At 53.0% G+C, this 243,793-nt stretch overlaps 8 protein-coding genes across 15 annotated transcripts in view; 2 read left to right on the forward strand and 6 right to left on the reverse strand.

The window, feature by feature from the left end:
• The window catches only part of THAP6 (THAP domain containing 6), a 9,999-nt gene extending 433 nt beyond the window's left edge, over positions 1-9,566 (forward strand). Inside the window, exons 2-5 of the mRNA XM_029073624.2 lie at positions 548-650; positions 3,634-3,841; positions 4,704-4,829; positions 7,256-9,566. Coding sequence (XP_028929457.1) covers positions 571-650; positions 3,634-3,841; positions 4,704-4,829; positions 7,256-7,498 — 657 coding nt within the window. The 5' untranslated portion in view covers positions 548-570 and the 3' untranslated portion in view covers positions 7,499-9,566. The remainder of the gene's footprint in view (positions 1-547; positions 651-3,633; positions 3,842-4,703; positions 4,830-7,255) is intronic.
• A 24,674-nt stretch (positions 9,567-34,240) lies between these two features.
• On the reverse strand, positions 34,241-66,896 carry G3BP2 (G3BP stress granule assembly factor 2). 3 transcript variants are annotated; one of them, XM_029072781.2, is made up of 12 exons: positions 66,790-66,896; positions 56,607-56,725; positions 51,632-51,713; positions 49,350-49,523; positions 48,661-48,751; positions 45,658-45,760; positions 44,746-44,920; positions 43,506-43,604; positions 38,796-38,898; positions 36,654-36,782; positions 35,572-35,690; positions 34,241-35,144 (listed from the first exon to the last, which is right to left on the reverse strand). In XM_029072781.2, the coding sequence occupies exons 2-12, from the start codon at positions 56,699-56,701 to the stop codon at positions 34,869-34,871; spliced, it is 1,446 nt and encodes a 481-aa protein (XP_028928614.1). In that variant the 5' UTR covers positions 56,702-56,725; positions 66,790-66,896; the 3' UTR covers positions 34,241-34,868. The 3 variants fall into 3 exon arrangements, with proteins under 3 accessions (XP_028928614.1, XP_028928615.1, XP_028928616.1); XM_029072782.2 differs by lacking the exon at positions 66,790-66,896 and adding an exon at positions 57,330-57,391; XM_029072783.1 differs by lacking the exons at positions 43,506-43,604; positions 66,790-66,896.
• Positions 66,897-82,621: 15,725 nt separating this feature from the next.
• On the forward strand, positions 82,622-129,864 carry USO1 (USO1 vesicle transport factor). 4 transcript variants are annotated; one of them, XM_029073241.2, is made up of 26 exons: positions 82,622-82,804; positions 88,255-88,341; positions 88,433-88,497; positions 88,942-89,021; positions 90,511-90,522; positions 99,580-99,680; positions 100,779-100,881; positions 101,027-101,082; positions 102,254-102,374; positions 103,477-103,655; positions 104,869-105,009; positions 106,037-106,125; positions 107,349-107,503; positions 108,060-108,271; positions 109,864-109,884; positions 115,724-115,834; positions 116,725-116,843; positions 117,962-118,143; positions 118,838-118,959; positions 119,876-120,014; positions 120,583-120,746; positions 122,805-122,882; positions 123,841-123,939; positions 125,767-125,874; positions 127,688-127,903; positions 128,802-129,864. In XM_029073241.2, exons 1-26 carry the CDS (start codon positions 82,739-82,741, stop codon positions 128,904-128,906), a joined length of 2,931 nt encoding a protein of 976 aa, XP_028929074.1. In that variant the 5' UTR covers positions 82,622-82,738; the 3' UTR covers positions 128,907-129,864. The 4 variants fall into 4 exon arrangements, with proteins under 4 accessions (XP_028929074.1, XP_028929076.1, XP_028929075.1 ...); XM_029073243.2 differs by lacking the exon at positions 109,864-109,884 and having other exon boundaries at positions 82,623-82,804; XM_029073242.2 differs by lacking the exon at positions 90,511-90,522 and having other exon boundaries at positions 82,623-82,804.
• Positions 129,865-147,758: 17,894 nt separating this feature from the next.
• Positions 147,759-169,441, reverse strand: PPEF2 (protein phosphatase with EF-hand domain 2). 2 transcript variants are annotated; one of them, XM_029073288.2, is made up of 17 exons: positions 169,377-169,441; positions 164,928-165,064; positions 163,203-163,330; positions 162,631-162,688; positions 161,789-161,964; positions 159,346-159,460; positions 158,520-158,566; positions 157,210-157,376; positions 157,067-157,103; positions 156,810-156,959; positions 155,080-155,871; positions 153,576-153,761; positions 153,281-153,423; positions 152,329-152,435; positions 150,732-150,895; positions 149,385-149,472; positions 147,759-148,362 (listed from the first exon to the last, which is right to left on the reverse strand). In XM_029073288.2, exons 2-17 carry the CDS (start codon positions 164,980-164,982, stop codon positions 148,133-148,135), a joined length of 2,643 nt encoding a protein of 880 aa, XP_028929121.1. In that variant the 5' UTR covers positions 164,983-165,064; positions 169,377-169,441; the 3' UTR covers positions 147,759-148,132. The 2 variants fall into 2 exon arrangements, with proteins under 2 accessions (XP_028929121.1, XP_039769278.1); XM_039913344.1 differs by lacking the exons at positions 162,631-162,688; positions 163,203-163,330; positions 164,928-165,064; positions 169,377-169,441 and having other exon boundaries at positions 159,346-159,463; positions 161,789-161,869.
• Positions 169,442-174,352: 4,911 nt separating this feature from the next.
• On the reverse strand, positions 174,353-191,789 carry NAAA (N-acylethanolamine acid amidase). Its single transcript, XM_029073289.2, has 11 exons — positions 191,577-191,789; positions 189,498-189,662; positions 184,181-184,307; positions 181,615-181,705; positions 179,617-179,693; positions 178,191-178,363; positions 176,893-176,955; positions 176,383-176,449; positions 175,696-175,724; positions 174,693-174,773; positions 174,353-174,368 (listed from the first exon to the last, which is right to left on the reverse strand). Exons 1-10 carry the CDS (start codon positions 191,774-191,776, stop codon positions 174,698-174,700), a joined length of 1,068 nt encoding a protein of 355 aa, XP_028929122.1. The 5' UTR covers positions 191,777-191,789; the 3' UTR covers positions 174,353-174,368; positions 174,693-174,697.
• A 2,219-nt stretch (positions 191,790-194,008) lies between these two features.
• SDAD1 (SDA1 domain containing 1) lies at positions 194,009-211,182 on the reverse strand. Its single transcript, XM_029073950.1, has 22 exons — positions 210,984-211,182; positions 208,383-208,487; positions 207,835-207,933; positions 207,065-207,175; positions 206,320-206,391; positions 206,127-206,227; positions 203,405-203,462; positions 202,612-202,686; positions 202,229-202,330; positions 201,941-202,010; positions 201,073-201,176; positions 200,004-200,061; positions 199,673-199,731; positions 199,410-199,486; positions 198,828-198,925; positions 198,606-198,682; positions 197,867-197,984; positions 197,286-197,380; positions 195,876-196,069; positions 195,655-195,739; positions 195,343-195,504; positions 194,009-194,561 (listed from the first exon to the last, which is right to left on the reverse strand). Exons 1-22 carry the CDS (start codon positions 211,071-211,073, stop codon positions 194,511-194,513), a joined length of 2,061 nt encoding a protein of 686 aa, XP_028929783.1. The 5' UTR covers positions 211,074-211,182; the 3' UTR covers positions 194,009-194,510.
• Positions 211,183-212,654: 1,472 nt separating this feature from the next.
• LOC103170563 (C-X-C motif chemokine 10) lies at positions 212,655-227,136 on the reverse strand. Of its 2 annotated transcripts, none has more exons than XM_029072804.2 (4): positions 226,984-227,136; positions 216,967-217,093; positions 215,768-215,861; positions 212,655-213,056 (listed from the first exon to the last, which is right to left on the reverse strand). In XM_029072804.2, exons 1-4 carry the CDS (start codon positions 227,054-227,056, stop codon positions 212,946-212,948), a joined length of 405 nt encoding a protein of 134 aa, XP_028928637.1. In that variant the 5' UTR covers positions 227,057-227,136; the 3' UTR covers positions 212,655-212,945. The 2 variants fall into 2 exon arrangements, with proteins under 2 accessions (XP_028928637.1, XP_007667370.1); XM_007669180.3 differs by lacking the exon at positions 226,984-227,136 and adding an exon at positions 217,535-217,721.
• Positions 227,137-231,413: 4,277 nt separating this feature from the next.
• LOC103170562 (C-X-C motif chemokine 11) lies at positions 231,414-235,166 on the reverse strand. Its single transcript, XM_007669179.3, has 4 exons — positions 235,061-235,166; positions 233,328-233,454; positions 233,122-233,194; positions 231,414-231,713 (listed from the first exon to the last, which is right to left on the reverse strand). Exons 1-4 carry the CDS (start codon positions 235,119-235,121, stop codon positions 231,669-231,671), a joined length of 306 nt encoding a protein of 101 aa, XP_007667369.1. The 5' UTR covers positions 235,122-235,166; the 3' UTR covers positions 231,414-231,668.
• Between the last annotated feature and the right edge of the window lie 8,627 nt (positions 235,167-243,793).

Below are 243,793 nucleotides of genomic sequence, written 5' to 3' on the forward strand. Positions count from 1 at the left end.
CAGAGGAGGCCACTGAGGCCCAGGGAACGATAATAATGATAATATTTAATAATAGTGGTATTTGGGAAGCGCCTACTATGTGCAGAGCACTGTTCTAAGCGCTGGGGGAGATCCAGGGTCACCAGGTGGTCCCACGTGAGGCTCCCAGCTCATCCCCATTTGACAGATGAGGGAACTGAGGCCCAGAGAAGCGAAGGGACTGGCCCACAGTCACACAGCTGACGAGGGGCAGAGCGGGGATTCGAACTCTTGACTCCCAAGCCCAGGCTCTTTCAAGTGCTTACTAGGTGCCACTTCTCGGTGCCTCAGTGACCTCATCTGTCAAATGGGGATGAACTGCGAGCCTCACGTGGGACGACCCGGTGACCTTGGATCTCCCCCGGGCGCTTAGAACAGCGCTCCGCACAGAGTAGGCGCTTAACAAAGCCCAACCTTATGATTATTAATCCGTTGTCTCCCCTCTGCATTTCCCTTCAGCCCCGCGGAGAGTTGCTAGAAGGATGGTGACATTATTAATCCGTTTTCTCCCCTCTGAATTTCCCTTCAGCCCCGTGGAGAGTTGCCAGAAGGATGGTGAAATGCTGTTCGGCCGTCGGATGTGCTTCCCGCTGCCTGCCGAATTCCAAGTTGAAAGGCCTGACGTTCCACGTGTAAGGCGTCGGACGGAGCTGACCGCCCTGCCCCTCGCTCCCGCGTGTCCCGAACTCCAGTTCGGAGCCGGGATCTCGGCCGGGATCTTTGCGCTTTGGTCCGGGAGATTGTGGAGCGCCTTTCCCTCGGAGCGAAGCGGGAAGGGGACAGACCCACCTCCTTGGGGACGCGTCCGCCAACTCCGTTGTACGCTACACGTGCCGGGCTCCGCGCTTGATATGTACCAGTGTGGCCTAGTGGGTAGCGCCGGGGCCAGGGAGTCGCAAGGACCTGATAATATTTTCATTACCCTATTTATTTTGTTAAGGAAATGTACATCGCCTCGATTCTATTTAGTCGCCATTGTTTTTACGAGATGCTCTTCCCCTTGACTCTATTTATTGCCAGTCCGTCTCCCCCGATCAGACCGTGCGCCCGTCCAACGGCAGGGACCGTCTCTATCTGTTGCCGACTCGTTCATTCCGAGCGCTTAGTACCGTGCTCTGCACGCGGTAAGCGCTCGATAAATACTATTGAATGAATGAATGAATAATAAAAATGATGGCATCAGTTAAGCGCTTACTAGGTGCAAAGCACGGTCCTAAGCGCCGGGGAGGATACGAGGTGATCGGGTTGCCCCGCGTGGGGCTCACGGTCTTCATCCCCATTTTCCAGGTGAGGTCACTGAGGCACAGGGAAGTGAAGTGACTCGCCCCGAGTCACACAGCCGACAAGCGGCTGAGCCGGGATTTCATTTGTTCAGTCGTATTTATTGAGCGCTTACTATGTGCGGAGCGCTGTAGTAAGCGCTTGGAACGGACAGCGTGGCCCAGTGGAAAGAGCCCGGGCTTTGGAGTCAGAGGTCATGGGTTCAAATCCCGGCTCCGCCGCTTGTCAGCTGTGTGACTGTGGGCAAGTCACTTCACTTCTCTGGGCCTCAGTTCCCTCATCTGTAAAATGGGGATGAAGACTGTGAGCCCCACGTGGGACGACTTGATTCCCCTATGTCTACCCTAGCGCTTAGAACAGTGCTCTGCACATAGTAAGCGCTTAACAAATACCAACATTAATGGACAGTTTGGCAACAGATAGAGACCATCCCTGCCCACTGACGGGCTCACAGTCTAATCGGGGGAGACAGACGGACAAAAACAAGACAACATAATCACAATAAATAGAATCCTGGGATTCGAACCCAGGACCTCTGACTCCCAAGCCCTGGCTCTTGCCACAGAGCCACGCCGCTTCTCATCCGAGGCGTCCGCGACGCCTCATCCATGAGCCCATTTCCCTGGGAAGTAAGGAGGAGCAAGTCCTCTCGCCCCTGGCATCTCCTCCCTGCCGAAAGCCAAACTGATCTCCCTAACTCTCGGGGCTGGGAGAGAAGCCCGGCCCGGCTCCTCCACTTGTCTGCTGCGTGACCCTGGGCAAGTCGCTTCACTTCTCTGGGCCTCCGTTATCTCGCCTGGAAAATGGAGATTCGGATGGGGAGCCCCGCGTGGGACAGGGACCGGGTCCAACCCGACGTGCTTGTATCCACTCCGGCGCTTAGTACGGTGCCTGGCCCAGAGTAAGCGCTTAGCAATCCCTGTGAGCTCATGAGGAGCTCGTGAGGAGCTTAACAAATACCAACATTATTATTATCATTATGAGGGACAGTGATTGTGTCCAACCCGATTATCCTTCTGCCCCGTACGCTCGTTGTGGGCGGGGAATGTGTCTGCTCATTCTGCCGTACCGTACTCTCCCGAGCGCTTACTACAGCAGCGTGGCTCAGTGGAAAGAGCGCAGGCTTGGAAGCCAGAGGTCACGGGTTCTAATCCCAGCTCCGCCGCTAGTCAGCTGTGTGACCGTGGGCAAGTCACTTCACTTCTCTGGGCCTCAGTTACCTCATCTGTAAAATGGGGATTAACTGTGAGCCCCACGTGGGGCAACCTGATGACCCTGTCTCTCCCCCAGCGCTTAGAACAGTACTCTGCACATAGTAAGCGCTTAACAAATACCAATATTATTATTCTCTGTGCCTCAGTTACCTCATCTGTCAAATGGGGATTAAAACTGGGAGCCCCACGTGGGACAAACTGATCACCTTGTATCTCCCAGCGCTTAGAACAGTGCTTTGCACATAGTGAGCGCTTAACAAATACCACAATTTTTACAGTGCTCTGCCCATAGTACCATTGGTTGACTGATCTTATACCAACCCTAGCGCTTAGAACAATGCTTGGCATAGGTGCTCTGCACATAGGAAGTGCTCAATAAATGCGATCGATGGAGCGAGTGGATGATTAGCAAGGGCTTAGATACCATTTTCATCATGTCCCCTTTCTCTGTCCTGTTTTATTTTTTATTTTTTCCTTAAAGCTTGGTGCCACCCGCCGCACCAGGGGGCAGAGGGAGGGTGGCTGGTGAAGACGGTGGCATCCGACCTGTAGCCCCAAGCGGGCATCTCTCCAAAAGCCCGACTCTGCCGCTTGTCAGCTGTGTGACTGTGGGCAAGTCACTTCACTTCCCTGGGCCTCAGTGACCTCATCTGTAAAATGGGGATGAAGACCGTGAGCCTCACGTGGGACAACCTGATTCCCCCGTATCTCTCCCAGCGCTTAGAACGGTGCTCTGCACATAGTAAGCGCTTAACAAATACCCACATGATGATGATTCCACCCCCCGACAGCGTGGCCCGGGGGGTGTTGTTCAAGCTTGCCATTCCTCGGTTGGGCACCAGCCTTGGCAGAGTGCTCCCGGGATTAGAACCCAGAGCCTTCTGCCACCCGGAAGGGACCCAGCACCGGCGACCGTACCCAGCAAAGACGCTCAGTAAATAGGGAAGAGGACGCCGGCGACTCAGAAGTCCCGCCCTCTGGCCTCGGAGAGTGACCCAATTCCGAGCACCCCGAATCCAGCCGTCGATTTAGAAAAATGTCGGCAGGGCAATCCTAATTCCGGTCCGGCCTCAGTGGACGAGGCGATTGACGGGATCCTCCTTCTCCTTGACTCTCCTAGATTCCCCACCGACGAGAAAGCCAAGAGGAAGTGGGTCTTGGCCATGAAGCGTCTGGACGTGAACGCGGCTGGCATCTGGGAGCCCAAGAAGGGAGACGTGTTGTGTTCGAGGCACTTCGAGAAGGCCGATTTTGACCGCAGCGCGCCCAACGTCAAACTCAAACCCGGGGTGGTGCCGTCCGTCTTCGATTTCCCACCTCACTTACAGGTTGGTCTCCGTTCCCCACTCCGGCCTGACGGCGAGTCGTCTGACCGCCCGGCGAGGAAGGGGGCGGATGGGCGAAACACGGGCTCCCCCGTCGTCGACGACCTGCCGGATTTTAACCATCCCTGGACGCCTCAGGGGGCCGTCGGCGATTTCCAGTAGGAAAACGTCGTTCCCACAACACCCAGGTTCCGTGATTTAAAACAATTTCCCAGCAGAGTCTGGGAGCGGTTACAGGAGTAGTTCCCGATATTGGCCTCTCCCAAGCGCTTTACGCAGGGCTCCGCACACGATGCGTGATCGATAAATACGACCGGTCGGTCGATGGGAGTAGCGTGTATTAAGCGCTTACTCTAGGTACAGCACCGTCTTAAGCGGTGGATTCAATCACGGGTTCTAATCCCGGCTCCACCACGTCTGCTGTGTGACTTTGGACAAGTCACTTCCCTTCTCGGTGCCTCAGTTCCCTCATCTGGAAAACGGGGATTGAGACGGTGAGTCTCACGTGGGACAACCCGATGACCCCGTATCTACCCCAGCGCTTAGAGCGGTGCTCAGGACGTAGTAAGCGCTTAACAAATACCAATATTATTATTTTCGGGTAGCGAGTCCATCCGGAGAAGACTCGGGAGACTTGAGCAAGAGAGAAAGAGTGGGCGAGAGAGGCCCGCCGGCCTTCCCGAGGCCCGGATTACCGACCGGCTCGGGGGGCGGGCGCTGAGGTAGAGGAGTCGGGGCCGAGGACGCGGGCGTGGGATCGGATGAGGGGCCAGACCGAGGGCGCGGGGTGGGACGAGGGATGAGAAGCGAACGGTCCGTCGGCCGGGGGTGGACTTGACCGCTTGGGCCGTTGGTCGTGCGACAGGGGAGGCGAGAAAAGCCGCACCGCAAGAAGAAATTGGCCCCCAAAGCCCTTCCGATGGCGGAGCCTCCCCTCCAGCTGGCCGGCGCCGCCTCCCGCCTCCAAGAATTCCGGTCGCAGTTCGTCTTCGTAAGTACACTCGCTCGGCGTCTGGGGAAGAAGCGTGGCCTAGCGGCTAGAGCCCGGGCCCGGAAGTCAGAGGGACCTGGGTTCTGATTCCAGCTCTGCCCCTTCATTCATTCAGCTGCATTTATGGAGCGCTTACCGTGTGCAGAGCACTCTGCTAAGCGCTTGAACACAATTGGACAACAATCAGAGACAGTCCCTGCTCACACCGGCCTCACCTGCCCCGCCTCTGCTCAACTCCTGCCAACTAATTCTAGTCATAATAGTTTTTATGGAAGATTTTACTGGCCTCACTGGCCTCTGCACTTGATAGGGTCAGAGAATATTTTTATTTTTTACCTGCACTGCTGAAGAGCTAAAATCCAAATATGTCGTAGGTCTGTTACTGACTTCAAAATAAAAATAAAAATGCTGTGTGAGCTTGGGCAAGTCATTTCACTTCTCTACGCCTCAGTTCCCTCATCTGTAAGATGGGAATAAAGACTGTGAGCCCCATGTGGGACAGGGACTGTGTTCAACCCGGTTTATTTGTATCCAACCCAGCGCTTGGCACATAGTAAGCGCCTACCAAGTGTTGTTATTATTATCATTATTATTTTTTTTCAAAGCACGGCCTTCTCCCCTTTGGCTGACCCTGGAGAACAGGACTTGGATTCCCCCGTCTCTCATTTATTCATTCATTCATTCAATAGTATTTATTGAGCGCTTACTATGTGCAGAGCACTGGACTAAGCGCTTGGAATGGACAGATCGGTAAGAGATAGAGACAGTCCCGGCCCTCTGACGGGCTGACAGTCTAATCGGGGGAGACGGACAGACAAGAACGATAGCGATAAATAGAATCGAGGGGATGAACATCTCATTAAAACAATAGCAAATAAATAGAATTAAGGCGATGTACATTTCATTAACAAAAAAAATAGGGTAATTTATCTTCACGTCCGTCTCCCCCGGTAGACTGTAAACTCCTCGAGGACAAGGAACGTGTCAACCGACTCTATCGTACTGTACTCTCCCGAGTGCTTAGTACAGTGTTCTGCACACAGTAAGTGCCCGATAAGTAATAATAATAATTATGGAATGTGTTCAGCACTTATTATGTCCCAAGTACCGTTCTGAGCACTGGGTTAAAACAAGGTGATCAGGTTGTCCCACGTGGGGCTCACAGTCTTCATCCCCATTTTACAGATGAGGTAATTGAGGCCCAGAGAAGGTAAATGGCTTGCCCCAAAGTTACATAGCAGACGGGTGGCGGATCCGGGATTCGAACCCACGTCCTCTGACTCCCAAGCCCGGGCTCTTTCCACTGAGCCACGTTGCTTAGTACCATTGATTGAGTCCTCGTTTTGGCAGCTTTTTTTTTTTTTTAGAACAAAAGGATCTGGCAGCATCAGTATTGCTCGGGATTGTCGGAAGGACGTGTTGGCGTGCGGAAGGACTGCTGTAGGGATTAAATATAATAATGCCAGTTAGGTTTCGTTTGAATGGATGGAAAATTCTCATTTATGCTCCCACTCTTTTTTTTTTTAGCGTTATTAAGTGCTGACTGTGTGCCAGGCACTGTACTAAACACTGGGGTAAATACAAGCTGATCAGGTTGGATACAGGGCATGTCCCACTTCATCCCCATTTTGGTCTTAATCCCCATTTTACAGATGAGGGAACCGAGGCAACAAGAATGATAATAATGGTATTTGTGAAGCGCTTACTATGTGTCAAGCACTGTTCTAAGCGCTGGGGTAGATACAAGGTCATCGAGTTGGATCCAGTCCCTGACCCACATGGGGCTCATAGTTTTAATCCCCATTTTACAGATGAGGAAGCTGAGGCACAGAGAAACCAAGATCACACTGCAGACAAGTGGCAGAGCTACAGAGTGAAATGACCTTCATTCATTCAATCAATAGTATTTATTGAGCGCTTACTATGTGCAGAGCACTGTACTAAGCGCTTGGAATGGACAATCCGACAACAGATAGAGACCATCCCTGCCCGATGACGGGCTCACAGTCTAATCGGGGGAGACGGGCGGCAGAGCAAAACAGAACGAAACAAAAACGAGACAACATTGTCACGATCAAGGGGACGTACACCTCATTGACAAAATTAATAGGGGAATAAATAATAGATACAAATGAGCACAGTGCCGATTCTGCCCACGGTCCCCCAGCAGACAAGTGGCGGAGCCGGGATTCGAACTCAGGTCCTTCTGACTCCCAGGCCCGGGCTCTACCCACTAGGCTACGCTGTTTCTCAAGGCCTAGTCTAGAAATGGGGCTCCGGGGCGAGGCGGGGAGGCGATCGACTTCCCGGCCTGACCCCGTCCCCCCCCCCGGGCGGGGAGGGAAAAGCCGCGGAGGCGGGGAGAGCGTCGCCCAACGTGCCGTCCGCCCCAGCCCCGACGGCCGTCCGCGCCGCTCTGCTTTCAGGAGCACAGCTACAGCGTGATGGCCAGCCCGAAGAAACTCAAGCGGCAGCTGGACCACGTGGTCAGCGAGCTGGAGGAGGCCAAGGAGAGCCTGCGCAGCGCCCTGGACCGAGAACGCCGCTTCCGCGCCTCGCTGAGGACCACCGTCCAGGAACTCGAGGACGGGCGCCTCATCAGTCCACAGACGGCCCAGAGGCTGGTAGCCTTCTGCCGGGAGAGCCCGGCCCAGGACCGCGTCTCCTGAATCACTTCCCGGGGAGACCCCCCCCCCCACACCCCTCCACCTCCCGGAAGCCCCCCGGACCCGGGGGTCGAGGCCGGTAGCCCTCCCCGCGGAGGGTACCGCGGACGTCCCTCGTCGGGAGCGAACCACGCCGCGGTCCTCTCCGGAGGACTTTCCCAAGGGACGGGGATCGACGGCCTGACCTCCGTCGATTCTCCCGGGCCGGCGCGAGGCAAGCGTTGTTTTGGGAGAGGGATCTCCCGGTGGAGACCTCCGTCTCTGACCTGAATCGGTCCGGGACGATTCCCAAACTGGCCACCGCGACAAGAGGCAGAGAGAGGGGCCGGCCCCGGAGCCTCCCCCCGGGGAAGCCGCGAGCCGGTACGTCCCTCAGGTCGACGGGGGAGCGTGTTGGACTTTGAAAGCTCTAGCGTGGTCTTCGCGTCCCTCAGCTAGTGGGCGGCGCCCGAACGGGCTGGCAGGGAGGAGAGCGCAACGGTAGCCCTGGACGGCAGCTGTCGGTCGGCTAGTCTCTCTGACGGGTCAGGTGACGGCGATCCCAAAGCCAAAAATCCACCCCCGTACAGGCTCAGACGAACCAAAAGCCTTCAGGTGATCCTCTAAAAAAATGATTAATCAGTGGACTGGTAACACTTAGATTTGGGAGGGGGAGGCGATTGAAAACGAAGCGTCTGCCGCCATTTTGCCAAGAAGACGTGTCTGGGTTGGGGGGCCTCTCTCTGCCCGAGGAGGATCCCCGCGGAACCGGTCACGGGTAAGTCGCTTGTCCGAGATGGAGAGGCATCGTGTCCCTCGGGATTGGGACGTACCTCCCACCCCTCAACTGGTTCTAAGCAGGAACCTCCCAAGTGCCCATGAAAAACCACCTCCATCAAAATCCAAGGCCAACTAACCAAGTAGAGGTCATGCGATCTTTCGGGGACATCCTCCAGGGACGACAGGACAGGACAGGGCAGAATTGGCTCACCTGAAGAAAGAAGGGGGGGGCAATCGGAAAGCCACCCCTGCCCCGTAACTGTAATCTCCCCTTGCCTTAGCCCGCGCTCTCCGTGGGTTCTTTTGTTCCAGCTTGGCGCGGTCCCGGGAGCAGGCGTTGGCTTGACCGGAGCGTGACAGCGGACGGGTTGAGCAGGTGATCAGAGTAGACTGGGACGTCTTGGCCGGAGAGATGGGTGTGTTGGAAGCAGAAGGGAATGTTTTCATCCCATCACGTCCCCTCCTGGGCCGCGTTCATTACCGCCAGGAGCGATTCGAACACTTCCCTGTCCCTCCCGGCGGCCCCAGGAGCCGGAGCGGTCGAGGCCGGGTGTCGGTAAGGATGCCCAAGTCGGCGTCCCATCAACTTTACAGGACAGAATGATGATTCTTCCCATTGATTCGTACAATAGGGAAGGGAATAACGATCTCTAGCCGATCACGGTGGTTAAGATTTCGGTACCGTTTAAGAGTAACGTCAGCACGTTTAATGGCATCTCGTATTCCTGCCTCGCAATCTTTGTCCCCTTCGGTCAGAGCCGCTCGTTGCAAAAATGAGGCCGACCAGGCAGCCCCCGAGAGAAAGAGACACGAAATGTGCATTTCCATCAGGCAGAATTTCTGTTCTTTTTAGTTACCCTCCTCTTCTGACCCCGTGAAAGGGAACTGCAGCTGTAGCCCTGAGTTTGGATGACGTCAAGGTGCTTGGAAAGGCAAATTGTCGCTCCCTCCCTGGTCTGAGTTCAGTATGGCGGAGATAAGTGAGTTTTTGGTTATTTTTGGTTTAAACGGGCATCAGAAGTCGGAAGAGCCAGTGGAGCAGAGCCCAGGCCTGAGCCAAAATGGCCCCGGGGCCGGGGACGCCAGGGACCCCGGCTCGGACTCGTCCACGCCAGAGCGGAACCTGGTCCTTTCCCCCGCCAGAGGTTCTCCCTGGGGTCTGACCCCGTCAAGGTGGAGAGAGGCAGTGGCGAAAAATTCGAAAGGGCCCGTTACCACCTTGGGTTCTCGGAGACCAATAGCCAGCGACCTGACCCAGAGATGATGACCGTTGAATTCTTGGTGACAAATAAAGTCTTTTGTAAGGAAAGTCTTTTCTGTGTGGTTGGAGAGTCATCTCTTCATTTTGAGGGCAGGTAAGATGGAGCCCGGGCCTGGGAGTCAGAAGGCCGTGGGTTCTGATCCCGGCTCCGCCGCGTGTCATTCATTCTATAGTATTTATCGAGCGCTTGCTAGGCGTAGAGCATTGTACTAAGCGCTTGGAGTGGACAGCTCGGCATGTCTGCTGTGTGAGACCGTGGGCGAGTCGCTTCATTTCTCTGTGCCTCGGTTACTTCCTCTGTAGAATGGGGATCGAGACTGTGAGCCCCATGCGGGCCAGGGACTGGATCCAACCCAGTTTGTTTGTGCCCACCCCGGCGCTTAGTACTGTGCCCGGCACATACTAAGCGCTTAACAAATACCATCGTCACTATTATTATCACTGAGCAGCAAAGCGGAGACGCGTGGCCGCTCTCCTCCTCAATCGACACTGGTATTTATTGAGTGCATACTCTCTGCGGAGCACTGTACTTGGAAGAGTAAAACAGACAATCGCCATGGGCCGGTGTCGTGGTGGGGATTCGTCGGTAACCACTCAGTGGTTTGACTGAGCGCTTACTAGGTGCAGGGCACTGGACTGAGCGGTTGGGAGAGGACAGTACCATACAGGGGAAGCAGTGCGGGCGGAGTGAAGAGCGGGCAAGGAGGTAGGCCGAGGTCTGACAGTGGTTTTCTGCTAGTTTGCGGCCCCGCTGCTCTCAGACTTCTCTGGAATCAATCAATCAATGGTATTTATAGGGCGCTTAGTAGGTACGGAACGCCGTACCGAGCGCCGGGAGAGTACCGTACAACCGAGTCGGCAGGCACGTCCCCTGCCCACGACGAGCTTTCGGTGTAGAGGGGGAGACAGACATTAATAGAAATAATTTATAATATGCGCTACATCATAACAATGGCATCCGTTAAGCGCTTACTATGTGCCGAGCACTGTTCTAAGCGCCGGGGGAGATACGAGGTGCTGAGGGGGTGAGGGTGGGGTGAATATCAAATGTCCAAGGGGCACAGATCCAAGAGCATAGACAAGGTAGAAGGGAGAGGGAGCCGGGGACAAGAGGGTTTAATGGGGAAAGGCCCCTTGGCCGAGATGCGACCTTAATAAAGCTTTGAAGGTGGGGAGAGGCGGGGTCTGGCGTCTCTGGACGGGGAGGGAGTGGAAAAGGGATTGGTGGCGAGGTAGATAATAATGTTGGTATTTGTTAAGCGCTTACTATGTGCAGAGCACTGTTCTAAGCGCTGGGGTGGATACCGGGTAATCAGGTCGTCCCACGTGAGGCTCACGGTTAATCCCCATTTTCCAGATGAGGTAACTGAGGCCCAGAGAAGTGAAGTGACTCGCCCACAGTCACCCAGCTGACAGGCGGCGGAGCCGGGATTCGAACCCACGATCTCTGACTCCGAAGCCCGGGCTCTTTTCACTGAGCCACGCTGCTTCCCAGTAGTGACCCGGACCCCGGGTATGTTGGTGGCTGGCAGCCAGGGACATCGTTCGTTCGTTCGGTAGTATTTACTGAGCGCTTACTACGTGCAGAGCACTGTACTGAGCGCTTGGAATGTACAATCGGGCAACAGATAGAGACCATCTCTGCCCAACGGCAGGCTCACAGTCTAATCGGGAGAGACAGACAGCAAAGCAAAACTTCCCGCCAGCCCGTCAGCCCGGAGGGCACTGGGTTCTGATCCCGGCTCCACCGCTTATCTGCTGTGTGACCTCAGCCAAGTCACTTCACTTCTCTGCGCCTCAGTTCCCCCATCTCTAAAATGGGGATGGAGACCGTGGGCCCCATGTGGGACGTGGACCGCGTCCAACCCGATCGGCTCGTACCTACCCCGGCGCTGAGTACGGCGCCTGGCCCGCGGTAAGTGCTTCACAAACAACAACAACAAAAAAGCCGTCCGGTTTCTGGAGGAATCCACGCCAGCCGGGCCTCGTGTGACTCACCAGAGCAGATTCTTCCAAGGGAAAACAGAGGTTTTAGTCAACGCCTCCGGCCTCGGCAGGACCGAGCAAGAAGGTGGCCACAAACGGCCGTGAGAGTCGGCCCTCCCGGTGGAAGGGACGGGCCGGCCTTCATTCCCGGTCGATTACGGTCGGATTTACCGTCCGGGGAGCGGGCGGGCTAGCGGTTTGGGCCGGCGGCTTGCTCTCAGGTGAGTCAGCCCTGGGCTTGTTTATGAAAAGGCCCATTTTAGTTCCTTCATTTGCCTCGTCTTAGAGCGGCGCTGGCCGATTGCCCTGGACCCCCTCCCTCCCGTGGGCTGGCCGAGGACCCCGGACCACCTCCCCCGGGGCCCTGGAACAGCGCCCAGCCCTTAGAACGGTGCCCGGCGCTTTGAACAGTGCTTTGCGCGTAGTGCTTAACAAGGGCCGTCATCGTCATTATTATTATTATTATTATTATTATTATTCCCACTGCCGCTCCGGGCTCCCGAGAACCCCGGAGTGGCCTGTGGCAAAGGCAGGGAAACGGCTGGGGTCCCTGCCCCACCTGAGGGAAATCACCCCGCCTCCAGAGGGTCCTCCCAGATTGAGTGGTCATCTCATTCATTCATTCGTTCAGTCGTACTTACTGAACGCTTACGGGGTGCAGAGCACTGTACTAAGCGCTTGGAGTGTACGACTGGGCAGCAGACGGAGATGATCGCTGCCCGACAACGGGCTCACGGCCTAGGAGCGGGGAGACAGACAACAAAAGGAAACGATCAGGCATCAGTCGCATCAAAACAAATAAATGGCATTGTAGATATAGAGACATCATTAATCAATAATAGGATAATAAATACGTATGTACGTCTCCCTACCTAGAATCCCCCAACTGCCCACTGAAACTCTGCTCAGAGCCCTTCTCTAGACTGTCAGCTCGTTGTTGTATCGTACTCTCCCGAGCGCTTAGTACAGTGCTCCGTACACAGTAAGTGCTCAATAGATACGATTGAATGAATGAACCCGACTTCCCACCCAGCCTTCCCTCTCCCCAGGAAATGTGGGGTGCGCTGTTCTGAACCCCACCCACCCTCGACGTGGGTACCCTCCCCAGCCTCATCCTGCAACTCCCTCCCTCCTCAAAGCTGACAGACAGTGAGTCTCCCCTTCTTCGAAGCCTCCGAAGCCTTTATCGAAGGCCCACCTCCTCCAGGAGGCCTTCCCGGACTCAGCCCCGCTTTTCCTCATCTCCCACTCCCTTCTGCGTCGCCCTGACTCGCTCCCTTGGTTCTTCCCCCCTTATATCCATATAAATAATAATAACAGTTTGGTATTTGTTAATCATGTTGGTATTTGTTAAGCGCTTCCTATGCGCAGAGCACTGTTCTAAGCGCTGGGGGAGATACAGGGTCATCAGGTTGTCTCACGTGAGGCTCACAGTTAATCCCCATTTTCCAGATGAGGTAACTGAGGCTCAGAGAAGTGAAGTGACTCGCCCACAGTCACACAGCTGACGAGTGGCAGAGCCGGGATTTGAACCCATGTCCTCTGACTCCCAAGCCCGGGCTCTTTCCACTGAGCCATGCTGTTAAGTGCTTACTATGTGCCAAACGCCATTCTAAGCGCTGGGGGGATACGGGGTCATCGAGTTGTCCCATGCGGGGCTCCCAGTCTTCAGCCCCATTTGACAGATGAGGGAACTGAGGCCCAGAAAAGTGAAGTGACTGGCCCAAGGTCACCCAGCAGACGGGTGGCAGAGCCGGGATGAGAACCCACGACCGCTGACTCCCAGGCCTGGGCTCTTAGTAAGCGCCCAGGAAGTACAACCGAATGAATCAACGAATGATAATAATTACGGTATTTGTTAAGCGCTTACTACGTGCCAGACACTCTACTAGGCGCTGGGGTGGATACAAGCAAATGGGGTGGGACACAGTCCCTGTCCCACGTGGGGCTCACAGTCTCGATCCCCATTTTACAGATGAGGGAACCGAGGCCCAGAGAAGTGAAGCGACTTGCCCGAGGTCACAGGGCAGACACTTGGCGGAGCCGGGATGAGAACCCGGGACCTTCTGACTCCCAGGCCTGGGGTCTACCCACTAGACCACACTGCACCGCCCCTGCCCCCAAGAAATGGGGGGCACCCCCACCTGAATCCCTGTGTACCCTTCTCTGAGCCTCAGTGACCTCATCTGTAAAATGGGGGTTAATAATAATCATAATAATAATAATGTTGGTATTGGTTAAGCGCTTACTATGTGCAGAGTACTGTTCTAAGCGCTGGGGTAGATACAGGGTCATCAGGTTGTCCCACGTGAGGCTCACAGATAATCCCCATTTTACAGATGAGGTAATTGAGACCCAGTGAAGTGACTTGCCTACAGTCACACGGCTGCCAAGTGGCAGAGCCGGAATTCGAACCCATGACCTCGGACTCCCAAGGGCTCTTTCCAGAGGAGGAAAAGGAAGACGAGATGAGGAAGAGAAGGAATAGGAAGATGAGATGAGGACCGGGATGACGAGGAGATGAGGAGGAGGAGGAAGATGAGGAAGAGGGGAAAGAGGAGGAAGAGGAGGAGGAGGAAGATGAGCAGATGAGGAGGAAGATGAGGAAGAGGAGAAGGAACAGGAAGATGAAGAGGAGGAGGAGGAAGAGGGGGAAGAAAAGGAATAGGAAGATGAGACTGAATAGGAAGATGAGGAGGAGGAAGATAAGGAAGATGAGGATTAAGACCGCGAGCCCCACGTGGGACAACCTGATCACCTTGAATCCCCCCCCCCCCCCAGCGCTTAGAACAGTGTTTCACACATAGTAAGGGCTTAATAAATGCCATCATCATCATCGTCATCATCATTATTATTACCCTCCCCAGCTCAGAACAAACCCTGGCTCTCCTGCCAGCCCCCTGCCTCCACTTCCCCAAGGGGCGCGTGGCTCCGACACCAGGCCGGAAAGCGGCCAGCCTGGGTGGAATTTTCCCGCCGCCGGGAGAACCGTCATCCCTAAAGTCGGCCCGGGGCCTCTCCCAGCCCCACCTCAGCAGCACAGATCGGGAAGAGTCCGGGAGGACGGGACGCCTCTGTCCTGATTCACCGCCGTCTGCTTTCGGGCAATTAAGTTATGAGGATATTTACCTCCGTTACCACAGGGATAGACGCCAGAGAGCCACAGAGGCCCGGTGGGCAGAGGTAAACCGAGGAATGCCCAGAGCTTTTCTTTCCTTTTTCTTTTTTTTAGGGTATTTGTTAAGCGCTTACTATTTACCTGGGCCTGTCACAATAATAATAATTATTATTATGGTATTTGTGAAGTACTTACTATTTGCCTGGACCCGTAATAATTATTATGACATTTGTTAAGTGCTTACTATGTGCCAGGCACCATAATGACAATAATGGTGGTACTTAAGTGCTCACTATGTGCCAGGCACTGTAACTAAGTCCTGGGGTAGATGCGAAGTTGAACACAGTCCGTGTCCCACGTGGGGCTCACGGTCTTAATCCCCATTTTCCAGATGAGGGAACTGAGGCCCAGAGAAGTGAAGGGACTTGCCCAAGGTCACACAGCAGGCAAGTGGTGGAGCTGGGAACAGAACCCAGGTCCTCTGAACTAGGCATCTACTGTGTACGCTGTGCTGAGTTAGGTGCCTATTGGGTGCCAGGTGGGTTCGTGGCACTGTAGTAGGCATCTCCCGGGTTCAGGACACTGCCCTGAAAGTCTTGGGCGCAGGACACTGTGCTGGATGTCTCCTGAGTGCTGGACATCTCCTGGGTGCAGGGGACTGTGCTAGATGTCTCCTGGGGGCCGGGTGCAAGACACCGTACTGAACCCTGCCTACCTGGTTATAGAGCACTCTATTATCATAATGGAATTTGTTAGGCACTGTACTAAACGCTGGGGTGGATACAAGCAAATCAGGTCGGACACAGTCCCTGTCCTACGTGGGGCTCACAGTCTCGATCCCCATTTTACAGATGAGGCAACTGAGACCCAGAGAAGTGAAGTGACCTAAACAAGATCACACAGCAGACAAGTGGCGGAGCCGGGATTAGAACCCATGACCTTCTGACTCCCGGGCCCGGGATCTATCCACTACGCCGTGCTGTTTCTCTCTGTTGGATGCAGGACTGTAGAGGATGCCTACTCTACATCATACTTACAAGGAGCAGCGTGGCTTAGTGGCAAGAGCCCGGGCTTGGGAGTCAGAGGTCGTGGGTTCTAATCCCGGCTCCGCCACTTGTCAGCCGTGTGGCTTTGGGCAGGACACTTAGCTTCTCTGGACTTCAGTTACCTCATCTGTAAAGTGGGGATGAAGACCGTGAGCCCCACGTGGGACAATCTGCTTACCTTATATCTACCCCAGCGCTTAGTAAGTGCTTAACAAATGCCATTATTATTATTATTATTATTATTACTGGGCTCTTGGATGGGTATACCCGGAGAAGATGAGGTCCCCACCCCCAGGAGACCCAGAGACCCCAAATCCACATAGCCTAGCTGCTCTGCCGGCTTCGCCCCTATCCCGGCACCCACCGGGGAGAGAGGCAACAGTGGGAAGAGGGAGACGGGGAAGTTTCCTCGGAATGACAGAGTGGAGAGAGGAAGGCAACGATCAAAACTGGGAGCGGAGGGGATTAACCAGGCTCAGCGGGAAGTGTCGAAAACGGAAGGGAGAGGGTGGGTGGGGACGCACGGAAGGGGGAGGGGGGCAGTGGGGATACACGACATCATCGTAATTGTGGTATTTGGTAAGCACATACTATGTGCTAAGCACTAGGGTGGCAAAGGAGGTTGGACTCTGTCCCCGGCCCACGTGGGACTCACAGTCTCAATCCCCCTTTTCCAGATGAGGTCACTGAGGCCCGGAGACGTGAAGTGACCCGCCCCGGGTCACGCAGCAGACGAGTGGCGGAGCGGGGATTAGAACCCATGACCTTCTGAGTCGGCCCGAAGTGGGGGACGACACAGACGGGGAAGGGCAATCCAGAAGATGAGGGGGAAGGGGGGAAGACACAGTAAAGGGAAGACTCGTGGAAAGGCGGGGGAAACATGCAGAATGATAACAATAATTATGGCATTTGTCAAGCGCTTACTACGTGCCAGGCCGGGGGGGAGTTGCTAGTCTGGGGATGTGACCGTTTATTGTTGGATGTACTTTCCCAGGTGCTCAGAACAGTGCTTGGCACATAACTTAACAGATACCATCATCATTATCAGGAGTAGTCCAGCGCTCGGCATCCGGTAAGGGTTTCGCAAACACAATGGATCGGACGAGGGGCGATAGTTGGCCAGCGTCCTAGAACGGGCTCGTCGGCCCAGACGGGGCCGGGGGGAGGGTCTCCCCCGCCTCTCCCCTCCACCCCCGGGCAGTGGCCCTCAAATCCCCAGAAAGCCCCGGGCACTGACTCACCAGGCCCGCTTTTAAGCTCCCCCGGCGGGGCGGACGCACACGGCGAAGACCATGGCCCTCCGACCGTCCGTGGGCCTGTCCGTCCGCCTGCCTCTGCTGCTCTTGCTCCCCTGGCTCGGGACCACCACGGCCACCGGTAGGACCGCCCCTCTCCCCCGGTCCCTGTCCCTGCCCCCGGGGGTTCGACGGTGGGGGGAGATGTCACCTTTTCCTCCTTCGGTCGCTGGGATTAAATGGCTCAGACGGCTTACTTTCCTTCCGCGCTGGCTCCGGAAGAGTTCGCAGGCTTTAGGAAGACTTTCATTCATTCATTCAGTAGTATTTATTGAGCGCTTACTATGTGCAGAGCACTGGACTAAGCGCTTGGAATGAACAGGTCGGCAACAGATAGAGACGGTCCCTGCCGTTTGACGGGCTCACGGTCTGGGGGAGACAGACAGACAAGAACGATGGCGATAAATAGAGTCGAGGGGAAGAACATCTCGTAAAAACAATGGCGACTAAATAGAATCGAGGCGATGTACAATTCATTAACAAAATAACAAAATAAATAGGGTAATGAAGGAAGACGCCTCCTGCCCTAGAAAGTCACCGGTGGGGCGGCTGGAAAGGAGCCACTCTGTTTCTCTTAAAACCCAGGTGGTCCGACTTCAAAACCTTGGTAATTTCGACTGAATTAGCGAAGGGTCTACATTTTTGGCATTTTCTAATGGTGTTTGTTAAGCGCTTGCTAGGTGTTAGGCGCCGTACAGAGCACTGGGGAAGATACAAGCTAATAATACTAATAATATTGGTTGAGCGATTGCTATGTGCCAGGCACTGTACAGAGCATTGGGATAGATACAAGCTAACGATAATAATAATGATGGTAACTGTTAAGCGCTTACTAAGGGTCAGGCACTGTACAGAGCACTGGGGTAGATACAAGCTAACGATAATAATAATGATGATAATTGTTAAGCGCTTACTAAGGGTCAGGCACTGAACACTGGGGTAGATACAAGCTAATGATAATAATAATTATGATGGTATTTGTTAAGGGCCAGGCACTGTACAGATTGCACTGGGGTAGATACAGGTTATAATAATCATAATTATGGTGTTTGTTAAGCACTTACCTTGTGCCAGGCACTGTACTAAGCGCTGGGGTGGATACAAGCAAATCAGGTTGGACACGGTCCCTGTCCCACACAGGGCTCACAGTCTTCATCCCCATTTTACAGAGGAGGGAACTGAGGCCCAGAGAAGTGAAGTGACTCGCCCAAGGCCACCCAGCAGACAAGTGAGGGAGCTGGGATTAGAACCCATGACCTTCTGATTCCCACGCCCTTGCTCCATACTGCAGTGTCAGGTCCTGATCCTCCCCTGACTGGGGGGTGGCTAGAGCAAAGGCCTGGGAGTCAGAGGACCTGGGTTCTAATCCCGACTCTGCCACTTATCTGCTGGGTGACCTTGGGAGAGTCACTTCACCTCTCTGGGCCTCAGTTAAAATGTAAAATGGGGATGAAGCCTGTGAGTTCCGTGTGGGACCGGGATTGGGTCCAACCTGATTATCCTGAATCTACTACAGTGCCTGGCTCATAGTAATCGCTTAAATACCATTTCAGCGCTTAGAACACTGCTCGGCACATAGTAAGCGCTTAACAAATACCAACATTATTATTATTATTTTTTAAATGGAACATAGCCCCTTTCTGAGCTCAGTCTGACTCGTTTGCTTTTCCGCTCTTTCCAGGAGGGGAAGGGGTGGAGGTAAAGGGGGGTGGGAGGGCAAATTCACAGGAAAAGCAAACTATGAGCCCCATGTGGGACACGGACTGTGTCCAACCTGATTACTTTGTATCTACTCCAGTGCTCAGTACAGTGCCTGGCTCATAGTAAGTTCTTAACAAATGACATATATAAATACATACGTATATATCAATATATATATATATTGAAATATATGTATATTTCCCCCTTCCTAACCGGGAAGAGCTCTATCAAGATCCTATCAGACCTGAGAGCAGGAATTCTGTCTTTGGTTTTACTGACATTTTCTACTTTCACTTGAAGAGCAGCGTTGCCTAGTGGAAAGGGCATTAGTGTGAATCAGGAGGCGTTGTGGACGGGGAATGAACGGGCCTGCGAGTCCTGGGTTCTAATCCCGGCACCGCCACTTGTCTGCGGTGTGACTTTGAGCCAATCACTTCACTTCTCTGGGCCTCAGTTCCCTCATCTGTAAAATGGGGATGGAGACCGTGAGCCCCATGTGAGAAAGGGACTGTGCTCAACTGGATTAGCTTGTATCTGCCCTAGTGCTTAGTATAGTGCCTGGCGCAGGATAAGCGCTTAACAAATAGCACGATTAGTACAGCCCTCTGCACTCAGCAGGTTCCCAATCAATGCTCATATTGTTGATGAGACCATCATAATTACCAGTAATAATACGTGCAACAGCACATATGTATACATCTGTTTGTACCTGTTATTGATTTATCTATTTATTTATATTAATATCTGCCTCCCCCTCTAGACTGTGAGCTCTTTGTGGGCAGGAATGTGTCTGTTATATCGTTATACTGTACTCTCTCAATAGTACAGGGCTTTGCACACAGTAAGCACTCAATAAATATGACTGAATGCCTGTTTACTTGTTTTGCTGTCTGTCTCCCCCCTTCTATACTGTGAGCCCGTTGTTGGGCAGGGATTGTCTCTATCTGTTACCGAATTGTACTTTGCAAGCGCTTAGTACAGTGCTCTGCACACCTAAGCGCTCAATAAATACGACAATGAATGAATGAGTGAATAATTATTATCATTTAAAAGTCCGTATCGGGCAGAGGCCACTAAAGTCGCAATGCTGAAGTTATTATTAAATAATAATAACAATATTTGTTAAGGGCTTACTATGTGTCTGTTTTATTGTTACATTGTACTCTCCCAAGCGCTTAGTAGAGCGCTCTGCACACAGTAAGCGCTCAATAAATATGACAATCAATGAAAGAATGATTATTATCATTTAAAAGTCCGTATCGGGCAGAGCCCACTAAAGCCGCAATACCTCAGCACGGTACTCGTCCGCTCAACTGTATATATCTTCATTACCCTATTTATTTTGCTAATGAGATGTGCATCACGCTGATTCTATTTATTTGCTATTGTTTTCATGAGATGTTCTTCCCCTTGATTCTATTTATTGCTACTGTTCTTGTCAGTCCGTCTCCCCCGATTAGACTGTCAGCCCGTCAGAGGGCAGGGACTGCCTCTATCTGTTACCGATTTGTACATTCCAAGCGCTTAGTCCAGTGTTCTGCACATAGTAAGCGCTCAATAAATACTATTGAATGAATGAATTAATAATAATGACAATATTTGTTAAGGGCTTACTATGTGTCTGTTTTATTGTTACACTGTACTCTCCCAAGCCCTTAGCAGAGCGCTCTGCACACAGGAAGCGCTCAATAGATACGACTGACTAAAAGACGATGGAATGAATAATATTATTACGATTACGGTATTTGTTAATACCGCTGTTCTAAGCCCCGACTACGTGCCAAGCACCGTCTGAAGCGCTGGGGCAAATACCAAGTCATTAGGTTGGACACGGTTAACGAGCGCGTCTTTCTTCTTCCCAGGGTGGAGGAAGGAGGTGAGCGGCCCCGGAGAAGAGCTGACCACCTCGGCCTGTCAGATCTTCACCCTCACTCCACCGGCGGGGACCCCCCGTCCCCCCACCCCGACCATCGGGGTCACCGGACGGATGCCCCGTCCATCCGAAGGGCTCAGACCGCCCAAAGGCCCCCCGCACCGGCCCTTCTTCCCTCCGCGTTGGGGTTTCCATCCCCACTTCCACCCACCGAGGCCCTGCCGGCCTCATGGACGCCTCCCGCGTAGGAAGACACAGAGAGGGAGCTCGTCCTCCTCGTCGTCGGAGGAAGAGGAGAAGAAGAAGCGGCGGCAGTGCCGGACCAGGCTGGGGCATCCCTTCAGGAGAAGCAGAGCGGCCTAGCGGATAGAGCGAGGGCCTGGGAGTCGAGGGAGCCTGGGAGAGTCGTGTCGGCTGGGCGACCTGGGTCAAGCCGCTTAACTTCCCTGGGCCTCGGTGACCTCGTCTGTAAAATGGGGATGAAGACTGTGAGCCCCACAGGGGACAACTTCATTACCTTGTCTCTATCCCAGCGCTTAAAACAGTTATTATACCGTTAATAATAACGGTATCTGTTATTAACAGATACCGCTATTATTACTATTAGGTGGGACACTGGCTGCATCCAACCTCATTAACTTCTAAGCGCTTAACAAATACCATGATTATTATTACGTGGGACACGGGCTCCAGCCAACCTAACTTCTAAGCGTTTAACAAATACTATTATTACGTGGGACACGGGCTGCATCCAACCTCATTAACGTCTAAGCGCTTAACAAATACCATGATTATTATTACGTGGGACACGGGCTGCATCCAACCTGATTAACTTCAAAGCGCTTAACAAATACCATTATTATTATTCTTACATGGCACACGGGCTGCATCCAACCTCATTAACTTCTAAGCGCTTAACAAATACCATTAGTATTATTATTATTACGTGGGACACGGGCTGCATCCAACCTCATTAACTTCTAAGCACTTAACAAATACCATGATTATTATTACGTCGGACTACATCCAACCTGATTAACTATTATCTACCCCAATGTTCAGAACAGTGCTTGGCATATAGTAAGCACTGAATGAGTAGCATTATTATTATTATCAGGACTCGGTCAGGCCGGGAGGAGGCCACCCAGGGAACGGTGGCCTGCTTGACCTCCCCGCTTCTCAACCGATGGAAGACCAAAGATCGGAAGAGGGCAACTGGCTGACTGGAAGAGGCAGGCGGGTTTCCCTTTTCCCAACACCGCTCCATCACCTCAGCGACTCAAATCCCCAAACCACTTCCAAGAGGAGGTAAATCAGCCCTCCGAGTCTCCGACTGGGGAGGAACACCGGTCCGGGACTGTCTTAAAGTCCGGCCACCCTCTCCTGACTCGTTTCCAACAGGACAATGCCAGCAGAGAGGAAATGCAGCCGGAGGCGGTGGATAAGCCCCGCGACTAGACCGAGGACCTGGCTTTCAGCTGGGTTTCCTGCGTGACCTTGGGCAAGTCACTGAACCTCCCTGGGCCTCGATTTCCACATGCTCGTCGCTGTGTGCTGAAAATCTGTCCGTTTATTATTACGTTGTACTCTCCCAAGCACTTTGTACAAGGCTCTGCACCCAGTAAGCGCTCAATAAATACAATTGACTCCCTGGAAAAAGGGGGTAAGGTCCCTGCTCGCCCTCCTAAAAATGAAATAAAAATAATGGCATTTGTTAAACGCTTACTGTCTGCAAAGCACTGTTCTAAGCATTGATAATGGCATAGACCATGTCTGTCCTCCCCGATTAGACCGTAAGCCCGTCAAAGGGCAGGGACTGTCTCCGTTACCGATTGTACATTCCAAGCGCTTAGTACAGTGCTCTGCACATAGTAAGCGCTCAATAAATACTATTGAATGAATGAATGAATGTGTGGGGCAGGGATTATGTCCGATCTGATTCTTTGGTATCTATCTTAATGCTTAGCACAGCAGTAGGGTTTCATTCGTTCAATCGTATTGATTGAGCGCTTACCGGAGGCAGAAGACAGTGCTGAGCGCTTGGGAGAGATTAATATAATATTAATATTGTATTTATATTAATAACAAAGCCAGCTAGGGACCTGCTCTTCGGCTCTAACCCGGGGTCACAACGGCGCTCACCAACCGGTTGATCCCTCTGGCCTTCTTCAGCAAGGAATCTGGTCAGCCCATGAGTTCGTTCAGTTGCTTTCCTCCAGCTGTTGGCAGCAAAATTTGCCCGTGGCAGCTTTTGGGGATGCCAGTTCGAAGTCTTTGGAAGCAACACAAAGGCTTTCGGGAGAGCCATCTGGGAAAGGGGAAGCTCTGTGAATTCGCCAGGCCAAACTTTGTCAAGAAAATGATAATAAAAGGAAAACAAAAACCCCAAACACAGCTTTTTCTCTTTCTTCTCCTGTCAGACAGTCTCTCCAACTCCCCAAAAGGGCCAGCTCAGACTCCAAAAACCAGATTTGCTTGTATCCGCCCCAGCGCTTAGTATAGTGCCTGGCACAGGGTAAGCGTTTAACAGATACCATAAAAAATACCACAGGGGAAAAAATACATGTGGGAGGAGGAAGTGCTTAGTGCAAAAAGCACAAGATTGGGAGTCAGAGGTCGTGGGTTCTAATCCCAGCTCCGTCACTTGTCTGCTGTGTGACCTTGGGCAAGCCACTTCACTTCTCTGTGCCTCAGCTACCTCATCTGTAAAATGGGGATTAAGATTGTGAGCCCCTTACCTTGTATCTACCCCAGTGCTTAGAAGAGTGCTTGGCACACAGTAAGCATTTAATAATAATAATGATGTTGGTATTTGCTAAGCACTTACTATGTGCCAAGCACTGCTCTAAGTGCCAAGCACTGCTCTAAGCACCAGGGTAGATAAAGGGTAAGCAGGTTGTTCATGCGAGGCTCACAATCTTAATCCAGTATTTAACAAATACTATTATTATTATGATGTGGCATCAGCACCAGATCTCCCCCTCCAGACTGGGATCTCATTGTGTGCAGGAATATGTCTGTTTGTTGTTACATTGTAATAATAATAGCAATAATCATGGTATTTGTTAAACGCTTACTAGGTGCCAAGCACTGTTCTAAGCGCTGGGGGAGACACGAGGCAACCAGGTTGTCCCCCGTGAGGCTCACAGTCTTTAACCCCATTCTCCAGATGAGGTCACTGAGGCCCAGTGAAGTGACTTGTCCAAGGTCACACAGCTGACTGGTGGCAGAGGCGGAATTCGAACCCACGACCTCTGACTCCCAAGCCGGGACTCTCTCCTCTAAGCCAGAGTGCTTTGGACACAGTAAGCGCACAATAAAGATGGATGGATGGATGGATGGATGGATGGATGGATGGATGGATGGATGGATGGATGGATGGATGGATGAATGAATGAATGAAGGCCAGCGGAACAGCGCCACCTGCGGCCGATCCCTCCCTGGCGCTGACCCGCACGCATGCGCAACGAGAGGGGGCGCCTCCGGCCGAAGGGGCCGCGAGGAGCCCGGGCGTGGACCGCGCATGCTCAGAGGCGGGGCGGTCGCTAAGGGCAACGGCTCCCCCGCTTCCCCTCCCCCGTCGGGGCCACGCGGCCGAGCGCGGGCTGGGAGGGCGGCGGCCGTTGGGTGCACGCGCCACGCTCTCGCGCCCTGCCGTTGTCTAGGCAACGGAGGTGGCGGGACGCGCGTGCGCGCGGCCCGGATATGGCGGCTTTCCTCTTTTTCCTCAGCGCCCTGAGGAGAGAGGCCCAGCGGGCCTCCTGAGGCGGGAAGAGCCCCGGGACTTTTGATTTTTGTCTTGTTTTTTTTTTAAATTGTTTTGGGATTTTTTTTAATGATATTTATTGAGCCCTTTATAATTTAATAAAATCACCTGCCATGGCTCGCCTTGTCCCCATTTTACAGGTGACATCATCAAGGCCCCAAAAAGTCAAGTGACTGGCCCAAGGTCCTACAGCAGGCCAGTGGCCGACTGGGACTAGAACCCACGACTCCTCAGTCCTCAGCTCTTTCCACTAGGCCATCCTGCCTCCCTGGGTCAGCCAAGCCCCGAAACTCAACCATGGGTTTTGTTCCTGGTGGGCCACAGCATCTGTGGGTGAAGAATATATCTGCCCACTCTGTTGTACTGGATTCATTCGTTCAGTCGTATTGATTGAGCGCTTACGGTGTGCAGAGCACTGGACTAAGCGCTTGGAAATACTATTGAATGAATGGAAGTACAATGCTGCAATAAAGAGGGACAAATCCCTGCCCACAGTGGGCTTGCAGTCGACAGGGCAGGGAGAGAGACAGAAAAACAAGTAAACAGGCATCAATATAAATCGAATTATATATATATATGTATATATATAAATATTTACATAAGTTGGGGCAGGGTCAAGGGGGAAAAGTGAGTCGAGGTGACGAGGAGCTGAGGAAGAGGAGGGATTAACCTGGTGCTTTGTATTGTCCTCTCCCAAGTGCTTAGTACAGTGCTCTGCACCCAGTAAGCGCTCAATAAATAAGACCGAAGCAGCATGGCTCAGTGGAAAGAGCACGGGCTTTGGAGTCAGAGGTCATGGGTTCAAATCCCAGCTCTGCCCCTTGTCGGCTGTGTGACTCTGGGCAAGTCACTTCACTTCTCTGGGCCTCAGTTCCCTCATCTGTAAAATGGGGATGAAGACTGTGAGCCCCACGTGGGACAACCTGATTCCCCTGTGCCTACCCCAGCGCTTAGAACAGTGCTCTGCACATAGTAAGCGCTTAACAAATACCAACATTATTATTATTATTATTAAATGCGCCCAGGAAGAGGAGGGTGGTAGCACCAGCGAAGTGGAGGGAGAGTTCGGATGTGGAAAGATGAGGACATTGTGTGGCGAGAGGCAGTGTGGCCCAGCAGAAAGAGCGGCGGCCTAGAAGTCGCTCAGTACAGTGCTCTGCACACAGTAGGCGCTCAGTAAATACGATTGAACGAATGACGTGGATGAAGTCAGAGGACCTGGGTTCAAAATCTGGCTCCACCACCTGCCTGCGTGTAAGCTTGGACAGGTCACTTAGCTTCTCTGTGCCTCGGTTTGCTCATCTGTAAAATAGGGATTAATTCTCTGTTCTCCTTCCCCCTTAACACTGCGAGCCCAAGGTGGGACTGGGACTGTATCTGACCCGATCTTGTACCTACCCAGTGCTTAGTACAGTGCTTGACACATACTATAATTATTATTTTGCGATCTCTTGGGCAGCCCTCCTGAAGCTGAGGGGTGGAAGACCTAAAATGCTTTTTTTTTTTCTTTAGCTCTAGCTTTCCTTAAGATGATTCATTACGGACCGGTCATCGATGAATTTGTCCAGTCCTTTTCTCAGAGATTTTCCGCCAGCCCAATTTCCTGTGGTAAGGAGTTCCACAGGCCCAGCAACTGCTGTGTGAAGAGGTGTTTCCTTTTGTTTATTTTGACAGCGTGGTGACACCACGGCATTATGCCTCAGCCCAAATTGATCTGCAATAGCTCCAGCGTCCGATCGTTGGCATGGCCGGCAGCCCCCGTCACAACCAACGCTAAAGTGGCTTCCATCAATGTCACCTACGTGCTCCATTTAATACCAAGTGGCAAAAAACAAAGTCAGTCTCCCAGCCCTGAAGCACGACTAATAATTATAATAATGGTATTTAAGTGCTTACTGTGTGGCAAATACCGTACTAAGTCCTGGGGTAGATACAAAATAATCAGCTTGGACATGGGCCCTGGAGAGGGGAGGACAGGTATTTCATCCCCATTTACAGATGAGGAAACCAAGGTCCAGAGAAGTTAAGTGAGCCCCGGGGGCGGTCACTCCAGACACAACTGTGGCTAAAACGGAAGCTTCCAGTGGAAAATTCCACCAGGAACACTACCGGTTTCTTGGTGTAGACCTGATTAAGGGCGGCTCCCAAGTTGGCTGTGGTCAAAGAGTCAAAAAATAAATTTAGGAGGCTAAAGAAGGGAGTTTTACAAAGCAAGATGCGATCTATCTCGGATGATTCCTCAAGTTCTGTAATCTCCCTACACTCTAAATTCCTTGTGGGCAGGGAGTGTGTCTACTAACCGATGTAATAATAATTATGGCATTTGCTAAGCACTTCCTTTGTGCCAGGCACTGTTCTAAACGCTGGGGTGAATACAAGCAAATCCAATCCTCTGCTCTTCCCCCTTCCCCTCAGCACTGTGCATATTTGTATATATTATTTATTACTCTATTTTGTTAATGATGTGCATATATCTATGATTCTATTGATCTTGATTATGCGCCAGACTAGTTATTTTGTTTTGTTCTGTTTTGCTTTGCTGTCTCCCCCGTTTAGATTGTGAGCCCGTCATTGGACAGGGATGGTCTCTATCTGTTGCCGAATTGTACATTCCAAGTGCTTAGTACAGTGCACTGCACAAAGTAAGTGCTCAATAAATACTATTGAATGAATGAAATGAATTTATTAACCTATCAATCCCACCCATCCATCATCTGCTTATTTTATATATTTGCAGTTCCCTAGATAATACGGCATTTATAAAGCACTCACTATGTGCTGAGCACTGTACTAAGCGCTGAGGTAGAGACAAGATAATCAGCTTGGTCACCCGGGGCCGAGTAGGAGGGAGAACAGGCATTGAATGTCCACGTTATAGATGAGGAAACTAAAAGCAGTGAAGCGACTTGTTCAAGATCATTCGGCAGACAAGCGGCAAAGTCCGAATTAGAACTCAGATCCTCTGACTACTCTCGGGCCGGGGCTCTTTCCGCTAGGCCACTCTGCTTCCCGTGGAGATCAACTATAGATTTTTGTTTCCCCCTCTATTTTTCATCCCAGCTGACTGGTTTTAACCACCATGATTTTGTTCTCCCACTTGCTGAAGTGTACTTCATGGAGGTGAGCCTTACAGAAATGCTGGAATTCCTCATTTTGGTCCCCAAAATGACCGACTGAGGTTTGTATGACGCTGCCTTTTAGCCATTTCCCGAACCTCTGAGTTCACCCCAGCCAGGCAATCTAGCAAAACCTGTAGTAGAAGAGCAGCCTGGAACACTGCCTTTGAAACTATAAATAACCCATCACCACCAAAATAGAATGGGGACAGGATCAGCCTGAAATCCTTGGCCCTGTGAGTTGGCACTGATTTTTTCACAGAGGGGCAAGGATCAGCTCATCATCAATGGCATCTATCGAGCACTTACTACATGCAGAGCACGGCACTGAAGCTCTTGGGAGACTACAATATAACAGTTGCACGGCCTAGTGGATAGAGTACAGGCCTGGGAGTCATTAGGACCTGGAATCTAATCCTGGCTTCATCAACTTGTCTGCTGCGTGACCTTGGGCCAGTCATTTATCTGTGCCTCAGTTACCTCATCGGTAAAAATGGGGATTAAGACCATGAGCCCCATGTGGGCCATGGACTGTGTCCAACCTGATTACTCTATTCCAGTGCCTGGCACATAATAAGTGCTTAAATACCATTAAAAAAAAATAATCCCTGCCCACGAGGAGCTTGCAATCTAGAGGGGCTTTAAAGCTGATGATTTACAAAATTCTATGCCAGGTTAGTCGGATTCCAGATTGCAACTGTGGAAAGTTCCCGGACAAATGCGTCCTACATCCCAACTCCCGTATCAGATGGAGCCCGTTGCAAATTATCGGACGATCTCTCCCATTACTGAGCAAGCGCTAAGAGTGCACGGTTTGAGATTTGGGGTTGAAAGATATGAACTCACTGTCTCTGTTCCAGGAGGATTTTAGAGTAGAGTCCAAATACAACACATTAATGGATATTTAGCCAAACGAACTGAAATTAATCATTTCATTTACTGCGGGACTAAAATAGGTACACTAAAGTTTCCACCTATCTTTCCCAGATTCTTTTTAAAAACTGTTTAATTCCTAATCTTGTCATTTTCAGATTTTCCCACTAGAGTGCAAGCTCCCCAGAGTAGAAGAGTGACTGTCCTTATTTACCTTGTATCCCCCACGGCGCTTAGAACAGCGCTCGGCACATAGTAAGCGCTTAACAAATACCATCATCGTTATTATAACTCCTTTTCCCAACTCACGGTGCTTTGCAGAGGATGCATTCGATTACGATTTTCACAAGTTTTTCCTAGGCATTTCTGCTTCAGCTGCTTTAGAACAAAAGAACAAGTTATGTCTTCAGGTTGCCACTTCCTGATGTGCTTGATAGATTTAAAAATTGTACTTTCCAGCCAAATGACAATACACGCCGTTAGGCACAATACAACATACAATGGTGTAGTTACAGTTTGGGAACAGTGTCTGGCCCGGCCGCCTCCTCCCGGAAGAAATCAGAGTAACCTGCTCCTCCAAACACATCACGGCTCTTAAAAAAGAGAATGTCAGGTGACCCAGGTAACTGGATGAACTCTGAAGATCAAAATCCAATATACTAAACTCCACGGAATACTGAGGATCACAGAGAAAAGTCAACATTAGCTCTTTAGTTGGTCAGTAAAATCATGGGCGCCATGTCAATTCCAACCGATGTGCAAAGAAAATACTCTTCCTTTCACAGTATACTTTTTTTTAGAAGGAAAACCCCAATCAGATTGGGCTCTTGGGATAATAATTGTGGTACTTGCTAGGCACTTTTTTTATGGTATTTGTTAAGCACTTCTTGGCACGCTTACTGCCTGGCACTGTACTTAGCACTGGGGTAGATACAAGTTAATCAGGTTGGACCCAGGCCGTATCCCTCATGGGGCTCAGTGTCTTAATCCCCATTTTCCAGATGAGGTCACTGAGGCCCAGAGAAGGGAAGTGACTGGCCCAAGGTCACACAGCTGACAAGTGGCAGAGGCAGGACTTCTGACTCCCAGGCCCGGGCTCTATCTACCAGACCACTCTATGCACCAAACACTGTACTAAGGCCTGGGGTAGATAGAAGACCATCAGATGGCACAGTCCGTGACTGACCTGGGGGGCTCCCGGTGTAAGCGAGTGGGGGCACACCGAACCCCCATTTTACAGATGACAAAACCTGAGGCGAATTACTAAACGACTTGCCCAAGGTCACAAAGGAGGCAAGGGGTAGAAGCTCTGACTCCCAGACCCATGCTCTTTCCGCTAGACCACACTACTCTTCAAAAACTACTGCTGAAAAATCCGTTCAAAAATTCTCAACACTTATTAGGGCTTGAATTTTCTATATTTTACACACAGGAGTCTTCTGCAGCCCCATTTATGAACGAAACTCCTCCCCAATCAAGATTGTACTTTAATTTACCAGGGAAAGACATTTAACACCATTTTAGAAAGCCAACGTAAAAACTTAAGCTTCACCCACCTTCACCGATCTGGACCATCAGTTCATTAAGTCAAACTGGCTAAAACCAAGAGGCTATTTTTTTTTTAAGTTGTTTCATAAAAGCTCCATTATCTAAATTTTTAAAAGCACTCTGAATACTGGGATTCACTTTTCAGCCAATGTTGTCGGAACAGAGCCCGTTTTCCCTCGGGATGTGATGACTACAACAAAGTGCAAGTGAGGTTCAACTGCCAAGTCTATTTGTCAAATTATCATCCCTTGCCTCCCTAAAATTAGAAAAACTGAGGCTGATGTGACTAAGTGTCAATAGGCTAGTGCCTGGATTTTTTAAAACTGAATTTGACAAGGCAAATATCTAGTTCGGGGTCCGGAAAAATACAAAACAAAGGCTCCATCAGATAAAGAAATGAGTTAAACTGGGTGTATACTAATAGATTACATTTTAAAAGAAATTCCGCCAGTCCCTACTTAAATTAACCACCAGCTATTTTTTACATTTTTACTAGATTTTACAATATCGTGCTCCTCTTGTCCTGGAATAGAATGTTCTCACCAATTCATTCACGTATTTTATTCCTCAAAAAGTCCTTCCTTTCATGAGTTCTAGCTCCAAAGCAAAATCAATAGGCTACAAAATGTTCATTTTGGTGGCTCACCCATCAGTGACAGCAGGAGTTGGGTGACAGCTCAAAAAAAACCCCAAGATGACGATTTATTTCCACAAACACTTCAAAAAAAAAAAAAAATCTTCCACTTGCCCCCATCTTAAAAACCCTCTTAATCTCCCCATCTGCAATTTTGGCAAAGCTATTTATGAAAAAACCTCTTCACCTCTCACAAACATTCCTGGCCAAAATTAGGCTCTTCAGGGAAGACACTTGACTATCACTTGAAGCAGTGTGGCCTACTGGAAAGAGTACAGGCCTGGGAGTCAGAGGACCTGAGTTCTAATCCCTGCTCTACCACATGTCTACTGGGTGACCTTGGGCAGGACCCTTCACTTCTCTGTGCCTCAGTTACCTCATCTGTAAAATGGGGATTAAGACTGTGAGCCCCATGTGGGCCAACCTAATTAACCTGTATCTACCCCAGCGCTTAGAACAGTTCTCCAGACATAGTAAGCGCTTACGGTGCTCAGCTCGTAGTAAGCGCTTAATACCATAATTATTATTATTTCAAGCAAGTCACTTCACTTTTCTGGCCCGTTACCTCTTCCGGAAAATGGGGATTAAATCCTACTTCCTCCTACTTAGACTGTGAGTCCCGTGTGGGACAGGGACTGTATGCAATCCAAATAACTTGTATCTATCCCCGCACTTAAAACAGTGCTTGGCACCTAAGTGCTTCACAAGTACCATAATTATCAGCATCATCGCCTTCAACGTTACCATTAACTGCTTTAAAAGTCTCATTTATAAAGGTTCGCAAGAAAGGGTACATGCCAGAAAATCCTCATTTTATTTTTAACAAGAGGCTGAAGTGCGTGTTCACATCAGATTACAACACACGAAATTGTAACTTAAGCCCCAATTGCTTAATTGACCGTCTCTCCCTCCCGGTTCTTCTAAAGTTCTCGAGAGAAGTAGGTTAGACTGTCGGATCTTGGTCCTGAACTCAGATGAGCCAATCCAGGAAAGCCCAATCCCGCCTGAAAACACTCGACACTCTCAACCAGAGTCTTTCCCCTCAGCCCCTCCTCCTCGTAGTACAATTAAACAGTCCATCGGGGGTACACATCTCCAAGGTTTTTGGAAAGTTCATCTTTGATCATCCTGACCTTCTCTCCCCACGCTTTATTCCACTCAATATTCATTTTCCCACCACCCAGTTTCTTCACTTTGGCCCAAATGACCACCCCTCCGGGATCCCGGCCTCTCAAACGACGACTTTACACGATTTACTTTCGTTTGTCATCCGGGTGCTGGAAATTTCCCCCGGGGGTGAAATACGCCATTCCTCACGTGGATGAGAAAAGGTTCACGTGAAATCTTAACTGTTCTAGAAGGAGGCAGGGGTAAGATCCGGGCTACCAACCTACGGATTGAATTAGGGACGTAGATAAATGCTGCAGACATCAGTAGTTTATTGTATGTTTAGTCAAAACACATTCAAAATGGAAACTCAAAGAATACTTTCCACCTGAAACAATTAACTAGATTCTACTAGGAAATAAGGCTTAACACATTACAGCAATAAAGATGGTAATCCACTGTCTTCTACACCTACTAAAGCCAAGATGGTAAAGCCAGTTGTGTTGAAATAGGTTGGTAAGGATGGAAAGAACACCACCATCGATAAATCAGCAACTAACAGGAATGGTGAACGAGTCTGCTACTTTGCTTCAAGAGGTACATTTTCTAAAAGAGGGACGAGAATGTTAAAGTCCACAGTACAGTAGGTGAACAATCACCATGTAAACTTCTCCGTACGATGTTTCAATTGTTTATTCGTGATACTTTAAAGAAGCGGGCCTGGAGCCGAATAGCTCTCTGCTCTTCTAATCTGCTATTACATTTTACGTTTCTGATGACTTCCGGTGCCGGAACACAGTTTATAGGACGGCAGGGCGACACCTTAGGTAGGAGGGATAACAGAGGAGATTCTGAAGAGGGGAAGGAGACAGAGGACGGGGACGGGGGAGAGGACGAGAGAGGGGGAAGACACAAAACGAAACGGAACACTGATGGTAAACTGCTTCCCCATCAAGCAGTTCGGATAAAGACATCAAAGCTCAAGGCCAGAGTCATGTTTTCTGGCGGGGGCTTCGAGTACTATCCCTAACATCTGAGAGCGTAAAAACCGTCTTCAACAGAAAAAAAAAAAAAAGACCTTTAAAACCTAAAAAAGGTAACCGTGAGAAATCTGCGTCCCAGAAAATACATGAAATAGTGCAAGACTTACCATCGAACATGGAAGACCTCAGTTTTAGAAACAAACTAGACAGATGTCGTTTCGCTCACGTTGCCTAGTACGACAAAAAGAAAAAGTGCAACATCTGCTTAGTTTACTAATCGGCTACCGGCTGCGTAAATTCAGAGATCGACTGCTACTATGCTAAAAGTCGCAAATGAATGAGGTCTCCCGTGCTTCCACGCCGCTCTGGGGAAGGGGGCGAGGGGGCGGTTTCACACGCTCCCCCCTCCAGTCCCTGAAACATCAGAGACCGGTGCTTACTGGATGCTACAGCACGAAGCTTGGCTACGTTTGCGTTCTCCTGGACTGTTCTAAATAGGTAGATGGAAATCCAGAAATGGCAAACCTTCCTCACAGAATTAAGATCCTACGGGTTTATTAAAAAAAAAAATAATTAAAAAAAGGATGTCGGCCCTAGCCTTAATTTCAGAGCCAAATGGGGGCTGACATCGGTTTAGTTGTGCAAAATGAAAGACACTTCAAAAAAAAAAAAACAAACCAAAAAACCCCCCAAAAAACCTAAAAAATGCAAGCACTTAAGAGCTGCTGTTCTTATCCTTGAAAATTGCAGTATCCTCATTTTATATGGGTACTTTGACTTTAGATCTAAGTAAAAATTAGTAGGCTTTACAATAAGTTGATTGACATTTTGAGCGCCTCTCAAGTGATAGCTCCATTAACGTTCACGTTCATGCTATTTAAAAAGAAAAGTCAGGCCCGGAGATTCCTCAGATCCCCTTTTCCTCCTCCCTTTCCACTCCCCCCCCTTCCCCACCCGCCCCTCGGAGCCCCCGGGGCTTCCCCCTCCCCAAGAAAACATACAACATTGTTAACTGAAGAGCAAGATCAATATTCTAGTCACTTTTACTGATTTCAAGATACTGCGATTTTTTATACAATTCGATGATTTTTTTTTTCTTTTAAAACATTTTGCAGCTGTTTGGCTTTGCAGCACAGCAATTCATACACTCTACTGTACAAAATCACCAGCGAGACTGGAATGATGTATTAATTGAAGGCACCATCATGCTTATTACATTACCAGAAAACTAAAATACAGTCAGGACGATTTTCACTGTACACAGCTTAAAGAAGGGAGGGGAGGGGGGAAAAAAGGGAAGAGGAGGAGGAGGAGGAGGAGGAGGAGGAGGAGGAGGAGGAGGAGGAGGAGGAGGAGGAGGAGGAGGAGGAGGAGGAGGAGGAGGAGGAGGAGGAGGAGGAGGAGGAGGAGGAAGAGGAAGAGGAGGAGGAGGAGGAGGAGGAGGAGTGTGTGGAGCAGCCAGCCAGCCATCCCTGTATTGAAGAGGGGCAGGTAGAAAGACCTTAGATATGAGCTACTAAACTGGCCTAAGACCATAATTATGAAGTTTCTGGATCCTGTTATTTAGTTCACAACTAAATGGTTTCCTTCTGGAATCTACTTGTAGTCTTGTTAAAGGTTTTGTGTGTGCACGTGTGGTGGTCGAAGCAGACCGGATGCCCGCGTCACTTCACAGACTATTCCCTATCTGAACAAGATGATGATGATGGATATTTTTTCCCTGCTGCCTCCTTCTGCGGATGTCAATGTGAATGAGTTCGGAGTACCCATTAGTGCATTCTGATGAGTGCGTCACCCGAGGTTTTTTGTTTTGTTTTTTTTTTCTGTCGGTTTTTTGTTATTTTTTTTTGAGCCAAGTGTTCTAAAGGAAAAAAGGCAAGATTCTCCAATTGCACAAATTGCACTACTTGTGTTTCCGACGGTAATAATAGGCAGAAACAGTAACACTTAAACAAAATGTGCAGCAGAGGATTTTGGACTGAAAGGACCTGGATTCGGTTGGGCATGTCCTTTAAGTTCTTTTGTGTTGCGGAGAGTTTAAGATAATGGTCATTTCTCAGTCCTTATTCTCCAAGTCTAGATTTATAAATTAACAATGTGAATCCTGTCGTGAAACTGGGGAAAAGAACGTCCACCTCAATTGAACTGGTAACCAAAGGATGCTTTTCACATCAAAAGAAATGATCAAAAAAAGGCTGTGTCACATTCCAAAGCCAAAAAAAGGAACGAGAATGCAAACACGACGAATAACGGGGCCCCCGCCGAGGGGGGGGGGGGGGGAGTCAGCCGACGGTGGGCGGGGGGGTCTCAGCGCCGTTGTCCCGTGAAACGGCCTTCCATCTGCCCGCTTCCTCTGCCCGAGCCGAGTTTCTGGGCCATGCCGCCTCTCGGGGGTGGACCTCGCCCCTCGCGGTCGCGCATCATCCCGCCGCCGCCGACTAGGCCCCGAGGGCCACCGGGGCCTCGGTCGTTGCGCCGGATGTCCCGGCGCTCGTCCCCGCCGCCTCGGGTCTCTCGCTCCCTCGCGGCTCTCGTCTTCTTCTCCTCGACGTTCAGGCGCACTTCACCGCGGAACATGATCGGCTTTGCGGGGGAGACAAGGGTGGACGGTGGTTAGCGCTCAGTGAACGTTGCCTGGCTTTCGCTCTTCAGGAGAGGAACTGGACCCCGCGGTGACAAAATTAAAAAATAATAAAATCCCAATTTGGGTCTCCCCAGGGTTGGCAGAAGAGGGAGGGGACACAGTGACCCGTCACCCACTTCTAAACCCAGACTGCAGTAAAACAGACTGGTGTGGCACCGTTTTCTCAAAAAAACAAATACACCCGGAAGGCACACTCTCCCGTGCTGCTTTCAACCACAGGAAGGTGTGTTAGCCCGCTAGCCAAGTCTAACCCAGCAGAAGTGGCCAAGTGAACCGATCTCTGTGCCTCAAGACGGTCACGAAGCCCGAGTTCGGCTCTAGCGGTCTGATCTCTACTGCCAGGGACAGTCCACGTTATATACTTACTTTTGCAACTAAGATTCTCTGAACGGGCTCCGAGTCATCAAAAACCACAAAGCCAAAGTTTGGAAGCTTCCCTCCGACTCCCTTAGTATTGATGCGCAGCTCCACCACATTTCCAAAACCTGAGAAGGCAAACGTGTACCACACAGAGCAGTCCGGTTATATATTCAAGCAACTATGTATTATTTTGAAACCACTTTAATCTCTGAAAAATCCTCGCTCTCTTTTGTCTCGAACTCTGAAGCTATCACCAGGGGCCTATAAAACAACATGATTACTCCAAAGAGTTATCTAGAGCAACCACAGGTGGGAAGCAGCACGACCTAGTGGAAAGAGCATGGGCCCGGGAGTCAGAGGACCCCAATTCTCATCCTGACATTGCAACTTGTCTGCTGAGGGTCTTTGGGCAAATCACTTCTCTGTTCCTCAGGTCCCTTATCTGTAACATGAGGATTAAGCCTGTGAACCCTATGTGAGCCCTAAGTTTGCTTAGTTATCCTAATGCATAGTAGGATATCTGGCACCTAAGTAAGCACTGAATATCATTAAAAAAGAAAAAATTAGTGATGACTTTAGCATCAACTTTAGGTAAACTATAAGCCCGGTTAACTAGATCCTTCAGGGGCTTGTCACTGCCAATAACCCGCCTGCTGTCACATTGGGCCCCACGTTCATCCTGGCTCAGCTCTCGGGGCATTGCTTTTTCTCTCTCCCGCTCCTCCACCCGTCAGCTCGGGCCTCGCCACAGGTTAAGGAAAGACTCTATTCTGCTGCTACCCAACAGACACTGCTAATGCGCCCAGACATTTCCAAGAGCTTCTGAGGGGACAAAAAAACAAGAACAAAAATTTTAAAAATCACTGAAGAAACAGGGAGACTTACAAGAGAGAGACTTAGCGCCACGCTAAGTGATTTGGGGAAAAAAAAAAACTGGGGTAACTCTGGTTAGCAGTAAGGAGAAGAGAGGAGAGGCAAAATGTTTAGTTTGGGCAAAGCTGGACTGCCGGGCTAAATTACTCTTAGTATGTTATCTCTTACTCCACCTTTTCATTAATCTTAACTTCAAAATCATTTTTAAGACTTACTCATGAAGAATTCCTTTAGTTCATTCTCGTCAATGTCATGGGGCAAGTTGCCAACGAAGAGTTGGTGACTGTCCGGATAACGAATTATTCGACGGTTTTCGGATTCATTCTGCTCCATATCCCCGCGGCCTATTTATGATCAAGGTGACAAAATACGGCCGAGTTTAGAACACAAGCCCACAAGCTTTTCTCGGTTCCTTACAAAAATTACTTAAAATGTCGTGCCATAAACAGGCAACTGTCTACTTCTCCGCTTCCTGACTAAAACACTGGAGAGAGGAAAAGGGTCAGACACGAGCTTTAATGTTACCAAGACTCCTTGTGAATTACCAAGACCCACCACATTCTCAGACTTAAACACAGGTATAAAGGAATCGATGGCTCGAAGCCCACCCTTCTTTACAGTAGTTTGATTAGGGAGTGAGCCTTTTAAGATCGCCTTTGTCGCTTATCAGCGGCTAGTGACCTTTCCCCTGCCTGGGGAGCGCGATATTTGGTGGTGCTGTGGAAAAGTCACCAAGTGGAAGAGCCGGTTTAAACCCTGAGGACCCGTCGGCACGACTGGGCATCCTTCAACCTGCAGGCCCCCGATCAGTCCTCCCGGACCGAGCCTTTGTGGACTTCCCTTCCCTCGGGGAAGCAAGATTGAAGCTGTCAGCAAAGGAAGCCCATTCCTGGGGATTAGCGTGGCTATCTGCTCTACTAAGCCTCCTGAAAGGTTCCATTCCACTCTGTGGGATAATCATCACAGCTGGAGAGACACCCCATTTGGGGGGGGAGCTGACCTCTAGAGCCTCTTTTCTCCCCCTCCTTTGGTGGAGCAATTCAGAAGAGCTCCAGCCCATGCTGCCGGGCACAATGTACCACTGTCTTCACATACACAGGATGTCGGTCAAAAATGTTAACAGCTTTTCAAAAAGCTCCCGTTTCCTTCCTCCTCCCTGCCTCCCCCGCCGCCACCCCGATTCAGATTTGTGGGTTTTTAAAACAATGCATTCAATCAAAGGTGGTGAGAAAGAAAATTTTGATAGGTCAATTGTGGGGGGGGGGGGGGAAATGTAAGCCCATCTTTTCGTGTCCAATCGTTCCAACGGGACGATTTAAACGGACCGCTCGTACAATAGTCAGTACCTGCTTAGACCCTTCCTTTCAAATGCCTTTCGGCCTCCACCGGGAAAACTCAACTTCCACGGCACCTTACGCTTGAGAAGCGAGCACTTAACATCATCGCAACGACCACACCTCCTAAAAGTACATTTCGATGTCCCCCTCTAGTCTGTAAACTGGTGGTGGGCAGGGAACGGGCCTACTGAGTCTGCTGCACCGTCCTCTCACAAGCGCTTAGGACAGTGTTTTGCACATGCAATGCGCTCAATACCGATGACGATCTCGAAATCCTAAATGGCAGAACAGGGCTAGGGCCAGGCAAGAACCTAATTCAGATAGTCCCTGTCTGCATTCCTTTCTCCCTCATTCTCTTCCCGCTTCCCCCCTCCACTTATTTCCTTATTTAATTTGGGTCTGAACCCTCCCGAGCTGAGCTCTGTGAAACGGAAGTAAGGGCCGTAACGGAGCTACCTTGCCGAGCCTGCCGACCTGGGCCTGGGATCGCACGGCTGAGCCCCGGCAGCCACAGAACGACGAGTCGGTAGCCCCCAAAAGATCCCTACCTAGGATCTCAACTAGCAGGCGTACCTTGCCGACGACCCTCCCTTCAGTTGTGGAAGGACAATGGGGAAAAGAGTCAGGCCGTCGGCGGCTAGGTTTGAACATCTCATTTGCAGAGACTATCCAGATGACAGTGTAACCGTCACCTAAAGCCTTCACTCCCTGTGCGTTCTAGCGGCTGTCCAGTTAATATTTCCGGTTGTTTGAAAAGACCCTTTAGTCCACAATTTTCTACCCTGTTGAAGGGCACCACGCTAACAAGACAAAGACGGGAGCTGGCTGACCAGTCAAGCATTAAGCTCGTCCATCCAACTCTGAAGAAATCCCAATCGATACCTGACACCGGGAAAAGGTTCTCATCGTGGGCGGGAAATGTGTCTATTAACTCTACTGTATTATCCTTTCCCAGATGCTTAGTACAGTGCTCTGGACACAAGTGCTTGATAAATACCACCGACCGGACGGACGGTTTACCTGGCCGAGGCCCCCTTTGGGGGAACCCAGGTCGTTCCCTTGGACGCTGTTCACGCACCCGAGGGGGCTGAGACTGAACTTCAGGTTTCGTTTCAACTCTTGGCTGAAAGAGGAAGAAAAAGGCCATCAGATATCATCCCAGTCAGAAAGAAGGCGCCAAAACCACAATTCCATACAATTCACGGGCATGCACAAAATTTTTAGAGTCTAATATAAATCGTGACCTAGTTATGTGAAAAAGGAATTGCTTCAAAGTGATCTGTACCAATCTAGGACTGTAGGGGTTGGCTTTTTCCATTCTGTTCCAAACAAGTCGAACTTACAATAAGTAGCCGGGTCTATCTATTCTGCAGAACAAAGAATTAGAAGGGAGGATTTGGGGCAGGATCCCTAACGGAAATTACTATCTGGCTAAGAAGTCTCTGAGGAGAACTGCTTCCTAAAGCACAAAGGGCTCCCATGTCGGTGCACAAGAATGGAGAGAAATCAAAGTTGGAGGAAATACTCATTAACTGTATCGATTTTGACTTTTAAGAATTAGCTACCAGTTGAGAGAAACCCCCGAAGACTTCTCTTTTTCAACTGTGAATCACCCTAACAGATTAACAGCCACACAATATAGAAGTAAAATTGGAACTGCAATTGAAGTATTCAAGCAAAAAGGGAAAAAAAAAAAAAACCAAATATACCACACGGCCGCCGTCGCTAATGGCTAAGCTCCCTGCCGGTTGCTGCATAAATCACGTGCAACGTCCAGGTGCCGCTTTCAGGTACTGGGTACCCAAAATGCTACCAACTAAAGAAACGCTGCACTGAAAACCATTTAGCCTCAAATCCACCTAATTATAGGGGAACTCTTGATAGAATAAGAACTTTGTTTCAACAAGTGGAAACAATGGCCTTGGCAAAATGACCGTCAGAAGCGAAAGAGAAGCACTATTACAGTCAGAGTCGTCTCCAAGACTACCTCAACCTGTAAGGGTCTGGGTTTGTTTGCTTTAATCTGTATGTGACCTCGAAGAACTGGTTTGTGAAGAGCAACAGAAACCCAGCTGAAATGCCTTCCCCCCATCTTCCATCTCCCTTGCCACCCTCTTCCAGGGGAGAGTGAGGAGGGGCACGGGGGAGCAAGAATCAGAAATGGGTGTGGTGTCCCTCCTTCCCCTCAGGGCTCTTTCCTGAGGTTCCTTGGAGGGAGAGGTGAGAAAACAAACCGGGATTCCTTGGAGGTGGTGCCTGGTTCAAGCAATCACATTTCCCTACGGCCGTGGGACGTTAGGACAGGGTCTCAAAGTCCCCAGGGAAATGGGAGAAAGGGAGCGTGCAAAGGTTGAAGTATGAGCCAACTAAAAATCCCAATTTATGTGTGTGCTTGGCTGGGTTCTTACGTGTACCTACCAACAGGTGTTGTTACAGAGAGTAAGCGATTTGATGTGGGTTTTTTCTCGGGGGGGGGGGTTGGCTTTTATGAGTAGCTACATCCCACCTATAAAAGTACTTGCTTCTCTAGCTCAATATAAGCAATTTAATCATTCAGGCCCCAAAAGAGCTTCCACAAGAATTCAAAACTAATGAATACCCTCTGCTGCTATCAAGTGCCCCAAAAGATGCCCACTGTTATTAAGTTAAACCAAGCGCTTCACAGATGTGAGCAACTGATGACCTGTGAATTCCAAAGTCCCTCCCAGACACTGTAATCACCTGAGTGGGTGTCTGTCTAAAACACGATACACCTATCTTTTAAATTAAGGATCTTTTTAACTTTACGGGGAATATATTTTTTAAATTTCCAAATTTCAGAAGTCATCTTACATTAGTGTTTTTTAAAATGTAAATCTTTCTCTTAGGATGGGAAAGAGGAGCTTCCAGCTCTTGCCTTATCCAATTCTTTTAGTTCAGAGCTGGACACCAAAGTGAATACAATCTCTTGAGAATTGGGGAGGAAGCCTACATTTCAGGTGCTAAAAAGCAAAGGGAGTTCTACAACTCTTCTCTCCAAACAAATCATTTCCTATCACTGGGGCTTTTAATACAAACTGAAGATGGACAGGAGAAAAATTCTTCCAGTTATCCAATATTCTCTATTGTTCAGGAGTGACCAGCACTTTTTATTCTGGCAAAAGGGGCTTCTGGGTCCAACCTCAGTATATAGGAGAATTGGGAAACAAGGAAAGGAATCCATATGTCTGGGCTACTGAAGGAGAGTTCTAACCGGCCACATAGCCTACTAGACACAGGCACGGCTCCCAGAAGAAAGATTTCCGAAAAAAAAGGGGGGGGGGGGGGGAGACCAGAATGTCACATCATTCTATGGCATGCACCCAGACATCGAGTCCTGGGTCTAAGTTCAGAGGCCACGATTAGAAAAAACAGATCTTTACGACGGTTCCATGATTTATTAACAAAAAACCCAACAACAAAAACTGGAAACACTAAAGCTATGTGGTTCCTACAGGATGGACACCTGTTTGAAGAAATTTAAATGAAGGCATTGGGCATTGACAGCCCAAGTGAAGAGAGGTCATTACTTAAAGGGCTACTCCATGTGAACTCAAAAACAGAAGGAAAGGACTGCCGGCTAGTTACAGCTTCCTCAAGGCACGTGCATTAACACAAACACACACCAAGGGCCTGGCAGACAAGCCAATCCCCAAGAAACCTTATATGTACGGCAGGACGGCTTACGGTTCACTCAGAGCATTTGCCATGAACAGCCTGTCCTGGGGTCTTATGTTAACATCTGAAAGAAGCGGGGATAAGAAGCTGAAAGCTTGAATTTCAAAAGGAGGCTTGCTGTGAAAAAAAAAGATCTCTGTGTTGGCGGTAACTCGACTATTACTAGGGAAGTAGCATACACCCCCCCGAACCCTCGAAATCTTGGGAATCTGATCCTCATCCCAGATAGCTTACTGTTTCTATAATGCACTGCTTTGGGCCTACTAACTGGAGACCCTTTCAGTTGCTAGAGACTCCAAAGTTGAATGGGCTGGTTCTCCTCACTGCTTAAACCAACAGGAACCCACTGCAATTCGATATAGCAGACCCAGAAAATTCTGCCCAGACCTCTCTGAAAACCAAAACACTTCGAAACCCACAGAACAGCAGGCCCAGGTTCTCTGTCTGTCGTGGCGTAGGCAACCCCCGGGGAGGCACAGAACCTCGGAGAAGACGGGACTCTTGTCTTGGAAGCAGCGGCACGTGGGTAGGAGAGGTGCCTCTCTTTAGCATTTGGGCATCTGCTCTGTGGGACCTAAACTAGGGTTCTGGGCATTGAAATGGCAGCACCCAGAGTGGCTGGGCAACCCAGCGTTAGCTACCACCTGGGTTTCGAGAGCAGTGGTCCCAACTGGGCAGAGGAAGCAGTTCGCAGTGCAGTTTGTTCAACTCATGAGCCAAACACGATGACCATTCACTATGTTCACAAAGAGAAGACCAACTCTCTCTCTTTTTTTTTTTTACTTCAGAGGCCTAGACTGATTAGAGTTTATGTTTCCTTGAGAGGCCCAGAACTACGTACTTGAATGTCAGGATGCCTTAAATAAGAGGAGAAAAAAAGTCTTTGTAAAACCAAGCTTCACCACAAACAACTTAAGCAATGGTAAAGAGAACTAAACCACTATTTCTTCCTAAATACGACCGGTTAAAGATCCAACGCACGGCTAGTTCTAACAGGACATCTATGCATCCGTGGGGGATCGACCGTGTCAGAGGCACCTTAGGAGGCCTTCAAAACAGACTGGAAAAAACTAAGAAAGAGAGCTGGTGGGGTTGGGTGGGGCGGGAAGAGAAAGAAGCCCCTCGTTTTTCAAAATCGCTCGTTTTTCCTACATTTTTGATGTTGAAGATCAATTCCCCAGAAGGAGCAGATCCGACGGGTAGGGCTCGAGAAACGCAGGCTTACTTCAGAAGACAAAATGAACCCATTGGAAGCTCTCCTTGCCGAAGGCATTGGTTTGGGTTTGGTGATGCCTGCCTGCTCTCAACAGAGACTTCCAGATGCAATCCTCTCAACGTCCATTTTCCACACAAGTAGAAGGTATTGGATTTGCCTGGCTACTCTGGCTACAGGCTCTATTCCCTTGAAATGGGGACCAGCAGGGCCGAAACGAGGCGGGAAGAAGGCATTATCTCGACTGAGCTGCTTACTTCAGTTGACCACTACAGTCGTAAGTTGGTACAGGCTTCAGTAAGAGACAGCAAACCCTCAGAGACGGGTAAATTAAGTACGGTGTACAGTTCGGACGAACTATTTCAGGTCTTTTCAAAGGCGTCAAAGTCCCCCTGGGGAGGAAGAGGACGAAAGACCCCGGAATCTTCCTCGTGAAAGACAAAGAGAAAAATCTGAAATTTAACTGCAGAGTAAAACACGCTCCAAAATCTTCCTGGGCCGAATTATTCCTTGTATTTTCCAAGAGGCACTTAATCACAAATCAACCTAAGAGTGGTATTTCCTGAGCGCTTTTAGCGTGCAGAGCATTACGGTGAGCGCTCGCTAGGCCAGGAGACCCGGTCCTCCACATAAAACCCCCACAGCTCTGTAGGGGATTAACAGAGTGAGAGATGCGACATTGAAAACGAGTGCATTCACATTCAAAACGGAATCTGCGGCTGTTAAGCTTAAGTCACGACAATTCCTGATTTGACTTGCAGAGAAGTAAGCAATTGGCAATGTAACAAGGATACAATCCAATGTGTTCACAGATGGGTTACCTGTGAGACTGGAGCTTTAACATGGGGTGGAATTCCAGAGGAAGAAACAGTACCACTAGGAGGCAGGTTTTTACTGGTCACTGAAGCCCAGGAGAAAGCCTGCAGGAAATGCAACAAACCTAGGCTACTAATCATGGAAAAACCACCGACATACCCTACGGGGAAACTCAACCTCCAAATCAAATCCCTTCCGTTCGTTTCTCAACTAGTACGTGCTCTCTGAAGGAGGATTACAAAATTTAACACACGCACGAAACATAGAGCCTGTCTTTCAAAAACGTCTTCCTTTCGGTCCGCTCGCCTAGTTGTGGAGAAGGCCAAAAACGTTCAGATATGCTAGGTTGCAAAACCCCAACCGTTCCCATACACTAGTGCTTCCAAAGAGAGGAGGGATAAATTGAACCGCCACCCGGGGTAAACAGAACCGCCACCCAACCTGAAAACTTTTGATCCCAACGAAAGTGAAGCCGGAAATTTCAGAGACAGAGAAGGGGGGGGGGGGGAATTAGAGAAAAGGAGAGGGGCGATTGGCGGGATAAAAGGGTTCTTACGAAATCCTCCCCCGCCCCCCCACCTCGCTAGAGGTACCTCTCCCTCACCAGCCCATCACTTAGGATCTAGCAAGGCCCTCAAACGTTTTCTCTCCCCTTGGGGACCAATACGGAATGGAAAATTCCCACTCGAGCAAGGAGTTTAAATCTCTCGGCTGAATTATTGATGAGATTTGCCGAACATGAAAAATCTTCATGTCAGTTTGAAAAACTCCTAACCCACAGTAATAGCTGACCTAGAGGAGTAAAAGGCAAAAGGCCCTGTAGTTCATCAGACACACACACCCCTAGGGCAATTTAAGGACCCAGGGTGTCAAATTTACACCTGCGATGGGAGTGCGGAGCCCCAGAATGAAGCCAATTGGCATACTTTTCTTTAAGGCACACTTTTCGGAGGGTAGGGAGGGCAATACAAACTGGGGTAGGAGTATAATTACGAGTGAGCGTCAATCTTAAGAATGCCACACTCATGTTCGGGGATTGCCATGAACACCTACTTTCAGCGACAATAAAACCCTCCCCGGAGCCCCCTCATAGGTATATTCCACTAAGGATTTTCAACCACCACTGGTCTGCAACCCCGGAAAACAAAAACAACACCCCATCCAAGCCACGTGAACTGAATTCAATAGGACACTGCAGCAACAGTACATTGGTGGGCATTATTTCACATCGGTTTTGAATCTAACCTTGGGTGGTTCTTGGGGTAGAGAAACTGGTTCTGACGGAGGCGGAGAAGGAGACTTCTCCTCGAGCTCTTCTAAATTCTTTTCCTCCACTTCAGGTTTTGACTCCTCGGGCTTTGTTTCCGACTCCGGTTCGGGCTCGTGAGAAGATTCTTCCAACGGCTCCTCTATTCCATTACTGTGACAAAATATTTTATTCATTCTACAGTGTCCGAGATAAGTCTTCCGTCTTAAATTACAAATGAAACCCTAGGCATTCAATTCCAAAAGCGGATTCACCACGTGCTATGTTGCAATACAAAAGTGACGACACACAGACCGCGACACTGCCGAGGAAAAAAAAAGCCCACCAGCTGAAACGATGAATTCGGGCAGTACTTAAAAACAGAGCAGAGACTTTAGTACATCAACTAAACCCGCTAGAAAAGATTTTTCTGGAGAAGCACAGAGTTTATTGGAGAAAACTATACTAACCATTTAGTCCAGAGTTTTTCATCAAAATCCCTTTAAAACGAATATCATTCTTTTACAAAAAACATTGTTTATTCACTCTGATTGAAGCAGTTTTTTCCTCAGAACTCCAATTTCCCTCAAGTCATTTCGGTAATGCAGCGGTTAACTACCCTTTCTCCCCCTATCTACTACCTTCTACATGTGTTCCTTTCACCATGAGGCTTCTTGACTTCTTCAAGGTCAGTCTTACAAATAGAAAGTAGTATGTGGGCTGGGGTTTTGTCTGTTTGATTTGGTGGTTTGTTTTTTGTTTCTTGGGGGGTATTTTTTGAGAGGCAGGGCTCGGCCTAGACCACTGCCGTTCCTCCGACAATCTGCCCTTACTGACTATTCCCCAAAACACTTTTAGGCAGTAGTCCGCATCAAGTTAAACTCCGACATTATCACTGAAACTCTTCTTACGTCACGGGGTGAGTCTCATAGTAAGTACTGCTTGCATTTTCTTGCACAGGCTCTGGAGATGGCTGCCTTTCTTCCTGTTCTTCTTCCACTTCCTCTTCTGATTCTGAGAGAGAAGAAACAAGCAAAATCTTTTCAGGAGGTATCACACCAATACTCAGCTACAGAGGATATGTAGAAGCTGAAGGTGAGACTCAAGTTTTAAGGAGGCTCTTGCAAAGTCATTCAACTACCCCCTCTCAATCCCGCCCCCTAAATTGAGTGGAAAAGAGCAGGAAGGTAAGTGGCACGATAACCTGTTCTCTTCTGCGGTAGACCTAGTTGATGAGCGTTTCCATTCCCTTCTCCCCACTTAAACTCTTAGATTGTCAGCCCAACGAGCCACTACTTTCTCCCAGCCCTTGATACGGAATTCTGCACCCAGGAAGCACTCAATAAATACTATTACCTAGCTGGCTTGAGTAGGAGGGAAGGAGGAGACAAGAAAAGGATGAAGGGATGGGACTTGAAATCACACTTCAATTCAATGAAATAAACGTGGCACAGCGCGCTATAGAGAGCTCAAATACTATAAACACCTTTTTCTTATTCCAAAAGGGAAGTCAGTCTGCTCTGCAACCTTGGGAAAGTCACTTAACTTCTCTGTGCCTCCATTACTCATCTGTAAATTGTTGATTTAGACCGACCCCTCCACGTGGGACATGAACTATATCCAACTTCATTATCTTATCTACCCCGGTGCTTAGTACAGTGTCTGGCACACAGTAAGCACTTCAATAAAGGTACCCCACTACAGAAGCCTCCTGAAAGGACTTTAAAAAAAATCCACCAGATTAAATACTCAAAGTCCTAGCCACATTTCAGCGTCATAGGACAGTACATCTAATGAAAGAGTGCAGTCTTGGTGGCGTGAGGGGGTCGAGAACCTTAATGTCAAGTAGAGGGTGGTGGAAAGGAAACCAAGGCACGACAGACACATATGACCCAATCAAGGTGTCTGAGTGATAGGTGGAGGAGACCATGGGGTCCAGGGTTGGCCTTCTAAGATGGGGAGAGGGGACCTAAGCATGTTTGAAGGAAGAAGGGAAGGAATTATGAGAATTAAAGGTTGAAAACAGCAGTGTGGGATGGGAAAAGTGTGAGAGGGGATATGTTCTCAGGTGCGGGTAGAGAAAATGGATTTAGAAAGCAGATGGTGACCTTCAGAGAAACAGCTGGAAAGTAAGAGAAGGATGAAGAAGCTGTAGTAGACTGATGAGGAGGTGAAGACTGGTTGAGCTGGAATTAGAACCCAGGTCCTCTGACTCCCAGGCCTGTTCTCCTTCCACTAGATCACTCTGCCTCCCACTTGATGGCTACATTTATAACAACAAAGTAGCTGATGAGGTCAGTAGGGGGTTAGAGAAGGAGCCAGAGGGAGGGCTGGAGGCTTCAGGAAAAATTTCAACGTTTGGAAGAGTTAGGAGGCAGGGGAGGCACGTCAGTTACTGTAAGCTCACGGTGGGTAGGGACCCTGTCTACCAAATCTGTTACACCGTACTCTCCCCGCACGCAGTAAGTGCTCAATAAATACCACTGACTGAGAGAGTGAGGAAGGATGAGCAGAGCTGTTAAGAGGAAGGCAGAACTAAATTCTAACAGGGCCAGGCGAATCTGGAGTGGCAGAAGTGGGACTGGTGCCTAGATCTGTGCCAGCTACAGGAGCAGAGAAAGGCTGTGGCAAGGCCCAGATCTGGGGGTTGAGACTGTAGAGAGATCAGGGTTGAGAGAATGAGCTTTTGCACCCAGGAGTGGAAGGGCTGAAAGACAATCACAGGGGGTGGGGGAGCAGGATAGCTGAGATAGGTGGAATGAGCCCAGAGTTACACAGGTCACAGAGCGGGGTGACACAAAGAGAGGGGAAAAGAGTGCGGTCGGAAACTGCAAATCAGAGTCCGTGAGGTTACAGATGAGGCATCGTTTCAAAATGATCCTATCTAGCACGCGTCCACGCTGGGGAGTGGTTGAGGTGAGGTGAAGCAAGAGATCAGCTGGGGTCGAGAAGCGACAGGAAGCAGAGGGCTGGCCAGCTAGAGGCGGTTTAAGTCCCGAGAGCAGGAGGGTGAGAAGAGGGTGGAAATCGGTAAGACCAGCCGAGGTGGGATCGGGAGGGCCGTATTACGACGGCTGGTAGCTAGGGGAGGCCGGGGAGGGGAAGAAATGGGAACGAGAGAGTGATAGAGAAAGCAGTTTGGGGGGGTGAGGCAGGTTCCTCCCCACTCTCCCCATGAGACTGGGAGACTGAGTGAAGATGGAGCCGCCCCAGCCCCAACCTCAAAGGCGAGAGAGTGGCAGGGGAGACAGTGTCATCAGGCTACAGACAAGCCTCGCCACAGCATTTAGTGAAAACATAGGGTATGGAAGAACTGAATATATATAGTGTGTTTGTGTATATATATACACACATATGTGTATGTATATATATAAATTCACCGAAAGTATCTGCAGATGTAGCCTAGAAACCTCATCATTATGAGAAGCAGTGGGGCCTAGTGGAAAGAGCCTGGGCCTCAAAGTCAGAAGACCTGGATTCTAATCCCAGCACTGCCAAATGGTTGCTGTGTGACCTCGGACAAGTGGCTTACATTTCTCTGGGCCTCAGTTCTCTCCAGTGTAAAAATGGGAATTAAATCCTACCCTCTCCTACTCAGACTGTGATGCCCAAATGGGATAGATAGAGACTGTGTCCAACCCAACTTCAATAAATACTGTTGAATGAATACTGAATGAACTTCTATCTACTCCAGCACACAGAACAATCCTTAACACTTAGTAAGCGCTTAATATGATGATAATAGAGATTCATTACTAAGCCTTACGTATTTAATATTTCCTGAGTACATATTAGCATTTATTGAGTGTCCATCTGGTGCAGTGTACTGTACTCTGCTCATGGGAGGTACAGAATATAGACGTGACATTTTCTGCCCATAAGGAGCTGGTACCTTAGATTTCAAGTGCCCTCACCTTCATCAAGCTCAGCTTCAGAATCACCAAATACATCATCCTCGTAACGGAACATGTCATTGTGAACATAGAATTTATTTGGAACAGACCCCTACAATAAAGAAAGGTTTTCTCAGATATTGCAGCAACATCTACAAGGCTGATAAACAGTACATTCGATTAGGACGAGCATTTTGGATTTTGAAGCCCTATTTCACTCAGGCACATTTTAGGGTCAGTGAAGAGTCTGAAAAATAGCTGAATATCCAAGAGAAACTCGATTACAGAGCTTCTCCCTCGCCTCAGTCTGTCGATCATTTAAGCAAAGACTAGGCAAGAAAACTACCAAAACGGCTCACTGAAATTAGAGCAGCGTTAAGAAATACCAGTCATCAAGGTGGTAAGGGGGTCCTAAGGGTTAAAGGTGAACTGATTTTAAGGTAAAAGGCTTTTATGAAAATGCAGTTTCTCCACTGCCTGATTTTCTGGAATCTTGGAGTAAGTCTGCTCAAACACACCTAAGTTTTCAGCTTTCACTTACCAAGAGCCATAAGGGCAAAAATATTGTTCCCAGAAGTCGATGCCACATTAGCGTTTCAAAGTCAGAGTCATGAACGTTCTCAATTAAATACTCTTTCGGTATGCTCCGCTCCAGCAGAGTCACAATCATTTGAAACGTTAAGAACACAAAACATTCCAAAGTTTCTTACCTCAGGAGCCAAGACAAAGGTTTGCATAAATTTCCTCACTGGCTGCCCGTTGTTTGACAACAAACCCATGACCTGGACAACAACTCCATCGCTCAAGGTTGCATGAGCATCTACATGGCGAATTTTGGTACGGCATTCACTAAACTGCAGAGACATGACTTTCTTATGAATATCCTAAAAAGAAAAGAGGCAGGGCCTTGTTACCGTGATATTTTGCAACTCGGTGATCTTTTGCCAAAAAAAAAAAAAAAAAAAAACCACAAACAAAAAAAAAACAGAACAAGAGTTTCTAGAGAGCCAGCTCCACACCTGAATGATTTCAAACAAAAGAGCCTTGACTATCAGGGAGGACTGCCCACGAAAGGTTGAGGAGGAAAATATTCGGTAAATCAAAAGCCCAGTATTTGTTTAGTTAAGTCATTCTCCAAGAAGCCCGCACGTTGCAGGGGAGGGAAGATAAATTATTTTGGATTTCAGCCCCCCCGCATCTTGGTTAATCTTGATTACTCCCCAATTCACTCTCCCTTCAGTGTGCTTTGCTCTAGACTCTACCTACCTCCGACCCATTGCTCCTATAACTATCTCCCCTTCTAAATGGCCAACCACAGATCCCCCTGACAGGTAGAGCCCCCTAAAAATGCCATCTCCCCCAGAAAGCATTCCCCAATGAACTCAATCCCTCCACCCTCAAGTCATGCCACCCCAACGTTCTTAGCACTTGCGTACTGAGCAATCAATTTATCTATCTTCTGGCTCTCACTAAGTGCGAACAATCTGTGACTGCTCATCTTTCCACTTAGAATTACTACTGTATTTGTGAAGTACTGACTACGCATCAAACACTGCTCTAAACCCTGAGGTTAACTGGAATAGACCAAGTCCCTGTCCCAAATGGGGGCTCACAGTCTAAGTACAAGGGAGAACATTTTATAAGTGGGGAACCTGAGGCAGAGAAGCCAAAGTGACTTGGCCAAGCTCGATGATTGGTCAATCAAGTGATTGCCAGCAGGCAACTGGCAGGGCTGGGGTTAGAACTGTACATTCCAAGCGCTTAGTACAGTGCTGTGCACAAAGTAAGCGCTCAATAAATACTATTGCATGAATGAACCCAGATCCTCTGCCTTCCAGACCCATGCTATTTTCACTAGGTCAGGCTGCTGCTCACTCCTTGAAGACAGGGATCCTGACCTTTACCACTATATTGCTCTGGCTCAAGCTTTTAGCTCAGTGCTCGGCAGAGTGTAGGTGCTTAATAGAATTGATGAAATCTCCCCTTAAATCTCCCCCCAAATGCAAGTATCTTAGTACAGAGCTCTTCATGTGGTAAGTAATCAATACATACCACTGATGGACTGGACTATTCATAGAAGCAGTAGGGAATTTGGAAGAGTTGGTTGGAATATCCCCTTGCTCTCCACCATCAGTTCTCAAATGTCAATTTTGCTAGTCAGCCCTCTCAGAAACATATCTGTTCACATTAGAGAATGACTACCATGCTTAAAGACAGCTATTAACCTTTATGTATAATAAACAAAAGAGCATTTGATAGTCATTTAAATATGAATGTTAACCTGAAACAATCCATTTAGGATAGAAAACATATAGGACGGTAGGCATTAAGGGTTTCAAATGTAAAAGGAAGTTCACCCAACAGCTGGAACAGACTTGAGGACACTCTCGAATTCAACAGGAGAAGCAGCGTGGCCTAACGGAAAGAGCCCGGGCCTGGAAACCACAGGACCTGGGTTCTAATCCTGGCTCCACCATGTATCTGCAGCGTGACTCCGGGTGTGTCACTTCACTTTCCTGTGCCTCAGTTCTCTCATCGGCAAAAGAGGGATTCAATATCTGTTCTCTTCTCTATTTAAATCGTGAGCCCCATGTGGGACCTGATTATCTTGCCTCTTTCCCAGCATTTAGTAAGTTCTTGGCACATCATACATGTTTAACAAATACCATAATCATCATTATTTTATTATTAATAGTAACAGCATTCTAAATTTTATGGAAGGTTGCAAATTTTAGACTGAAAACCTTTTCATAAAGCACTTTTAAGAGTATACGGTATTTTGTGAAATTGCACACCTGGGAACACTTCCAAAAGCTAACCGCACAGCTTCCCTGTCTACCTGCATTTGATACCTGAAAAAAAGATATGGTAATTTTCACAATTACTATGCACGGATCTAAATATGCGAGTAAGAAAGTCTTCCAGAGCATGTTTCCTAACTACTATTCCCAACACTAAAAAGCCCAAGAAAAACGGTGGCTCATTTACGAACATTTTGGCCATAAACAGCTTCCTGGGGCTTCCCGCTGGCATCCAGTCCACCATGAACGTAGGAGGAATTCCTGCCATAAAACCTGCAAAGACAGTGAAAATGAATGGTCAGAGAAAGTATATTTGTTTGGTTTTAGAGAAGTCACTGGCTCGATGGGCAAGCTGCTTAATGAAAGCCGGTAAACCCTGCAGTGAACCTTGGCCCTGTTTACACATGCCAACCAAACAACTGTTCGACTCATGGGAGAAACTTTAGTGCTGAAGAAATAATTGCATTATCAGATCAGGAGGAAAAAAACAAGGCTCAAAATATTTTGATGGCAGAATTACTAATTGCTCTATATATCCACGTGAATGAGGGATTAAGTTGGGAGTCGCTGACTCCACAAAATAAAAATACAGAGAGGGGAAGAGGGAGGGTATGAATCGAAGAGAACCTTCAAATTGCATTCAAATAATGTTACCTAACTTTAAAATCACATGAGACAACTTCCAATAACAGTAATCAGCAGCACTTGCCTATAGAGAGCAGCTACAGTGCTATATATGGTACCCTAGCACAAGTCACTAGTTTTTATAAATTGAAAACCACAAAAATCCGACTCTCCATTATGTTCAAGTTTTCTGGATCTTCCACGGCAAAGGCAATAATCTCAATGAATTTAAATGGCTTCACTGGTAGTGACCAGCATAGAGTTTCTGCCAACAAGAGGGTCTCACAAAGGATTTCAAAAACATCAGCTGCAATAAAGTTATGAGTGCTTATCGATGTGCATTTCACTGTCGGGGATAAACTGTAGAATATTCTGACCCTTTGGCCAAAACCAAACTATTTCTTCCCTTCACCCACCATTTCAGGGAAAAAACTAACTGACTACCCTGTTCTCCCCACTGGAAGTTGGAATGGGTGGAAATCGTAAAGAAAGGACACAGAGTTAGAGTAACTACTTTCCTCCCTCATACTCAGGAGTGGTCAGAAAAATGTCAACAGCACTAATTCCACGATGGCAAAGTCCCACTATCCGCACGACTGGTGTTGCACACGCATGTGTGTGTGTTTGTATGCACGTGTGTCTTTTTGTATAAATGGTTCTTGTCTTTGAAAACTTCTAGGATGAAGAGTATGGCCGTCTTCACCCATCACCTCACCTCTTAAATTCCAGCTTCATCCTTCTTTTTAAAGAGGCATACTTTTGTTTTGCCTATTTAGCTGCAGGAAATCGAGCGTGAGGCAACTGCACGATTAGTTAATGGCTCTTAAATGCTTTCTATAAGTGGGAAGGGAGGAAATGAGAAAAAGAGGAAGTGAGAGAGGGGAGAAAGCAAGAGGCCCACGCGTGCGGAGACGATTTTTCACTTGGGGCTGCGGCCCAGTAGGAGACACCCCTCCCCCTGCCTTCCTCTTCCTGCTCCTCTGCTGCTGCTGCTCAGAACTCACAGTGCGTTTTTACAGGCCTGCCTTACGGTGTGATCTAAAACTGGTATTAGGGATGGAAAGGGTAAGGACGACTCAAATTCACAAGCTTTAGAGATATCGGTCCACCGTTTCAAATTCCTATCCCGAGCCCTTTTATCAGAGTTACGCTACCCAACGCCTCCGGTCACAGACCTAAAGGTCACAGACCTCCTGCAGGGTTCAGCAGACAGCAAGAGCAGGTAGAACAGGGACTAGCCAGGTCTTGGGCAAAAGAAATTGCAACTGGAAATTCACCAAGAGGAAACCAACAGCAGCTGCAGAAGGTGATATTCCACCTCTGCCTTCTTCGGCGCACAAATGCACACACATTTCCTCATTTAGTACTGGACAGTGTCAACCAAAAGACTGACCTTCCCACCACTGACCACATGAACCTTTTTTACCTAATTCTTCCAAGATTTCCTCTAAACCTCCATCTAAAATTCTGGTTGCCCACTCTCCTTCAAGCCCTTCTTTCAGTTCTCCCCCACTCACTCCCTTCTATCCAGTCAAAGAACCCTATCTCTAGCCACATCTACACAGGTGGCCAAAGGTCTCCTATCCAAAAATGTGTTTTGTGTTTTTTTAAAGGATTCAGCACTTACTATGAGCCAGGTGCTATTCTAAGCTCTGGGGTAGATACAAGGTAATCAAGGTGGACATAACATGTCCCTCATGGGGCTCACAGTCTTCATCCCCATTTTACAGATGAGGTAACCGAGAAATAGAGGAGTTAAGTGACTTGCCCAGGGTCACGCAGCAGACAAGGAGCAGAACCAGGACTAGAACGCAGGTCCTTCTGACTCCCAGGGTTGTGCTCTATCCACTAGACCACGCCATTCTGCCACAGTGACTTTTCTGCCCAAATATCGTATACATCTTCCTTAATGTCCTTCCTTTCTGTCACCTTCCTTAAGATCCACCACAACGCAACTCCAACATGACCACACCTTTCCCTTGCTAGTGTAAGGGAATGCTACACAACCAGAAAATACTAGTATATTTCCCTCTCACTTCAACCTGACCGCTCTATCCCGTCTCATTCACTGGCTCTTATTCCACCTCTTGTTCTTCTTTAACCGTGGGGGGGGGGGGGGGGGGGGGTCTCAAGACTCTTCAGCCCCTATTCTCCTTGTTCCTCAGTTTCTCCGGCTCATCTGCTCACAAGGTTTCAGCTACCACATCCCTGAGAATGACCCCCAAATCTACCGCAGCAGTCCCAACCTCTCCCCTGCTCTCCAATCTCCACATGGGTTTCCCATTGGCATCTTAAATTCAACGTGACTAAACCTGAATTTCTCCTCTTAACTTCTCCATCACGGTCGACCGCATCGCCGCTGTCCGTGACCCAGAAGCCGGCGACCTGGGGATCGCTTCCTCGCCGTCTAAACCCTCATTCTGCTGCCACTAAATCCTGCCTATATATCCTTGGCAATTCTCCTCAGGGATCAATGTCCCTCTTCTTCCACCCAAATGACCACTGCCCCCGCAGCCTCCTCACTATAGAAATAATGCTATTTACCAAAGTCTTTCTGCCTCCAACCTCTCTCTTCGGTTGATTCTAAACCCTGCAGCTGGATCCTATTCTGTAACATTATTTATTCATTCAGTTGTATCTACTGAGCGCTTACTGTGTGCAGAGCACTGTATTAAGCGCTCAATACTCCGAGACCGTCACATCAAGCAGAATCTCCGGACTCCAAGGCTCTCTATCGACGGGCTCCTTCTTACCCATCTCATCTCTTCCCCCTCTACTACCCAGTTTATAGTCTTCGCTGCTCTCACGCAGCCTTCTTAATGAGCCTCATTCTCAACTCTCCCACCTCCAACCTTTTGCTCACGCCTCTCTCCATGCTCTTTAAGCCAACCAGGCCGCGACTCCCCCACGATCTCTGAAGCCCGCCTGGAATCACCTTGTCCGAATTAGTTTCCACCTTCTCTGGTTCTGTCATCCAAAGTGAATCTCAGCATTTAACGTACACATCAATTTATACATGCTATTTATCTGTTCCCCCGTTTCAGCCTCTTTCCACCGTCCCATTATTTGTAAATAACAGGTGCCTGTCAACCCACTCCATTATACTGTAAGGCCCTTGAAACCGAATTCCACACCCCCTTGGTGCCCAAATACCTTTTACTGATTGTGCAGGGCCTGACTTTCTTCTACTGCCTTTTACAAAAGTGATTCAGAATCCTAATTATATAAAGTGATGGGTAAAGTTTGCTCCCTTTTCAAAGTGGCTCTTCAGAACCGGCCTCAAACGCAAGCTTTAGTAAATTGGAATTCTCACTCCACACAAAAATGTAGGCAACATGGTTTACAGTCAGTTGGGCTGACGGCATTCATCTAAGACCAATAAGCTTGATTTAAACCCAATGTGGTCACACATTTATATGGTGGGAATGGGGCTGCTGACCCCTCTATCTCCATCTGGGAGAATGAACTCCCAAGTTGCAGAACATTTGAGTTGTAGAGTGATTCTTGGCCAAAGTTCCTCAAGAGGCTATATTTAGTTTTTGAGGGGATAAGATTCGACATTCTTCAAAGGTGATGAAAAAATTTGATACGTAAAAGTCAGACACGATAGAGATCCAAATGTATTACGTAGGGCTTGCGATTTAAGTAAATGAGACCCTCGTTCATACAATAATGGCCGCCTTGGTCATCTCAGTCCTCTGGAGAATGTTTCGGAGTAGCAGAACAGGATTCGATTTCTTGTCTCTTGCCTTCAACAGCTGCATTTTCCTCAACGAGTAAACATTTCTCAGATCCCAAAATAAATGTGCATCTGTACTCAAAGCCCGGTCCCAGCAAAAATGGCTCTCCAACCCCAGCCTCTCCACAGCTCTTAGTTGTGTTTGACAAACTACACATACCAAAGACATTTAGAAAAAAATACAAAAAACTTTCATATTCTTCGGTTGTTTCACATCGGTTTCCATATTTGAGCTCACCCCAACCTTTTTCTTCAGTGGTATTTATTTTCTTGCTAAGACAGTAAGCAAAGCAACTACAGCAGCTATTCAAGCATTACAATTTCATGGTCCTTTTAGGAAAATGCAATATACTTTCAAGTTAACTCCATGAACAAATATTCTGCTTCAGAGTTCTTAACATTTGGTTAACTAGATTACACGTTTCTTGGAAACGTCTCCCCCGGACTAGACTGTAAGCCCGGTCGTGGGCAGGGATTGTCTCTGTCTTTACTGCTGAACTCTAACTTTCCCAGTGCTTAGTACAGTGCTCTGCACACAGTAAGTGCTCAATAAATACGACTGATTGAAATATACAAGGCAGAGAACAGGAGTTGGGCCCAGAGTGGGGGAAATCTAGTCTACAGTACTGTTAACATTTCAAAACACCAAAAGGTACAAGGCAGAAGGATGTTGGGTGAGGGGGAGAGACCATTTTAACTAGGCATCACTGTGAATACCGAGGATGAAGTGAGTCATTTAAACTGATCAAATATAGGTTAAAAAAACAATTATTTCAGCATGTCAAAGCAATTCTTCAAGTTACCTGTGCAAGAAGTCCGGTGCTTTATTCAGCAGAGTATAGTACTGCCTCACAAACTCCCGCCCTACAAGCAGGGGGCTTGGCTTCTCCATCACCATTTCTTTGGTGCAAAATATCAAATTCTGTACAAAGAAGAAGATAGAATAAACTTTAGCCATCTATAGCCATCTTTCAGCTCAACAACAAACCGCGTCGGACAATAGTTAAGCCCGAAGAAATTACCCCGACCTTGTCATCAAGTGTTTGGAAAATACATCGCCAGTGATTAATTCTATGACATCAGTGGTTTCTAAACTCAAAGTCGTGCTCTGAGGGACTGAACTACTGCAGACTAGGACCCTCTTGGCTCTAAGCTCGTTATGGGCAGGGAATGCGTCTGCTAATTCTGTGGTGTTGTACTCTCCCAAGTGCTTAGTACCGTGCTCTGCACATAGCAGGAGCTCAATAAATACCACTGATTGACTGGGGAATGCAGAAGTCGTCAGAGGGTCGGAAGCCTGCCATTTTCAGCCTTCTCCCCACACTCCTTCCTGACCGGGAATGTCACGATTCATCCCCCTGCCCCCACACCCTTTTCTCCACTCCCCATTCCCCTCTCCAGCAGTCAGGTCTGGATTCTCCCAAGGGGTACCAGGTGGATTTCCTAGAGTTTTGCTCCAGGGACCGCAGCTCTGCCCATCTACGTATCCTCCTCACCAAGTCCCCGATCTACATTCGGAAATGCACCTTGGTCTCCGCTCTGGCCACTCCTCTGTTTTGAACCAGGTTCGTTCAGGTACCACATGGGGCTCACAGTCAAAGTAGGAAGGAGAACAAGCATCGAATCTCTGTTTCGCAGAGGAGGGAACTGAGGTACAGAAGCGCTTTGGGAGAAGCAGTGTGGCCTGGGGAGAGAGTGTGGGCCTGGGAGTCAGAAGGACCTGGGTTCTCATCCGGGCTGTGCCACTTGTGAGCTTGGGCAAGTCAATTCGCTTCTCTGGGTCTCAGTTACCTCACCTGTAAAATGGGGAATGAGGCCGTGTGCCCCATGTGGGACACGGATTGGGTCCTGCACTTTGTACAGTACCTGGCACGAAGTATGGCGCATAACAAGCACCATTTAAAAAGTGAAGTAAGCTGCCCAAAGTTGAACAACTACGGGAAAAGGCAGATCTTCCAGGAAGGCACGGGGACAGCCCAGGACGGACCCAGGAGTCAAGAAACCCGAGTCCTCATTCCGGCTCGGCCTGCCGGGACGTCAGACAGGTCATTCCTCCCGTCCGTGCCTCCCCTTCCTCATTTGCAAAATGGGGCTAACGCCGCCTCCCTTCCTCAAGCACGTGTGGTGAGGATGCAGTGCGACGACTGATGTAAAAGCCCGTGGGAAAAATGAGAAATACACCAATATTACACTTTCTCCATTAATATGAGAAACGAGGTCGGATCTGGCCGCAACAAGGACAGATTTCAGACTGGGTAGAAGGCTCACAGTCATCTGGTTCTGCCCAGTGCCAGAATTCTCATCAGAGTGGGACTAGGGCAGAGAATTTTCCACGAGCCACAACCTAGAATCTTGCCTAAAGTCTTTATAATTGAAAGGGGAGTCCCACATTGGCCCAAACCTCTAAACTCGGAGGGGGAGAGGTCTTCAACTTGGGCGAGGAGTTTGATGGGGTTACCCACGTAGCGCAGTAGAATCTGCTGTAACACACACAAAAAGCACACACCATGCACAAAGGGTGACCCGACAGTCGCCACACTTCCAAGAGGGGAGCTGCGGGACCCCCACCCCACGTCTGACGGACCTTTCCGGGGACTGGCATCGAATGGTATGCGGTGTTCATTTTTTCATCGGTCAGCACGGCGATGCTCAGATTTACAGTGCACGCACACCCTCCCCCAGCAACCAGGACTCATCAGAAGTAGCTTCGGCATCATTGGGGTCCCCTGGTGCCACGCGCCCGGTAGGGCCACGGGTCATTTATAAACATCACTCTGGGTAGCGTTCACCCCGGGAGAGACGGCCAGGTGCGCCAGAGGCTGAGCTATATATTCGAGGAGAGGAGCTACATGACGGGGAGAGGGAAGAAGCGCCCGCCGGCCACCAGAGCGGGCCAGCTCGGGCCACATCTCTAACCGCCACACCGCGGTTCCAAGACGCGATGGCGTTTCCGTCGGTACCCACGCCGTTTCAGCTGGATGGGCGGGAGTCAGGAAAAGAGCCGGGAAAGTCGTGGCACGTGGATGCTAGAATCCAGAGCCAACAGGGCAAGCAGTAATCTCAGATACCTTTTTGCCAAATCCTGGCAGAAAAGGCAGAAGGGCCTAGAAATCCACCTTTTGGTAGGCGCCTCAAGGCTGCCAAATCCTGCCTCATTCACAAAAGCACAGGATTTCCTTCCTCCGTGTGTGCCCGACAGTCCTCCGGATATCAGGTTAGCCTTTCAGAGGGTCCAAAGGGTGGGTGAAATCATCAAGTTGGAAAGTCACCCAGTGGGATAGGGCCAAGGACATATCGAAAAAGCAAGAGGTTCTACACCGCCATGACCATGAGGAGTCCTACTAGATGTCAGCGTGGCTCAGTGGAAAGAGCACGGGCCCTAGAATCAGGGCTCATGAGTTCGAATCCCAGCTCTGCCACTTGTCGGCTGTGTGACTGTGGGCAAGTCACTTCACTTCTCTGTGCCTCAGTTCCCTCATCTGTAAAATGGGGATGAAGACTGTGAGCCCCACGTGGGACAACCTGCTTCCCCTACGTCTACCCCAGCGCTTAGAACAGTGCTCGGCACATAGTAAGCGCTTAACAAATACCAACATTATTATTATTATGTCAGACGACTTTGGTGGCGATCAAGACGAACAATGTCCTGCTGGGTCGCCTCAGTGTACACTCAAAAATAACCAAAAGGCAAAAAGTGCCATGGTACGCTACCAAAAAAAAAAAAAGAAAGAAAAGGTTTGAGTTTCTACAAAACACATGCTGATTACGGCACAGAGCGGATGAACAACAGCAAGTTTACTCTAAGGGCCACTTTGAGTTGTTGGTAGAGGCCTGGTGCGTTTCAGCAGGAATCAAGTCTAAATTCTGAAATCTGGCTTTAGATTATAGGCGATTTTGGGTGCTCTCTGCCAAGCTCTGAACCGATAAAAATACCTCAAACACAATCTCCAAAAGCCCACATAGACTAGTGCATGAATAGAGAATTCAAAAGGGAACAGAAATTCTCTGCTCCTCATATATACATACTTAATGGCAGCATTTCCATTAAATCTCTACGTGGCCTAGTGGGAAGAGCATGGGGCTGGGAGCCAGAGGACCTGGGTTCTTACCCTGGCTTTGCCCTCGTCTGCTGTGTGACCTTGGGAAATCACTTATCTTCTCTCGTCTCAGTTACCTCATCTGTAAAATGGGGATTAAGACTGTGAGCCCCATGGAGGACAAGAACTATGTCCAACCTGATTATCTTGTATCTACCCCAGTGCTTAGTACAGTGCCTGGCACAAGGTGCTCAACAAATACCCTGAGGGGGGGGAAGGGGGGAGTGACTCATAAAAAACTTGGCTCCTTCCAAGTTTGTCCAAGAGGATGAAGATGGCTTGAGTTAAAGGACACCACAGACACCAAGCAAAGGGAGTGAATGAAAAGCTAAAATCCAGTTAACCCAAACACTTCCTTGTAGCTAAGAGTTTTAATTTCCAACCTCATCCAAACCTCTAGGCAGCAAAATCGGCTTTACTTTCCCCCTGACTTTCTTTTCTCCCTCCTTTAGATAGAAATGAAACATCCACAATATCCAAATGGGAGACAATGGGATCTACAGAGGTTTGAGAAATCCTCATACCAAACAATCGCCTCCTGAATAATAAAGATCTTTGTAAGCCAACTTGGATACAAGTTCAAGACTAAACACCATTCACAAAATGTCATTTTTTGTCTTTTTTAAAAAAAAACCTTCATCCAACTGTTCCCCTTCTCTGAAGTCTACCGGAAAGGCTTGGAAAAAGACCCTTCCAGGTGGTGGGACCCTTGAATCATTTGATTACTTGCCTTGTACTGATAATAATAATAATGGTAGTATTTAAGTGCTTACTATGTACCAAGCACTGTACTACTGCTGGGACAGATACAAGATAATCAGGTCCCACGTGGGGCTCACAATCTAAGCAGGAAGGAGAAAAGGCAATGAATCCCCCTTTTGCAGATGAGGAAACTGAGGTACAGAGAGGTGAAGCGACTCTGCACCAGGTCACCCAGCAGGAAAGTGGCAGGGATGGGATTAGAACCCAGATCCTCTGACTCCCAGGCCCGGACTCTTTCTATTAAGCCCCGCTGCTTCAAGATACACGTTGGACCTCTTCAGGTTGCCTTCACCAAGCAGAGGTTTTGAAGTAGAATCCAACTTTTGAGGCCAGGAGAGGCGAACACCTCAATCCCAAACAGGAATCCCGCCGCGGCTGGCAAAGCGAGACCCTCCCCTGCCAACAGTGGTTGAGAAATGTCGGCCTGGAGGGCAAGAACCGAGTCCTCGGGTTCATTATGTAAAACACCTGGACATATTACCTAAGGCTCAATCATCTTTTGTAAATAACTGTTAATGAAAATGTAGGCATTATCCAAAGTCACCAACTTCAAAGGCTTACTGGAACAACTCCGCTACTCGGAGAAGCCACGAAAGACAACAAATCCAAACTGTAGCAGATCCAAACGCATGAATAATTAGAAACAAAACAGTGTTAAAGGAAATTGCATTAGGCAAGGCGGGGAGGGCACCGGGTACCTTCCAAAGAAACAAAAGATTTGGAAAAATCAGATAAAAAATGAATTTAGGAAGCTACTCGTCATCGTGCAATCTCTAAACGGAAAATACCGTCCATAGGTATAGCTTCTAAGGCTACGAGGGGAAAGGACCAAAGAAAATGCCACTATCAGCTAAAAAAAAAAACTAAGAAAAATCAGGTGCCTTCAGGAAAACAATACCTGAAATTCCTTGAGGAATCCAATCCTGATTGAAATGTCTGACAATGAGCAAAATGTATTTGCTTTCTAAATCTGTAAAATTCAGTTCACCTAGAGTTTGGAAACCGCTATTCATATGAAAAAATGCTGATTTCAAGTATTTCACTACCTGCACACCCACAGATGGGGGAGGGCGGGGAGGAGAGAAAGGTGGACTGCTAATTTTCTTGGGCTCATTTGCAAGTATCAGCTAAACTTTTAAGCAAATTTCCATAACAAAGAATACGCTTTTAAGGGCCAGTGGTGGTTGTGGAATACAGGAAAGGTATTTCGGTTGAAATCAAATTCTTACTAGGCTGGCTTTTAAGAACAGCCAAGAGTCACACGAAGGCAGTCATTAGTAGGGTAAGTCGGGTCAGTTTTGGAGGGGCTAGTCCGTCTAAACGATTCAAACATGGGCAGGTAAACTGGAAACAGTCCAAAGTTTAAGATAACTGCATCCATCAAAATCAATTTTAAACGATCCAAATCTGTTCACTGCTTAGACTAACAGCACCCATTTTCAATTTCACAGACTGCTTCAAGTTAGCTTTTAGTTCACTGATCAAATAGGAATATTGGGACAATAAAGGGGATTTCGGGTTCTATTAGTCTATTATTTACGACTCGATAAAAGGAATATACAGATTGTACTCTTCCCGGCGCTCACTACAGAGCTCTCAATACCGTTGATGAAACATTACTCGATTGCCCAAAAGGCTAACGGATCCCTAAAATGCCCGGACAATATTAAAGTGCGAAAGATAGCGGTTATGAATTGCTTTCCAGAAAGGACTTTTGGCAACTCAGTCACCCAAACCCATTTATTTGCATTCCCTTCGGCCCCACTCTGGCCTTCAGAAAATGCCTTTCGGCATCTGTTGCCTCTCTTCCCTCCACCTTAAAACAGATAACTGTCAGGCCCCGTCTCCTTTCTCCCAGAGTTAATCCCAGAGATCTTCCTACCCTACCCATTCACCATCCTCTACGATAAAAACATCCACGAAAAACGCATCGGGCTTTTCCACGGCCCACAGGAAAATCGCCCCAAGACCCACGCAAATTTAGCAACCGAATAGGCACCCAAGGACACCCCTGGAAATAGCTATTTATTGAATACTAATTATTCACTGAAATGACTGTTTACTTCCTAACCTCTCTAAATAGCCGATGCTGACAAGTTTTGCTATACCAGAAATTCGAATTTAGCTTAAAAAAAGGGCAGGCCTTTTAGACAAAAGGCCCTCCAGATTCTATTACGACGGATGGCCTGCTTTGAGTCACATAATCGAGTATCCAACTCCATCTCCTTGTAGCCACCGCCTCCCCCGCAGCGCTCTGTACAGTGCCAGGGACGTATTGAGCGCTTAAAAATGCGTTCCTTCACTCCACCGTACTTCTCGAGCTCTTACTGGGGGCAGAGCACTGGGCTAAGCGCTTGGGGAAATACAAATCGCTTCTCTGTGCCTCATCTGTGGATGAAGACTGTGAGCCCCACGTGGGACAACCTCATTATTTTATATCCCCCACCCCCGGCGCTTAGATCAGTGCTTGGCACATAGTAAGCGCTTAACAAATACCACCACCATCATCATCATTACATGCCACGTCCAAAAAAAAATTAAAAATTAAAAGGCTAAGCAGACAGAACTGTCAAATTAAGAGAATTAAGAGGGGGACCCCGGTCCAGGGCGACCTGAATAAAAAGGGTGGTAAAGGGTGGTCTCCATCTGTCGCCGAATTGTACATCCCCAGCGCTTAGTCCAGTGCTCTGCACGCAGTAAGCGCTCAATAAATACGACTGCATGAAGGCCTTCCTCTTTCCAAGCGCTCAGTCCAGCGCTGTGCACATAGTAAGCGTTCAATAAATACGACTGCATGAAGGCCTTCCTCTTTCCAAGCGCTCAGTCCAGCGCTGTGCACATAGTAAGCGTTCAATAAATACGACTGCATGAAGGACTTCCTCTTTCCAAGCGCTCAGTCCAGCGCTGTGCACATAGTAAGCGCTCAATAAATACGACTGCAGGAATGAAGGCCTTCCTCTTTCCAAGCGCTCAGTCCAGCACTCTGCACATAGTAAGCGCTCAATAAACACGACTGCATGAAGGTCTTCCTCTTTCCAAGCGCTCAGTCCAGCGCTGTGCACATAGTAAGCGCTCAATAAATACGACTGCATGAAGGCCTTCCTCTTTCCAAGCGCTCAGTCCAGCGCTGTGCACATAGTAAGCGCTCAATAAATACGACTGCAGGAATGAAGGCCTTCCTCTTTCCAAGCGCTCAGTCCAGCGCTCTGCACATAGTAAGCGCTCAATAAATAGGACTGATTGAAGGCCTTCCTCTTTCCAAGCGCTCAGTCCAGCGCTCTGCACAAAGCAAGCGCTCAATAAACACGACCGCATGGAGGCCTTCCTCTTTCCAAGCGCTCTGCACATAGTAAGCGCTCAATAAATACGACTGCATGAATGAAGGCCTTCCTCTTTTCAAACGCTCAGTCCAGTGCTCTGCACATAAGCGCTCAATATGACTGCATGAATGAATGAATGCCTGCCTCTTTCCAAGCGCTCAGCCCACCACTGTGCACATACTAAGCGCTCAATAAACACGACTGCATGAAGGCCTTCCTCTTTCCAAGCGCTCTGCACACAGTAAGAGCTCAATAAATACGACTGCATGAATGAAGGTCTTCCTCTTTCCAAGCGCTCAGCCCAGCGCTCTGCACACAGTAAGCGCTCAATAAATACGACTGCAGGAATGCATGCCTTCCTCTTTCCAAGCGCTCAGCACATAGTAAGCGCTCAATAAACATGACTGTCTGAAGGCCTTCCTCTTTCCAAGCGCTCTGCACATAGTAAGCGCTCAATAAATACGACTGCAGGAATGAAGAAAGGCCTTCCTCTTTCCAAGCGCTGTGCACATAGTAAGCGCTCAATAAATAGGACTGCCTGAATGAACGAACGCCTGCCTCTTTCCAAGCGCTCAGCCCAGCGCTGTGCACATAGTAAGCGCTCAATAAACACGACTGCATGAAGACCTTCCTCTTTCCAAGCGCTGTGCACATAGTAAGCGCTCAATAAATACGACTGCAGGAATGCATGCCTTCCTCTTTCCAAGCGCTCAGCACATAGTAAGCGCTCAATAAACACGACTGCACAAAGACCTTCCTCTTTCCAAGCGCTGTGCACACAGTAAGCACTCAATAAACACGACTGCATGGAGGCCTTCCTCCTTCCAAGCGCTCTGCACATAGTAAGTGCTCAATAAATACAACTGCAGGGATGAATGCCTGCCTCTTTCCAAGCGCTCAGCACATAGTAAGCGCTCACTAAACACGGCTGCATGAAGGCCTTCCTCTTTCCAAGCGCTCTGCACATAGTAAGGCCTCAATAAATACGACTGCATGAATGAAGGCCTTCCTCTTTCCAAGCGCTCTGCACATGGTAAGCGCTCAATAAATACGACTGCAGGGATGAATGAATGTCTGCCTCTTTCCAAGCGCTCCGCCCAGTGCCCTGCACATAGTAAGCGCTCAATAAACACGACTGCATGAAGGCCTTCCTCTTTCCAAGCGCTGTGCACATAGTAAGCGCTCATTCCAAGCGCTGTGCACATAGTAAGCGCTCACTAAACACGACTGCCTGAAGGCCTTCCTCTTTCCAAGCGCTCAGCACATACTGAGCGCTCACTAAACACGACTGCATGAAGGCCTTCCTCTTTCCAAGCGCTGTGCACATAGTAAGCGCTCACTAAATACGACTGCAGGAATGCATGCCTGCCTCTCTCCAAGCGCTCAGCACATAGTAAGCGCTCAATAAACACGACTGCCTGAAGGCCTTCCTCTTTCCAAGCGCTGTGCATATAGTAAGCGCTCAATAAACACAACTGCCTGAAGGCCTTCCTCTTTCCAAGCGCTGTGCATATAGTAAGCGCTCAATAAACACGACTGCAGGCATGAAGGCCTGCCTCTTTCCAAGGGCTGTGCACATAGTAAGCGCTCACTAAACAAGACTGCAGGCATGAAAGCATGCCTGCCTCTTTCCAAGCGCTGTGCACATAGTAAGCGCTCACTAAATACGACTGCAGGAATGCATGCCTGCCTCTTTCCAAGCGCTGTGCACATAGTAAGCGCTCACTAAACACGACTGCATGAATGAAGGCCTTCCTCTTTCCAAGCGCTGTGCACATACTAAGCGCTCACTAAATACGACTGCAGGAATGCATGCCTGCCTCTTTCCAAGCGCTCAGCACATAGTAAGCGCTCACTAAACACGACTGCCTGAAGGCCTTCCTCTTTCCAAGCGCTCAGCACATACTGAGCGCTCAATAAAAACGACCGCAGGAATGAATGAAGGCCGTCCTCTTTCCAAGCGCTCAGCACACAGTAAGCGCTCAATAAACACGACTGCACGAAGACCTTCCTCTTTCCAAGCGCTGTGCACACAGTAAGCGCTCAATAAGCACGACTGCGGGCAGGAATGAACGCCTGCCTCTTTCCAAGCGCTGTGCACCGCAGTAAGCGCTCAATAAATAGGACTGCCTGAATGAACGCCTGCCTCTTTCCGAGCGCTCAGCCCAGCGCCGGGCACACAGTAAGCGCTCCATAACCACGACGGCCCGAAGACCTTCCTCCTCCCCCCCCGCGCCTTGACAAAGCCCGGTAACGGTCCCGCGGCCCCGAAAGCGCCGGCCCGAGGTCCTGGGTTCCAATCCCGCCTCCGCCCGACCTGGGGCAAGCCCCTTCCCAGGACCTCCAAGCCGGGGGGGGGGGCAGAACGGGAGCCCCCAAATCCCGGCGAGGACTGAATGACCCTTAATCCCCGGGGGGGGGGGCTGCAAAGATGGCAACCGCGCCAAGGACCGGCAAGACCGGGGGCCCCACCGGGGACAAAAGGCATAAAGAGCCAGAAAAGGGGGGGGGGAGAAGGAAGGCCCCGCAGCAGCCATGATGACCGGTCCTTTTTCGCCCCCACTGGCATTTGGGCGGGCCCGGCCCCTGGCCCAACCCCAACCGGAAATCCATTTTTTCCCCCAGAAACCTCGGCGCCACTGCCCACCCCGAGGCGGCCCCTGGGGGGGGGGGGGGGGGGCGCTTAGCACAGTGTGGGCGCCTCACAGGTCCCCCACGGGACCACGGTATTTTCGCCGTGTTCGGGGAGGCCGGACGAGGCGGCGGCCGGTCCCGGGCCTCCCTCCGCCCCCCCCCCCCCCCCTCACCTATGGGCAGCGGCGGAAACGGCGACGACGAGAAGCGGGAGGGAAGGAGGATCCGTCCGGGTGCGGGAGGCCGCCGCCGCCGCCGCCGCCGCCGCCTGAGGAGAAAGCCCGCCCCGCCCCCACCCCCCGCCGAGAAATCACCTCACACCGGCCCGGCCGCGCGCATGCGCGCCTCCCGCGCTCTCCCCCCCCGACGTGCTGACGTCACCGCGCAGCGTCAGCGCCCCCCTCCCCATTGTCTCAGCCCTGCCGGGCGGGCCGGGAAACCCCCTTCCTGTCCGAGCGCGCGCCCGCCGCGCCGGAAGTCGGCAGGGCGGGGGGAGGGGGGAGGATGACGTCACGCGCCGGGGCCGGGCGCAAAGCGGCCCCCTCCCTCCCCCCGCCCGAGGGATTCTGGGTAGGCCTGCCGCCCAGCGGGGGTCCGGGGAAAGGGGCCGGGCTGGGGAGGCCGAGGTCGTGGGTTCGAATCCCCCTTCTGCCCCTTGGCAGCTGGGGGACTGTGGGCCAGTCCCTTCTCTGGGCCCCAGTCATCTGTCAGATGGGGATGAAGACTGGGAGCCCCACGTGGGACAACCTCATTCCCCTGCTGTCCCGCCTCTGCCCCTTGTCTGCTGTGTGACCTTGGGCAAGTCACTTCCCTGGGCCTCAGTTCCCTCATCTGTGTCAAATGGGGATGAGGCAGCGTGGCTCAGTGGAAAGACCACGGGCTTTGGAGTCAGAGATCCTGGGTTCGAATTCCGGCTCGGCCACTTGTCGGCTGGGTGACTGTGGGCGAGTCACTTCACTTCTCTGGGCCTCAGTTCCCTCATCTGTAAAATGGGGACGAAGACTGGGAGCCCCACGTGGGACAACCTGATTCCCCTGTGTCTACCCCAGCGCTTAGAACAGTGCTCGGCACACAGTAAGCGTTTAACAAATACCAACATTATTATTATTACCCCAGCGCTTAGAGTCCCACCTCTGCCCCTTGGCAGCTGGGGGACTGTGGGCCAGTCCCTTCTCTGGGCCTCAGTGACCTCATCTGTCAAATGGGATTAATAATGTTGGTATCTGTTAAGCGCTCACTAGGTGCGGAGCACCGTTGTAAGCGCTGGGGGAGATCCAGGGTCATCAGGTTGTCCCACGTGAGGCTCACAGTCTTCACCCCCTTTATACAGATGAGGGAACTGAGGTCCAGAGAATAATAAGAATAATGTTGGTATTTGTTAAGCGCTTACTAGGTGCAGAGCACCATTCTAAGCACTGGGGGAAATACAGGGGAATGAGGTTGTCCCACGTGAGGCTCACAGTTAATCCCCATTTGACAGATGAGGTCCCTGAGGCACAGAGACGTGAAGTGACTCGCCCAAGGTCACACGGCTGACAAGTGGCAGAGTCGGGAGTCGAACCCATGACCTCTGACTCCCAAGCCCGGGCTCTTTCCACTGAGCCACGTTGCTTCTCTGTGAGCCCCACGTGGGACAATGCTTACCCTGTACCTCCCCCAGCGCTTAGAACAGTGCTCTGCACCTAGTAAGTGCTTAATAATAATAATGATGGCATTTGTTAAGCGCTTACTAGGTGCAAAGTACTGTTCTAAACGCTGGGGAGGATACAAGGTGATCAGGTCGTCCCACAAGGGACTCACAGTCTTCATCCCCATTTTACAGTTGAGGTAACTGAGGCACAGAGAAGTTAAGTGACTTGCCCAAAGTCACACAGCTGACAAGCGGTGCAGCCGGGATTAATAAATACCAACATTATTATCATTATTATTAACCGGTCGCACTCCTTTCCCCTGTCAGGAGGGTGATTCTCCCCGCCCAAGGGTCATTCATTCAAGCAGTCGTATTTATTGAGCGCTTACTATGTGCAGGGCACTGGACTGAGCGCTTGGAAAGAGGAAGGCCTTCATTCATGCAGTCGTATTTATTGAGCGCTTACTATGTGCAGAGACTGGACTAAGCGCTTGGAATGGACAATTCGGCAACAGATAGAGACCATCCCTGCCCGATGACGGGCTCACTGTTGAGCGCTTACTCCGTGCCAAGCACTGTGCTGAGCGCTGACGGTGGGCCCGGCAAAACCCAAGGCTTTGGGAACTGTTTGGTCACCCCTTTCAGGTTGCGAGACCTGGATTCATCACAAACTCCACATCAGCTTTTGCTCTTCTCCCCTCCCAGCCCCATAGCGGTCACGTACATAGCTGAAATTTGATTTGTACTGAGGTCGTCCCCGCCCCCCCAGACTGGAAGCTCGTTGTGGGAAGGGCACGTGACTGTTTATTGTTCTATTGCACTCTCCCAAGTGCTTAGTACAGTGCTCTGCACACAGGAAGTGCTCAATAAATACAATTGAATGAATGAATTCCCGGGATGAATTAAATAATAATGTTGGTATTTGTTAAGCGCTTACTATGTGCAGAGCACTGTTCTGAGCGCTGGGGTAGATACAAGGTCATCAGGTTGTCCCACGTGGGGCTCACAGTCTTCATCCCCATTTGACAGATGAGGTCACTGAGGCCCAGAGAAGTGACGTGAGTTGCCCACAGTCACACAGCTGACCAGTGGCAAGTGGCATTTAACAAGTGGCAAGGCGAGAACTGCGGTGAAGAACAATGCAGTCTTTGAATAAAATTAATTTTCCAGCATGGCAGGGAGGCAGAGCATGTGAAACTCACTTTTGGCATTTTTTTATGACTTCACAACCTCTACCCTTGAGGAATTTACTCGGAAAAGGAGAAGAAACGTCAAAAATGCCAACATTTAATCTTTAATTCCAGCGCTATGATCCTCTACTTAATTTCTTGAGCTGCATGACATAATTATAAAAATATTCTGTTTTAAAATGCACTCTTAATGCCATTGCGTAGGAGTTCCTGAAATTCTTCCAGTTGTAATTTGCCTATCGGCAGAATACCTCAAGGGGTTCGGATGGGGCCCTCTTAGATCAAGGTAATCTGGAATAGATTAATTTCTGAGGCTCTTTCTGGTTCAGTGATTCCGATTCCAAGGAGGGAGGCAAAAATACAACTATGATGAAATAGAAGAGAGTGAGCGTACTTTCTTATTCTAAAGGGCCTGGAATTTCTGAACCGTAAGATAATTACATGGCGCAGAAGGTACTGAATGGAAATGATAGGGAAGAGGATGGTTTATAAAAAGCTGAAAAACACGTGGCAAAGACAGCCCCTCTAGAACAAAGACCCTGATACAAATTCCAGCCAGAAACCAGAACTCTGTCATTGGTCCACCTCGCAGAAAAGGAGAAAATTCAGGCAGTGCTTAGTTATCTATCGGCCAGTGGTATTTATTGAGCGCTTACCCTGTGCAGAGCGCTTGGGAGAGGACACTATAACAGCGTCGATTCACGTTCCCTACCCACGTCGAGCTTGCTCCCTTGATTCATCCCCCCACCCCAACCCCGCAGCACTTCTGTACACGTCTTTATTTCTATTAACGTCTCTCTCCTCCTCTAGACTCTAAACTCGCTGTGGGCAGGGAATGTGTCCGTTTATGGTCGTACTCTCCCAAGCGCTTCGTACAGTGCTCTGCACACGGTAAGCGCTCAGTAAATACGATGGATGGACGAGCTGACGGTCCAGTGAGACTGTAGGGGTCGAATGAAACAGGAAAACCCTCCTTTTTGTGGATATTGTCTGCGAGGGGTTACCGAAAATAATATTAGATTAAGATGCTGTAATGGGGGTAAATTAATATTCACTGCGGGGGGCTAAAGTTTGGGGGAGTGTGATTCACTGCCAGAAGGTTAGTCTGGTCCCGGGAGTGCTGGCTCTTCTGCAAGAACATACTGGCCTGGATTCATTCAATCATATTTATTGAGCGCTTACTATGTGCAGAGCACTGTACTAGGCGCTTGGAATGTTGGTAATAATAATGGTATTTGTTAAGCACTTACTATGTGCAGAGCACTGTTCTAATAATAATAATAATAATGTTGGTATTTGTTAAGCGCTTACTACGTGCCGAGCACTGTTCTAAGCGCTGGGGTAGACACAGGGGAATCAGGTTGTCCCACGTGGGGCTCACAGTCTTAATCCCCATTTTACAGATGAGGGAACTGAGGCACAGAGAAGTAGTGACTTGCCCACAGTCACACAGCTGACAAGTGGCAGAGCTGGGATTCGAACTCATGAGCCCTGACTCCAAAGCCCGTGCTCTTTCCACTGCGCCACGCTGCTTCTCCTAGGCATTGGGGGAGATACAGGGTCATCAGGTTGTCCCACGGGAGGCTCACAGTTAATCCCCATTTTACAGATGAGGTAACTGAGGCACAGAGGAGGTGAAGTGACTTGCCCACAGTCACACAGCTGACAAGCGGCAGTGCCGGGATTCGAACCCATGACCTCTGACTCTCAAGCCCGGGCTCTTGCCACTGAGCCTCGCTGCTTGTACAATTCGGCAGAAGATAGAGACAATCCCTGCCCAATGACGGGCTCACGGTCTAATCGCATACGGGACTTTCAACATCTAATAGCAGGATTTATTCCCCGGGACTAGGATGTTTGCCAGGTGAACACACGATCCAGATAAATAACGAAGCCCCTCCCATTAGACACCCTTGCGGAAGGCAACCTTTGCCCCTCTTGGTAAACTTAAAGTCAGCAAGAATGGAAGAACTCCCAAGTTTTGCAGAAATCTACAGGGACTGACAGAACAGATGAGCTCCCAAGACACGGTGGAAAAGCCCAACAGCCGGTGACGGCGATGTCTCCATCCCCGAAATCCCAACGAATGGGATTTCGACCCATTGGATTTCAAACTCAACGTGCAACTGCACGTCTTCAACGAATTAGATGCCATTTGGAGATTTTGGCAATTCAGACTGACTAAAGTCCTAAATTTTCCCCCTTGACTATTTACTCTGTCAGTTCACTTCTCTGTGCCTCAGTTCCCTCATCTGTCAAATGGGGATGAAGACTGGGAGCCCCACGTGGGACAACCTGATGACCGTGTATCTCACCCGGTGCTTAGAACAGTGCTTGGCACCTAGTAAGCACTTAACAAATACCATTATCATTATTATTCTTTGAAAGACATGGGAGCGTCATGCTTTCTTTTGGTACTGTCAGTTCCCGAAAGGTATCATAATAATGTTGGTATTTGTTAAGCGGTTACTATGTGCAGAGCACTGTTCAAAGTACTGGGTACAGGGTAATCAGATTGTCCCTCTGAGGCTCCCAGTCTTCATCCCCATTTTCCAGATGAGGTCACTGAGGCCCAGAGAAGTGAAGTGACTTGCCCACAGTCACCCAGCTGACAAGGGGCAGAGCCGGGATTCGAACCCATGACCTCCGACTCCAAAGCCCGGGCTCTTTTCCCTGAGCCACGCCAACCGGATGAGGTGGAGCAATAGATTAGGGTTGACTCGATCGATCGTATTTATCGGGCGCGTACTGTGTGCAGAGCACTGCGCTTAAGCACCCGGGAAAGTACAATTTAATAGAGCAGGTCGACGCGTTCCCTGCCCACAACGCGCTTACGGTCTAGGGTTGAATGGATGCAAGAGAAGAAAATTCCTTCATGATCAATCAATTGATCAGTTGTCCTTTCCAAGCGCTTAGTACAGTGCTCTGCACACAGTAAGCACTCACTAAATACGACTGAATGAATGAATGAGTGGTATTTATTGAGCACTCACCGTGTGCTTAGCACTCTCCCTCAAGTCTTTAGCGGCACTCCCAGCTGCAGACCGAGTCTCACGGAATCGCTCTTTTTTTAAGTCTTGGGCGTCTTCCCCAAGAGCACAAACCTGTTAAAATATTTCCTCAGGAAACCCATTCACACCTCTCATCTTGTTAAGCGCTTACTGTGTGAGAAGCCCTGTGCTGGGGTGGATACAAGCAAATTGGGTTAGACACAGTCCCTGTCTCACAGTCTCCATCCCCATTTTGCAGATAAGGTAACTGAGGCACAGAGAAGTAAAGTGGCTTGTCCAAGGTCACAGGGCGGACAGGTGGAGGGGCTGGGATTAGAACCCATGACCTTCCGACTCTCAGGCCCGAGTTCTACCCACTGGGCCGTGATGCAACGTGAAAACTCTGACGTGTCGTTTTCAAGACCTGCCGATAAATAAACCAGTCATCACCAGTGATATTTACTGAGCGCTTTTGGTGTACAGAGCATAGCACTAAGCACTTGGGAGAGAACAACCGAGCTGGTAGACACCCTCCCTGCCCACAAGAAGAAGAAGTGTGGACTAGTGGCTAGAGCCCGGACCTGGGAGTCAGAAAGACCTGGGTTCTAATCCTGGCTCCGCCACTCATCCGCTGGGTGACCATGGGCAAATCACTTCACTTCTCTGGGCCTCGGTTACCTCATCTGGAAAATGGGGATGAAGACTGGGAGCCCCACGGGGGATATGGACTGTGTCGGACCTTGTATCTACCCCAGCGTCTAGTACGGTACCCAGCACTTAAATACCTTTAAAAAAAAAATTTGAGCTTACAATCTAGAGGGGGAGCCAGACATTAATGGAAGCAAATAATTTATAATCTATAATTTATAGGCAACAGATGGCAATTTAGAGGCCACAGATAGAGACAATCCCTGCCCAACAACGGGCTCAGTGATGCTGCCGCTGGGCATGAAATGGAATCCAACACCCAAGCACCAGGATTTATTGAGGCCTACCCTGTGCGGAACCCTGTAATGAGCGCTTAGGAGAGTTTAATAGGAGTTAGAAGAGATGATCCCTGGCCTCACTGTCCTCTCGCCGCCGACCTTTCGCCCACGTCCTGCCTCTGTCCTGGAACGTCTTCCCTCCTCATGTGGCTGTCCCCACCTTCAAAGCCTTATCGAAGGCCCATCTCCTCCAAGAGGCCTTCCCGGACTGCGCCCTCCTCTTCTCCCGCTCCCTTTCTTCATCCCCCTCCGAGCCCCGCCCCACTTACGTGTCCCTGTCATTTATTTATTTCTATTAATGTCTGTCTCCCCCTCTAGACTGTAAGCTCCTTGTGGGAAGGGAATGTGTTATATTGTTATATTGTCCTCTCCCAAGCGCTTAGTACAGTACCCTGCACACAGTCAGTGCTCAATAAATACAATTAACTCACTCAAGGAGCACACCATTTAAGAGGAAATCGGGTAATCGGAGGTATTTTTTGAGTACCCTCTAAGCACAAAGCACTGCGCTAAGGTGTCAGGGAGAATAAAAGAGACGTTCAAAACACACACGTTCCCTGCCCTCACGAGCTTTGCATTATGACGGGGAAGACTGACTAAAACGGTTTTATGGATATTGGAAGCAGGAGGAAGAACAAAGATACAACAGGAACCCAAATTCCAGCATGAAAAAAATACATCAACTCGATGGTACTTTCCTAAGTGCTTGGCACACAGTAAACGCTCAATAGCGATCGCTGATTGATTGATAATAGCTGTAAGAGCGGTAGTGTTTTAAACAGCAGTCGCCCCACCAAAAAAAAAGTGTGAAATGTATACATTTCAATTATCAATATAATAATAATAATGATGGTATTTGTTAAGCGCTTACTATGTGCCAAACACCGTTCTAAGAACCGGGGGAGATACAAGGCAATCACAGTGTCCCATGTGGGGCTCCCCGTTTTCCAGATGAGGTCACTGAGGCCCAGAGAAGTGAAGTGACTTGGCGCTTACTATGTGCCAAACACCGTTCTAAGAGCCGGGGGAGATACAAGGCAATCACAGTGTCCCATGTGGGGCTCCCCATTTTCCAGATGAGGTCACTGAGGCCCAGAGAAGTGAAGTGACTTGCCCAGAGTCACCTAGTTGACAAGTGGCGGAGCCGGGATTAGAACCCACGACCTCCAACTCCCAAGCCCGGGCTCTGTCTTCATTCACTAGCATTTATTGAGCGCTTACTATGTGCAGAGCACTGGACTAAGCACTTGGAATGGACAAATCGGCAACAGAGAGAGACAGTCTCTGCCCACTGACGGGCTTACAGTCTAATCTCTTTCCACTGAACCACGCTGCTTCTATTATTATTATCATTATTACTATCAGTAGTAGTAATAACAATAATGGTGATGATGATTAACTAGGACTCTGAGTGAGACAGTGCTCAATAAATACCATTAATTAATTAATTCAGTGACAGTCAGTGCCTGGACTTGCTAAATTAGACAAAGCGCGAATAGTGTGAATTCTGCTGACCCACATGGATTTGCCGTTTACAGCCTCAAAGCTGGAAAAAGAGTGCTCAGGACTGTTTTTCGGAAACCTACTGAACGACCTAGATTGCTCCTGAATCTATGACCTCTGGGCACTTGGTATTCACCCTTCCCTCAGCCCCACAGCATTTATGTGCAGCTCTATAAATTATACATTATGGATTTACAATCAAGTCCGTCACCTAAACTGTAAGGTCGCTCTGGGAACACGTCTACCAACTCTGTTATATTGGGGCAGGGATCGTCTCCATCTGTTGCCGAATTGTACTTTCCAAGCGCTTAGTACAGTGTTCCGCACACAGTAGATGCTCAATAAATACGAAGGAATGAATGGCTCTCCTAAGAGCTGCACACACTAAGCGCTCTGCACATATTGTTCGACGGCCACAGTAACCACCCGTTTCAACCGCTCGGCAAATGGGATTAATATTCCCCGCGCGGGGGGGGGGGGGGACGTGCTATTGGAAACAACAAAAAGATTCCTCACTCAAATCCGGGGTGTGCGAATCCTCAGTTCTACATTTGTGCAGACAAGCCTCACCTTCTGTGGATTAGAGAAAGATGTGAAAGAGACAATTATAATGATAATAATTGGGGTCTCTGTTAAGTGCTTCTTCTGAAATAGGCCTCGGTGGATGAAGGCAGGAGGTGAAAGGGGCTTATAATAATAATATTTCTTCAGCTCTTACTGTGAGTCAAGCAATGAGCGGATCACTAGGGTATATACAAGACAATCAGGTTGGATAATGCAGTGTGAATGACTGAATCCCCATTTCACAGATGAGGAAACTGAGGCCAAGAGGAAGTGAAATGACTTGCCCAAGGTCACACAGCAGACCTTGCAACGTGCAGCTTTTGGATTAGAACCCAGGTCCTCTGAGTACCAGGTCTTTCCACTAGGCCACACCGCTCCTCTCGGTTTCTCCGATCCCTTCGTCATCGTCGATCGTATTTATTGAGCGCTTACTGTGGTGCGGAGCCCTGTACTGAACACTCGGGAGAGTACAACACAAGAATAGGTTCCCTGCCCACGACGAGCTTACAGTGTAGGGAAGGAGATGGACATTAATATAAATTAATAATCCTTTATCTCGTCCCGTCGCCAACGTCCCGCCTCTGGGCTGGAACGCCCACCCTCCTCAAATCCGACAATGACCCTCCCCCCCTTTCAAAGCCTTATTCAAGGAACATCTCCTCCAGGAGGCCTTCCCTGATTCAGCCCCCCCTTCTTCTTTTCCCACTCCCTTCTGCGTCACCCTGACTCCCTTCCGACCCCACCGCATTTCTGTACATGTCTGTAATTTTATTCATTTACATTAATGTCTGTCCCCCGCCCTCTACTACTACTAATGATGATGGTATTGTTAAGTGTTTACTCTGTGCTACTGTTCTAAGTCCTGGGGTAAACACAAGGTGATCAGGTTGTCCCACGTGGGGCTCACGGTCTTAACCCCCATTTTCCAGATGAGGTGACTGAGGCCCAGAGAAGTGAAGCGGCTCGCCCAAAGTCACGCAGCTGACAAATGGCGGAGCGGGGATTAGAACCCACGACCTCTGACTTCCAACTGATTGCAATCGGTCACAGTCTGATTGAAAGTGGGAGCCCCAGGGGAGGCGGGGACTACGTCCAACCCCATCAGGTTGTAGCCACCCCAGCGCTCTGTACAGTGCCTGGCACGTAGTAAGCGCTTAACGAATACCATAGTGATTATTAAGACTGGGCTCCGGGTTATCCACCGTGGCCAGCCAGCCAGGATGGAGTTCTGCGATTTCCCCTGAGTCCCTTCAGAATTTTTCGTTGGATAGATGTCTATGATTCTGTTCATTTTGATGGCATTGATGCCCGACTACTTGTTTTGTTTCGCTGTCTCCCCGTTTTAGACTGTGAGCCCACTGTTGGGCGAGGACTGTCTCTATCTGTTGCCGAACTGTCCATTCCAAGCGCTCAGTCCAGTGCTCTGCACACAGTAAGCGCTCAATAAATACGATTGAGTAAATAATAAATATACCGTCACGTGGACGATCTGGTTATTGTTGTTGTCTTATGCCATCGGGTCGAGTCCGACCCACAGCGACGCCACGGACACGTCTCTCCCAAAAGCCCCGCTCTCCATCTGCAATCCGGGAGTGGATCCGGAGAGTTTTCTTGGTAAAAAATCCGGCGGCGGTTGACCATTCTGCCTCTTCCCGCGTGGTAAACTCGAATCTCCGCCCTGGACTCTCTCCCGTGCCGCCGCTGCCCGGCTCGGGGGGAGTTTTGCCTTGTAGCCGACGGCCCGGCGGTCGCTAGCCACCGGCCAAACTAGGAATGGAACGGACTCGAGTCGAGACCGATAGACGACTGGAAACTCTCCAGTCTGGAAACTGGTCATATCTAGGTTTTAATTTGATTGAAAACATCCTGTGCCGTCCACCTGTAGGGAACTCTACAGTTACACATTACAGCCGAACGATAAGAGCATTGAGCTTCTCGGCTACTCTCTTCTCTTCCCTGACTGCATTTTCACCCCTAGATCATCAAGGACGACATCCCTTCAAACTTCTTTGGGCACCCGAGTTTCCCCTTTCACACAGGACCCGTCTGTGTTGACTTTCCTGTCTTCCTCACTAGGCTCCAACAGTGACAGAGACCGTGTATGACCCTTACGCTCGGATTTGCTCCCTTTATTCAACCTTCCGTCAGCCCCACTGCACTTATCTACGTATCCGTAATCGTATTTATTTACGTACATTCATGCCTGTCTCCCCCTCTAGATCATAAGCTCTTTGAGGGCAAGAAACGTGCCTGCCGACTCTGTTACAGTCTACTCTCCCAAACGCTTAGTACAGAGCCCTGCGCCGCCGTAAGCACCCAATAAATACGATTAACACACAAATCGGTGACCGAATCAGAGCCAGAGATTCCGACACGTGAAATGCAGTACGGGAGTTTCCTCTCATCCGTCAAGGCCGGGTTTTACCTGATTTAATTTCCTTCTCTGCCTTTGGTTAAAGGGAATTTAAGCCACCCTCTAGCATTTATGCGCTCATTTATACCCCTCCTTAACACCTGTGTGTATCTGTATATTCAATCGTATACTCAATCTTTCATTCCGATTATCTGAAAATTTTTGCGTCTATCTCCTCTGTTAGATTATAAGCTCCTTGTGGACAGGCTGCAGGTCTCTCGGTACTGGTGTACTTTCCCAACCCCTCAGTCCAGTACACTGCACCCGGTAGGTACTCAATAAATGACTATCACACCCGGCTCTGCCGCTTGTCAGCTGTGCGACTTTGGGCGGGTCACTTAACCTCTCTGTGCCTCGGTTCCCTCATCTGTAAAATGGGGATGAAGACCGTGAGCCCCACGTGGGACAACCTGATCACCTCATACCCTCCCCAGCGCTTTGCACATAGTAAGCGCTTAACAAATGCCGTCTCTATCATTATTAGACTGTATTACTGCATTATTATAGTATGTGGTATTACTGTATTATTACAGTCGATTAGACTGTAAGCCCGTCAAACGGCAGGGACCGTCTCTATCTGTTGCCGACTTGTTCATTCCAAGCGCTTAGTACAGTGCTCTGCACATAGTAAGCGCTCAATAAATACTATTGAATGAATTATTATTACCACTCCCAAATTAACGTGGAGTAGGCTAGCGGTAGCGATTATCTTCCAGGTCTCAGAGCCGTATAAAAGCTCCTGGAAAGCAGCTGAACCCTCTTCTCCCCCCTTTCCCTTTCCTCCTCTCCCTCTCCCGTCCCACCCCCTCAGCACTGTACTGGTCCACTCAACTGTATATATCTTCATCACCCTATTTATTTTGTTTAATGAGATGTCCATCACCCGGATTCTATTTATTTGCCATTGTTTTTATGAGATGTTCTTCCCCTTGACTCTATTTATTGCCATTGTTCAAGCAGCGTGGCTCAGTGGAAAGAGCACGGGCTTTGGAGTCAGGGCTCATGAGTTCGAATCCCAGCTCTGCCACTTGTCGGCTGTGTGACTGTGGGCGAGTCACTTAACTTCTCTGTGCCTCAGTTCCCTCATCTGTAAAATGGGGATGAAAACTGTGACCCCACGTGGGACAACCTGATTCCCCTATGTCTACCCCAGCGCTCAGAACAGTGCTCGGCACATAGTAAGCGCTTAACAAATACCAACATTATTATTATTATTATTATTATGTCTGCCCGTCTCCCCCGATTAGACTGTAAGCCCGTCAAAAGGCAGGGACTGTCTCTGTTGCCGACCTGTACATTCCAAGCGCTTAGTACAGTGCTCTGCACATAGTAAGCGCTCGATAAATACTACTGAATTGAAAGCCAGAACTTCCTGTGACTGGCATATTACTTAGTCTTAAAAATCTGTTTTCAGTAGGGCTCTCCGTGATGTAATAACTGATTACGCAAAAAGCGATTGCGCAGAACGCAACTGCTTGACTCCTGAAGAGACAGACCAGACTTAGTCAGGCTATTGAAGCAGCGTGGCTCAGTGGAAAGAGCCCGGGCTTGGGAGTCAGAGGTCATGGGTTCTAATCCCGGCTCTGCCACTCGTCAGCTGTGTGACTGTGGGCAAGTCACTTGACTTCTCTGGGCCTCAGTGACCTCATCTGTAAAATGAGGATTAACTGTGAGCCTCACGTGGGACAACTTAATTACCCTGTATCTACCCCAGCGCTTAGAACAGTGCTCTGCACATAGTAAGCGCTTAACAAATACCAACATCATTATTATTGCTGATTCGGGCTATGGTTTTAGCAAAATACATCAGTAGTAAGTAGCCAACTGAGGTACTCTGGGGGCTGGAGAGCACGTGTTTGGCCACCCGGTGTGTGGGACTCGGTCCGTCAGTTTGAGGGGAAGGGCAGACGGCGGGAACTGGCCTGGGAAACGTTATGGAGGCCAGGGAGGAGGGAATGGGGAAAATCCCAGGTTTACTCACTTTCAAAGGGGGCAAACGTCCAGAGAAGCAGCGTGGCTCAGTGGAAAGAGCCGGGCTTGGGAGTCAGGGGTCGTGGGTTCGAATCCCGGCCCTGCTACTTGTCAGCTGTGTGACTTTGGGTAAGTCACTTGACTTCTCTGGGCCTCAGTGGCCTCATCTGAAAATGGGGATTAAGACTGTGAGCCTCATGTGGGACACCTGATGACCCTGTATCTCCCCAGCACTTAGCACAGTGCTCTGCACATAGTAAGCGCTTAACAAATACCAACGTTATTATGATTATTATCCCTGCTCGGCCACTGGGTGACCTTGGGCAAACCCCTCCACTTCTCTGTCCCTCCGTTGTAAAATGGGGATCAAGACCGTGATCCCCACGTGGGACAGGGACTGTGCCCAACCTGATTGGAGAAGTAGCATGGCTTAGTGGAAAGAGGCCGGGCTTGGGAGTCAGGAGTCATGGGTTCGAATCCTGGCTCTGCCACTTGTCAGCTGTGTGACTGTGGGCAAGTCACTTCACTTCTCTGTGCCACATTTACCTCATCTGTCAAATGGGGATTAACTGTGAGCCTCATGTGGGACAACCTGATGACCCCGTATCTACCCCAGCGCTTAGAACAGTGCTCTGCACATAGTAAGCCATTAGCAAATACCAACGTTATTATTATTATTATTCTCTGGGTCTCAGTTACCTCATCTATAAAATGAGGATTAAGACTGTGAGCCCTACTTGGGACAACCTGATTGCCTTGTACCTACCCCCAGCACTTAAAACAGTGTTCAGCACATAGTAAGCACTTAAATACCATAATAATTATTATTAGCTTGTATCTACTTCTGCATGCAGTACAGGGTCTAGCACATGGTAAGTGCTTAACAAATTATTAAGTCTCACCAAGTCATTTCCAATTCATAGCTGCTCCACGGATCTACTTTCTCCAGAACGTCCTGTCCTCTGCCATAATCTGCAACCTTTCCAAGAGTTCTTCCCTTATCCTTATGGTCTCTGTCCATCTAGCTGCCGGTCTGCCTTTTCCTCGTTTTCCCTGGACTTTTCCTAGCATTAGTGTCTTCTCCAGAGAATTAGTCTTCCTGATTATTCAGTCAATAGTATTTATTGAGCGCTTCCTATGTGCAGAGCACTGTACTAAGCGCTTGGAATGTACAACTCGGGCAACAGATAGAGACAATCCCTGCCCAATGACGGGCTCAGTTTAGATTATGCTTAACAAATACCATTTATCTATTTATTTCTATCACTGTCCATCTCCTCCTCTAGATAGTGAGCTCGTTATGGGCAGGAATGTGCCTGTCTGTAGTTACATTGGACTCTCCCCAGCGTGCAGTACAGTGCTTTGCACACAGTAAACGCTCAATCAATACGATTGCAGGAATGAATTACCCTAGGAAAAAAATGAAAAAAAAACCCCAATAAAAGAAAAACATATTTACCAGCACACGGGGTTTTAGGGGAATGAAAAAAAAATAAAATGAAATCCAAAAGAGCCGGGTTTCTCCAGCTACCAGCGAAGCCTAAAGAGCATTTCCCAGGCTGGGCTTGACACCTTGCAAAATCCAGCTGTCCTGCAGGGAGGCGCGGGGGATTGTGGACCACGTGCTTGAAGAGGGCGAGGGCGCATGCGTAAACAACCCCTAACAGGGCTGGGGCTCCCTCGCTAAAGAAGGGCAGGGCGCATGCGTGGGCGCCCCAAGGGGGCGGGGCTCCCTCTCCAAAGAGGGGCGGGGCGCATGCGTGGGCGTACCGTAAAGGGACAGGGCGCATGCGTGGGCGTACCGTAAAGGGACAGGGCGCATGCGTGGGCGGCCCCTTATTGGGCGGGGCTCCCTCTCCATAGAGGGACGGGGCGCATGCGTGGGCGCCCCTAAGGGGGGGCTACCTCTCCAAAGAGGGGCAGGGCGCATGCGTGGGCGTTCCCAAAGGGACGGGGCGCATGCGTGGGCGTCCCCTAAGGGGTCGAGGCTCCCTCTCCAAAGAGGGGCGGGGCGCATGCGTGGGCGCCCTCTAAAGGGCTGGGGCTCCTTCCTTCATTCATTCGTATTTATTGAGCGCTTACTATGTGCAGAGCACTGGACTAAGCGCTTGGAATGGACAATACGGCCACAGATAGAGACAATCCCTGTCCAACGACGGGCTCACTCCCCCTGAAGGGGGGGGGCCCATGTGTGTGCGCCCCCTAAAAGAGCTGGGGGGGCATGGTGGGCGTCCCCCTAAAGGGGCGGGGCGCATGCGTGGACGCTCCCTAAAAGGGATGGGGGGGCAGAGGTAAAGGGGGGTGGGGCGCATGCGTGGATTTCCCCCCCCCCCAGGGGTGGGGTTCCCTCGCTAAAGAGGGACGAGGCGCATGCGTGAACGCCTCCTAGGAGGGCGGGGGGGTTCCCTCGCTAAAGAGGGACAAGGCGCATGCGTGGACGCCCCCTAGACGGGCTGGGGGGTTCCCTCGCGCAAGAGGGGCGAGGCGCATGCGTGGACGCCCCCCTAGAAGGGCCGGCTGGGGCTCCCTCACTCAAGGGGGCCGAAGCGCATGCGTGGACGCCCCCCAAAGGGGCGGGGCGCATGCGTGGACCCCCCTAGAGGGCGTGGCTTCCCCTCGGGGGGGGCGTGTCCTTGCGGGGCGGAGCCGGGGGAGGGCCGGTACGGGGGCCGAAAGGGGCCGAAAGGGGCCCGTCGGTCGCCGCTTCCCTTTGCCCTTCGAGCCGCCACGTCAGGCCACGTCCCGGCGCATGCGCGCGCGGCGGGGACGGGTTCCGGCCTGAGGGGGCCGAGGGGACGGCGGACCCCGCCGCGGTCGCCGCCGACGGACCCATCGAGCCCACGTCGGGGGACGTTTCCCTGTCGCCGGCCCCAAGATGAACTTCCTGCGGGGGGTCATGGGGGGGCAGAGCTCCGGCCCGCAGCCCTCGGGCGCCGAGACGGTGAGGACCCCGACACACAATCGCCACAGTCGCGACAGCCGCCTTCGCCCGCCCCCCCCCCCCCCCCCCCCACCTCGCCGCGCCTGCGGCCTGCGCGGCCCTGAGCTAAGCGCTCGGGGTCAGAGGTCGTGGGTTCGAATCCCCACCCTGCCCTTCCTTCCATCAGATTCTACTGAGCGCCTGCAGGGTGCCCAGCCCTGAGCTAAGCGCTCGGAGTCGGGGGTCGTGGGTTCGAATCCCACCCCTTCCCTCCATCAGTACCTACTGAGCGCCTGCAGGGTGCCCAGCCCTGAGCTAAGCGCTCGGAGTCAGGGGTCGTGGGTTCGAATCCCACCCCTTCCCTCCATCAGATTCCACTGAGCGCCAGCAGGGTGCACTAGCCCTGAGCTAAGCGCTCGGGGTCAGGGGTCGTGGGTTCGAATCCCCACCCTCTCCTTTCTTCCATCAGTTTCTATTGAGCTAAGCGGTCGGGGTCAGAGGTCGTGGGTTCGAATCCCACCCCCTTCCTTCCATCAGATTGTACTGAGCGCCTGCTGAGTGCAGGGCACTGAGCTAAGCGCTTGGGGTCAGAGGTCGTGGGTTCGAATCCCCACCCTCTCTTCCATCAGTATCTCCTGAGCACCTACTGGGTGCTAAGCGCTTGGGGTCAGAGGTCGTGAGTTCGAATCCCGGCCTCGACCCTCTCCTTCCTTCTATGAGTATCTATTGAGCGCCTCCTGGGTGCAAAGCACTGGACAAAGCGTTTGAGTTCCTTGGGAAGAGCTCCAGGCTTGGGAGTCACAGGTCGTGGGTTCTAATTCCGACCCCTTCCTTCTTTCCTTCCTTCCTTCCTTCCTTCCTATCTACTGAGCGCCTACTGGGTGCAGAGCACTGGACTAAGCACTTGGGCTCCATGGGAAGAGCCTCGGGCTTGGGAGTCAGGTCACAGGTTCTAATCCCGACCCCGATCCTTATCTTCCTTCCATCATATCTACTGAGCGCCTACTGGCTGCAGAGCACTGGACTAAGCGCTTGGGCTCCGTGGGAAGAGCCCCGGGCTTGGGAGTCAGAGGTTGTGGGTTCTAATCCCGGTTCCGCCACTTAGCTGGGTGACTCTGGGCAAGTCACTTCCCTTCTCTGGGCCTCGGTTCCCTCATCTGGAAAATGGGGATGGAGCCTGGGAGCCCCAGGTGGGACGGGGGCTGTGTCCAACCTGATTCCCTGGGATCAGCCCCAGCGCTTAGAACAGTGCTTGGCACCGAGTAAGGGCTTAACACAGACCATAATCATCATTATTACTAAGCACTTAAATGCTATCATCATAATAATAATAATGATGTTGGTATTTGTTAAGCGCTTACTATGTGCAGAGCACTGTTCTAAGCACTAGGGGAGATACGGGGTCATCAGGTCATCCCACAGTTAATCCCCATTTTACAGATGAGGGAACTGAGGCTCAGAGAAGTGAAGTGACTCGCCCACAGTCACACAGCTGACATGTGGCAGAACAGGGATTCGAACCCATGACTTCTGACTCCGAATCATCATTGTTAACAGTACTACTGTCAGGCACTTCTTATAATAATTATGTTGGTATTTAAGTGCTCACTATGTGCCGAGCACTGTTCTAAACACTGGAGTAGATACGGGGTCATCAGATTGTCCCACAGGAGGCTCCCAGTCTTCATTCCCATTTTCCAGATGAGGTCACTGAGGCCCAGAGCATTACCCTGTTTATTTTGTTAATGAGATGTCCATCCCCTCGATTCTATTTATTGCCATCGTTCTTGTCCGTCCGTCTCCCCCGATTAGACCGTCAGCCCCTCAGAGGGCAGGGACCGTCTCTATCTGTTAGCCCTCTGTCCATTCCAAGCGCTTAGTCCGGTGCTCTGCCCATAGTAAGCGCTCAACAAATACTATTGAATGAAGTGACTTGCCCAGAGTCCCACAGCTGACGAGCGGCGGAGCCGGGATTCGAACCCACGGCCTCTGCCCCTCCCAAGCCCGGGCTCCTGCCGCTGAGCCACGCCGCTTCTCCGTGCGTCAAGCACTGTTCGAAACACTGGGGTGATGGAGTGGGGCACAGCGTGCGAGCGCTCAGCCGCCGTCCCGTCAGTCGTCCGACCCCACTGCCCAGGGCCCCGGGGGAGACCACAGTCCTTTCATTTATTTTTTATTTTTACTTTTTATCGTATTTCTTAAACACTGCGGTCCAAGCCCTGTTCTAAGCGCTGCGGTCGATTCCCGCCTCCTCCCGTCGAAGGCTTTCTCGCAGGCCCGCCTCCTCCAGGAGGCCTTCCCAGGCTCAGCCCCGCTTTTCCTCGCTCCCCCTCCCCCGTCCCACCCCCACAGCACTTATGTCCATATAATAATGTTGGTATCTGTTAAGCGCTTACTATGTGCAGAGCGCTGTGCTAAGCGCTGGGGGAGACACAGGGTCATCAGGTTGTCCCACATGGGACTCCCAGTCCTCATCCCCATTTTACAGATGAGGTCACCGAGGCCCAGAGAAGTGAAGTGGCTCGCCCACAGTCCCCCAGCTGACAAGGGGCAGAGCGGGGATTTGAACCCGTGACCTCTGACTCCCAAGCCCGGGCTCTTTCCGCTGAGCCTCGCCGCTTCTCAATCTGTTTTATTGATTTCTTTCGACGCCTGTCTCCCCTCCTCCGGACCCGGAGCTCGTGGCGGGCAGGGGACGTCCCGGTGTCTTGTTGCGTTGTGCTTTCCCAAGCGCTGAGCACAGTGTCCTGCACACAGTAAGCGCTCAGTGCGGTGGAATGAATCCAAGTCGATCAGGGTGGACGCGGGGACAGGGTGTCCCTGTCCCCCACGGGGCTCACAGTCTGTCCCCATTTGACAGATGAGGGGACCGAGGGACCGAGAAGTGAAGCGACGCGCCCAAGCTCACCCAGCGGACGAGTGGCGTCGCCGGGATTAGAACCCAGGTCCTTCTGACGGCCGTGGAGAGTATCCCACAGAGTCAGTTGAGGCTAGTGTCCCTCGGGTCTGCAGTGCGACGGGCTTTGTGGAGCCGCGTGGCCGAGTGGAAAGAGCCCGGGCTTGGAAGTCAAAGGTCCTGGGTTCTAATGCCGGCTCCGCCACCTGTCTGCCGTGTGACCGTGGGCGAGTCGCTTCACTTCTCCGGGCCTCAGTTCCCTCATCTGTAATTATTATCGTTTGTTTCAACCTATTACCGGAAGAAGCCATTTGAACCAAGCCTGGAAACGCCAACGTTGGTTCAGTCGGTATTTATCGAGTGCTTATTCTCTGTGCCAAGCACTGTACTGAGCTCTTGGGACAGGACAATATAGCAATAAACAGACACGAGCCCTCCCTGTAAGGAGCTCAGAGTCTAAGTGAATGACATGTTTATAATGCTAAAGGTTCATTAATTTCCTTTTGCTAAATATAGCACTTTCCTTCCGCATCCGAAGAGAAGCAGCACGGGCTAGTGGAAAGAGCGCGAGGCTGGGAGTCAGAGGACCTGAGTTCTAATCCCGGCTCCGCCGCTTGCCCTCTGGCGTGACCTTGGGCAGGCCACTGAACGTCTCTGTGCCTCCATTTCCTTATCTGTACGCCTGGGTGTTTAGTACTTGTTCTCCTTATCTCTTAGACTGTGAGCCCAGGGTGGAACAGGGACCGTCTCTGTCCCGATGATCTAGTATAATAATAATAATAATATTTATTAAGCGCTTGCTATGTGCAAAGCACCGTTCTAAGCGCCGGCGGGGGGATACAAGGTGATGAGGTTGTCCCACGTGGGGCTCACAGTCTTCATCCCCATTTTGCAGAGGCGGGAACTGAGGCCCAGAGAAGTGAAGTGACTCGCCCGAGGTCACAGAGCTGACAAGCGGCGGAGCCGGGATTAGAATCTACCCCAGAGCTTGGTCCAGTGCTTGGCCCGTATTAAAGGCGTACGAACTACCCCGGTTATAAACAGGAGATGACCGAAATCCTGATGGGGAAGTGAACTCGCTCAGGGTCAGCAGAAGGTGAATCAGAGTGGCTCCAAACTGAACGCTAAGTTGAACTGCAGCGGGCTTTGAAATGAAAATCAAGACCAGAGAACCTCAGATTATTATTATTATTAGGATCCACTACTTGTTCTCAGTGTATTTCAGTGTGGATAAATGAAATGCAGTTAAGACAGAAGAAAAAAAAAAATCACACATGGCCCGTGGTTTCAACCCCTTCCTTCCTCAAACCAACATTTTACAGCCCGGTCCTCTCCTTCCAAAAGAACTAGCTACCTTTGGATCCGTGCCTGTCATTTCTACTTGTTTTGTCTTTATTATAATAATAATAATGATGATGGCATTTGTTAAGCACTTACTAGGTGCCAAGCAGTGTTCTAAGCACCGGGGTAGATAGGAGGTAATCAGGGGCTTACACGTGGGGCTCACAGTCTTAATCCCCATTTTACAGACGAGGTAACTGAGGCACAGATAAGTGAAGCGGCTTGCCCAAGGTCACACAGGCAAGTGGAGCCGGGATTAGAACCCACGTCTTCTGACTCACAAGCCCATAATCTTGCCACTGGGCGGGAAGTACTTAAGACAGGGAGAGTTCTGTTGTCACATCACGGACTTGAAGCCGTAATTTTCCCCCCTCTGGGAGGGCTCTGGCTGCGAACGAAACAGAGGAGCAGCGTGGCTTAGTGGAGAGAACACGGGCCTGGGAGTCGGAAGGATCTGAGTTCTAATTCTGATTCACACTTGTCTGCTCTGTGACCTTGGGGAAGTCACTTCACTTCTCTGGGCCTCAGGTACCTCATCTGTAAAATGGTAAGACTTAAGACTGCGAACATGGGACATTGGATTCTGTCCGACCTGATTAGCTTGGGTCTACTCCAGCGCTTAGTACAGTGCCTGGCACTCAGTCAGTGGTATTTATTGAGCACTTTAAATGTGCTACAAATGCTATTAAAAAAAAAAATTACCCCCTTATCCTCTGCATCAGGGAGAGATAGCCAAGTCGCTCGTAATTTTACCAGACCGGCACGCCCCAGCTCGTAGAATACTGTTACTGCTTTCATTCATTCATTGTGGTACTTACTGAGCGCTTTCTGTGTGCAGAACACTCTACTAAGCGCTTGGAAAGTACAGTTCGGCAAGAAATAGAGACAGTCCGTGCCCAACGACGGGCTCACAGTCTAGAAGGGGGAGACAGCCAACAAAAGAAGTAGCCGGGCATCAATCGCACCAAAATAGATGAATAGAATCATAGATATGGACACATCATCAATAAAATAGAATAATCAATACGTACATATATACAGAAGTGCTGGGGGAGGGAGTGGGGGTGACGGGGAGGGGAGGAGGAGCGGAGGAAAAGGGGGGCTCAGCCTAGGAAGGCCTCCTGGAGGAGGTGAGCGCTCAGTAGGGCTTTGAAGGGGGGAGGAGGTCCTCGCAGACTTGGGCTTCGCCGGCTTTTTCTTCCCCCTAACGCCGTCCCCCTTTCTTCCGTGCCAGATTCAAAAACTTTGCGACCGAGTGGCTTCGTCTACACTGCTGGATGACAGGAGGGACGCGGTTCGAGCTCTGAAATCACTGTCCAAGGTGGGTGGCCGGGTTTTCGGACGGTTTCCGTTCGAGCGGCCAGCGTTGGTTCCTTCTAATACCGTTCTTCCCGTCTCTCTTTTACGGGCAGAAATATCGCCTCGAAGTGGGGATCCAGGCTATGGAACATCTGATCCACGTTCTGCAGACGGACCGGTAAGCCTCTAGCCCCTAATTTTCCTCCTTTTTCTGAAATTAGCTTTAAACAAACAAAATGGTTTATTTCATGAAGACGTAGAAACGTTAAAGACGGAAACCAAACAGCCGTTTTACTTGTCCCCTAGGTATTTGCAGAAATCAGACCCGAAACAGAAAATGAGCTGGAAGTAAATTCCCTACTCTTCTAATAACAATAATAATAATAATGGTATTTATTAAGCACTTACTATATGCCAGGCTAAGAACTAAGTCCTGGGGTGGTTAAAAGCAAATCGGGTTTTTATTAATATTCCCAAATCTTTGGACAGCATTCCATTCCAGGAATGCCATTCCTGCTCATTCAAGTCTCTTCCATCGGAGTCTCTGCACGTTTTCGGGCTAAATAATCATCTCTGTAGAGGTCAATGAGATGTGAAAATATTTTGTTATTTTGATTTGCAGCTCGGATTCTGAAATAATAGGATATGCTTTGGATACCCTCTACAATATAATGTCAAATGATGTGGAAGAGGAAGAACCAGGTAAATTGGCATATTTTCTCTTGAAAAAATAAGACTAATTTTGTCAACGATTAGAAATCCATTTTAAAAATTTCATTTCCATCGACGTTTACATAAATGTTCATGCATTTTTAGTTTTGCACGCAAGATTCCAGCATAATAGATGTTTTTTTAAGGGTGGTGTTCATTAAAACTGTTTTACTTCGTTTTGAGTTGGGATAAATAGCCTTTTAAGCAACTTTCTGTGTTTGTTTAAATTTTGCAGTCACTATTTTGCAGTGAACTATCTAAATTCTGTCTAAATTCAGTTGACATGTTGGGGCTTGGTAGTTCAATTTAATGCCTCTGAACTGAGCTTTTCTCGTGTCTTATAGCCTAGTAAATTCAGTTTAATATCAAAATCTGAGTTAATTGTGCCCTCAGCAGATGCAAGGTTTGGTAGGGTCAAATATTGTTTCTCTCAGGAAAAACACATGGAAGATGATTGTCAGGTGAATGTTTTTGCACCATGTAATAAAACTGGTAGCTTTTTATTCTCTCCAAAAAACCCTCTATCTCAAAGATTTCTGAATTTTATCTTTATGAAGTGTTTTGCTCTCTGAAACGTATCGATATTGCAGCAAAGAGGAGGTAGTTATTGAGCCCAGAGCCCTAATTGACCTCTAGGTAATCTTACTATAATGCAGTGGGAAGAGCAGAATTTGCTTTGAGTAATTTCTTACGAAATTGTGAACTGAAGCCATGATCGTGGTACAGGTTAAACCAGCAAATGAAAGAGCTAGAAAGAAAGAATTATTAGGCAGGCCAGTAGAATTCACTTTGAGTATCTGTCACAAGAGTCTCCGCTTTTGTTTACTCTCAGGTGGACAGCAATCTAGTTCAAAGTTGACCCATCCAAAGTTGAGAATGAAGCAATTATTAAAACTGGTTTTCCTGCCAGTCAGGCAAAGTAAAGGAATCCGGCTGGAAAGCAGTTCTGCGTTTGGCAGGGTGCGAAATTGAATTACAGCAAAATCTAGATGATCTAGTAGGGCGAGTTCTATTAGTGTCAAGCTCCACGTCATCGGCGTTCAGCCCTGGGAAGGGAACACCGTCCGTCTGGCAAGCGGGAGGAAAATGTTCACAGTTTATAGTTCTGTCTCTCCCCAAATGAACATCCTCTTTCTCTCCCTCCTTTGTACCCCGAACTCAACTCTTGATCGTTCTAGAGGGCGAGTCGGCTTCAGCGCACTGGGGTGCAATTGGGCAGGAAATTCTAAGTCATAGGACGGCATTTCCTTTTGCAGATTCTGACTCCTCTCCCTGTCTGTGAAATGCTCACTGAAAATACTTTGATTTCTCTCTGGCCCCCAATTAGTGTGAGAAGCGAATACTTTTGAAAGGGGTGCTGTCGCCTCTTTGAAATCTCTGTGACGCCGATTCCGCTGTTAAGTTTTCTGTGTGTAGTACTGCGTAGGAAACTGCTCTGTCAAACTCGTTTCTCTTCTTTCTTTTATGTCTCCCTTTGAAGATGATTTGGAAGGTAAAAAAGACGACTCAGTACATATATATTTGTGTGTGCATGATGCTTTTAGGCATAATTTTGGATAAGGTGTTTATCCCTGTAAAAAGGACACTGTCAAGCGGTGCTCGTGTCCTTCCCGTTGGGAATGCTCTTCACCTCAAACCAAGTTTGGTTTTCTTGCCCAGATGCTCCTTTTTTTAAACCTAGATGGGAGCTTCTCGCTTGCCAAATTATGGGCATTTGTTTTCTGAGAAACAAGATTGTCCCCCTAGGCTTGGAAATGCTTTCCACGGCGTCTTTTTAACGGCAGCGGCATGGCCTTGTGGATAGAGCCACGGACCTGGGAGTCGGAGGAGCTGGGTTCTAATCCCGGCTCCGCCACTTGTCCGCCGTGTGACCGTGGGCAAGTCACTTCACTTCTCTGGGCCTCGGTTTCTCATTTGTAAAATGGGGATTAAGTCTGGGAGCCCCATGGGGGACGTGGGCTGTGTCCTACTTGATCGCTTTGTATCTAGCCCAGCTCGTAGAAGAGTGGCACAAAGTAAGTGCTTTACCAAATACCTTTTTAAAAACATGGAAAGAATTCCATCAGCCTAAGAAAGTCCACCCACACCCCACCTCAGTGTGCCGAGGAAAGCATTCGGGCATTTTTGTGAAGAAAAATAGAGAGTAAACATTTGAAATGATTTTATGAAGGGAAGGAATCAGATTTGTCCCACTTAGATTGACAGTGTCCCTTTTAAATAATGCATGTTCTGATCAACATTATGGCACCACTCTTGAAACTAACACCTCTATTTCTTCCCTCGAGTTTTGGTCTGGTCGCCTTTCAACCCTCATTTTAAGAAAATTCTAACTGCTGTTTTTGGGGGGGAATTGAATAATCATTTTCTAAAGTATTTGAAGTGAGGAAATGTTCTTTCCGAACGAGTTTCAAAATCACAGGCGAGCCAATTATGCAGCGTGGGAAGCTTCCGTGCATCAGGCGCTTCACCTCCCAGACTCAACTGATGCCCCTCCGTCTGTCCGTAAATTAGTTTCTTTTTATTTAATCGGACTAATAGCGTCCTCCTCCATTTGTCCCTTTTCGTAGAAGAGTAAATTGCTTGCCGTTTTGTCATCCCCTTCAATCTAGTGCCTCTCCAGGTGAATTGCACCAAAATACAAGAGTGTGTATGTGTGAGTGTGACAGGGACAGAGACACACCAACCTCCAGAGGGGTGTATTTGAAATGTAGGGGTAATAATTCATCTATAATAAAGAATAAATCCATCAGTCACTTGAATTCCTTAAATCTGAAGAGAAGGCATTAATAAATTCTTGGGTGTTTATTCTCATCAAAGTTTGATTGGAAGTAGCCTAGCCTAGTGGACCAGCACAGGCCCAAGAGTCAGAGGATCTGGATTCTAAACCTGGCTCTGCCACCTGTTCACTGCGTGACCTTGGCAAGTCACTTAACTTCTGTTCCTCAATTTCCTCCCCTGTAAAACGGGCTCTAAATACCTGTTCTAGCTCCTACTTAGACTGTGAGCCCCAGATGGGACAGGGATTGTGTCTCTGACCGGATAATATCGGATCTGTCCCAGCGCTTAGTGCATGAATTAGGACAGGGTAAGCATTTAACAATACCACAGTTATTATTTGAACTCTCGCGATTTTCTGACTATTTGAGAAGGGGAAGCAAACTTTTGAACTGACGGAGGACCTGGGTTCTAACTCCAGCTCCACCACTTGCCTGCTGTGGGACCTTGGGCCAGTCACTTAACTTCTCTGTGGCTCAGTTTCCTCAGTTTACAAAATGGGGATTCAGTCCCCGTCGTCCCTCTTAGACTGTGAGCCCCATGTGGGACCCGATGGTCTTGTACCTACCTCAGCGCTTAGTTTAGCGCCTGGCACATAGTAAGCATTTAAGACCGTGAGCCCGTCATTGGGCGGGGATTGTCTCCATCTGTTGCCGAATTGTACACTCCAAGCGCTTAGTACAGTGCTCTGCACATAGTAAGCGCTCAATAAATACTATTGAACGAATACATGCCGCTGTGATTATTATTATTATTATTACAGACTTGTTTCTCATGGGGGAATTTGTTCACTGACCACTTGTCAGGGAGCCTTTCTCCACATCCACGATTTTATAAATGTCACCGAGGTCCAGCGGGGGCCTTCATAAGTTACATCTACCCCAGCGCTTAGTACAGTTCCTGGCACGTAGTAAGCACTTAAGTGCTGCAGTTATCATTACTAGGATCGTAATCACTCAGTGTGATCTACATTTGGAATTTGCTTAAATACTTTATCTCTTTGGTTGTCCTTCGCTAGACCATCCCCTCCCCAAACCCCAGTCCTGCTCACCATAACTCACCTCGCTTCTTGTTAACCAAAAATAAGTTTATTTTCCCCACTTGGCGATCCCTGAAAAAAGATGCCGGGGCGGGGCCGTTGGTAATCCGTGCTCTTCTTAATCTGTTGGGAGGCTCGGGTTTGGGTGACGGTTCTCCACTGGCTGCTCTGTGAGACCTTGAGCAAGTCACTTAACCTCTCTGTGCCGCAGTTCCCTCATCTGTAAAATGGGAATAAAATACCTGTGCTCTCTTTCTCTCCCTCCCTTTTAGATGGTGATTAAATAGCAATCGTGGTGGTTCAGACTTTACTCTGTGCCAAGCCCTGTAGTAAGTGTCACAAATAGGAGGTGATCAGGTCAGTCCCCGTCACTGTCCCACGTCACACAGCAGGCAAGGGGCAGAGCTGGGGTTGGAACCCAGGTCCTCTTGACTCCCAGGCCTGTACTCTTTCCACTCAGCGCTTAGAACAGCGCTCGGCACATAGTAAGCGCTTAACAGATACCAACGTTAATTAAGGAGGCCACGCTGCTTCTCCGTAGGGAGGACGAGAACTGTGTCCAGTCTGATGATCTGGTGTCTGTCCCAGTGCCTAGCACGCCGTAAGCTCTCAATAAATGCCAGGGCTGTTGTTTGAGCGCAGTCCCTTTCTGCCTGCAGTTGATGTCCTAGTTCAGTTTTGACTTTAATGTCTTCTCCTCATTTGTCATCCGGGTTTGGAGCGGTTGGAATAGTAAGCGCTCAACAAATACCAACATTATTATTATATTTAGGTGGAACAATCTCTGCTCTTTGTACTCAATTAATCTGAAGGAAGAATGCTCCTCCAGACATTAGAGTTATATTACCGTAGCCTTTCCGGAAATGTTTGCAGCTTTTCTTTCCTATCAGTATTTGATTTTTTATTTTTCCACAAGGAAGATAAGTGAAAGAAAGAAAAACATAGAATAGGGTTTCTCATTACTGTCGTTTGAGAGTCTTAATGTCATTAGTCCAGCTGAACTTTTTGTTAGTTCTCCACAGCATTTTGATGCTGAACCTGGAATAAAGAAAATGAATTTTCCCTCTGAGAGTTGTTTCGCTTGCTGGAAAACCAGATCGAGGAAGACAAAATTCCTCGACAAAATGTGATTGGCTTAGTGGATATTCATTCATTAGTATTTACCGAGCGCTGACTGTGTGCAGAGCACTGTGCTAAGCGCTTGGAATGTACAATTGGGCAACAGATAGAGACCGTCCCGGCCCAATGACGGGCCCAATGATGCTCACAATCACATGGGGGAGACAGACAGCAAAACAAAGCAGAACAAAACAGGACATCATCAAGATAACGAGAATAGAGCAAGGGCCTGGGAGTCAGAGGACCTTGAGTTCTGATCCCGGCTCGTCCACTTACCTCCTGTGTGAGCTTGGGCAAGTCACTTCACTTCTCTGGGCCTCAGTGACCTCATCTGTAAAATGGGGATCGAGACTGTGAGCCCCATGTGGGACGAGGACTGTGTCCAACCGGATTACTCTGTATCTGCTTAGGACGGTGCTAGGTAAATAGTAAGGACTTAACAAACACCATAAAAAAAGATGTTCTCCCTCTCTGCTCAGGGAGTAAATGCCAGAGTGAATTAGAGATAAGGGGTGTTCTCAGCTCACTCAAAGGTATTTATTGAGCATTTACTACCTGCAGAGCATTGTACTAATCTCTTGGGAGTGTTAGCAGACCCTTCCCTGCCCGCAACAAGTCTACAGCCTAGAGGGGGGCAGACATTCATGTAAATAAGTCATTTACAATAGATAATTTCAAGATGTGTACCTGAGTGTGGTGGGGTTGAAGGTGAGGCGAATATCAAATGTCCAAAGGTCACAGATAATAATAATAATAATGCTGATGGTATTTGTTAAGCGCTTACTTTGCGCCAGGCAGTGAACTAACTGCTGGAATGGATGCAAGCAAATCAAGTCGGACACAGTCCCTGTCGTTCGTTGGGCGCACGGTGTCAATCCCGGTTTTACAGATGAGGGCACTGAAGCCCGGAGAAAGGAAGTGACTTTCCCGAGATCGCACAGCAGACAAGTGGCGGAAGCGGAATTAGAACCCATGATTGGGGTTGTTAACTTGAGGCCAGCTCCAGGAGGTGAGGCTGTCGGATGGATCTCTTCCTTTTGATCTCCGAGGTCAGATCAGGTCATCGCAGCACAGTTCAGAACAACTTGTTATCTTGGCAAATCATGATGCTGGGCACTTCAACCTTAGCTCTGTGCTAAGGTATTTTGGGTTGGTTTTTTTGATCCAGAACGTATTTCATCCCTGTCTACTATGGGCAATTGCCTTCAATCCCCAATTATTCTCCTCTTCTCATTCCGTGAAAAATGTTTTGAGACACCCCAGATGGTAATATATATATTACCTCATATATGTCAGTCCATGTCCAGATTAAGTTGCACCTTTGTTTTCCACAATCCTTCAAAAGGCCTCTTTCTCAAATCCAAACCCTGAAAAATAGTAGTTGGGAAATCCATGACAAAATATCGGTGGTGCAGTATCAACCCTTCAGTAATTCTGGAACTTAGAATTCATTTCAAGCAAATCTCAGGAGTTTTGAAAAATAATTTCATTTTGGAGGTTAGCGTAACAAAGACGCTTTGGGTCTTTTTCAGAATGTTGGTGAGAAATTTATATGCCCAGCACAAATGGATCCGAATCAGAATGATACATTCCCCTTATTCAGATTCGTAAAAATGATGGTTGGGGGAAACAAAATGACTCCATTGTTCAAAAGAAAAAGCATTCAATATTCCGAACATCAAATAGTTAAAATAAATCATTTATCCCCAAAGGATCTTTCAAGGCAAGGCAGCATGGCCTTCGTGGAGAGATCAAGCAGTGGTATTTATTGAGCACTTCCTGCGTGCTTGAACACTGTCCTAAGCACTTTGGAGAGTACAGTAGCGTCGGTAGACATGTTCCCTTCCCACAAGGAACGTAGTCGAGATGGGGAGACAGACATTAAAATGAATTCCAGATAGGGGAAATGGGAGGGTATAAGGGTAATAATAATATTGTTGGTATTTGTTAAGCGCTTACTATGGGCAGAGCACTGTTCTAAGCGCTGGGGGAGATACAGGGGAATCAGGTTGTCCCACGTGAGGCTCACAGACTTAATCCCCATTTTACAGATGAGGTAACCGAGGCACAGAGAAGGGAAGTGACTTGCCCACAGTCACCCAGCTGTCAGGTGGCGGAGCCAGGATTCGAACCCATGACCTCTGACTCCCAAGCCCGGGCTCTTTCCACTGAGCCACGCTGATCATAAGTGCTTCACGGAGCCAGGAGATCAGGTTTCTAGTCCCGGCTCCTTCACTTGCCTGCTGTGGAACCTTGTCTGAACTTGTCTGGGCCTCAGTTTCCTCATCTGTAAAACAGGGATTAAATACCTATTCTTCCTCCCCCTTAGACTATGATCCCCATTAGGGGCAGGGACTGTGTCTAATCTGCATATGTATAATATCTACCCGTGTGCTTGGTACTTAGAAAGCGCTTAATAAATACCACTGTAATTGATAGTGGTATAATTGATGCCACTATAATCGATAACACTATCAATTATTCAATCAATCAAAACCCAGGTTTGGGAGTCCGAAGTCATGGATTCTAATCCCGGCTCCGCCACTTGTCTGCTGTGCTCAATAAATACGATTAAGTGCTCACTAAATACGATCGAAGGAATGAATGCTGTGTGACCTTGGGCAAGTCACTTCACTTCTCTGTGCCTCAGTCCCCTCATCTGTAAAAACGGGGATGAAGACTGTGAGCCCCACGTGGGACCGCCTGATGACCTTGCATCTCCCCAGCGCTTAGAACAGTGCTTGGCGCATAGCAAGCGCTTAAGTACCAGCATTATTAATTATCGGTAATTGTGTTGATGAAAATGCAGCATTTATAATATTCATTCATTCAGTAGTATTTATTGGGCGCTTACTATGTGCAGAGCACTGTACTAAGCGCTTGGAATGTACAAATAATGTATTGTAAACAATACAATATAGTATTGTAGACATACCAAGGGGAAATATTTTTATCTCCCTTTTTTTTTTTTTTTTTTCAAATTGGACTTCCAAGAAATCCGAGCGCGTTTTGACATCTGTTTTAATGAGCCAAACTGTTCCATTGTGAGAGAGAAAAATCGGGCACTTTAGGAGAAGCCTGAGTTCTTTCTGAGCCTTAGGGGGCCCTTGCAGTATCTAAAAGAGGCCCTTCTCTCCAAGTGGCATTTCACTTCCAGGGAGACCTTTTAAGCGGGGGGGTGGGAATCCAGCTTCATATTTCAGACCGAGTAACTTCTTGGAGCTAAACATTCCAAAGAACACCATCCCGCGCCTTGAGGCCCGGGGATTCAATCCTGTAGGATCCGGACGCCGCAGCCGTTACTCGGATTACCACCAGCTGCAGCCCCGGGAGCACGCGTACCCCGACTGAATTTGCTCCTTGAAAAGGTCTTTCCCCCGTCAGTCGATCGTATTTATGAAACGCCGTCTCTGTGCAGAGCACGGTGCTAAGCGCTTGGGAGAGCGCAGTAGAACAAGAAAGAGACGCATTCCCTGCCCGCAGCACGCTTACTGTAAGCCCGTCAAACGGCAGGGACCGTCTCTATCTGTTGCCGACTTGTTCATCCCAAGCGCTTAGTACAGTGCTCTGCACATAGTAAGCGCTCAATAAATACTATTAAATACTAAATACTAAATGCTTATAGTCTAGAGTCCATTTCGGCCCATCCGGAGCGGGAATTTTATTTTATTTTTTTATCAGCATCGTGGTGCCTTGCCTTTAAGCCTGCAGTTTTTCTGATTACCGACTGGGCTATCATTCCTCACAGCGGAGAAGAAATAGTTTTACCATCGAGACCAGGAAGTGTAGTGAGCTCTGATAGTTGTAAATTCATTTTGGGTAATCATTTGGTTGTTTCTCCACCTCTAGTGAAATTATTTCCAGTGATCCTGAGGATTATTTTTTTTTTTGTCGTCGTCATCAGGGTGAAGGTTTTTTTTCAAAGAACAGCTAAGGGGCCGGAAATGTCAGCTTTTTACTCTGATAATCCTTTGAGAATAAGAAAAGTAAAAACCGTTTTCTTCTGAAAAAGGCAGGGTCGATGACTGATCCTCTTTGTGGTTAGAGTATTGACTTTTACAGTGCGCACGAGGACCGAACAAAGGAATCATTAACCATATCTGGTATGAAGAGTCTGTGCTCAGTAGCAAGCGCTCAGTTTAAGAAGGGAAATGCCGATTTGAACGGATTAGACAGGAGAAATCCTTTTTCATTTAAAGATTAATCCGGACTCTTAAAAATTAAGACTTAATCCGCTTACCGTGTGCAAAGCACTATACTAAACACTTGGGAAAGTACAGAGTTGGTAGACACAGTCCCTGCCCAGAAGGAGTTTACAGTCGCAGGGGAAGATAGACATTAAAGTAGGTTAAGGGTAGGAGAAATGGAAGAGTGTAAGAATAAAGTCCCATTTAGATTATGAGCCCGTCATCGGGCAGGGATCGTCTCTATCTGTTGCCGAATTGTCCATTCCAAGCGCTTAGTACAGTACTCTGCACATAATAATGATGGTAATAATGATGGTATTTGTTAAGCGCTTACTATGTGCCGAGCACTGTTCTAAGCGCTGGGGTAGACATAGGGGAATCAGGTTGTCCCACGTGGGGCTCACAGTCTTAATCCCCATTTTACAGATGAGGGAACTGAGGCACGGAGAAGTTAAGTGACTTGCCCACAGTCACACAGCCGACAAGTGGCAGAGCTGGGATTCGAACTCATGAGCCCTGACTCCAAAGCCCGTGCTCTTTCCACTGAGCCACGACATAGTAAGCGCTCAATAAATACGATGGAATGAATGAATATTTATGTCAATATTGTGGGGCGCGGGGTGAATTGCACTTAAAGGCATTAGAGGCTCCTTTTCTTTGAAAGGGATAAGCCCGTCAAAGGGCAGGGACTGTCTCTATCTGTTACCAATTTGTACATTCCAAGCGCTTAGTACAGTGCCCTGCACGTAGCGCTCAATAAATACTATTGAATAACTGTCACGGTAGCACAGGCACAGCAGAGTAGCAGCGTGGCTCAGTGGGAAAGAGCCCGGTCTTGGGAGTAAGAGGTCGTGGGTTCGAATCCAGGCTCTGCCACTTGTCGGCTGGGTGACTGTGGGCAAGTCACCTCACTTCTCTGGGCCTCAGTTCCCTCATCTGTAAAATGGGGATTAACCGTGAGCCTCACGTGGGACAACCTGATGACCCTGTATCTACCCAGCACTTAGAACAGTGCTCTGCCCATAGTAAGCGCTTAACAAATACCAACATTATAATTATTCTAATCCCAGCTCCACCACATGTCTGCTGTGTGACCTTGGGCAAGCCACTTAACTTCTCTGCACCTCAGTGACCTCATCTGGAAAATGGGGATGAAGACTGTGAGCCCCACGCGGGACAACCTGATGACCTTGTATCTACCTCAGCCCTTAGAACAGTGCTTGGCACATAGTAAGCGCTTAACAAATGCCATCATAATTATTATAGGCCACTACACTATCTGTAGCGTCAGAACCTTTCAGACTCTAAGAGCATTTTGAGGAAGTGTTTTTGTACTTAAGCCACGAATGAGTCTGGGTTATTTAGCTACCTGAAATAACGGTGTTATAAAGTTAGCACCAAGTTGAACCAATGCGTCTTTGACTTTCAGAAGAAAATCCCCAGAAACAGGCTGATGACTTAGGAAGTCAATTTACAGAAATCTTCATCAAGCAGCAAGATAACATCACTCTGCTGTTAACCTTCTTGGAGGTGAGTGGGGACATTTAGCATCCTGAAGAGTGGCGGGGGATCGGATTCTTCCATCGCGTTGCGTGTTTAAAGTGTTAAATTCTCGTGTCATTTCAACTGGGTGAAGTTGAGGAGCAGCGTGGCCGAGCGGGAAGAGCAAAGGGCGGGAAGTCAGGACACCTCAGTCCCGTTCCCGGCTTCCCCACGGACCTGCTGAGCACCTCGGGTAGTCACTAAACATCTCTGGGCCTCAGTTTCCTCATCTGTAAAAAGGCGATTAAATACCAGTTCTCTCTCCTACTTAGATTGCCAGCCCCATGTGGGACGGGGCCTGTGTCCAACCTGATTATCTTGTATCTACCCCAGCGCGTAGTACAGCGCCTGGCACATAATAAGCGCTTAACGAATGCCATTCAAAATAGTAAGCACTTTTAATAAATGCCACAGTTCTTATTGCTATGATTCACTGTTAATTTAGGCAAGGTCTGGCACACTGGCGAGAGGGCGGCGAGTCAATCTGACTTAATGACTCCGTGACTCCTGGCGTGGATGTCAAGCACCGAAGTTTCTCCCCTGGCCCGAGAACTCTTGGCATCCTTGGGTCACGTGCACCTCCTTCCCGCTGCCCTTGACCTCATCACTGTTCCTCCCTGGTCCCTCTAGGGGTTGGGGACACAGTGCTGGGCACAGGATTTGGCAGTGGGACGAGCCTGGGAGTCGGAAGGTCCCCCTCCCGGCTCCGCCACTCGTCTGCCGTGTGTCCTTCGGCAAGTCGCTTCACTCCTCTGGGCCTCAGTTGTCTCCTCTGTAGAATGGGGACGAAGAGTGTGAGCCCCATGTGGAGCTGTGTCCAACCTGATCAGCTTGTAGCTACCCCAGCGCTGAGAACAGTGCCTGGCCCATAGTAAGCGTTTAACCGATCCTGGAAAAAGAAAAAATGTTCGAAGGACCTGGCTTCTAGCACCGATGTTTCTGTAGGACGGTTGTGCCTTTGCTAAAAAATGTTTAATGTCCCTTTTATTGGGGAATTTTACACCTAGCGATAAGAGCCCTGGGTCCAAATGTTTTTCCTTAGAGCCCGTGAGACGTATCAGTTTTGCATTCTGACTGATTTCGCAGGAGTTCGATTTCCACGTCCGCTGGCCTGGAGTGAGGCTTCTTACAACCCTTTTAAAGCAGCAGGGCCCTCAGGTGCAACAGATTATTCTGGTCAGTCCTATGGGTAAGTAGCTCTCCGGCCTTCCGTAATCTCGAGTGGGGAAAATGGGAATCTTACCCCGGAGGGACCGGCCGTCGGCGTTGGCTCTCTGAAATTCTTGACGCCCTTCTGGAATGTCCGTTTTTTGACTTCTTGCATTGCATTGTAGGTGTTTCAAGATTGATGGACTTGTTAGCTGATTCGCGGGAGGTCATACGTAATGACGTAAGTAGACCGCAAGCGAGGAGATGGGGATTGTGTTCAGGGAGTTCCTGTCAGCCAGATTTTATTTCTATGAACTGTAAGCTCGTTGCGGGCAGGGAACGTCCCTCTCTACTCTGTTCTAGTTTACTCTCCCAAACACTTAGAACAGTGCTCTGCACTCAGTAACTATCATTGACAGATTGGTGTTTTGGTCATGAATCGGACAAGGGGACGAGATGGATGATGTGGGTCTCTTAAAACTCCCCGCTCTCCTTCCCTGCCGGTGCTCTTAAGGTCCCAGAGTATTCATTCATTCATTCAATAGTATTTATTGAGCACTTACTATGTGCAGAGCACTGTACTAAGCGCTTGGAATGTACAGTTCGGCAACAGATAGAGACAATCCCTGCCCATTGACAGGTTCACAGTCTAATTGGGGGAGACAGATGGACGAAAACAAGACAACTTAATCACAATAAATAGAATCAAGGGGATGGACACCTCATTAACAAAATAAATAGGGTAATAAAAATATATACACTTTCATCATTTTCACGGCTGCCGAGTTTGTGATTTCTCTCCTTGGGGCTGAATTCTCCTTGGGGATTTCCCCTCAGCTTGCCAGTTCCTTGGCAGACATTCCCGAGAAACCAACCGTGAAGGTCCCCTGTGTTTGCCGCTGCCCGAGGGTAGCGGGAGTCAGGCAGGCAGGGCCCGGCTCCGTGAGCGCCTCTTCGCTGAAGCGTCTCCCCACGCCGCTTCAACTCCCCTTTGGGACCTGTTTTTCTCTCCTTTTGGCTCATTTTCTTTTTGCCAGAAGGTTTTTAAGTTGCAGCAAATACCGCGGTTCATAAGAAACTGTTTTGGGGGCCTGTAGCTACTGTGTTAGATCACAAAATTCCCAGTTTACACTGCCCACGAATGGGGCATAATCTAATCCTAGAGCAAGGAGTTTGAGAACTCACTATTTAGAGGTTCATCGTCCCTCTCCAACTCCCTCGGGGTGCTGCGTACTGCACTTAAAGGTCATTTTCTGAACTGTCCCCGAGAAATCTGAAAGAGTTAGTGTACCTCCCCAGATTAAATAGCAACCCTCAGTGATCAGGCCGGCCCTGTCGTTTTTAACGTGTACTTTATTTCCCGCTAACTTTTTTTTTTCCAGTAAATATTCCCATCTCTCCTCCTCCCCCAGGGTGTCTTGTTACTCCAGGCATTGACGAGAAGCAATGCGGCAATCCAGAAAATCGTGGCTTTTGAAAACGCTTTTGAGAAATTATTGGACATCATAACAGAGGAAGGAAACAGTGATGGAGGTATGGTCACTGGGGTGCGGTGGCGGGATGGGGAGGGTGGACATTTTCTTCCACTGATGTGAGAGGATATTGAGAAGCGCCTAAAGGGAAAAAATCCTAAAATAAATCCTTGCAGGTGAAAGGTTTTTAACAGGCCTTTTCTTAATGGGGCAGTTTCATTCCAAGCAAATGGAGGCTCATCTTGAATGGGATTGCACTGACTTAAAAACTAGGTCAACCAAGTCCACTGGAAATTGATTTGTTTGTCAAAAAATGGAACTTCTCAATCGCTGCGGTCGTCTGGCTGCACGGAATTGATTCCCGCCGTGTTGTGGGATGGGGCCAGACGCTTAGTACAGTGCTCTGCCCACAGTAAGCACTCAGTCAGTACACTTGAATGAAGTGTAGCCTGCACTTCCTTCCAAGCAAGCATTCGTTCCTATGGCCTCCTTCAGTCGATCAATCAATCAATCGCTGATATTTATTGAGCACTTTCTGTGGGCAGAGCATTGTACTGTCCTTGCTCACTGTACCCCGATCTCATCTGTCTCACCACCAACCCCTTTCCCATGTCTTCCCTTTGGCCTGGATCTCCCTCCTCCTTCATATGTGCCAGACCACCACTCTCTCCACTTTCACAGCATTATTAAGGTGACCCTCTCCTCCAAGAAGCCTTCCCGGATTAAGCCCTCTTTCTTTCCAGTGCCCTCTCCCTTCCACATCGTCTATGCACTTGGATCTCTGCCATTTGGACATTGGGTTTTTGCCCCACCTTCAGCCCCACAGTACTTGGGTACATAGCTTAAAATTGTTTCTTACAAATGATTCATTTATATTGTCTGGCTCCCCCTCTAGCCTGTAAGGTTGTGGGCAGGGAGCATGTCTACTAACTCTATTGTAGCGAACTCTCCCAAACGCTTAGTACAGTGCTCTGCACCTAGGAAGGGCTCAGATGCCACCGCTTGAATAGATATCGATGATGATGCTCTGCACACAGAGAGCGCTCAATAACCACCCCTGGGCTGTTGAAAACAAAACGGGAAAAGCAGCCTCAAACTCTCGTCGAAACCATTAGGGAACGGAGCGTCTCAGTCTTCTAACTTTGACTTTTCTGTCATTTCAGGTATAGTGGTGGAAGATTGCCTGCTTTTGCATCAGAACCTGTTAAAGAACAACAACTCCAATCAAAATTTTTTTAAAGAAGGCTCGTACATCCAGAGGATGAAACCCTGGTTTGAGGTGGGCGACGACAACTCTGGCTGGTCGGCGCAGAAAGTGACGAATCTTCATCTGATGCTGCAGGTAGACAAGCCGCCCCATCTGTTGTTTGTCCTCTGGGACCGTCATGGGGGGAAGCTGCTTCTGGGTATCGTTGCCTCTGACTGACTGCGTTAGGTCGATCTGTTTGCTCCTTTTCTGCTAGTAAGATTTTCCCTTTGGGGGAAGACTGGATTTTATTTATATTTTTTTGGTATTTGTAAAGCACTTGAATCGTATTTGTTGAGTGCTTAGTATGTGCAGAGCACTGTATTAAGCGCTTGAAAAGTATAGTTCAGCAATAAAGAGAGAGATTCTATGCCCACAGTGTAGAAGGGGGGAGAGAGACTCCCCTTCTCATCAAACGATTGAACAAAATGAGGCTTTGGCACACAATATTCTAGGTTCCAGGGGAGGCCAGTCTGGGCATCAGAGGCAGTGACCCCGGGGCTGAATCTTGGGCATTCCTTCGCCGGAGTGTGCCAATTACCCTGCCTCTTGAGGCTCTATTTTATAAAGGATCAGATGAGACTTTGTGAATCCCACTTTATACATTCCAACTGTGTAATTACGTTGTAAAAAGTAGATTTGCAAAATCTACTGTAAAGAGAACATTTCTGCCTCCATAAAAACCCTCCTCATCATCATAGTATTTGTTGAGCACTTACTGTATGCCCAAGCACTGTACTAAGAGCTGGGATAGATACAAGGTAATCAGGTTGGACACGGTCCTTGTCCCACATAGGGCTCGCAGTCTCGATCCCCATTTTATAGATGAGGGAACTGAGGCCCAGAGAAGTGAAGTGACTTGCCCAGGGTCACACAGCAGACAGATGGCGGAGCCGGGGCCTTCTGACTCCCAAGCCCGTGCTCCATCCACTATACCACGCTGCTTCTCTAATCCTGGCTCTTCCACTTGTTTGCTGGGAGACCTTGGGCAAGTCACTTCACTTCTCTGGGCCACAGTTAGCTCATCTATAAAATGGGGATCAAGACTGTGAGCCCCATGTGGGACAGGGACCGGGTCCAACCTGATTACCTTGTACCTACCCCAGCGCTCAGCGCATAGTACATTGTAAGGGCATAGGAAATACCATAAAAGAAATTGACTGTGGGGTCTTGAGCCGTCAGTCATCATTTCTGCTCAGCATATACAACCCTGTCAGAGTTCCCGTTGTCAGAAAGTAGTAGAGCATTCAAGAATGAATATTTACGTGTGGTTTCTTTCTCTAAGCAAGCGTCTTGCCCACTCTCATAGCTCGTTCGTGTGCTGGTGTCCCCGACCAATCCTCCCGGGGCCACCAGCAGTTGCCAGAAGGCTATGTTTCAGTGTGGATTATTGCAGCAACTTTGCACTATTCTGATGGCAACCGGGGTTCCAGCTGATATCCTGACGGAGGTAAGTACGGCAGAGAGAGCGGAGAAGAGAAACCTGGCCCGGGGCTAGGACCGATCCGCTGAAAGGCGGTGAGGATGGAGTGAAGAATGACCCTGAGCGGTGGGATTCCGGACCCGGGGGGCGGGGTGGCGATGTCCTTGACAGATGGGAGGTTTGGAAAGAAAAATAGGTTTAGAGAGGAAGGACGCTATCCTACCTTTCCTGCTGTAATGAGCATTTCAGCCGGGATCCCTTTCAGGTGGAATGAGAGTCCAGTAAACTTGAAAATGCACACAGCGAAGCCCTGGGGCAGTGAATCGATCGGCGGTATCTATCGAGCGCTTATCGAGAACAGAGCACTCTACCAAGCGCTTGGGAGGGTACAGCGTGACAGTCGGTAGTCACCCTCCCCGCTTACGACGAGCTTCCGGACCAGAGGGAGAGATCTGACCCGTCGGAGCCAGGGAGCTGGGCCTGGCCGACTCCAGGCCGAACCCAAGTCGGGGTTCGTCGGGCTAAGACGAGCCTTAGGCGGTCCGGGCTTCCCTCCTTCTCCCCAAAGTGCTCGGCTCTTCCTCTCCCCCGCCCCCTCTGATCCCCCATAGAGGGAGAGGCGCTTAAAGCCTCGGCAGTTCCTTTTATCCCACACCTGAAGAATTCCATAATCTGCTCCGTCGCATGTTTTCCCGAAAGAGAAGCTTTGGGTTTTGTAATTACTTGGGGACTTTTACCATCCCAGATCAGTCAGTCAGCCAGGGGTATTTATTGAGCACCTACCGTGTGCAGACACTCTACTAAGCTCTTGGGAGAGCATATTGTAACGGCGTTGTTAAATACGTTCCCTACTCACAGCAAGCCTAAAGCTTAGAAACGGGGGGACAGGGTGGTATGAGTGTTTGCTTGAAATGGCACGAAAGTGGCATTCTTATCAACTGTCTATATGGTCCAAGTTGTTGCAGTTTGGGGAAGCAATTGGTTGGTTTTCCCCTCAAATTTAGCCTTCCTTCCATTTGGGTTGAGACCGCTTTTTCTTTCCGCCTCTCCGCAGACTATTAACACCGTCTCAGAAGTCATCCGAGGCTGCCAAGTAAACCAAGACTACTTTGCCTCCGTAAACGCACCTTCCAGTCCACCACGGTAGGAGAAGGGAAATACGGAATCCCTTGGAGTTTCCGGGCCCGTTCCACTCGAGGCCGGTGTGGTTTCAGCCGGCCGACCTAGCTTTCACCCCGGGTGGGAACTTTGATAGGAGAAGCCAGCTGGGTTCTCAGGTGGCGGTCCATCGACGGATCGATCGCATTTTATCAGTCGGAAGCAGCGCGGCGAAGTGGAGAGAGCCCGGGCCTGGGAGCCCGAAGGTCGTGGGCTCTAATCCCGGCTCTGCCACTTGTCTGCTGAGTGATCTTGGGCAAACCACTTCACTTCTCTGTGCCTCGGTGACCTCATCTGTAAAATGGGGGTTTAAACTGTCAGCCCCACGTGGGACATCCTGATGACCTTGTATCTACCTCAGCGCTTAGAACAGTGCTCGGCACATAGTGAGCGCTTAACAAGCACCATCATTATTATTATAGTCCTGGCTCCGCCACTTGTTTTCTCTGTGACCTTGGTCAAGTCACTTTATTTCTCTGGGCCTTGGTTTCCTCATCTGGAAAACGGGACTGTGAGTCCCGTGTGGGGCAGGGACCGTGTCCAACCTGATCATCTTGGATGTACCCCGGCACTTCGTACAGTGCCTGGCACATAGTGAATGCTTACCAGATAGCATTAAAGAAAATTCAGTCCTTATATATGACCCTAGGAAATCAGAAATGGACATTACTAAAATGCACGGTTCTCTGTAAATAATGATCACGATGGTGTTTGCTCAGCACTTATTAGGTGTCGAGCGCTACTCTAAGCATTGGGGCGGATACAAGCTGATCAGCCTGGACCCAGCCCCTGTCCCACATGGGGCTCACGGTCTTTGTCCCCATTTTACAGATGAGGTAACTGAGGCACAGGGAAATGACTTGCCCAGGGTCACAACGGCTGGTAAGTGGCAGGGCCGGGATTGGAACCCAGGTATTTTGGAAACCCAGGCCCACGCTCTATGCACCGGGCCGCACTGCTTCCCTGGAATATTGACCGAAGGCCAGTCGGTAGCGATAGAAGATAGGGAGAGGTCATCCCCTCAGATTTTAAGCCAACCTTGAAAGTCGAGTGGATTTTTCAGAACCCCCGTCCCAAAGGGCACTGAGACCTATTTTCCGCCCCACTACCGATCCCCGAAAATCTAGCTCTAGGCCCAGCCTACCCGGCCCCTCACCAGTGAGGCTCCGTGTGTCCGATTCTTTTTTTCTCTTCGAAATCCTCCCCAGGCCGGCGATCGTAGTGCTTCTGATGTCCATGGTTAACGAGAGGCAACCGTTCGTGCTGCGCTGTGCCGTCCTCTACTGTTTCCAGTGTTTCTTGTATAAAAACCAGAAAGGACAAGGAGAGATAGTCGCAACGCTCCTGCCGTCCACCATCGACGGTAAGCGGCCGTTCTTCGTTTCTACCTAACAGGAGGGACCGCCTGTCGCTGGTTGCTGTTTTGTGGTTGTAGTTTATCAGCTGGTATTTTTACCCATCCGGGTGAGAACATCTTAACATCTAAAATAGCACGTTGGTTCGAAACTCCCAAAGCCCCGCGGTTCCACGTAATGTGGAAAGGGACAAACGTTCACCAGAATGAAATGCATCTTCTTGCCTCTCTGGGCCAGCGCTATTAAGGATTCAGCGCTTACTATGGGCCAGGTGCTGCTTTAAGCACTGAGATAGATCCAGGCTAATCAAGTCGGAGGCGATCCCTGTCCCCCGTGGGGCTCACGGCATTAATCCCCATCTTACAGATGAGGTAACTGAGGCCCAGAGAAGTGAAGCGACTCGTCCGAGGTCGCACAGCAGACAAGGGACGGAGCCGGGATTAGAGACCGGGTCCCTCTGACTCCCGGGCCCCGGCTCTAGCCACTGGGCCAAGCCGACGGCTTAGTTTTCAGGAAGGAAGTTGTGTCCGAGAGCAAAATAACCGCCGATAACCGTTTTTGTAGCTACAGGTAATTCTGTCTCGGCGGGTCAGCTGCTCTGCGGAGGTCTCTTTTCCACGGATTCGCTGTCGAACTGGTGCGCTTCCGTGGCCCTGGCCCACGCCTTGCAAGAAAACTCGACTCAGAAAGAGCAGCTTCTGAGAGTCCAGCTGGCCACCAGCATAGGCAACCCTCCGGTCACTCTGCTCCAGCAGTGCACCAACATCCTCTCCCAGGTAGAGTATTCCCCGCCTCCCGCCCGGGAGGATATTTTGGGGTCAGCGGACGTTGGTCGTTCCCTGGAAACGTTTGCGGACGCCCAGAGAGAGTGAACTGGGGCCCACCCGATTTGTTCATTCCATCGTATCGAGGGCTTTCCGTGTGCAGAGCACTGTGCCGAGGGCTTGGGAGATTCCAAAACAATAATAAAGAGGCACATTCCCTGCCCACAACGAGCAACAGTCTTGAGGGGGAGACAGACATTAAATAGATAATGTCATATGTGGACGTAAGTGTTCTGGGACTGGAGGAGGTGATGAACAGAGGGAACAAGTCAGGGGGACGCAGAAGGGAGTGGGAGAAGAGGAAAGGAGGGCGCAGTCAGGGAAGGCCTCTTGGAGGAGATGCACCCTAGGAAGGCGTCAAAGGGGGAGACCGTCTGTCGGATTTGGGGAAGGAGGCCGTTCCAGGCCAGAGGCTGGACGTGGGCGAGAGGTCGGCGCTGAAGTAGATGGGATCGAGGCCACGCTCATTCTACCGGCACAATCTCCTATTACTGTAGATTAATCGATTATTACTTGATTCAAGCAACACCGCAAGAGAAACTGCCTTGATACTCCAGGGTCTCCTGCACACCATCCAGGGAGGTTGATGAATAGGGGATCAAAGACCAGCTGGAAAAACAAGGCAGTTAGTCGAATGCCATTTGAAACTTGGGTGAGACAGGTTGTTTTTCACCTCTCCGTTTAAGCATTCTCGAGCTGAACAGACCCAGGTGGCTTTAAACCCACAAATAACCCAGCCTTTCTCTAATTAAACAGAGCAGCTTGAGTATGTGCCTGCTCCATTCCTATGATGCTGTGACCTCTTCAGCAGGGATTTGGTCAAAGGGAGCACGGTCTCGCCAAGCTCACCACATTCTGTTCTTAAAAACAAGAATTAGAATTGCTAAAGAATTTACCACAGATCTTGGAGCTGATTAAATTTTCATTTTAAACAAGCACTCCAGGAAAAATAGCATCAAGCAGCATCTTGAAATTGCCCCTGGCCCTGAAAAATAGGCCCCCGTGGGAACAAAATAGTTAAAAGCCGCCAAAGAGAAAAATATGCAAGGGTATATATTTGTTTTTTGTGCGATGGGCCTCCTTTTTGAAAAAATTAGCGCTTTTTGAAAGCGCTTACTATGTGTCAAGCACTGTGGTACGCGCCGGGGTGAATAGAAGTTAATCGGGTGGGTCACAATCCCTGCCCATCGTGGGGCTCGCATTCTGAGTAGGAGGGAGAACAGGTATCGAATCCCTCTTTTACAGTTGAGGTAACAGAAGCCCAGAGAAGGTGAGTGCTCTGCCCAAGGTCTCGCAGCAAGCAGGCGGCAGAGCCGGGACGAGAACCCAGTTTCTCTGCCTCCCAGGCCCTTGCTCTTTCCATGAGACCTCCCCGCTTCTCTTGAGGACAGGTTCGTCTCTTCTGGCTCTGCGTAGTGCAGAGCTCTGCACACAGTAAGCGCTCAGTAACTACCCTTGATCGATCACGGGGAAAGTAGGACAGGGTTTAATAGAAAGTTAATGAAAAAAATAATCTGTGAATTTTCTCAATGTGTGATCCACAGGGCGATAAGATCGACAGACGGGTACGTATCTCTTGCACAGCTTAGACTTTTTCTTCTCACCAGGAGGGCTTCTCTGTTGTCTTGGGTTTTGCTGATTGGTTTTTGGTTTTGGTTTTTTTAACCGCTCGTTCAATTTACGTCCTACTCACACTTCCATGTGCCCGAAAGTTTGTTTTTTTTCCTCGAGTTGCTCTCTTGGTTTCCTTCTTTGGATTACTGTACTGTTAATGGTGTTACTAGAACATGTTGGGGTGAGGTTCTTAACTCTATTGGTATTTTTTCTGGGGTCCTGCAGATTACTTCCTGAACTTGAGTTGAAACTTTTTGCCACTCTTCCCTTGGTTTTTTTTTCTTTTTTCTTTTTAATAATCGCAGTTTAATTAAGGAGTAAAACCTTTGGTCGATCAACACATAAGTATTAATGGGCTTAGTGCTACATCCTAAATATGCTGTCAAAGTCATCGTAAGTACAATTCTTGGTGTTTTGGTTTTGGATTACAGAGTTTGTGTAGGATATATAAGTTACAAAAGAAAAGAGTTTACGTAAATTTAGCAGTTTTTTTGTTTTTTTAAAAGTAGTTGTTAAGCGCTTACTCTGTGCCAGGCACTGTACTAAGTACTAGGGTAGATCCAACTAACCACAGTCTTAATCCCCATTTTACAGAGGGGTGAAGTGATTTGCCCACGGTCTCGCAGCAGATAAGTGGCAGAGCCGGGATTAGAACCCATTTCCTTCCTACTGCCAGGCCCGGGCTGTATCCACTAGACCACACTGCTCCTTGACGGGAAGGGGAAGAACAGTAATTATGGATGGGCCTGTGAATGTGCTATCTCGTTAAATCCGACGAAAGCCCATAGAACGATGGTTGTTTGCAAGAAGAAGGGATCTTTTAAAAGTTAGCTTCTTGAGCTGATCAGATGAATTAGGGGTGGGGACACCGAGGAAAACTGTTTGCTATTTAAAAGTCCAATTGGGCACAAATGCCAGACTTTCAGAAGGCATGTGTGAGTGCTGGGGGTGGGAAAAAAGACCTTCAAAATCAAATAAAATCTGTGGAGGGTAGCTTGTTTTCATAGGAAATCTCCAAGTGGCATATCACTAAATTTGTTGGTAATGATTGACTAGCTGGATGTGCTCACCAAACGCAATGTACATAAAATCTCATCCAGATTTTTTTTCTTGGCCTTATATATTAAGAAAAAAGATATTTCCAATGGCTGGGATTAGTTTATAATATGTGTGATAATCATCATAATTGTGGAATTTAAGCACATACTACTTGCCAAGCAGTGTACTGAGCGGCTGGCATAGATAGAAGACAAACCACGTCAGACCCAGTCCCCGTTCCCGTCCCCCAGAGAGCCCACAGTCTAAGGAGAGAGGAGTGAGATTCCCATTGTACAGAAGAGGAAACTGAGTCCCAAGGAAGCAGCAGAGCTGGGAGGATCAGAACCCAAGTACCCTGACTCCCCAGGCCTGTGGCCTTCTCACCAGGCTACGTCGCTTCTCTAGCCCAGAACAGTGAGGATTAAATGCGTCTCTCGGGATTTGGGATTGATGTGGAATCAGATTAAATCCATAGTAGTAAAAGGCTCTGTGGAAAAGAGTAAAACATTTGACTTTGATATTAAGCGGTTTAGACGAGAGTCTCATACGTGTTCGAGCACAGGAACCTCATGACTCTGGTTAGTGCACCCGGTAATTATATTTGTCACTGTAGCTGCCTATTTCCTTTTTCCTATTCCCAGGAGCTTGTATAGTAAAGAAAAGAACTCTGTTTCTGTCCCGTATTTCGACGGTTTGGGCAGTTTTTTGACAGTAGATTTCCCTGGAGGGATTTAGAGAACATTCAGTAGAGTGGTCTCAGTTGTAGAGTTTTCTCAACCCAAGAAAGTAAATGATTATTTCTTGAGGTTTTTAAACTAGGATTCGTTTTCGAAATGAGAGGCAGCGTGGCCCGGTGGAAAAAGCACGGGCTTGGGAATCAGGGGACCTGGGTTTTAATCCCGGCTCCGCCACTTGTCTGCTCTGGGCAAGTCCCTACACTTCTCTGGGTCTCCGTTACCTCCTCTGGAAAATGGGGATTGAGACGGTGAGCCCCGTACGGGACAGGGACTGGATCCGAGCTGATTCATTTGTGCTTAGTATAGTGCCTGGCCCGTAGTAGGTGCTTAACAAATGCCATTAAAAAAAAAAAAACCAGATCCTCAAACAATAGGAATACGCTTAGTTGAGTCTTATCTCAAGATCTGTTTGGCGGGGTAGGTAAGTAGGAGAGGGGGATCAAAACGGAGTTTATAACTTAAGTATGAGACGCCGTGGAAAGTTTTATGAAAGAGGTATCTTGAGGGCCACAGAGATTGCAGGGCTTGGCCCTGACATGGGCATCAGCAAAAGGCCGGGTGACTTTCTACCAGTAGTAGAAAGAGTATTAAGCGCTTACTGAGCGCATATTACTCTACTGAGCACTGAGGAAGAGTGCCCAGGCGGGAATTGGACACCGGCCCTGTCCCTCGAGGAGTTCGCAATCTGAAACCTGTCATTTGAGAGGATATGTTGAATGCTGCCCTCAGATTTTTCCCCTGGGAGGCACTTGGACAGAGAATTTTAGATTTCAGGGACTTTTTCAGACAAACCAAGGAAGGCAAACCTTCCATGTCCTTCCCCCGCCTGCCCCTTCTCCCGGTTCGCCGTTTCCCAAACGACGGCGGCTCAGGTTAAAGGAGCTATCGGGGAAACGTGTCTGCGTACAGCTTTGTGGGTTTTTCCTAAGCTTTTTCGGCTTGTTTAAAAGCCCTTGCTCTTCGGTAACCCATGCGAAATGGAGGTGAGAACCGTCTTCTGCTTACCCCTTATTCTGGTTGGAGTTTTGTTAGCGAGATAGCGGTGCTGGTAAATTAGTGATCTCGCTCTTCGTTTAGACTGTGAGCCCGTCATTGGGCAGGGATTGTTGCTGAATTGTACATTCCAAGCGCTTAGTACAGTGCTCTGCCCACAGCGCTCAATAAATACGACTGAATGGTTTGTATCCAGATGAAATTTGCCCCAAGGCTGTTTGTTATTTAACTTCCTCCCCCCCCACCAGAAAAGAAATGATTTAAGTTCATTAAATATGTGGTAGGAAATGTTTTCAGATCTGTTTAGTAAACTGTGAGTCCACTTGATAACTGCTTATGGTTTTTGCTTTCCATTTCGGTCATCCTGGCCGATTTTAGAAAGATGAGTCTTTCCAAGTGGTGTCTTGTCAATTTTTTGAAACACCGTGATTCACATTCCTTTAAGAGTACTAAATAAAGATGAAAACTCCCAAATGGAAAGAAGGAATCCTGTTTCTGGGAGAGGAAGACAACAGTATGGTATAGTTTTAATCACTGGTTGCTGGCCTAGAAAATTTCGGTTCTAAATATTCATACATTGAAATTAAGGAGTAACATCAGAGAAAACCGGATTCATAGCTTGGGTGAAAAGATATTAAGATTAAGATATTCACTGTAACCGGCTCTTGTCAAGAGGTTTTTCCAGACCCCTCTGTCCTCATAAATATAATTTAAATTCTCAAATCCCACGTGACAATTTTGGCCTACCCAGAAGGTTTTCATTGTATAACTGAATATTTGTACTTTTCTAGAAGACAGAATTAGAGCTTATTTAAGGTTTTGGTAGGGTTTGATGTAGACTTCCTGAATGCCATTTCAAGGCCCAGAAGACAGCATCCGGAGCAACAATTTAGAATGCATTTGTGTTCTCGGTTGTAGAATTAGTTCTGAACCCAAGAAATTGAAGCATTACTTCTTGAGGTTTTTAAACTGGGATTCATTTAGCTATAAATAAAGGGTCCTCAGACAATGTTGAATAAGCTTAGCTGAGTCATCTCAAATCTGAGGGGGCGGGGGGACCGGTATCAAAATGCTTCTACAATACTTGTAATTTTAGTTTTCAGTTTTTTTATTTTCACTATCTATGCCACTCAGGCTTTATTCTGCCTTGCATTTAAAGGTCTGGAATTTAGTGGGATTGCAACAGTCTATCAGAGGGCAATAGAGCAGGACAATACTATAATAGGATCACATCCCTGCCATAAAGGCTGTGGTCATTTCTTAGCCTCAAGGCAGTATTGTTTGGAGAGTTACGGTCTGGGATTTTATCTTGAATTGAGACAGAACACTGCAGTTTGGCCGCTTAAAATTTTAAGGAGCCAGTTGTAATAGTAATAATAATTTTTGGTATTTGCTCAGCACGGACTATGTGCCAGGCACTGTACTAAGCGCTGGGGGGGTGTTGCAAGCTCTGGGAAGCAGAGAGGGGAACCCAGAGGCCTCCAATAATAATAATAATGATATTTATTAAGCGCTTACTATGTGCCAGGCACTCTTCTAAGCACTGGGGAGGATATAAGCATATTGGGTTGGATGCAGTCCCTTGTCCCCCATGGGGTTCACAGTCTCAAGCCCCATTTTCCAGATGAGGTAACGGAGGCACAGAGGAGTGAATTGACTTGCCCAAGGTCACACAGCAGATACGTGGCCAAGCCGGATTAGAACCTGCTGACTCCCAGGCCCGTGCTGTCTCTGCTAGGCCACGCTGCTTCTCCAGCGCTTAGTACAGTGCTCTGCACACAGTAGACGCTCAATAGATAACGACTGACTGGTCACAGATGCTTTAAATATGGCTGTGGACGGGGCTGTCAGTAGCCTGAGGCAAGAGCCCGGGCTTGGGAGTCAAAGGTCGTGGGTTCTAATCCCGGTTTCGCCGCTTGTCTGCTGTGTGACCTTGGGCAAGCCATTTAACTTCTCTCGGCTTCAATTACCTCATCTGTAAAATGGGACTTGAAACCTTGAGCCCCACGGGGGATAACCAAACGGCCTTGTATTTACCCCAGCACGTAGAACAGCGCTTGGCACGCAGTAAGCGCTTAACAAATACCAAAATGAAATTATTATTATTGGGGAGGTTGGTCGGTGGGGCGGAGGGTGGGTGGGACCCGGCACCCCAAGGAAAACAAATATTCCGAATCCAACGTGGCGGGGGACGTGGGCGCCCGCTCCCTGGGGGGGCAGGGTCCGTCCGGACTCTCGGACTCGCTCACCCCAAGTTTCCGACCGGACCTGAGTGTCCCCAGTCAGGGGTGACAAGTTGGCGGCTTTCTGGCCAGCTGGCTCTTTGAGGCCTGTCCCCTCGCGGCCCTCATCCTCCCTAAAACCCCCGCCCCCCAAACGCGCACACACGCACAAACCCCCGGACCCACACCCCTGTGCTCAGGACGAAAGGTGGACACCTCTGACACCCGGCACGGCAAATGGTTTCAAGTGTCTCTTCGATCGGGGATTATTTAAAAATAGACCCTCGGGAGCGCCTCCTGTTTTTTTCGGTCGTTGCTTTTACGCTTCATCGTTTGGAGGAGCGGAAGCAACCCCACCAGAAAAGTTCGTTCCTAAACTACTGAATGAAAAGTTCCATAATTCCAAGAAAGTCTGTGGGGGTCTACTCGAACGCTATGGGTAGTAAGTAATTTGTTTTGCCATATCCGATGTAGCCTCTTAGTATGAGTGGTTTCGTGTGTGGGCGCGTTTGGGAAGACTGACTTTTTAACGTGTCCAAATGTTCTTTTTCGTCAGCTTGCTTTCAGCAATTAAACCAATGCTTTTGAATTTTGTCGCACTAACCGCCCCTATTCACCCCTCCCCGACCCTTCTGAGCTCACTTCGCAGCGTCAAAGGGCGCGCGAACGACACGACGCTCGGCCCTCCCGGCGAGCGTTCGGCTGGCTACGGACGCGTTCGTCCCCGCTCCCGATCGGGAGGAGGGCGGGCGGAGCGGTGGCGACCGTCCCAAGTGATGGTTTTCCGTGTTGTGTTGCAGGGAAGCAAGGTGCAGACCCGGGTGGGGTTGCTGATGCTGCTGTGCACCTGGTTGAGTAACTGCCCCATCGCCGTCACCCACTTCCTCCACAATAAGGCCAATATTCCATTTGTATCCTTCGGGGCCGAACGGCGACGGGGTCTGTGACGGGAGCTGGGAGAGAGGGCACAGGGGGGAATTGGACAGGAGCCCCCGCCCTCATCCGGTTCACGCACCGTTGATGCTGATAATGATAGTGATAATAATGATAGTGATAATAAGTGAGCGCTTACTGTGTGCCGGGCGCGGTGCTAAGCGCTGAGGTGGATACAGGCAAATTCGGTTGGACACCGTCCCCGTCCCGGACGGGGCTCGAGATCTCAAGCCCCGTTTTCCAGATGAGGTAGCTGAGAGTCAGTGAAGTGACTTGACCCAAGGTGACACAGCAGAGAAGTGGCCCAGCCGGGATTAGAACCCATGACCTTCCGACTCCCAGGCCCCGGGCCCTACCCGCTACGCCGTGCCGCTGCTGAGCGAGACCCATCAGAGAAGTAGCGTGGCTCAATGGAAGGAGCCTAGACTTGGGAGTCAGAGGTCATGGGTTCTAATCCCGGCTCCACCACCTGTCAGCTGTGTGACTTTGGGCAAGTCATTTAACTTCTCTGTGCCTCAGTGACCTCATCTGTAAAATGGGGGGGGAGACTGAGAGCCCCACGTGGGATAACCTGATCACCTTGTATCCCCCCCTACCGCGTAGAACCATGCTTTGCACGTAGTAAGTGCTTAACAAATGCCATTATTATTATCCATTCCTCCCCCATTTTTTTGGCACGGCATTCACTCGGGGCAGGGCGCGCCCCGCCTCCGGAGCCGCTTGCCCTCGGGTTGCTTTCCGTCAGCGGTTCGCGGCGTCTCTCCGCGGCAGCCGCTTGCGGGGCGGAGAGGTCGGTGGGGGTTGAGGGTGCGGCCATTAGACGGTCTGCGCTTTCGCGAGGTGAAAGTCTCCTTGACGCCGACATCAGCTGACGGGACAGATAGCCGAAAACCTCGGGGAGGAGGAACAGTTGGTGCAAGGCCTCTGTGCCCTTCTGCTGGGCATCTCCATGTATTTCAACGACAACACCCTTGAGAACTTTATGAAGTAAGTAGCTCGAAGCGCCCCCCCCCCTCCACCCCACCGAGGGCCGCCCGCGGGGGCCGTTCCCCCGGGCTCCCGAAATGCAGCGGGCCACCCTGCGAGGCGAACGTTGGGAGCGATTAGGCCAGGTTTTGCCGAGTTCAGATCCTACCAACCTCTTAGGGAAGAGGCAGTTGGGATAATGGCTGTGGCTTCCCGGGCAGGATCCCTGTAAAATCAGTTTTTCTCTCTTTGCCTGCGATGGCCGGGGGAAAGCCGGGGCTAAGCGCCATCCTAAAAGTAGCTGGGATGGTGCCCTACAGGTCAATCAATCAGTCGTACTTATTGAGCACTTACTATGTGCAGAGCACCGTACTCATCGCTTGGGAGAGAACAGAATGGGCCGAATGTGTCTGTTTACCGTTATATCGTGCTCTCCCAAGCGCTTAGTACAGTTCTCCGTCAACAGCAAGCGCTCGATAAAGAGGATTGACCGACTGACCCTAGAGATAGGTTTATGCCTTTGGAGGCTTGGACTCCCAATATCCGTCGCGGAGCCTAGCCCGAAAATCCCATCTCCTTGACTGACAGAGATCGTTTCAGTCACCTCCCCAGCGCCGCCGCCTCTCCGTCCTCCCCTCGGCCTCTCTCCCCACCCTGTTGCCGCCCCAACTGACCTCCACAGTCCAGGTCGGTCAGCAGACTCAATCACTGGCATATAGTGAGCGCTCGCTTTGTGCAAAACGCAGTACTAAGCGCTCGAGAGAAGACAGTCCAACCGAATTAGCGGACACGTTCCCCGCCCGTAAAAAGGGTACAGCCTCGGAGGACGTGAGGAAGTGGAAGTTAGAAGGCCCCCCGATCCCAGCTCGTTCATTCAGTCGGATTTATTGAGCACCTGCCGCGTGCAGAGCGCTGTCCTGAGCGCCTGGGAGAGTACGATAGAACGATAGACGGGCACATTCCCCGCCCGCCGTGAGTTTACAAGTCTAGACAAGCTCACGGTGCCCAATTTGCAACAGTGCCCGTAGCTGGGTAGGATCCTGCAGCGGAGCGAAGATGACGGTCCCGTCGTTCAACACCCCACCCCACCCTTTGTCTCGGGAAGCGGGGATGTGACCCTCTCGTGTATTCTTCTTCAGAGAGAAGCTCAAGCAACTGATAGAGAAGAGGCTCGGCAAAGAAAACTTCATCGAGAAGCTGGGCTTCATCAGCAAGCACGAACTGTACTCGAAGGCCGCCCAGAAACCCCAGCCCAACTTTTCCAGCCCAGACCACATGATCTTCGATCATGAGTTCACCAAGCTGGTGAAGGAACTCGAGGGTGAGACGCAGCGAGCTTTGGGCTCTAGCTCAGAGACGGCACCCGCCGTCTTCGGAAATCTCCCGATAAAGGAGAAGCGGCGTGGCGTGACGGATCAGGGTCGGTCCTGGGAGTCCGAAGGTCATGGGTTCTAATTCCTGCTCCTCCACGTGTCTGCCGTGTGCCTGTGGGCAAGTGAATCTGCGGTGCAGTGCAGGGATGGTCTCTATCTGTTGCCGAATTGTACATTCCAAGCGCTCAGTCCAGTGCTCTGCACGCAGTAAGCGCTAAATAAATAGGATCGAATGAATGTGCCTTGCCCAGAGTCACACGGCAAGCAGGTAGCAGAGCTGAGATTAGAACCCAGGTCCTCTGACTCCCAGGCCCGTGCTCTTTCCACCAGGCCGTGCTGCGTCTCCATTTCTTGTGTACTGAGCGGTTGGGGGAGAGCACAATAAAAGTAAGCAGACCCGATCCCTGCCCTCCTTACGGGCAGGGAACGTGTCTGCTGATTCTCTCGTATTGCACTCTCCCAAGTGCTTAGTACAGTGCCCTGCACAGCGTAAGCGCTCGATAAATGCAACTGATAGCGGGCCTCTAATTTATCAGTGTGTTCCCCGGCGGCCAAGTCGCATCCGTCAGACCCGCTAAGCGATTAAATGTTCAAGGATCGTTTCGAAGGTGTGGAATATTAAAAATAAGCCGTCTTCTGCAGGTATTATAACAAAGGCTATTTATAAGTCTAGTGAGGAAGATCAGAAGGAGGAAGAGGTGAAGAAAACCTTGGAGCAGCATGACAGTATCGTGTCTCACTACAAAAACATGATCAGGGAGCAGGTGAGTCCCAGCAGAGGGATCATGCGGTGGTTGGTACGGAGGGGGTGGCCTCCTCTCCCCGCCGTCTCCTTCCTCCCCGCCCACCAGGCTTTTTCAGGGGCCCTGCTGGGGAGAAGGGCGGAGCGGCCCGTGTTGGCAGCTGCCTTCTGGGGAAGCCTCCTCCCCCGGAAGCAGGAGAACAAGGGACGCGGCCGGGAATCATCGGAAGGAAATCACTTTGGGGAGAGGAATGCTCTGGGCTGAGCCCTCAGCCCACCGCAGGGCGACGGCCACTTAGCGGTTGTCTCCCCTGGGAGATTCTAGATGGCCACCAACTCCCTGTCCTCCCTGCGGGCCCCCGACATCCCTGATGTGGAATAATAATGACTGTTGTGGTACTTGAGCGCTTACTATGTGCCAAGCACTGTACTGAGCGCTGGGGTAGATAAGTCCCTTAAGGGGTTCATAGTCCGCGTAGGAGGGAGAAGAGGTATTGCATCCCCATTTTGCAGATGAGGACACAGAGGCCCAGAAAAACTGACTTTCCCAAGGTCACCCGGCGGACAAGGGGCAGAGCCAGGATTAGAACTCAGGTCCCCATGCCCTTTCCACGCTACTTCTCGGAATAATTCAGCGTATATGGAGAGGAAGGCGGGGGTGGTCCCGAGGGAGGCCGGGCCTGTCCCCTTACCCCACCCACCACTGCCCCGTTTTTGTTTTTCACGGTGCCGGGCGAGCGAAGAATATTTTTCATGAAGAGCAATGGTGACTTTTTAATAGATCTAGTTATTTTACGCCTACGTGTTTTGTCTTAAGGGCATCACGTGATGAAACATGAAACCTGAAACCAAGCACTGCCCGGTGTTTGTCCTTTTAAATGTTTGTTTTGCTAGTTCACAGGTCTAAGGCACGCTGAATTCTCTCCTTTCATTAACAGGATATCCAACTCGAGGATCTGAAACAACAGGTTTCTACCCTTAAATGTCAAAATGAACAGCTTCAGACAGCAGTCACGCAGCAAGCTTCCCAGATACAGCAGCACAAGGACCAGTATAATCTCCTCAAAGTCCAGCTGGGTATGGTTGCTTGGCGTTTTCCTTCTGGCTGATGTGTTTGTGCCTCACTCATCCTCCCGTGCGTTTAGAACAGTGCTCAGCACCCAGTAAGCCCTCAGTATATATGATTGATCGATTAAGGGCACTCTGACAGGCAGGCTCTTTCCTTTTACTGGCTGTTAAAGAGTAGGGCTGTGATGGCGCCCCTTAAAACTCTCCCAACCGCTTAGAACAGTGCTCTGCGCCCAGTGAGCCCTTAATAAATACGATTGATCGATTGACAAAAACCTGAGAACGGTTTCTTCCCTCCTTTCGATTTGTTCGCGTCCACCGTCCGGTGTTTGGAGATGGCGCCTCACGTAGGCACTCAGTCGGTGATATCTAGCGAGCACTTCTGGGGGTGGCGCAGAGCACTGGACTGAACCGCAGAGCGACCGCCTCAGTTCCGGGTTTTGGCGTTGGGCGTTTTCCTCTGCCGTGAGCTGGAAGCTTGGGAAAGGGGGCCGGGGCGAGGGAGGATGCATGAAGGGACTGGAGCCCGTATGGACTGACCCCGTCTTTCCATCTTTCCCCCCGCTTCTCCTGATAGGAAAAGACCATCAGCACCACGGCGTCCCCGGCGACGGGGCTCAGGTGAACGGCCTCCAGCCGGAAGAAACCGGCCGGTTGCGAGAGGAGATCAACGAACTGAAAAGCCAGCGGGAGCTTTTACAGGGACAGCTGGAGGAAAAGGACGCTCTGATCGAAAGTTTGGTGAGGCCCGCACGTTCCCCCCGGCCCGGGGAAGTGAGCGGGAGCGGGGTGTGGGTTCTTTGGGCCGTGGAACGGAACAGGGTCATCATCCACGGTATTTATGGAGCGCTTGCCATGTGCAGAGCACTGTACTGAGCGCTTGGGAGGGTAGGTAGTACAACAGAGTTGGCGGGGGTGTTCCTTGCCCACCACGAGCTTCCGGTCTAGAGGTCTGAGAAGGAGCTTGGCTTAAGCAGACAGAGCACGGGCCTGAAGGTCAGAAGGACGGCCACGTGTCTGCTGTGTGACCTTAGGCAAGTCACTTCACTTCTCTGGGCCTCAGTTACCTCATCTCTAAAATGGGGATTAAGGCTGGGAGGCCCATGGGGGACAGGGACTGGATCCAACCTGGATTATCTTGATCTCCCCCAACGCTTACAAAATTGCTTGGCACATAGTAAGTGCTTAACAAGTACTTTTATTGGGATTATTATTGTTAGTACTATTAAGTCTTGCAGCCACATACAGGAGTTGGATGCCGGGATCTACGGCATGTGACGGCATATGCCCCGACTAATGACTCTTCCCTCCGCTTCCAAGGGCTCCATCGCCTGCCTGGCCCACCAAAGTTTTCATCGGAGGTTAAAACTTTAGAGTGGCCCCCGGAGATACCTGCGCTGCTTATCGTACGTGTTTAAAAGTGTGGAGTAGCACAGGACGTTCTTTTCTACCCCAAATACCGGAACGGTTTTATTGCCCTGCGAATCCCTCTTAAACAGTATTTATGGTATGCATTTATCAAGCCCTTACGATTAACTCAGGTCCCGGGCTAGATAGGGAATACCGTCCTGTCCCAACCGGGGCTTACAATCCAAGAATTGGGGAGAGCAGAGAGTAAAATCCCTGTTTTAGAGTAATTTATTTATTACTGTATATCTGATTTATTAATGTCTCCTCCCCCCCCCAGACTGTAAGCTCATTGTGGGCAGGGAATTTGTCTGTCGTTGTACCGTACTGCCCCAAGCTCTGCACACAGTAAGCACTCAGTAAATATGAATGAATGGAGTTAAGGAGACTTAGTCGCAACGAGGTGAAGTGACTTGCCTAAGGCCACCCAGCAGGTTCTCGTCAGAGCCGGCGCTCCACCTCGGTTCCCCTGACTTCCAAGACCTGAGCGCTCTGAGGTAGGCCACGCTGACCTTTAGGGTTTTAAACAACAGGGTCCTAATGCCCAAGGCTTCTTAGAGGTGTGGGAAGGGACTTCGGGGGTCCCGCTGGGGCACCAGAGATCTCTCCCCCCATAGTTAGCTGCCGCCGTTCGACGGGCATCCGTTCGATCGGTGGTATTTATTGAGCGCTCACCTTGTGCAGAGCACCGTGGGAAGTGCGTTACAACAATGAAAAATACACGTTCCCGCCCGCGAGGGGCTTAGGGTCTAGAACCCTTCCCCCCCCCCCCGTCCCTGTGATGGCACGTGTGCCTCTGAGCATGGTCAGCATACACGGACTTCCCTAGGAAATTCCAAATGGTCACTAACTGCCCAGCCGGGCCTGCTTTCCCCACCTTCTTGGATAGAAAAGTTCAGGCAAAGCCACACCTGCCGTGGCCCAGAGAAGGCCTGGCATCCGGAGCTCGAAAGGGGGAATTTGTCGGGTTTAACCGGGTCGTCCAAGCTGTTGATCTATCGTTGTAGTATTTAAGCGCCTACTGTGTGCCGAGCGCTGGGTAGAGAGCTAGTGCTTAACAGATACCGTTAAAAAGTAAAAAAAAATTGGGTCAAAACCGACCCCTGTCCCACACGGGGCTCTCCGTCTAAGCAAGAGGGAGAACAAGTATTTTACTCTCCATTTTACAGATGAGGAAACGAGGAACGGAAAAGTGGTGACTTGCCCAAGGTCAGGCAGGAGGTGGAGCCAGGATTAGAACCTAGGTCCTCCGACTTCCAGGCTCGGGCCCTTTCCGCTGGGCCACGCCGCTTCCCTAGTGCGCATGGACTTCTAGGTTCCAAAGTTTCTGTCGGTGCTTTAAAAAAAAAAAATTGCTACGGTGTAACTGAACAGTTTGTTTTCATGTTGTAGAAGACCGCTGGGAAAACAGAAACATCTTTAGAGGCTTTTAAGGCTGGAGATTCTGAAAACACTACAGAATTGCAACGGGTAAATCTTTTTGTTGTGTTTTATTACTCTATAACGTCACTGATCTGCTGGCATTTCTTCTGTGCCCAGTGATGGGGGGCAGCCAAGATTTGGGGTACAGCAAACAACTGGGAGGCAATGAGTGTCTTGCCCACAGGATCCATAGGCATTCTGTTTTTTGACTTCCTAGAAGACACTCGGCTCCTCTCCAGTTGACAGGGCAGTTAGAGAAAAGAAAAAAGCAGCAAGAGCGTTTCATCACTTGAATCGGGATCTTTCTGCCACTACAGAGTAACGCGTTACGTGCACGAGAGAATTACTGATGAGATGAAAGGCACTGGAGATGCCACAGAATGCAATTGACAGACAGATTTTCCTTTAAGCACCTTTGAGATCGTAGGAATTCATCTGAAATGCGTCAGGCACTAAGATCTGTAGGGCTGAAGCAGAATCGTGTCTCTGTAAGGGAGCTGGAGGCCGGGAAAAGCCGAGCGCAAGGAGAACGGGGGAGGAAAGGAGCAGAATTTTGCGGTGACGCAGTTAAGCTGACCAAAAAGAGATTCTTTGACTAAAAGCTTGATTAAAACACCAGTTTTCAGTGGGAAATTGATACCGGAACCTTGGTTCAACGCACTTGCCGGTCTGATGCGGGATCTTTTAACTGCTTCCCGATTCCTCCCCTTCCTCCCCCTCCCGACTTCCCGACCCCATTGCCTCTCTCTTTTAAGCAATGCTATTTATTAAGCTCTTCCGGAGTGCAAAACACGGTATCGAGCGCTTAGAGAGTACAACGTATCAGAGTTGGTAGACACATTCCCTGCCCACCGTTGACAGTGAAGAGCAAATGACTCTGGAGTTTTTATTTTAGGGGTGAAAAGTGGTGCGGATGTGCCAGTGAAATAGCGGCATATTTCTAGGAGGACATTTCTCTTGCAGCTCTCAACTCTCTAAAAGGAGTTTGCCATTTTTGTCCCCCAAGGAACTGGAAGCGTTGAGGTCTCAGTTAAAGTTGCAGTCCCTGGAGATGACTAAGCTGCAGCTGGAGAAGCAGGAGCTGTTGCAGAAATCAGAAACTAGTGTGAGTTTGGGGATTGCCCCCTTTTCTTACTGGATGTTGTCAGTTTCTCTCTCTCTATACACCTATGACAAGTTATCATTTCCTAAAGTAGTTGTGGGTCTCCAAGCCGTTTCTTTGAGCCGTCTGGGGTTTCTCCGAGTCCAAAATGTTGTGGTACTTTAAAAACCAGTTCTTAATACCTGTAATTCTTGAGCTTTTCCAGTTCAGACTGCTCTCCGCTTGTTTAAATGAAATGTTATGTCTTTTAGCTGCCAATCACAGGCAGCTAACTCTCGAGGCAGTTCCAGGAAACTGAGGGGAGAAGTGCAGAATCCATGAAAATTGCCCAAATAGCCAAGAAGCGTTTACTACTTCTCCTATCAGGCCTTCTCCCACTTTTCCTGACAGGATGTGAAAAGATCCCTTGAGAGGCTTCCAATCATTATAATGCACACAACTAGCTAGTAAAAAAAAAAAAAATTGGCTGGCAGCAAGCTTTTCATATCCTTTTTGTTACATTTATTGAGCTCTCGGGGAAGAAATAGAGCGTATTTAATTTCTATTTACTGCCAAGTACACCATAACATAATATACCGTACCTGAAGTCTCGAAGATTCCTTTTTTATTTTTTTAAAGCTCATTTCGGTAGCCCCTTGTCTTTCCTCTTGCTCCTCCCAACTCCATTTCAGGGTGAGATGTTCATTCAGTCATAATTATTGAGCACTTACCGTGTGCAGAACTGTACTGTACTAAGCGCTTGGTAGAGTACAGTATAATAATAACAGGCACATTCCCTACTCACAGCGAGCTTACAGACTGTGGCCGTTAGGGAGGGTGCTAATGAGCGTGTAGAGATGCTAATGTCTCCTAAACCAAGAGCTTTACTGGTAATAGATGGGGATGACTGGGCCTGAAAAAAAGATGGCCTGTGGAAAGGGTGTGGTGTAGAGGGGAAGGGGCTATATGTACTCCCCTGGGGTGGGAGGACGGGACGCTTGAACGGCGCTCCGTTCTCTGCCGGCTCCTTGCTCTGGGACCTCAGTTTCCTGACTTGATCCTTGAGGCTCTTGGGAGGATCTAGGGACAGATGGTGAGACGAACAGGTAGAGGGAAAGCTCTCAAACTGTCTGAGCTCCTCTGAGTTAGGCAGCGTCTGAGTAGGAGGCAAAGCAGTCAACCGGTGGGATTGTCAGCGGAAGCCTTCCTTCCCTTCCGTGTGGCTGAGACAGAGAGGTTGTCCCTTTCAGGAAACTCCTCCCTCTCTCTCATCTGGACCACAGAGACTGCCCTCCCTGGAATTCCCTTTTCGCTGGTACCTCCGGACAGTTGGAGGCATCCAGAGATGTCGGTGAAAGGGCGGTGTTCGTCAAAGGCCTCAGGAAGCCCTGGTGTCTGGAGGGAGAGGTTGTTGAGGGAGAGAGCACATACTCTTCTTAAACCGCCTCGGCGTGAAGCGGGGTCAGGATTGATGCTGGAGGAGCAAGGGGATCGGGGAGATTTGGGGGAATTAGTGGAGGGATTTCTGGTGAAAACAGCTAGGCGGTCGCAGGAGGCAGAGCAGATAAGGGAAGCAGGTAAGGGATAGGTAGAAACGACGGGAAAAGGCTACATCTCCCTTTTGTTTCCTGGATGCTTTAGGCGTACGTTCCTCTTATTTACTTAAGGGCTTGGAAAACGGACTGCATCTCGCGGCATCCTTCCGGCGTATAAATGCGGCAATTGGGCCCCACTACTTTGGGCCACAGGATGCCCGAGTCCAAACTGAAACCTAAGCTAATCTCTCCTCGACCTCTCTGTACCACATGTGGGAGCCTTAAGTCATTCGGGTTTGGAATTTGTTTCGTGCAGAATAAATCAGTTCCTGTATCAGGAGAAAACGGGGCCGTGGCCGCAGCCAAAAATACCGAATTAGAAGGAAGACTGTCCGTGTTATTGCAAGAGACCAAAGAGTTAAAGGTAGGTTGTCGTTTAAGCTCCCGGGCTTAGGAAACGCCTGCTGTCCCAAGTTCAGGAAAACCGGACCCGCGTTCCCTATGGCAGTCGGTCAGAGGTATTTATTGAACGCTCACTGGGTGCCGAGCACTGTACTAAGTGCTTGGGAGAGTACACTGCAACAGGGTTGGGTAGACACGGTCAATTTGGGCTGCAGGGCTCAAGCCGGGGAAGAGGAAGCCTTAGGCGAGGTGGAGTCTCTCAGCGGAACGTGGTCTTATCCGTGCCGCTTCCGTATTCCCCTGCTTCCGGCTTAAACTGGGAACCCTGTAGGCACGCGGGGTCTTGCGCAGAGTCAGGCGTGAAAGTTCTTTGAAAGTCGAAGGTCGGATGTGCCTTTGCTTCACCCTGGGTTAATTAGAACAGCGGGAGAAGTCACTGGGTTCCTTGGCTGGGTGAGTTAAGTCGGTAGTATTTTCCCCAACGCTTGGTGCGGCGCTCTGCGTCCGGTGAATTCTACTGATCGGTCGCTTGCCTGCCTGTGACGGGATGAGGAGAAAAGGCCCTGTCTGATTTGATGCCATAAGGAACGGCTCCAGTTCCACAGTGATAGCATGGCGTCGCGGCTAGAGCACGGGCCTGGGAGTCAGAAGGTCGTGGGTTCTAATCTCAGCTCCGCCGCTTGTCTGCCGTGTGACCTAGGCAAGCTGCTTCACTTCTCTGGGCCTCAGTTATCTCGTCTGTAATATGGGGATTGAGACTGTCAGCCCCACGTGGGACAGGGACTGTGTCCGACCCGATCTGCTTGTTTCCACCCCAGCGCTTAATACAGGGCCTTTCACACAGTCAGAGGTAAAGGAATACCGCAATTATCATTATTATCATTATTCTCTAATAATATTAGAGATAATATTGATAGTAATATTCTCTAATGATAATATAATTATTCTTTAACAAACACTGATATTGTGTCAATTCCCCAAATGGAGTTTGGCAAAGTTTGGGGAGGCCACAGGAGTGGGAGAGAAGAAAAAGTAAACTTGGTTGAAAAGGAAAAGCCTCCCTGACCGGAGGGATGAATCGGTTTCGGAATTTGACTGTGAATTTGGACTTCGACCTTTCACTTCTCCCTGGTACGTGATACTATTTGGGTTTGGTCGGGCCCATTAGGGTAGGATGAGAAGCTTTGACCTACGTGCCCCGAGTTCGAATCAGAACACAGCCGCTGGGACAACGGTTAAGTTAACCTCCCCGGGCCTCGGGCATCTCGGCGCCGTATTGCAGTTCAATTCAGTTCAGCCGTATCGAGCGCTGTATGTAGAGCACCGTACTAAGCGCTTAGGGGAGTAAATGCAGCAATAAACAGACACATTGCCCTCCCACAAGGAGCTTTCAGTCGCGATATGCCGAGGTGGGCGGGATGGGACAGGAACAGGGATGACACCACCTCAGCCAGGCCGGGTGTCCGGATTCCCACAGCGAGCGGTCACCGCCTGTGGCCTTTCGTGCCAAGAACATCTCCACCCTCCCACCCTGACCCTCCTTCTGTGAGCGCGAGAAAATGTGTTCTCTGCATAATCGAGTCTGAGCATTTAAAATGTAGACCGACGCTTATCAGAGTGAGTTTCGGGAATTCCTATAATCAGTTCCACCGACTCCCGCCGAGGGCCGCATTTAAAGGTCTCTGTAGTTACGAAGAACTCCGGAGCCCGGCCGGTGGGGAAACGGAGCGGTGGGTCGGTACGACGAGCCCCCCTTTCTCACCCCCAGCCGATCGCCGGCTTCTAGGCCGTGGACGTGTCAGGGCAATCGCCCTTCTCTTTGTCCGCCCCCCCAGAATGAAGTGAAAACTCTCTCGGAGGAACAAGCGTCTCTGAACCGGCAGCTGGACTCCTCCAACAGTACCATCGCGGTCTTACAGAACGAGAAAAGCAAACTGCAGCAGGAGGTTTTAGAGTCCAAAAAAGAACAGGACGAACTCTTGGTGCTGCTGGCCGACCAGGACCAGAAAATCATCGCGTTAAAGAACAAACTCAAGGAACTTGGCGAACCGGTAAGAACGACCCTTTCCGGAGGCCAGCGGCGGCGTCCCGTGACCTCAGGCGATCGCATTGACCGAGTGCTTATCGTGTGCAGAGCGCTGAATTAAGCGCTCGGGCGAGTACAGCGTAATAACACAACAGAGTTGGTAGGCACATTCCCTGTCCACAACAAGCTTACAGCCTCGTCGAGCTGTAAAACCAAAACCAACTCTCTTCCTGAAAACCTCGGTGTTATTTTTAAACCACTCCAGAGGAGGTGAACCCAGAGTTCTCATAATTTACAAAACAAAGCGAAAAGCACCTTGCCACGCATTTGTAGATATTACAGATTTTAAACGAACACTATATGCGTCTGCACGCATGCCTGGGTATCTCTTTAATGGCCCGTTTCCGTGCGTCTCCCTGCCTATGGGCTGGCGGGGCGGGAGGAGGCCGTGTGTGGTCGGGGGGCAGGTGGAGGGGGGAGTATAGGATTTCTCAAGTTCCGTGAGTGGGGGCCGAAGTCACCTTCCGTCTTTCCCGTCTCCCTCGGTTTGTCCCTCTCTCTGAACCGCTCTGTAAATGGAGCCAGAACTCCCAGAAACGGAAAATCACCCTTACCTTCCCCGGTCCGCCCGCCTCTCGGGGCTGCCGGACTCAGCCAGGTCAGGCCGGGGGCTAGCAGACTCGCTGCGTCTCTTCCGGCGGGTCGGCACGGTCCGGTGGCGGAGAAGAAGGGTCCGGCTCTCCGGAGAGCCGTCGCCACCCGCGGGTTTCCGTCAGAAGACCTCGGGCCGCGGCGAGGGAGCCCCGCTCCGTCGGCCAAGTCGCTTCCGAGCGTCCGCCGGACAGCCGCTCCCGGGACATCTCCGTGCTCGGGGCCCCCGGGCGGGGCGCCTGATCCGTCTAACGGCCGCTTCTTCCGTTTAGGTTGAAGATGAGGACGAGATCGAATCCGGAGACCAGGGCGATGACGACGACGAGGACGACGAAGACGAAGAGGAGGAAGACGGCGAAGAGGAAGACCAGAAGTGATCCAGCCGTTGGGTCTCCCGGCGGACGACGGAGCCGGCGTTGCGACCCGAGACCGAAGCTGAAGACGGCGCTCTCCGGCTGCCCGAAACACAAAATGAAGAGTTTAGGGAGCGGACGGGCGCACACCCTCCCGGCGAGAACCCTGGCGCGATGTTTCCGAAACGCCGCCGCCCGGATCGAAAACCCGAACCGGGGGCGCGAAACCCAAATCTCTATTTTACTGCATTTCTACAGCGGCCGCGAGAGGTAACTCTGGAACAGCTTTAGACACCAAAAACGAACTGTCCGAAGCACGGCCCGGCGGCAGGTGCTCGCCGCCCGTCTTCGGGAAGTTCCGTGTATTATTTTTTGTCTCTCCCGTCCTCCGCGGAACCCATTATTTTTGGGCCCCTGTCGTCTTCTCTGGTCTGTCTCTGGAATCACCGGTTCGAAATTCAGCAAGGACGTCTCCCCCGGCACCCTCCCTTCCCCTTCCCCCGGCTCCCCGCAGGGGGAACGGGCGTGCCCGAGGCCTCCAGGCCGCCCAGCCCGGGGCGGGAAGGATGCACGTCACCCGCCTCGGGCTCAACTCCGCCTTCAGAAGGAAACGGAGCCCGCACGGGGGCGAGGGAGCGACTGCCTTCGCACCTTAAAACGGCCGCATCCTGTACCTCAGCGTCCAAACACGAGGAATCACACGGAAACCCAATGACGCCTAAGGGTGTTTGGGAGAACTTGCCAACGGCGTGGTAGCATGTGATTTTTTTTTTGTTTTTTTAAAAGAAAGCTAACATGTTAAAGCTGATTGTCATAACCAATTTTATGTTTGAGTTTAAGGAGAAAGAAACCCCACCCAGATTTATATAATTTATTGGCTTTTATGCCAAATAGGTTTGAGCGGGATAATGGGTTTTAAAAGAGCAAATTGAATCCGGGCATCCACTTCACCTTTTGGTAATAAAAATAGATGGTATGTTCATCCGGGGTTCAGAATGATAATTATGGCGTTGGTTTAAACACTTAACTCTGTGCCTGAGTACGTGGGCAGTAGATTCATTCGTTCACTCGTATTTATTGAGCACTCGGCGTGTGCCGGAGCATTGTACCGAGCGCTTGGGAGAGTATGTTACAACAATAAACAGATACGTTCCCTGCCCACAACGAGCATACGGTCTAGAGAGGGGAGACAGACATCTGTGCAAAGAAATAAAATGACAGATGTGTACGTGAGTGCCGGGAGGGGGGGAAGAGCAAAGGGAGCAGGTCAGGGCGACGCAGATGGGGGGGGAAGATGAGGAAAGGTGGGGCTGAGTCCGGGAAGGCGTCCTGGAGGAGGTGGGCCTGCGATAAGGCTTTGAAAGGGGGAGAGTCGCCGGCTGTCAGATCTGAGGAGGGAGGGCGTTCCAGGCCAGAGGCGGGACGGTGCCGTGGAAGCCGACGGGACGCGGCCCCAGGCCCCAGTGAGGTTTTCTCGGTCTAAGGCCGGAGGGAGAACGGGCATCCCCCTTTTACAGTTGAGGAAACTGAGGCACTGAGAAGTGAAGCCAACTGCCCCCGGGTCACCAGCAGGCCAGTGGCAGAGCTGGGCCTAGAATCCAGGTCTCCCGACTGCGCTCTTTCCAGTAGACCGCACCGCTTCCTCGGGTTCGGGCATTTACAATAATCGATCGGTGGTATTCATTGAGCGCTTACCGTGTGCAGCGCGCCGTGCTGAGCGCTTGGGAGAGTACGGCGTAACCGAGTTGGTAGACAGTTCCCTGCCCCTGTTGGATGCAGAGGAGGTTCTCGAGGAGTGGGGAAGCCCGGACCGAGCGGTCTGATAGGCAAACGATCGGGGCAGCGGAGTGTGAAGTATCGATTGGAATGGGGAGAGGCGGGAGGCGGCGATCAAAGTGGGCTAGGATGAGCGCTCGGATTAACGTGCTAGTTTGAACGGGAAGGAAAGGGAGGGTTTTAGCGTTGCCGCGAAGGTCGAACCGAGAGGGTTCGGCGATAGCGGCCGCGTGGGTCGACCGAGACGGACGACCCGGGTGAAGCCGAGCCCCGTCGGCGATGGGGAAAGTCGGGGAGAGCGGAGTTTGCGTGGGAAGTTGAGCGGTTCTGTTCTGGACCCGTCAGGTTAGAGATGTCGGCCGGACGTCCGAATCGAGGTGACCCGGAGGCGGGAGGAAACGCGAGACTGCGCTGGAGATCGGGGATTTATAGGTGTGTGAGCTAGGGACACCAGTGCCGTGGGGTTGAGGGTGTGAGGGGGATTTCAAGTGTCCAAAAGCCACAGATCTAAGCGCGTAGATGATACAGAGAGAGCTGGGAGAAAGAGGGCTTAATCCGGGAAGGCCTCTTGGAGGAGACGTGACTTTAATAAGGGACGGACGGTGGGGAGAGGGGTGGTGGGGTGGATATGGAGGGGCGGAGGGAACCCCAGGCTAGAGGGAGGATGATGATAACGGTGTCTATTAAGCGCTTACTATGCGGCAGGCACTGTACTGAGCGCCGGAAAGGAGATGGAGGTACAGTGGGCGAGTTGGCGTTAGAGGAGCAGAGTGTGCAGGCTGGGCTGGTGTAGACCTTCCCGGTAATGGGGCCCACAAGCAAGGGGACCCCAACAACTGAGAAGCGGCATGACGTAGGGCCTAGCCCCCAGGCCTGGGAGTCAGAAGGACCTGGGTTCTAATCCCGGTTCCGCCACTTGTCCGCTGCGTGACCTCGGGCGAGGCACCACACTTCTCGGGGCCTCCGTTCCCCCGTCCGTAGGGATTCAGGCCGGCCCGTGGGAAGCGCTCAACAGATACCTTTTCAGAATTAAAAAAAGCACCGGCCAAGGCCTCCCTCGGTCTTAACTGGCACGGAAGTGACCTGACCGGCGGGGAGGCACCTCGTGGACTCCAGCCCAGACTGTCCGGGTGGAAGCTGCCGAGTCGCTGGGCCTGTGGTTGGGGGAGGAGGGCGAGGGGAGAGAGGGGAGCGAGAGACCGCGACGAGCCTCGGCTTGCGGTGTCTGAAAGCCGGGTCTTGGGTCTCGCCCCCCGCTCACCGTGCCGGAGTCCCGCGGTATCTACCGCCGGAGAGTTTCAGCGCTGCGGGGAGAAGGTGATTAACTGGGCAAGCGCATGCCTGTGGACTCAATATACTTGTGTGTATTGGCATTTTTTTAAGCGCTCACTATGTGCCAGGCCCCGTACTGAGCGCAGGGGAAGACCAGCTAATCGGGACGGACACGGTGCATGTCGCGCAAGGGGATCAAGGTCTTTGATCCCCATTTTACAGATGAGGGAATTGAGGCCCACTAGCAGCGAAGTGCCCCTCTCGGGTGCTTACTACGTGCAGGGCACTGTACCAGGGCCTCGAGAGAATACCGTACAACGGAGTTGGTAGGCGTGCCCCCGGCCCACAAGTTTATAGTCTTGTCATGATTATGAGCATCTTATATTATCCAAAACTGAGCGAGGCAAATTCGGCACTGTAAATGCCTGGGAAAAAATGGTCTTCACCGCTGATGCCGGAGCGCGGCCAACGGGAAGAAGATGTGGCTGCATCTCTCGGTCTTTCAGAAAGTTTCCACCCCGCCTCGGCTGTCTACGTTCCTTTCCTCAGTTACGGTTTTAATTTCCACCGGGGAGATGCTGACGTTAAAGCAGTGATTACGTAGCTCTTGCGGGAAGGGTTTTTTAATCGACGCGCCGGTCCTCTGTCCTGGCAAGGCAACGGTTCTCCGCCTCGGCCCCGTGGGCGCCGGCCCTACTCGCTTCCTGCCAGCCCATTCGCGGTACGGACGGCCGGGGCTTGGAGATTGGGTTAGAGAGCGTGGATGGTTCCGTGCAGACCAGCACCGGGACGGCAAAAACTCAGTCCCACCTTTTCCCCTTGTAAGTGACTGGTGTCTGAGCAGGGCCCTCTCAGAAGAACGAGAGGTCAGGGAAGGTCCACGGTCGTTCTCATGGACGAAAGCGTGCTAGACCACCTGCCCTGGAAGGGCGAGGGGGCCGACGCGGAGGTGGGTAGGCCTGACCTTGGAGGGTCAGTGGTGGTTTCCGTGCGTCCGACCGCAGCAGATCCTTCCTCCCCTTTGTCTTGGCTTTCCCTGCCTCCCCTCAGTAAGACCTTTCCCTCCGCTCTTATATCCTCCCCCCAGTCGGTCGTATTTATTGAGCACTTTACTGTGTGCAAAGCACTGGACTTGAACCTCTGGAAAAGACCTGCTCTCCTGGCTCCGGGATCGTGATGACGGCGGGAGAGTTTGCATTTAAAAAGCCCCACGCGGGAGCCGTGGCCGGGTTAACGGGGCGCTGGCCGGTTTGGGGGCTGGGACCCTCCTCGGCCCTGTCCTTTCCTTCCGATGACACTCGTCCTGCACGGATTCACGATCTACCCATCGGAAATCCATCGACCGAACCACGGTATTTCTTAAGTGCACGTGGCGTACTAGGCCTTTCGGAGAGTACGAGAGACTTGGCGGCTGTGCCTTCGAGGGGCTCACGGTCTAGCATCCTTTCGTTCACTCGGTCGTATTTATTAAGCGCTCACTGTGTGTAGAGCACCGTACACTAAGCGGTGGGGAAAGCGTTCGGCCGTCCGGTCTGGGTTCACGGAGAGGGAAGACCAGGGAAATCACGGAGGGCACGGGGGTCCGTAGGCTCTGGCTTTTCCAGGAAGCAGAGATCAGGGCAGACGTGGGACTGTTGGCGTGAGGTCTCTTTGCCTCGACGATGAGGGTTTCCACTTCGCGCTGTCCGTCTTGGAGTCCCCCTCGCCCCCCGGGTGGCGGCTGGTGTCGCGGGGGGCAGTCCCTCGCTGGATGGGGCCCATTCTAGCCCCCGAGGAGTGATTTCCTGGAGCTTAGAGCCGCTCGGTCACCAGCGAGTCACGGTGGTCTGGTGCTGGCGGCACCTCTTTCTTCCTGTGGGCCCCCAAAAGAACATTTTCAATCCGGTTAGGACCCCGGTCACCATCTGGGGGGTTTTCTACAGGGTCGAAAATGCCCCGCTTCCATTTTCCCTCGGGGATCCCCCCCCCTTGGCCGAGGCCCAGCGTCCAGCGAGCGGAACGGGGCCATCCGCCGGGGCCCCGTTGAGAAGCAGCACGGCTCAATGGAAAGAGCACGGGCTTTGGAGTCAGAGGTCATGGGTTCAAATCCCGGCTCGGCCATCTCTCAGCTGGGTGACTTTGGGCAAGTCACTTCACTTCTTGGTACCTCAGTTACCTCATCTGTAAAATGGGGATTAAGACCGTGAGCCCCACGTGGGACGACCCGATTCCCTTGTGTCTACCCCAGCGCTTAGAACAGTGCTCGGCCCATAGTAAGCGCTTAACAAATACCAACATTGTTATTATTAACGGATCGGCGAGAGATCACCGTGGGCCGAGCCCTGAGCCGGGCTCTTGGGGACAGCGGGGGAAGACGGTCGGCGTCTCCGGCATCTGCTTGCGAGGAGCCGTCGGTCTAAGCCGGGGCGGACGCTAACGTATCCGTGCCTTAGCTTCCGCGGGGCGTGGGGGCAATGGGTCACCTTCGTCTTCCCCCAGGGTCCTCGGGGCCGACGCTCTGCCCGCTCAGAACCAAGGATGCCCGGAGGCCGCGCTTGCCAGCGTCTCTCCGTGGCTCGAGAAGCCGTCCAACTTGACCGTGCGGGGGAGGAGGAGGAGGAGGAGGAAGGTGGGCCAGGGTCCCCGCTCACATATCTCCCCGGGGCTCCCGGCTGGTGGGGGAGGGGGTGGGGGCCGTGGAGCCGGTGGGGGCCGTGCCCTCGACAGAGCTCCCACTGAGAAGCCTGGACAGAGACACTGGAACTTGGGCCCCAGAAGTCACACCCCTTGCGGAGGCGGCGGAGGGCGGGGAGGGCACCGGTGTCGGAGGCATCACGGGCAGGGCCGGGAGCGGGCCGGGGGACAGCGGGAGCGGAGGGGCCCTCGGGGTTACGGTCCCTGGTGGGGGAGACCCCCGGGGGCCGGGCCGGGGGCCCGGGCCGGCCAGAGGTGGGCACGCCGCGGGAGACTTTCGGAACCAGGACATCTGCCGTGCTCCAGCAGGGCAGCTGCCCATCTGGTCTGGCCACTGGCTGGGGTGGGACAGAGAGAAGAAGGGAGGGGGGAGAAAATGATATCCGTTAAACACTCACTATGGGCCCAACACTGTTCTAAGCGCTGGGCGAGATGCAAGGTAATCGGGTTGTGCCACGTGGGGCTCACGGTCTTAATCTCCATTTTCCAGATGAGGTAACCGAGGCACAGAGAAGTGAAGCGACTCGCCCAAAATCACCCAGCTGACAAGTGGCAGAGCGGGCATTAGAACCCAAGGCCTCTGACTCCCAAGCCCGGGCTCCTTCCACCGAGCCACGCCGTCGAAGTGAGTCCCCGTTTGGTGACCCCGGCCTCCCGTGCCCCTCATCTCTGAGCCGAAGTTGGGGTGAAGGGGACCGGCGGCCCCCAGAGGGGTCCTGGAACTGGAATGGAAACAGCGTGGCTTAATGGAGAGAGAACAGGAGGATCCGAGTTCAAATCCCGGCTCCACCGTAGGTCTGACGGGAGAACTCGGGCGAGTCGCTTCACTTCCCTGTGCCTCAGTTCCCTCAACTGTAAAATGGGGGACACGGACTGCGTCCAACCTGACGAGCTCGTCTCCACCCCGGTGTTTTAGTACAACGCCCGGCACCTAGTAAGTGTTGAACGAATACCATAAAGAAGAAAAGAATAACTTAAAAGTACTTGCACGCTAACGATCGCCTTTCATCCGCTCGCCGTGCCCATTTCGCGGAGGAGGAAGTGGAGGCCCCGAGCAGCGAAGGGACTTAGCCATGGGCTGGTGGGTGGTGGCAGCGTGGCTCAGTGGAAAGAGCACGGGCTTTGGAGTCAGGGCTCATGAGTTCGAATCCCGGCTCTGCCACTTGTCGGCTGTGTGACTGTGGGCGAGTCACTTCACTTCTCTGCGCCTCAGTTCCCTCATCTGTAAAATGGGGATTAAGACTGTGAGCCCCACGTGGGACAACCTGATTTCCCTATGTCTACCCCGGCGCTTAGAACAGTGCTCGGCACATAGTAAGCGCTTAACAAATACCAACATTATTATTATTATTATTATGGTGGGCTCACCCCCGTGGATACAGACTCCAGTGGGCACGGTGACGCCCAGATTTTCTCCCAGGTCCCCCGCTGCAGGGTTCTGGGTCTTTTTTGTTTTTTAATCCGGCTGGGAAGCTCAAAACTGGGGCCTGTGGGCGTCGGTTTCTCCTCTTCTTCTCCCGGCCAATTTACCAGCAGCCAAAACCAAGCGTCGCCGCCCCGCTCGCTGGAACGGCCGGCGCTGCTCTCTGCCAGGCTGCCGGGTCGGGGGCTCCCGGGGCTCCTCCCTGCCTCTGGCCGGTCCCGGGGGCCCCGAGGGAATCATTTCCCCTCCTGTGACGGTTCCGGGGATGGTGCCCCCCAGGCTCCCTCCCGGGAGCCGAACCCAAGACCCCCCGAGGGGAGATGCGGAGGCTGGATGGCCCAGTCGGCCTCGCCCAGCCTCCCTAACCCAGGTCTCCGGTCAGGCCCGACAGCTCCTCCTCCATCCCAGGTAAGAGGCGGGAAAAGTTCGGCCAGAGCCCGAGGAGAAGGAGAAAACGAAATTTCCTTACCCAGAGCCAGCTTGGGACGATCACCTCAGGGGGCTGGAAACCGTTGAGGGCAGGGATTGTCTCTCTCTAGTGCCCTATCGTACTTTCCAAGCGCTTAGTACGGTGCTCTGCACGCAGTAAGCGCCCAGCAAGTACAATTGAACGGATGAAAGACACAGTCCTGGACCGGCTCTCCGAGGAGCGGGCGGGGAACGGGTCTGCTCTCCCAAGCGCTTAGTACACGATAAGCGGTCACTAAATAGGATCGAATGAAGGAATGAGGAGCCTGCCCACCCTCGCCCGCCTCTTGGCCCGTAGGCGCGGCCAAGAGTTGGACCCCTTGCGTGGTGTCGAGGGGTTCATCCGCAGATGGACTGGGATGGGGAGAGGACTGATTTGGGGGGCTTCGGCAATCACTCTCTGGGCCCTTTGGCCACACCCGGCCCTCGGGCGAGCGGGGGGGAAGGTCCGGAGAGAGGACGAACTTCCCAGGTAGGAGCCAGGGAAAGTTCGACCTGAGCCCGAGGAGAAGGAGAAAAGGAAATTTCCTTACCCAGAGCCAACGAGGGACAATCACCTGCAACAAAACCAGACAGGTGTTAGGTACCTTAAAACCATGAGCCCCACCTAGGACAGGAACTGCGTCCAACCCGATTGGCTCGTTTCCACCCCAGTGCTTAGAACGGGGCTTGGCACCTAGTAAGCGCTTAAGAAATACCACATTTATTAAATAATAATAATAATAGTATTTGTTAAGCGCTTACTATGTGCAGAGCACCGTTCTGAGCGCTGGGGTAGACACAGGGGAATCAGGTTGTCCCACGTGAGGCTCACAGTCTTCATCCCCATTTTACAGATGAGGGAACTGGGGCACAGAGAAGTTAAATGACTTGCCCACCGTCAGCTGACAGGGGGCAGAGCCGGGATTCGAACCCGTCACCTCGGACTTCCAAGCCCGGGCTCTTTCCACTGAGCCACGCTGCTTGGCTCTGCGCACGGTAAGCGCGCGATACTTGATATTTGAAACAGGGCACGCAGGCCGGGGGCCGGGAGGAGGGCGGTCCCCAAGGGGAGGGCAGTTCCGGGCCTTCCTGGAAGGTTTGGTGGTCAGGGTGGTCCCAGCGCGGATGCCCACCCGGCACGGACCATCCCCTGACCCCCCTCCCCGAGCCCGTCGGGACGCGGGGCAACAGAGACAGCCCCGCTGCCAACAACAACAAATAAGGTATCTGTTAAGTGGTTACTGTGAGAAGCAGTGGGGCCTAGTTCTTTCGTTCATTCTCGTACTTACTGAGCGCTTACTGTGTGCAAAGCACTGTACTAAGCACTTGAGAGAGGACAATATAAAAATACACGCACACATTCCCCGCCCACAGCAAGTTTACAAGTCTAATCTTGACTCCGCCGCTTTTTTATGGCATCTCTTAAGCTCTCACTAAGGGCCAGGCCCTGTACTAAGCGCTAGGGTAGATAAAGACAGTTCGAGTTGCAGGTGGGGCTCACACTTTTCATCCCCATTTTACAGATGAGGTAAAAGCCACGGAGGAAGTGACTTACCCGAGTCATCCAGCGGACAAGTGGAAGAAGCAGAATTAGAACTCGGGTCTTTCCGACTCCCAGACCCTTGCTCTATCCACTAGGCCATGCTGCTTCTCTGCCTGCTGTGTGACCTCGGGTAAGTCACTTTACTTCCTCAGTGCCTCATCTGTAAAATGGGGATTAAGGCCCCGTCCAAACCGATTGGCTTGTATCTAGCCCCGGTACCTACTACAGTGCCTGGAACATAGTAAGTGCATAAATAGCATTTTTAAAAAATGATTTTAAATGATGATTTTTAAAAATGATTTTAAAATCATTTTTTAAATGATTTTTTTTAAATGCTATTTTAAAAAATAGCATTTCAAAAAATCCGGGTGAGGCTTTCCTGTGATCCTCCTGGCGGCTTCTTCCCTTATGATAACGATGGCATTTGTTAAGCGCTTACTATGTGCCAAGCACCGTTCTAAGCGCTGGGGAGGATACAAGGTGAGCAGGTTGTCCCACGTGGGGCTGTCTTCATCCCCATTTTACAGAGGTGGTCCCTGAGGCCCAGAGAAGTGAAGTGACTTGCCCAAAGTCATCCAGCTGACAAGTGGCAGAGCCGGGATTTGAACCCACACACTGAGCCACACTGCAATGCCACCATTCACCGGCAGGCGGGGCTACCGATGGGTGTGGATAGGGGGCGGGGCCCCCGCGATTCCTCCAATCACCGTGGAGGTGAGGGGCGGGGCCTGCGCGATCCCTCCAATCGCCGAGGCGGGGGCGGGGCCTGCGCAATTCCACCACTCACCGGAGGCGGCGCTGGAAGCAGCCCGTGCAGCAGGGCCACGAGGCGGAGGCAGCGGATCATCCTGGCCGGGCCTGGAGGAAGCAAAATCCCGCACTGCACCGCACTGCACTGTACTGCACCGCACTGCACCGCACTGCACCCATTCGGACGGGTGGGATGGCGAACCCACCTGCCCCAGGGCTCTCGGGCCCCGCAGTTCATTCATTCATTCATTCATTCAATCGTATTTATTGAGCGCTTCCTATGTGCAGAGCACTGGACTGAGCGCTTGGAATCGACAATTCGGCAACATAGAGACCACCCCGGCCCAACAACGGGCTCACAGCCTAGAAGGGGGAGACAGACAACGAAACAAAACAGCAGTCTGGCGTCGGTGTCATCAAGATGAATAGAACCATAGCTATCTACACATCATTAACAAAATAGAGTAATAAATACTATGTACAAATATGCACAAGTGCTGTGGGGAGGGGAGGAGGGGCAGAGACCCCAAAACACCTCCCCACTGTCTTCAAAGCCCTCAATCCCCTCTCCCCCTCCCACCTCACCTCCCTACTCTTCTCCTCCAACCGACCCTGCCCCGCACACTCCGCTCCTCTAACGCCAACCTTGCGCCCGTGCCTCCACCTCGTCTACCTCGCCCCCGACCCCCTTGCCCACCTCCTCCCTCTGGCCTGCAATTCCTTCCCCCTCCAAAGCCCTAAAATCGTATAATGACAATAACGATGGTACCCGTTGAGCGCTTACCATGTGTCGAGCACTGTTCTAAGCGCTGGAGTAGATACAAGTTCATCAGTTGGGGCTCACGGTCTTAATCCCCATTTTATGGATGAGGTAACTGAGGCACAGAGAAGTGAAGTGACTCGCCCAAAGACAAACAGACCCAGCAGAAGACGTGGCGGAGGCGGGATCAGAACCCACTACCTCTGACTCCCAAGCCCGGGCTGTTGCCACTAAGCCACACTGCTTCTCCGGCTCCAAGGGACCTGCCCTGACATCGCCTACCGAGCGCACACTATGTGCTGAGCACTGTACTAAGGTCATCTGTAAAATGGGGATTAAGCTGTGGGACCCATGTGGGACGGGGGCAGTGTCCAACCTAATTATCTCGTATCTACCCCAGCGCTTAGAACAAGGCTTGGCTCACAGTCGGCGCTCCCGACAATCCCTTGTAGGTTGTAAACTCCCTCTGGGTAGGAATCACCTCTTTCAATTCGGTTGTACCGTCCCAAGTGCTTAGTACAGTGCTGTGCACGCAATAAGCGCTCAATGAATACGATTGAATGAATGTCCTAAACCCTCCTCTTCTCCCTTCCGCGACCACTCTTACTCGCTCCTTCATTCATCCTCCCTCCCAACCCCACAGCACACATGTACATAGCTGGAATTCATTTATCTATTTTTTTAATAAGAATAATGTTGGTATTTGTTAAGCGCTTCCTATGTGCAGAGCACGGTTCTAAGCGCTGGGGTGGATACAGGGTCATCAGGTTGTCTCACGTGAGGCTCACAGTTTTAATTCCCATTTTACAGATGAGGTGACTGAGGCACAGAGAAGTGAAGTGACTTGCCCACAGTCACCCAGCTGACAAGGGGCAGAGCCCGGGATTCGAACCCATGACCTCTGATTCCCAAGACCGGGCTCTTTCCACTGTGACATTCTCTCATATGAATGTCTGCCTCCCCCTCTTGACTGGGAACCCGTGGTGGGCAGGGTTTGTCTCTATTCTCGCTGAATTGAACTTCCCAAAGCGCGCACATCTGTAATTCCTTTATCTTTTTTTTTTATATTAATGTCTGTCTCCCCCTCTTAACTGGGAGTCCACCGTGGGCAAGGATTATCTCTATTTGTTGCTGAATTGAACTTCTCAAAGCGCACATATCTGCAATTCCTTCATCCATCTTATTTTTTATATATTACTGCCCGTCTCCCCCTCTTGACTGGGAGCCCGTTGCGGGCAGGGATTATCTCTATCTGTTGCCGAATTGTACTTCCCAAGGGCTTAGACCAGTGCTCAAGTGCTCAATAAATACGACGGATGGAAGGAAGGAATAAGCACCGGAATGACACGCTACATTTCAGACCTCGGCCGGGGTTTCTTGGCTCAGAGAGGTCAGTTGAGGGGCAGACGGACTCCCCGGGACGGCGAGGCTGCCGCCGCCTAGACCAGGCCCGCGTCTGAGGACGGCGACCCCGGAGGGAAAGCTGCACTAATAATAATCATGATGGCACTGCTTAAGCGCTGACTCTGCATTCATTCATTCAACAGTATTTATTGAGCGCTTCCTCTGTGCAGAGCACTGTACTGAGCGCTTGGAATGGACAACTGGGCAACAGATGGAGACCATCCCTGCTCATCGACGGGCTCACAGTCCAATCGGGGGAGACTGACGGACCAAAACAAGACAACATCGTCACGATAAATAGAATCAAGGGGATGGACACCTCGTGAGCAAAATAAATAGGGTAATAAAAATATAGACAAACGAGCAGAGTGCTGAGGGGAGGGGAAGGAAGAGGGGGAGGAGCAGAGGGAAAGGGGGCTTGGCCGAAGGGAGGGGAACGGGGAGGGAGCAGAGGGAAAAGGGGAAGCTCGGTCTGGGAAGGCCTCTTGGAGGAGGTGAGCTCTCAGTAGGGCCAAGCGTTGTTCTAAGCGCTGGGGGAGATGTGAGGTCATCAGTGTGTCCCACGTGGGGCTCATTCCCCTTTTACAGAGGAGGAAACTGAGGCCCAGAGAAGCGAAGCGGCTTTCCAACGTCGCCCAGCAGACAAACGGCAGAGCTGGGATTGGAACCCACGACCTCTGACTCCCAGGCCCGGGATCTTTCCACTGAGCCTCGCTGCTTCTCCACCCTCGCCCCCGGCCGTGCCCTACTGACTCCCCCCAAGCCCCCTCCAATTATCGATCCCCGATCTCGTGGCTTAGTGGAAAGAGCCAGGGCTTGGGAGCTCTAATCTCGTCTCTGCCCCTTATCAGCTGTGTGACTTTGGGCAACTCACTTCACTTCTCTGGGCCTCAGTTACCCCATCTGTAAAATGGGGATTATGACTGTGAGCCCCACGTGGGACACCCTGATGACCTGGCATCTACCCCAGCGCTTAGAACAGTGCTCGGCACAGAGTAAGTGCTTAACCAATACCACTATTATAATTATTATTATTATTTAACTCCCTCCTCAAACTCCAGGGCCCACAACCCCCCACCCTGGCACTCCGTGCCTGAACGGACAAAATGGAAACTATCAATTTCCTGCCAGCTTTCCAACCCTACCCCTTCAACCCATGCTTTTATTATTATTATTATTATTATTGTTTATCATGTTTTTTAAATGCTTTCTACGTGCCAGGCACCTTATCAAGTGCTGGGATAGGTAGACGTCATTCAGACTGGACCCAGTTCCTGTCCCACGTGGGGCTCACAGTCTTCATCCCCATTTTACCGATGAGATAACTGAGGCCCAGAGAAGCCAAGTGACTTGCCCAAGGTCACACGGTAGACAAGCGGCAGAGCCCATCTCTCCTCACCTTCTAAAAACATGGGTTTCCTCACTCTTCATGACAACCATTTCCAACTTCTTGGTGGCTCATAAGTTGACAGTGCTTGACACATAGTAAGTGCTTAACAAATACTCTAATTATTATTACTGTGCGCTCGATAGATGCCACTGATTAATTATTAATCGATTGTAACCAGGCAGATCTGCCCCCCACCCCTTGACACCCTCAACCTCTCACCTAAGAAACCTGCTCTGGATCCCACCACGCCGCTGCTCTCGCCCACATCTCCCTGCTCTCATTCATCCGTTCGATCATTCAGTCGTATTTATTGAGCGCTTCCTAGGTGCAGAGCACTGTACTAAGCGCCTGGAAAGTACAATTCGGCAACAGATAGAGACAATCCCTACCCGACGACGGGCTCTCGATCCTCCCAAACCTCTCCGTGGGGCGGGAACATACCAGCTGCCTCCACTTCATTCATTTAATGGTATTTATTGAGCGCTTACTATGTGCAGAGCGCACTTCCTCTCCTCCAACTCGATCGATCAATCAATCGTCTACTTTATTGAGCGCTTACCAGGTGCACAGCTCCGTACTAAGCACTTGAGAGGCTAGAGAAGAACAACTCCCTTCAAATTTCTGCCTTCTTAACTCCACCTGAGACCACTCTCTCAATAAAGTCATCAATAGGCTCCTCTTGGCCCAATCTAATCCTTGTTGCTTTTTTAAAAATGGTATTTGTTAAACACTTGCTATATGCTAGGCACTGTACTAAACTACAACGTGATCGGATGGGACACCCTCCCTGTCCCAGGTGGGGCTGACAGTCTTAATCTCCATTTTACAGATAGGGAACCGAGGCGCAGAGAAGTTAAGTGGCTTGTACAAGGTCACACAGCAGACAAGCAGAGAAACAGTGCGGCGTCGGAGAAGGAGCAGGGGCCCGGGAGTCAGAGGACCCGGGTTCTAATCTCAGCTCCGCCATCCGTCTGCTGTTTCAGCCTGGGGCGAGTCATCTGTGGGCGAACAGACGGTAAAGTACCCGCTACGCGAGTCCAGTGCCCTGCTGGCACTACTAGATTCATTCATTCATCCGACAGTATTTATTGAGCGCTTCCTCTGTGCAGAGCACCGTACTAGGCGCTTGGAACGGACAATCGGGCAACAGATGGAGACGATCTCTGCCCAGTAACGGGCTCACCGTCTAAACGGGGGAGACAGACGGCAAAGAAAACAGAACAGAACAGCATCATCAAGATAGATAGAGTCACGGAGATATACGCTAAACACCACTGGAGACAAACACGGGAGCCACAGAGGGCCAGACAGGATGCCTAATTCTCATTTATCCATTATTCTCTCCCCAGAGCTTAGTACAGTGCTCTGCACACAATAAACTCTTAACACGATCATTACTGTTACCCCTCCTTACCATCCCGGTCACCAATAAAAACACTAATTGTGCTATTTAAGTACTGACTGTGGCCTACGGCCGTGGTAGATTCATTCATTCCTCCAATAGCATTTATTGAGCGCTTCCTAATAACGTTGGTATTTGTTAAGCGCTCACTAGGTGCCGAGCACCGTTCTAAGCGCCGGGGTGGACACAAGGGAATCAGGTTGTCCCACGTGGGGCTCACAGTCTTCATCCCCATTTGACAGATGAGGGAACTGAGGCCCAGAGAAGTGAAGTGACTTGCCCAAAGTCACACAGCTGACCAATGGCCGAGCCGGGATTTGAACCCCTGACCTCTGACTCCAAAGCCCGGGCTCTTTCCACCGAGCCACGCTGCTTCCTCTGTGCAGAGCACTGGACTAAGCGCTTGGAATGGACAATTCGGCAACAGATTAGAGACATACCACAGAGGGGCTGCCAATCAAAGGGGAAGGTGTCGAATTCCCATTTCACAGATGGGGAAAGTGCAGAACAAGAAGCGGCGGGGCTCGGTGGCAAGAGCCCGGGCTGGGGTCGCGGGTTCTAATCCCGGCTCCGCCACCTGTCGGCTGGGTGACTTGGGGCCAGTAATAATGACAACACTGTTGGTGTTCGTTAAGCGCTCACTAGGTGCCGAGCACTGCTCTGAGCGCTGGGGTAGACGCAGGGGAATCGGGTCGTCCCACGTGAGGCTCACGGTTAATCCCCATTTTCCAGATGAGGGAACTGAGGCCCAGAGAAGTGACTCGCCCACAGTCACCCAGCTGCCAAGTGGCAGGGCCGGGATTCGCACCCATGACCTCCGACTCCCAAGCCCGGGGTCTTTCCACTGAGCCTTCTCTGGGCCTCAGTCCCCCCCCCCCCCCCACCTCCGGAAAATGGGGATGAAGCCTGGGAGCCCCACGTGGGACCACCCGATGACCCCGTGTTTAGAAGAGCGCTTGGCACAGAGTGAGCGCTTAACAGATACCAGCATTACTTGATTCTATTTAGTCGCCGCTGTTTCTACGAGCTGTCCTTCCCCTCGACTCTATTTCTCGCCATCGCTCTCGTCCGTCCGTCTCCCCCGATTAGAGCGGGAGCGGTGGCCGAATTGTCCGTTCCAAGCGCTCAGTCCGGTGCTCTGCACGTAGTAAGCGCTCAGTAAATACTATGGAATGAATATCATCAGGAAGAGAGGCGGGCCCAGGTGGCAATCCAGGCCCCGGTAAACCACGGCCGGAGCTTCCCCCGACCCCCGGGGCTTTCTCACCGGACACCGGACACCAGCTGGCCGGGGCGAAGACGGACGCGCTGGACACTGCACGGAAGAGACGTGGACAGAGGGGTCGGAAGACTGTCTGGCCGACGGGGTGGACGGAGGTGACCGTAGGCGAGGAGGGGCAGGATCTGCCCCCGGGCCGGTGGGCAGTGCCCAGCTGGGGTCCGGCTCCACCTCCTCCGGCCGAGGGGCAGGGCCTCCCCTCCCCCGTCCCGCCTCTTACGTCTCCTATTTGTTAATTCAGTAGTATTTACTGAGCGCTTACTCCGTGCAGAGCACTGGACTAAGCGCTTCCCCTGTGCCCGGCCCTGTTCTAATAAAAACGTTGGGATTTGTTAAGCGCTTCCTCGGTGCGGAGCGCCGTTCTAATACTAATAATGACGTTGGGATGTGTTAAGCGCTTCCTCGGTGCCCAGCCCTGTTCTAATAATAATGTTGGGATTTGTTAATAATAATAATGTTGGGATTTGTAAGCGCTTCCTCGGTGCGGAGCGCCGTTCTAATACTAATAATGACGTTGGGATGTGTTAAGCGCTTCCTCGGTGCCCAGCCCTGTTCTAATAATAATGTTGGGATTTGTTAAGCGCTTACTCGGTGCGGAGCACTGTTCTAATAACGTTGGGGTTTGTTAAGCGCTTACTCGGTGCGCAGCACTGTTCTAATAATAATAATAACGTTGGGATCTGTTAAGCGCTTACTCTGCGCGGAGCACTGTTCTAAGCGTTGGGGGAGATACAGGGTCATCAGGCGGTCCCACGTGAGGCTCACAGTCTTCATCCCCATTTGACAGATGAGGTCACTGAGCCACCGAGAAGTGAAGTGACTTGCCCACAGTCCCCCAGCTGACAAGGGGCAGAGCTGGGATTCGAACCCGTGACCGCTGACTCCCAAACCCGGGCTCTTGCCACTGAGCCACGCTGCTTCTCAGCTTCTAAGCGCCAGGGTAGACAGAAGGTCGTCAGATTGGCCCACGGCCTAGTGGCGAGAGCCCGAGCCCTTGGGTTCTAATCCCGGCCCCGCCGCTTGTCTGCTGTGGGACCTGGGGCCAGTCGCTTCACTTCTCTGGGCCTCGGTTTCCTCATCGGGAAAAGGGGGATGAAGACCGGGAGCCCCACGGGGGACGTGGACCGTGTCCGATCTGATGAGCCTGCATCTCCCCCAGTGCTTAGAACAGTGCCTGGCATCCAGTGAGCACTTAACAAATGCCGTCGTTATTATTATTAATGGAAGGAGCTCAGGTTTGGGAGTCAGAAGACGTGTTCAGATCCCAGGTCTGCTGGGTGACCTCGGGCAAGTCGCTTCACTTCTCTGTGCCGCGGTTCCCCCATCTGTAAAATGGAGACCGTGAGCCCCACGCGGGCCAACCTGATATCCCCGTGTCTACCCCAGCGCGTAGAACAATGCTCAGCACAGGGTAAGCTCACGAGAACCATCACTGTTACTAATCTCCATTTTCCAGATGAGGTAACTGAGGCCCAGAGAAGCAAAGTGACTTGGCCAAGACCACACAGCAGACACGTGGCGGAGTCAGAATTGGAACCCACGTCCTCTCATTCCCAAGCCCGGGCTCTTGCCACTAAGCCACGCTGCTTCTCTCGCTGGTGCTTGTTAAGCTCCTGCTTGGCGCCAACCACTGTTCTAAGCGCTGGGTTGGCCACAAGTAAATCAAGCTGGAATCAGTTTCTGTTCCCTGTGGGGCTCACACACTTATTAACTTATTCCCCCTTTGACAGATGAGGGAACTGAGGCCCAGCGGAGTGAAGTGACTTGCCCAAGGTCACACGGCAGACAATTCGAGGACTGGCTTTGGAGCAAAAAGGGAGTTACCTGTCCGGACCGCAGACACCGATTCCTTGGACCTCTCCGTCTTTGAACTTCTCTGGGCCTCGGTTCCTGGGCTTAGAACAGTGCTCCGGTGCTTAGGGCAGTGCTTGGCACATAATAAGTGCTTAACAAATACCATGATAATTGTTCTTATTCCCTCATCTGTAAAATGGGGATTAAGACCGCGAGCCTCGCGTGAGCCGTGGGCCATGCCGAACCTGATTAGCTTTGTACCTACCCAGCGCTTAGTTGCCGAACCGCACGTTTCAACCATTAAGTCCAGTGCTCTGCACACAGTAAGCGCTCGATGGATACGATTGAGTGAATGAACCAAGACCGTAAAAAAAGACAAATGCAAAACATCCCACGGAGCCACCTGCAAGGCTGAGCCAGCGGCACCGTACGGTAGAGTTGCAGCCGCTGCCCACTGCAGCTCTGCCACGACGAGGTTTGGGATCATAATAACCGTGGTGTTTGCTAAGCGTTTACGACGGGCCACTCGCCATACTAAGCGCCGGGACGGATACGAGCGAATCAGGTCGTCGGACGCGGTCCCGGTCCCGCACGGGGCTCACCGTCTCCATCCCCCGTTTTCCAGATGAGGGTACTGAGGCCCAGAGAAGGGAAGCGGCTTGCCCGAGGCCACCCGGCAGGAGAGTGGCGGAGCCGGGATTAGGAGCCACGACTTTCTGACTCCCGGGCCCGGGCCCTGACTTTATCCCTGGACTCCTCCGCCCCTCAGTCGCCCGTCCCGGAGACGCGAGCAAGCGCCCCGGGCCGCCCGGGGACAGGGGCCGGAGCGTCCAAAGCGAGGTCTAATGGGGAGCGAGTTCTAATCGGGAGCGAGTTCTTTGGATCCCAAAGCCGGGGGTCCTCTTGGCCCGAGGGTGGCGTGGCCTTGGTGGGCCGGGAGTGACCACCAGGACCAAGGAGTTTCCATGAACGGGTTTTATTGCGCCTCCCTTCAAAGCCACGGCCGGAGTTCAGCCCTCCTCCGTCTGCCTAGGTAGCGGGCCGCCTCCTCCCCCGTGGAAAACCCTGCGGGAAGAAGGTGGCTCTTTCGGACGGGGCCCCGCTTTCCGCTCCAGGCTTCGGCTCCAGCGTCCGGCAGCTCGCCGCCCGGGGCCCCTCCCCCCTCGGGGCCGACCGGGAGCCGTCGGGATCCGCCGGGTTCCCCGGAATCCGGTCCCCCTCAAATCCGAACTCTCGGGCGATCGGTACGGAGCGGCCGGGAAGGGACGCCGTCCCAAGACACCGTGGGGGGGACGGGTCCCTTTCGGTCGGTCGGCGGAGGCCGGGACCGGTCGTCACTGCTGCCCCTGCTCTACCGCCTGCTGGCTCCCGGGGCATCGATCTCCCGGGCAAGACTGTTCCACCAGGCGGAAGGCCTCCAGGAACTCATTGATGTCGATGTTTCCGTCCCGGTTGAAGTCGATGCTCCGGGCCAGGGAGGAGATGGTGTCGTCCGTGATCTCCAGGTTCATGTGCGAGCCGAACAGCTTCCAGGCGTGCTCGAATTCATCGAACGAGATGACCCCTGCGGCGGAAAACCGTGGGCCCGCCCCATTCCGCCGCGAGTATTTACTGAGCGCCGATCCCACGCCGACCGTAGAGTTAGCGGACGTTCAGTCGGGCCCATTTATTGAGCGCTTACCGGGCGCAGAACGCCGGACTGAGCGCTGGGGAGAGGACGCTACGGCAGTGAGCCGACACCATCTCGGCCCTCTAGGAGTTCAGTCTAGCGGGGCGGGTGGACGCGAGGGTGACGGAGAGGTCCGACGAATCGGGGTCCGTGGCTCGGGGCAGACATTTCGCTTTTTGCTACAAAGCCAGTCCTCGGACTGGCTACCACTAGCCACTGGCTCCCCCCGGTCGGGGTCCCCCACCCCCGACCACCGGCGGGTCCGAACGGACGACCTGGTAAAGGTGGGCGGGGAAAGGAGTTTCCAACATTCCTCCGTCCCAGCTCTGCCGGTGGCCGGTCCCCCGAGACCCCAGACACCTGGTGGGCAGGGAATGGTCTGACAGCCCTGTTGAACCGGACTCCCCCAGGCGCACAGTGTTCCGCACACGGTGAGTGCTCAAGAATAGCACTGACGTTTCGATTCGCTCTGCAGCCCGCTAAGCTGAAGTCAAAAGAGGTTGTGAGCGTGTGCCGGGGAGGAGGACAGAGCTGGGGGGAGTCGAGAGCGGCGGCCTCGAGGGGCTGCCTTTACTCAAGCGCCGTGCCTTTAGCGTTATTATTAGTGGGGAGGGCAGGAGTCTAATGGAGTCACAGGGACCTGGGTTCCAATCCTGACTCTGCCGTCTGCTGTGCGACCTTGGCCAAGTCACTTCACGTCTCCGTGGCTCAGTTACCTCCCCTGTAAAACGGGGGTGGAAGCCGTGAGCCCTAAGGGGGGCGTGCGCTGGGTCCAACGTGGATGAGCTCGTATCTCTCCCGGCGCTCGGCCTAGTCCCTGGCCCTTAGTGAGCGCCTCACAAACACCACGAAGAAAATAAAAAGGCGGCACATCCCTTACAAACCCAGAGGCCAACGAAGCCGTGTTGTGTGTTCACCTGAACGGTCCTTGTCTATGATCCTGAATATGGTCTCCAGGTTCGACCGGTTTCTATAAAGTATTTCCAAGAGGCTGTGCTGTACGTGCTGCGAGACAAAAGAGTCATTTAGCCCACAGGCAGGACGGTCTAGCGCCGGGAGCGTCGTGGGCCTGGGGGGGGGGGGGGGAGCTCAGAGGACCTGGGTTCTAGTCCTGCCTCCGTCACCTGTCTGCTGTGCGATCGATGCCGGTTTATTCGCTTTGCTGTCTCTCCCCTTGTGGACCGTGAGCCCGTTGTTGGGCGGGGATGGTCTCTGTTGCCGAACTGTACTTTCCAAGCGCTCAGTCCAGTGCTCTGCACACGGTAAGCGCTCAATAAATTCGGCTGAATGAATGAATCTCGGACAAGTGACTTAACTTCTGTTTCCTCACTGGTAAAACGGGGACTAAATACCGCCGAGGGCCAGGGCCCGTGTCCAGTCCGATTATATCCTGGCTCTAAATCCCGGCTCTGCCGACTGCTTACTGTCGTGACCTGGGGCGAGACTCTCAGCTTCTCTGTGCCTCAGTTTCCTCAACTGCAAAGTGGGGAGTAAATACCCGCTCTCCCTCCTACTTAGACTGTGAGCCTCACGTGGGACAGGGACCGGGTCCCACTTGCTTAACCTGCACCTACCTCAGTGCTTAGAACATTCATTCATTCGACTGTATTTATGGAGCGCATACTGTGTGCAAAGCACTGTACTAAGCGCTTGGGAGAGGACAACATCAGACACAGTCTAGAGGAGGGCCTGACACAGAGCGAGTGCTTAACGAACATAATAGAAATAATATTAATCTTCCCCAGTGAATAGCACAGTGGTCAGCACAGAGTTAACGCTGGACAAGTGCTCTATTATATTAGCACAGTAACGGCCTCATCTACCAAAGAAGAAGCCGCGTGACTCAGCGGAAAGAGGAGCCCGGGCTTGGGAGTCAGAGGTCGTGGGTTCTAATCCCGGCTCCGCCGCTTATCAGCTGTGTGACTCTGGGCCAGTCCCTTACCTTCTCCGGGGCTCAGCGACCTCCTCTGTTAGAAGGGGACGAAGGCCGTGAGCCCCACGTGGGACCGCCTGGTGATCTTCTATCTCCCCCAGTGCTCAGAACAGCGCTCGGGCACATAGTAAGCGCTTAACGAATACCATCATCATCGTCATTATCATTATTATTATTCTTATTTCTAAACCGGCCCTCGGCGGAAACCGCCAGCCCCGAGATCCGACCGCGCCGGGCGGTGTCATCCGAAAGGGAGACGCCTGCCCGAGTGGGTCCGCGGCTTCCCCCGGGGGAGTTTCCGAGCCGGGCGACGGCGGGGGGCAAAGGTTACCTCGTGGCCGGGCTGCTCCTTGACCAAACCGTCCAGCCAGGGCTTGTACTCCAGGTGGCTGGCCGGGCTGCCGTGCACCAGCCGGTCCCTGAGCATGCGCCAGGGTAACCCTAAATGCAGCACCGTCTCCACAGCTGCCGCCCAGTCCTGGAGACTGACGAGACCTGGGAGGAGAGCGACCCCCCCGCCCCCGCCACCCCGGCCCCCACCCCACGAGCATCCTGTCGGTGGGCCCGCCGGGCCGGGCCCGGGGAAATCTCAGACCGCCCCTCGCTGCCGCTTGGGCTCTCCGTGTGGAGGGGCCGGTCGGGCCCCACCCTCTCCCCCAGGGCCCTTCCTCCCTCAACCCTCCGGACCCCACCGGGACCCTCCCTTCCTCCCGCACCCCTACGGACCCCACCCTCACCCCTCCCGGGGCCCTTCCTCCCTCATCCCTACGAACCTCACCTTCACCCCTCCCAGGCCCTCTTCCTTCCCTCCTTCATCCCTACAGACCAGACCTCACCCCCCCCAGGGCCTTCTTCCTCCTCTCCCTCATCCCTATAGATCCCACCCTCAAGCCCAGGGTCTTTTCTCCCTCCCTCATCCCTTCAGACCCTACCCTCACCCCCGGGACCCTCTCTCCCTCCCTCCCTCCGCCCTCCAGACCCCACCCTCTCCCTCAGGACCCTCCCTCCCTTCCTCTCTCATCCCTCCAGACCCCAGGACCCCGTCCCCCTGAGCCTCACCCCTTCCCACAGCCCAAGAGCCACCGTTCCTCGGTCGGCCCTGAGGGGAGGGGCTGGCCGACCGTCCAGGGAGACCACTCGGATAACCCATCATCCGCCCCCTGCTATTGTGTATTCACACCTGCCCATCCCCAGCCCTGGAGGACGCCCTCTGGGTGACCTTGGGCAAGTCACTTCGCTTCTCTGGGCCTCCGTTCCCTCATCTATAAAATGGGGATTGAGACTGTGAGCCCCGGGGGGGGGCTGGGACCGTGTCCAACCCGATTATCTTGTATCTCCCCCAGCGCTTGGAACAGTGCCTGGCACATAGTAAGCGCTTAACAAATACCATCGCGATTATTACTATTATAATTATTATTATCTCCACGCCCATCTCTCCCGCGAGAGGGTATAACTCTCTGTGGGCGGGGAATGTGCCTTGGGCTTCCGTTTTCGTCCCGAACGCTTAGTGCAGGGCATTGCCCTCGGCACACGGCTTTCTCGTCGTCGTTGCCGCTGCTGCTGGGTTTCTAGTTGGCAGTGATGTGCGGGAGGGTTCTGTTGCTTCTGTCAATCTGTCGTATTTATTGAGCGCTTACTGTGTGCAGAGCACTGTTAGTAAGCACTGGGGAGAGTACAGTACGACGATAAACGCGCTCCCTGCCCACGATGAGCTTACGGTCCGGACGGGGAGACGGCCATTAACAGAAATCGATTACGGCCAAGGGGGCGACTGTAATTTACGTCCTCTGGGGTTGTTCCTGCCCCTGGCTTCTGCCCCGAAAGGAACGGGGAGAGAGGGGACAGAGAAGGGGCGACCCGGGCCTCACCCGCAGGTAAGATTAGCGAGCGAACGTGTTTCCTGGCCACGGGACGGGCTTGGGACTCACCGGTTGTCTTCGGGTCGTAGGTCTGGAACACCCTGAGGAGCTCGGTGGAGTGAGCAAACAGCTTCACCCTCAGAGCCCCCAGAGCGGACTCCTCCACGTAGTTCACCCTGCTCAAGGGGAAGCCAGAGGAACAGTTTAATGGGCATTCAGGCCGTCGAGAATAATCACGGTGGGATTCGGTCGGCGCCGAGCGGATGCCCGGCACTGTACTAAGCGCTGGGGAGGGCGGGGGGGGGGAGGGGAGGCGTGACCTAGCGGCTAGAGCACGGGCCTTGGAGACAGAAGGATGTGGGTTCTCATCCCGGCTCCTCCGCGTGCGTGACTGTGGGCAAGTCGCTTAGCTTCTCTGTGCCTCAGTTACCGCATCTGTAAAATGGGGATGGAGACTGTGAGCCCCCCGGGGGACAGGGACTGTGTCCAACCCCATTTGCCTGTTTCCCCCCAGCGCTTAGTACAGTGCCTGGAACACAGTAAGCATTTAACAAATACCACTGTTGTTAGTACAAGATCAGCAGATCAGACACACGTGGCTCACAGTCGAAAATGGAGAGGGAACAGGTATTTTACGTCCATATTAAAGATGAGCAGACTGGGGCACGCCTCGGTCAAGTTACTTGCCCGAGGTCACCCGGCAGGCAAGAGGTGGGGCAGGGAGGGGTGGCCTGCGATTAAAAACCGGGATTCAAGAAGCAGCGTGGCCTAAAGGAGAGAGCAAAGGGCACCGTGCTAAGCGCTGGGGTGGGTACAAGCAAATGGGGTTGGCTACAGTCCCACGTCCCGTCCCACGTGCGGCTCACGGTCTCAATCCCCGTTTTTACGGATGAGGGAACCGAGGCCCGGAGAAGCGAAGCGACTTGCCCGAGGTCACACGGCAGACACGCGGCGGAGCCGGGACGAGAACCCGGGACCTCCTGACTGCCGGCCCCGGGCTCTATCGCGCGAGGAAGCTTACCTCTGTCGCATAGTTAGCAAGTGGGTGTCTTTGTGGGCTCGGTACTGCACGATGTGGGGGACCAGGTCCGGCCCCAGTTTGACGTAGGCCCCCCAGTTGCTGCCATCCTCGTAGTAGTTGGAGGCAGAAAAAACCGTCAGCACCTAAGGACGGCACCGTCGGGGTCCTTCCCGGGAAGCCGGCCCCCCCCCCTCCCCGGCTCCCGTTCCCAACCGTCCCCCCCTTTCCGTCCCCTCGCCCGCAACCCGGCCCTGCCCCCCCCGAGGTCTGGAGAAGAGAGGGCGGCACCGCCCACCTTGCGGCCGTGGCAGAATTCGTAGCCTTCGTCCTTGCACTCGTGGGAGCGGATCAGTAACTGCAGGCCGTACTTCCGGAACAGCCGCTCGGTCACGTCCGGGCCGAAGTAGCAGCCTCCGCCTCGCACCACGTTGGCTTTGCAACCGCCCTGGACCATGGGGTCGCTCCAAAGGATATCTATAACCTGAAGAGAGGCCGGGCTAGCGGCCTCCGCCTCGCCCGGCCTGGGCCCGGGCCAGCTCCGTAAGGGGGTCTCTGACCCGAAGGGAGGCCGGCCGGTCTCCCTCTCCCAACGGCAGGCTGGGCCGGCAGGGGGACGGGGCCCTTCGGACGCCTTAGCCCCCCTCTCCCACGCCGGTCCACCACATCCGGGTGTGTCCGGAGCGAAGGGCAAACGGAGGAGGAGGAGGAGGAGGAGGACCCAGTAGACCACGCTGCTCCTCAGGGAGGCCGCCGAGGACTCATCCAGGTCCCGGAGTTGAGCTCCCGTCAGGGACCCAGCGGGACGGGACTCTAGACTAGGAAGAGGGAGGCTCTCCCGGGTGGGAGCAGATGGAGAACGGTGTCCCGGGAGAGGGTGCCACGGGTCAGGGAAGGGCAGGAACCCATGCATCGGCCCCCGGGGGTGACCTGAGACAGGTAGTGGGCAAGTCATTTCCACCTGCCAAGGTCTCATCTTAAAAGTTCCTTGGGCGTAATGGGCCGCTGAAGCCTGCAAAGGCTGATTCCCGGGGATTGCCCGGCTAGCTTTCATTCACTCATTCATTCATTCGGTCGTACTTACTGAGCGCTTACCGTGTGCAGAGCACTGTACTAAGCACTTGGGAGAGGACAATACAACAATAAACAGGCACATTACCTCTGTTTGTCCAGAAGGGCCCAGCACACGGGGTGGACGCGTTTTCCAGTTGAATTCATTGCTATAATTCATTCGATCGTATTGATCGAGCGCTTTCTCTGGACAAGGCACCGTACCAAGCGCTTGACGGGGCGGAAGCCCAGCCACCGGACCGATGACGGAGTTCGGAGCAGACCGGGCGTCAGTCAAATTTACCGAGCGCTTACTGTGGGCAGGACACCGTGCTACGCTCTTGGGAGAGGACAATGTAACAGTATAAAGGACACATTCCCTGCCCACGACGAGCTTACAGACCAGAGGGTCTGCGGAGCCTCGGCTGAGAAGCGGCGCGGCCTGGTGGATAGGGCCCGGGCCCGGGAGTCAGAAGAACCTGGGTTCTGATCCCGGCCTCGCCTCATGTCTGCGGCGTGACCTTGGGTAAGTCACTTCACTTCTCTGGACCTCAGTTACCCCCTCTGTAAAATGGGGATTGAGAGTGTGAGCCCCGTGGGGGACGGGGACTGGGTCCAACCTGCTTAACCTGTACCTACCCCAGCGCTTAGAAAAGCGCCGGGCACAGAGTAAGCGCCAAACAGGTACCTTTATTATTATTACCATCCTGGTAAACGCTGTTTTGCTAAGAAGCAGCCTCCCCACAACTCACCTGCTTCCACTCCCTCTGGCTGGTCTCTAGCTGCTCTCTGGTCTCCTGTTCTGATTCCGACTGGGAGACGGTGGATTTCGCCTCCTCCTCGGCCTCCTCCTCCTCCTCCTCCTCCTGCTCTTCCTCCTCTCTGCCCTCCGGGAAGCCCGCCTTCTGGCGACATCTCTCCAGCGCTTCCTCGATCGACTTCGGGACGTCCAAGGGGACGACCTTCCGGTCGCCCGGGAGGCTGCCGGGGACGCTGGCTGGCCGGCCCTCCGTGGGAGAGGTGGGGTGGCGGGGGGCCCAGAGGCTCCCGGGGTCAGTGGCGGTCCGTTCCGCCTCGGGAGCGACGGAGGGGACGAGGGACAGGAAGCTGCCGGGGTCGCTGGTGGACGGCTGCTCCGCGGCGGAGTTGGAGGGGATGAGGGACAGGAAGCTGCTAGGGTCGCTGGCGGACTGTTCCGCCTCGGGAGAGACGGGGTGGAGGGGGGGCAGGAAGCCGCCGGGGACACCGGCAGGCTGGCCTGCCTCTGGACAGCCAGGGTGGAAGGAGAGCAGGAAGCTGCTAGGGGCACCGGCGGACCGCTCCGCCTCGGGAGAGCCGGGGTGGACGTGGGGCAGGAAGCCGCCGGGGCCCCGGGCCGGCTGTCCTACCTCGGGAGAGCCGGGGTGGACGGGGGAGGCGGGGATGGAGAACCTCTGGGGAGGAAGAGGAAAAGGCCCTCTGACCAAAGCGCTTTCCCGCTTGGTTTTTCTCTTCTTCACCCGCTTCACGTTCCTCTTCCTCTTGGACAGCATGACGGAAACAAACTGCGCGGGAAGGGAAAGACGCAGATGCCGAAGGGGGACGGTTCAGCGGGGCTGTGGGAGGTGTGGGAGGGGAGACCCTAGGCCCGAGTCCAAATGATGATAACGGTGATAACTGTTGAGCCCTTCCTAAGCGGCAGGCAGCGTTCTAAGCGCTGGGGCGGACGCGAGCAAATCGGGTTGGACGCGGTCCCTTCTCCCCCGTGGGGCTCACGGTCTTAAACCCCGTTCACCAGACGAGGTAACTGAGGCCCAGCGAAGCGAGTGACTTGCCCAAGCTCACGGAGCAGATAAGTAGGGTTGGCCACTGCATTCTTTTAGATGCGGGAGTCCCAGTCGAATTCCAGATCCTGATCAAAGGGGATCCGTGGTTGTTTCCATCGCATCTGTGCCAGGCGTTGTACTAAGCACTGGGGTAGATATAAGCTGATCGGGTTGGACGCGGTCCCTGTCCCACATGGGGCTCACACTCTTAATCCCCATTTTACACCTGGGACAGGGACCGCGTCCAACCCGATTCACTCGTATCCACCCCAGCCCTGAGTGCCTGGTAAGTACTAAGTTCTTAACAAAAGCCCCATATCATTATAGTGGCTGTGGATATTATTATTACTATTATTAATACACGCTTCACAAATCAGCGGCAAGAGCCCGGGCTTGGGAGTCAGAGGATGGGGGTTCTAACGCCGGCTCCGCCACTTGTCTGCCGTGTGACCTCGGGCAGGCCGCTTAACTTCCCTGGGCCTCAGTGACCTCGTCTGTAAAATGGAGATTTAGAGCGCGAGCCCCACGTGGGACAACCCGATTACTCTGTATCTATCCCGGCGCCGAGGACAGGGCCGGGCACCTAGTAAGCGCTTAACGAATACCATCGTTATCATTCTGATCATCCTTAAGATCGGTGAGCGCAGCGGCCCCCGGGCAAGGCCCTCCGCCCCTACCTCGTGCCGGTTGAGACGGTCCAGCAGCTCCAGATCGGTCTGGTCCGACACCCCGCCGTGGATGACCAGGACTTTCTCGTCGATCAGCGTGGCCAGGGGCAGCCAGCAGAACACGTTCTGCACCATGGTGAGGATCCCCTTGCCGTGTTTCTGCGGAGGGGACGGGGCCGAGGGTATGGCGCTCGGCCCGGACGCCCGGCTTCTCGGCCGGGGGAGGGGGAGAGGCGCGGCCCGCCCCGCCGGCCCCGGCCACGCACCTTGTACTTCCCCATCACCTCGCGGGTGAAACCGTACCTGCGTCGAAAGGCAAAAGGCGGATTTTTCAAAGAGCGGGGGACCCGGCGAGGGGCGGCGGTGGGGGGTGGATCTAAGCCTTCTCCCGCTCCCGTCGCCCTCTTACCGGAGGTTGACCACGTAGTCCTCGTGGTTGCCTCGGTTCAGGTAGATCACGTTTGGGTAGGCCAACATGAAGGCGAAGAGAAGGATTAAAACCTCCACGGAATCCTTGCCCCTGTCCACGAAGTCGCCGTTGAACACGTACGTTCTCTCGGGGGACGGGAGGCCGTTCTTCCCGGCCGAGATCGAATCAGAGGGCGGGGGCGGTGTGGGGGGGACGGGACCGGGGGAGAAAGCGAGGTTAAAGAGGAACACGTGGAGCCACGGCTCCCCGTGGGTAGGCCCGTCTCTCATTCGCTCGTTGGTTCGCATTTACTGAGCGCTTCCGGCGTGCAGAGCACTATCCCAGGCGCTCGGGAGAGTACGAAGAACAATAAACAGACAAGCTCCCTGCCCACCGTGGGCTTACAGTCTAGACCTTTTCTCTTGATAGCTCAGAGGCGCTTCAGACTCTAGACTGTAAGCTCGTGGTGGGCAGGGGAAATGTCCGTTGCAGGGTACTGTCCCAAGTGCTCAGTGATCCGCACGCAGTAAGCGCTCAATAAATACGATCTGACTGGCTGACCGGCTTTGACCCGGGGGCTCAGAGGGCCCTCGGGACAGGACGACGGAGAGGGGAGATCAGCGAGTCCTGGGTAGGGTCCAGCTTGGCCTTCCCCGTGCCGAGGGCTCAGGGCCCTCTGACTGCTGCCGCCGCCACGGCCGACCATCGGCTCGAGCCCTCGGGGGCAAGGACCCTCTTCCCACCCCCTCAAGCTCGCGCCCGCCCCGCTTCGCGGTAGCTCGGACCGGGCCCCCAGGAAGCGGCACGGCCTATCGGGAAGGGCCTGGGACTCGGGGGACCTGTGTTCCGATCCAGGTTCCGCCGCTTGCCCAGTTCTGCCACACCCTGCTTGCCCTGTGTGACCCTGGGCAAGTCATTTCCTAAGCGCCTCCAAACAGACAAGCACCATTTCACCTCTCTAGTCCTCAGGTTTCTCATCTGTAAAATGGGGATTAAATCCTACTCAGGCTAAGACTGCGACGCCCCATGTGGGACGGGAAGAGGACCCTCCCAGCAAGGAGGGTTACCTTGCATCCACCCCGGCACCTAGTAAGCGCCTACCAAATACCACGTTAACATTTGTTCTTAAAAGCATACTGAAGAAAATCCTGCTCTGCCGAACGTCTCGGTGATGGAATAGAAAGCGCAGCGGTCTCAACCCCACCCCGAGGACCCCAATCCTTCTCATTTCTAAACCGTTTGCGGTTTTAGAGTCGCGCGACTCGGTCGAGTCTGAGAACGACCCATGAAACCCGGCCCCCCGTTCCCACCTTGTAAAATATGAGAAATAAGTCATCCAGGTGGCCATGCAGGTCTCCTACCGAAGAGAGGGAAACGTGAGTTGAAGCCGGCCCCGCTCCGGGCACTACTCCTGACCCGCTCAGGAAACTGACCCGCTCAGACCTCCCCCCGCCCCCGCTGCCGGGGGTGATGCTGTTTCATTCGATAGTATTTACTGAGCGCTTACTATGTGCAGAGCACTGTACTAAGCGCTTGGAATGTATAATTCGGCAACAGATAGAGACCATCCCTGCCCAGTGGCGGGCTCACGGTCTGATCGGGGGAGACGGACGGACAAAAACAAGACGGCATAATCACGATAAATCAAGGGGATGTACACCTCATTAGCAAAACAAAATGATAAAATAAATAAAATAATTTGTGGTCCCCGAGGTGGCCGCCGACCGCTGGGACTCTTGCTTGCATTCGCCCTTGATTTGCTTGTCTCTATCTGTCCCCATCTGTTGCCGAACTGTACTTTCCAGGCGCTTAGTACAGTGCTGTGCACACGGTAAGCGCTCAAGAGATACGGCTGAATGAATGAATGAACGCCTGGCTCACAGTGAGCGCTCAACAAATACCGTCATTAAACAGAGAAAGAAACGACACTGACCGTGGAGTCCTGGCGGGGTTGAGGGGGGACACGCAACCTTCCTTCGGCTTCAACCGGGGCATCTCCGGTGCTTGTTTTCCTCCGGGGTCGGAGGGTTCCCCCCGCCCCCCCCACTCCCTCCCCGCTGACGGATCCCCGCCTCGAACTCCTGTCTGAGTTCCCCGCCGGCAGCTGAAGCCCGTCCGCTGCCTCTGGGCTCTCACCGCACACCGTGACCTCCCCGCTGTAGCAGGTCAGGACGTGGTTGATGTTCGGCATCCTGGAGAGCTGCTTCTGGGTCTCGTGCAGGAGATTTAAGAGGTAGCGAGCGTGGAGCTGCTACTGGGAGGAAGAGGGAAGGGGGAGGAAGGCAGGGAGGGAGGCAGGGGAGGAGAGACAGCACCGACATGGCCGCGTGAGGCCGGAGGAGCCTGCCGACGCCACGGGCCTGGCCTAAACCGAGGAGGACGTCCTGCCGCTGAACCTCCGCTCGCGCCGTCTCTCCCTTTTTCCTTCTCTTCCTCCCTCCCTCCTCGACCAAAGCTTGGAACAACCTCCCTCTTTCTGGCCGCCCCGCCGGAGACCGCCTCTCCTTTAAACTGCAGCTCAGATCAGGAAACTCGCCCTAATTCCACCCTCCCTCTGGGACACGTTTCTCTCACCGTCCCCTTCCGATCACTGAAGTCTTTTGGGTTGTTTTAATGGTATCCGTTAAGCGCTTACTCCGTGGCAGGCGCTGTACTAAGCGCCGGGGTAAATACTGGCTAATTAGGCTGGACGCGGTCCCTGTGCCACGTGGGGCTCACAATCAATCCCCATTTCGCAGAGGAGAAACCGAGGCCCAGAGAAGTGAAGCGACTGGCCCAAGGTCACCCAGCAGACAAGAGGCGGAACCGGGATTAGAACCCGGGTCCTTCTGCTCCCAGGCCTGTGCTCTTTCTTCGGAGAAGCAGCGTGGCTTAGTGGGAAGAGCACAGGCTTGGGAGTCAGAGGACGTGGGTTCTCGTCCCAGCTCCGCCACTTGTCTGCTGTGTAACCCTGGGCAGGCTTCTCTGTGCCTCAGTTTCCTCATCTGTAAAATGAGGATTAAGACGGTGAGCCCCCATGTGGGACAACCTGATTACCTTGTATCTCCCCCAGCGCTCAGAACGGTCCTTGGCACACGGTGAGCACTTAACAAATACCATCATCATCATCTTTCCACTAGGCCACGCTGCTTCTCTGAGGTTCTCGGTCCACACCTCCGCCTAGTCTCCCTTCGCTCAGGGACTCCCGAGGGTCACGGGCCTTCTGGACGTTCAGGAAATACTGCTGAGCGACAGGTTGTTTCCGCGGGGCCACAACCCCACTTTCCCAGACCAGCTAGGGGAAACCGAGAGGTCCGGCCCCCCCGATTCATCCGGGGAGTCGGGGGGCGGGACAGGTGGGCTAGGGGATGCCAAAAGGGCGTTATTCAACTGGCTGCTCTCATTCATTCATTCAACAGTAATAATAATAATGTCGGTATTTGTTAAGCGCTTACTATGTGCAGAGCACCGTTCTAAGCGCTGGGGTAAACACAGGGGAATCGGGTTGTCCCACGTGGGGCTCACGGTCTTAATCCCCATTTTACAGACGAGGGAACTGAGGCACAGAGAAGTTAAGTGACTTGCCCACAGTCACACAGCCGACAAGTGGCAGAGCTGGGATTCGAACTCATGAGCCCTGACTCCAAAGCCCGTGCTCTTTCCACTGCGCCACGCTGTACTGAGCGCTTACTAGGTGCAGAGCACTGTACTAAGCGCTTGGAATGAACAAGTCGGCAACAGGTAGAGACGGTCCCTGCCGTTTGACGGGTTTACGGTCTAATCGGGGGATTAGACTAATCTGCTCTCCTACTCCAACCCAGCCCGCACACTTCGCTCCTCTAATGCCAACCTTCTCGCTGGGCCCTGACCTTCTCGCTGGGCCTTGATCTCGCCACTCTCAGCGCCGACCCCCTCGCCCGCATCCTGCCCCTGGCCTGGCACGCCCTCCCTCCTCCAATCCGACAGACTCTCCCCCGACTCAGAGCCTTATCGGAGGCCCATCTCCTCCAGGAGGCCTTCCCGGACTAAGCCCTCCCCTTCCTCTCCTCCCACTCCCTTCTGCGTCGCCCTGACTCGCTCCCTTTGTTCTTCCCCCGTCCCAGCCCCGCACCACTTATGCCCATATCTGTCATTTAGTTATTTAAAATAATATCCCTTACTCTAGACCGTAAGCTCACCGTGGGCAGGGAATGCGTCTGTTCGCTGTTCTGTCGGTCTCTCCCGAGCGCTCAGTACAGTGCTCTGCACGCGGTAAGCGCTCAATAAATACGACTGAATGAACGAATGAACGGGGATCCAAAGCTGAGGGGACCGTTCCAAGCAGAGAGTGTCAGAGCTGAGGGTGGATTCACTTCTCTGGGCCTCGGTGACCTCTTCTGTTAAATGGGGATTAAGATTTCGAGCCCCATGTGGGACACCCTGCTTACGTTGTATCTATCCCGGCGTTTGGCCCGTGCTCGGCATATAGTAAGCGCTTAACGAATACAAGAACGACAACAACCCAGAGGTTCCTCCGACAATCCCGGCCAGGGTCCTTTCCCCACAGTACCGAGGTTGGGAACGGGAATAAGGGGACGACGGTTCTTCTCGGGATGCTTACTTGTTTGCTTTTGAAAGCTTCCACCAAGGCAGCTGCCTGGCTAGGAAGGAGAGGGAAGGAAAGGCGAGGCCCCGTGTACGAGTCGGGCACCTCGATGGATTCGTACAGGCAACATTCCTTTATCTTGAAGGTCCGGGTGGGTTTCTCCTCTGAGATTATGCAGTTAATGAAGTCCCCTGGTCAGGGCGGAAACAAGATCTGTAATTTATTTATTTGTACGGAATGTCTGTCTCCCCACTCTAGACTGTAAGCTTACTGTGGGCAGGGAATGTGTCTCTTTATTATTCTACTGGACTCTCCCAAGCACCTAGTACGGTGCTTTGCACACAATAAGTGCTCGATAAATACGAACGAATGAATGAGCGAACGAATGAGGCTCAGCGGGAATGCCATGGGGCTCAGCGGGAATGCCGCACGGCTATTTGGGAACGCTGCGGGGCTCGGCGGGAATGCCGCCTGCGTCTGTGGGAAGGCTGCGGGGCTCGGCGGGAATGCCGCCTCTGCCTGTGGGAACTCTGCGGGGCTTGTTGGGAAACGCAGGGATTGTGAAGGGGGGGGCACGGCCTGGCGACACCTGGACGGCCGTGACCTGGGATGGAGTCAGAAGAGACACATAATTTGTCATTTATTGTTCTGTTGTCCTCTCCCAAGACCTTAGCGCAGGGCTTCGCACACAGTGAGCGCTCAATAAATACGATCGAGCGAATGAATAAACAGAAGGAACGACCCCGCCGGTCCCCATCGGATTTCCCCATGCCGATGTTTAATCCCGGCCCCTCCCTCCCCCCCGCTCTCCGCTCCGCATCCCTAACCCATCATCCAGGCGGGAAATGGCCACTCACTGTCCTCACGGCTGCTTGGGTTGAAGTGGTCCCTGAGGTAGCTGAAGAAGTCCCGGAGCTGCAGGACGGAACCAGAGCTGACAACGGCGGCTGCACGCCTGCCTTCCATTCATTCACTCATTTACTCATTCAGTCGTATTTATCGAGCGCTCGCTGTGTGCAGAGCACTCTACTTAGGGCTTGGGAGGGGACGCTGCCACGATAAACGGACTCATTCCCTTCCCGAAACGAACTTACGGCCTCGAGGGGGAGGCGGACGTTAATAGAAAGAAAGAAATGACAGACAGGGACGTAAGTGGTGTGGGACTGGGAGGGGAGGTGAATAGAGGGAGAGGGAGGAGAGGAGAGGAGGGCTCAGTCAGGGAAGGCCTCTTGGAGGAGGTGGGTCTTCGATAAGGCTTTGAATGGGGGGGAGAATCACCGTCTGCGGTCCAGGCCCGAGGGAGGACGCGGGCGGGGGGGTTGGCGGCGACCGCCGGTGGACCCCCCCCCCCCAACCCCCGTGCCTCCCTGCCACCGGCTGTCCTCAAGGGAGGGAGGGAGGCTCCCCTCGGGCCGGGTCCGCCCCCGACCTTGGCCTGATCCTGCTCTCCGGAATACTCGATGGACTGGAAGATGCTCCACGTGCAGCGGCGTCTCATTTCCAAGCGGGCCAGGGAGCGGCGGTACCACTTCTGGATCAAGATGGCGGCCTTGAAGGCTGCGGGCAGACGGGCAGAAAGGCGGGCCTGACGGCTTCACTCACTCACTCACTCACTCACTCACTCATTCAATCCTATTCAGCTAGCGCTTACTGAGTGCAGAGCGCCGTACTGAGCGCCTGGGAGGGAAGCAGCACGGCAGAGTGGAGAGAGCCGGAAGGTCACGGGTCCTAATCCCGGCTCTGCCCCTCGTCTTGGGAAAGCAAGTCGCTTTACTTCTCTGTGCCTCAGTTATCTCATCTGCCAAATGGGGATGGAGACTGTGAGTCCCACGTGGGGACAGGGGCCGTGTCCAACTCCACTTGCTCGTATCCAACCCAGAGTTTAGTAGAGTGTCTGGCCCAGAGTAAGCGTTCAACAAATACCATCATTATTATCATGATTATTCTTATTTCAATATAGTAATAAACAGTTACATTCACTCCCCTTAATGAATGAGTCTAGAGGGGGAGACAGACAACAGTATATATTAATAAGCTAGAGATATATTCATACGTGCCGTGGGGCGGGGAAGCGGGGATGAATGAAGGGAACATCTATTCTGCGCCAAGCACCGTACTAAGCACCGGGGTAGATACAAGGTAATCACCGCTTGGGGCTCAGAGCCTTAATCCTCATTTTACAGATGAGGGAACTGAGGCCCAGAGAAGTGAAGTGAGTTGCCCACGGTCACACAGCTGACAAGTGGTGGAGTCAGGATTAGAACCCGGCTCCTTCTGACTGCCGGGCCCGGGCCAGCGTGGCTCAGTGGAAAGAGCGCAGGCTTTGGAGTCAGAGGTCATGAGTTCCAATCCCAGCTCTGCCCCTTGTCAGCTGGGTGACTGTGGGCAAGTCACTAAGGCTCACAGCATCGGTCCCCATTTTACAAGTGAGATAAGTGAGACACAGAGAAGTGAAGTGACCTGCCCAGGGTCACACGGCCGACATAATAACGTCTCTCGTCCCCCCTCTAGACCGTCAGCTCGTTGTGGGCAGGGAACGCGCCTCTTTATTGTTGTGTTGGTCTCTCCCAAGCGCTCAGTACAGTCGGCGCTCAATAGATACGACTGAACGAATGGGGATCCGAAGCCGAGGGGACCGTCCTGAGCAGAGGGTGTCAGATAATAATAATAATAATAATGTTGGTATTTACTAAGCGCTTACTATGTGCAGAGCACTGTTCTAAGCGCTGGGATATACAGGGTAATCAGGTTGTCCCACATGAGGCTCCCAGTCTTCATCCCCATTTTACAGATGAGGTAACTGAGGCACAGAGGAGTGAAGTGACTTGCCCAAAGTCACACAGCTGACAAGTGGCGGAGCCGGGATCCGAACTCATGACCTCTGACTCCCAAGCCCGGGCTCTTTCCACTGAGCCCCGCTGCTTCTCAGATCCACCCTCGGCTCTGGGCCTCGGCGACCTCATCCGTCAAATGGGGATGAAGACGGCGAGCCCCACGCGGGACAACCCGATGACCTCGTATCTCCCCCAGCGCTTAGAACAGCGCTTAAAATACCTGCGTTATTATTACAATAAGCGCTTAGCGAATGCCACGGCTATTATTATTTTTATTACTGCTATTATCGGTAGCCCCGGGGGAGATGGGAAACACTCACTTGTTTCAATTTTGGGGAAGGCCCGGGGGTGCGGGGTTGACCTGCCGCATCCCATGGTCTGAGTGCGAGGCGACGCCCCCGTAGGCCCGGGAAGGATCTGGACAGACGGCAAAACCCAGGCAGGATGACCTCGGGGCCTACGGAGGGAAAAGAGGTCGATTCAAACTTGAATCGATCAATCGATCACCCTGACGGAGCACTCTCTCTGTTGAGAACACCGTACTAAGCACTTGGGCGACTACGCGGCAACGGAGTTGGTAGAGACACATCCTCCGCCCACGGGCGAGAGGATTTTACGGGTGAAGCGGCTAACGTCCCTAGGGGAGGGCGGGAGAGGAAGGGGCGATCAATCAATCGGTCGCATTTCTCGAGCAGTTACCAGGGGCAGAGGACTGTACTGAGCGCTTGACTCCAGACGGTAAACTCGGCGTGGGCGGGAAATGTGTCTGTTTATTACACTGTACTCTCCCAAGCGCTCAGGACGGTGCTCAGTACGACCGACCGAACAAATGAATATGCTTGGGAGATGGCAATCCGACGGAATTGGCAGACGAGCTCCCTGTCCACCACGTGTCTGCCAATTCCCTCGGATTGCGAGGTCCCACGCGTTCATTCATTCAGTCGGTCGTACTGAGCGCTGTGCTGAGCGCTTGGGAGAGTACATACAACAAGCGGACACATTTCCGTGGCTCAGTGGAAAGAGCCTGGGCTTGGGAGTCAGAGGTCACGGGTTCGACTCCCGGCTCTGCCACTCGTCAGCTGCGTGACTGTGGGCGAGTCACTTCACTTCTCTGCGCCTCAGTTACCTCGCCTGTAAAATGGGGATTAACCGTGAGCCTCACGTGGGCCGACCCGCCGACCCCGGATCTACCCCAGCGCTTAGAACAGTGCTCTGCACCTAGTAAGCGCTTAACAAATGCCAACATTATTATTTCCTGCCCACGCCGAGCTTACAGTCCGGGGGGGTCGGGGGAGAGGCAAATTTATTATTCATTCAATCGTATTTATGGAGCGCTTACCCCGTGCAAAGCCCTGTACTACGCGCTTGGGAGAGCACGACAGAACAACAGACGGACCCATTCCTGTTCACCAGGAGCGCGTTTTTTTTAGTTCGCCCTCCTACAGGTGTCATCGGCTCCGTCCGGGAGGAACCCCGGGCTGGGCGCCAAGGCCGCGATCTAAGGATTCTCCCTCGCGCCTATCACGGCACGTAGCGCGGCACCCGCCTCGGGGAACCGTCCAGGTCGGTCGCCCGGGTTCGAAGACGGCGGTAAAAACTCCCCGCGGGGAGATCTGCCCCTGGTGTGACAGCGGGGCGGTGGACGACCTCGCCCTCCCACGCCAAGATCGGCCCGGGCGGCATCGGTGGTTCGCGGGATCTCGCCAGGCGAAACCCTCCGCGGCCGGAGCTCCGAGGACCCGGATCTTTAGGCGACGGTCCAGAGGACGGTGACCCCCGCCCCCGTGAGAGATCACTAATGTGGAGGGGAGGGCACACAGTAACCTACTCGCGGGCAGGGAACCTGTCTACCTACTCTGTTATAACAATAATTACGGTATCTCTTCTTCTTCTTAATAATAATAATAATAATAATAATAATAATGATGAGGGTATTTGTTAAGCGCTTACTACGCGCCAGGCACTGTACTAAGCACTGGGGTGGATACAAGCGAATGGGGTGGGGCGCAGTCCCTGTCCCCCGTGGGGCTCACAGTCTCCATCCCCATTTTACAGAGGAGGGAACTGAGGCCCAGAGAGGCAAAGCGACCGGCCCAAGGTCACCCAGCAGACAGGCGGCGGAGCCGGGATTAGAACCCACGACCTTCTGACTCCCGGGCCCGGGCTCTACTCACCAGGCCAGGCGGCGTCTAAATAATAATGCCGGTATTAGTTAAGCGCTTACAATGTGCAGAGCACCGTTCTAAGCGCTGGGGGAGATACAGCGTGATCAGGTTGTCCCGCGTGAGGCTCCCGATCTTCATCCCCGTTTTACAGATGAGGGAACTGAGGCCCAGAGAAGTGAAGTGACTCGCCCACAGTCACACAGCCGACAAGTGGCGGAGCCGGGATTAGAACCCGTGACCTCTGACTCCCAAGCCCGGGCTCTTTCCACTGCGCCACGCTGCTTCTCTAAAGAAATCGAGCCCGCCAGGAGTCGAACGAGAAACCGGACGCGTCACCCACGGGGCCACCGGCCCGATACTCTTATATCATCCTCTCCCGAGCGCTCAGTATAGTGCTCAATAAATGCGACCGATGGATGGGAGGCCAGGAGGGGGTAGAGAAGGAGGTCAGCCATCAGCAGAGCCCCCTGCCCTTTAGAGGCTCCCAGGAAGGAACCTGACGTAAAAACTCCCTCCAATTAACCCTGCTGCGTGGCCTGCTGGAAAAAGGCCAGACCTGGAAGTCCGAAGACCCGGGTTCTAATCCCAGCTCCACCAGCCGCCCGCTGTGTGACTTTGGGCGAGTCACCCGACTCCTCTGGGCCTCGCTTTCCTCAACTGTGAAACGGGGACGTGGCTCAGTGGAAAGAGCACGGGCTTTGGAGTCAGGGCTCATGAGTTCGAATCCCAGCTCTGCCACTTGTCGGTTGGGTGACTGTGGGCAGGTCCCTTCACTTCTCTGGGCCTCAGTTCCCTCATCTGTAAAATGGGGATGAAGACCGTGAGCCCCACGTGGGACAACCTGATTCCCCTGTGTCTACCCCGGCGCTTAGAACAGTGCTCGGCACATAGTAAGCGCTTAACAAATACCGACATTATTATTATTATTATTACCCGTTCTCCCTCCTATTTGGACTGGGAAGCCCCAGTGATTAGTCGGTCTCTACCCTGGTGCTTAGAACAGCGCTTAACACATAGTAAGCAGCGTGGCTTGGCGGAAAAAGCCCGGATTTGGAAGTCAGAAGTCGCGGGTTCTGATTCATTCAATAGTATTTATTGAGCGCTTACCATGTGCAGAGCACTGTACTAAGCGCTTGGAACGAACAAGTCGGCCACAGATAGAGCCGGTCCCCGCCGTTCGACGGGTTTACGGTCTAATCCCGCCTCTGCCACTCTGCTGTGTGACCTCGGGCAAATCACTTCACTTTGCCGAGAAGCGGCGTGGCTCGGTGGAAAGAGCCCGGGCCTGGGAGTCAGAGGTCATGGGTTCGAATCCCGACTCCGCCCCTTGGCAGCTGGGTGACGTGCTCTGCACGTAGTAAGCGCTTAACAAGTACCAACATTATTATTATTATTATTCTCTCTGCCTCGGTGACCTCATCTGGAAAACGGGGATGAAGACCGTGAGCCCCACGGGGGACAACCCGACGACCTCCTATCTACCCCAGCGCTTACTCAGATCAGTGCTCGGCACGCGGTGAGCTCTTAACGAACGCCAACGTCATTAGTGCGAAGCACTTAACGACAGTGTGGCCTAGTGGACAGAGGGCGGGCCTGGAAGTCAGAAGGTCACGGGTTCTAATCCCCGCCCTGCCACCCGTCTGCCCTGTGAACTTGGGCAAGTCACTTCCCTTCTCTGAGCCTCGGTCCCCCTCGTCCGGAAAATGGACCGCGAGCCCCACGGGGGGACGGGGACCGCGTCCGACCGGGTCGGCCCGTACCCACCCCGGCCCTCGGGACAGAGCCCGGCACACGGTGAGAGCTTAACAGATACCATTTTTTAAACGTTACAGCTATTGTTACGTGCCCTTTCACGGGCACAGTCAGCGCACGCAATAAGCGCTCAGTAAACTCCACAGACCGACCGATCGGACCACAGTACAGGAAGACCTCGCCCCACATACGGTCGGCGTCGGGGTAAAGGTCACGGAGGGAAGAGAAAGAGCGGTTTCGTCGGAGAAACGTATCCGCGGAGCCGCCGGGCAGGCCGGAGGGAGGCCCGGGGCAGGGAGGGGACGGGTCGAGGACGGGCCGGGAGCAGGCCGGGAACGGGCGTGGGGGCAGGACTCTGGGGGGGGACGGGGATCGGGCCTGGGACACCGGGCAGATCGGGGACAGGTGGGGGACAGGCCAGGGGCAGGCCACCGGGAAGACTGGGAGCGGGTCACCGGGCAGGCCACCGGGCAGACCGGGGGCAGGGCAACGGGCAGACCGGGAGGCAGGCCAACGGGCAGACTGGGAGGCGGGCCACTGGGCAGATCGGGGACAGACTGGGGCAGGCTGGGGCAGGCCGCCGGGCAGACCGGGAGGCGGGCCACCGGGCAGATCGGGGACAGACTGGGGACAGGCCGGGGACAGGCCGGGGCAGGCTACCGGGCAGACCGGGGAGAGGCTGGGGATGGGCCAGGGACAGGCCGGGAGCGGGCGAGGGCCGGGGTGCTGCGGCGGGGCAGGCCCGGCGACAACGTTTGGGCCCCAACGTCCCCCGGGCCAGGTTGTTGCTGGGCCGCGCTGGCCTCCCTCCTCCTCCTCCCCCTCCTCCCCCACGCTGCCCTCCGCCCTCACCTAGCGGCCCCCGCAGCCCCGCACCGGGCCCGGCCGCTCCCCGGGGGCGGAGGCCAAGGGAGGCTACGGGAGGCCAAGGGCGGGCGGGGCTAATGGCGGCCGCCCACGAGGCCCTTCCTCAGGCCGGGCCGGGCCGGGCCGGGACAGGACAGGACAGGACGGGCCAGGACGGGCCAGGACGGGCCAGGGCCGGGCCAGACGCCCCCGCCTCCGCAGCGCCCCCCTCCGGCTCACTCCCAGCCGCGCCCCACGCGGGCTCGGGCCTCGCCGTCTCCACAGCGCCCTCTGCTGGGCTACGCTCTGCCTCTACCCTGCCCGCCGCGCGCCACAGCCGCCGCCCCCGCCCCCCGCCCGCCCGCCCGCGCATTCATGCATGCATGCATTCCTGCATTCCTGCATTCCTGCATGCATGCATTCCTTCCTTCCTTCATGCATGCATGCATTCCTTCTTTCTTTCTCTTTCTCTTTCTCTCTTTCTTTCTCTTTCTGTCGCTCTCTTTCTTTCTATCTCTTTCTTTCTCTTTCTCTCTTTCTCTCTCTCTCTCTTTTTCTATCTCTTTCTTTCTATCTCTTCCTCTCTTTTTCTCTTTCTCTCTCCCTTTCTTTCTTTCTCTCTCTCTTTCTCTGTCTCCCTCTCTCTCTCTCTCCTTTCTCTCTCTCTCTCTCTCTCTTCCTTCCTTCCTTTCTTTCTTTCTTTCTTTCTTTCTTTCTTTCTTTCTTTCTTTCTTTTCTTCTTTCTTTCTTTCTTTCTTTCTTTCTTTCTTTCTTTCTTTCTTTCTTTCTTTCTCTCTCTCTTTCTTTCTCTCTCTCTTTCTTTCTCTCTCTCTTTCTCTTTCTTTTCTTTCTTTCTCTCTCTCTCTCTCTTTCTTTCTTTCTTTCTCACAGTCTCAATCCCCATTTTCCAGACGAGGTCACCGAGGCCCAGAGAAGTGAAGTGACTTGCCCAAGGTCACACAGCAGACAGGTGGCGGAGCTGGGACTGGAGAGGGTCCAGGGCAGAATGACGACAATCTACCTGAGGTACATTTGTAAATACGGAAAGAGAGAAATCGCTTACTTTGGTGGGTGGTGTGAGAGTTGCCGCTTAAAATGGAACGAGGTGAGGTGAAAGCGCTCGGCAGCTCTCTCCTCTCCGGCAGGGTCGACACCGACGCTCGTCGATCGATCGATCGATCGATCAGTGGTATTTGTAGAGGGTTTTCTGGGTGCGGAGCCCACCTGGGAGAGTGCAATAGAGGCGGTGGACACGATCCCCGCCGGCCATTCTGAGAAGTCCTGGGGTGGTGGTGAAGAGGCCGACGGCTGAGATGGACAACTGGTCCATCCTCGGTCCCCTCGACTCCTCCGGCTTGTTTACCGTCGTGGTGTGAGATCCTCGGTGCCCACCCGAGCGTCACCGATGACTAGAGGGCCTAAAACGGATTAGGTTTGCTAGGAAGATTTGAACGGGAAGATGTGATGTCGAGTTGCCGGACGAACGCTGACCAGCCTACGGGGAGAATCCCTACCCCGCTCCCGTTCCCCCGCCCAGCACCCTAACTATTATTCATTCAATCGTATTTATCGCGTGCTTACTGTGTGCAGAGCACTGTACCGAGCGCCTGTGGGAGTGCGATATAACAGTAAACAGACAGATTTTCTGCCCACAACGAGCTTACGGTCTGTCACACAATAGCTACTCGATGAATCTTTCGAATGATGGGGAGGAATCGCTCCTGCCTGAAATGTAAGGTTTTTGAAATAGCATGATTATTAATAATAATAATAATAACTCTAGAGTGCAAGCTTGTGGGCAGGGAATTGGTTGGCTAATTCTGCTATATCATAGTCTCCCAAGCTCTTAGTACACTGAACTGCACAAAGTAAGCACTCAATTAATATCATTGATTGATGGATTGATTGAACTGTGGAATTTCGCAAACATTTACTAAGCCCTGGACTAGATGGGGGATATCAGATGGGACGCAGTCCCTGTCCTATCTGGGGCTCAGAATCTAAGAGTGAGGGAGAACAGGCATCATAAAAATGACGGCTCTTGCTCAGCACTTACTACGAGTCGAGCCCTGTTCTACGTGCTGGGTTGAACACATGGGGTTCACGGCCTAAGTAGGGAGTGGGGTTTCATCCCCATCTTTTACAGATGAGGAAACCGAGGCAGGGAGAGGCGAGGTGACTCGTCCAAGGTCTCACAACCAGACCGGGGCCGAAACTAGAACTCGGCTCCTCCGGCTCCTAGGCCCGTGTTCTTGCCGCTAGGCCACGCTGCTGTCTTAACCCCATTTTACGGATGAGGAAACGGAGGTACCGAGAAGCGAAATGGGTTGCCTTCCCTCCCCCCACTTACCCCTTGCTCTTCCCCCAGGGCAGGCTGCTTCAAAAAGGAGCAGGGAAATAGAGACGGATTTATTGGTATTAAAGCCCCCATCTTGGTGTGGCCAGGGGTTTTTTGAGATAAAAACAGATCTGGTTTGGAGAGAGGAGAGGAGGGGACATCCACCCCCTCCTCTCTCTCCTCAAATACGGTTTTTCACATCCTGCCATTCATTGCAGAACTGAAAGAAGTTTCTCCATTCCCTGCCACCCTCTGCAGCGCTTTGCATTTTTTTTTTTATGGTGTTTGTTAAGCACTTACTCTGGGTCAAGCTCTGTTCTAAGCACTGGGATAGATACACGTTTATCAGGTTGGGCCGGTCCCTGTCACACCCAGGCTAAGCCCCTCTTTTCCTCAGCTTCCCACCCATCCGTCGCCCCAACTCCTTCGCTTAGCTCTACCCACCCCACCCCTCAGCACTTCTGGATATATGTACATATCTATAAATCTATTTATTGATATTAATGCCTGTTTACTTGTTTCGATGTGTACACAGCTGTAATTCTATTTATTTATATTGATGCCTGTTTACTTGTTTTGATGTCTGTCTCCTTCTAGACTGCCACTGTGGGCAGGGATTGTCTCTCTTTATTGCTGAGTTGTACTTTCCAAGCACCTAGTACAGTGCTCTGCACACAGTAAGCGCTCAATAAATAAAACTGAATGAATGAATGAACCCAGGGGCTCACGGTCCAAGTAGGAGAGAGTAGGAATTAATTCCCCACTTTTACAGTTGAGAAAACTGAGGCCCAGGGAAGCTAAGCAACATGCCCAAGCTCACACAGCAACCGATTGGCAGAGCCGGAATTAGAATCCAGGTCCTCTGACTCCCGGGCCTTTGCTCTTTCCACCAGGCCATGTTGCTTCTCACGCATATCCACACCTTACCCAGGGCGTCATCAAAGCCGGGCAAAACGGGCCCTGGAGGTGACGTCTCTTCGTAGTGGAAAGAGCCCGGGCCCGAGAGTCAGAAGGTCGTGGGTTCTAACCCTGGCTCTGACACTTGTCTGCTGTGTGACCTTGGGCCAGTCACTTCGCTTCTCTGGGCCTCCAATACCCCATCTGTAAAATGGGGACTGAGACTACGAGACCCAGGTAGGATAGGGACTGTGTCCAACCCAGATGGCTTGCATCCACCCCAGCGCTTAGTACAGGGCCTGGCACACGGTAAGCGCTTAACAAGTACCGTGATTATTATCATTCCAGCCCCGAAAATCCAGGACACGAGGGGAAGAAGCGCCCAGTCAAATCCTGAAAAGTGGGTTGATCCCGGTTTTACATTAGGCCGGTGGTAATCCTCCCTCAAGAGCCAAACGAATCCCTTTCCGTGGGGCAGCCAAGCGTCTGGAGAAAACCCAGCAGCAAATAAGGCACAACATCCGGGAGATAGCCCCGTGCGTCTTTATTCAGAGTTTTAACACGTCTTGGTCAGTACCATAGCATACATTGTTCCCCTGTGCATTAAGCACGATCAGTGCAAAAATTATTTTCCATGCTATTGCTTTTCAGAAGCAGTAAGAAAATAGCCATTTATTTTTTAAAGTGCCAGAAATGCAAAAAAAAGGTAAGAAAACTTCACGAAAGAGCGATGAAGCAGTTACGGAGAAAACACGATGAATAGAGGTTTCGGGGACTGTCCGACGTTCTCCGATGGCTCTGTCCAGTCTCGATTTTCCTAGCGTGTTAGATGTGACCTACTTCTTTGGTGAACTTCCCTACGCGCTACTCAGCCAGAATGCGCAAACTTCACCTCTTCTCCAACTTGGAGAAATGGGTAAAAAGATCTCCAAGTTCAGACTGTGAATGAAATCCTTCCCTTCGGATTTTTTGCTATCCATCAACAGTATTTACACTCACGACGAGGCACGCTGTGGCTGGGACTCTAGATTTTCATTCATTAATTCGATCGTATTTACTGAGCGCTTACTGTGTGCAAAGCACTGTACTAAGCGCTTGGGAAAGTGCAGTTTAACCAAAAAAAAAAACCAGACACATTCCCTGCCCACAACGAGCTTTCATTGGGTTATCCAAACCTCTTTGAATCCGAAGGTCAACTATTTATATTTTGCGCACTTACTCTGTGCTGAGAACTTTTTTTTTTTAATGGTCTGTTTAGCGCTTAGTTTGTTCCAGGCATTGTTCTAAGCTCTGAGGTATTTATAAGCGGATCGGATTGGACACGGCCTCCGTCCCACCTAGGGCTCACGGCCTTCATCCCCATTTTGTAGATGAGGTAACTGAGGCGCAGAGAAGCAAAGTGACTTGCCCAAGTGGCGGAGGCGGGATTAGAACCCAGGTCTTTTTGACTCCCACTATCCATTAGGCCACACTACTTCCAGGGTCCCTGACCTCAAGGAGTTTACAATCTAGATCATTTGTCTTTCAGGGTGATTCCAAGCGGAATAAAAGAAAATAGGCAGGGAAGGCCCGGGACTTAACTAGGAACGAGAGACCCCCAAGTTCACCTCACTGGATCCATTTAGCCACGGTCCACCTAACCCAGCTGAGAAGCCCCACGGGGGTGGAGCCCCAGCTTCTCGCAGAAGACGTTCAGAATTTTTAAAGCCTTAACAGCGCGTGACAGTGCAGCTCTTGGAGAATTTCATTTTTTCGTAAATCGCCTGCGGAGGAGGAAGGAAAATTGATTTTACTTTTTCAGAAAACTAAGTCCGAGCAGATGAACGGAAGAGAATCCCATTTCCCAGAGCGGACACTTGGGTGACGGGGAAGGAGTGAGCCCGTTGTTGGGTGGGTTGTCTCTCCGTTGCCGAACTGTATTTTCCAAGTGGTCAGTCCAGTGCTCTGCACGCAGTGAGCACTCACTAAATACGATCGAATGAATGAACGAGTGGCCCTAAATAAGTCTGAAATATCTGGCTCTCTCCCGAGTAGGAGAAGACCAGACAGGAAGCCAGGAAAGTACCTCTTGGCCCTGGTTTACTTACATCTTTCACCAGATGGGGCGGATCCTGGTGGTATATTCCTCCGGGCTGGCGGCACTCATCACCGTGGTGTAGATCGTGTAGCTGCAAAGGAGGACAAGAAGGCGCAAAATATAATAGTATGAGGAGGCCTTCTCCGACCGAGCCCCTTTTTCCTCCTCCTCAATGCCCCGACTCCCTCCCTCTTCTCTACCCCCCTTCCCGCCCCACAGCACTTGTGCCTCTCTCTCTCTCTCTCTATTATTCTATTTTATTAATGCTGTGTATATATATCTATAATTCCGTTTATTTATATTAATGCTATTGATGCCTACTTGTTTTGTTTCACTGTCTGTCTCCCCCCTTCTAGACTGGAAGCCTGTTGTCGGGCAGGGGATTGTCTCTAATAATAATAACGTTGGTATTTGTTAAGCGCTTACTGTGTGCCGAGCACTGTTCTTAGCGCCGGGGTAGATACAGGGTCATCAGACTGTCCCTTGTGAGGCTCACCGTCTTCATCCCCGTTTTCCGGATGAAGTAACTGAGGCACCGAGAAGTGAAGTGACTCGCCCACAGTCACACAGCCGACAAGCGGCAGAGCAGGGCTTCGAACCCATGACCTCTGACTCCCAAGCCAGGGCTCTTTCCACTGAGCCACACTGCTTCTCTATTCGTTGCCGAATTGTACTTTCCAAGCGCCGAGTACAGTGCTCTGCACACAGTAAACCCTCGATAAACATGGCTGAATGAATGAACTCGTCTAGACCGTAAGCTCGTTGCGGGCAGGGAACGTATCTGCTTACTGTTCTGTCGTACTCTCCCAAGCGCCTAGTGCAGAGCTTTGCACACAGTAAACGCTCCGGAAATACGATTGAATGAATAAATGAATACAAACTAGGGACTGATCAATTGACGAGGGAGAAGGAAATTAAACAAAGAAGGCCCCGACCCCCGTCGGCTCCTTGTGAGCGCACCCCAGATGAGACGCGAACCCACAATCCACATTTTCATTCAGGATGGCGCTTACTTGTTCATTACCGGGACCACTGACAACACCTGTGTGAAAGAAGGGAGAGATCAGGTTAGCCAAGCAGATTAAAAGCCATCCGCTCACATGGCTGGCACATAGTAAGCGCTTACTATATAATACTATATAATAAGCGCTTACTATATACTATATAAATACCATAATCATTATGGCTGGGGTGATGTGGGTGATGTGGACGGCAGCAAGCTCAGGACGTGTGATCTCCCGTGGAAGGGCCAGGAAATTTTAGGACAAAAAGCCCCACCCTGCCCCGTAATCCGCCTCTCTCATTTCACTCTAGTTTCCAGTCCTCTCCCAGTCTCGGCTACGGGTCATTCCTAGCCTGGCCGGTGGCTGGCGAGCGGCGGGCCGTCGGCTACGGGTCAAAACTCCCCCGTGCCGGGCAACGGCGGCACGGGAGTCGAGGGCGGAGACTGGAGTTGACCGCGCGGAAGGCGACCACGGTAAACCGCTTCGGGATTTTTATCAAGAAAACTCTCCGGATCCGCTACCGGAACGATCGCAGACGGAGGGCGGGGCCTTCCGGGAAGAGACGCGTCCGCGGTGTCGCTATGGGTCGGAAAGGACTCGACGGCATAAGACGGGACGACATTCCTGGCAGCTGTCCGCCCGGTGGCAACCGGCGAAGGAATCAGAGCCGATATCACAAGATGAAAAGGGAGATACCTGAAAGAGGGTGTTCAAACTGATGTGCTCCTGACCGGTCGCGTTGAGCGCCTTGATGGCCGGAGTCCTGTGGCGAAAATGGCCGTTAAATTAGACGGGAAGTCACTTCCCGGTCCCCGGACACCGAGCCGAACCAGCACCAGGCCTGAACCGAGGCTGCGCGGGGGAGAGAGGGACCCTCCCGTTGCCGTCTCCCACCCGGGAACAAAGTTCCCTTTAGCACCGAGGGGCATGCGGAGTTGGAAAAATATCTGCCGCAGATTTGACGTAAGGCCCCCGCTGAGCCTGGGTTCGGGGTAGGGTCTCCCCTCGTCCGAGGCTAAGGAATTCCACCTCCGCCGACTCCTTTCTTTGCCCCCGCGACCCAAGGCACGGAGGGTCGCCTTGCAGTCCAGGGGAACCCCTCCTTGTCCCCCTGCTTCCCGCTGAGGGATACGGGAAGGAGTTTCAGGGGAGCAAAGGAATAAAGGAACAGAGAGAGACTAGCCCGGCTCCGACATGCCCGGTTACCTGCGGTCATCGGAGCGCGGAGGAGGCTTCCAGTGATCGTAGTTGGTCTCGACCCTGTACCACCTACGTGCCAGGGCACAAAAGATGACATATGAGACTCGGATGGGGGGAAGGAGGTGTGTGAGAAAGAGAGGGAGAGGGGAGGCGGAGCTAACCTCTGTTATTTGGGCTCATTCGGAAGAGGAGATACCCAGGTGGCATGTTCGGGGATGATAATAATAAAAATAGTAATAGAAAAATAATTCCAATTTTTATTAAGCACTTACTGTGTACCGAGTAATCAGAATAGTAATAATTATGATATCTGTTAAGCCCTTTCTACGTGCCAGGCACCATTCTAAGCGCTGGGGTAGATACAAGGTGATCAGGTCGTCCCACCTGGGGCTCACAGTCTTCATCCCCGTTTGACAGACGAGGGAACCGAGGCCCAGAGAAGTGAAGTGGCTTGTCCAAAGTCACGGAGCAGACAGGCGGCAGAGCCGGGATTGGAACCCACGACCTCTGACTCCCAAGCCAGGGCTCTTGCCACTGAGCCACTCTGCTTCTCTATTAAGGGCTGGAGTAAGTACCAGATAATCAGGTGGACACAGTCCCTGTCCCACCTGGGGCTCACAGTCTATAGGAGGGGAGGAAGAACAGGTATATACGTGTGACTTTGGGCGAGTCACTCCACTTCTCTGTGCCTCAGTGACCTCATCTGGAAAATGGGGATGAGGACTGTGAGCCCCACGTGGGACAACCTGATCACCTTGCATCTCCCCCGGCGCTTAGAACAGCGCTTGGCACATAGTAAACGCTTAACAAATGCCATCGTTATTATTACATATAATCCCCGTTTTACAGAGGAGGAAACAGAGGCACAGAATAGTTGGATGACCTGCCCACGGTCACACAGCAGGCAAGAGACAGAGCTGGCATTATAACCCAGGTCTCCTGTCTCCCGGGCCTGTTCCCTTTCCACTAGGCCACGCTGCCCCTCCAAAAACTTCTCGCACCCCAGATAATAATAATTAATAACGACGGTATTTGTTAAGCACTGACTGTGTGCCAGGCACCGTACTGAGCGCCGGGGTGGATACAAACTAATGGGGTTGGACACAGTCCCCGCCCCAGGTGAGGCTCAACGTCTCCATCCCCGTTTTCCAGAGAAGCCAAGTGACCGGCCCCGGGTCACACAGCGGGCGAAGCGGGGATTAGAACCCACGGCCTGGGAGGAGGGCTCCATCCACTCCGCCACGCCGCCCCGATCCCTGGCTCGGGAACGGCTCGCCCGACGGCCGGAGCCCATTTCCACTTACTCTCCGTTTAAGGGGTCGAGAGGCCAGATGTCCGCCGGGCCACCTCTGTTCCTAGTGATGACCACGCCCTCCTTGGGAGCCACCCCTCCGACGATGTAGTAGGTGTCGGCGATGATGGGGGTCTTGGCCAGCATGAGCACGGCCGCTTCGAAGTCCTTCGCTTCGCTCAGGGTCTAGCCGCAAAGACAAGCACGGGGGCGTCACTCGGCGCCGCCGCGGGGAGGGTGGACCGCTCGACCGCGAGCCCGTCGCGGGGCGGGGCACGTGTCCGTCGGGATTCGGAGAGCGCTCACCGTGTGAGCAGCGCTGTCCTGAGCGCTTGGGAGAGTGGCGTGGCTCAGTGGAAAGAGCCCGGGGTTGGGAGACGGAGGACGTGGGTTCTAATCCCGGCTCCGCCACCTGTCTGCTGGGCGACCTCGGACGAGCCGCTTCGTTTCTCTGGGCCTCGGTTACCTCAGCTGTAAAATGGGGATTACGGCTGTGAGCCCCGTGTGGGTCGACCCGCTTACTCTGTATCTACCCCAGCGCTTGGAACAGTGCTTGGCGCAGAGTAAGAGCTTAACAGATAGCATTATTATTTACGCTGTAACAACGTAACGCAGTGTCTGCTACCTCTGTTGTATTGTACTCTCCCAGGTGCTTACTACAGTGCTCTGCACATAGCAAGCGCTCAGTAAATACCACTGATTCACTGACGGATCCCAAAGTTTCCTTGGCTGCCTCAAGGCGGAACCAAGCGGGAGAGGGATTTTAAAACATGCCAAAATATCCTCCCGTCGGCCACCACAATCGATCCCCGAGTTCCGGTGGTGACCGTTCCGTGAGTTTCTCTTTTTTTTGAGGGTATTTGCTAAGCGCTTACTACGTGTTAAACACTATTCCAAGCAGCGGGGTAGATACAAGCTAATCGGGGGGGGAGGGGGGGATACAGTCCTTGTCTCACAGGGGGCTCACAGTCTTCATCCCATTTGACACACGAGGGAACTGAGGGACACAGAAGTGAAGTGCCCCAAGTCACACAGCAGAGAAGCGGCAGAGCCGGGATCAGAACCCAGGTCCTTCTGACTCCCAGGCCCGGGCTCGATCCGCTAGGCCACGTTGCTTCCCCACCGAGTGCCGTGGTCACGGTTCAGTGAGTTTCTCCTTGGCTGGGACAGAGGCGCCAACTGGCCCGAAGGCTTATCGGTAAGAAGGCCTCGGCCACCCTTCTTCCTCTCCCAACAGGATCATGGCGTCCGTTGTAGTGTACTCTCCCAAGCGCTTAGTACAGTGCTCTGCACACAGTAAGCGCTCGACAAATCCGACTCATTGGACAAGGGGGGGGGGACAAAAACAGCCAACCCAGACTCTTCTCCAGGTGCCTGGGATCCACCAGGCTCGAGCTCCAGACCTGCAGATTCGATGACCCAGTGACAAACACACTTACGTTCCTGATAAGCCAGCTGACCGGAGAATTCCTCTGCAGGAGAGCAGCGATCGCGTTTTCCCACCACCATCCTTTATCTACAAAGTCGGGAGAGGGAAAGGAGCATTAGCCAGAAAGGAAAACTCCCGGGGCCGTCCCCCCGGACAGAACTGCAGTCCTGACGCTTTCTCCTGCTCAAAAGGTGAAAAACACGGAACGCCTTCCCTCCTCAAATCCCACACACAATCCCCCTCTCCCGCTTCAAAGCCTTATCGAAAGCCCATCTCCTCCAAGAGGCCTTCCCCGACTAAGCCCTCATTTCCTCTTTTCCCCCTCCTTTCTGCGTCCCCGACTTGTTCCCTTTATTCATCCCCCCCCTCCCAGCCCCACCCCACTTACGCCCATATCTGTACGTTATTTATTTAGATGAATGTCCGTCTCCCCCCTCAAGACTGTAAACTTGTTGTGGGCAGGGAAAGTGTCTGTTTATTGTTGTACTGGACTCTCCCGAGCGCTCAGTACAGTGCTCTGCACACAGTGAGCGCTCGGTAAATACGAGAGAAAGAATGAATTCTCTTCTCCAATCATCATCAGCTAAGAGCCCGTCTGCTTGTTGGGTAATTTCCCCACTTCCCCATTATTTCCATTGGGCAAGAAAAAACACCCGATCGCCGGGAGCGATTTGTCATTTCCCCGCACTACGGCGATTTCAGTTAAAACAGACAGCTCAGCAGGGAAAAAACACTGTTTTACTCCCCGTCATTTCTAATTCTATAAATTCTGCTCTACTCTTCCTAACACCTGTCGGAGACAGATTAAAATGGGCCACGACGTCGGGCCAGAATCCGGTGATTTATTCTGAATCTACTCTTGGTAATTTTTTTATGGTATTTGTTTTCTGTGCGCTAAGCACTGGGGGAGATAGAAATTAATCAGGTCGGATAGCGTTAGGCCCACATGGGCCTCACAGTCTAAGTCTGTCTGTCTCCCCTGCTATAAACAGTTCGTGCTCAGGGAACCGCCATCAATTCTGTCGCCTTTAGTGTAGTGTATTGCGTTAAACCAGCGCACGAGCCTGGAAGTCAGAAGGACCTGGGTTCTAATCCAGCCCCGCCACTCTTCTGCTGTGTGACCTTGAGCAAGTCACTTCACTTCTCCGGGCCTCAGGTCCCTCGTCTGTAAAATGGGGATCCGATACCTCTTCCCCCCTCCTCCTTATTCATTCAATCCTATTTATTGAGCGCTCACTATGTGAAGAGCACTGTACTAAGCGCTTGGAAAGTGCAGATAGAGACAATCCCTGCCCAACAAGGGGCTCGCTTAGACTGTAAGCCCTGTGTGGGCCAGGGACTGTGCCCGGTCTGATTATCTTCTATCTTCCCTAGTGCTTAGCACATAGTAAGCGCTTAAATACCGCAAATGTCATTATTCTTACTGATGTAACTAATGATAATAATAATGATGGTATTCGTTAAGCGCTTACTATGTGCCAGGCATTATCCTCAGCGGTCAGTGATATTATAACATCATAGCTACTATTTCTACGACTCCAACGATCACCCTGAAATTTTCTCACAGCGCCAGGGGCAGTGAGCGGGTAGTCACACCCTGACAGTGTTTATAAATCTCAACTCCAAACCAAAGATCAGGAAACCAGGCTCAGTCCTGGTTTATTATACAATAATAATAATGTTGGTATTTGTTAAGCGCTTACTATGTGCAGAGCACTGTTCTAAGCGCTGGGGTAGATACAGCGTCAGCAAGTTGTCCCACGGGAGGCTCACAGTCTTAATCCCCATTTTACAGAGGAGGTCACTGAGGCACAGAGAAGTGACTTCTGCCACAGTCCCACAGCTGACAAGTGGCAGAGCCGGGATTCGAACTCATGATCTCTGACTCCCAAGGCCGGGTTCTTTCAACTGAGCCACGCTGCTTCTTCACCGTGAAGATTTTCACAATCAAACAGGGTCAACCTAGTGGAATCCCAGGTCTTAAGATCCTTGAAGTTCGTTCGTTTACCTCGTTCGTCGGCGGAAACCGTAAACCTGTACGGACTCTGCCCGGTCCACAGACCCACGTAGCCCACGAACGTAGTCCCGGTGTACGCAACCTGGAATCCAAAGAGGAGTGCTTCGATCACAGTCATATCACGCCCACGTACATTTTACGGCGTCCTTCTCGATCTCAATCCTCGTTTAACGTGAGCTTCCTCCCAGTGGGGATACGCACTCAGAACTGTCCGTTTTTAATTCTGTAGGCTTACGATTCTGTAGATTTTGTGGGTTTACAAGACGATGCTAACTAGCCCCGCTTGCGAGTCTGCGTTTCAGAGACTAGAAAGTCAAAAGGGGACGCGGGACTAGAAAGAGGATGTCACAGTTTGAGGCGCCAAGAGTTCTGCCTTTTCTTCCTTAAGCACTCCGAGACCCCAGCCTCGCACCGCTTGTGAAAATTTCCTCACGCTCTACTACTTCCTTTTTCCGCAACTGATGTTTATGTCTGGCTTCCCCTGTAGACTCGAAGTTCCTTGCGGGCAGAGAACACGCTTACTGTACTCCCCCAAGTGTTTAGTACAGTGCCCTGGACGTAGTAGGTGCTCGATAAGTACGAGCGATATTAAAATAGACTAGAGGTACGGACATGAGTGCTGTGGAGGTGAGGATGGGGGAATAAGGGGTAAAGTAAGGGGGACACAGAAGGGAGAGGGAGGAGGGGAAAGGAGGGCTTAGTCAGGGAAGGCCTCTTGGAGGAGATGGGCCTTCGATAAGGCTTCGAAGGTGAGGAGAGGGATCGTCCATCAGCTGCGGAGGGATCGGGGGGGGGGCATTCCAGGTCAGAGGTAGGACGGGGTCGACGGGGAGACGAGACTGACGGACGGTGAGTAGGTTGGCGTTAGCGGAGCGAAGTGGGCGGGCCGGGCTGTGGTAGGAGGACAGCGTTCATTCATTCATTCAACGGTATTTGTCGAGCGCTTACTATGTGCACAGCACTGTACTGAGCGCTTGGAACGGACAGGTCGGCAACAGATAGAGACGGTCCCCGCCGTCTGACGGGCTCCCGGTCTGATCGGGGGAGACGGACGGACGAGAACGACGGCGATAAATAGAGTCGGGGGGGAAGAACAGCTCGTAAAAACAACGGCGACTAAATGAGGGGGCCGGGGGAAGGCGATCGAGCGCTTTAAAGCGGAGGGTGAGGAGTCTCCGTTTGACGCGGAGGTGGATGGGCAACCCCTGGAGGTTCCTGAGGAGGGGGGAGACGGGGACTGAATGGCTTTTGAGAAGACGAGGCGGGCAGAAGAGTGAAGTAAGGCCTGGAGCGGGGAGAGACAGGAGGCAGGGAGGTCAGCAAGGGGGTTGACGCGATATTCAGGGCGCCCTTATTTGGGGGTTTTCAGCTCTCCCCTGAGGTGTTTTAGACAGATGGACCGAGGCGGGGGGCAGGGCAGGGAGCGGGTTCCGCTTGCTGGAGGAAATCGGTAATCTGAACCTCCTAGACTGGACAGGCTAAAGGGTTGACCCTGTCAGCCGAGAAGCAGGGTGGTCCAGTGGAAAGATCCCAGGCCTAGGGCTGGGTTCTAATTCTGGCTCCTCCATCTGTCTGCCCGGGGGACCCGGGGCAAGTCGCTGCACTTCTCTGTAACTCGGTTCCCTGATCTGTAAAATGGGGGATTAATAATGTTGGTATTTGTTAAGCGCCTACCATGTGCCGAGCACTGTTCTAAGCGCTGGGGTAGACACAGGGGCATCAGGCCGTCCCACGTGGGGCTCGCCGCGGTCTTCATCCCCATTTGACAGATGAGGGAACTGAGGCCCAGAGAAGTGAAGTGACTCGCCCACAGTCCCACAGCTGACAAGTGGCAGAGCTGGGATTCGAACTCATGACCCCTGACTCCCAAGCCCGGGCTCTTTCCACTGAGCCGCGCTGCTTCTCCGGTGTCCAGTGCTCGCTGTGGGCAGGGAACGTGTCTGTCGGTGGTATTGTATTCTCCCATCGGCTCAGTCCGGTTGCTGAAAAGCAGCTTGGCTCAGGGGAAAGAACCCGGACCTGGGAGTCAGAGGTGGCGGGTTCTAATCCCGGCTCCGCCGCGTGTCGGCTCTGTGACCTCGGGCGAGTCACTTCACTTCTCTGCGCCTCAGTGACCTCATCTGGGAAATGGGGATTCAAGACCGTGAACCGCACGGGGGACAACCCGATCACCTGGTATCGACCCCAGGGCTTAGACCAGCGCCTGGCACATAGCAAGCGCTTAAATATCATTTGGAAAAAATATCTCAGGGAAGGGGAGAGGCTTTAGAGAGCCTCGTTGGAGCTTGAACCCCCCACCTCACGCTAACCATCCTACAGCCGGGTCCGAACCGTTCCACGTACAGGGCCCGGGTGACTTCCTCGCCTGTCCCCTCACGGCTCCGCCTCAGGAGATGTCCCTCCGTAACCGCCCTCCGACTTGTGGGGGGCTTTGTGTCCCCTCGCGGCCCGCCCCCAGGCAACTGCCCCGCGTCCGTCCCGTCCCAGAGCGGGCCGCCGCGCTCCCCTCTCGGACGCAGCCTGGAGTCCGGCCCGCCGCGTCCCCCCGAACCCGTACCTTGCCGGCCCTCGTGAACTGCACGTCGATAACGATCTTGCGCAAAATGTCTCCGAAGGCGTAGTCCAAATTCCGGCCGTGGAAAATGTGGCCTTTGGAATCCTGGGTGAGGATGCTGGTGCAGAAGCTGGGAGGATGCAAAGATGAGGTGGGCAGAAAAAGGACAATCCAAAGAGTTCATTCGGGGCTTACTGTGCGCAAGAGCCCTGTATTCCTTCATTCAATCGTATTTATTGAGCGCTTACTGTGACTAAGCGCTTGGAATGGACAATTGGGCAACAGACAGAGACCACCCCCGCCCAACGACGGGCTCCCGGTCATGGGTTCGAACCCCGGCTCTACCACTTGTCAGCTGTGTGACTTTGGGCGAGTCACTTAACTTCTCGGTGCCTCAGTGACCTCATCTGTAAAACGGGGATGAAGACTGTGAGCCCCCCGTGGGACGACCCGATTCCCCTGTGTCTACCCCAGCGCTTAGAACGGTGCTCGGCACATAGTAAGCGCTTAACAGATACCAACGTTATCATTGAAAGGGGGAGCACATGGGAAAGTACGACAGAGACAGCCGATACGGGAAGAAGTCCAGCCCTGCGGTCTTACGAATTTATTAGAGCGATCCTCGTGGTAGTTAAGTGTGGACCAGGGGTCAAACACTGTACAAAGCACTGGGGAGAATCAACGTGGCTCAGTGGAAAGAGCACGGGGCTCGCAAGCCGAAGGGCGTGGGTTCTAATCCCGGCTCCGCCGCTTGTCTGCTGTGTGACTTTGGGCACTTCTCTGGGCCTGGGCGCCCTCATCCGTAAAATGGGGATGAAGACTGTGAGCCCCACGTGGAACAATCTGATTATCTCGTATCTCCCCCGATGCTTAGTACAGTGCTTGGCACATAGTGAGCGCTTAACAGATACCATTATTATTACTATTATTATACAAAATAATCAGGTCAGGTACTGTTCTTGTTCCACTAATGGGGCTTACAGTCCAAGTAAGAGAGAGAACAGTATGGAATCCCCATTTTGCAGACGAGGGAACTGAGGCACAGAGAAGTAAAGTGGCTTGCCCAAGGTCACACAGAATGTGAACGGCAATAAGGGTAGAGATAGACACACTGAAAGGCAGGGTGGCCTGGTGGGAAAAAAACACAGTAAGTGCTCAACAGATACGATTAAATAAAAGAATAAAATAAACATGAAATGGAGATAAAATATCCGAACGCTGAAATGAAATGGGCCGGCTCCAGCCGCGTCACTGACATCATCACCATTCATTCATTCATTCAACCGTATTCATTGAGCGCTTACTGTGTGCCGAGCACTGTACTAAGCGCTTGGAAAGCACAAATCGGCCACAGACAGAGACGATCCCTAGCCAACAACGGGCTCACGGTCTAGAAGGGGGGAGACACACATCAAAACAAGTAAACAGGCATCAATATAAACAGAATTATAGATACATACACATCATTAATAAAATAGAATAATAAATACGTACCTATATACGCAAGCGCTGTGGGGCGGGGAGGGAGGCGGAGCAGAGGGAGGGCGCGGGGGCGACGGGGAGGGGAGGAGGAGCGGAGGAAAAGGGGGGATGGGTCTGGGAAGGCCTCCTGGAGGAGGTGAGCTTTCAGTAGGGCTTTGAAGCCCATCGTCATCAACTGTATTTATTGGGTGCCTACTCTGTGCAGAGCACCTTACTACGGCGCTTGGGAGAGGACAGTACCACAGAATTGGCAGACAAGTTCCCTGCCCACCAGGAACTCACAGTCTGGAGGGAGAGACAGAGAAAGAGAAGAGGCACGGCACAGGGGAGACAGCCCGGGCCTGGAGGTCGGAAGGTTACGGGTTCTAATCCCGGCTCCGCCACCTGTCGGCTGTGGGACTTTGGGCAAGTCACTTCGCTTCTCTGAGCCCCAGTTCCCTCATCTGTCTAATGGGGATGAAGACTGGGAGCCCCACGTGGGACGGGGACCGTGCCCAACCCAGCGCTCGGCACATAGTGAGCGCTTAACAAATACCACAATCATCATTACCGTTACTATCGTTATTAATGATAGAAATAGAAAATAGAATATATGATTTAAAGATCTGTACGGAAAGGCGGGGGGAGGGGGGGTTGAGGGTGGGGCGGATTAAAAAAATGACCAAAGGTCACCGTTCCAAATGCGCAGACGATGGAGGGGAAAGGCTGGGGTGGATTAAAAATACGACCAAAGGTCACCGTTCCAAGTGCGCAGACGACGGAGAGGGGGGAGGGTGCTGGAGAGAAGAGGCCTTAAATCGGGGACGCCCTCTTAGACCTAGAAACCCTTAGAGGCATAAAGGGCAGGCGCTAAATCAGACAGCAAGTTTCCAAAGCGCAGGGCTAGGAAAAACATCATGTAGATCGCAAACCGGCTCTGCGGACGAGAAGAGCAGCCAAAACCGACAGATTCGGTCTGACCTGCTCTGGTCCCTACTTCCCGACTCACTTTACCTTTACAGAATAATGAGGATCTGCTAAGTCTTTCACCTGAACCAGAGCTCTTCAACGTGAACAAATACAACCTCCCGTCCCCGAAGCTCTATTCATCCTCTCGATTAAGAGCTTTGCCTCTGGAAGATGAGTCTTCCTCTTTGGAACCGAGGAAAACAACTTCTGAATTTTAAACCCTGGGGCCGAAAAAGAGGTGTGACCCATTACTGATGATAACTTAACATCCCCTTTAGCTGGGAAAGGCGCGGGGCACCGGGGTTAACCGTCGATACAGCCTTCAAAAGAACGGGTCCTCTCCGACAGACCTAGTAATGATAACGATGGCATCTGTTAAGCCCTGAAGTAGATACAGGGTTGAAAAGCGGCACGGCCTACTGGAAAGAGGCAGGGCCCGGGAATCGGAAGACCTAGTTCTAATCCCAGCTCCGCCGCTGGTCTGCTGTGTGACCTCGGGCAAGTCGCTTCTCTAGGCCTAAATCAGCCCCTTCTGTAAAGTGGGGATTTAGACTGGGATGCCCATATAGGACAGGGACAGCGTCCAATGCAATTATCTTATATCTACCTCCAGCGCTTAGAACGGTGGTCGGCACATAGTGAGCGCTTAATAAATACCCACGTTATTATTACTATTCCTACTCTATCTTAATCCCCCTCGACCCCTCAGCTGCCTTTGACACTGTCGACCACCCCCTTCTCCTCCACCCTTTATCCCACCTCGGCTTCACGGGCTCCGTCCTCTCCCGGTTCTCCTCTCATCTCTCCGGCCGGTCGTTCTCGGTCTCCTTCGCGGGCGCCTCCTCCCCCTCCCATCCTCTAACTGTTGGGGTTCCTCCAGGGTCAGTTCTCGGCCCTCTTCCGTTCTCCATCTACACTCGCTCCCTCGGTGAACTCATTCGTTCCCGCGTCCTCCCGCCGTCCCGGGACGCCCTCCCTCCTCCCCTCCGCCAAACTCACTCTCTTCCCCTCTTCAAAGCCCTCCTGAGAGCTCCCCTCCTCCAGGAGGCCTTCCCAGACTGACCCCTCCCTTTCCCTCTGCTCCTCCTCCCCTCCCCATTCCCCCTTCTCCCTCCCTCTGCTCTTCCCCCTTCCCCTCCCCACAGCACTCGGACATATTTGTATATATTATCACCCAGTTTATTTTGTTAATGATACGTTTATCTCTATGATTCCATCGAGCTCGATGATACTGACGTCAGACCGCCCGTCCCGTTTTGATTAGTTGTCCGTCACCCCTGTTTAGATTAGGAGCCCGTCGTCGGGCAGGGATTTTCTCTATCTGTTGCCGAACCGTACATTCCAAGCGCTTAGTACAGTGCTCTGCACGTAGTAAGCGCTCAATAAATACGACTGACTGAATATTATCAGCACTTGATATAGTGGCTGGCACACAGTGAGGGCTTAGCAAATGCCATTAAAAAGAGAAAAAACGTTATGAGATCAGACAGAGTCCAGGTGTCACAGAGGGTGCCCATATAACCGATGCTTTCCCCGTTGTACAGAGGAGCAAACTGAGGCCCAGAGATCTCCTGTTAAAGAAGAAGAACAATTATGGTACGCGATAAGCACTTACTACGTGCCAAGCACTGTTTTAAGCGCTGCGGTAGATACAGGGTAATCAGGTCGTCCCACGTGGGGCTCACACTTTTAATTCCCGTTTTACAGACGAGGTGACAAAAGTGAAGTGGCTCACCCCAGGTCCCACAGCAGACAAGCGGCGGAGCGGGATTAGAACTCCCGTCCTCTGACTCCCAAACCCGGGCTCTCTCCACGAAGAAGACACCTAAGAGTCAGCAGGGTGATGGTAAAAACCGTCTCTGGACCGTAGCGGAAAGGGCACGGGCCTGGGAGCCAGAGGATCTGGGTTCTAATCCCAGCTCTGTCGTCTGCTTGCTCGGTGGACCTTGGGCGAGTCACTTCACTTCTCCGTACCTCCGTTACCTCATCTTGTAAAATGAAAATTAAATCCTCTTCCCTCCCATTTAGAGTCCAACTGGGTGACTGTAAATTCACTGTGGTCAGGGAACGTGTCTGCCAATTCTGTTGTACTGGACTTTCCCAAGTGCTCAGCAGAGTGCTCTGCACACGGTAAGCGCTCAATAAATACGACTGAATGAATGATGTGCGCATAGGAAGTGCTCAGTAAGCTCTTGAATATCACCCCGATGATGAGCGGGAAGCAGAGTGGCCCAGTGGAAAGGGCACGAGGCCACGGGGCCTGGGAGTCGGAAGGCCCTGGGTTCTGATCCCGGCTCCGCCACTTGTCCGCCGGGTGACCCTGGGCGAGTCACTTGGCTTCTCTGGCCCTCAGTTCCCTCATCTGCAAAATGCGGAGCCCCTTGAGGGTCAGGGACTGTGTCATTCATTCATTCCGTCGTATTTATCGAGCACCCACTCTGTGCAAAGCACCGTACTAAGCGCTTCCGGACCAATTTGCCCGTATCCACCTCGGTGCTCAGTACGGAGCCGGGCGCACAGGAAGCGCTCAACAAATCCCACGGCCGTCGTCATTCCCGCCGGGGAGAAACTACGGCGCAGCGGCCAGAGAACGGGCCGGGGACTCGGAAGGTGGCGGGTTCCGACCCCGGCTCCGCCACTCGCCTTTTGCGGGACCCGGGGCAAATCACTCCAGCGGGCCTCAGTTCCCTCATCCGGGAGATGGGGGACGGAGGCCGTGCGCCCCAGGCGGGGCAGGGACCGTGCGCGATTTTCCCGTCTCCGCCCCGGCGCTCAGCGGAGAGCCCGGCCCCTAGTAAGGGCCTCACGGTTGCCGTGATCTTCTCCTCGCCGTCCCCCGGGGGAGCGGAGCGGAGGAGGGCGGTGGGCGAGGGAGGGCGCGGGCACTCACGCGCTGTACTCGTAGGCCAGGTTGAGGAGGATGCCGTCGCTGAGGCGGATCCCCAGGACCTCGCTCATGCCCCGGATCTCCCCGAGGAAGGGCTGGGGCAGGAATCCCTCCAGCTCGGTCACCACCAGGCCCAGGGTCACGTGCACCCATTTAGGAACTCGCTCCCTGAAAGGGAAAACCCCGGGGTGAGGGGCGGGGGGGCGGGGGGGGGGGGTCGGAGGGGGCCGCCCCGGCCGGGGTCCCGGGGACCGTCGCCCCACCGCCCCCGGCGCCCGGTGTCCCGGGGGAGGGACGACGGGCTGCCCCTGCCCCTGCCCCTGCCCCTGCCCCTGGCGGGGCCGGGCCGGGCATCGGAGACGTCCTGGCCCCCGGCCGGTCTGAGGACGACACCTCTCATCCCATGCCCCCGGTGCCCGCCTGCCTGCCCGCCCCAGCACCAACAATCAATCACTTTCTCTCTCTCTCCGCATCTCTCTCTTCCTCTTCCCCCCTCCGTCTCTGTCTCTTCCCCCTCTCTGTCTCTCTCTTTCTCCCCTCCTTCTCTCTCTCCCCCTCACTCCATCTCTCCTCCCTGCATCTCTGTCTCTCCACCTCTCTCTTCCTTTCTCCCCCTTTCTTTCTCTCTTCCCCTCTCTCCCCCTCCATCTCTGTCTCTTCCCCTCTGTCTCTCCATCTCCGTCTCTTCCTCCGTCTGTCTCTCCATCTCTCTCTTCCCATCTCTGTCTCTTCCCCTCTGTTTCTCTCTCTGTCTCTCCACCCGTTTCTTCCTCTGTCTGTCTCTCCACCTCTCTCTTCCCATCTCTGTCTCTCCATCTCTCCTTCTCCCCCCTTCTTTCTCTCTCCCTCTCTCTTCCCCCTCCATCTCTCCCTCTCTGACCCCTCCACCTCTCTCTTTTGTCCCCCCTTCTTCCTCTCGCCCCCTCCATCTCTGTCTCTCCATCTCTTTCTTCCTCTCTGTCTCTCCACCTCTGTCTCTCTCTCTGTCCCTCCATTTCTCTCTTCCCCTCCCTCCATCTCTCTCTTTCTCCCCCTTCTTTCTCCTTCCATCTCTTCCCCCCCCTCCGTCTCTCCATCTCTCTCTTCCTCCCCATCTCTCTGTCTCTTCCCCTCTCTCCTCCCCGATTAGACCGTGCGCCCGTCAAAGGGCAGGGACCGTCTCTCGCTGTTGCCGACTTGTCCATTCCAAGCGCTTAGTCCAGTGCTCTGCACATAGTGAGCGCTCAAGAAATACTATTGAATGAATGAATCTCTCTCCATCTATCTCCCTTCCCCGTCCCTCCTCCATCTCTGTCTCTCCCCCCCAAACCATCTCTTTCTTCCTCTCCCTCCGTCTCTCCATCTTTCTTCCTCTTTCTCTCCATCTCTGTCTCTCCATCTCTCTCTTCCTCTCTCTTTCTCTTTCCCCCCTTCTTTCTCTTTCCCTCTCTCTCCCCCCTCCATCTCTCTCTCTCTCTCTGTCTATCTCCCTTCCCCCATCCCTCCTCCATCTCTGTCTCTCCCCCCACCCACCATCTCTTTTTCTTCCTCTCCCTCCGTCTCTCCATCTTTCTTCCTCTTTCTCTCCATCTCTGTCTCTCCATTTCCCTCTTCCTCCCCATCTCTCTGTCTCTTCCCCTCTCCTCCCTCCATCTCTCTCTCTTTTTCCCCCCTCCCTCCCCCCTCCATCTCTGTCTCCCCATCTCTTTATCTCCCTCCCCCCACCCCCCCCAACCCCGCTCTCTTTCTTCCTCTCCCTCTTTCTCTCCGTCTCTGTCTCTCCATTTCCCTCTTCCTCTCCTCCCTCCATCTCTGTGTCTCCATCTCTCCCCTCCTCTCTCGCTCCATCTCGGCATCTCCCTCTTCCATCTCCGTCTCTTCCCCCTCGGCCTCCGGCGGCGCCAGCCCGGGCCCGAGGAAGCGGTGGGCCGTGGGTTCCAATCCCGCCGACCCTGGGCGCGTCGCTTGCCCGGGTGGGGGGGAGGGCGCTTAGCGCAGGGTGCTGGGCGCCGCGGAGGCGCTTAGCCAATAGCAGCACCGGCCTCACGTCCGTCCGTCCGTCCGTCCGTCCCCGGTCCCCGGTCCCTCCCCGGCGCGGGTCACCGGAAGACTTGTCGGAGGGCGGCTCGGAGGAAGTCGGGGTCGAAGGCCCTGAGCACGGGCAGCCAGCGCAGCTCCGGGGCGGCGTCCAGCTCCACGGAGAAGCGGGGCGGGACGGGATCCGGGCCCGGGCCCGGGAGGGCCGCCCGCAGCACCGGCGGCAGCAGCAGCAGCAGGAGCAGGAGCAGCGCCGGCCGCCCCATGGCCGCCCCACCACCGACTGACCGCCCCCGCGCCCAATCAGCGCTCGCCGATCCCGCCCGGGACCCGCCCCCCGGGCCGCGCCCCCCAATCGGCGGCCGCCCGCCCTGGCCCGACCACGCCCCCTTCGGGCTCCGCCCCTAGACACGCCCCCTACGCCCCCCGCCCAATCAGCGCTCGCCGATCCCGCCCGGGACCCGCCCCCCGGGCCGCGCCCCCCAATCGGCGGCCGCCCGCCCTGGCCAGACCACGCCCCCTTCGGGCTCCGCCCCGAGACACGCCCCCTACGCCCCCCGCCCAATCAGCGCTCGCCGATCCCGCCCGGGACCCGCCCCCCGGGCCGCGCCCCCCAATCGGCGGCCGCCCGCCCTGGCCCGACCACGCCCCCTTCGGGCTCCGCCCCGAGACACGCCCCCTACGCCCCCCGCCCAATCAGCGCTCGCCGATCCCGCCCGGGACCCGCCCCCCGGGCCGCGCCCCCCAATCGGCGGCCGCCCGCCCTGGCCCGACCACGCCCCCTTCGGGCTCCGCCCCGAGACACGCCCCCTACGCCCCCCGCCCAATCAGCGCTCGCCGATCCCGCCCGGGACCCGCCCCCCGAGCCGCGCCCCCCAATCGGCGGCCGCCCATCCTGGACCCGCCCCCTACGGCCCCCGCCCAATCAACACTCGCCGATCTCCCCCAGGACACGCCCCCCGGGACGCGTCCCCAATCGGCAGCCGCCCGCCCTGTCCCGCCCACGCCCCCTTCTGGCTCCTCCTTCGAACTCGCCCCCTCCGCCCCCAATCAGCGCTCGCCTATCCCGCCCAATCAGCAGCCGCCCACCCTGGCCCCTACGGCCCCCGCCCAATCAGCGCTCGCCGATCCCTCCCAGGCCACGCCCCCCGGGCCGCATCCCCCAATCGGCAGTCGCCGCTCCTCCCCCGACCACGCCCCCTTCAGGACACGAGCCTAAGCGGCCCCCGCCTCCCCCGTGTGCAGAGCGCTGTGCTAAGCGCAGTTCGGCAACAGAGGAAAGCATCCTGGCTCAGTGGAAACAGCCGGGCTTGGGAGTCAGAGGTCACGAGTTCGAATCCCAACTCCGCCGCTTGCCAGCCGTGTGACTGTGAGCGGGTCCCTTCACTTCTCTGGGCCTCAGTCCCCTCATCTGGAAAATGGGGATGAAGACCGGGAGCCCCACGTGGGGCAACCCGATTCCCCTGCGTCTGCCCCGGCGCTTAGAACGGTACCTTGCACATAGTAAGCGCTTAACAAATACCGACATTATTATTATTATCATTATTAACTGTGAGCCTCACGTGGGACAACTCCCCCCCCCCCCAGCGCTTAGAACAGTGCCTTGCACATAGTAAGCGCTTAACAAATACCACCCTATGATCCCTACCTAACAATGGTTTTATTCACTTGTATCCATGTCCGCCTCCCCCTCCTTTAGACGGTCGCGGGCCGGGAACGTCCCTGTTTATTGTTCTGCTGTGCTCTCCCGAGCGCTTAGCGCACAGTAAGCGCTCAATAAATACGACCGAACGAATGCTTAGGGACCGTGGCCAAACTAATCGACGTCAATCTGCCCCAGCGCTCAGCACAGTGCTCGACGCGTAGTACGGGCTCACCGAGTACCAAAAGAATCGCAGAGGGACAACTACCGCTGACCAGGGCCGCCCCCGATCGTCGACCCTGGTTTGGCGCCGCAGAAGAGAGCGCGGGTTTGGGAGTCGGAGGCCGTGGGTTCCGATCCCGCCTCCGCCACTCGTCTGCCGTGTGACCTCGGGCAAGTCGCCTCGCTTCTCTGGGCCTCAGCGACCTCACCTGGAAAATGGGGGTGAGGACCGTGGGCCCCACGCGGGACAGCCCGAGCACCTTGTGATGACGTCGGCGTTTGTCGAGCGCTCGCTGTGCGCAGAGCGCCGTTCTAGGCGCTGGGGGAGATGCAGATGGTCCCACATGAGGCTCACGGTCTTCACCCCCGTTTTACAGATGAGGGAACCGAGGCCCAGAGAAGTGAAGCGACTCGCCCCAGGCCGCCCAGCTGACGAGCGGCGGAGCCGGGATTCGAACCCACGACCTCTGACTCCCAAGCCCGGGCTCTCTCCGCTGAGCCGCGCCGCTTCTCCGTACGTCTCGTGTCTACCCCAGCGCTTACAGCGGTGCTTGGCACACAGGGAGCGCTCAGTAAGTACTACGGTCATCACCGGGGGGGGGTGGGGGGTGGGGGGAATCGATCGATCGACCCATCGTTATCCGCGCGCTTATTTATTGAGCCTGCATCTCCCGTCTTCGGGACGCCTCATCTCCCCCCCCGGGCCCGAGCCAACCCAGGGGATCAGAAAATTCAGAGACGGGGGACGGGGGGAGAGAGGCGCGGTGTCGTTTTCCCACACGACTGGCCGCAGAGAGCTGACCTCGGGGAGGAAAAGGGAGATCCGGGGGGCGGGAGAGAGCCAAGGAACCGCTTTTCCTCTCGGTCGATCTCCGAGCCCGACCGTCTCCTTTCCTTTCTCGTTCCCTCGCGCGAGAGCGGCGCGGACGAAGCCGTCGACCCGATGCCGTCCCTGGTCGTCGGGCAACCCCATCTCCACGCAGAGCGGCCCCCGGGCGCGGCTCCGCGTGGGATAACGAGGCGAGGGGGCCCCCCGCTCCCCAAAACCCGGGGGTCGTCCTTCAGTTCTCTGCAGAGAGCTCCCTCGGGCGCCCGGGTCCCCGCGGACGCAGTCCTCCATCTCCGCTCCCCGACGCTCACTTGATCGGCCGTCTCCTCTTTTTCAAAAGGGCGTCCCGGAGGGCCAGCTGCAAGGCGGAAACGAGACACGGGCGAGGGTGGGCGCCGGCCCCGCGGCGGCGCGGGGAGGACCCGGCCCGGGAAGCCGTTCTCCTCCACCTTCCCCAGGCGCGACGAGGTAAACCCAGTCAAATGGGACGCGCGCGGGGGCTCACGACCTAAGGGGCTTCTCGGCGTTTTACAGACGAGGGAGACGAGGCGCGGGGAAGTTAAAACGACTCGCCCCGGGTCGCGCAGCCGGCAGGAGGCAGAGCGGGAACCGGAACCCGGGACCTCGGACTCCCAGGCCCCGGGGGCATTCCCAGGCTTCCGCCCGTCCCGGTCCCGGTCCCGGGGCTCCTCTCCTGGGCCGAAGCTGGTCCACGCCCAGGGGACGCAATAAAACAAAAGCGACTGCGCCACCGCCCTCGCGCCCTCGCGGGCGGCGTGGCCTCACGGGCGCAGCTCCGGCCCGGGAGGCGGGAGGGCCCGGCTTCGGATCCCGGCTCCCGCAATCCCCCGCTGGGTGACCCCGGGCGAGCCGGGATGAACTTCTCGGGGGTGAAACGGAGGAGTCGATCCCCGTTCCCCCCACCGTCTCGTCCGGGAGCCCCGTGCGGGACGGCGGCCGGTCCGATCGGCCCGCGTCCCCACGGCTCGCCGTGGGCCGAGCGCCCTCCCGAGCACCGGCCCGCGTCTGCCCCGGTGCCCGGCACGTAGCCGGCGCTCGCCGGACCCCGTCGACCGTCGCTCTCCCTCTCGGGCCGGGGCCCTCCGGACCCCGCGGCTCGAAGGTCGGTGTCAACGCACCTGCCTCTCCCTGAAGGAACGCTTGTTCTTGGACCGGACGTTGCGACTGTATCTCATCATCATGAAGTTCTTCTGCCGCTTCTTCTCTTTATTCGTGGAGCTGGAGAACGGGTTGACCTTGGTCTTCTTCTTCACGAACTCCTTCCGGTCCGTCTTCCCGGCCTGTGGGCGCAGGCGGTCCTCTTTCCCCCCATTCCCGCGGCCTTTAGGGACCCGCCGCCCCCCCCCCCGCCCCGGGAAATCCCCGCCCGCTCCCCGCCCTCCGGTTCCGGGGTCCGCCCTGACGGTCGCACTCGGCGGCGGGAAACTCACCATCGCCGTTGCCAATCTGGTCTCCTTGTCGGACTTGGGTTTCTTATGCAGGTGCTCGATGTCCCGCAGAGAGAGCAGCTCGCCCCTGCCGAGAACGCGCCGGGATGGGGAGACGGGAGATGGAGGCGGGGGGGGGGCGAGATCTCTCTCCATCTCCGTGGCAACAGCGGGCCCCCCCCCCCCCGCCGCCCGCCGCCCGCCGCGGAACCGCCGGGCCCCACCTGCTCTCCTCGTCGCTGTCCATTTCGACGTCTCTCCTCTTCTGGGCCTTCCCGGGGGCGGCGTCCACCTCGCGCCTCAGCTGGGCCAGGCGGATTTTCCGGAAGTCCTCCTGGCTCAGGACCCGGCTGGCGCTGACGGCCGTGGCCTTGGCTTTGCGTTCCTCGGCGGGCGTGCCCTCCGGCTGCTCCTCCGCCTTCGGCAGACGTTATCGTTATGGCGTCTGTTATTCGTTCATTCAACGGTATCTACCGGGGGCTTACTACGTGCGGGGGACTCTACTCGGCGCTTGGAAGGGACAAACGGGCCACGGGTAGAGACCGTCCCCGCCCGCCGACGGGCTGATCGGGGGAGACGGGCGGACAGAGACGACAGCCATGAGTAGAATCACGGGGACGGACATCTCGTGAACAAACTGAATGAGGTAATATAGATATATACGACGGAGCGGACGGGCAGAGTGCTGAGGGGAGGGGGGGGGGAGCAGAGGGGAAAGGGGGGAAAAGGGGGCGTAGCTGAGGGGAGGCGGAGCAGAGGGAAAAGGGGAAGCTCGGTCCGGGAAGGCCTCCCGGAGGAGGCGAGCTCTCGGTAGGGCCCCGAAGAGGGGTTAAACCGCTCGACCAAGCGCCCGGGCGGGTCCGGGCCGACCGGGTCGGACCCAGTCCCCGTCCCGCGGGGGGCTCACGGTCTCGATCCTCGCTTCACGGACGAGGTCACCGAGGCCCAGATGCGAAGCGACTCGCCCGGGGTCCCCCGGCAGACGAGAGGCGGCGCCCGGCATCCGAACCCACGGCCTCCCGACCCCCAAGCCCGCCAGCCAGCCAAGTTAACAGGCTAAGCTGCGGAGACGGTCACCGCACCCCCGCATCCGCTATCCCCACCTCCGCCAACCCCACGGCACTCGTGTGTAAATGTCTCTAAATCACGGAGCGATGACGTTTTTCATACATCACCGATTCATTCCTACCGACGTCCGCCTCACCCTCTGGACCGTAAGGCCGTCGCGGGCCGGGAACGCGCCCGCCAGCTCTGGCGGACCGTGCTCCCCCGAGCGCCCCGTACGGCGCTCCGCGGGTAACGACCCATCGACTGACCACGTAGGGAAGCGGCACGGCCTAGTGGGTCGGGCCCGGGCGTCGGGAGGTCACGGGTTCTAATCCCCACTCCGCCACGCGCCTGCCGCGTGGCCTCGGGCGAGCCGCTTCTCTGGACCTCGGACGGAGACCGCGAACCCCACGCGGGACCGGGCCGGCGACCGCCCCGATGGGCCGGCGTCCGCCCCGGCGCCCGGCAGGCGCTCGACGGCCACCGCGGCCGTTATTCCCGTCGTATGGGGATCTGCGGCTGCCCGAGAGAGGTGAGGACCCTGACTCGGCCCCCGTCCCCGCAGCCGGGGGCCGGCTTCCACCCACCGCCGCCCGCCGCTCTTCGTCGGACGAGCGATGCGCGTCGATCCATTCGCCGTCCTGGTCGTCCTCTTCGCCGAGGCTGGCGCTCTCCCATCCGTCTGCAGGGCGGAGACCGCGCCGTCAGCCCCCCCGGCCTCCGCTCGCCCCTCCTCGGGGCCGGGGGCCGGGGAGGATACGGAAGGGAGGGGAGGGCGCGGAGACCGAGAGCCAAGCCCCGGACTCCTCGGGAGCGAGGGACCGGGCCCCCGGGGCAGAGCCCTGCCCCCCCGACGGCTATTCCCACCCTCGACCCGGCCACCGGACGCTCCCCGGGGAACCGCCCGGAGGCTCGGGGAAGAGGGCGGCGAGAGACCGGGCCGTCTGCCTCGTCGCCCGGGGGGCGACTGCTGGGATTCGGTCACCGGGGGCCGCTCCTCTTCCCTCCGGGTGCCGTTCTGGACCCGGGGCGGGGCGGGATCTTTCCGGATGGGCCCCACGGGGCCGCCACAGACGCCCGGGCCCGGCGCCGCGTCCCCGATTCCCCGGAGGAACCGGACGAGCCCCCGAGAACACCCTCAACCCCGCGGCAGGGGGAAACGGCTCACCTCCGTCGGCGTCCTCTTGCTCGACCTCCAAAACCTCTGCCCCTGGGATGTAATCTTTGGCATCTAATTCGCCGTACTCTTGGATCCTGGCCTCCGTGGAGGCCTCCGTTGGTTTACCCTGAAGGAAGAAGGTTTTGAAGTACTCCGGGTCAGTCCCCGGAATCCGACAGGGGCGCCCGGACACGCGCTTCGGCGGCTGACGACGGACCGCCCGACGGCCCCCCCGTCCCCTCGTAACTCTCCCGCCGGCGACCCGGCACGGAACGCGCGTCGGTGGATCGATTCGATTCCCCTCCGGCTTTCTACCGTCCTCTTCGCAAAACTCTTCCGCGACGGGAGCGGAAGGAAAGGCGTTCTCGCGGTCGAGGCCGGTCTTCAACGGGGGCCGCCCGACCGTCAGAACGACCGTCCCCCTCCTTACCGACCTTCCGTAAAGCTCTTCTCGGCCCGACGCCATCCCCGAGCCCAGTACCCCCTTAGTTTCCTCATCCGTGAAACGGGTAGGCAACGCCTCCCCTCCTTCCCCGCTACGGACCGAGAGCTCCGTGCGGGTCAGGGCCCGCACCTGACCCCGTCATCGTCCACCCACCCCAGCGCTTGGCACGGCGCTCGTAAGGACAGGACGCGCCTAACAGTCCGGACCGCAGGCGGCGGTCGGCGTGTCCGCCGACCGACGCTTTCCCCCTCTGGGAATGGTTTCCCAGAATTGCCCGTGGCGCCGCCCTCCCCCGCCGCTCACCCTGAACTTCTTCTGGAGCATCTGGGGGTTCAGCGTCCGGAACAGCTGGATCAGGGTCCGGGCGGACATCATCACGTCTGCGGAACGGGAGAACGCCGGGGGTCCCCTCGGGGGCCCGTCCGAGGCCCGGGGTCCCGGGACCCCCGCGAGAGAGGCCCCCCGGGGGGGGGGTCACCGCTCACATCCCCTCCCGCCGCCCTGACCCCAAACCAACACACTCACTCTTATCCCTGTGGGTCTTATAGAGAGCCAAGTCCTGGAGAAGGTCTTCCGTCATGGCCAGCGGACACCTGGCCGTTATCTCTTTAATGGCGTTAATCCTGGAGGAGAAAGGCCTCGCTGAGCGAAATGATAATAATTACGGAATTTACGAGGCGCTCGCTACGTGCCGGGCACCGTCCCGAGTGCTGGGACGGAGGCGTGCAAATGGGGTTGGACCCGGTCCCCGCCCCGTACGGGGCTCACGGTCTCCTATCTTACAGATGAGGGAACTGAGGCGTCGAGGAGTGACTTGCCCAAGGTCACCCGGCAGACGAGTGGCAGGACCGGATCAGAACCCGTGACCTTCTGACTCCCGGCCCGGGCTCCATCCACTGGGCCGTGCTGCTTCCGCGGATGGGGGAGGGGGGCGGCGGGGCCGTCGCAGACCGCCGGGGACCACCCGCCCTCCGCGGGGGCCATCGGGTGCTTGGTCATTAGCCGTTTCTCCGCCCGCCACCCGACCGGACAGTAAGGGGCGGGGGCTGCCTTCCGTTTATCTCTCAGGTGGTCTGCACGGCGCTCCTCCCCACCCTCGCCACGTACCCGACGGTCATCACCTCCCCCGAGTTCTTGTCCGTCACGAAGTTGTTGGCCACGGTCGTCAGCACCGACTGGACGATCTGGAGAGGAGAGGGGCCTCTTGAGGCCGGGCCGGTGCACGTGATGGACGCCCGGGGGCCACGCCGGCCCCCCCCCGACCGATGGCGCACTTCGGCCCCGTCCCCCCGAACCGCGCCACGCCCCCGGGACCCCCGAGGCCGGGGCCGCGAGTCCGATCCCCGCCCGGCGGTTTCCGGAGCTCTCACCTCCGGGGGGACCAACTGGTGGGCGGCCTGGGCGGCGAAGAGAAGGATCTTGGTCACTTCTGCGGATGGGAAACGGCCGACAGACGTCCGTTCGGGGGACGCCCCCACTGGCTCCCTCTGTTCCTCCCCCTTCCCGGCCCCACGGCGTCCCCCTCTCTCATTTACGTCTCTCTCTTTACGCCCGCCCGCCCCCCACCCTCTACACCGTGAGCTCATCGTGGGCAGGGGACGGGCCTGTCGATTGCCGTATCCTCCCGGGCGCTTAGTACGGCGCTCCTCGCACGGTAAGCGCTCGAGGACGAACGACCGGATGGACCGACGGACGGCTCACCTCTCTGGTGGGGCTGCAGGAAGCGTTGTAAGAAGGGGTAGAAGTTAAAGAGGAAGAGCTGTGGGAGGAAGAGGCCGAACGGGATTAGCGGGAAACCCATTTCTCGCCTCTCCTCCTCCCCTCCGCACGGGTCTGGACCCCCTGAGAAAACAGTCACGCCCCCCCCCCCCGCCCGACCCTTCTGTCACTTCCCTAGAATTTATTTTATCTCCCCTCAGATGGCCTGTAAAGCTCCTTGTGGGCAGGGATCATGTCTACCGAGTCTACTACACTCTCTCCCGAGGACTCCGTGCAGCGCTCTGCACCCAGTGAGCGCTCAGCGGACACCACTGACGGATTCCCCGTGGGCGGCGTACACGTCCACTAATTCCGCTCTCCTGTGCCCCCCCCCCCCGAGCGCTCGGTGCGTGGGTTCCAATCCCGGCTCCGCCCCGTGTCTGCTGCGCGACCTCGGGCGAGTCGCTTAACTTCTCCGTGCCTCAGTCCCCTCACCTGTAAAACGGGGACCGAGACCGTGAGCCCCGTGTGGGGCAGGGGCTGTGCCCGACCCGATTTAGCTGAATCCGCCCCAGCGCTTAGTGCGGCGCCTGGCGCGCGGTAAGCGTTTAACCGATACCGCGACTATGACCGTTACGAGGGAACCGAGGCCCAGAGAAGTGGAGTGACTCGGCCAGGGTCGCCCAGCAGATAAGTGGCGGAGCGCAGATCGGAACCCGGTTCCTCTGACTTCCAGGTCCGTGCTCTCTTCGGCTCGGCCACGCCGCCTCCCCCCGGCTGGAGGGTCCTGGGCCCTCGGGACTGTCGCCTTTTATCGCTGTACTGTGCTTTCCCCAGCGCTCAGTACAGTGCTCCGCACGGAGGAAGCGCTCAACACAGACGACCGACCGACCGAATGACCCCCTCCCCCTCCCCAGGGACCCCGGCCCGACCCCGACCCCCTCTGGGAGTCGACGGTGACGGGCAGGGGCCGGGTCTGCCGACTCTGTCGGACCGTCCTCTCCCGAGCGCTCAGTGCAGAGCTCTGCACGGCGTCAGCGCTCAATCGGTTCCCCCGACGGAGGGGTCGCACCTCATGGATTCCCACCAGTCGGGAGATGAGGTCCATCAGCATCATCTTCACTTCGAACCTCTCCTTGGAGCCCTCCAGCTGCTTGAGGAGTTTCTCCGCGAAGTCTGGAAGAGAGGGGACAGGGAGGCGTCACCGGGCTCGCGGAGAGGGCCCGGGGCCCGGCCGTCGGGGGGACCCGGGTCCTAATTCCGGCTCCGCCGCTCCTCTGCTGCTGTGGGACCCTGGGCCGGTCACTTTCCTTCTCTGGGCCTCAGTTCCCTCCCTCTGTAAAACGGGGATTAAGACTACGGGTCCCACGGAGAGAAGCAGCGTGGCTCGGTGGAAAGAACCCGGGTCGGAGGTCGTGGGTTCTGCCGCCGGTCAGCCGTGTGACTCTGGGCAAGCCACTTCACTCCTCGGTGCCTCAGGGCCTCCTCTGGAAAACGGGCATGAAGACCGTGAGCCCCACGCGGGACAACCTGATGACCCCGTATCCACTCCGGCGCTCAGAACAGTGCTTGGGCACATCGGAAGCACTTAAATACGAACGTTATATTATGTGGGGTTAGAACCGTGTTCGACCGGATTAGCCTGTAACTCCCCTCGGCTCTTAGAAGAGTGTCCGGATGAGAGTAAACGCTTAACAAATACCATAAAGGAGAGGGGGGAAGGGAGTCTGGACGGGCGAATGTGCATATACACGCGTGCGTGAGAGTCATTTCGCTTCTCCGGGCCTCAGTTCCCTCCTCTGTAAAATGGGGATTAAGACCGTGAGCCCCACGTCTGACCCCATTACCCCGTATCCACAACAGTGCCTGGCTCCTAGTGAGCGCTTAACAAATACCACAGTTATTATTCGGAGCAGGGAGGGACAGGGGAGGCTCCGCACCTTGGGGATCATGGATCAGGTGAATGGCTGAGAAGTTGAACACTTCCGGCTTCTTCTTCTTCTTCTGTTTCTGGAAGGAGAGGAGGAGGAGGAGCGTGGGGGTGGGTTATTCCCAGAGCGATTCAAGGGAAGGGGGGCGACTTTCCACCACCGCGGCTCTCCTTCCGGTTCTCAGACCGTGAACCCCCTGGGGGACAGTGGACGGCGACCCACCTGACGAGCTTCGCCTGAAGCACTGAACGAACACCATAAAATAATTTTTTTTTTTAAAAAAAAAAGACGACTTACTTTCAGGACTTTCATGGCCTTTTCCAACTTCTTCTTGTGCTTGGAAGATTTTTTTCCGGTGGCATATTTTATGAGAAAGTCCCTGGCCGTCGGCCCTTCGTCCTGGAGGAGAAGCCACCATAAAATAGCGACGATGACGATGACGCCGTCGGGCGCCTACGAGGTGCCGACCGACCAACGACAGGGTGGAGGAGATCTGGTCTGAGGAAGCGCGGCCCCGGGTAAGGGGGAATGGTCCCCGACGGGCCGGTCTCGCCCCGAAGCGAGCCGGCCGGGTCCCTCCGGGTGGCCTCTTCGGATGCCCCGCCGGCATCTCCTGACCCCCCCGGGCCGAACGGCGGCGGCGGCGGGTCCGAGCCTCGAGGGGCAGAGACCACACTTACCTCAGACTCGGAATCGCTCTCTCGCTTCTCGTCCTCGTCCCTCCCCAGGAAGAACTTCAAACCGGCCACCAGGATCTGAGGAGGAGGGAGAGGAGGACGGAGGAGGGGAGTCCGTCAGCCCGGGGAAGATGTGGGCTCTAACCACGGCCCGGCCGGGAGCTCCCCACCCCGGGCCCCGCGGGTGAAGCTCTGAAAATCTCCCCCGCCTCGGACGCCGGATCGACCGACGGCCGACACCGGGCTCGGCTGCGGAAGTGGAGAGGATCCTGGAACGTCGGGAGGGAGGCGGTGGTGCGGCTTAGCGACGACAGCAGGGATCCGCTCCTGGCTTCCTGTGGGACCACGGGCCTCCATTCCCATAAGCTCAATCACTCGACCCGCGGTCTTTATTGAGCGCTCACCGTTCGTTCGATCATATGAGCGCTTACCACGCGCAGGGCCCCGTACTGAGCGCTCGCCAGAGGACGGCACGACCAAATTAACATTTTCTCCCGGTGAATCCTACGTATCTTGGACCTGCCTTGCGTCTTGTATCTGCCCCGGAGCTTAGAACAGTGCGTGGCACACAGAGTAAGTCCTTAACAAATACTTTTAAAGGGAGAGAAAGAAAATACAAATATCCCGGGGCCCTGTCTGAGGTGGAGCCCGGATCTGGATGAACCGTGCGTGGGGCTGACTCGGGATACTCTAGCCCAACTCACCAGTTGGAGCATCTGGGCAGAAAAGACAACGTGAAGGAAGACGAGCCTCACCCCAGCTCGCGCGGAGGTGCCCGCGCCGAACCCCGTCTCACCTTTGTGACCTTGGAGAAGCACGCGGTGGTGATCACGTTCACCGTTTTGGCGTCGTTCCTGCAAACCGACGTGACAATAAATGACGACGACGGTATTTGGTCGGCGCCCGCCACGTGCCCGGCGCCGTTCGAAGCGCGGGGGTGGATACGAGGTGGCCGGGTTGGCCCACATTTTACAGATGAGGTAACCGAGGCGGAGGTGAAGTGGCTCGCCCGACGGCTCACAGCAGACACGCGGCAGAGGCGGGATTAGAACCCACGTCCTCGGACTCCCAAGCCCGGGCTCCTGCCACTAAGCCAGGCTGCCAAAGCGGACACCGCGGAGGGGGAGACCTCTAGAGCTTGACGTGCGCTCTGTGCGAAGGGAAGTCGTTATGAACCCGAAGTATCCGTCGGTGGTACTTATCGAGCGCTTCCAGCGCACAGAGAGCCGTACAAAGCGGTTGGGAGAGTCCAATACGCCAGAGTCGGGAGAAACGTTCCCTGCCCACCACGAGTTTACAGTCTAGAGGGCGTGAGCCCTTGGTCGGGCAGGGATCGTCTCCGTCGGACGCTGAATTGTACTTTTCAAGCGCGTAGTCCGGGGCTCTGCCCACGGTAAGCGCTCAATAAATGCGATTGAACGAACATTCCCAAACGTCCAGTTCACTGCTCTGGGACCAGCGTAGGGGCCGGCTAAATCGCGGTCCGTGTGTAACCATTTTTTTATTTTCTGGGTCCGTTCGCTGCAAGGAGCGGGGAAGCGCCCTCCCCAAGCTGCTCAGGTGAAAAGTATTGAAGCAGCGTGGCTTAGGGGCAAGAGCCCGGGCTTGGGAGTCGGAGGTCGTGGGTTCTAATCCCGGCTCCGCCACTTGATAGCTGTGTGACTCTGGGCAAGTCACTTCACTTCTCTGTCTTTGAGTCCCTCGCTGGACAACCTGATCACCTCGTATCGACCTCAGTGCTTAGAACAGTGCCTGGCACAGGGGAAGCGCTTCATAAATACCTTCATCATTATCATTACCGTCACTGAAAGGTCGTACAGGGGCAGAGAGGCAACGCAAGCACTTTTATAAAGGGAAGCTACAGGAGGAAGTCTTGAGTGGACAAAGTGTGGTTCGCCCAAACGACGGGGAGAACTCCACACACACCACACTCGGCCCACTACCCTGGAAGCTTCTCGAGGGCAGGGATCAAGTCTACCCAGTCCACGGTCCTCGCCCGAGTGCTCCCCACAGTGCTCTGCCCACGGTGAGCCCTCGATAAATACGACCGACCCCCTGCCCCTGGCCTTCCTGGACGGAGCGACCCGGGCAGTGGCGCGAGTCCGGCTCGGGCTCGGTCGGCTCACCGTCCCCCGACTCCAGAACCAGAGCCCAGTGAACACCGAATCCCCAACTCGGTTCTCCGGGGACATTTCCGGCGTGGCAACCTCCCCGCTCGCCCCACGAGAGGCAGCGAGGCCGGGTGGAGAGAGGGGGAGCAGCGTGGCTCAGTGGAAAGAGCCTGGGCTTCGGGGTCAGAGGTCATGGGTTCGACTCCCGGCTCTGCCGCCTGTCAGCTGTGCGACTGTGGGCAAGGCACTTCACTACTCTGTGCCTCAGTGACCTCGTCTGTAAAATGGGGATCAACTGTGAGCCTCACGTGGGACGACCCGATGACCCTGTATCTCCCCCAGCGCTTAGAACAGTTCTCTGCACATAGTAAGCGCTTAACAAACACCAACATTATTATTATTATTATTATTAATCCCGGCTCCGCCGCCCGTCGGCTACGTGGCCTTGGGCAAGTCACGCTTCATTTCTGTGCACCTCAGTTACCTCATCTGGAAAATGGGGATTAACATGTGGGACCACGGACTGGGTCCAATCTGATGATCTTGTATCGACCCCAGTGCCTGGCACATAGTAAGTACTTTATTATGATGTTTGTTAAGTGCTCATTCTGTGCCACTTAATACTTTTTTTTTAAAAAAAATAAGCACCCCAGTGCTTACTACAGTGCCTGGCACACGGTAAATGCTTTCTTATGGTATTTGTTAAGTGCTCCCTACTTGACACTTAATAGTATCTATTTTTAAAAGCACCCCAGTGCTCACTACAGTGCCTGGCACATAGTAAGGACTTTTTTAATGGTCTTTGTCAGGTGTTTACAATGAGCCACTTAAATACTATTTTATTAAAAAAAACAAAAACCCACCCCAGCACTTAGTACAGTGCCTGGCACATAGTAAGCACTTTTTAAATGGTATCTGTTAAGCACTTACTCTGAACCATTTAACAAATACTGGGTTTTTTTTCCTTAAAAAAGCACTCCAGCACTTTTTTAATAGTATTTCTTAAGCACTTACTAAGTACCACTTAACAAATGCTATTTTTTTTCCTAAAAAAAGCACCCCAGCACTTTTTTCATGGTATTTCTTAAGCGCTTACTACGTACCACTTAAATGCTATTTTATTGTTTTCTAAAAAAAGTACCCCAGCACTTTTTTAACGGAATTTGTTAAGCGCTTACTACGTACCACTTAGCAAATGCTATTTTATTGTTTTCTAAAAAAAGTACCCCAGCACTTTAACGGAATTTGTTAAGCGCTTCCTACGGGCCACAAAAAATATTATCTTCTTTTTTTTTAAAAAAAGCATCTGGAACATCCCGAGAGCCACCCTGGGCGCCTTGAACACCGTCACACGTCCCGGGGGACGGGAAGAGTAAGGTTTCGGGGTTCGACCGACGCTTCACTGACCAGATGTTTCTCTTGTAGAGCTCGATCATCACGTCCAGGGAGATCTTGGCGGCGATGACGTTGCTGTCCCTCAGCATGGTGTACATGAAGTTCTGCAGGACCTTCGGACGGGGAGGAGGGGCGGGGGCGTCACGGAGCCGAGCGCCGGCCCGCCCTCCGTCAGCCCGGCCCCGGGAGCCACCCCCATACTCACCGTGTTCACTTTGTTGTTCTTGTGCTTGGCGTTTATATTCTTGATGTCAGTCACGATATGAGTGTACAACGTCTGTTGTGAGGGACGGGAAAAAAAAAATGACGACACTTGTGAAGCGCTCACTAGGTGCCACGGCCTGTATTGAGCGCTGGGGGAGAACGTGAGAAGCAGCCTGGCTTCGTGGAAAGAGCGTGGGCTTGGGAGACAGAGGTCGTGGGTTCTAATCCCGGCTCCGCTACTGCTGGGTGACTTTGGGCAGGTGACTTCACTTCTCTGGGCCTCAGTTCCCTCATCTGTAAAAGGGGGATGAAGATCGCGAGCCCCCCGTGGGACAACCCGATCACCTTGTATCTACCTCAGCGCTTAGAAGAGTGGCTGGCACACTGGAAGCGCTTAAAAGACACCACAATTACAATTATTATTATAATCAAGTTGGAGACGGTCCCTGTCCCGCAGGGGGCTCACGGTACCGAATCTTCGTCTCACGGATGAGGAAACTGAGGCCGAGAGACGGTCAGACGGCAGGCAAGTGGTGGAGCCGGGATCGGAAGGTAAATTCTCCGACTCCCAGGCCCGGGTTCTCTCCTCCAGATCCCGCCGCTTCCCGGACGTCCGGAGGGAAGCCCCCCCGGGCCGCCCGCGATCCCCCCGACCGGCTAGCGGGGACCCTCGCCCCCCCCGGCCCCGGGGAGCCGGAGGCCACAGTCACCCCGGGATCCCCCCGGGGTGCGATCCGGGTCCTCACCTTGCGCAGGAGCTTGTCGTGGCAGCGCAGGAGTTCGAAGAAGAGCTCCAGCAAACTGGTTGGGTTGATGAGGTTCTTGTTTCTCAGCAAGATCAGAGCTTTGCAAAACGTCTGGAGAACAAGGTGGGGGGGGGGGAGACGCGGCGTGCGGACGGTGAAACCACGGCGATGGCAAAACCCCCTCGATCCCGACGCCTCCTCTGGCGCCAGCCGGCTCACGGTGCCCCAACCTCGTCTCTCTCGCCGGTGTCCCCCTTCTGTCTTGAAACTCTCCCTCCGACCCCCACTCCCCCGCCTCGAAAGCCTTATCAAGGTCACATCTCCTCCACGCCCTCTTCCCCGATTAAACCGACCTTATCCTCCGCCCCTTCTCCCTTCTGCGCCATCTAAGCCCTCGGATCTGTGCCCTCTGGGCACCCGCTATCCCCCCCCCCCCCCCCAGCGCTCGGCACGTACTGAGCGCTCAACAAATACCATCGGCGCTTACGTACATCTCTTTAAATCATATCTTATACGTCACTTCTAATAACGTCCGTCTCCCCCTCTAGACCGTGGGCGGGCGACGTGTCCCACCGACTCTCCTGTCCTCCCCAAGGCGCTCAGTACGGTGCTCGGCGCTCGGTGAGCGCTCGATAAATACACCGGCGACGACGACGAGGCTGCTCCGCCGGGCCCGGGCCGGCCCACCTCCCTCCGGCGTTCACCCAGGATGTCGCCCGCGGGCCCGGGTGGTCGATCGACCAGTCGCGGACGCCGACCGCCGTTCTCACCATCCGAAGATCGGGATCCAGGAGGGTGTGGTTGTACCTCAGCAGGTCTTTGAGGTGCTGGGGGAAGTCGGCCAGGTGTTCCGGATAGCAGTGCCCCACCTGCAACGCAACCCGCACGTCCTCAACGCCTTCCGGGCCCACGTGCGCTTCGGCGGCGGAAGAGACGCCTCCCGAAAGAAGAAGGGTCAGGACGACGGAAGCCGCCCTCTCTCCCTCCCGCTTCCACTCTGCGTCGTGCTCCGCGGTCACTCATAACCCCCTCTTGGAAGGAAAGTGACGTGAACGATTCGAACTCGGGCCGGCAGACCCCCCCCCCCCCCAGAAAACCTCCCCCCGGCTAGACCGTAAACTCTTCGAGGGCGGCGACTGTGCCCGCCTGCTCCGTCGTGCTGTCCCAAGCGCTTACTCCAGTGCTCTGCGCCCAGTAACGCTGGAGAGGCACCACCGATCGAGGAAAGGCGGAGAGAGACCCGCAGGAAGAGCCGTCGGAAGACGAGCCGCGCCGCCAGGCGGGCCCACCCTCGCCCCGGAGGACGGCGGCATCCTACCTGGGCCAAGAACATCGCCAGTTCGGCCAGTTCCTTGCTGGGTTTATCCGGCTGCAGCTTGAAAATCTCCACATTGGACTTGTAGTGGTTGTACTGCTGCAGAAACTGAAAACGCAAAAGCACAACCGATCCCGTCACAGGCCACTAACCCCAGGTGATCTCACCAGGGTGAATGATGATGATAATATTTTTTAAGCGCTTACTCCGTGCCAGGCACCGCACTAAGCACGTAATATATTTTAAGCGCTTACTCTGTGCCAGGCACTGCACTAAGCACGTAATATATTTTAAGCGCTTACTCTGTGCCAGGCACTGCACTAAGCACGTAATATTTTTTAAGCGCTTACTCTGTGCCAGGCACTGCACTAAGCACGTAATATTTTTTAAGCGCTTACTCTGCGCCAGGCACTGTACTAAGCACGTAATATTTTTTAAGCGCTTACTCTGTGCCAGGCACTGTACTAAGCACGTAATATTTTTTAAGCGCTTACTCTGTGCCAGGCACTGCACTAAGCACGTAATATTTTTTAAGCGCTTACTCTGTGCCAGGTACCGTACTAAGCACCGGAGCAGATACATATTAATTAGGACGGACCTAACGGACCCGTCCCGCACAGGGCTCACAGTCTCAATTTCCATTTTACAGATGAGGGAACTGAGGCACAGAGAAGCTTCCTTCGGAGCCGGACGGGGTTTCCCGACATTCCCCGGTCCGTCGTTAAGGAACGGCGGTCCGTCCCCCGACGGGCTTGATGCCGAAGGCTGCCTCTCTAGCCTGTAAGCTCACTGTGGGCATTTTATCTGTTTATTGCTGCACTGTCCTCTCCCAAGCGCTTAGGAGAACGCTTTGCACACAGTAAGCACTCAGTAAATAGGACCGAACTGCACTGAATCGATTTCTGGGGCTGTTGACCTCCCCTCTCGGATCGCCAGATTTTTCAGGAAACACCATTCCGGCTCGTATGCTGAAGAAATAGATAATCATAATGATGGTATCTGTCAAGCGGTTACTCTGTGCCAGGTACTGTACCGAGCGCTGGGGTGGACACAAGCGAATCGACTTGGACACAGTCCCTGTCCCCCGTGGGACTCACGGCCTTAATCCCCACTCTCCAGATGAGGTCACTGAGGCCCAGAGAAGTGAAGTGACTTGTCCGAAGTCACGCAGCAGACAAGTGGCAGAGGCGGGATTAGAACCCACGACCTCTGACTCCCAGGCCGGGCCTCTTTAGGCCGCGCTGCTTCTCCATTCGTTCATTCATTCAAGAGCATTTATTGAGCGCTTACCATGTGCAGAGCACTGGACTAAGCGCTTGGAATGGACAGATCGGCAACAGAGAGAGACGGTCCCTGCCGTCTGACGGGCTCACGGTCTGATCGGGGGAGACGGACGGACGAGAACGATGGCGATAGATAGAATCGAGGGGAAGAACATCTCATTAAAACAATAGCAAATAAATAGAATCAGGGTGATGTACATCTCATTAACTTAGAACGGTGTTTGGAGAATAGTAGGCGCTTAACAAGTCCCATCATCATCATCATAAAGATGAAATAATAAGAAGTCCCACCGCAATGTTGTCAGGATTATGTTATTATATCATAATATCCCGATTAGACCGTGAGCCCGTCGTTGGGCAGGGCCGCGTGGCTCGGTGGCAAGAGCCCGGGCTTGGGAGTCCGAGGTCTTGGGTTCGAATCCCGCCTCTGCCAGCTGAGTGACTGTGGGCAAGTCACTTCACTTCTCTGGGCCTCAGTTGCCTCATCTGTAAAACGGGGATGAAGCCAGGGAGCCCCACGTGGGACCACGTGATGACCCTGTATCTCCCCCAGCGCTTACAACGGTGCTCCGCACCTAGTAAGCGCTTAACAAATACCAACATTATCTGTGGCCGAACTGTATACTCCAAGCGCTTAGTCCAGTGCTCTACACACAGCAGGCGCTCAATAAGTACAAATGAATGAATGCTCCGCACCCAATAAGCGCTTAAACAAATACCAACATTATCTGTGGCTGAATTGTATATACCAAGCGCTTAATCCAGTGCTCTGCACACAGCAGGCGCTCAATAAATACAAATGAATGAATGCTCCGCACCTAATAAGCGCTTAAACAAATACCAACATTATCTGTGGCTGAATTGTATATACCAAGCGCTTAGTCCAGTGCTCTGCACACAGCAGGCGCTCAATAAATACAAATGAATGAATGCTCCGCACCTAATAAGCGCTTAAACAAATACCAACATTATCTGTGGCTGAATTGTATATACCAAGCGCTTAGTCCAGTGCTCTGCACACAGCAGGCGCTCAATAAATACAAATGAATGAATGCTCCGCACCTAATAAGCGCTTAAACAAATACCAACATTATCTGTGGCCGAATTATCCATTGCAAGCGCTTAGTCCAGGGCTCCGCACACAGTGACTGCTCATTAAATCCGATCGAATGACTCACAAGAAGGTTATGAGGATGGGCCTGGGTGAGCGCTGGGTTCCCAACACTGTTCAAAGCGCTGGGGCAAGGGGGATGTTGTGGTGCTCCTAATCGAAGATGGGGGGGGGGGGGAGGGGGAGGTTATGGGTTATCGGCGTCCCTACCTCCTCGGCGTAGGCGGACGGGTCCCGCTTGATGAGGTTCTGGAGCTGGGGCAGGTTACCGGGCAGCTTGTTGTTGTTCCTGCCCGACATCTCTGCGTCCGCCGCGCTGCGGCCTAGTTCTGGGCCTGGGTCTGCTTGGGGCCTGTCCTGGCCCGGCCCCGGAGGCGTCTGGGAGGCCGGAGGGAGCCACTTCCGGTCCCCGCCCTCCGGCCGGAAGTAGCACGTGGTCGGGCCCCGTGGGGGCCGCCATCTTGCGACGGCACGGCCCGAGGGTCAAACTTCCTCCCCCCTCCGCCCCGCCACCTCCTTCCTTCCTTCCTTCCTTCCTTTTCTCCGTTCATTCGTTCATTCGTTCAATCATTCGTTCACTCCTTCGTTCATTCATTCATTCATCTCTTCATTCATTCATTCCTTTCTTCGTTTATTCCTTCCTTCCTTCCTTTTCTCCGTTCATTCATTTATTCGTTCAATCATTCGTTCACTCCTTCGTTCATTCATTCATTCATCTCTTCATTCATTCATTAATTCATTTCTTCGTTTATTCCTCCGTTTCTTCATTCATTCGTCCATTCCTTCCTTCCTTCCTTTCTCCGTTCATTCATTCATTCATTCATTCGTTCATTCGTTCAATCATTTGTTCACTCCTTCGTTCATTCATTCATTCATCTCTTCATTCATTCATTCATTTCTTCGTTTATTCCTCCCTTTCTTCATTCATTCGTCCATTCATTCGTTCATTCCTTTCTTCCTTCCCTCCTTCCTTCCTTTCTTCCTTCCTTCCTTCCTGCATTCATTCGTCCGCTCATTCGTTCATTCCTTCGTCCGTTCATTCATTCATTCGTTCGTTCGTTCCTTCGTTCATTCAATCATTCATTCGTTCACTCCTTCGTTCGTTCATTCATTCATTCATCTCTTCATTCATTCATTTCTTCGTTTATTCCTTCCTTTCTTCATTCATTCGTTCGCTCATTCATTCATTCATTCATTCACTCCTTCCTTCATTCATTGATTCCTTCGTTCAGTCATTCGTTTGTTCATTCATTCATTCATTCGTTAATTCATTCATTCCTTCATTCCTTCGTTCACTCCTTCCTTCCTTCCTTCTTCCTTCCTTCGTCCGTTCCTTCCTTCCTTTGTTTATTCATTCATTCGTTCGTTCATTCATTCATTCAATCATATTTCTTGAGCACTTACTGTGTGCAGAGCACTGGACTAAGCACTTGGAAAGCACAATTCATCAACAGAGAGAGACAATCCCTGCCCAACAATGGGCTCATCATTCATTCATTCTTATTTAATAATAATAAAGAAGATGGCATTTGTTAAGCTCTTACTCTGTGCCAAGCACCGTTCTAAGCGCTGGAGGGGGGATGGATAAAAGGTCATCAGGTGGTCCCACATGGGGCTCACAGTCTCAATCTCCATTTGACAGATGAGGGGACTGAGGCCCAGAGAAGTGAAGTGACTTGCCCCAAATCACCCAGCAGACAAGTGGCGGAGCCGGGATTGGAACCCACGACCTCTGACTCCCAAGCCCGGGCTCTTTCCGCTAAGCCACGCTGCTTCTCTCGGGGGGTGTGTGTGTGTGCAACCGGGAAGGGTCCGTGAGAAATCACGGGAAGAAAATGCAGAGGTCTCCAGGACATTTGAGACAAAAATCGAGAATCTTGCTTTTCTATTCAGCATCTGTTTAATAATTCCTGAAGCATTTCAAAGAACTGGAGGCTTACACGTTGAGGTTCTAATGAGCTGTAGATTTTCAGCTTAAGTCTTCTATATGAGCACGGTTGAATATGGTTGCGCAGCTACGGAGATTATGGAGATTATGAGAATGAGAGGGGTAGAAAAGGTGAGGAGACGAGAAGCCGGAGGAACTAACTTCCATTGTGTGAACCTTCATCACAATGTTTACCACCTCAAATTACAGCGGCCGACAGACGCGCTTCCAGATCCATTCGTCGTTTACAGGTGACGTTTCGGCTCGGCTCTGGAGCCCGGAGATGGCTTGGCCTTGGGCAGGCGGAAGAGATGTTTCTGCTTCTTCCCTTTATTTGGATTTTTCTTGTGGAGGGACTGCGGGAGAAGGAGAGATGGAAATGTACAGTGCCTGGCATATAGTAAGCGCTCAATAAATACCATTAAAAAGTTGCTTCACGTCTCCGTGCTTCGGGTACCTCACCTGTAAAATAGGGATTAAGACTGTGAGCCCGTCGTTGGGCAGGGATTGTCTCTATCTGTTGCCGAATTGTACATTCCAAGCGCTTAGTCCAGTGCCCTGCACATAGTAAGCACTCAATAAATACCACTGAATGAATGGATGAAGGAGCCCCATGCGGGACACTGACTGAGTTCAACTTGACCATCTTATACCTACTACAGCTCTTAAACACAGTGCCTGGCACGTAGATGAGCGCTTAACAAATACCATTTTTAAAAAGAATTTTTAAAAAGCACCGGGTAAATAGAAGATAATCAGGTCGGATGCTATAATAATAATAATTATTATTATGGTACTTGTTAAGTGCTTAATTATGTGCCAGGCAGTGTACTAAGCGCTGGGGTGGAAACAAGCAGATCGGGTTGGACACAGTCCCTGTCCCACGTGGGGCTCACAGTCTCAATCCCATTTTACAGATGAGGGAACTGAGGCCCAGAGAGGTGAAGCGACTTGCCCAAAGTCACACAGCAGACAAGGGCGGAGACAGGATTCGAACTCACGGCCTCTGACTCCGAAGCCCGGGCTCTTTCCACCGAACCTCACTGCCTTATGGGGCTCCACCATCTGAGCAGGAGGGAGAACAAGTATCTAATCCCCATTTCACAGATGAAGACCCAGAGAAGTGAGGCGATTTACCCAAGGTCACACAGCAGACAAGTGGCAGAGGATTAGAACCCAAGCCCCCTGATTCTTAGACCCAGTTCCTTTCTACTAGGCCACGCGGCTTCAGAACTGGGGATTCTACCCCATGCACATTTCTTTTTTCTTTCTTTTTTTAATGGTATTTGTTAAGCGCTTACCAAGTGGCAGGCATCGAACTAACCACTGAGGTAGTTATAAAATAATCTGGCTGGACACTGTCCCTGTCCCATGTGGGCCTCTCAATCTTAAAGCCCATTTTGCAGGTGAGGTCACTGAGGCACAGAGAAGGGATGTGACTTGCCCAGGGTCACACGGCAGGCGGATGGCAGAGCCGGGATGTTTATTGTTGTATTGTTCTTTCCCAAGCGCTTAGTACAGTTCTCTGCACACGGTAGGTGCTTAATAAGGCTCTGTTTAGGGAAGCAGCATGGCTCAGTGGAAAGAGCCCGGGCTTGGGAGTCATTGGTCATGGGTTCGAATCCCGGCTCTGCCCCTTGTCAGCTGGGTGACTGTGGGCGAGTCCCTTCACTTCTCTGTGCCTCAGTGACCTCATCTGTAAAATGGGGATGAGCCTCACATGGGACAACCTGATGACCCTGTATCTCCCCCAGCGCTTAGAACAGTGCTCTGCACGTAGTAAGCACTTAACAAATACCAGCATTATTATTATTATTAAATCCGACTGGATGAATGAATCTAGGTCCTCTGATTCCTCTTTCCATTAGGCCATGCTATTTCTCAGTTCTCTAGGTCACACTGCCTCCCACAGCCTGAGCAGAGTGTGGGGGTCTTATAAGATGGGGTCCGTGGGCTGCAGCCTAGCTTATCAGCATGGTTCAGGGGATAGAGGACGGGCCTGGGAGTCAGAAGGTCACGGGTTCAAATCCCGTCTCTGCCACTTGTCTGCTGTGTGATCCCGGGCGAGTCACTTCACTTTTCCGAGCCTCAATTACCTCATCGGTAAAATGGGGATTAATAATAATGGCATTTGTTAAGCGCTTTCTATGTGCCAAGCGGTGTTCTAAACGCTGGGGTAGATGCAAGGTGAGCAGGTGGTCCCACCTGGGGCTTAATCCCCATTTGACAGATGAGGTAACTGAGGCACAGAGAAGTGAAGTGGCTTGCCCAAGGTCACCCAGCAGACAGAGGGCGGAGCTGGGATTAGAACCCACGTCCCCTGATTCCCAAGCGCGGGCTCTTGCAACTAAGCCACGCTGTGTGAGCCCCACGGGGGAGCACCTGATTACCTTGTATCTATCCCAGCGCTTAGAACGGTGCTTGGCACATAGTAAGCGCTTAACAGATACCATCATTATTATTACTATTATTAGGTTAGGCACGGGGTGAGCACAGAGAATCCACCCCAAGCGCTTGCTGCAGTGCCTGGCACATAGTAGCAGACTTCATATTTTATTTTGCTTTGTTGTCTGTCTCCCCCGTTTAATAATAATGCTGGTATCTGTTAAGCGCTTACTAGGTGCCGAGCACTGTTCTAAGCGCTGGGGGAGATACAGGATCATCAGGTCGTCCCAATCGAGGCTCACGGTCTTCACCCCCATTTTACAGATGAGGGAACTGAGGCCCAGAGAAGTGAAGTGACTTGCCCACAGTCCCACAGCTGACAAGGGCAGAGGCGGGATTCGAACCCATGACCTCTGACTCCCAAGCCCAGGGTCTTTCCACTGAGCCATACTGCTTCCCTAATAGCAGACTACTTGTTTTGTTTTGTTGTGTTTTGTTGCCTGTCTCCCCCGTTTAGGCCGTGAGCCCGTTGTTGGGTAGGGATGGTCTCTATCTGCTGACAGATTGTACATTCCAAGCGCTAGGTACAGTGCTCTGCACCCAGTAAGCCCTCAATAAATACGGCTGACTGAATGACTGGTAGTAATATTATCATGCGAGGACGGATTTCCCTGCCACGAACCTGATTTTTCTTCAGAATGGTGTCCAGCAGCTTCTTCACATTCCGAGAATCTGGGTTGAGGCAAATCTCCTCCTTGGATTTCTTCAGCGTGGCACTGCCAAGAGCAAACCAAGGCGGTTCATTCTCGTCCAGTTTGGGCCCCGAGTTCGACAAACGCCCCGGGAGTACTGACCGACGGGAACGATGCTAATACTAACCATGGTATCCGTGAAGCGCTTGCTACACCAGCTTACTTACTAAGCTTACTTACTAAGCAGTGTTCTAAGCACTGGGGGAGATACAAATTAATCAGGTTGGCCACGGTCCCTGTCCCACATGGGGCTCACATTCTTAATCCCCATTTTACAGGTGAGGGAACTAAGGCCCAGAGAAGTGAGGTGACTTGCCCGAGGTCACACAGCAGACGTAGGGCACAGCCGGGGTTAGAACCCAGGTCCTTGCGACGCTCAGGCCCGGGCTCTACCCACTGACCCACCCTGGTTCTTGTTCCATTTAGAGTCGGGGGCTGCCGATTCCAATCATCCTCTCACGCCCCCTGACCCATTGGCCTTCCTCCCCACGGACCCTGGGGTCCCTGAAGCAGCGTGGCTCAGTGGAAAGAGCACGGGCTTTGGAGTCAGAGGCCATGGGTTCGAATCCCGGCTCTGCCACTTGTCAGCTGTGGGACTGTGGGCAAGTCACTTCACTTCTCTGGGCCTCAGTTACCTCGTCTGTAAAATGGGGATTAAGACTGTGAGCCCCACGTGGGACGACCTGATTCCCCTGTGTCTACCCCGGCGCTTAGAACAGTGCTCTGCACATAGTAAGCGCTTAACAAATACCAACATTATTATTATTATTATTATTATTATTAAATGGACGAGGCAGTTCAGAAGTGGGAATCCCGTGGGTGAGCCTACTGGGCTTGGGGAAGGAAGAGGGGTGACATTTTTGATTTCGGTACCCACACGAGGCCACGTTTGGCCATCGGGCGCCAGTCAAAGGTGAGGATGTCACCACCGTGAGGGGCTGCCTGGAGACCCCCGACCTCCCCCAGAGGACTCCCCGTGGGGGTCCAGGAGGAGTTAGGCGCAAAGGACAAAAGTCCTCTTCCCCCAAAGACCCGGGCCAGCCCCTTCGTCCTCGTCTCCCCACCGACGGATGGGATTTCGAAGGCGCGCATGGCGCGCCCCGTCAAAGGCCGCAGAGTTTCTACTCACATGACTTCATTGTTGCTGCAGGAGCTGCTCTTGGGAAGAAATTCTAGTTTTGCCAGAGCGTTTGGATGGATGAATTTGCTGCTGTTCTCCAGGCAGCGGCAGCGCCCGGGCCCGTGCAGGGGTGATCCTGAGGGGCAGAGAGGAAACCCCGTAGGTGAGCGGGACTCCGGCCCGGAGCCGGGGGAAGGGGCGGCAGGGAGAGCCCGGTGTCCGCCAGGGAGGGATGGTCCTGCCCAGCAGCTCCAAGACGAGGCAGAGGGTGAATGTCCGGCGAGGGGCAGACGCCCCAGAGGATCCCGCTGCTGTCCTCGGGGCAGCCCATCCCCCCCGGGGCGGGGGGCAGTTGAAGCCGGCCCGGGCAGGGGCTTGGCAGTGGCACCCCAAGGACTTCGGCCCTTTCCCTAAACAAACAGCGGTCAGCCCCGCTCCCTCCTCTAGGTCAGCAGCCCCATCCCTTCCCCTGTCCCTCCCGGGGGGGTGCTGCCCCTCTGGACCATTTGAACCCCCTCGGGGATCGTCCCCCCACCGGGCCCCGGGCGGTGGGTCCCAGGCCGGCCCGACCCCTGACCTCGGACGGGGGCCAGCGCCAGCATCAGGAGCGGGACGGCGAGGAGGACCGGGGCGACTCCGGCTCGGGACATGCCGCTGCCGCGTCTGGACTCGGGCTCCTCTCCGCGGCTTGGGGATCTCTGGGGTCCGGAGGCCGAGGAGTCTGTCAGAGACCCCGGGCCCGGGGCCCCGAATTTATCTGGCCCTGAATTTCCCTCCTCGATGCTGACTGGCCAAATGTTGTTGTCTCTACAACAACCTTTCACTTGGGCCTGAACTAGGGGAAGTTCCCACTGTCAAGGGAAATCTCTTTCCATTTCACATAAATGACTAGTTTACTATAAAGGCATTTAAACTGGCTTAACAACTTTCGGTGGCCTATCCCGATCCTTTAGGCAGGAGATTATTCATTTATAATTTATTATTATTTATTCATCCCCCTTCCCAGTCCCACGGCACCTATGTAAGGAGCTTTCATTTTATTGATTTGCACTGATGTCTCTCTTCCCCTCTAGACTGTGAGCTCCTTGTGGGCAGAGAAGGTGTCTGCTACATTGTTAGCTTGTACCCTCCCAAGCACTTAGTACAGTGCTCCGCACGCGATAAGCGCTCAGTAAATACGACTGAACGGGCGAGAAGGTATTTACCTCTCTGCTTTGACCGGTGTCTACGAACAGGTGCCTGACTGATACAAGGTCTATGGAGGAGTTTCCCTTTCTGTCGTCTGTCTGGGCTTCTTTGCAAAAAATCCTTTAGCCCACTGGCCCCTCTGAGATTGAGAGAGGGGAAGGCAGAGGCCTCACAAGCCAAGATTTCCATTCAATATTCAGTCCTATTTATTGAGCGCTCGCCGTGTGCAGAACACTGCACTAAACGCTTGGAAAGTCGGCAACAGATTTCACTAAGGAAGCAGATTGGCCTAGCGGATAGGGCACGGGCCCGGGAATCAGAGGATTCTAATCCCACTGCTCTGCTGCGTAAATCACATCTTCTCTGTGTCTCCGTTCCCTCATCTCTAAAATGAGGATTAAACCCTGCTCCCTCCTACTTGAGCCCCATGTGGGACGGGGACTGAGTTAACTTGTATCCACTCCAAAACCTGGGACAGTGTTTGACACACACGCAAAGAGCTCCACAGGTACCATGATCCTTATTAATGATTAGGGGGGAGGCAGAGAGATAAGAGGAAGGAAGTTAGGGGGCGAGTAGCAGACAGCAAAAAATCAATGGGTCAGAGAGTCCAAAATGGAGGATCTTAGCAACCCAGCATGGAAGCTCTTTGGTCTGGTCAGAATCCGGCTCAAGGCACCTGCTGAAATAACAATAATAACAATAATTGTGGTATTTGTTAAGCGTTCACTATGTGCCGGGCACCATACTAAGGGCTGGGTTGGATGCAAGCAAACTGAGTTGGACACAGTCCCTATCCCACTTGGGGCTCACCGTCTCAATCCCCATCTTCCAGATGAGGCAACTGAGGCCCAGAGAAGCGAAGTGATTGGCCCAAAGTCACACAGCAGACAAGCAGAGGAGCCGGGACGACCTTCTGACTCCCGAGCTTGTGACCTCTCCACTACGCCATGCCGTTGTCTCTTTCCCACCATTTCAGAACTCCAAATCAGATGAAGAACCCAACGGGAATCACAACTTTGTAATTCCACCATCCCTAGAATCCACCCTTTCCTCTCCATCCAAACAGCTACTCTGCCGATCCATTCCTTATGTGGGTCGCTTCGTCAGCCTCCTCACTAACCTCCCTACCATCCCGTCTCTCCTTTCTCCAGTCTGTGCCTCACTCTGCTGCCCGGATCATTTTTCTGCAAAAACCTTCCGGTCTACATCTCCCCTCTCCTCAAAAACATCCAATGGGCCACCCATCCGTCTCCTCATCAGACGGAAACTCCTTACCGTCGGCTTGAAGGCACCCTCTCTCCTACCTTACCTTGCCGAACTCCTGCTCCAACTCAATCCGCTTTCTTCCCTCTTCTGAAGTCACCCTACTCACCGGACCTCAACCCCTTGCCCTCTTCCTCCTTCTGGTCTGGAACTTCCTCCTCCCTCGTATTCCTCAGTCCGCCAGGCTCCCATCCCCTAAAATCCCATCTCCTCCAAGTGGCCTCCCCTAACTAAGCCCTAAATTTCCCTCCTCGCCTTCGCCCCTACGTCACCCACGCGCTTGGATGCGTACCCCTTAAGCACTTGACATTCCCCCCATCCTTGACCCCACAGCCTTTGTGTACATATCTTTTTTCGTTTCCCTTTCCGTATTTTAGTATCTGTCTCTCCCCCCAGACTGTAAGTTCCTTGCAGTCCAGGGATCACGTCTACCAGTTCTATTGACGAGTACGCTCCCAAGCACTTAGTACAGGGCTCTGCACACAGGAAGTGCTTAATAAATACCATTCATTGATCGATGGACGTGTGGAAAGTGCAATTGGAATTCTCCTGGGGAAAACACCATTTATATTCATTTAACCGTATTTACGGTGTGAAGAGCACTGACCTAAGCTCTTGATGGTATTTAAGCGATTGCTACGTGCCAAGCATTCTTCTAAGTAGATACAAGGTTGTCCCACATGGGGCTCACAGTCTTAATCCCCATTTTACAGATGAGGCACATAGAAGTCACCCAGCTGACAAGTAGCGGAGCCGGGATTAGAACCCACGACCTCCGACTCCCAAGCCCGGGCTCTTTCCACTGAGCCACGCTGCTTCTATACCATGACAGTCACTCATGGAAGGGTCTTGGGCCATCCCCACCCCGTTGCCCCCCACCATTCCATCCCCTGGGGCTCAACACATTCAAAAGGATCGTGTACTGCTATATCGTACTCCCCTAAGCACTTACTACGGTGCTTTGCGCGCAGTAAGCACTCAGTTGGATTGAATCGGAGCAGACTGATCAGGACAATGCAGGAGAGAGAAGCTCTTTTGTCCCCCAGTTTTGAAACGGAATAGATCAGCCCCCAGTACTCACGACCAGGCTCGGCCGCTCGGCTGCTGCGTGCGTGTGTGAACTTGGGCAAGTCACTTAACTTCTCTTTGCCTCCATTTCCTCATCTGTAAAATGGGGACGAACCACTTCTTCTCCCTTCCTCTTTGCTTGCGGACCCCATGTGGGACAGAGACGCCGGCCGGCCCGGCCCTCTTTTATTTACCCCAGCGTTTAGAACGATGCGGACACATTAAGCCCTTAACACATACCACTGTTTCTGTCACCTTTGGGGAGCAATCTTGCAAGCCGTTTTCCGATGGAACGTCAGCTGGGCGCTGGTGAAGTTTGCTGTCCTTAAAGCTCATTTACTCAGAGCAGATGCACTTGATATTCCCACCGTGTCTCGTCTCTCCGAGCTCAGAGGAGGCGATGTCGCATTTCGGGGGTGATAACTGGAAATTAAATAGGAGGTAGATTTGTGAGAGTGCTGTGTGTGCGTGTTGGGGAGATGGTGTCCACACTTTCTCAGGAAACCCTTTTTCTCCCCTCCCTTTGTCCCCCAGTCTGAGGGTTTAGAATGCTCTAGCACTTATAAAGATTTTCTTAAGCCCCTCCTCAGCACTTGCATAGATATGCGTGTATAGATGCAGACAAATTTAGATGCATATACACATATTCAACTGAACATTCAGTCATTTATTTTGAGCTATATATATGTATATATATATATATATACACATATTCAATTGAACATTCAATCATTTATTTTGAGCTATATACACATATTCAATTGAACATTCAATCATTTATTTTGAGCTATATATACATATTCAATTGAACATTCAATCATTTATTTTGAGCTATATATACACATATTCAATTGAACATTCAATCATTTATTTTGAGCTATATATACATATTCAACTGAACAATAAGTCATTTATTTTGAGCTATAGATATATATATATATATTCAATTGAACATTCGGTCATTTCTTTTGAGTTATAGATACATAGATAGATATTCAATTGAACGTTCAGTCATCACTTTTGAGCCCACTCTTTGTGAAGTATTTTATGTCTGGCTCTCTTGTTTCTTTTGGGCAGAGAATGTGCCTTGAGCTTCTCTTAATCCTTTAGTAATAATAATAATAATAATGGTGGTATTTGTTAAGCGCTTACTATGTGCAAAGCACTGTTCTAAGCGCTGGGGGAGGGATACAAGGTGATCGGGTTGTCCCACGTGGGGCTCACAGTCTTCATCCCCATTTTCCAGATGAGGTCACTGAGGCACAGAGAAGTGAAGTGACTTGCCCAAAGTCACACAGCTGGCAAGCGGCAGAGCCGGCATTAGAACCCACGACCTCTGTCTCCCAAGCCTGGGCTCTTTCCACTGAGCCACGCTGCTTCTCTGTACTGTGCATTACACCAAGGAGGCCCTCAATAAATACCATCACTCCTCCTAGTACGTCTTCTACATTATTACTGCAGTGCGGCTCAGTGGAAAGAACCCGGGTTTAGGAGTCAGAGGTCATGGGTTCTAATTCCGGCTCCGCCACCCGTCAGCTGGGTGTCACTTCACTTCTCGGTGACTCATCTGGAAAATGGGGCTGAAGACCGGGAGCCTCACGTGGAACAACCCGACCACCCTGTATCTACCTCGGCGCTCAGAACGTAGTAAGCGCTTAACAAATACCAATATTATTATTATCATTACTATGACTACTGCACCTACAGCTCGGTCTGGGGCCGTTCTCCGCTGGGCAGGTGGTAGTGATTTTGGCACAGGGGAGGTAAAGAAGGCCGGGGGTAACTGGTCCCCAGGATGCTTGGAGGGTCCGGCTGTTTAACCCAGGGGCCGCGAAACCGGCCCCTTGATGTGAAATCCAGGTAGCCGAAGGCCACGAGTTCGCCTCCCGCCGAGCCCAGCCTCAGGGCCAGGTCGCAGGGCCCACGGACAGGTGTGGTTTGGAGCGGCTTCGCCTGTGCTTCCCCTCTTAAGAGCAGTTTCTCTTTTCCCTTCCATTGGTTTCTCTCTCAGTGATTTTAGCTGGGAGAGGAAATCGTAGAATTCCCCTAAAATTAGTCCGTGACTTCCTGTGGAACCTTATTTGATGCCCCGAGAAAGGCTCCGCCTCTGGGCCTGCTGGGAGACCGACGTTAATTTAAGTAAATAAATGATCGATATGGACAGTGGGGGGGGGGGGGGCTGAAAGGGGGGATGAAGAAAGGGAGCAGGTCAGGGCGATGCAGAAGGGAGTGGGAGAAGAGGAAAGGAGGGTTTTGTCAGGGAAGGCCTCTTGGAGGAGGTGGGCTTTCTCTAAGGCTCTCTCTCTCGTCCCGCCCCGATCCCCACATTCGTTCATCTGTAATTCGTTTATTTATATGGACTAACGTGTCTCCTCCTCTAGACTGCCAGCTCGCTATGGGAAGGGAATATGCCCTTTTGTTGTAACGTACTCTCCCGAGCGCCTAGCACAGTGGTCTGCACCCAGTAAGCGCTCAATAAATGCGATTGAACGAATGAATGAATGCACGCACAGGGGGGTGCTGGCAATTCAGTGCGGGATTTCCCAGGAGGGTCTCACCCAGCTCCCAGGGTCTTGGGGAGGAAAGGCAGGGGGAGAAGGGGGCTTGGCATGGCGTGGTGGGAGTCAGAAGGTCCTGGGTTCTAATCCCGGCTCTGCCACTTGTCTGCTGTGTGACCCTGGGCGTCACTTCACTTCTCTGGGCCTCAGTTCCCTCATCTGGAAAGTGGGGTTGGAGACTGTGAGTCCCACGCGGGACAGGGACCGCGTCCAACCCCATCTGCTTGTATCCACCCCGGGCTCAGTGCGGTGCCTGGCACATAGTAAGCGCTTAACAAATACCGCGATTTATTGTGATGCCCAATCCCCCGGGAGACGCCGCGGAGGGGCAGCTGGGCCTTGAGACAGGGTCCCATGATCGAGTGGCATCGTGTCGTACGGGGCGGGCGGGCAAGGACGGACGGGACGGGGAGCCTCTGGGCCCGGAGGAAGGCCCCTCGGGCCCGCACACGCGCCTCCCTCCCCGTCCAGGACACCCCCCGAGATACAAAGCGGAGACTTTACTCTGGACAAGGAGAGTTTATTCGCTGCCGCATCCGCGATAATCAAAGCGCCGACCTCCCCTGCGCAGTTGGGGGCTGCAGAGGGCACGTGTCAGGGCCCCCTCCCTTCGCATCCCCGTCCTTCCCTTCGCGTTACAGTCACGACTCCGCTCCAGCAGCAAATCGGGTACCTCTGCCGACTTGTTCATTCCAAGCGCTTAGTACAGTGCTCTGCACGTAGTAAGCGCTCAATAGATACTATTGAAAGTCTACCAACTCCATCAACTCGACGCTTAGAACGGTGCTTGGCACCCAGTGAGCGCTTAACCCCGCCGTTGTTATTATTCTCATCACCTCTGCTGTACCGTGCTGCCCCAACCGCTTAGTACAGTGCTGTGCACGAGGTAGGCGCTCAATAAGGACCACTGACGGATCGATTGGCCAGGGGAGAGTCGACCTGAGGGCGGGGGGAGAGAAGGGGGCCCGGCCTGGCCTTTGGCTCCTACTTTATGGCCCAGATCGGAGCTCGCCAGTCCCCTCGGCGTGGCCCAGTGGGCAGAGCCAAAGGACCCGGGTTCTAATCAGCGCACCAGTCCCCTCGGCGTGGCCTAGTGGCTAGAGCCAAAGGACCTGGGTTCTAATCCCACCTCCTCCCCACGTCTGCCGGGTGACCTTGGGCAAGTCGCTTCACTTCTCACCCCGCACCCACTAAGCGCCCAATAAATACAACTGAATCGACGTCTCAGTGGGAAGGGCCTGGATTTGGTAGTCGGAGGTCATGGGTTCGAATCCCGCCTCTGCCCCTCGTCAGCTGGGGGACTACGGCAAGTCACTTCACTTCTCTGCGCCTCCGTTCCCTCATCGGCGAAATGGGGATGAGGCTCACGTGGGACCACCTGATGACCCTGGATCTCCCCCAGCGCTTAGGACAGGGCTCTGCACAGAGGAAGCGCTTCGCAAATACCAACATTAATTATTATTATCTGTAAAATGGGGCTGAAGCCCGTGAGCCCCACGGGGGGGGGGGGGCAGGTCCCTTCTCCAACCCGATTCCCCTGGATCCGCCCCAGCGCTTAGAACAGAGCTCGACACATAGTAAGCGCTTAACCGGTCCCTTGATTAGGAGTCTTTGGGGCGGGGCCGGGCTCTGACGTCACCGGGTGGGCGGGACCAGCTCGCGCCCCGCCCGCTGATTGGGCCGCGGCGAGGGGGCGGGGCTTGAGGATGACGTCACCGGCCGAGGTCGACGTGAGCGCGCGGCTCGTCCGCGGCGGGTCTGACGTCACGGGCCGGGGGGCGGGGCCGGAGGCGAGGGGGGGGGGCCTCGAGCGCCCCTGGCGGCCGCTCCCGCGTCAGCGCCGAGGCCTGCCGCCCGACGACCTAATAATAATAATAATAATAATGTCGGTATTTGTTAAGCGCTTACCATGTGCCGAGCACTGTTCTAAGCGCCGAGGTAGACACAGGGGAATCGGGTTGTCCCACGTGGGGCTCCCAGTCTTCATCCCCATTTGACAGAGGAGGTCACTGAGGCACCGAGAAGTGAAGTGACTGGCCCGAAGTCACCCAGCTGACGAGTGGCCGAGCCGGGATTCGAACCCATGACCTCCGACTCCAAAGCCCGGGCTCTTTCCACCGAGCCACGCTGCTGCTCTGGGGGAGGGACGCCCCGAGGACGCTCACTCCACCGCCCTCCCGTCCCCGCGCTCCCTACGCTCCCCTCCGGCGCCCGCGGCCCCGGTGGCCATTCCCAAGGCTCGGCCCGGCGCTCTGCACCGTCAACACCGTCGAACGAGCGCACGGCGCCCCTTCCCGCCTCCGCCGCCACCTGCCCGACGCCGGGCGGGGCGCTGGACTTTCACGCGTTCGGTAGTATTTAGGAGCGCCTACTACGTGCAGAGCGCCGGACCGAGCGCCGGGAACGGCCCGTCCGGTGACGGAGAGAGACCGTCCCCGCCCGTCCGCGGGCCCGCGGGCCGACCGGGGGAGACGGACGGACGGCGACGGTAGCGACGAATAGGATCGAGGGGACGGACGGCTCGTTAACCACACGGATGGGGGGATGAGAAACCTGTACAGACGAGCGGGCTTCCGTCTGGGCCTCGGCTCCCTTCCGCGGCGAAGGGGACGGCGCCCGCGTCGGGCGAGCGGCCGGGAGGCCGGGAGGCCGGGAGGCCGCCCGCCCGGTCGGGCCCGTGGGGCCGTGACCCGTCGCGGGCCGGGGATCGTCTCTGTCCCTTGCCCGCTTGTACATCCCGAGCGCTTAGTACGGCGCTCTGGGAAGCGCCCGACAAATACCGTCGAATGACCGCGCGGCCCCCCGCCACCCGGGCCCCGCGCCTTCCCCGCGCCGACCTCCCCGAACCCACCTTTTCTTAATGATGTTCATCAGTTTCATGACTTTCGGGGAGTCCGCCTTCAGACACGTGGCCTTCCCGTTCTTCAGGGTGACGCTGCGGGACACGGAACACGCTCTCGCATCCACCGGCCCGGGCCGCTCCCCGCGGACCGCCCGTGGGCCCCGCTGCCGCGCCACGTCGGAGGAGCCGCTGGTCCGCTCTCCGCCTCGGTCTCCCCCCCCCCCCCGCTGTAGGGGAGCCGTCCCCGCCCCGGACGCTCGCCCGGCTCCAACGGTGACCTCGTTGCGGGCAGGGAAGGTCGCCGTTTACTGTCGTACTTGCCCAAGCGCTTCGTACCGTGCTCTGCGCACAGTAAGCACTCAATAAATACGATCCAACGAACGAATGGATACCCCGGGCAGGAGGAAGGGAGGTCGGACGAGCGCGATCTCGGGGGAAACAGACCCGGTGGCCTTGCTGTTCCCCTGGGATCCCACGTGGCCTGGAGAGCCTCCGATTCCTCCCTCCCGCTCCCGGAAAAAGGGGGAAGCCCCGGTGTGGCGGGAGGAGCCCAGGCCGGTGATGGGAGAAGGGTAGGGGAAACCCGACCGTGCCCCTTCTTTCCCGGACCGAAACAAATTTTGCAGCGGAGTGAGGCGCAGCCTAGGCCGGGCCTTTTACTCACATGATCTCGACTTGCTCGCACAAGGAGCTTGCTGCAAACACTTCCAGTTTGGAGAAGGATCTGGGGTGGATGTGTTCGTTGTGAAATTCCACGCAGCGGCAGCGCCCGGGGAGCAGGGGTAATCCTGGAGGGGCAGAGAGGGAGAGAGAGACCTGGCAGGTGAGCGGGACCGGCAGATCCCGCTGACACCCTTGCTTGGGGCGGGGGGCAGCCGGACCCAGCCCGGCCAGGGGCTTGGTAGGGGCACCCCGAGGACTTTGGCCCTTTCTCGAAACAATCAGCGGGCACAGAACGGCCCCTCCCTGCTCCGGTCAGCAGCCCCATCCCTTCCCCTGCCCCTCCCGGGGGGGTGCTGACCCTCTGGACCATTTGAGCCCCCTCGGGGATCGTCCCCCCACCGGGCCCCGGGCGGTGGGTCCCAGGCCGGCCCGACCCCTGACCTCGGACGGGGGCCAGCGCCAGCATCAGGAGAGGGACGGCGAGGAGGACCGGGGCGACTCCGGTTCGGGACATGCCGCTGCCGCGTCTGGACTCGGGCTCCTCTCCCGGGTTTGGGGATCTCTGGGGTCCGGAGGCCGAGGATGAGATGCCGGGCCCGCGGCCACGAATTTATGGGATTCTCCGTTTCCCTCCTCGACGCTCATTGGCCAGAGATTTCTGGCTCCGAGACAACCCTTCCCTCGGAGGACAAGGGGGGAAGGCCCCGGGGGAGGGCAAAGCCAAGGTTGCTAGTCACCGCGTGCCATCTTCCCCGGGGGCAATCCCCTGCCTAACGGAGGGCGGTCGGGTCAGGTTTCACTTTCTCCCAGGACGCGCACGCTGGTGTGTGTGTGTGTGAAGATTTAGCCGACTACTCAAAGCAGAAGACCCCAGACGATTTCGAAAACCGGTTCCGGGCCTCTTTCGGTTCCCCGTTCGGGGGGGACGTGATGAGCAACGGTGAGGGACGGAAGCCGAATTCACGGTCTCCTTGGGCAAGAAGAGCCCGCCAACGGTCATCCCATCCGACCCTCCGCCCCCGCCCGTATCTGCCCTTTGGGTTTCAGGGATTTCTCAGTCTCCCTTGGAACGCGTAGAGACGGGGCAGTTCTTCCCGACATCTAGCCCAAATCCTCCTTGCTGCGGTGTCAGTCCATTCCCTCTTGTGCAAACCCAACCGCACTTGACCGTGTCCTGTCATATGAAGTCCCGTCATACCTGAGCCTGTCAGAGCCCTTCAGCCCGCTTTTCCCAGTAGTAGACGGATTTATTAAACTCCCCCTCGGTGGAACGCGCCGCAATAAGCTCTTAAGTGCTTGGGAATTACATGATAAAGAAATGACTCATTCCCTGACCGCAAATAACTTTCATTCTAAGGAGGGAGACAAATAAAAATATTTACTTCTGGAATCATCAAAATAAAAATGTGCTTAGGTTGCCTGCTGATTTGGTTTAGGCTACTGGAAAATTAATCAGGGAAGACTTGTTAGAGGAGGTGGGATTTTAGAGGGTGGGGAGAGCTTGTGGACGGACAGATTTGGGGAGGGGAGGAATTCCAAACTGGAAGATCAGCGTGAGCGACGGGATGGAGACGGGGAGAGAGGAGAGCCAGGTACGGCTAGATGGTGGGCTGGAGTTTTCGTGTGCTGCAGAGGGACACGGGGAGCCGGTGCGGGAAAACATGGAGGAGAGAAGGCATTTAGGTCGAGGGTCACTTCGGGAAGATGGTCCGTGTAGAGGCACAGGGGAAGGTGGGAGAGGCCAGAGGATGGGAGAACGGAGAAGAGGCCGATCCAATAGTCCAGACAGCACGAAAACCGGTTCCAACCTGACGGCCAGCTGCCTCCCCACGGAGACGCCGCAACGTTTCGCGCAGCTCCTCCGTCGCCTCAGGGCCCCGAGCCCCGGCTGAAGGGTCTGGGGGTCTTGTTTCTAAAGCTTATCGGTGTCCCGAAGCTCCTTAGGTTCACCCGGTATCGCTGAAACCTCAATTTGGGAAGTCCCCTCCTCTGAGCAATTAGGTGACCTTTTATTGGATTTTATTGGACCGGTGAGCGTGAGCCATAAAATTTTAATGGTTATTGGGGTTTCTTGTGGGAGATTTAAGTCAGAAGATACAGCCATGCGTTGCGGGCTGGAGGAGCGGACTTCCTTTGCAGCCAGGAGTGTGGGGGTGGGGCGGGGACCGTTAAATAATCTAATCTCCAGAGAGGGCGAGAAGCAGGGTGGCCTAGTGGAAAGAGCTCGACTCCCGAGCCAGGGAGCCGGGGGACCTGGATTCTAATCCCAACTCTGCCACCTGCGTGCCGGGTGTCCTTGGACAAGTCATTTACCGTGCTGTACCTCAGTCTCCTCATCTGTAAAATGGGGATAAGATACCTGTTCTCCCGCCTCCCGAACTGTAAGCCCCTTGAGGGACGGGGACTGTGTCCGAACTAATTATATTGCATCTACCTTAGTGCTTGGCACAGTGTGAGTGCTTAACAAATACCACCATTATCATTACTAATGCCCACGCCTGGGGTATTCATTCATTCATTCATTCAATAGTATTTCATGAGAGCTTACCGTGTGCACAGCACCGTACTAAGCGCTTGGGAGACTATGATAGAACAATAAACAGTCACTTTCCCCGCCGACAACGAGCTTACGGTCTAGAGGGGGAGAGACAGATATCGCTATAAATAAATTACAGACGTGGACATAAATTACAGATGGAGTCTCCCAACCTTATTGCACTGAACGATCCCAAGCACTTGGCCCAGTGGTCAGCACATAGTAAGTGCTCAATAGGGACCACCGACTGAAGGAGACATTCCATAACCCAGAAGCCCAGTCTCGGAGGCCCCAGTCACCAGGTCAGAGCGAGGGGATTTTTCCTTCCACTGCAGAACGGCAGGGAGCGTTTCCTCTCCCTTGAGGGAAAAGGGAAGGGGAGCGGGGAATCGAAAGCGGCTCCGAGAGACAGAAGCAGGAGCGGAGCGGGGCCACTTCCTCCTCGCAGGCCAAGAGCGAGACCCCCGAAGCCCCCCGTCCCCGCCGCCGCTGTAGGGAGAACGGGGTGGCCGGGGCGGTGTCCACGACGCCTCGGCCTTCCCGGATGGGACCCCCAGGAGCAGGGAGGGGAGGAGAGGGGGATGGACGCCGGACGGCTGGGAGATTTTTAACCTTCCGCCGGCTCCTGCCGGGGCTCCGGGAAAGGGTCACCGTATGGTCGGAGCCGGAGAGGTCGGGGCCACCAGGCCGAGGGGGCCGCGTCTGCCCTCCGCTGACCAGACTCCGGGGACCGCTAGGGAACGGCTCTGATTTAGAGGAAATCAGAGACAGTCATCGCAGACAATTCACCTTGGGCGATTTCCAACAACCGCCGGTTAAACGGTGCTGAGCCAGCCCGGCCTTGCCGGAGGTTCTGTGATTTCCAGGAAGCAGAGCCCCGCAAGCTGGTTGGGATCAGACCGTGTGTCTGTTTATTATTATGGTCTACTCTCTCAAGGACTTAATGCAGTGCTTGTTGCAGAAAGTAAGCACTCAATAAATAGGATTGAATGAATGAATGAAAGTGAGCCCGGCTTCCTCTCTTTGGCCAGGATTCTCCTCCAGACCCAAACTTTAACTGACCATCATCATCATCATCATCATCATCATCACCAGGCCAAGCCTGATGGCTTCTACTACACCACTCTACTCTCCTAATCCTCCTGGACCTCTCAGCCGCCATATTCCCTGCCCTCATGGAGCCGACAGTCTAGAGGAGGAATTACAAGAGGAAAATACCCCGGGCGGGGTCATTTTCAGAGCTGGTTTGCTTGGCACGATGCTTTTTTTCCCGAGGTCGTAAATCAGAGACAACAAAGGCGTTCATCAGCTAGTTTTTAATCGTCTGAATACTTCTTTGGCGGACAGCGAGTTTTCTCTGCTGAGACGTGTCCGTGGCGTCTCATCGGTCAGAGATAGAAACAGAGATTTTAAAAAAGCGTAATGAAAATCCACAGTCCCCTGGACTGCCTGTGTCTTGAGCTATCTGCCCGGGGCGGGTGGTGATTTCTACTTTTAGCCCAGGTACGCTTTCACTTTTACTGTATGAGTTCAAGCACACGGAGCAGTCTTCTGCATACAGTAGGAGCTCAGTACAGTGCTCTGCACACAGTGATCAGCCAGTACAGTGCTCTGCATACAGTGGTCACCCAGTACAGTGCTCTGCATAGAGTGATCACCAAGTATAGTGCTCTGCCTATGGTAGGCGCTCAGTACAGCGCTCTGCACACAGCAGACTCCTGACATAACGCTCTGCATAGACCAGGCAGCCAATACAGTGCTCTGCACATAGTAGCAGCATGGCTTAGTGGAAAGAGCCTGCGCTTGGGAGTCAGAGGTCGTGGGTTCTAATCCCGGCTCCTCCGCTTGTCTGCTATGCGATCTTGGGCAAGTCACTTCCCTTCTCTGTGCCTCAGTTACCTCATCCGTAAAAATGGCGATTAAAAAAATGTGAGCCCCACGGGGGACAACCTGATGACCCTGTATCTACCCCAGCGCTTAGAACAGTGCTCTGCACCTAGTAAGCGCTTAACAAATACCGTAATTTTTATTATTATTATAGTAGGTGCTCAGTAGAGTGCTCTGCTCACAGTAGGCTCCCCACAAAGTTTGTGCCCTTTCTACAGGTGAGGATGATGATGATGGCGGGGGTGGGGTTTAGCTCTCCTCCAGCTCCCTCCCCCCTCACTGTATATCAGCACAGCGGATGAACCCAGACTTCTTTACTGCACACAGCTAAGAGACGGAAAAATCTTACCCCAGCTAGAGGGAGAGCCTCGGGTAATAGGCCGAATGAAAAAGTCACCACCCCAGCAAAGCTGCTTCTTCCCACGGTAAATTCTTACCCACATCAGGATGGTTTTAATGTTCACAATTTTATTGCAGAGTATATGCTGGCAGCCTGGCGGTTATCCTTGGTTCCAGCGCAGAGAAGGCCCAGTACGCAGAGGACGGTGACTGGAGCAAGGGCGAGCGAAGGAAAGCAGCCACGTGGGGGGAAGGTTCGAGCTGCAGGCATCCGGGAGGAACCTGGAGAGAGGGGTCGGAAAAAAAGGCGCCACCAGGCCCCGGGAGCTTACAGGTCCGGGACTGTAGCCTCGGGATGGGCTTCTCAGGTCCTCTTCTCTTGCGGGACCTTTTTTATTTCCACTATTCTCTGAAAAGCAAAGAGTGAGATCTGCCCATCAGGTAATAATATTCATTCATTCAATAGTATTTATTGAGCGCTTACTATGTGCAGAACACTGTACTAAGCGCTTGGAATGCACAATAGTACCATTACTAATAACAACAGCTGCATGGCCTAGGGGATGGCACACAGGCTCGGGAGTCAGAAAGGCCCGGGTGTTTGATTAATTTACATTCATGTCCGTCTCCCCTTCCGGACTGTAAGCTCGGTGTGGGTAGGGAACGTGGCTACTCGTATATACTTATACTGTCCTCTCCCAAGAGCTTATTAACAGAGCTCTGCACACAGTAAGGGCTCGATAAATATGACTGACCGATTCGTTGGGCCTCGGTAACCTCACCTGTTAAATGGGGATAAAATACCTGTTCTCTCTCCCGTGTGGGACAGGGACCGTGGCAACCCTGGCGCATGCCATATGACAAACACTACCATCACTATTAGCGGAATTTGTTAAGGGCTTACCCTATGCCAGGCGCTGTACTAAACGCAGGGGCGCATACAAGCAAATGGGGTTGTATCCAGGGAATGTGTCTGTTTGTTGCTTTATTTTACTCTCTCAAACACTTAGTACAGTCCTTTGCACACAGGAAGTGCTCAATAAATATTACTGATTTATTGATTCCCAGTCTCCCTACATCTTAGGCTGGGTGTCCCGTGTGGGTCTGATCTGATTCTTTTGTGTCTAACCCAGCTGTAGAGGCGCCCAACACCCAGCAGCGGGGCCTGACTAGATAGAGCCCGGGCCCGGGAGTCAGAAGAACCTGGGTTCTAATCCCGACTCCGCCACTTGTCTGCTGCGTGACCGTGGGCGCGTCGTTTCACTTCTCTGAGCCTCAGTTCCTTCGGCTGTAAAATACGCAAAACGTAAGACTGCGATCCCAACATGAGGCGAGGACTGTGTCCGATCTGATTAGCTTGTATCTACCCTGATGCTCAGTACGGTGCCTGGCACGTAGTAGCCTCTTACCGAGCACCACGAGAAAAACCAGACGACACCAAAATAAAAAGGGGGCGGCTTTCAGAAGGGGGGAGAGCAGAGAGAGGGAAAGGATCGGTCGACCCTGCTCTTCAGGGGCAGCCCCGGGTGGGAGGTTCGGGGGGGGAGGAGGCGGAAGTTGGGGGACAAATCTGGGCCCACAAGAGATAAAGATCTGGCTGGGAGATAGGAAGGGGCCCTGCTCAGAGGTCAGAGCCTTTTCCAGGAAGGCTTCCCAAGAAGGTTTCTGCATCGGAGCATTGTAAACAGGCGGACTTCCCACCCCGACCCACACACCTGGCCGTCGTCCCCCACCCGGCGTCTCGGGGACCGCCAAGGTCCGGGGCCTCTCTCCCGGATGGACTTCGGTCTGCCCTGAGGGCGGGGAGAAGGACCCACCTTGAGAATGAGTTGAGCTTGCTTGGAGTCCAGGTTCAGACACCTCTGCCCCTTCCCCTTCTTCAGGGTGACGCTGTCAGGGGACACCGGAGCCCAAGGGGCGTCAGGCCGATTGCGGGCCCGCGCCCGATGCCCCCTCCCTCGCCGGTGCCCGCTCCCCGACGCCCTCCCCGCAGGCCGGCCCTTCCGGTCGGTCACTCACTCACATCACCTCCTTGCGGTCACAGGTGCTGGTCGGGAGGAAGACAGAGATGCTCTTGATCTGCATCGGGGTCACCGAGTTCACTCTGGGGCCGATACAGAGGCAGCGACTCCCTCGGAACCTGGGGACGACTGGAGGAAGGGGGGAGGACATCGTGGGTTGGGGGTGGGGGTCCGGCCGTCCCCCCCCAGGCTGGGTGAGGCTGTCCTGGGCCCGGGCCACCCAGTGGACGATGCCGTCAGGCCATCCGTCCACAGTCAGTGCTCCCGGCACCTCGATCTCTCCTATCTGGCCGCCAACCTCTCGCCCACGTCCCGCCTCTGGCCTGGAACGCCCTCCCTCCTCAGATCCGACAGACGACGACGACCCCACCTTCAAAGCCTCATGGAAAGCCCATCTCCTCCCAGAGGCCTTCCCTGACTAAGCCCTCCTTTCCTCTTCTCCCAGTCCCTTCTGCATCACCCTGACTCTCTCCCTTTATCCGTCCCCCACCCAGCCCCACGGCACTATGTCCGTATCCGTAATCTATTTATTTCTATTAATGTCTGTCTTCCCCTCTAGACTGTAAGCTCGCTGTGGGCAGGGAATGTGCCCGTTTGTTGTTATATTGTACTCTCCCCAGTGCTCAGTACGGTGCTCTGCACCCGATAAGTGCTCGATAAATACGACCGAATGAATGAATGAACGCTTCCTGCATGCAGAGCACTTTACTAAAATCACTTGGGAGAGGGAAACAGAGGGGTAGGGGTAGTTCCCTACTAACAAGCAGCTGATACTAACAGGGAAGGTGGGCATTAAAATAAATCACAGATGGGAGTAGCAACTGAAAATAAGGATATGGTCATAAGGGCAGTGGGACTGGGAGAAGAGTTTTAAAATAACAATAATAATAATACCTGTTGAGCACTTACTATGTGGCAAGCACTGTTCTAAGCACTGGGATAGATACAAGGTAATCAGGTTGTCCCACGTGGGGCTCACAGTCTTCACTGCTGTTATCTGTTGCCGACTTGTACATTCCAAGCGCTTAGTACAGTGCTCTGCCCATTGTAAGCGCTCAATAAATACTGTTGAATGAATGAATCCCCATTTGACAGGTGAAGTACCTGAGGTCCCGAGAAGTGAAGTGACTTGCCCAAGGTCACACAGCAGGCAAGTGGCGGAGTCGGCATTAGAACCCACGACCTCTGACCCCCCAGGTCCGGGCTCTGTCCACTACATCAGGCTGCTTCTCTCAAATTCTCTAAAATGCTCAGAGGGTCCGGACCCGAATGCCCCGGGGACGTAGGAGGAAGGGAGACTAGGGTGTGGAGACTAGGGTCGGGGAAGGCTTCCTGGAGGAGACGTGATCCTAGTCGGCTTGAAGAAGAGGAGAGGGGTGGCCCGGCCCTGCTCAGTCCCCACCCGGCCCGGCCAGGAAATAAAAACCGTACCTCAGCGGTCACTGGGCCCCGTCAGCCCGGAGGAGGTGAACCAGACTGGCCGGAGGGCCGGGGTGACCCGTGACGGCCGGACAGAGCCCGCTCTCCCTCCTCCAGCTCCCGCGTCCCTCACCCCAGCGTTCGGCCGTGGTGGCCCGACCGTAGTCAAAGGTTCCCCCCAGCCCTCCTACCGGGGCTGGGCGGGCAACCCGGGCAGGGACTCCGGTAGCCCCCCCAGACCACCTCCCCCAGGCCCTCGGGGGAAGGGTGGGGGGCAGGAAATGGGGGAGAGGAGAGGGAAAGGGGAAAACAGTACCTGGCATCAGTGTGGCGAGCAGAACCAGGGCCACGAGGAGGTTAGACGCCTTCCCCGCCATGCTTGGGGGTGGCCGGGGCTGTAGCCGCTGCCGTCTTACCTCAGGGGATTCAAGGATGATGAATAAAGACGGAAGACGTCCCCCTTTACTTATAGGTTTCCCTGTCCTCGCTCACCCTGCCACCTCACAGGACCGGGAATTCCCTTTGATTAATTCCTTTGGTTATGCGCCAAAAGGATACTAAAGCAAATGCACCCATTTTCTCTCCCTCCGTCTCCCTTTCTGGACCCGGAGCAGGATACCGCAAGGCCTGGGACCGAAACCCGTCGGTCGACCCGTCGTGAAATCGGGACGTCTGCCCCTCTAGACCGTGAGCTCGTCGTGGGCAGGGTATGTTATATTGTTCTGTTGTACTCTCCCAACCGCCCAGTATGGTGCTCAACACACAGTAAGCGCTCAATAAATGCGACCGAGTGACCGACGTGAACATTTGACGGTCAGCCCGTCGCAGACTGGAATGCCCGGGGAGAAAGGCGGTGATGTTTCTCTGGGGCATCTTGGGGGTGTCTTTTGGGGACGGCGAGGGTGAACGAACGACCGGGAGAACCCGGAACTCAGAGCCAGGATCCCACCCAGGGTGACCGGCCACTGGATCGAGCTAGGAGTTTTTCGCTCCCAGGGCTGGACGAGGCCCCCGGCCAAGCTGTCTGGATAATTGGGAAGCCACACTACTTTCGTTTTCCTCGAAGCATAGCCTGTTCCTGTTCCTCCAGCCCAGTGGAATCCTGGATTGCTCCTCTTTTCAAGGCGTGGGAGCCTTCGTCTCTGGATCTTCCCCCTCTTCTGGGAAAAGACCGGCCGGCAAACAAAGCTGGAGAGGAGGAGGGCGGGCTTGGGGCTGGGCACGATTCGCTCTCTAAGCCCATCTGGCCGGCAACTTGCTCGAGGAGGACCAGGAGGCAGGGTGACCCTTGCTGGACTTGTGTGGCGCAAACTGGATCTCTAGATGGAATAGAACGGCTCTATCTCTCATTTCCCAGATCCTCCAGGCGGGGAGCTGGGAATGAGGGTCTCGCTCTCAGCAGTCGGGGGGGGTGACACCCCCGCTCTCCCGCCCTCCTTGGCCGGACTGTTGGCTTTCGGAGAGGCCGAGAGGACGCTCCATCTCTCAGGCCAGGGGACCGTCCCTCCCTTCTGGGAGGGAGCAGGGTGGAGTGCAGGAGCGTCACCCTAGCGACCGCTCCCCCGCGCCCACCACCCTAGAGAGAAGCAGTGTGGCCCGATGGATAGAGCACGGGCCGGAGACTCAGAAGGTCCTGGGTTCCGATCCCTGCTCCGCCACTTGTCTGCCGTGTGACTTTGGGCTCGTCACTTCACTTCTCTGTACCTCGGTTACCTCCTCTATAAAATGGGGATGGAGAGGGTGAGCCCCATGAGAGACAGGGATTGTGTCCAACCCGATCTGCTTGTATCCACCCCAGCACTTAGTAGAGTGCCTGGCACATAGTAAGCTCTTAACAAATACCATTATTATTATTGTTATTATTATTAGAGAGGCCTGAAGCCCACGTGGCTAGCGTGGCCAGAACCTGGGCTTGGCGGACACCTGCGTCTCCCTCTGGGCTCTGACCCTGCTCCTCTGTCCGACTGACGTCTCTGACTCTGCTGCTTCCCAGGGTCCGGATTATGCCTCTTATCAATCAGCCAATCACCCGTATCCCCTAGCACCCGCTGTGTGCAGAGCACTGTACTAAGCCAGTCGGTCAGTCGACGTCAATCGTATTCACTGAGCAGTTACTGTGTGCAGAGCCCTGTGCACAGGCACAGACACATTCCCTTCCCAAAAGGAGCTTACAGTCTACGGTATTAAATAATAATGATGACATCTGTTAAGCACTTACTATGTGCCAAGCACTGTTCTAAGCGCTGAGGTAGATACAAGGTCATCAGGGTGATCCATATAGGGCTCATGGGTTTCATCCCCATTTGACAGATGAGGGAAATGAGGCCTAGAGGAAGTGAAGTGACTTGCCCAAGGTCACGCAGCTGACAAGTAGCAGAAGCAGGATCAGAAACCACGACCTCTGACTCCCAAGCCCGGGCTCTTTCCACTAAGTCTAGTAAGCGCTTGGGAGAGTACGACAGAGTCGGTAGACGCACTCCCTGCCGCCGAGAAGCTTACGGTCTCTTGAAACCCATTCCTTCATTCGTTTATTCCCTCCATGATATTTATTGAGTGCTCACTCTGCGCAGAGCACCGTACTGAGCGTTTGGGAGAGTGAGCTCTGTTGGTTAGAGATGTTGTCTTGTTTTTGTTTTCTTCTGTTTTCCTTTGCCGTCTGTCTCCCCCGTTTAGACTGTGAGCCCGTCACTGGGCAGGGATGGTCTCTATCTGTCGCCGAACTGTACATTCCAAGCGCTTAGTACAGCGCTCTGCACACAGTAAGCGCTCAATAAATACTACTGAATGAATGAATGAAATGAGTGAATAACACCAAGACAGTGGATTGGCTCCCCGTGTGGGTTAATCTTGAGAAGCAGCGTAGCACCCAGCAGACAAGGGTCAGAGGAGGGATTAGAATCCGGGTCCCCGGCTACAGAGGCTGTATTCTTTCCACTAAGCCATGCTGCTTCCCAGAAATAGTAGTGAAAGTAGAGAAGAAGTAGGAGGAGGAGGAGGAGAAAAAGAAGGTGGAGGGAGAGGAGGAGGAGGAGCGAGAGAAAAAAAGAAGGGAGAGAGGGAGGAAGAGGACAAGAAGAAGAGGAAAGAAGCGGGAGGAGGAGAAGGAAGAAGGAGGAGGAGGAGGAGAAGCCGTAATCGAACCAACGGTATTTATTTATTCATTCATTCATTCAATCGTATTTAATGAGCGCTTACTGTCTGCAGAGCACCGTCCTAAGCGCTTGGAAAGTACAGTCCAGCAATAAAGAGAGACGGTCCCTGCCCACGACGGGCTCTCCGTCCAGAGGGAGGGAGACAGACATCAAACACTGCTCTGCACACAGTAAATGCTCGATGAATACGACTGAGTGAAAACCAGTAGACAGGCATCAATATAAATAAATAGAATCATAGATACATACGCGAGTGCCGTGGGGCGGTGCTGAGGTAGCTGGAAGCTGATCAGGTTGGACCGAATCCCTGTCCCACGTGGGGCTCACAGAATCGATCCCCTTTTTACGGTTGAGGGACCAGACACAGAGAAGTGAAGTGACTTGCACAAGGTCACACGACAGACAAGTGGCGGAGCCAGGACTAGAACGCATGGCCTCTGCCTCCCAAGCCCGGGCTCTTTCCACTGAGCGACGCTGTTCAATCCGCAGTGCCTCAGGACACCGTCACCCCGACACGTCAGTCCGCACAACCTCACCGCGACGTCCTTCGGTTGGCACCACCTCACCGCAACGTTCACCGCGACGCTGATGTCGCCCCCAGATCACCCCAAAAAGGTTGATTCCTGGACTGAAAGGTCCGAGGGAGTTCCCTTTTGGGATGAGGCTTTCTCCTAAATGATAAATGCATTTTGCCATTTCTTTCCCTACAGATTCACTTGGCTATAGAGTGACCCCCCCCCATCCCACCTCACCCACCACTGTGTGACCTTGTAAAACCCACTCACCTATATCATCCTAAGTGATGATAATTAATTTGGCTGGACATCGAGCCTGAAGAGGCTGGTCCTGTTGGGAAGCTGTTTTGTGTCTTCACGTGGACGTGTTTTCCTCAGTCTAATAACTTTTGATAAGATCCAGCGGTGTGCAAGTGAGAGCCTCGTACGTTTTCCTGCTGCTTTCTGCTTGGCCCCGACCTTCAGAAGCCAACTCTGAAGCCAGGATTCTCGGTCAGTCGCATTTATCGAGCGCTCACTGTCTGCAGAGAACTGTACCAAGCACCTGGAAGAGTACGATACAACAGTAACCGACACATTCCCTGCCAGCAACGAGCTTCCGGTCCAAAGGGGCAGACAGACATCGGTATAAATAAATAAATGACAGATAGGGACATAAGTGGGGTAGGGCCGGGAGGGGGGATGAATAAAGGGAGCGAGGCAGGGCGACGCAGGAGGGAGAGGGAGAAGAGGAGAGGAGGGCGCAGTCAGGGAAGGCTTCTCGGAGGAGATGGGCTTTCAGTAAGGTTTTGAAGGTGAAGGAGAGTCATTGTCTGTTGGATTTTCCCGGAGAGGGCAACTCCCAAAGTCGCAGACGGGGCCTGACCGTTAGAAATCAAACAGACCGTCTCCTCTTTCCCCACCCTCCTTGGACCTGGAGAGCCGCTTGACTCTTTGATGGCTTTTAGGCAGAAAAAAACCGGATTGGAGGTCAGGACCATTTTGTAGCGCATAGAGCGCGGGCCTGGACATCAGAAGGTCATGGGTTCTAATCCCCGATCCGCCGCTTGTCTGCTGGGTGACCTTGGGCAAGTCATTTCACTTTTCTGGGCCTCAGTTCCCTCATCTGTCAAATGGAGATTGAGACGGTGAGCCCCACATGGGACAGGGACTGTGTCCAACTCAATTTGCTTGTAGGCACCCCAGTGCTTAGAACAGTGCCTGGCACATAGTAAGCACTTAACGAATACCACAGTTATTATTATTATTAATCGGTAAAAACAAAACAAGAATCCTCATATGGAATAGCAATTTTCACGGGCTCTGGTTTTTTTCAACAAATACCATAAAAATAAGAACAAAACAGATTATTAATAATAATAATAATAATAATGATGGTATTTGTTAAGCGCTTACTATGTGCCAAGCGCTGTTTTAAGTGCCGGGGCAGATACGAGGTCATCAGGTTGTCCCACGTGGGGCTCACAGTCCTAATCCCCATTTGACAGATAAGGTCACCGAGGCACAGAGAACTTAAGTGACTTGCCCAAAGCCACCCAGCAGACAAGTGGCAGAGCCGGAATTAGAACCCACGTCCTCTTGCCACTAAGCCACGTTGATAGGGGGAAGAAAACAGTCAATGCCGCTTTCTCTGTCAGTTTGCCTGGTACCTCCTCCTCACCATTCTTCTTTCCAGAACATTTTCTCCCACTCGTGAGCATTTCCGAGGGAAGCGGCACGGTCTGGCGGAAAGAGCACGGGCCTGGAGGTCAGAAGCCCCGGATTCCGATCCCAGCCCTGACATTGACCTGCTGTGTGACCTTGGGTCAGTCTCTTAACTTCTCTGTCCCTCAGTTCCCTCATCCGCAAAATGGGGCTTCGTTACCTGTTCTCCCTCCTGCTTATTCCGCGAGCACCACGTTTAATCATCCCACTGTATTTATTGAGCGCTTACTGTGTGCACAGCCCCGTACTAAGCACTTGGAAGAGTGCAAAATAACAACGGACACATTCCCTGCACACGGCGCGCTTCCAGTCTGGACGGCCTGGTAATCCCGGATCTATCCCAGTGCTCAGTTCAGTGTTTTGGTGTCGAGGAAGAGCACTTAGCAACTGCCACAAGTATTATGATTATTATTATTTCCTCCAGAAGCAGCTGCTGTTCCGCAAGCCCGCGGGCTCCAGAGAAATGAATTAGCCGGGGTCTTTCCGCCAACAAACGGGGCTCTGTGCTTGACCTTCAGAGAGCGGCTCCGTCGAGGCCGAGTGGGTCTCTCAACGGACAAAGGGCCTATTCTGGAAGGACCCGGGTCGGGTGGATGCGCTTCTTGAAAACAACGGCTACGGGAAGTCCGTCGGGATGGACCAGAAGAGCCGAGACGGTGGAGGGGCGAGTTTGAAAAATCGGTTCCCCGTTGGGCCGCCCACGGGCCGAGGGTCTCCGGGCGGGTGGGGCGAGTGGGGACAGGTGTGACCGACCTTGTCTTCTGGATGTCCTGGAGAGGGAAAGAGAGAAAAGCGCTGGAGAGAAGGTCCTGTCCGGGAGAGAGAGACGTCCCAGACTGGGAGAGACACAGGAGCGATGTCCGTCTTGGACCACTGGAGGTAAACGTTCTCGACCCCTCCGGTTGGGGAGGCGGCCACAGCCTGTTTCTGGGCTAGCTTTGCCCCCGAAATCATTTCCTTGGGTTCCGGAGAGCGGAGGCCATTGATAATAGTAACAGTAATTTGTCAAGCACTTAGTAGGTGGCAAACAGTGAGGTCTAGTGGCTAGAACTCTGGCCTGGGAGTCAGAAGGACCTGGGTTCTGATCCCAGCTTTAGCCATTTGTCTGTTGTGTGACCTTGGGCAAATCACTAAATTTCCCTCTGCCTCAGTTACCTCATCTGTAAAATGGGGAGTAAGACTGTGAGCCCCACGAGGGATAAGGACTGTGTCCAACCTGATTAGCTTGTATCTACACCAGCGCTTAGTACAGTGCCTGGCACAAAGTACGTGCTTAAAAAATACCACTGTGATTATCATTATTATTAATAGATACCCTTCTAAGTGCTGGGGTACGTACGAGATATTCAGGCCAGGCACAGTCCCTGTGCCAGATACAGTTCACAGTCTAAGTAGGAAGGAGAACAGTTATTAAATCTCCATTTTACAGATGAGGATACAGAGGCCCAGAGACATTAAGTGCCTTGCCCGAGGTCACACAACAGACAAGTGGCGGAGGTGGGATTAGAACCCAGGTCCTGTGACTACCAGGCCCGGGGTCTTTCCACTAGACCACGCGGCACCTCACACTGAAACTTTAGAAAAGAGGAATGAATGGGCAGGAGTCCATTCCGACTATCTGTTGAGTGCCTGAAGTGTGCAGAGCACCGTGCTTAAGAGCTCTGAAGAGGACGCTAGGAATGGAAGAGGCCTTCCTTGACTAAGCCCTCCTTTCCTCTTCTCATCTTCTTCTGCGTCACCCTGACTTGCTCCCTTTATTCCCCCCCCCCCCCCCCCAGGGCCCTCCCAGGCCCACAGCACTTTATGTTCATATCTGTCATTTATTTATTTCTATTAATGTCTGGAATCAGGCCTGGTCTGGTCTGGTCTCCCCCTCTGGACTGCAAGTTCTTTGCAGACTGGGGATTCGTCTGTTTACTGTTGAATCTTACTCTCCCAAGTGCTCCGTACAGTGCTCTGCACCCAGTCGTCGCTCGATAGTTACAACTGACTGACAAATGGAAGACGTTGGATTCGTTAGCCAGGGGCAGAAGTGGGACTTGGGGGTGCATTCCCAAGTGTGGCCGGTCTGAAAGGGAAAGGAGGAGATCCGCTGGTTTCTCTTTGGGTAGAAAGTTGCTGAAAAGCAGATGTTGCCGACTGCCGTCTCCCCTTCCCCCTCCGGGGGCCTTTCCGGGAATCAGTCATTGACTACATGGTGAATTTCTGCTCTGGCTTTCCCTTCCCCTCCGTCGCACTGGGAGTTCCTTCTTTGAAAGACAAGGGAACAGAACGGAATTTCCCCGCGTATTTATAGAAGCCCACCATCCTGCTCCCCATATCACACCTAGTCATTTCAGGGCTCCTCTTCTCTGTCTTCTTCCTCACGTGAGGATGCCGTTCTGTGCCTCTGTTTGACCTTTGAAAGAGCAGGAAAAGCACGAGCCCTCCCTCCCTGGCCCGTTCCCAACCTCGCGCGGACGGATAACGCTGTGACCTCTGGGATATGCCGTTCGAATCCTTAAGGTGACTATCCTCCAGGCCTTTCTCCTTATAATAGGGATGGTATTAAGCGCTTACCGGGTGCTAAGCACTGGGCTAAGGTACCAGATACAAGGTAATCGATTCAGATCCAGTCACCGCTCCACGTGGAGCTCACGGCCTAAGCGGGAGGGAGGACAGCTATCGAATCCCCATTTTACAGCTGAGGAGACTGAGGCACGGAGAGGGGAAGTGACTCGCCCACGGTCGTGTCTGCTTGGGGCGAGGGGTGTTGGAGAAGTTTGGTGTTGGAGAGGTTTGGTTTCAAACTTCTCCCAGTGTGTTCTGTTCCTCTGTGAGCGAATCTCTCCAACAGCCTGGGCAGCCAGGCTTGGGGGAGCAGAGGGGATATTTCTACAGCCATTTCTCCTCTAGGAAGCCTTCTCCTTAGTAGTAGGAATAATAATAATAATAATAATAAATGTGGTATTTGTTAAGCACTTACAATGTGCCAGGCACTGTACTAAGTACTGGGGTAGATCCAAGCTAATAAGGTGGGCACACCCCATGTCCCACAGGAGGCTCACTTAGTTCCCTTTCTACAGATGAGGGAGCTGAGGGTCAGAGAGGTGAAGTGACTTGCTCAAGGTCACACAGCAGACAAGCAGAGGATCCGGGATTAGAACCCAAGTCCTTCTACTCTCGGACCCGTGCTCTAGCCATTAGGTCACGCTGCCTCTCTAGCCTTCCCTCATTATCCTCATCTTATTATTTTCCCTTCCTCCATCTTATTTTCCCTTCCTCCGGCATCACCTATGGCCTTGAATCCGTACCCTCTACGTCCTAAAATACCGACTCCGCCCCCCACCCCCACAATCCTTACCAGCCCATCCATCGATCGATCAAATTTATTGAACGTTTCCTGCGTGCAGACCACTTGCACGTCTACTGAGTACTAGGCAACAGAGTTGATAGACACATCCCCTGCCCATAACAGTCTTATAGACTAGAGGGGGAGACAGACATTAATAGAGATAAATAATTATTATTATCCTATCAAGGCAGGAGAGGATAAATGCTTGGATTTACGAAAGGAGGGGTGAATAAAGGGCGCAGATCTAAATGCGGGGCTGATGCAGAAAGGAGTGAGAGAAGAGGCAATGAGGGTTTAGTCGGGGAAGGCCTCGTGGAGGAGACGGGCTTTTAATAAAGATTTGA

Source organism: Ornithorhynchus anatinus, chromosome 10 (assembly GCF_004115215.2).
Source record: "Ornithorhynchus anatinus isolate Pmale09 chromosome 10, mOrnAna1.pri.v4, whole genome shotgun sequence".
In the NCBI taxonomy this organism is placed as follows: Eukaryota; Metazoa; Chordata; class Mammalia; order Monotremata; family Ornithorhynchidae; genus Ornithorhynchus; species Ornithorhynchus anatinus.

Bases quoted from the DNA above. Each gene is read 5' to 3' on its own strand.
- USO1 (XM_029073241.2), top strand. From the start codon at position 82,739: ATGAACTTCCTGCGGGGGGTCATGGGGGGGCAGAGCTCCGGCCCGCAG. The intron at 105,010-106,036 runs GTAAGTACGGCA...GCCTCTCCGCAG, and splicing joins CAGCTGATATCCTGACGGAG to ACTATTAACACCGTCTCAGA. The intron at 123,940-125,766 runs GTGAGTTTGGGG...TGTTTCGTGCAG, and splicing joins TGCAGAAATCAGAAACTAGT to AATAAATCAGTTCCTGTATC.
- LOC103170563 (XM_029072804.2), bottom strand. From the start codon at position 227,056: ATGTCCCGAACCGGAGTCGCCCCGGTCCTCCTCGCCGTCCCTCTCCTG. The intron at 217,094-226,983 runs GTCAGGGGTCGG...TCTGCCCCTCAG, and splicing joins GGCGCTGGCCCCCGTCCGAG to GATCACCCCTGCACGGGCCC. The intron at 213,057-215,767 runs GTTCGTGGCAGG...CTTCTCCCGCAG, and splicing joins CCATTCTGAAGAAAAATCAG to TCCCTCCACAAGAAAAATCC.
- NAAA (XM_029073289.2), bottom strand. From the start codon at position 191,776: ATGGGGCGGCCGGCGCTGCTCCTGCTCCTGCTGCTGCTGCTGCCGCCG. The intron at 178,364-179,616 runs GTAAGTGTGTTT...CTTTGCGGCTAG, and splicing joins TCAGCTGGCTTATCAGGAAC to ACCCTGAGCGAAGCGAAGGA. The intron at 175,725-176,382 runs GTATCTCCCTTT...TCTTTCACACAG, and splicing joins GTTTGAACACCCTCTTTCAG to GTGTTGTCAGTGGTCCCGGT.
- G3BP2 (XM_029072781.2), bottom strand. From the start codon at position 56,701: ATGGTGATGGAGAAGCCAAGCCCCCTGCTTGTAGGGCGGGAGTTTGTG. The intron at 35,691-36,653 runs GTAAGTCTTAAA...TTGCCTTCTCAG, and splicing joins ACTAAAGGAATTCTTCATGA to GTTTTGGAAATGTGGTGGAG. The intron at 35,145-35,571 runs GTAAGTATATAA...TCCCCCGCAAAG, and splicing joins AGAGAATCTTAGTTGCAAAA to CCGATCATGTTCCGCGGTGA.
- PPEF2 (XM_029073288.2), bottom strand. From the start codon at position 164,982: ATGGGATGCGGCAGGTCAACCCCGCACCCCCGGGCCTTCCCCAAAATT. The intron at 159,461-161,788 runs GTAAGCATCCCG...TCCTCCCAGTAG, and splicing joins AAGCTTTCAAAAGCAAACAA to CAGCTCCACGCTCGCTACCT. The intron at 152,436-153,280 runs GTAAGCTTCCTC...CCCCTTGAGCAG, and splicing joins TTGCTAACTATGCGACAGAG to GGTGAACTACGTGGAGGAGT.
- LOC103170562 (XM_007669179.3), bottom strand. From the start codon at position 235,121: ATGGCGGGGAAGGCGTCTAACCTCCTCGTGGCCCTGGTTCTGCTCGCC. The intron at 233,455-235,060 runs GTACTGTTTTCC...CCCTTCCTCCAG, and splicing joins GCTCGCCACACTGATGCCAG to TCGTCCCCAGGTTCCGAGGG. The intron at 231,714-233,121 runs GTGGGTCCTTCT...TTTGCTTTTCAG, and splicing joins AAGCTCAACTCATTCTCAAG to AGAATAGTGGAAATAAAAAA.
- SDAD1 (XM_029073950.1), bottom strand. From the start codon at position 211,073: ATGTCGGGCAGGAACAACAACAAGCTGCCCGGTAACCTGCCCCAGCTC. The intron at 203,463-206,126 runs GTCAGTGAAGCG...GTCGGTTTGCAG, and splicing joins CTCTACAAGAGAAACATCTG to GAACGACGCCAAAACGGTGA. The intron at 194,562-195,342 runs GTGCGTTGACAC...TCCGCCTTGCAG, and splicing joins GTTCCTTCAGGGAGAGGCAG to CTGGCCCTCCGGGACGCCCT.